General features: G+C 41.2%; 21 protein-coding genes, 4 long non-coding RNA genes and 7 pseudogenes across 38 annotated transcripts in view; 16 read left to right on the top strand and 16 right to left on the bottom strand.

Moving 5' to 3' along the window:
• Window positions 1–2,115, bottom strand: part of LOC143737845 (serine/threonine-protein kinase pim-2-like) — a 2,486-nt gene extending 371 nt beyond the window's left edge. Inside the window, exons 1-6 of the mRNA XM_077229704.1 lie at window positions 1,779–2,115; window positions 1,277–1,474; window positions 1,092–1,186; window positions 818–868; window positions 351–729; window positions 67–243 (exon numbers count right to left, since the gene is read on the bottom strand). Of these exons, the coding sequence (XP_077085819.1) occupies window positions 67–243; window positions 351–729; window positions 818–868; window positions 1,092–1,186; window positions 1,277–1,474; window positions 1,779–2,115 (1,237 nt within the window). The remainder of the gene's footprint in view (window positions 1–66; window positions 244–350; window positions 730–817; window positions 869–1,091; window positions 1,187–1,276; window positions 1,475–1,778) is intronic.
• Window positions 2,116–6,043: 3,928 nt separating this feature from the next.
• On the bottom strand, window positions 6,044–7,336 carry LOC143737844 (uncharacterized). The gene has a single exon (XM_077229703.1). It carries the CDS (start codon window positions 7,334–7,336, stop codon window positions 6,044–6,046), a length of 1,293 nt encoding a protein of 430 aa, XP_077085818.1.
• A 7,355-nt stretch (window positions 7,337–14,691) lies between these two features.
• LOC143736505 (serine/threonine-protein kinase pim-2-like) lies at window positions 14,692–17,180 on the bottom strand. Its single transcript, XM_077227206.1, has 7 exons — window positions 16,844–17,180; window positions 16,342–16,539; window positions 16,157–16,251; window positions 15,880–15,930; window positions 15,413–15,791; window positions 15,129–15,305; window positions 14,692–14,946 (listed from the first exon to the last, which is right to left on the bottom strand). Exons 1-7 carry the CDS (start codon window positions 17,178–17,180, stop codon window positions 14,858–14,860), a joined length of 1,326 nt encoding a protein of 441 aa, XP_077083321.1. The 3' UTR covers window positions 14,692–14,857.
• Window positions 17,181–21,121: 3,941 nt separating this feature from the next.
• On the bottom strand, window positions 21,122–22,414 carry LOC143736504 (uncharacterized). Its single transcript, XM_077227205.1, has one exon. It carries the CDS (start codon window positions 22,412–22,414, stop codon window positions 21,122–21,124), a length of 1,293 nt encoding a protein of 430 aa, XP_077083320.1.
• Window positions 22,415–29,769: 7,355 nt separating this feature from the next.
• Window positions 29,770–32,258, bottom strand: LOC143736503 (serine/threonine-protein kinase pim-2-like). Its single transcript, XM_077227204.1, has 7 exons — window positions 31,922–32,258; window positions 31,420–31,617; window positions 31,235–31,329; window positions 30,958–31,008; window positions 30,491–30,869; window positions 30,207–30,383; window positions 29,770–30,024 (listed from the first exon to the last, which is right to left on the bottom strand). The coding sequence occupies exons 1-7, from the start codon at window positions 32,256–32,258 to the stop codon at window positions 29,936–29,938; spliced, it is 1,326 nt and encodes a 441-aa protein (XP_077083319.1). The 3' UTR covers window positions 29,770–29,935.
• A 3,865-nt stretch (window positions 32,259–36,123) lies between these two features.
• nitr12 (novel immune-type receptor 12) lies at window positions 36,124–37,890 on the bottom strand. The gene is made up of 6 exons (XM_077227203.1): window positions 37,817–37,890; window positions 37,348–37,701; window positions 36,892–37,269; window positions 36,692–36,808; window positions 36,327–36,373; window positions 36,124–36,252 (listed from the first exon to the last, which is right to left on the bottom strand). Exons 1-6 carry the CDS (start codon window positions 37,884–37,886, stop codon window positions 36,124–36,126), a joined length of 1,095 nt encoding a protein of 364 aa, XP_077083318.1. The 5' UTR covers window positions 37,887–37,890.
• A 3,441-nt stretch (window positions 37,891–41,331) lies between these two features.
• On the bottom strand, window positions 41,332–44,026 carry LOC143736997 (uncharacterized). Its single transcript, XM_077227871.1, has 6 exons — window positions 43,961–44,026; window positions 43,444–43,794; window positions 43,213–43,263; window positions 42,965–43,111; window positions 42,831–42,862; window positions 41,332–41,612 (listed from the first exon to the last, which is right to left on the bottom strand). Exons 1-6 carry the CDS (start codon window positions 44,001–44,003, stop codon window positions 41,505–41,507), a joined length of 732 nt encoding a protein of 243 aa, XP_077083986.1. The 5' UTR covers window positions 44,004–44,026; the 3' UTR covers window positions 41,332–41,504.
• A 261-nt stretch (window positions 44,027–44,287) lies between these two features.
• nitr10a (novel immune-type receptor 10a) lies at window positions 44,288–46,803 on the bottom strand. 5 transcript variants are annotated; one of them, XM_077227866.1, is made up of 6 exons: window positions 46,737–46,803; window positions 46,235–46,585; window positions 46,041–46,157; window positions 45,743–45,892; window positions 45,566–45,600; window positions 44,288–44,653 (listed from the first exon to the last, which is right to left on the bottom strand). In XM_077227866.1, exons 1-6 carry the CDS (start codon window positions 46,777–46,779, stop codon window positions 44,546–44,548), a joined length of 804 nt encoding a protein of 267 aa, XP_077083981.1. In that variant the 5' UTR covers window positions 46,780–46,803; the 3' UTR covers window positions 44,288–44,545. The 5 variants fall into 5 exon arrangements, with proteins under 5 accessions (XP_077083981.1, XP_077083984.1, XP_077083982.1 ...); XM_077227869.1 differs by having other exon boundaries at window positions 45,743–45,771; XM_077227867.1 differs by having other exon boundaries at window positions 46,041–46,070.
• Window positions 46,804–57,667: 10,864 nt separating this feature from the next.
• nitr9 (novel immune-type receptor 9) lies at window positions 57,668–59,878 on the top strand. The gene is made up of 4 exons (XM_077227261.1): window positions 57,668–57,770; window positions 57,868–58,212; window positions 58,440–58,784; window positions 58,862–59,878. Exons 1-4 carry the CDS (start codon window positions 57,734–57,736, stop codon window positions 59,074–59,076), a joined length of 942 nt encoding a protein of 313 aa, XP_077083376.1. The 5' UTR covers window positions 57,668–57,733; the 3' UTR covers window positions 59,077–59,878.
• A 1,853-nt stretch (window positions 59,879–61,731) lies between these two features.
• LOC143736567 (uncharacterized) lies at window positions 61,732–62,755 on the bottom strand. The gene is made up of 3 exons (XR_013203482.1): window positions 62,653–62,755; window positions 62,459–62,514; window positions 61,732–62,272 (listed from the first exon to the last, which is right to left on the bottom strand). It is a non-coding gene; the product is annotated as an uncharacterized LOC143736567 (long non-coding RNA).
• Window positions 62,756–71,070: 8,315 nt separating this feature from the next.
• Window positions 71,071–73,418, bottom strand: nitr8 (novel immune-type receptor 8). 3 transcript variants are annotated; one of them, XM_077227259.1, is made up of 6 exons: window positions 73,315–73,418; window positions 72,784–73,134; window positions 72,295–72,648; window positions 71,828–71,944; window positions 71,689–71,738; window positions 71,071–71,444 (listed from the first exon to the last, which is right to left on the bottom strand). In XM_077227259.1, exons 1-6 carry the CDS (start codon window positions 73,343–73,345, stop codon window positions 71,319–71,321), a joined length of 1,029 nt encoding a protein of 342 aa, XP_077083374.1. In that variant the 5' UTR covers window positions 73,346–73,418; the 3' UTR covers window positions 71,071–71,318. The 3 variants fall into 3 exon arrangements, with proteins under 3 accessions (XP_077083374.1, XP_077083372.1, XP_077083375.1); XM_077227257.1 differs by having other exon boundaries at window positions 71,136–71,444; window positions 72,295–72,651; XM_077227260.1 differs by having other exon boundaries at window positions 71,136–71,444; window positions 71,689–71,725; window positions 72,295–72,651.
• A 13,203-nt stretch (window positions 73,419–86,621) lies between these two features.
• On the top strand, window positions 86,622–87,371 carry LOC143736565 (lymphocyte antigen 75-like). Its single transcript, XM_077227256.1, has one exon. It carries the CDS (start codon window positions 86,622–86,624, stop codon window positions 87,369–87,371), a length of 750 nt encoding a protein of 249 aa, XP_077083371.1.
• Window positions 87,372–92,852: 5,481 nt separating this feature from the next.
• LOC143736564 (lymphocyte antigen 75-like) lies at window positions 92,853–93,602 on the top strand. Its single transcript, XM_077227255.1, has one exon. It carries the CDS (start codon window positions 92,853–92,855, stop codon window positions 93,600–93,602), a length of 750 nt encoding a protein of 249 aa, XP_077083370.1.
• A 5,429-nt stretch (window positions 93,603–99,031) lies between these two features.
• Window positions 99,032–99,842, top strand: LOC143736563 (lymphocyte antigen 75-like). Its single transcript, XM_077227254.1, has one exon. It carries the CDS (start codon window positions 99,093–99,095, stop codon window positions 99,840–99,842), a length of 750 nt encoding a protein of 249 aa, XP_077083369.1. The 5' UTR covers window positions 99,032–99,092.
• A 13,157-nt stretch (window positions 99,843–112,999) lies between these two features.
• On the bottom strand, window positions 113,000–113,945 carry LOC143736562 (lymphocyte antigen 75-like; annotated as a pseudogene).
• Window positions 113,946–120,427: 6,482 nt separating this feature from the next.
• Window positions 120,428–121,901, top strand: LOC143736561 (macrophage mannose receptor 1-like). Its single transcript, XM_077227253.1, has one exon. The coding sequence runs from the start codon at window positions 120,428–120,430 to the stop codon at window positions 121,175–121,177; it is 750 nt and encodes a 249-aa protein (XP_077083368.1). The 3' UTR covers window positions 121,178–121,901.
• A 694-nt stretch (window positions 121,902–122,595) lies between these two features.
• Window positions 122,596–129,058, bottom strand: LOC143736560 (uncharacterized). 2 transcript variants are annotated; one of them, XR_013203480.1, is made up of 6 exons: window positions 128,961–129,058; window positions 128,399–128,518; window positions 128,144–128,220; window positions 127,898–128,065; window positions 126,875–126,921; window positions 122,596–126,238 (listed from the first exon to the last, which is right to left on the bottom strand). It is a non-coding gene; the product is annotated as an uncharacterized LOC143736560 (long non-coding RNA). The 2 variants fall into 2 exon arrangements; XR_013203481.1 differs by lacking the exon at window positions 126,875–126,921 and having other exon boundaries at window positions 128,961–129,011.
• An 8,603-nt stretch (window positions 129,059–137,661) lies between these two features.
• nitr7b (novel immune-type receptor 7b) lies at window positions 137,662–140,471 on the top strand. Its single transcript, XM_077227251.1, has 6 exons — window positions 137,662–137,719; window positions 138,426–138,782; window positions 138,877–138,918; window positions 139,052–139,189; window positions 139,373–139,425; window positions 140,081–140,471. Exons 1-6 carry the CDS (start codon window positions 137,677–137,679, stop codon window positions 140,192–140,194), a joined length of 747 nt encoding a protein of 248 aa, XP_077083366.1. The 5' UTR covers window positions 137,662–137,676; the 3' UTR covers window positions 140,195–140,471.
• A 12,614-nt stretch (window positions 140,472–153,085) lies between these two features.
• LOC143737118 (uncharacterized) lies at window positions 153,086–284,115 on the bottom strand. The gene is made up of 3 exons (XR_013203620.1): window positions 284,046–284,115; window positions 283,584–283,594; window positions 153,086–153,192 (listed from the first exon to the last, which is right to left on the bottom strand). It is a non-coding gene; the product is annotated as an uncharacterized LOC143737118 (long non-coding RNA).
• On the bottom strand, window positions 154,332–156,600 carry LOC143737842 (uncharacterized). Its single transcript, XM_077229702.1, has 6 exons — window positions 156,573–156,600; window positions 156,003–156,356; window positions 155,574–155,924; window positions 155,302–155,418; window positions 155,144–155,175; window positions 154,332–154,454 (listed from the first exon to the last, which is right to left on the bottom strand). Exons 1-6 carry the CDS (start codon window positions 156,598–156,600, stop codon window positions 154,335–154,337), a joined length of 1,002 nt encoding a protein of 333 aa, XP_077085817.1. The 3' UTR covers window positions 154,332–154,334.
• Window positions 161,573–164,710, bottom strand: LOC143736995 (uncharacterized). Its single transcript, XM_077227864.1, has 5 exons — window positions 164,266–164,710; window positions 163,840–164,187; window positions 163,619–163,729; window positions 163,488–163,522; window positions 161,573–163,189 (listed from the first exon to the last, which is right to left on the bottom strand). The coding sequence occupies exons 1-5, from the start codon at window positions 164,468–164,470 to the stop codon at window positions 163,172–163,174; spliced, it is 717 nt and encodes a 238-aa protein (XP_077083979.1). The 5' UTR covers window positions 164,471–164,710; the 3' UTR covers window positions 161,573–163,171.
• On the top strand, window positions 169,193–176,046 carry LOC143737841 (uncharacterized; annotated as a pseudogene). The gene is made up of 4 exons (XR_013203742.1): window positions 169,193–169,270; window positions 169,514–169,596; window positions 175,316–175,663; window positions 175,753–176,046. The product of XR_013203742.1 is annotated as an uncharacterized LOC143737841 (transcript).
• Window positions 176,243–176,662, top strand: LOC143737116 (uncharacterized). Its single transcript, XR_013203618.1, has 3 exons — window positions 176,243–176,283; window positions 176,365–176,399; window positions 176,555–176,662. It is a non-coding gene; the product is annotated as an uncharacterized LOC143737116 (long non-coding RNA).
• LOC143737840 (immunoglobulin kappa light chain-like) lies at window positions 180,186–182,327 on the top strand (annotated as a pseudogene). Its single transcript, XR_013203741.1, has 7 exons — window positions 180,186–180,251; window positions 180,782–180,867; window positions 180,964–181,311; window positions 181,401–181,760; window positions 181,855–181,961; window positions 181,994–182,098; window positions 182,212–182,327. The product of XR_013203741.1 is annotated as an immunoglobulin kappa light chain-like (transcript).
• Window positions 192,958–202,941, top strand: LOC143737106 (uncharacterized; annotated as a pseudogene).
• Window positions 200,230–201,633, top strand: LOC143737839 (uncharacterized). The gene is made up of 3 exons (XM_077229701.1): window positions 200,230–200,690; window positions 200,812–201,094; window positions 201,190–201,633. Exons 1-3 carry the CDS (start codon window positions 200,230–200,232, stop codon window positions 201,631–201,633), a joined length of 1,188 nt encoding a protein of 395 aa, XP_077085816.1.
• On the top strand, window positions 220,752–222,544 carry LOC143737838 (uncharacterized; annotated as a pseudogene). Its single transcript, XR_013203740.1, has 5 exons — window positions 220,752–220,939; window positions 221,029–221,388; window positions 221,495–221,824; window positions 221,942–222,054; window positions 222,385–222,544. The product of XR_013203740.1 is annotated as an uncharacterized LOC143737838 (transcript).
• LOC143737837 (uncharacterized) lies at window positions 225,109–226,933 on the top strand. The gene is made up of 7 exons (XM_077229700.1): window positions 225,109–225,182; window positions 225,259–225,340; window positions 225,450–225,791; window positions 225,894–226,232; window positions 226,350–226,457; window positions 226,607–226,614; window positions 226,793–226,933. The coding sequence occupies exons 1-7, from the start codon at window positions 225,180–225,182 to the stop codon at window positions 226,931–226,933; spliced, it is 1,023 nt and encodes a 340-aa protein (XP_077085815.1). The 5' UTR covers window positions 225,109–225,179.
• Window positions 233,855–235,817, top strand: LOC143737099 (uncharacterized). 2 transcript variants are annotated; one of them, XM_077228056.1, is made up of 7 exons: window positions 233,855–233,954; window positions 234,031–234,112; window positions 234,222–234,563; window positions 234,672–235,004; window positions 235,156–235,263; window positions 235,368–235,390; window positions 235,569–235,817. In XM_077228056.1, exons 1-7 carry the CDS (start codon window positions 233,952–233,954, stop codon window positions 235,704–235,706), a joined length of 1,029 nt encoding a protein of 342 aa, XP_077084171.1. In that variant the 5' UTR covers window positions 233,855–233,951; the 3' UTR covers window positions 235,707–235,817. The 2 variants fall into 2 exon arrangements, with proteins under 2 accessions (XP_077084171.1, XP_077084170.1); XM_077228055.1 differs by having other exon boundaries at window positions 234,666–235,004.
• Window positions 243,936–245,599, bottom strand: LOC143737836 (uncharacterized; annotated as a pseudogene). Its single transcript, XR_013203739.1, has 6 exons — window positions 245,591–245,599; window positions 245,161–245,382; window positions 244,714–245,067; window positions 244,507–244,614; window positions 244,252–244,322; window positions 243,936–244,142 (listed from the first exon to the last, which is right to left on the bottom strand). The product of XR_013203739.1 is annotated as an uncharacterized LOC143737836 (transcript).
• On the top strand, window positions 254,954–255,655 carry LOC143736558 (uncharacterized). Its single transcript, XM_077227250.1, has one exon. It carries the CDS (start codon window positions 254,954–254,956, stop codon window positions 255,653–255,655), a length of 702 nt encoding a protein of 233 aa, XP_077083365.1.
• On the top strand, window positions 270,539–273,118 carry LOC143736557 (uncharacterized; annotated as a pseudogene). The gene is made up of 6 exons (XR_013203479.1): window positions 270,539–270,592; window positions 271,288–271,659; window positions 271,754–271,795; window positions 271,929–272,080; window positions 272,261–272,305; window positions 272,890–273,118. The product of XR_013203479.1 is annotated as an uncharacterized LOC143736557 (transcript).
• Window positions 284,116–287,235: the final 3,120 nt, after the last annotated feature.

The raw sequence follows: 287,235 nt of genomic DNA, 5'->3' as shown, positions 1-287,235 counted from the left end.
CATTATCTATACAGCCACCTCCTATAAAGCCTATGAAGTTTTGCCTTGAATTAATAAACAAATCACCTTCTGTCAAGTCAGGTTTGTACCAGGTGTTCATATTGGTCCTGTAGAAGTCGAAACTGTCTGGAAAGTATCCACACACCATTCTGAACAAGAGGATCCCCAGAGACCAGACCGTCGCCGGCTTTCCGTGAAACTCGCCGTACATTCTGTACTCGGGAGGGCAGTACCTAACTGTGCCTGGAGGAAAGAGTGTTTGTCTGATGTGTAAGTCTCAACAAAAGCATGTCGTCTCAGCATCCAGCAGAGTTAACTGATTCACAAGAGTTTTGAGAACTAATACACACCACAGTATCTCGTGTAGGCAGATTCTGTCAGGAGATCGCTGCATCCAAAGTCAATGAGTGTGACATCGTGGTTCCTAACGTTTATCAGCAGGTTCTCCAATTTGATGTCGCCATGGTAAACTCCACGGCGACAGCACGCATCAGCGGCTAGTGTTGCCGACCACATGATGTGCCGCGCAATCTTCTCCTCAATGCTGCCGCCGTTGCGTTTCACAAACTCAAACACATCCATGCAGTGAGAGAAACGCTCGAGGACCATGACGTAGAAGTCCTCCTGGTCCTGCCAGTCCAGCAGCTTGATGATGTCCATCGCTGGACCTTTTTTACTGGCCAGGATTGTCAGAGCGACTTCTTTGGGAAGGGGTTCGGGATGATCAGGCTGGAAGAAAGAAACATTATATGATGTCATATTGTTTTAAAATAGGGATTTGACTCAGTATGTCTGCTGAAAAATCACTGCTACTCACAATGCTGATATATTCTGTGCTTTCCGTTTTTTGGATACATTTCACTGCCACCTGATGGACAAAACAAAAAGCAATTAATGTGTGTAGAGATCAAATCATAAATTCCAAGCAAGAATTTAAATCTTAACAGGTCAAGAAGAGCCCTAAATAGTTAATATATGATACAGTAAGATGTCTTGCATAAGATAAAGTGAGATATCAAAGGTTGAGAAATAATTCAGATCAAAAACAATTAACTAAACTAGTAGTGGTAAGTTAAAAAAAAAAGTCAAACCTTCTGGCCATCCGCCAAACGAGTGCCTTCATAGACGGCACCAAATCCACCTTGCCCCAGCTTACAACCAATTGCATATCGGCAGTAAATGTCGTCTGTTAAAAGATGAAGAGAAGAAGACGATGTTTAGTGGTGCTTTGCAGATATTGTGAGATTATTGTTGGGGACTGTGGTAGGAAACTCACCCTCAGGTCTCATGTTCAATTGGTTACGGAGAGGAGACGTTTCGCCTGCTGTCAGACGGACTGGAGCGTCGTGGACTTGAGTTTGAAGCTCTTCTTGCACCAGAGGCTCAGCAGCGGGCAGGACTTCAGGATCATCGACAGGAGGTTCCTCGAGATCAATGACCTCTACAGATCTAGAGGACTGTAGAGACTTTTGATCTAAAGAGAATATCAGTACAAGTTAACAAGCAATCTATTAACTGGTAAAAAAAAATGATGTTAGGAATAGCGATTCTTTGATATTAAAGTAAATTAAGCCACTAATTGTTCAGCGATTGATTTTTAAAGTACGAAGTATAATACAAATTTTACACCTTTGAGGTTACTTAATTATTTTATTATAAAGAAAGAAAGAAAAAGTGTGTTTAAAACTATCTTACAGGGGCAGAAAAGTGTAAATTATGAAGTGACTTTTTAATGTAGGATATTAAATATATATTCTCATAACATGGTTGTCATTTACCGTCGGTACTTTTCCTGGATGTTTCCGTCTCTTGATCCTTCATCATGTCACCCTGATCTGAGCTCTTTTTTTCGGTGGATTCTTTCTTCCATCTGAAAGAGAGACTCTTAAAGAAGTTGCCCACTTTCTTTTTCTTCTTCTTCAGACGAGAGATGGGAAGCTGGTCTGCCTCTTCCTCAGGCGTCTTCTTCTCGTCAGGCCGATGAGGAAGATGTTTCTCCGCCGTGCTGCTGCTGCCGCTGCTGGGGTTTGAGCCTGGTGTGCGGTCACGGTTTTGGAGGTCGTGAACCTGCTCGCTATCCGTGAACGGTTGTACTCGCGAACTTCTGTGTCCCATAACGAATCGCTGTTGTGTATCAATCAATCACACTAAAGCAGCTACAAACTCAGTAAATGAGTAAAGTGTGGAGAGTTACAATAACGCGCTACGTTCTAAAAATAATCTAACTCTTTATGACGACATAATGGCTCTGACGTCACTTAGCTGAGGAAAAAAACGTCTGCTATGTTGTGTAGGCTAATGTTTCCTTTAATTATTAGGCTATATTAAAATATTATGGTATCCGATTCCTCCTGCTTATAGAATTACACCTGAATGACTATAATTTCTTCAAAAATGTTAATGAACGGTTTACATTAATCAAATGGCCTACAAACGGCGAAATAGTTATAAACATTGTAACGTTAAGTTTCAAACAGATGTTTATTAAAAATAAATATATATAAAGTATAATGTCTGCTTAATAGCCTACATTTTGTAGAAAATGTTCACATATGAAGTGAAGTTTTATAAAATTACATAGGCCTATATGCTACAAAACGTATGGATACTGCAGCAGCAAGAAAATAAAAGGCTAGCCTAACAAGTTTTCTGTTGTGTATTTAATAATATAAATATAATCCATATTTATTTTGCTATTTTATGTATTTTCAAAGATGTGATTTTATGTGCTTTCATATTTTTAAAGTTTTATTACGAAATTCACATGATAAATATCGTTTTGGTGCATTAAGCGGGAGCGCGCTTCAACCGATCATCTCCAGGCCAAGGCCTTCTTTTTCCAACGAGTTGTTTTACAGCACAAAATAAACATACATGAACATCGGAAGAAGGTTTGTTGAAGGAACCAGAAAAAATTCACTGAAATGTATAATGTCTCGTGTGATCGCTCAGTGAAATCAAATTTCACAGGGGTGTGTTTCACCTAAAAATCATATAAATGTGCGAGGTGGCGAGGAGGGCTTTGCTCTCTGGAGGTGAAAGAATCACCAGGATGGGGCAAAAGGCCCCCATTATATTGATACAAACACTTTAGCTAAAGTAGGCTACTATGTTTTGCATGATTTCTAATTCTTTTTCAAAACAACCCCTTCAGCAAAGTTTGTAGTATTTTCTGTTTATTTTACCAAATAAAAGAAATGTATTTTATTCAATAAATATATATTAAAATAAATATTTAAAAACTATAAACTGGAGGTTTTGAAGGAGATCCCATACAAATGTAATATGGCCACAGTATTAACAATAGATTTATATGAATGATTAATATATATTTTATGCGGCAAATGTTGTGCCATCTAGTTGTTTAGAGGAGAATAAAATCACGCAGAGGCTGCGATTTTTAAATTAAATAAGGCTATTTGCATACTGAAGACATGCAGGGCCAACTCTCACACATAGCTGTCCTCAGTTTTTTTTTTCACTCAATGAAAAATCGCGAAGCAAAGAGGACACTGACAGTGCAGGATACCTTTGTCTCAGCTTTCAAATTCTGTAAATTTTATTGCGAAATTCAAACAATAAATACCGTTTTGGCGCTCTTTAATGTGACGTGATCGCCTCAGTTCAAGCGGCACGTGAACTGATCTAAAGTTCTTCTTTAGTTAATAGTAGGCTAAATAAACACGAATGAACTATTATGTTGAAAGAAACAGTAGGCCTACAACTTGATGAAATGTAGCATGTCTCATGTAATCGCAGTTTCAACCGCGAAATTTGGTTAATAAAACAGCTTTAGAACAATATGTCACTTGACGTAACATTTAGCCTACCTCACGAAAGCCATTTAATGACCAGACCACAGGCATAGCTAGAAAAATTAACTATAGAGAGGAGTATTTTGCTAAATATATGCCATATATTACATCACATATTTTTGCTTATATCATTAAAAATATTATAATGTTATTATTATAAAAACCGCATTATATTTATTTGAGTTGTTAACTCTAAACTTCAGTAGGCCTACCTACCAGCTCACTATGTTTACAGCATTAGTGAGAGATTTTTTCCTGGAGAAAAATCAACATAGCTATACTGTACCTGATATGTATCCACATTAATTGATGTAAACATTTTCACGTTGTTACTATTCTTAATGAAATTCTGTTTATCACCAAATGTTTTGACAATCACAATAATTTTGATGCAAGTTTTTAGTTTGCCTGCAAGTTAACAGATAACCCTGCAGTTTTTTCGTAAAATAAGTTTTGCGCCATTGCTTTGGCAAAGTATCTGTCAAACAAACTAAACTCACCAGTTTAGTGGTCTGATTGGACCAGTCTTTTCCAGTGCTGTAGCCTAGCTACTAAGATTTGGTTTGAGCAGTAAAAAAAGAAAATTGAAATTTCCAATATACACTCTTAATTGCCTTTTTATTTCAAGGTGAATCTTTTACAGACATTCAAACCACTGTGAAGGATGTAAATAATAAGTATGCTAAAACATACTCCATTGCTCTCTCTAGGCTCATTTTGTTGGATCATTTATAATCTAGGCAACAAATAAAAAATTAGGCAATATTTTAAAATTTAGTCTCACTTCAACTTAAGTTATGCTGTAATAATAAATAGTTATTTTTTCCAATACCTTTCACGCAAAGAAAGAAGCTTAAAGAGAGGTTCAAATAAATATAATTGTATGGGACAGTAGTATATGAGGTTTTGGGGCCTTCATATTCACATAGGGCCCATCAGTAACAAGTTACAGGGTGCCCTCATAGTCCAAGAGCCGGCTATGGGACACATATATTACAGCATAGCCTACATACACATTTGATTTTATTATTAATGGGTTTTCTAAACCATACAATCACCAACTTTTCTCATACCAAGTCGATCTCAGAACCTGTAGTTCAAAGATGACATTTAGTACTAAAGACCTTAGCAGATACTTGACCTTGGTTAGAGTAGCTCTGCGCCATATTTCATTTTTGACAGGAATGAAAACGAGGCTGTGAGGGTTAGAATCCAGTGCATTCGATTGTACTGTTTAACAACAATCCGATTGTTCAGCTAACAAAACGTCTTTCCGAAAAAAAAACTTTCAGTAGACAAAAACTCCATAAAACAATTGTAATAAATTGTGAGTTGCGAAAATTACGTGATCTGTGACCTATATAGTGAGCGTGGTGACTATGTCTATCCCTCCATGTTTTCAGCCGTATTAAATTCAATATGCCATCTAACCGTATGTCTATGCATGAGCATGACGCTGAATTGAACACATTTAGTTCTTGAACTGCATTTTAAAAACTGCTTCACCTTTACAATTTCGATTCTCGACAGCAGGGGGAGCTAAATAGACACGCGTTATCATCAGTAGAGTCAGAAACAATAGGTTACTATCGTAACCCCGGTTCTCTGAAACATCGAGTGGAGAGATCCACCTATGGGAAGGGCATCCGTACCTGACCTCTGCAGAAGCATCCAATTGCACCAAGTCTGGCTAGACAGACAGAAGCGCGCAGCCAATGCCAGGTGAGGCCACACCCCCTCACCTAAGGGCATATAACATCTGGGCGCGCTGCTATTCCTCAGTAAGTATATTCGCTTCTCGTGCAGCAAGCGGGGCAAAGCTGGTGGATCTCTCCACTCGATGTTTCAGAGAACCGGGGTTACGATAGTAACCTATTGTTCTCTTTCATCATCTCGTGTTCGAGATCCACCTATGGGAGAGACATGGACAGCTCCCCGATTGCCCAATACACTCACAGTGAGGTTCTGAAAGCCAGAGAAAGACGGTCACCCCGGGGAGGCGGTGCCTGACACGTCCATTAATCATGAACCTGCAAAGGTGACGCCACACCGACTGCTGTGGACACGCAGGACATGAAGCATGCATGAGACACATACATGAAAGTACCCCCAACCCACCAAGGCACATAAACTAAACCCATAACGGGAAGTAAATGTTTGGTGGCAAGAATGAACATGACCAGCCGGGCCATTCACTCTTATTGGTTTCAACAGGGTACAGGGAAGAGCTAAGAAGACCCAACCCCTAAAACCGAATGTGCTACCGAGGTTCTGGTGACATCCAGCCGGTAGTAACGCACAAAGGTATGAGGAGAAGCCCAACTGGCAGCGGAGCAGATGTCCTGCAGTGACACTCCCCTAAACAAAGCCCAAGAGGCGGCTAAGCCCCTTGTGGAATGAGCTCTGATGCCCCTTGGGGGCTGCACTCCCTTTGCTTCATAAGCCATAGTTATAGCGCCCACAACCCAATGTGAGAGGCGTTGCTTCGATATGGGACTCCCTCTGTGCGGAGGGGCCCATGAAACAAAGAGCTGGTCGCTCTTCCGGAAAGCGCTGGTCCTGGTCATATAAGCCTGTAAAGCACGGACTGGACACAGAGCATTCAGCCTCTGATCCTCCAGAGAGGTAAAAGGTGGAGGGTGAAAAGCGGACAGCTCCAACACCTCCGAAGTGAACGCAGGGAAGCACTTCGGCATGAAGGCCGGGTTAGGCTTAAGGGAAACCTTATCTCCACTGAGGGAGAACTTAGTGCACGAGGGGTGAACCGAGAGTGCATGTAGCTCACTGACACGTTTGGCAGATGCCAAGGCCAAGAGCAAAGCTGTCTTGAAGGACAGCAGCTTAAGGGAAATACTCCCCAGGGGCTCAAAAGGATGTTGAGACAGTGCTTCCAGCACCATGGAGAGGTCCCATTCCGGAACAGTTCTCCTGATGACTGGCAACGAGCGGCGTGCACCCTTCATGAATCTGCGGATTAGAGGGTGCTGCCCGACAGTGGAGCCCTCAAAACCCACATGACAGGCTGAAATCGCAGCCAAATAGACCTTAATGGTGGAAAAAGACCTCCCTTTTTCCATGAGGTCCTGAAGGAAACACAAAATATCAGGAACTGAGCACTGATAAGATGTGAGACCGCGCCCATCGCACCACCCTTCGAACACGTGCCACTTACAGCCATATAAGGACCGTGTAGAGACGGCCCTGGCATTCTGAATAGTGGCGACCACACGCGGCGAAAGCCCAAGTGCGTTCAGGTTCGTCCTCTCACGGGCCAGGCCCAGAGAGCCACCCTGTCCGGGTGGGGGTGGTAAATCTCCCCGTTGGCTTGGGACAATAGATCCGTGCGAACGGGAAGGCGCCACGGCTCGGCGTATAACAGAGGAATTATCTCCGCCAGCCATGGTGCCTTGGGCCACCTGGGTGCTATCAGAATGAGAGACAGGCCCTGCTCTCTCACCCTGGCCAATGAGGGAATTATCAGGCACAGGGGAGGAAAAGCATACAGGAGCACTCTGGGCCATGGGTGGGCCAGTGCGTCTACCCCGAGGGGCGCGTCCATGTCCCTTAGAGAGAAGAACATAGGACAATGGTAGTTTTCGCGCGAGGCGAATAGATCTACGCTCGCCCGTCCGAATCTCATCCATAGCATTTCCACTATCTGAGGGTGAAGACGCCAATCTCCGTAGATTGGGTTTCCCCTTGATAGCAGATCCGCACCTCTGTTCAGAATGCCCGGAACGTGAGTTGCGCGTAACGACAGGAAAACCCGTCTGCTCCACACCAAAAGCTTGTAAGCTAGAGCGTGGAGTTTCGACGAGCGCATGCCGCCCTGACGGTTGATATAAGCCACAGCCGTGGTATTGTCGCACCGTACTAGAACGTGATGTCCCTGCAGGCGAGGCAGAAAATGATTCAGAGCTTTCCAAATGGTTAAAAGCTCTAAATAGTTTATGTGCGCTGAACGTAGTCTGTTTGGCCACAGACCGTTCACCGTTCTGCCCTCCTGGGTGGCACCCCAGCCTGTCAAGGACGCATCTGTCGTCACAACTTTCCGCATCGTAACCGCCCCCAGAGGGGTTCCCCGTGCGTAAAAGTTCCCGCTCTCCCAGTGGCGCAAGGTCGCCGAGCAGGCGCGTGTCACTGTTACCGAGCGGCAAAGGTCGCGAATCGGGCTGAAATGTAGTGACAAGACCCATTTCATGAACGCCCTCATCCTCAGAAGTCCCAATGGCACAACTTGGGTGGATGAAGCCATGAGACCCTGTAGCCTGAGACATGTGCGATATTGCACTTTCGCCCCTTCTCTGAACTGCGTCAGACAGTTCATCAGAGAGCGAACGCGCTCTTGAGAGAGGCGCGCTCGCATGGAGACCGAATTCAACTCCAAGCCCAAGAAAATGACATTCTGACTGGGCGTGAAATTGCTCTTGCTCACATTCACATGAAACCCGAGCGATGTGATGTGCGCGAGCACACGGTCGGTGTCCTGCAACACCTTCTCCTTTGATTCGGCAATGATGAGCCAATCGTCTATATAAGTCAGGATTCTCAGACCTGATATTCTCAGAGGTGCTAAGCCCGCCTCCGCGCACAGACAGAAAGACCGGGGACTCAAACTGAGTCCAAACGGAAGAACTGTGAATTCGTAACATATGCCCTGGTAGGCGAAACGAAGAAACTTCCTGTGCGGAGGATAGATGCTTATGTGAAAGAAAGCATCTTTCAGATCGACTGATGTGAACCAGTCGTTCTGTTTTATGGCACGGGCGAGTGCGCCTTGTGTCAGCATTTTGAAATTGTATTTCCTCAAATGTTTGTTCAACACTCGAAGGTCCAAGATAGGGCGGAGAGAGCCGCCTTTTTTCGGGACCAGAAAATAACGGGAATAAAAACCCTGGTTCATCAGATTGGGAGGTACCACCTGAATCGCTCCCTTGTTTAAGAGAGATGAAATTTCCTCTTTCAGAATGTGAGAGGCGTTCTCTTCCGTGTGAGAAAAGAGAATGCCGTTGAAATGCGGGGGTTTTACTGCGAATTGCAATCTGTAACCCTGCATTACTGTACGCATCACCCACTCGGGAGCTGAAACGGTTCGCCAAGCCGCTTCGTGACTCGCGAGAGCTCCCGCTCGGGCCAGAGCGGAGCTGTGTGAGACCGACAGGTTTATTTGTGATGCAATGGCGCCATCTAGTGGGTACACTAGAGGCGACATGCAGGGGTTCGGAGGGATTTCCTCTCTCTGCAGTGAGATGAATTCTCTCTGCGGAGAGAGGTTTTCCCACCGAAACGAATTCATTTGATTCGTATTTTTTTGTGTTTTGTGTGTTTTGTGTTGGGCAAACACTGGGGCCGAAGCCTTTATTGAGAGAGTGAGGGGAACAGAGTGTGGGCAGTGTGGTGTCACTGAGCTTAAACTTTCCCTTACAAAGGGCCCCCTGAACGTGGGGGGAAAACACACATCTCTCGAACACACGAGCTGGGCAGTCTCGTTTACACACGGAGAGCTGACCCATCCGCGGGACCCCCTGGGTTTTTTGGACGGGGGTCCTAGAAGAGGAGGGGAGTCCGAAGGGCTTGCGGCCCGTGAACATGGACTCGAAGCCCCCATCGGCTGAACATCAGGCAGGCCGCTTGCGTTTCGAGTCGGTGGGGTTGGAATTCGCAGGTCTCCCGGCCGCGGCCGCGGCGGGAGCGGGCTTACCCCAGTGCTTGTGTGTAGGTGCTGGGTTATGTTGCCGAGGGGGTGGTTTGTTGCGGGGCTTTTCTCTGCCCTGATGAAACTGTCGTCCCGTGGCCGGTGGGTTAGGCAAACGCACAGGGGGCGCCTGGCGTGGGACTGACTTCCTAGGAAGGCAAAGCTTGAAGGCCTCATCCTCCTTTTTCTTATCGTCACACCGTTGTTGCATCAGTGCGACGGCGGGGCCGAAGAGAGCCCGGCCGGGCTCCACCGGCGCGCCCGCGATGCGCCGTTTCTCACTGTCAGGGAGTCCCGACAGGTTCAGCCAGAGCGCGCGCTCTCCGACCACGGAAAGCGCCATGGAGCGCCCGCAAGCTTGGACGGCCTGCCGAGCGTTACGGAGGACGAGGTCGTTCACCGTTAGGATCTCCTTCCACAGGGTTTCAGAAGGATTTCCCTTTTCCAATTGTTGCCCTAACTCTTCAAGGATCTCCGCCTGGTAGGCGGAGAGGAGCGAAGAAACGTTAAGGGCCCTGACAGCCACGGCCGAGGACTTATACGCTGCCTGGTGAACGGAGGCAGCAAAACGGTCCATCTTGTTGGGCAAGACCGGCTTGGGGGGAGCGAGCAGCCCGCCCTGAGCGGGGTTAAGGTGCCTGGCGATGGAAGGTTCGACGGTGGGAGGTTCGCCCATACCGTGCGCCGCCATGTCCTTAACCTCGAGTCCCGTGAGACCGTGTTTGAAGTCGAGCGGGTCGCTCCAATAATTTCTCATGTGCTTCGCGCACGCCGGGAGGATGGGGAAGAGTTGTTTCCTCGGGCCGGGAGGGGGTCCCAGCACTTTCCCATCATAAATATCCCTCTCCTGGTCGGTGGCGCTCTGCGGTGCCGGCCATTCGATGTTGAGACGAGCGGCCGCTCGCTCACACACTTCCAGGAGGATGGCTTGAGGCAGAACCGCGTGGGCCGTAGCCTGGGGAACACCAGAGGGCGGGATGGCCTCCTCGTCCTCTGAAACCCCAAGAATGGCCGCATCCTCCTCTTCGCCAGAACCGGGCAGGTCGTGGACGAGAGTGAGGTTGTCCCCGAAGATGTCCTCCTCGGGGAAGGCGGGATTGGGCTGGTCAGCCCAGACGAGAGACGTTGCGCCCCGGGAGGCCCCCGGTAGCGCGTCGTCATCACCGTGTCCCCCGTCCGAGTCAGAAGGGCTGAGCCCGGTGCACTGTGTCACTGCCACCTTAAGACGGCGTTTTAGCAGCTTCCTAGGCAGCAAGAGGCAGAAACTGCAATTCTCCGGGTTTTCAAGGGCTTCCCGAGCGTGCTTAAGACCCAAACAGACCACGCAAAGCTGATGAAGATCCTTAGCTGCGATGAGGGCACCACACGCGGCCGGGCAGGCCCGTGACATGCTATCCCCTGGAGAGGCTGCAGGCTTAGACAGTGACATACCAGCGAAGAAAACGGAGAAATCCGTGGCGGGCAGCCGTGAGGAGAAACGGTGAAAATAGCGAGAGCGTGGGCGGCTCCGAATGCAAAGCAGCAGTAGTTGAAAAATAAACAACTGTCACGTCCGGCGGAGGCTGATCTGGTCGATATGTCCTCCTGAAGACACGAGGTGAGCAGTGTAAAAATCCAACCGAGCTGTGAGATGCAGAGATCGCGAGAAGCGAATGTCAACTGAGGAATAGCAGCGCGCCCAGATGTTATATGCCCTTAGGTGAGGGGGTCTGGCCTCACCTGGCATTGGCTGCGCGCTTCTGTCTGTCTAGCCAGACTTGGTGCAATTGGATGCTTCTGCAGAGGTCAGGTACGGATGCCCTTCCCATAGGTGGATCTCGAACACGAGATGATGAAAGAGAACAGCAGTTATAAGCGGCTTGAAGTTTGGATGCTTCATAAAGAGCTATTGTGCTTTCTCTTTCTGTTTGTTCTTTCAAACACAGAACTTCAAACTTATCGACAACACTTTGTCCATTCTTGAAGTGAACTTTTGCCTCTTTGGTTTAGATTTAACTGTTTTGGACTGTCTTGAACTGAAAGTGACGAGCGTCTGGTGTAGCCTACGATACTGTGAGTTGATAGTTGATAGACAGAAGTCTTTGTCGCGCAGGATTTGAAACGCCACACATACATTAGATGGAAAGCAATAAAGCGTAATTTTAAAGGAACAGTCAACTCTTTCAAAAATCCGGTTATTTTTTCTGTCACCACCGCGGGGCCCTCCCTCAGCCCGGGGCCCTGTGCTGGAGCCCAGATTAGACTGTGCATTAATGCGGCCCTGAGTACGGTTGGCAGTACCCACAGATATTGGATAACACTGGGAAAGTGTGCCCTTTCTGTTAGGAAGGAGAACGCTGCAGAAGCCCCTTTCTTCAAGGAGTTATGTGGAAAATACAAATGGACTAGCCCGAAGGTTGTACTACATATGAATAGTGGGTGACTTAGCCCAAGGGAAAGACACAGGCTTCCGAATAGGAGCAGCCGTGGAGAAAATATACACATATGGGATCCCCGTAGGGTCACACATACCCCTTTTCCACCAAGGCAGAGCTGGTGCTGGTTCGGAGCCAGAGCCTAGTTTCAATTCGGTTCTTTGGTTTTCCACACGCAAAGCACCAGCTCCGAACCAGGAAAAGTGGTTCTTAAGTAGCACCAAATCATTGCTGGTCTAGAACAGAGCCAAGTAAGAACCACTTGCGTCAGGGGCTGGGGGCGGGGTTACCGTGACCAACAAGACGAATAGAAACTTGTGACCGCCATTTTTAAATAGCAGCTAGTCGAGCTAATAGCAGCTCGATTATAAATATCCGTCTATGTAAGTTACGGCGAGCTGCACAAACGCGTTGGACTCCGATGTATTTTGTAAACCCATGAGCATCCATAGTATTGCAACGTCCGTTATTGTTGATGGCTTGTTCGAGATGCATCGGAGCGGCGCGGACCGATCGGAGCTGCGGGAGTGTTTGGAGAACATACGAATCCTTGTGCTTTTAGATCGCTATTGCAGTGCTTTGATGTCATGCGGAGATCGATCTGCGAGAAGCCGATGCATCTCGAACAAGCCTGGCGTACTGTTTGGCGCTACCGCACTAGCGTTGCTGGGCAACATGAGACGTATACAGTGACGTAAGATCTGGCTCTGTTGTGGCTCTCTAGCCGGTGGAAAGGCAAATCGGTTCTTATTAAGCTCGTCAGTCGAACCCACTCTGAACCAGCTTTGGCTCTGGCTCTGAACCAGCACCCGGTTCTTGTTGGTGGAAAGGGGGTAACATATGGGACCCAGCCTAGACCCGGTTCTCAAGGATTCAGCGGATAAAGGCCTGGCGCCAGATGCTCCGCCATGTCCGGGGCGAGGGTGTTGAAGGACTCAACAGGTTTTTTACTCTGGAGTAATAAGGGTGCACAGTAGGGTGCAGCAAGCCGACAGAGCTGGACCTCTCGGTGCTTCTACCCGTTTAGGGTGAGAACACAGGAGGAGGCCGGCTCTATACGTAGGCTATAATATCTAGCGAACGCGTTAGGTGTTGCCCAGCCCGCAGCTCTACAGATATCTGTTAGCGAGGAGCCATATCTGTTCGTGAAGACATGGGGGAACAGGGACAGCCCGAAGGGCAAGACTTTGTACTGATATGCTCGACCCTCGAACGCAAAGTGTAGAAACGGCCTGTGTCGAGGAAGAATCGAGACATGAAAGTACATGTCCTTCAGGTCGACCGCTGCAGAATAATCTCGGGGACGGATACATTCGAAAATCCGTTTTTGCGTAAGGATTTTGAATGGTAGTCTGAGGAGACTGATTCAAAACTCGCAGGTCCAAGATCGGTCGTAACACACCGCCTTTCTTGGGTACAGGGAAGTAGGGACTGTAGTGCCCTGACCTCATATCGGCTGGAGGGACCGGCTCTATCCTGTCCATCGCCAGTAGCCAGTATTGTATTTTAACCAATACAAAAAGCAACAAGGTCTGACACAACCTGCATAAATCAGAAACATAAATCAGCACCTATGGGAGAAGATATTAGTTAACAGCCTCACAGAAAGTTTGTAAACAATCATTTTATTATTTGTAACATCATCCAGTATTTGTTGAGAGGCTAAGAAGTGGGAATTAATCCATGATGTGTTTGATGCAAACTCAGGAGGTTTTAATTAGCCCTACAATATTGAAATAAAAAGCAACATGTTGAATGAAGACAATAAGGTACAAAATGGAAAATAAACAGAAATAAAATTAAATGGAACAACAGCAACTGAGCATCCCAGTTACTTACCCCCTTCCTTCATGCACAGCAAAACTAACAGGTAAATACACACCTATACCCAATTGACATGTCAATAAACAGGAAGTGACCATTTCAAAATAAAAGTCATTGAACCTTTCCCGCACCTACATTATTATGTATGATCAATATTCCAAAATCATCAATCACACTTAATATCTGCAAAATAAAATAATTATCTCAGTCTTTCATTAATGATTTTCTTTATGGAATTAAATAATAAATTGGTCAATGTTAGAATTTAAATTTTGGTTTAAGATTCAATTTAAAGATTTCAATATGTTGTATATTTTCATTTTTCTCTCTTGAACTTCTAAGACAGAATCTTGTGATGTTTTATTTTATCAATTACAATTTATTACATATTGCCAGCAAAACCATGTCTTTCCTTCTGTGGATATGAAATGTAAAATATACAATTTTACACAAGTTGTAGGCACTGTGTGGTAATATGTCTAACTTTTTTTAACTTAATAGTAGATCTCTGTGAAGCCCTGACAGGAACCTCTGCGGCTGTTAAGAGGAACGAATCAACTCTCAAATTATTTACAAAAGTACAATTATTTATTTCCACATCCTTCTGAAAGCAATAGCGTCAGATGCTAATGTTGCTTCTTCAAGCTAAGATGCAAGAGGCTGATGATGGAGAGTCCAGTCGATTCAGTCCGCTGGACACACAGCTGAACACACACTTCTGGAGTGACTGTGACCGCTCATACACCTGGAACAAATAAAAAACAAATGAGTTTTATTGCCTAAATTCAGTACACTCAGAACAAGTGAGAAAAGTTCCAGTTTCTAATTTTTAGGTGTAAATAATGAAGTGACCTTTTCATGTAAAGAGCTCCAGGAAACTACATAGAGTTCAATATTCTCATAACATGCTTGTCATTTACCGTCAGTATTTCTCCTGGATGCTTCCGTCTCAGGCCCTTCATCTCATCCTAAGCTCTTGTTTTGGTGGATTTTTTCAACAAACGGAAAGAGATCTCTCTGAACAGATGACACTTCCGGAGTTGCAATTCATTACACTTAGAACAGGTGAGATTTTCAAAATACATCTTAAATAGTTTTTAGCTCAGTACCTAAAACCATTTGTGTAGAATAATCCTGTCCAGACCAAGCCGATGCTCTGGGTTCTGCTGCAGAAGGGAGCAGATCAATTCGCAGCATTCTGTGAGAAAGATGGAGAGACAGACGTCTGATTATTACCGTTAACTTTACATCCACTCTACTTTCATTATTCTAAGCTGTAAGATCTTCAGGTCAGACACCCGGGACAAATTTCTGCATTATCTATACAGCCACCTCCTATAAAGCCTATGAAGTTTTGCCTTGAATTAATAAACAAATCACCTTCTGTCAAGTCAGGTTTGTACCAGGTGTTCATATTGGTCCTGTAGAAGTCGAAACTGTCTGGAAAGTATCCACACACCATTCTGAACAAGAGGATCCCCAGAGACCAGACCGTCGCCGGCTTTCCGTGAAACTCGCCGTACATTCTGTACTCGGGAGGGCAGTACCTAACTGTGCCTGGAGGAAAGAGTGTTTGTCTGATGTGTAAGTCTCAACAAAAGCATGTCGTCTCAGCATCCAGCAGAGTTAACTGATTCACAAGAGTTTTGAGAACTAATACACACCACAGTATCTCGTGTAGGCAGATTCTGTCAGGAGATCGCTGCATCCAAAGTCAATGAGTGTGACATCGTGGTTCCTGACGTTTATCAGCAGGTTCTCCAATTTGATGTCGCCATGGTAAACTCCACGGCGACAGCACGCATCAGCGGCTAGTGTTGCCGACCACATGATGTGCCGCGCAATCTTCTCCTCAATGCTGCCGCCGTTGCGTTTCACAAACTCAAACACATCCATGCAGTGAGAGAAACGCTCGAGGACCATGACGTAGAAGTCCTCCTGGTCCTGCCAGTCCAGCAGCTTGATGATGTCCATCGCTGGACCTTTTTTACTGGCCAGGATTGTCAGAGCGACTTCTTTGGGAAGGGGTTCGGGATGATCAGGCTGGAAGAAAGAAACATTATATGATGTCATATTGTTTTAAAATAGGGATTTGACTCAGTCTGTCTGCTGAAAAATCACTACTACTCACAATGCTGATATATTCTGTACTTTCCGTTTTTTGGATACATTTCACTGCCACCTGATGGACAAAACAAAAAGCAATTAATGTGTGTAGAGATCAAATCATAAATTCCAAGCAAGAATTTAAATCTTAACAGGTCAAGAAGAGCCCTAAATAGTTAATATATGATACAGTAAGATGTCTTGCATAAGATAAAGTGAGATATCAAAGGTTGAGAAATAATTCAGATCAAAAACAATTAGCTAAACTAGTAGTGGTAAGTAAAAAAAAAAAAAAGTCAAACCTTCTGGCCATCCGCCAAACGAGTGCCTTCATAGACGGCACCAAATCCACCTTGCCCCAGCTTACAACCAATTGCATATCGGCAGTAAATGTCGTCTGTTAAAAGATGAAGAGAAGAAGACGATGTTTAATGGTGCTTTGCAGATATTGTGAGATTATTGTTGGGGACTGTGGTAGGAAACTCACCCTCAGGTCTCATGTTCAATTGGTTACGGAGAGGAGACGTTTCGCCTGCTGTCAGACGGACTGGAGCGTCGTGGACTTGAGTTTGAAGCTCTTTTTGCACCAGAGGCTCAGCAGCGGGCAGGACTTCAGGATCATCGACAGGAGGTTCCTCGAGATCAATGACCTCTACAGATCTAGAGGACTGTAGAGACTTTTGATCTAAAGAGAATATCAGTACAAGTTAACTAGCAATCTATTAACTGGTAAAAAAAACTGATGTTAGGAATAGCGATTCTTTGATATTAAAGTAAATTAAGCCACTAATTGTTCAGCTATTGATTTTTAAAGTACGAAGTATAATACAAATTTTACACCTTTGAGGTTACTTAATTATTTTATTATAAAGAAAGAAAGAAAAGGTGTGTTTAAAACTATCTTACAGGGGCAGAAAAGTGTAAATTATGAAGTGACTTTTTAATGTAGGATATTAAATATATATTCTCATAACATGGTTGTCATTTACCGTCGGTACTTTTCCTGGATGTTTCCGTCTCTTGATCCTTCATCATGTCACCCTGATCTGAGCTCTTTTTTTCGGTGGATTCTTTCTTCCATCTGAAAGAGAGACTCTTAAAGAAGTTGCCCACTTTCTTTTTCTTCTTCTTCAGACGAGAGATGGGAAGCTGGTCTGCCTCTTCCTCAGGCGTCTTCTTCTCGTCAGGCCGATGAGGAAGATGTTTCTCCGCCGTGCTGCTGCTGCCGCTGCTGGGGTTTGAGCCTGGTGTGCGGTCACGGTTTTGGAGGTCGTGAACCTGCTCGCTATCCGTGAACGGTTGTACTCGCGAACTTCTGTGTCCCATAACGAATCGCTGTTGTGTATCAATCACACTAAAGCAGCTACAAACTCAGTAAATGAGTAAAGTGTGGAGAGTTACAATAACGCGCTACGTTCTAAAAATAATCTAACTCTTTATGACGACATAATGGCTCTGACGTCACTTAGCTGAGGAAAAAAACGTCTGCTATGTTGTGTAGGCTAATGTTTCCTTTAATTATTAGGCTATATTAAAATTGTATGGTATCCGATTCCTCATGCTTATAGAATTACACCTGAATGACTATAATTTCTTCAAAAATGTTAATGAACGGTTTACATTAATCAAATGGCCTACAAACGGCGAAATAGTTATAAACATTGTAACGTTAAGTTTCAAACAGATGTTTATTAAAAATAAATATATATAAAGTATAATGTCTGCTTAATAGCCTACATTTTGTAGAAAATGTTCACATTTGAAGTGAAGTTTTATAAAATTACATAGGCCTATATGCTACAAAACGTATGGATACTGCAGCAGCAAGAAAATAAAAGGCTAGCCTAACAAGTTTTCTGTTGTGTATTTAATAATATAAATATAATCCATATTTATTTTGCTATTTTATGTATTTTCAAAGATGTGATTTTATGTGCTTTCATATTTTTAAAGTTTTATTACGAAATTCACATGATAAATATCGTTTTGGTGCATTAAGCGGGAGCGCGCTTCAACCGATCATCTCCAGGCCAAGGCCTTCTTTTTCCAACGAGTTGTTTTACAGCACAAAATAAACATACATGAACATCGGAAGAAGGTTTGTTGAAGGAACCAGAAAAAATTCACTGAAATGTATAATGTCTCGTGTGATCGCTCAGTGAAATCAAATTTCACAGGGGTGTGTTTCACCTAAAAATCATATAAATGTGCGAGGTGGCGAGGAGGGCTTTGCTCTCTGGAGGTGAAAGAATCACCAGGATGGGGCAAAAGGCCCCCATTATATTGATACAAACACTTTAGCTAAAGTAGGCTACTATGTTTTGCATGATTTCTAATTCTTTTTCAAAACAACCCCTTCAGCAAAGTTTGTAGTATTTTCTGTTTATTTTACCAAATAAAAGAAATGTATTTTATTCAATAAATATATATTAAAATAAATATTTAAAAACTATAAACTGGAGGTTTTGAAGGAGATCCCATACAAATGTAATATGGCCACAGTATTAACAATAGATTTATATGAATGATTAATATATATTTTATGCGGCAAATGTTGTGCCATCTAGTTGTTTAGAGGAGAATAAAATCACGCAGAGGCTGCGATTTTTAAATTAAATAAGGCTATTTGCATACTGAAGACATGCAGGGCCAACTCTCACACATAGCTGTCCTCAGTTTTTTTTTTTCACTCAATGAAAAATCGCGAAGCAAAGAGGACACTGACAGTGCAGGATAACTTTGTCTCAGCTTTCAAATTCTGTAAATTTTATTGCGAAATTCAAACAATAAATACCGTTTTGGCGCTCTTTAATGTGACGTGATCGCCTCAGTTCAAGCGGCACGTGAACTGATCTAAAGTTCTTCTTTAGTTAATAGTAGGCTAAATAAACACGAATGAACTATTATGTTGAAAGAAACAGTAGGCCTACAACTTGATGAAATGTAGCATGTCTCATGTAATCGCAGTTTCAACCGCGAAATTTGGTTAATAAAACAGCTTTAGAACAATATGTCACTTGACGTAACATTTAGCCTACCTCACGAAAGCCATTTAATGACCAGACCACAGGCATAGCTAGAAAAATTAACTATAGAGAGGAGTATTTTGCTAAATATATGCCATATATTACATCATATATTTTTGCTTATATCATTAAAAATATTATAACGTTATTATTATAAAAACCGCATTATATTTATTTGAGTTGTTAACTCTAAACTTCAGTAGGCCTACCTACCAGCTCACTATGTTTACAGCATTAGTGAGAGATTTTTTCCTGGAGAAAAATCAACATAGCTATACTGTACCTGATATGTATCCACATTAATTGATGTAAACATTTTCACGTTGTTACTATTCTTAATGAAATTCTGTTTATCACCAAATGTTTTGACAATCACAAGGCCTAATTGTGATGAAAGTTTTTTGTTTGCCTGCAAGTTAACAGATAACCCTGCAGTTTTTTCGTAAAATAGGTTTTGCGCCATTGCTTTGGCAAAGTATCTGTCAAACAAACTAAACTCACCAGTTTAGTGGTAATAGGTTACAATCTGATTGGACCAGTCTTTTCCAGTGCTGTAGCCTAGCTACTAAAATTTGGTTTGAGCAGTAAAAAAAGAAAATCTGAAATGTCCAATATACACTCTTAATTGCCTTTTTATTTCAAGGTGAATCTTTTACAGACGTTCAAAACACTGTGAAGGGTGTAAATAATAAGTATGCTAAAACATACTCCATTGCTCTCTCTAGGCTCATTTTGTTGGATCATTTATAATCTAGGCAACAAATAAAAAATTAGGCAATATTTTAAAATTTAGTCTCACTTCAACTTAAGTTATGCTGTAATAATAAATAGTTATTTTTTCAATACCTTTCACGCAAAGAAAGAAGCTTAAAGAGAGGTTCAAATAAATATAATTGTATGGGACAATAGTATATGAGGTTTTGGGGCCTTCATATTCACATAGGGCCCATCAGTAACAAGTTACAGGGTGCCCTCATAGTCCAAGAGCCGGCTATGGGACACATATATTACAGCATAGCCTACATACACATTTGATTTTATTATTAATGGATTTTCTAAACCATACAATCACCAAATTTTCTCATGCCAAGTCGATCTCAGAACCTGTAGTTCAAAGATGACATTTAGTACTAAAGACCTTAGCAGATACTTGACCTTGGTTAGAGTAGCTCTGCGCCATATTTCATTTTTGACAGGAATGAAAACGAGGCTGTGAGGGTTAGAATCCAGTGCATTCGATTGTACTGTTTAACAACAATCCGATTGTTCAGCTAACGGAAGGTCTTTCCGAAAAAAAACTTTCAGTAGACAAAAACTCCATAAAACAATTGTAATAAATTGTGAGTTGTGAAAATTACACGATCTGGGACCTATATAGTGAGCGTGGTGACTATGTCTATCCCTCCATGTTTTCAGCCGTATTAAATTCAATATGCCATCTAACCGTATGTCTATGCATGAGCATGACGCTGAATTGAACACATTTAGTTCTTGAACTGCATTTTAAAAACTGCTTCACCTTTACAATTTCGATTCTCGACAGCAGGGGGAGCTAAATAGACACGCGTTATCATCAGTAGAGTCAGAAACAATAGGTTACTATCGTAACCCCGGTTCTCTGAAACATCGAGTGGAGAGATCCACCTATGGGAAGGGCATCCGTACCTGACCTCTGCAGAAGCATCCAATTGCACCAAGTCTGGCTAGACAGACAGAAGCGCGCAGCCAATGCCAGGTGAGGCCACACCCCCTCACCTAAGGGCATATAACATCTGGGCGCGCTGCTATTCCTCAGTAAGTATATTCGCTTCTCGTGCAGCAAGCGGGGCAAAGCTGGTGGATCTCTCCACTCGATGTTTCAGAGAACCGGGGTTACGATAGTAACCTATTGTTCTCTTTCATCATCTCGTGTTCGAGATCCACCTATGGGAGAGACATGGACAGCTCCCCGATTGCCCAATACACTCACAGTGAGGTTCTGAAAGCCAGAGAAAGACGGTCACCCCGGGGAGGCGGTGCCTGACACGTCCATTAATCATGAACCTGCAAAGGTGACGCCACACCGACTGCTGTGGACACGCAGGACATGAAGCATGCATGAGACACATACATGAAAGTACCCCCAACCCACCAAGGCACATAAACTAAACCCATAACGGGAAGTAAATGTTTGGTGGCAAGAATGAACATGACCAGCCGGGCCATTCACTCTTATTGGTTTCAACAGGGTACAGGGAAGAGCTAAGAAGACCCAACCCCTAAAACCGAATGTGCTACCGAGGTTCTGGTGACATCCAGCCGGTAGTAACGCACAAAGGTATGAGGAGAAGCCCAACTGGCAGCGGAGCAGATGTCCTGCAGTGACACTCCCCTAAACAAAGCCCAAGAGGCGGCTAAGCCCCTTGTGGAATGAGCTCTGATGCCCCTTGGGGGCTGCACTCCCTTTGCTTCATAAGCCATAGTTATAGCGCCCACAACCCAATGTGAGAGGCGTTGCTTCGATATGGGACTCCCTCTGTGCGGAGGGGCCCATGAAACAAAGAGCTGGTCGCTCTTCCGGAAAGCGCTGGTCCTGGTCATATAAGCCTGTAAAGCACGGACTGGACACAGAGCATTCAGCCTCTGATCCTCCAGAGAGGTAAAAGGTGGAGGGTGAAAAGCGGACAGCTCCAACACCTCCGAAGTGAACGCAGGGAAGCACTTCGGCATGAAGGCCGGGTTAGGCTTAAGGGAAACCTTATCTCCACTGAGGGAGAACTTAGTGCACGAGGGGTGAACCGAGAGTGCATGTAGCTCACTGACACGTTTGGCAGATGCCAAGGCCAAGAGCAAAGCTGTCTTGAAGGACAGCAGCTTAAGGGAAATACTCCCCAGGGGCTCAAAAGGATGTTGAGACAGTGCTTCCAGCACCATGGAGAGGTCCCATTCCGGAACAGTTCTCCTGATGACTGGCAACGAGCGGCGTGCACCCTTCATGAATCTGCGGATTAGAGGGTGCTGCCCGACAGTGGAGCCCTCAAAACCCACATGACAGGCTGAAATCGCAGCCAAATAGACCTTAATGGTGGAAAAAGACCTCCCTTTTTCCATGAGGTCCTGAAGGAAACACAAAATATCAGGAACTGAGCACTGATAAGATGTGAGACCGCGCCCATCGCACCACCCTTCGAACACGTGCCACTTACAGCCATATAAGGACCGTGTAGAGACGGCCCTGGCATTCTGAATAGTGGCGACCACACGCGGCGAAAGCCCAAGTGCGTTCAGGTTCGTCCTCTCACGGGCCAGGCCCAGAGAGCCACCCTGTCCGGGTGGGGGTGGTAAATCTCCCCGTTGGCTTGGGACAATAGATCCGTGCGAACGGGAAGGCGCCACGGCTCGGCGTATAACAGAGGAATTATCTCCGCCAGCCATGGTGCCTTGGGCCACCTGGGTGCTATCAGAATGAGAGACAGGCCCTGCTCTCTCACCCTGGCCAATGAGGGAATTATCAGGCACAGGGGAGGAAAAGCATACAGGAGCACTCTGGGCCATGGGTGGGCCAGTGCGTCTACCCCGAGGGGCGCGTCCATGTCCCTTAGAGAGAAGAACATAGGACAATGGTAGTTTTCGCGCGAGGCGAATAGATCTACGCTCGCCCGTCCGAATCTCATCCATAGCATTTCCACTATCTGAGGGTGAAGACGCCAATCTCCGTAGATTGGGTTTCCCCTTGATAGCAGATCCGCACCTCTGTTCAGAATGCCCGGAACGTGAGTTGCGCGTAACGACAGGAAAACCCGTCTGCTCCACACCAAAAGCTTGTAAGCTAGAGCGTGGAGTTTCGACGAGCGCATGCCGCCCTGACGGTTGATATAAGCCACAGCCGTGGTATTGTCGCACCGTACTAGAACGTGATGTCCCTGCAGGCGAGGCAGAAAATGATTCAGAGCTTTCCAAATGGTTAAAAGCTCTAAATAGTTTATGTGCGCTGAACGTAGTCTGTTTGGCCACAGACCGTTCACCGTTCTGCCCTCCTGGGTGGCACCCCAGCCTGTCAAGGACGCATCTGTCGTCACAACTTTCCGCATCGTAACCGCCCCCAGAGGGGTTCCCCGTGCGTAAAAGTTCCCGCTCTCCCAGTGGCGCAAGGTCGCCGAGCAGGCGCGTGTCACTGTTACCGAGCGGCAAAGGTCGCGAATCGGGCTGAAATGTAGTGACAAGACCCATTTCATGAACGCCCTCATCCTCAGAAGTCCCAATGGCACAACTTGGGTGGATGAAGCCATGAGACCCTGTAGCCTGAGACATGTGCGATATTGCACTTTCGCCCCTTCTCTGAACTGCGTCAGACAGTTCATCAGAGAGCGAACGCGCTCTTGAGAGAGGCGCGCTCGCATGGAGACCGAATTCAACTCCAAGCCCAAGAAAATGACATTCTGACTGGGCGTGAAATTGCTCTTGCTCACATTCACTTGAAACCCGAGCGATGTGATGTGCGCGAGCACACGGTCGGTGTCCTGCAACACCTTCTCCTTTGATTCGGCAATGATGAGCCAATCGTCTATATAAGTCAGGATTCTCAGACCTGATATTCTCAGAGGTGCTAAGCCCGCCTCCGCGCACAGACAGAAAGACCGGGGACTCAAACTGAGTCCAAACGGAAGAACTGTGAATTCGTAACATATGCCCTGGTAGGCGAAACGAAGAAACTTCCTGTGCGGAGGATAGATGCTTATGTGAAAGAAAGCATCTTTCAGATCGACTGATGTGAACCAGTCGTTCTGTTTTATGGCACGGGCGAGTGCGCCTTGTGTCAGCATTTTGAAATTGTATTTCCTCAAATGTTTGTTCAACACTCGAAGGTCCAAGATAGGGCGGAGAGAGCCGCCTTTTTTCGGGACCAGAAAATAACGGGAATAAAAACCCTGGTTCATCAGATTGGGAGGTACCACCTGAATCGCTCCCTTGTTTAAGAGAGATGAAATTTCCTCTTTCAGAATGTGAGAGGCGTTCTCTTCCGTGTGAGAAAAGAGAATGCCGTTGAAATGCGGGGGTTTTACTGCGAATTGCAATCTGTAACCCTGCATTACTGTACGCATCACCCACTCGGGAGCTGAAACGGTTCGCCAAGCCGCTTCGTGACTCGCGAGAGCTCCCGCTCGGGCCAGAGCGGAGCTGTGTGAGACCGACAGGTTTATTTGTGATGCAATGGCGCCATCTAGTGGGTACACTAGAGGCGACATGCAGGGGTTCGGAGGGATTTCCTCTCTCTGCAGTGAGATGAATTCTCTCTGCGGAGAGAGGTTTTCCCACCGAAACGAATTCATTTGATTCGTATTTTTTTGTGTTTTGTGTGTTTTGTGTTGGGCAAACACTGGGGCCGAAGCCTTTATTGAGAGAGTGAGGGGAACAGAGTGTGGGCAGTGTGGTGTCACTGAGCTTAAACTTTCCCTTACAAAGGGCCCCCTGAACGTGGGGGGAAAACACACATCTCTCGAACACACGAGCTGGGCAGTCTCGTTTACACACGGAGAGCTGACCCATCCGCGGGACCCCCTGGGTTTTTTGGACGGGGGTCCTAGAAGAGGAGGGGAGTCCGAAGGGCTTGCGGCCCGTGAACATGGACTCGAAGCCCCCATCGGCTGAACATCAGGCAGGCCGCTTGCGTTTCGAGTCGGTGGGGTTGGAATTCGCAGGTCTCCCGGCCGCGGCCGCGGCGGGAGCGGGCTTACCCCAGTGCTTGTGTGTAGGTGCTGGGTTATGTTGCCGAGGGGGTGGTTTGTTGCGGGGCTTTTCTCTGCCCTGATGAAACTGTCGTCCCGTGGCCGGTGGGTTAGGCAAACGCACAGGGGGCGCCTGGCGTGGGACTGACTTCCTAGGAAGGCAAAGCTTGAAGGCCTCATCCTCCTTTTTCTTATCGTCACACCGTTGTTGCATCAGTGCGACGGCGGGGCCGAAGAGAGCCCGGCCGGGCTCCACCGGCGCGCCCGCGATGCGCCGTTTCTCACTGTCAGGGAGTCCCGACAGGTTCAGCCAGAGCGCGCGCTCTCCGACCACGGAAAGCGCCATGGAGCGCCCGCAAGCTTGGACGGCCTGCCGAGCGTTACGGAGGACGAGGTCGTTCACCGTTAGGATCTCCTTCCACAGGGTTTCAGAAGGATTTCCCTTTTCCAATTGTTGCCCTAACTCTTCAAGGATCTCCGCCTGGTAGGCGGAGAGGAGCGAAGAAACGTTAAGGGCCCTGACAGCCACGGCCGAGGACTTATACGCTGCCTGGTGAACGGAGGCAGCAAAACGGTCCATCTTGTTGGGCAAGACCGGCTTGGGGGGAGCGAGCAGCCCGCCCTGAGCGGGGTTAAGGTGCCTGGCGATGGAAGGTTCGACGGTGGGAGGTTCGCCCATACCGTGCGCCGCCATGTCCTTAACCTCGAGTCCCGTGAGACCGTGTTTGAAGTCGAGCGGGTCGCTCCAATAATTTCTCATGTGCTTCGCGCACGCCGGGAGGATGGGGAAGAGTTGTTTCCTCGGGCCGGGAGGGGGTCCCAGCACTTTCCCATCATAAATATCCCTCTCCTGGTCGGTGGCGCTCTGCGGTGCCGGCCATTCGATGTTGAGACGAGCGGCCGCTCGCTCACACACTTCCAGGAGGATGGCTTGAGGCAGAACCGCGTGGGCCGTAGCCTGGGGAACACCAGAGGGCGGGATGGCCTCCTCGTCCTCTGAAACCCCAAGAATGGCCGCATCCTCCTCTTCGCCAGAACCGGGCAGGTCGTGGACGAGAGTGAGGTTGTCCCCGAAGATGTCCTCCTCGGGGAAGGCGGGATTGGGCTGGTCAGCCCAGACGAGAGACGTTGCGCCCCGGGAGGCCCCCGGTAGCGCGTCGTCATCACCGTGTCCCCCGTCCGAGTCAGAAGGGCTGAGCCCGGTGCACTGTGTCACTGCCACCTTAAGACGGCGTTTTAGCAGCTTCCTAGGCAGCAAGAGGCAGAAACTGCAATTCTCCGGGTTTTCAAGGGCTTCCCGAGCGTGCTTAAGACCCAAACAGACCACGCAAAGCTGATGAAGATCCTTAGCTGCGATGAGGGCACCACACGCGGCCGGGCAGGCCCGTGACATGCTATCCCCTGGAGAGGCTGCAGGCTTAGACAGTGACATACCAGCGAAGAAAACGGAGAAATCCGTGGCGGGCAGCCGTGAGGAGAAACGGTGAAAATAGCGAGAGCGTGGGCGGCTCCGAATGCAAAGCAGCAGTAGTTGAAAAATAAACAACTGTCACGTCCGGCGGAGGCTGATCTGGTCGATATGTCCTCCTGAAGACACGAGGTGAGCAGTGTAAAAATCCAACCGAGCTGTGAGATGCAGAGATCGCGAGAAGCGAATGTCAACTGAGGAATAGCAGCGCGCCCAGATGTTATATGCCCTTAGGTGAGGGGGTCTGGCCTCACCTGGCATTGGCTGCGCGCTTCTGTCTGTCTAGCCAGACTTGGTGCAATTGGATGCTTCTGCAGAGGTCAGGTACGGATGCCCTTCCCATAGGTGGATCTCGAACACGAGATGATGAAAGAGAACAGCAGTTATAAGCGGCTTGAAGTTTGGATGCTTCATAAAGAGCTATTGTGCTTTCTCTTTCTGTTTGTTCTTTCAAACACAGAACTTCAAACTTATCGACAACACTTTGTCCATTCTTGAAGTGAACTTTTGCCTCTTTGGTTTAGATTTAACTGTTTTGGACTGTCTTGAACTGAAAGTGACGAGCGTCTGGTGTAGCCTACGATACTGTGAGTTGATAGTTGATAGACAGAAGTCTTTGTCGCGCAGGATTTGAAACGCCACACATACATTAGATGGAAAGCAATAAAGCGTAATTTTAAAGGAACAGTCAACTCTTTCAAAAATCCGGTTATTTTTTCTGTCACCACCGCGGGGCCCTCCCTCAGCCCGGGGCCCTGTGCTGGAGCCCAGATTAGACTGTGCATTAATGCGGCCCTGAGTACGGTTGGCAGTACCCACAGATATTGGATAACACTGGGAAAGTGTGCCCTTTCTGTTAGGAAGGAGAACGCTGCAGAAGCCCCTTTCTTCAAGGAGTTATGTGGAAAATACAAATGGACTAGCCCGAAGGTTGTACTACATATGAATAGTGGGTGACTTAGCCCAAGGGAAAGACACAGGCTTCCGAATAGGAGCAGCCGTGGAGAAAATATACACATATGGGATCCCCGTAGGGTCACACATACCCCTTTTCCACCAAGGCAGAGCTGGTGCTGGTTCGGAGCCAGAGCCTAGTTTCAATTCGGTTCTTTGGTTTTCCACACGCAAAGCACCAGCTCCGAACCAGGAAAAGTGGTTCTTAAGTAGCACCAAATCATTGCTGGTCTAGAACAGAGCCAAGTAAGAACCACTTGCGTCAGGGGCTGGGGGCGGGGTTACCGTGACCAACAAGACGAATAGAAACTTGTGACCGCCATTTTTAAATAGCAGCTAGTCGAGCTAATAGCAGCTCGATTATAAATATCCGTCTATGTAAGTTACGGCGAGCTGCACAAACGCGTTGGACTCCGATGTATTTTGTAAACCCATGAGCATCCATAGTATTGCAACGTCCGTTATTGTTGATGGCTTGTTCGAGATGCATCGGAGCGGCGCGGACCGATCGGAGCTGCGGGAGTGTTTGGAGAACATACGAATCCTTGTGCTTTTAGATCGCTATTGCAGTGCTTTGATGTCATGCGGAGATCGATCTGCGAGAAGCCGATGCATCTCGAACAAGCCTGGCGTACTGTTTGGCGCTACCGCACTAGCGTTGCTGGGCAACATGAGACGTATACAGTGACGTAAGATCTGGCTCTGTTGTGGCTCTCTAGCCGGTGGAAAGGCAAATCGGTTCTTATTAAGCTCGTCAGTCGAACCCACTCTGAACCAGCTTTGGCTCTGGCTCTGAACCAGCACCCGGTTCTTGTTGGTGGAAAGGGGGTAACATATGGGACCCAGCCTAGACCCGGTTCTCAAGGATTCAGCGGATAAAGGCCTGGCGCCAGATGCTCCGCCATGTCCGGGGCGAGGGTGTTGAAGGACTCAACAGGTTTTTTACTCTGGAGTAATAAGGGTGCACAGTAGGGTGCAGCAAGCCGACAGAGCTGGACCTCTCGGTGCTTCTACCCGTTTAGGGTGAGAACACAGGAGGAGGCCGGCTCTATACGTAGGCTATAATATCTAGCGAACGCGTTAGGTGTTGCCCAGCCCGCAGCTCTACAGATATCTGTTAGCGAGGAGCCATATCTGTTCGTGAAGACATGGGGGAACAGGGACAGCCCGAAGGGCAAGACTTTGTACTGATATGCTCGACCCTCGAACGCAAAGTGTAGAAACGGCCTGTGTCGAGGAAGAATCGAGACATGAAAGTACATGTCCTTCAGGTCGACCGCTGCAGAATAATCTCGGGGACGGATACATTCGAAAATCCGTTTTTGCGTAAGGATTTTGAATGGTAGTCTGAGGAGACTGATTCAAAACTCGCAGGTCCAAGATCGGTCGTAACACACCGCCTTTCTTGGGTACAGGGAAGTAGGGACTGTAGTGCCCTGACCTCATATCGGCTGGAGGGACCGGCTCTATCCTGTCCATCGCCAGTAGCCAGTATTGTATTTTAACCAATACAAAAAGCAACAAGGTCTGACACAACCTGCATAAATCAGAAACATAAATCAGCACCTATGGGAGAAGATATTAGTTAACAGCCTCACAGAAAGTTTGTAAACAATCATTTTATTATTTGTAACATCATCCAGTATTTGTTGAGAGGCTAAGAAGTGGGAATTAATCCATGATGTGTTTGATGCAAACTCAGGAGGTTTTAATTAGCCCTACAATATTGAAATAAAAAGCAACATGTTGAATGAAGACAATAAGGTACAAAATGGAAAATAAACAGAAATAAAATTAAATGGAACAACAGCAACTGAGCATCCCAGTTACTTACCCCCTTCCTTCATGCACAGCAAAACTAACAGGTAAATACACACCTATACCCAATTGACATGTCAATAAACAGGAAGTGACCATTTCAAAATAAAAGTCATTGAACCTTTCCCGCACCTACATTATTATGTATGATCAATATTCCAAAATCATCAATCACACTTAATATCTGCAAAATAAAATAATTATCTCAGTCTTTCATTAATGATTTTCTTTATGGAATTAAATAATAAATTGGTCAATGTTAGAATTTAAATTTTGGTTTAAGATTCAATTTAAAGATTTCAATATGTTGTATATTTTCATTTTTCTCTCTTGAACTTCTAAGACAGAATCTTGTGATGTTTTATTTTATCAATTACAATTTATTACATATTGCCAGCAAAACCATGTCTTTCCTTCTGTGGATATGAAATGTAAAATATACAATTTTACACAAGTTGTAGGCACTGTGTGGTAATATGTCTAACTTTTTTTAACTTAATAGTAGATCTCTGTGAAGCCCTGACAGGAACCTCTGCGGCTGTTAAGAGGAACGAATCAACTCTCAAATTATTTACAAAAGTACAATTATTTATTTCCACATCCTTCTGAAAGCAATAGCGTCAGATGCTAATGTTGCTTCTTCAAGCTAAGATGCAAGAGGCTGATGATGGAGAGTCCAGTCGATTCAGTCCGCTGGACACACAGCTGAACACACACTTCTGGAGTGACTGTGACCGCTCATACACCTGGAACAAATAAAAAACAAATGAGTTTTATTGCCTAAATTCAGTACACTCAGAACAAGTGAGAAAAGTTCCAGTTTCTAATTTTTAGGTGTAAATAATGAAGTGACCTTTTCATGTAAAGAGCTCCAGGAAACTACATAGAGTTCAATATTCTCATAACATGCTTGTCATTTACCGTCAGTATTTCTCCTGGATGCTTCCGTCTCAGGCCCTTCATCTCATCCTAAGCTCTTGTTTTGGTGGATTTTTTCAACAAACGGAAAGAGATCTCTCTGAACAGATGACACTTCCGGAGTTGCAATTCATTACACTTAGAACAGGTGAGATTTTCAAAATACATCTTAAATAGTTTTTAGCTCAGTACCTAAAACCATTTGTGTAGAATAATCCTGTCCAGACCAAGCCGATGCTCTGGGTTCTGCTGCAGAAGGGAGCAGATCAATTCGCAGCATTCTGTGAGAAAGATGGAGAGACAGACGTCTGATTATTACCGTTAACTTTACATCCACTCTACTTTCATTATTCTAAGCTGTAAGATCTTCAGGTCAGACACCCGGGACAAATTTCTGCATTATCTATACAGCCACCTCCTATAAAGCCTATGAAGTTTTGCCTTGAATTAATAAACAAATCACCTTCTGTCAAGTCAGGTTTGTACCAGGTGTTCATATTGGTCCTGTAGAAGTCGAAACTGTCTGGAAAGTATCCACACACCATTCTGAACAAGAGGATCCCCAGAGACCAGACCGTCGCCGGCTTTCCGTGAAACTCGCCGTACATTCTGTACTCGGGAGGGCAGTACCTAACTGTGCCTGGAGGAAAGAGTGTTTGTCTGATGTGTAAGTCTCAACAAAAGCATGTCGTCTCAGCATCCAGCAGAGTTAACTGATTCACAAGAGTTTTGAGAACTAATACACACCACAGTATCTCGTGTAGGCAGATTCTGTCAGGAGATCGCTGCATCCAAAGTCAATGAGTGTGACATCGTGGTTCCTGACGTTTATCAGCAGGTTCTCCAATTTGATGTCGCCATGGTAAACTCCACGGCGACAGCACGCATCAGCGGCTAGTGTTGCCGACCACATGATGTGCCGCGCAATCTTCTCCTCAATGCTGCCGCCGTTGCGTTTCACAAACTCAAACACATCCATGCAGTGAGAGAAACGCTCGAGGACCATGACGTAGAAGTCCTCCTGGTCCTGCCAGTCCAGCAGCTTGATGATGTCCATCGCTGGACCTTTTTTACTGGCCAGGATTGTCAGAGCGACTTCTTTGGGAAGGGGTTCGGGATGATCAGGCTGGAAGAAAGAAACATTATATGATGTCATATTGTTTTAAAATAGGGATTTGACTCAGTCTGTCTGCTGAAAAATCACTACTACTCACAATGCTGATATATTCTGTACTTTCCGTTTTTTGGATACATTTCACTGCCACCTGATGGACAAAACAAAAAGCAATTAATGTGTGTAGAGATCAAATCATAAATTCCAAGCAAGAATTTAAATCTTAACAGGTCAAGAAGAGCCCTAAATAGTTAATATATGATACAGTAAGATGTCTTGCATAAGATAAAGTGAGATATCAAAGGTTGAGAAATAATTCAGATCAAAAACAATTAGCTAAACTAGTAGTGGTAAGTAAAAAAAAAAAAAAGTCAAACCTTCTGGCCATCCGCCAAACGAGTGCCTTCATAGACGGCACCAAATCCACCTTGCCCCAGCTTACAACCAATTGCATATCGGCAGTAAATGTCGTCTGTTAAAAGATGAAGAGAAGAAGACGATGTTTAATGGTGCTTTGCAGATATTGTGAGATTATTGTTGGGGACTGTGGTAGGAAACTCACCCTCAGGTCTCATGTTCAATTGGTTACGGAGAGGAGACGTTTCGCCTGCTGTCAGACGGACTGGAGCGTCGTGGACTTGAGTTTGAAGCTCTTTTTGCACCAGAGGCTCAGCAGCGGGCAGGACTTCAGGATCATCGACAGGAGGTTCCTCGAGATCAATGACCTCTACAGATCTAGAGGACTGTAGAGACTTTTGATCTAAAGAGAATATCAGTACAAGTTAACTAGCAATCTATTAACTGGTAAAAAAAACTGATGTTAGGAATAGCGATTCTTTGATATTAAAGTAAATTAAGCCACTAATTGTTCAGCTATTGATTTTTAAAGTACGAAGTATAATACAAATTTTACACCTTTGAGGTTACTTAATTATTTTATTATAAAGAAAGAAAGAAAAGGTGTGTTTAAAACTATCTTACAGGGGCAGAAAAGTGTAAATTATGAAGTGACTTTTTAATGTAGGATATTAAATATATATTCTCATAACATGGTTGTCATTTACCGTCGGTACTTTTCCTGGATGTTTCCGTCTCTTGATCCTTCATCATGTCACCCTGATCTGAGCTCTTTTTTTCGGTGGATTCTTTCTTCCATCTGAAAGAGAGACTCTTAAAGAAGTTGCCCACTTTCTTTTTCTTCTTCTTCAGACGAGAGATGGGAAGCTGGTCTGCCTCTTCCTCAGGCGTCTTCTTCTCGTCAGGCCGATGAGGAAGATGTTTCTCCGCCGTGCTGCTGCTGCCGCTGCTGGGGTTTGAGCCTGGTGTGCGGTCACGGTTTTGGAGGTCGTGAACCTGCTCGCTATCCGTGAACGGTTGTACTCGCGAACTTCTGTGTCCCATAACGAATCGCTGTTGTGTATCAATCACACTAAAGCAGCTACAAACTCAGTAAATGAGTAAAGTGTGGAGAGTTACAATAACGCGCTACGTTCTAAAAATAATCTAACTCTTTATGACGACATAATGGCTCTGACGTCACTTAGCTGAGGAAAAAAACGTCTGCTATGTTGTGTAGGCTAATGTTTCCTTTAATTATTAGGCTATATTAAAATTGTATGGTATCCGATTCCTCATGCTTATAGAATTACACCTGAATGACTATAATTTCTTCAAAAATGTTAATGAACGGTTTACATTAATCAAATGGCCTACAAACGGCGAAATAGTTATAAACATTGTAACGTTAAGTTTCAAACAGATGTTTATTAAAAATAAATATATATAAAGTATAATGTCTGCTTAATAGCCTACATTTTGTAGAAAATGTTCACATTTGAAGTGAAGTTTTATAAAATTACATAGGCCTATATGCTACAAAACGTATGGATACTGCAGCAGCAAGAAAATAAAAGGCTAGCCTAACAAGTTTTCTGTTGTGTATTTAATAATATAAATATAATCCATATTTATTTTGCTATTTTATGTATTTTCAAAGATGTGATTTTATGTGCTTTCATATTTTTAAAGTTTTATTACGAAATTCACATGATAAATATCGTTTTGGTGCATTAAGCGGGAGCGCGCTTCAACCGATCATCTCCAGGCCAAGGCCTTCTTTTTCCAACGAGTTGTTTTACAGCACAAAATAAACATACATGAACATCGGAAGAAGGTTTGTTGAAGGAACCAGAAAAAATTCACTGAAATGTATAATGTCTCGTGTGATCGCTCAGTGAAATCAAATTTCACAGGGGTGTGTTTCACCTAAAAATCATATAAATGTGCGAGGTGGCGAGGAGGGCTTTGCTCTCTGGAGGTGAAAGAATCACCAGGATGGGGCAAAAGGCCCCCATTATATTGATACAAACACTTTAGCTAAAGTAGGCTACTATGTTTTGCATGATTTCTAATTCTTTTTCAAAACAACCCCTTCAGCAAAGTTTGTAGTATTTTCTGTTTATTTTACCAAATAAAAGAAATGTATTTTATTCAATAAATATATATTAAAATAAATATTTAAAAACTATAAACTGGAGGTTTTGAAGGAGATCCCATACAAATGTAATATGGCCACAGTATTAACAATAGATTTATATGAATGATTAATATATATTTTATGCGGCAAATGTTGTGCCATCTAGTTGTTTAGAGGAGAATAAAATCACGCAGAGGCTGCGATTTTTAAATTAAATAAGGCTATTTGCATACTGAAGACATGCAGGGCCAACTCTCACACATAGCTGTCCTCAGTTTTTTTTTTTCACTCAATGAAAAATCGCGAAGCAAAGAGGACACTGACAGTGCAGGATAACTTTGTCTCAGCTTTCAAATTCTGTAAATTTTATTGCGAAATTCAAACAATAAATACCGTTTTGGCGCTCTTTAATGTGACGTGATCGCCTCAGTTCAAGCGGCACGTGAACTGATCTAAAGTTCTTCTTTAGTTAATAGTAGGCTAAATAAACACGAATGAACTATTATGTTGAAAGAAACAGTAGGCCTACAACTTGATGAAATGTAGCATGTCTCATGTAATCGCAGTTTCAACCGCGAAATTTGGTTAATAAAACAGCTTTAGAACAATATGTCACTTGACGTAACATTTAGCCTACCTCACGAAAGCCATTTAATGACCAGACCACAGGCATAGCTAGAAAAATTAACTATAGAGAGGAGTATTTTGCTAAATATATGCCATATATTACATCATATATTTTTGCTTATATCATTAAAAATATTATAACGTTATTATTATAAAAACCGCATTATATTTATTTGAGTTGTTAACTCTAAACTTCAGTAGGCCTACCTACCAGCTCACTATGTTTACAGCATTAGTGAGAGATTTTTTCCTGGAGAAAAATCAACATAGCTATACTGTACCTGATATGTATCCACATTAATTGATGTAAACATTTTCACGTTGTTACTATTCTTAATGAAATTCTGTTTATCACCAAATGTTTTGACAATCACAAGGCCTAATTGTGATGAAAGTTTTTTGTTTGCCTGCAAGTTAACAGATAACCCTGCAGTTTTTTCGTAAAATAGGTTTTGCGCCATTGCTTTGGCAAAGTATCTGTCAAACAAACTAAACTCACCAGTTTAGTGGTAATAGGTTACAATCTGATTGGACCAGTCTTTTCCAGTGCTGTAGCCTAGCTACTAAAATTTGGTTTGAGCAGTAAAAAAAGAAAATCTGAAATGTCCAATATACACTCTTAATTGCCTTTTTATTTCAAGGTGAATCTTTTACAGACGTTCAAAACACTGTGAAGGGTGTAAATAATAAGTATGCTAAAACATACTCCATTGCTCTCTCTAGGCTCATTTTGTTGGATCATTTATAATCTAGGCAACAAATAAAAAATTAGGCAATATTTTAAAATTTAGTCTCACTTCAACTTAAGTTATGCTGTAATAATAAATAGTTATTTTTTCAATACCTTTCACGCAAAGAAAGAAGCTTAAAGAGAGGTTCAAATAAATATAATTGTATGGGACAATAGTATATGAGGTTTTGGGGCCTTCATATTCACATAGGGCCCATCAGTAACAAGTTACAGGGTGCCCTCATAGTCCAAGAGCCGGCTATGGGACACATATATTACAGCATAGCCTACATACACATTTGATTTTATTATTAATGGATTTTCTAAACCATACAATCACCAAATTTTCTCATGCCAAGTCGATCTCAGAACCTGTAGTTCAAAGATGACATTTAGTACTAAAGACCTTAGCAGATACTTGACCTTGGTTAGAGTAGCTCTGCGCCATATTTCATTTTTGACAGGAATGAAAACGAGGCTGTGAGGGTTAGAATCCAGTGCATTCGATTGTACTGTTTAACAACAATCCGATTGTTCAGCTAACGGAAGGTCTTTCCGAAAAAAAACTTTCAGTAGACAAAAACTCCATAAAACAATTGTAATAAATTGTGAGTTGTGAAAATTACACGATCTGGGACCTATATAGTGAGCGTGGTGACTATGTCTATCCCTCCATGTTTTCAGCCGTATTAAATTCAATATGCCATCTAACCGTATGTCTATGCATGAGCATGACGCTGAATTGAACACATTTAGTTCTTGAACTGCATTTTAAAAACTGCTTCACCTTTACAATTTCGATTCTCGACAGCAGGGGGAGCTAAATAGACACGCGTTATCATCAGTAAACCAGTGAAATTCTACTTCATCTGGTTCAGATAATCTCATTTTTGTGTTATAGTCTTTTTTAACACGCCTTACTCCACTTGAAAGTGAAACTTATGTTTTTTTTTGCGTCACCTTTAACCTGAATACATAAGCATGTAAAAAAAAATAAAAAATAAAAACTGCTAGTCTAACTGAGTGGCCATGAACAAAGAGGGCAGATTTCTTTTTATTGAGGGCCACATGAAGATGTTGAAGATAGCCAGCGTCAAACGTATAGTAATTTGCAATATTTCAGTTTTGATTCTCTGATCACAAGTTCACTAATATAAGACATTTCTTTGTGAAAGAATAAGGCTCTCAGCAACTAGAAATACCCTACCTTTTTGTGAAATGTTTGTCCACCAAGAATTTAAAACTTTGTTTCTTGAGGAATCATTCAGTGTTTGTAACTGGTAGGCTCGTTGTGGATGATAATAGAATCAAGTTTTTGTAAGACAATGGCGTTTGTTTTATTGGAGCTCACAACAGCATTCAGATACATCAAATACAACTAATGAACACATAAGGCAATATTAATTTAATTTAAATGTAATATCACAGAATTATTATTTATTACTGTAACCTCTAGCAGCTGAGTACACTACATGTGTGCATGAGCTTCTTTCAGTCTCCTGTCTGTTTGAGTCTCTTCCAGGGAAATGTACCGCTGCGTAGCTTATCTCCTCTGGTACACCCTAAAACCAACACCACAGTACTCAATACACATAGCTAGATGAATAAACAAAGCAATGCATATTTAAATTTTTACCTCATTAGCAGGAGATGAAGAAAGTGTTGTTTGTAATGGCTGGGTTTCTGCAAAGAATATGCAGAATGTGCTTTCTTTTTAGTTATGACATGATTTTTTACACATTTTGGTATGTTACGTACATGTGTATTTTGCAGTATGTGCTCAAGTAACCAAACCTCTCAATCACATCTCAATGATAAAATCAACATTTAGTTGTATTTTACAATTGAACATTAAATTCAATTCAACAGGTTGATTTAATTTAATCTTCTGGACAGTTATACTTTTTATTTTTATGTAATATAATCAGTGTCAGTAATGCTCTAATAATCAACATTATCATACAATATTGTCTCAATATTCTTAAAATACAAACGGCTTACCAGAAAATGTTTCTTGTCGTTTTTGTGCTCTCTTACATAGAAGGATAGCGATGATCACCAAGCACAATATATTTGTTACTATCAAAACTGGGACCTTAAAGTCAGTCCAGGCCAACTCTGAAATTAAGATTTAAAAAAGTTTAAATATTCAAACTGCAATTAAGATGATTTAATGTATCGTATATAAATAATTTTCTCACCTCCAATTTCAAGCCTACTTCCATTTCCAAACAGTATCTCTCCACACATGGCCACAGCGCAGTAGTACATCCCAGCATCAGTTAAACTGAGACTCCTCTTGGGGAGATTGTAGATACAAGACTGTATATGGGAATCTTTCTCAGAGCTCGTATTGCATTGATCTTTTCTGTTTCCATGCTTGTAAAGGATTCCTGGATGTGTGTCTCCTGATTCATGTCTAAACCAGTAGACGCTGTGATTTCCTTCACATCTTTCAGTGAGAACAGTACAGTGAAGATTCACAGAGTCTCCTGGGTTAAACTCATGCTCATTTACCCGAGAACTCAAGTCCACTGCTGACAAAAACTGCTTAATGTGATGTTGTCTTGTATTTACCCCTAAAATTAAGATAGGATTATACATTATATACATTATATCATATATATTTTTATATATAGTTTGCTAGGTTTACTTACCTTTATAGTTTAAAAACAGCCCATTACCGAAAGTTATATGATCGTAGTCACGGGCACCGCAGTAATAGATTCCAGTGTCTGATGGCTTTAAATCTTTTATAATTAAAGTAAAATAATTATTTTTCTTTACAGCTGTTATTCTTTTATCTTTCTTGAAGTCTCCATAAAACGTTGGCGTTAAATGATCAGCATAGAGACTGAGGATGCATGTTGGAGCTTCTCCCAGAGATTGCTTGAACCAGGAGAGGTAGTTCTCGTGGTTTTCAGTTATCAAGCATTCTAAAGTTATAGTTTCACCTGCAGCGAAGGTCTCCAGGACTTTCTCTTGAACTACTGCAGCAGATGTGATGAAGCCTGAGAAGAAAAAGCACAAGCAGGACCATCAGAGCAGATCAGAATAACATCCTTTCATAAATATAAGGTAAGATTTAACTTTGCAGAACAAATCTCTCTTCCGGAGCAAACACACCTGTCCTAAAGAGTAGAAAGAATATCAGATGTTTCAACATAGTTGAGGTCCTCTGTGCATTTGGTAACATCTTATGGAGCGTTTGTAAGACGTGTGGGTGTGAAACGCCTGGGTTTAGAGGAGTCCAGCCTTGCTTTTCTGATTTAGATGATGTCTGGGTCTGATTGGCTGTTGTCATTTTTCCATTCAGGCTGTCTGACCCAAGCAAATCGAATGTGGTGTGGCTTGTCTTTTGCTCTTATGATGTGAATCTTGTGTTTTGATCAACTGGTAATATTTAATCTTTGTGAACTCTCCTTTTCAGTAGTTTTTGACCTTTTATTTTCTTTATTTCTTACACAGCAAGCTCAGATTTAAAAAAAAAAAAACAGGCCCAGTGTGATTTGATTAACCATATTGATAACCAGTAGTGGTGCAACGGATCACTAAACTCACGGTTCGGATCATATATCGGTTGAGTCATGGATCGGATCATTTTTTGGATAAAAAAAAAAATGTAATGTAACTTTGCTTTTTATTTATTACTTAAAGTCCGATAACACAGCAAAAATCTAGCTTTTAATAATTAAACATTATTTAAGACAAGTGAACAGTCAGTAATAAAATAAGATCAAATATACAAATTACAAGCATAGATTCATACAAAATAACAAAGTTACAAATAAAGGAAGGTCTAACAGTAGTATTCAGATACAGAAATGTAACAATTAAATTGTCACTTTAAGACCTAATGAACGAATCCACATCCGATTTCTTTCTGAACCGTTCACTTAAGACATAACCGACTGGGTTTACAAGATTACTCGCCGAGACGGGTATTTAACATAATTTTTTGTGTATGTGTCTTTTCAAGCGTCTGAAATGAGCCTCTCTTTGTCTGTACGATCGAGTTCTCTTTCGCCTCTTCTTGTGCTTGAATTGTTTAAAACCGCTTGAATGTGTAAATTGGCAAGAAAAAAACACGTGCAAATGATAAACTTTCACTATGATGGTTAAACTTGGGAATTAATCTGCGAATCACATGCTGCCGAAATGTGGGGCCTGATCAGTCCGGATCATAGATCAATGGCGACCCATTGCACCCCTAATAACCAGTCATTGTTTCAATAACATCATACACAACATGATGTTTAGTATAGTTTATAGTCTAGAAGTACACTGTATTTATAGGAAACATTAGAATTTTGTCATAGTTCTTCTTATAGCTCATCCAGACATTAAATATTTCAGATAATTCAGCCTGTCATGGATGTTTGCACACTTTGCATGCTTTTTTATGCCTAATCGGTAATTTAACCGCAAAACATGTCTACTAACATGACCTCTAACAATAGTATCCTGTAAAACATTTCAAATAATGAAATAGCGCCCCCTAAGTGGAGTCAATAGAAAAACACAGACTCACAACATCCCTTTTGTCAAACTATTGCAGCACATTTATATTCTCATCAGTTCCCTTAAATGTCACAATACTTCAATTTTATTTTCCTATGTTAATGAAAATAACAGCATATTTATTCTTGCAAACGTTATGCTCATGTACTGTAGTAGTTTACTCAGTCTAGGCAGCACTGTGTGTTAAGTCATGCGATATTTGGAGGTTAAAAACAGCATTAGTTGAATGCAAACATATATTTACATTTGACATTATAAATAGGCTTTTGTAAGAATTTTGCATTGAGAAATATGGTATAAACTTTATCAGTTGCACCTTCATATCCAAAACTTCTTAGTTAAATGATCTGTTAGCATGTTAAAGTATTATACCTTTTTTGCATGTGGCACATTTTGAACCACTGCAGTGCATGCCATTTTTTTTAAATTCAGTATAATGTAAAGGTTCTTGTATAATCACTACTTGTGTTGTGTTGGTAATACTGGTGGACAAACTCTAAACACGGCCATCACAGTTGTCTGTGCTTTGCTTTGACTCTTGGGTTTCACTGCAATAAGATGATGTATGGAAACTTTTACCCACAGAGATCTAAGTGCGCTTAAGGTTGTTTGTTTGTTCTATGTTACTTTCAGAAACAAAAGGTGACCGCAACCTAAGCACTGTGGATTGAATTCACTGCATGTTTTATATATATATTTAGTGGCATAAGTCGGTTTCCGAAACCATAAGTCAACAAGTGAAAGGAACTAACCTGTGATCTGCATGCAGTTGCAGATCTTAACAGTGCATTGTGAAAAAATTGAGCCTTTAACACATAATAATACAAATAATACATAGTACTATATTAAAGCACAATATGAGAGTTAAATAATGGTGTTTGCATAGAAGCAAAGGAATCAAGTTTCATACTGCACAGTGGTAAAAAATGTATTATCCATTAAGAGAAATATTGTTGAAAAGTCTGTTAAAATAGCTCCCAATGTACTGTTAATTTGAAGCGTTAATTGTATGTATTGATTTTTTTGGATTAAGCATTACGTTTTATGAATTACGCATGGCCTTGGAAATGATACCATAGGGGAACAGTAACATTCCCTAAAGAAATCAAATTAAAAAGGTTTTTCTTTTTCTTTTTTCTTTTTTTAAATAAAGCTGTCAATACACTGAATCTGAATGCAAGCAGATGAGTTGTATATAACCATTGTGGTCTTGAATTTAGTTTAGTTTTTCATTACTTTATTATTATTATTATTGTTATTATTATTATTATTAGCACCATCAGCATGGGGTGTTGTGGCAGGTAATTGATACTCAATAATAATACATGCAATTTGTAGGATCTTTTTGAAATCTGAATCTGAATCTGTCTGTAGCATTGCATGCATTCCCTGCAGTATTTTAAACCACTACAAAAGGAATATATTTTTCATTTCTGACAAAGATCAGCATCTTAATTTAAAGGTTTTTGTATTTTCATTACTGTTTCATAATTAAATTATCAAGTATATATATTTTTTATTCAAGTTATTGTCATCTGATGACTTTTCACCTCACTTATAAACAAGGGGTATTTTGTCTGTGGTTATGGAAAATAGTGTGAAAGGTAGTAGTGTGTGTGTGTGTGGTTTAGCTGCAGTGAGGGGTGTGAGAGATGAGCCGGGGGTCAGTCTGGTGAGTGGAAAACAGTCAAACTGTGATACACAGGTGCACCCACTGACACACAAACATTTAAGAAAACCTTTATATGATAAAAAAAAAAAGGTCTACACATCACAATTTTTTCTTTTAAAAGCATGTTCTGCTAATAAATTGTCATTAGTAATATCAAAATGTTTATCATGATCAGGCTAGACCGCTGCAGCTCACAACCTACTACATTATGTGTGTATAGATATACAGTAATTATAACAATTTATTTTTCGATGTGTATATTTTTATCTCTGCAGTCTGGTTCGCTGAAGTTTCCCTCAGCACGTCTCATTCTGCACTGAACTGCTTCTTCCTGTCAGGGTCTGTATAGGAAATGATCTCATTCACAACGCCTGCCTCTTCTGCAAGGGCCTGGTTATAGTAATGATACAGTATATAAACAGATCTTAAATAAAGTTCTTAGTAGAACTTTCACATGATTTCACAACTTTTATTGCATCAAAAATATTAAACATTGCAGAGCCCACATACACTTTAAATTTATGGCATTAGCAATTGCATATAAATATTAGAGACTTGATAAAAATGTAGCTTGTTAACATAACATTAGGCTACAGTATCGGACCATGTGTCATTGTTGGACTATCTAGTAGCAGAATACACAACATCTGTATCCTCAGCATGTCTGGCTGCTCTTCTGGTCTTCTGTTTTGAGAACTGTAGAGCAGCATACAGTGTTGAATGAGACTCCTGCAACCCATCCAAAGATGCATTTAACTACAGAGCTACAGTAATCTTTCACTTATTAAATCCAAATAATGTTCACTTATTAAATTAAATTCAAATACACAGAAGAAAATCTGTGTGTTTAGCAAAACAAAGACTTAGTAGCATCAAATTACATTCACTGCGGTTATGTAGATTTTATTATTTAATGCTAATTCCAATGTTGTGGGTATTCGGGAAATAGTCAAGGAAAGAAAAAGTGGAATTTAACTGAAATTGTTCCTAATTTGTTCTCCCACACATATAAAACGCACGGTAATTTTACCCATGCAAAATATTTTATATTTTATACCCAAGATTTTTTAACTTTATTTAAGAATAGATCATATTTCATTTTGCTTTATGTTCTGTTCTATAGATCTGGATTCTTACAAAAATATTTCAGCCATGCAGTCCTTTTAAAGAACATGGCTAGTACTAAACAGAAAAAAGAAGCAGGCCTGCAGTCCGTGTGTTAAAGATCATCAAGTACGAAACGTTATATCGCCTGAAAAATGTAAGACGTTTAAAAAATATTGAAAAACATTGATATTAGAAAAGTTCGTTTATAGTTTTCAGATTTTTTAACTCCTTTAAACAACGAGTTATTTGCGCACATATTCAAATCTTTTTGTACACGGGTCAATCTGATCTTTAATTGCAACTCTACAAAAATATGTATATGCTTATATAACCCTATATTGTAAGACTTTATTTCGATAGTGCACTTTAAACATTCGACTAACTATAAGTAACTTTGCAGCTACATGTCAACTAACTGTCATTAGAGTATTAGTAGACTGTCTGCTTAATATTTGCTAAAACTTTATTTTGTTGGTCCTCCAACAGATATTCTACTGACTATAAGTAACTTGGCAACTACAAGTCAACTTGTTCTCCTAACCCGAACCTGAACCCCTAACTATAACCTTACAGTCTATTGACAGTCTACTACAGTCTACTAATACTCTAATGATAGTTAGTTGACATGTAGCTGCAGTTACTTATAGTTAGTAGAATGTCTAAAGTGGGCTATTGTGTAACCATATAGGGGTATATATATATATATATATCTATATATATATATATATATATATATATATATATATATGCTGCAGACCTCAGAAGATTTCTGTGTGAAATATGTTTTGCATTTAATTTTTACATAGTGTAATCAAATAATTTTATATTAAGAATGTTTACCTCATGATGTTGTGTTACATGCTGAACATCATCTGTGACAACAAACAGCACACAGTTATTTGCCATTCACACATCATTCCCAATAGCATTCACACTGGAATAAAAAATCTTGAACTGAATAAATGTACTATTACCTTTTTCCTGTGTTTTTCTGATCTTAACAATGAACAGTGTGAGAGGAATGATGATGAGAATAACAACAATACCACCAAAAATAAAGGTCAGTTTATAAAAGATGTTTCCAGAACAGTATTTTGCAGAAATCGGACTCCTCTTAAGATCTGTTAAAAAGTAAATTACATTTAACACAATCTAGATAAATCATCATTGTATATGAAATTATGAATGTTATGAGTGTTAAAGAAAGGCAGATATGAAACACCTTTATTTGTAACTTTGTAAGTTTCATTTTTCAGGGGCGCAACGCTCCTCTCTATGGAATAAATGAAGAATTTAAATATATGAGTCATTTAGAAAATTAACAATGCTTGTTGCAGTCTTGATGTATATCAGTACTTTGAAAAAAAATCTGATTTATTTTATATATTATTCTACCATATATAATGTGGGCAAGCATTTCCTATGCAATATGCTGTTGATAAAGAAAGATTACCTTTAATGTCCAGGTTTGTTCCATCACCAAATGTGATCACCCGACTGTCCCAACCACAGTAGTACAGACCAGAATCAGAAATATCCACATTTAAAATTCTTAGGGAGCTGTTCTTGCTGTTCAGAGACATCACAAGACGGTTTGGTTGAAACCCATTTAAATATGTTGGCACTACTTCAATATCGTAAGGTAACATCATGTATACAATACTAAGAGGTACAGCACTGTTTGTTTGCCTGAACCAGAGCATGTATTTTCCAATTTCTAAGTTGTGTTGACACCAGAAAGTGACATTATCTCCTGGCTGAGCTGATATATTGGTTGTCTGAGATGTTATAGCTGTGAGCAAACCTAAAACCCACAGAGAGATAACAAATAACTTCATATTAATATTTAGAACACATATATTGATGAGACAAAAAAGCCTGCGTATCTCACACCTAATGTTTGCTAATAATCCAGAATTATTAACTCCTATCTTACATGACTGAAACAATTATAGTGCAGTAATGCTTACCCATGCCACAGATCAACAGCACTGAAATTATTATATGAACCATTGCTGTACTGAATCAGAGTAGAACCAACGAGGAAATTAAGATGAGGAAATCAATGTGCTTTATTTATATGAGGGGGTGTGGCTTATGCCAACACCAAACTATGACAAACCTGTCAATCAACAGGCAGCTCCACAGCACATATTGCCAATTCAAAACAAGTATCATTATTGATCAGATATATTGATTGTATGTATTGTTTACTGCTTTAGCTCCCCATAGTTTCCCCATAGCAATTTTGAGAATACATTTTTCCAAATCAACTTTGCAAAGAACTAAAAAGCATCTTATGTATGAACATGTCTTTAATTGATCATTTTTGAATTATATTATTAATTTTACATGATACATTTTACCTGACCCACAAGTCTCTGAAGGCCCAGGGTGTGATGGAGCATGTGATCCTCAGCTGGAACATCAGCTTTCTATCTAACCATTTGACCTCCGATAATTAATAAATAAATAAAAAAACTGTGATATTGTTCAGGTGTTGATGATAAACCATAATTAATTTACAAATAATAAGTTTGAGGTTCTTTTATATTTCAAGTAGAGTCAGTGTACAGAACAGTTGAGTCCTCAGTATGTCTTCCTGCCGTTTTGGATCTCCTGTTTGAGAAATACACCGCAGCATATTCTACTGAATCAGTTTCCTGCAAAGAAGAAATGTTTTCAAGATTCTAATCAGTAATTCTAAAAAGAAAACTCATCATATGACGTCTTAGATTTTATTCTCAAGCCTGTTTTCCTTATTTTTAGCCCAATATAAATTCTACAGCCAAAAAAGAAAAAGAAAAAAAAGAGCAACAGTTCACGTCCAATAGCCAACAAAATTAAAAATTAATAAATTTCTTTTATGCCAAAAATCTTTAGGATATTAAGTAAAGATCATGTTCCAAGAAGATATTTTGTAAATTTCCTACCGTAAATATATAAACAATTATAGTGAATGCAGCACAATCGGACAACTTTAAAGGCGATTTTCTCAATGTTTCGATATTTTTGCACCCTAAGATTCCAGATTTTCAAATAGTTGTATATCGGTCAAATATTGTCATATCCTAACAAACCATATAATGGAAAGCTCATTTTATCCAGCTTTCATGTGATGTATAAATCTCAATTTCAAAAAATGTACCCATGTGACTGGTTTTGTGGTCCAGGGTCACATAAACAATTGTTAATACCAACAACACAAAAGTATATTTTTTCTTTAATACGCAACAAATGCTGACATTTGTTGACACAACTAAATTTACTAAATGGCAGAACACATGCAAATGTATTATCGGCAAAATCATAAGCATTTAATTTCTACCCAATATGGAGAAGCATAGCAGTAATTAATTTCCAATCAATTCATTTATGTCATCTTCTTCTTTATAAAAGGGTCAAAGAAACCAGTGTGATCTGGGAGAAAATCAGTGTCTCACTAAGAGTACGATGAAAGTGATTTTAGAGCGAAACAGAACAAAGAAAGAGATTTGCTTGTTCTCATTTCTACTTTGAGATATTTTAAATTAGTTTTATTTAGCCTGTAACATAATCAAAGTCGGTGAGTTTACCTTGTCATCGTGCTGTTGTGTTTGACATTCAGCGGCTGTCACAAAGCACAGAAAAAAAGACAATCAGTTGCTGTTGGGAATACATTTTTAGAAGAATTCATTCCACATTGATGATTAACATTTATATTTGTGATTTCATTTGTGATTGATCTGTTTATCCATGTGTAAATATTATACCTTTTTTATGCTTCTGCCTTTTATGTTGCCTGATAATCGCCAAAAGGAGAGGAGTAATACATGTAAAAAAAATGAAGCCACCAAATATGAAGGTCAGCATGAAAAAAATGTCTCTAGGACACTCCTCAGTCACAGGTGATTTCTCATCATCTGTAAAAAAGTGGACATTTCAATTTTACAATATTCATTACACCACTTAGTGGTTCCACAAAGAACTTATTCCCCCCATGAATTAACTAGTGAGATATTAATCACCTGCAGTTTCAACTTAATATAGATATTAAAATAATAAACATACCCTTTTTTGAGGTTCCGTTGCCCTTTGTCTCTGATATAAAAACAGTTGGCCAGTATGAGTCACTTACCATTGTGGCATTTATAATGGTAACTAAACTGTGGTGTTTTTCAACATGTGCTATTTATGACAAAATGAGGAAAAGAGCTATAAACATTATATAAACATGAGAGTATATTGAGATTCAAAAAGATTACCTTTCACTTCAAGCCTGGTTCCATTGCCAAATTTCATGTGATATCCCGTAGCTCCACAAAAATAGAAGCCAGAATCAGAAATACTTGCATGCTTAATTGTTAGGGTTGTGCCTTTGCTGAACAGATTCATGACAATTTGGTCTTTCGTGAAAGTGTTGAAATATTTTGGCTCTGTCTTCTGAAGACTCTCTGTATATAGCATGTACACAACAGTAATCGGTACATCACCGTTTTTTTGTTTGAACCAGTACAGGTTTCCAGAAACATGGATGTCATGTGCACACCACATAGTGACATTTTGTCCTGGCTGAGCATTTATACTTGCTATAGAAAACATTACTTGGAGAAAACCTGAAAAACATAAAAAGAAAAGAATTAAAGCCATAGTACAACACTAAACATCATTTTTACATTAAAATCTCTCCCCATTTTAATAACTCTCCAAAGATTTTATTACATGTCTCCCATCATAGAAATGTAGTTTACAGTAGATAAACCTTACCAGTCCCAAAGAGCAATAATGCTGCTGTTGAAATACGTAACATTTGTGCACTGAGTCAAACCAGAGCTGAAAAGGAAATTAAGTGGGCGATATCAATGTTTTATATATAAGAAGGAGGAGTGGCTTTTACCCCTGAAAAAATATAGAGCTGTGATATCTCTACAGAGAACATAATCAAATACTAAATGTGTACCATGTTAAGGCACCATGTTAAGTCTTCTTTTATTCAGTGCTGGGAAAATGGTTGGGATTTCCTCAATGAATTAAATCTGCAAATAGTCAATAAATAATATATATAGATTCATGATTTTCAGCCTGTAAATTGATCTTTTCTGCTATTGCATCTAGCACGAGAGTAGTGATGTGACTATTTGGTTAATTATTTGCCTAAAGGAACGCACTGTGTGGGCCTTGTCAACACTACATCTTTTTCTCTCCGTTTTGGCCTTCCGTCCACACTGAGACAGTGTTTTTTTATCAATGAAAACTGAGCTTTTTGATAATGTTCTCCAAAGATAAATTTGAAAACGGTGTTTTTCACATTGTAGTGTGGACTGAGAAAACAGAGGTATTTGAAAACTATGACATTTAGTCATGAGACACATATTGTACCGATAGATACAATAGATACCGATGAGGATGCGTCTGTCGCACAAGGTTGAAGGAAGGACAAGAAGGTGATGATCAAGTTTCAGAAGTCTTTAATAATCCACTCTGAAAGCAATCCAAACAGGCAGGCAAAGAAAACACAACCTCTAACATAGACGTGACCAGACAAATGACCACTGAAAATGCTGTAACTTAAATACAAAGCAAATGAGGGAAATCATGACAAACACATGTGATGATAAATGAAATGAAACTAAAGTGTGGTGGGAAACTGAACAAAGGAACACATGTGACTGAAAATAAACAAAAAGTCCATGAAAATGAAACTAACTAAACACAACCGTGACAGTGAATGGTGAGATATTTTTATTTGCTAAATAAAATGATCCTGCCAGAACAATTGCATGATAACTTTATTATGTCTTGTTCTGTATGTATCATCTCAGTGAGATTTTACGTGGGTTTACGCATGCACAGTAAGGTGAATTTAGCGTTTCCCGATGTTTCAGTGTGGACGAGAAACTTTTGTAAAATGCTTGAAAACGCTTGTGTGGGCGGAAAGCGTTTTGAAATGAAAACGCCGTTTTTAAATGTGTCCGGATGAATGTAGACGTAGCCTTAAAGACCAGTTTGCAAGCCTGCTGAACTAAATATGATGTTCCAGTCAATGATGTGCATTGGGCCTTCAGTAGCAGCATGTGAGCTTCCAAATGCCCATTGCAAGTCAAATGAAAGTACCTTTTTCAGAATGCATTACATGTTAATAATTTTCGTAGCATTCTTATTTGCACTTTTTTCCCCCATCAAGCCATTGTATTACAAATGTTGGTTCAAGTTAAATCTAATTATCAAGTCTGAGCAGATTTGCCATCCCTCACTGTAGCCCCCTAGTGGTTTTCAAAATCATAGCCAGCAGCCTCCTTTTGTCTACAAAAACACTTTGCTGGATGGTGGGTGGGTCTATAAGATTGCACACTTGGTTGAGTCTAATGCAAATGCTAATCCAAAATGTTTCTTATAACATGTACAGAATGCTTTGCACCACTAAAATCACCCAGATGATAGTTGTTAGTGTAAGTGGCCACTGGAGGCCGCTAGAGGTAGTGCATTCTCGGTCAGGTAATTTATGTGACTGGGTTTAAGGCTGTGTGCCCTGGAATCTGGATAACTGATCATTCGTTTTGCACTTGCCTGACTTGTCTCATCTCAGAAGATCTTGGACATGTAAGTTGACTCAGATTGTGAAATCCTGGTGCTGTTAACTTTACAATATTAATTAGTTTATGTATTTCCGTTTTTCATGGTGTTTTGGTGAAGTTTGCTTTGTCTTATATCCACACATTTGTGTGCTGTTTTAGTTCAGAGACCTTCAAGCTAGCGGCTAATTCTGAAAAGCAGCAAATCTAAAACTTGCACCCTTGGTGAGCGGAGTAAGGTGTGTATTCATTTTGCTATGTATAAAAGCCTTCAAGGATGTAAAATGTCTATTTTGACTGTTATTGGAAATTATTTTGTTGTTTATCTTGTATCAGGAAAGTGTATGTGTTAAGTGAGAAAATTATTTGTGTTTACTTCTAGTTTTCACGGTGCTCACGCTGATTTTGGAAGAATAAATAATTACTGCACCCGTTAGAGACTCTCTGCCATTTATTGAGGAGCCAAGGGCCGCAACAGTGAAAACTTATCGCTGAGTCATCCACCAATGCAGACGTCTTCATCAGCCAGTGGACACAAGATCATCTGATGTTTACACGCCAATATGGATGCCACAGCTGCAGTGAGAGACTTTGTCTGACTAAGTGGGTAAAACCAACCGCAGATACACATACAGGAGCACTACATTAAAGTCAACAGGTTTAAATGACTATGCGCTCAGCTAATTCATCACATGGGACATTGGACCTCTAGAGAAATCAAGAACTGCCATATTCTAAATAATTCCAAGAAGGGTTTTGAATGTGTAATACAAATACGGTAAATGCTAGATCCGTAAGGTTAACCAGTACAAAGTCTAAGAGTGTGGATAAGGTCATTGTGATCTCAAGATTTTAATTCCTGAACCTAACAATATCTGAGGAGCAAAATTGCCTGACTGAAGATTATCAGCAGTATTCTTGTTTATGACATTCAGTAGCTGTTTCTGTTTACTCTCCTTGATGTGTCCTCAAACTGTAAATGTCTGATGTGAGTGGTAATATATAGTTTTAAAGATAAGTTAAAGTCACCACTCATCCAAATTTGAGTCTAGACATAAAACACTCTAAGGCCTTAAAGTACAAACAGATCCGTTTAGACCAACAAGATGTCATCACCTGCTGAGGAAATAGACAAGACCCCAGAAGCACAACAAGTCAGGTCGAGCTCCCGTGACCGTAGTTTAACAACAAAGGGTCAAGAATTACATGATCAGGAAGCAAAGAGGAATGAAAAGGCATTCAACAAAGCCTATGATGCTTGGAAACACACAGCAAAGGAATTTAGAGTAAAATTGAAGGCTTTCTGCTCATCTGAGGACCTTGATAAAATTCAAACTAACATTAAATCCAAACAGGCTATAGTACATCAAAATTATGAGCCCATTCGACGCAACCATACCACTACTCCTGATATTGTCAAAAGAATGGATGCATGTGACACTCTTACAGCTGAGATTTGTGACCTTGTCAGTAAGCGACTTGAGAACATAGATGAGGCTTTCAATGACCAGCTAGAGAAAGAGAGGGTGAGAATAGCGCTGAATAAGGATGAATATGAGTCAGTCTTTGGAAATACGAAAACAGAAACAGTAATTTCAGAGTCATCACAAGGATCAGGCAACCACTCAAGCGCCACCTCCAGGTCCTCTAGCAAACGTGCAGATGCAGAAGCAGAACTGGCCGCCAAGGTAGAACAGGCAAAAGCCATGCAAAAAATACACTTTCAACAGGCAAGACTCGACAAACTGGAGAGTGAATGGAAACTCAAGGAAATACAGATGCTAGCAGAAATCAAGCAAAAGGAGGCTGAAATGAAACTTAAGCTAGAAGAGGAAAAAACAAGGTTACAACAGCTTCAAGCGGACAATGAAGTGAAGGTAGCAGCAGCTCGGGTGAGAGCGTACAACAATTTTGATGGCTTTGAAGGCTTTGAGGAAGAGACTGACCATAAAACTCAGTATAGTGGGCAAAATGCTGGACTCAGAACCTCACTAAATCCACAAGCAATGCCATTCCAGCCTCATCCCGCACACTCAGAGGCACCAGTAGCTCAGGAAGTCAGCCTAGCCCAAGCAATTGCAAGCTCACTTACCCTAAGCCGTCTACCTGTCCCGGAACCAACCACGTTTACTGGTGATCCCTTAAAGTTCATAGACTGGAAGATATCCTTTATGGCTCTCATCGACCAGAAGCCCCTCCCAGCTAGTGAAAAAATGCTCTATCTAAAGGGTTATCTTGCTGGGGAAGCACGCAAAGCCGTTGAAGGATTTTTCTACCGAAATTCAGAGAAGGCATATCAGGGTGCCTGGGCAGTCTTACAAGATAGGTATGGAAGTCCATTCATTGTCCAAAGGGCTTTCAGAGACAAGCTCACAAAGTGGCCAAAGATAGCTGTAAATGACCCTATTGCATTAAGAGAGTTTGCAGATTTCCTTCAAGGTTGTGTTGAGGCCATTCCTCATGTTAAGGGCCTGGGTATTCTAAATGATTGTGAGGAAAATCACAAGCTCCTTAAAAAGCTGCCTGAGTGGATGGTGCGCAGATGGAGTCGTATTGTTGTGGAAGAGCTAGACAGATCTGGAGACTATCCAAGTTTTGTGCATTTCACAGAGTTTATGCAGACCGAAGCTCGTATAGCTTGTAACCCTATTGCCTCCCCCCTTCTGATGAACGTTAAAAGCACGGACGAGAGGCTTCCAAAGAGAGCCAAGGCGCTCAACACAAGCACTCAAATGAAAAACTCCACCTCAGGAACTCTGGAAAACGTGAAACCAAGGCCACCTTGCTTAGTTTGTAAAGACGAAATGCATGGTGTTGTTAAGTGTCCAACCTTTGCAGCAAAGACTACAGATGAAAAGAAGGCCTTTATCCATGAAAACCACCTGTGTTTTGGGTGCTTAAGAAAGGGTCACACAACCAAAGACTGTAAAAGGCGACACACCTGCAGTACATGTGGTAGACGTCATCCAACCTGCTTGCACCTAGAAAGAAACACAAACCCTGTCGGATCTGCAAGAAATGATCCCGTAGCCACAGGAGACCATGGAAGCAAGGAAATTCACAAGGTCATGGCCCATGCATTGACACAGCACGTTTCTGCCACCTCTAGCATTGTTCCAGTTCTTGTGTCATCAACAACAGAGCCCCAGAAAGAAATTCTCACTTATGCGCTACTCGACACACAGAGCGACTCAACGTTCATCTTGGAAGATTTGGTCACCGAACTAAATGTGAACACTCAGTCAGTGCAACTTAAACTCAGCACAATGACAGCTGTCAACACAGTCATAGCAAGCAAGACTGCGTATGGTCTACAAGTTCGGGGACTCAACTCTGAAACTTACATCCAACTACAGCAGACCTACACACGAGACTTCATCCCAGTCGACAAGTCTCACATTCCTACAAAAGGTACAGCGCTTCAGTGGCCTCATCTGAAACATCTTATAAACAAGTTACATCCACTCCAAGATTGCGAGGTTGGACTGCTAATTGGTTATGATTGCCCATCAGCTCTAGCTCCCTTGGAGGTCATCACAGGTGGTGAAAATGAACCTTTCGCGCAAAGGACAATGCTTGGCTGGAGCATTATAGGGTCCGCCAATCCCCACTTGGATAGACAAGGAAACGAGAGCTTTGTGCATCGTGTTGCAGTGAAAGAGGTGCCAGTGGCCACCGATGTGCTGAAAGTACTGGAATCAGACTTCAACGAGAGGAGCTATGAGGACAAGTACGTGTCTCAGGATGACGTTCATTTTATACAGCTCCTTAGTGATAACATTAAGCAGAAAAAGGATGGACATTTTGAGATTCCCCTCCCTTTCAAGGGCAGTTGTCCGCCGGCTCTCCCTAACAATAAGAAGCTGGCTACTGTTCGGCTGCAACATCTTAAGAAGAAGTTAAAAGCCAACAAACAGTATTTCGACCATTACACTGCCTTCATGGAAGAAACTATCAAGAAAGGTGATGCCGAGCCAGCTCCTCCATTCTTGGAGGGAGAGACTGTGTGGTATATTCCACATCACGGGGTGTACAACCCCAAGAAGCCAGGCAAATTAAGAGTTGTGTTTGATTGCTCGGCAAAGTTCCGGGGGATTTCTCTAAACGACACTCTACTCACAGGCCCCGACCTAATTAACTCTTTAGTAGGAGTCCTTTGTCGCTTTAGAAGGGAAGCAGTTGCTGTGATCTGTGACATCGAGAGGATGTTCCACCAGTTCAGTGTCTCACCCGAAGTTCGCAACTACCTAAGGTTCCTCTGGTGGGAGGGTGGATTGTTAGAAATAGAACCGCAGGAGTATAGAATGACAGTCCACATTTTCGGTGCTGCGTCCTCCCCTGGATGTGCCAATTTTGGTCTTAAGTATCTGGCACAGCAACACAAGGTTGACCACTCGACAGCTTCAGTATTTGTAGAGAAGAACTTCTACGTGGACGATGGGTTAACCAGTGTTCCAACAGTCAAAGAAGCTAAGGAACTAATTGTCGAAGCACAGGAACTGTGCAAAAGTGCAGGTCTACGTCTGCACAAGTTCAACTCAAATCAAATGGAGGTCCTCTCCTGTGTGGCACCCTCAGAAAGGGCAGTAACCACTGATCCTCTCAACCTTAATCCAGATGCAACACCAGAAGGACACATACTGGGCATACAGTGGTCATCAGAGAACGACACATTCAGCTTCAACATTGACGCAAAGGACCACCCCCCAACTCGCCGTGGTCTATTGTCAGTCGTTGCATCCCTGTATGACCCACTCGGGTTTGTAGCTCCCTTCACTTTGAGTGGCAAGTGCATCCTGCAGGAGCTATGTCGTAGAGGTATTGGATGGGACGATCCTATTCCTGAGAACTTGCGTTCACGGTGGGAGGAGTGGAAGAATGGCCTACAGAGCTTAAAGGAAGTCGCCATACCCAGATGTTACCATCCTCAAAACTTTGGTAAAATTGTTAGGGTGGAACTGCACCACTTCTCAGATGCCAGTAACGCAGGATATGGTGCATTTTCCTATCTCAGATACAAAAACGACAAGGACGAGGTTCATTGCAGTCTTGTAATGGCCAAAGCGAGGGTGGCACCTACGAAGATCATCAGCATCCCAAGATTGGAACTCTCAGCCGCAGTCACCGCAGCCAGGATGAGTGTTATGCTTAAGGCAGAACTTGAGATGAAAATTGAAGAAGAACTCTTCTGGACGGACTCACAAGTAGTGCTGGCTTACATCAACAATGAGGCACGAAGGTTCCATGTGTTCGTGGCAAACCGTGTTCAATTGATAAGAGAGATTACAGACCCAAATCAATGGAACTACGTAGATACAGCACAAAACCCAGCTGACCACGCCTCTAGAGGTCTTCATGCAGCAGACATCTCTTCGACTCGCTGGTTATCAGGGCCCAAGTTTCTATGGGAACAGGAAGTGCTACCTACACCTAGGCCTTCAACCGAGTTGCTCACAGGTGATCCCGAAGTTAAATCGATTCAAGTGTTTGCAACTCAAGTCAGCGACTGGAGCGACGTTCTAAGTCGCCTGAGCCGGTTTTCCACCTGGACAATGCTTGTTAAGGTGGTTGCAAGAATCAAAAGACTAGGATCTAAGCTAAAATATCACGGTGAAACTGTGAAGGTCGAGGAACGTAGGAGGGCTGCTGAGGTGGTAATTCAGCTCGTCCAGCAGCAAGCCTTCCCTCAAGAGCTAAAGGCACTGCAAAGGAGCCCTCATGGGGACATAATTCCAAATTCCAGTCCTCTTCTTTGTCTCGACCCCATTCTGGATGGGAGACTTCTTCGCGTTGGCGGAAGACTTAAGGGATCATCCCTCAGTCATGAACTAAAGCACCCCATCATTCTCCCAAAGGACAGTCACATCACCAAGCTTATCCTGTCACACTACCATGCCCAGATCTGCCACCAGGGTCGGAGCCAGACCTTAATGGAACTCAGGTCAAATGGATTTTGGGCCATTGGTGGGAGTAAACTAGTCGCCAAGTTGATACATAGATGTGTAAAATGTCGGAAGCTCAGACGACCAGTTGAGGAGCAACGAATGTCTGAACTCCCCAGAGAACGCTGTGAAGTCTCAGCTCCCTTCATGTTCTGCGGAATGGATTGCTTCGGCCCATTTATCACCAAGCGAGGTCGCAAAGAGTGCAAGAGATATGGACTCATATTCACATGCCTGTCTTCTCGAGCAGTCCATCTTGAAATGCTTGAAGACATGTCCACGGACACCTTCATTAACACTTTAAGGTGTTTTATTAGTCTTAGAGGAGCTGTTTGCCAACTCCTCTGTGATCAGGGCACAAACTTTGTGGGTGCGAAGAATGAGTTCAAGGAAGCCCTCAAGCAATGTGACACAGAGGCACTGGAAGCCTTTCTGGCGGATAAACAGTGCGAGTTCATTCTCAATGCTCCTTCAGCGAGTCATGCAGGCGGTGTGTGGGAGCGACAAATTCGGACCATCCGCAATGTGCTGAATGTTACGATCGCTCAGTGTTCCGGTAGACTAGATGATGCCTCCCTTAGAACGCTGTTCTATGAAGCTATGGCCATCGTCAACAGTCGCCCTTTAAACGTTGATGGAATCAATGATCCTATGGCACCAGAGCCGCTGACTCCAAACCACCTTATCCTGATGAAAGCTAAGGTTGCCTTACCACCTCCCGGAAAGTTCGTAAAGGAAGATGTGTACGCTGCAAAAAGATGGCGCAGAGTACAATATTTAACCGAACAGTTCTGGAGCCGGTGGAAGAAAGAATACCTTCTAAATACGTCCATTAGGCAAAAGTGGCATGTACCCCGGCGCAACTTGAAAGTGGACGACATAGTCATCATAATGGAAGATACACTCCCAAGGAATCAGTGGCAACTAGGACGAGTGGTTGAAACTACAGAAGGGTCAGATGGCTTAGTTCGTCGGGTAAAGGTACAAGTTGGGGATCGGAAACTAACACAGAAACAGAACCACCGATGTAAGCCCTCAATCATTGAAAGGCCGATCCAAAAGCTGGTGCTCCTCCTTGAAAACAATTAACGGTCTGTCAAGTTTAAGTACACTTACATCAGACATGTTGGTTTAATGGTTTTATTCAAGGTGACCCTATTTTTATTTGTGACCTATAGCTCTATACTTAGGCAGTTACAGAACTCTAGAAATCATGTATGAGTAACTGTTTTGTTTTCCATGCTGAGTTCATTTATCATAACATGATTGGTGGGAGTGTAAGTGGCCACTGGAGGCCGCTAGAGGTAGTGCATTCTCAGTCAGGTAATTTATGTGACTGGGTTTAAGGCTGTGTGCCCTGGAATCTGGATAACTGATCATTCGTTTTGCACTTGCCTGACTTGTCTCATCTCAGAAGATCTTGGACATGTAAGTTGACTCAGATTGTGAAATCCTGGTGCTGTTAACTTTACAATATTAATTAGTTTATGTATTTCCGTTTTTCATGGTGTTTTGGTGAAGTTTGCTTTGTCTTATATCCACACATTTGTGTGCTGTTTTAGTTCAGAGACCTTCAAGCTAGCGGCTAATTCTGAAAAGCAGCAAATCTAAAACTTGCACCCTTGGTGAGCGGAGTAAGGTGTGTATTCATTTTGCTATGTATAAAAGCCTTCAAGGATGTAAAATGTCTATTTTGACTGTTATTGGAAATTATTTTGTTGTTTATCTTGTATCAGGAAAGTGTATGTGTTAAGTGAGAAAATTATTTGTGTTTACTTCTAGTTTTCACGGTGCTCACGCTGATTTTGGAAGAATAAATAATTACTGCACCCGTTAGAGACTCTCTGCCATTTATTGAGGAGCCAAGGGCCGCAACAGTTAGATAGAAAATTATCATAATTATGTATGATGGAGATTATGTTGAAGTCACCATGAACTCAAAAACGACAATTCTTGTTTATTTTTTAATTTTTATGGAATATCGCAGTATTTAAATGGTTTATCGATGCACATAATTATAACAAAATTAAACAAAATAATGTGCCCTCATAATCTTTGATTAAAATAACTTCCTGCTTCACTTGCAGCATCTCTTCTCTGATGATGTCTTTTTTGGTTCAAGGGCGGGAAAACCTGTCACTCACATGAGATCGACCAATAGCAAACCACAACCATCCAATCAATTCCCCATGAACAAAATCAAGTTCCGGCCTTCTTCTTTTTTCTCATTTGAGAAGCCTTTTCACTCAGATACACGTCTAAATAATAGGGATTTTATGCATGTCAACTTTAAAGGTTGCAAAGAGATAAGAAAACCATTGGTCATAATTATGTGTATTATCACTAAAGGGTTAATTTTATTCTTAAAAAAGGAATTTTGCACAACTAGGCATTGGTGATATGTGTGCATTCATGGATTTTTTAAAATATTTAATTTTTGAATTACTCAAGTGATGATGTTTCAGGCTATTCAAAAAGATAAAAGGAATTTTGGCAAGACAGTGTCTGTTTGAGATATTTGCCGTGAAGTCCCTTCACTCAAAGAAACTACACTACACGGGTGTTTATGGCAGATGTCACACTTGTGGTCTTGTGATGCACGCGTGCGTGTGAAGCCACAATTATTAGACTAGTGCATGTGAGTGATTTTTGTTGTGGTCATTGTAGAGCATTGCAATTCAGTTCTTCATTAATGTTTTAATGTAGCTTCTTAAAAGGAGCTCGTATAATATCAGACCCACTTGACAATATTGCAGAGAGATGCTTGACATTCACACATTTATACACTGTCAGAACGCAGTTTTGATGACAGCACACTTTTGTGATCACATGTTTATTTGTCATCATTGGGTAATCAAGAAACACTTACTTAGAACTTAAGAAGGTCAAGTTACCGCATGACCAGCAGAAAACCACAACTAGCACACTGCCTTTGTCTTTTACATTTTTTAAAAGTCATTTTCCAGAAACATACTTCTTTCAAACCTATTTAAATTAGACATGTAATCAGTCTTTACTGACGGCGGCAACTGGTGTTACTTATGAGAAATTATGTCTCAGATGTAAAAAAAATATAATATGAAATCAAGTCTGTAGGAAAAGGTCAGTGGGGGGGGGAAATCTGGTTCAGCACTTTTTTGACAAACACAACACATCCGCTCACATCGTTCATTACTTCTCTGGTGATGTTCATTTAGTCATCACTCACCTGTTTTGTACTCATTCAGAAATAGGATAAATCCATCCAGATATGATCAACATTGGAGTTTTCCTTCTCTTTCTAATTGGTGAGTTGAACTGTCTTTAATGTCAAAACTGAAATGTTTTTACTTTAGCTATTTAAGCTAAACAATTTTTGCTTGTTATTTGTCATGTTTCTTTTAGGTTTTACTGCAACATACCTGAATAACCCACCTGTGTTTGCTAAACCGGGAGAAACAATTCATTTACCTTGCGTTTACCAGAGCCAAATAGCCATGCACTTCTCATGGTACAAGCATGAACCTGGACAGAATCCCGGGCTCATCTCCACCATTTACAAGTATGATCATAATGTCAGGTTTTACCATAATTTTGAGAATGATTCACGTTTCTCTGTGCTGAATGAAAAGGGTGTGCATCATTTGGTGATAAGAAACATACAGATCTCAGATTCTGCAACATACTACTGTGGAAGCGCTTATTCCAACGTAATGGAATTCGTCGAAGGCACAGAGTTGATAGTTAAAGGTAATTATAGTTTTGATTACCTATAATTTAATTGTTTTTAATATAAGTATTTATAATAGTTTAGTTATTGAAGCTATTAACTGAATGCCATGTGTGAATGCAATGTATACATCAGTTAGTCCATGATGTCTTACATAAAACTGTCTCAATAATGAAATTCGTGATATATTTTGATTTGGTTAATATACGTTCTTCATGAATATACTGTATAACCTTTTTTCATACAGGGATGAAAAGCTACACTGATGTAAAACAACACGCTTTCATTGAATCACAATCTGGAGATTCAGTGAATCTAACGTGCACAGTTTTGAATCAGAACTGTGTAGGAAACCACCACGTGTACTGGCTCATATATGAATCAGAAGAATCTCATCCAAGAGTTATTAGGGCACATGGATCGAGTATTGATCCGTGTGATTGGATCTCTGAAGCCGGTTTTACAGGACGTAGATGCGTCTACAGCTTCTCTAAGAAGGAGCTCAGTCTGGCTGATGCTGGGACTTACTACTGCACTGTTGCTGCATGTGGGGAGATGCTGCTCGGGGACGGAACCAAACCGGACATTATGGGTATGTTTTTTTTTTGGTGGGGGATGGTAGCAGTTTTACGATGTGTTATACTTTATCTACAATTTTTCCTATTTCAGGTGCTGATTCCACAGAACAGATGATGACTTTTGTTCTTCTTTCCATTGTTAGAACAGTCCTTCTTTTAATCACTGTTGCCACAGTTACTGTTTATTACTGCATGAATTCAAACAGAATGTCGAAAGAGGGCTGTTCTCCGTCTGCCATGGCTTTCCGAGATCGACGATCCCGACCAGAGGGAAGACCAGGGCCCAGTTGTTCAAAAGTAATCTGATTGTATTTCGGCTATTGGATTGAATCAAATCTTGAAAATGGGTTGGCCAAAAAAAAAAAAAAAAAGTCTTGATTTTGATCTGGATCACATCGTCAGTTTGTAGTAAGGATTTTATTAAGATTTTTGATCCAAAAAAATCTGTTTTATCCTGATCCCAGCGGAATGGTAGAATTCAGGAACAAAAATGTAATAAAACTTTAAAACTGGTCAAAAAATACAAAGTTTATAGCATGTAATATACACATTTATATTTTTAATTTTGCTCTTGATTAATTTAACCATTAAAGTAATAAGTAGACATTACACCTATTAAGCCTTTCAGTACAGTAAAGTATGTCCATAAAATAATAGCCCAAACAGCTGTTTTTTTTAATCACTGTAACTACATTGGCAGTCCAGATGAACCAGTCGAAAGTAGTAACTAACATTTGCATCCCTTTTTGCATATTTGTTTGTTTTTGTTGTGGGTCACATGAGGAGCTACTGAATCCCTAAAGGGACATGATTATGGGAGGAAAAATATAAGATATGAGAAAAAAAAATATTTTAATGTTTTAGCGTTCTCTCGCAAATATTTTGTGTTCCCTTAAGAAACTTTGCATTCACTCTTTCTTTGCGATTAAATGCAAAGTTTCTACCAAGAGAACGCAAAAGCATTCAAATGTATAATTTTTCTCCCATTTCATAAATTGTTCCATCATGCTGTCCATTTAGTTCCTGGGTCTGATTGTTTGAAGGAAACTGAAAATGGAAGGGGATATTTGTTGTTTTCTATCTCTTCAAATAAAGCAAAGTGACCCCACTTTGACTCTTCTACCTGTTGTTCTTTATAGCTAGCGGCCTTTATTATGAAATCGAACCGTAATTGGAGCACTGCTAATCCATATTTGGTTATCTGAAAAAGATGGTTTGAATAGATGTTTTTCAGAACACAAACATGTTAAAAAATACAACCTAAAAGATTAAACGGGCTATATTTGACAACATAGTTCTAATAGAAACGCTATAATAACAGAAATAGAAAGAGTATTTCACGCCCAGAAAATGTTGAACCTCTGGTAGTTTGTATTGTACAGGAAACTTTCTCCTTATTTACTGGACATGCAAGCAAAATCTGTAAGTGGAATTAGAAAAATAACCATGAGAACATACGCATTACCGTATAACAGTGCTTAGAAGATGCAACAGGCCTTTAACATATTATAAGTCATCTGTTTAATATTGTATAGAAATATAAAAAATATGATTCCTATTAAGGCACGGTTAATGTTATCAGTAGATAATGTATATACATACTGGATGAGAGAAGCTACATTGTGTACATTAGCTAATGACATCAGCTGTGCCGTTTTATTCTATTGTGATAATGCATGCTAAACTAATTTACATCATTAACCTTATATTGTACAAAAGAAAAAAGGCATATGCTAAGAATGTAAATTCAATAACCCATATGAATAAAAGCTAAAAGGAAGTTAACATTTTAGGTTTTAGAACACATTTTGGTCCCACTTCATATTAAGTGGCTTTAAGTACATCGAAAAATAAGTACAATGTACTCATTGTGTTCATGTTTTATTGTAAAACACTTTAGCTGCTATTGAGGTGTGATACGGCGGGAAAGGTTAGGGTCAGGTGTGTGTGGTATGGGTAGGTTTAAGGCTGGGTTAAGGTGTAAGGAAAGGTCAAAATTACAGATGTAATTACATAAATTCATTTCAGCTGTAATTACATGCAGGTATTTTCAAAATATAAGTACAATTTCGATGTAAGCACATAGTACATAAAGCCGCTTAATATAAAGTGGGACCCACATTTTACTTTACACACCATACATTTTTAAGAGGTGTCAAATAGCCTCTGATCAATATTTAATAAAAACTGATATGTTCTTTTGAGTCCAATCTCCTGATACTGCATATCTTTAGCACAAGTTCATGCTTCAATTTTGAGTGCTATTTATACGCAGAAATTACCTTTTACGTTCATCCGAAATGCACTTTTTAGCGTACATATGATACACATTTTTTTGCGCATACGCATTTTACGCATATGCGCTATACTTACCCAACCAATTCTACCCAACAGGTAAATTTTGCATACCAGATGTACGTAAAAGATTACTTTGGCGTATAAAGAGCACGCCAAATAAAAGCATGAACTCGTGCTATATAGCCTATGCAGTGTCAGGAGATTGTGATGGTTCTTTTAAACAAGGCACATTTCATAATATACAAATTATTACAATATCTCAAAGCTGAAGGGTTCAGAAATTATAATGATGATGATTGAAAGTTGACCAGTATTTCTGATGCTATATTTTCCATGTTTGCTTTCTTCTGTGTCTTGAAATGGGGTCAGACGCAAAAATGCATATTTATATCTAATGAGCTGTAGAGACCCTTGTACTTGCCCACAAGAACCAAATACTAAGACAGACACATATATGTGGTTTCAGAGACAGGATGGAAAGCTAAGTGGCCTATTTTTTAAAGTTTGCTCAAGGCTATATGTTGTGGCTTAAAGAACAAAAAACAGGCCACCACAACTTTAAAACTAAATGTAAAAATGAAGAAGGCATTTGTAATGCAAAGTATTATTATTCAGTTATCCTGTTAAGAATGTCTGACCTTTATATAAACTCTTGTTTTCCTGTTTGAATGATGATCATACTCCATTCACTTTATTTATATTATCACAAAAATACAAACATTTGTTTGTAATGTTCCTGAATTACAATCTGAGCAGAATCTTACATGCGCGACAGAACTTCCATTCTGTCCACAAACAGAAATGCAATTTTAATAATAATGTTACAAAATATATTGAAAGCATGAAAATACATATTGCAGGGGTAAAGAAGTGTCTGTAATGTGTCTATAATATATTTAATAATGATAAGATCTGTTTTTAAACCATATTTTGATTTCTTTAAATCTGTAGTAAAAATAATGCTGTAACCCCAAAATGTTTTTATAGGTTTTAAACAACTGTGCTGTATTTATCACTTGAAAACAAAATGAGAAGGATAAGAAATGGCTCAGCTTTCTTCAGTGATGTTTTGCACATGGCATTTAAGGCTGGAGTAGATTGCATTCCTTCTTGTCTGTCTTCGCTCAGTCGCTGAGCTCTCTCTACTTGTGTCGTCTTCAGGTAATTGCAGGGTTGTGTAGTTCAGGTCTAGACTAACTCGATTCTGTGAGGAGAGAAAAAGGGACAGCACTGCAGCACAGCAACTTCATCTGCTGTGTTTCTGTTTCTCAAACAGTTCATAGCGTTAGCAACACTAAGGTCATGGGTTCAATTTCAATGCAATGAATTAGATAAAGTGTCTTCCCAAAGCATCAATGTTAGTGCTATAGTCATAAAACTTCTGACTTACAAGAGAAGAACTGGCATCAGAGTGTGGTGTGTCTGGAGGAGATGGGTCAGAAACTTCTGAAACATTTTGAAACTTGCTGTTATGCCGGGATGGTAAAACAATTAAAATAATGGGCATAAAACAAGAAATACTGACCACAACTGAGCCCTTTCATACAGACAACATTTAAACATCCTTACAATGTGGAAATTTACCTGCATGCAATTCACTCTTTCTTCTCAGTCTTTTACATAGAAATATGTTGATTATTCCACTCAACAGCAAAATGAGAGTATTGAAGACAAACACCGCATGGTAAGACCAGTTTTGAGCTTGATTTTCTAAAACATGCAGGAAACATTTTGGTCAGGTAAATGGTGAAAAAAATGCTAGCATTTGAATAATTTACAAGAAACAAATAATGCCCCAAAACAAGTGAATATTAAAACAAAGTTGAATATCATTATTATTATTATATCAAAGCAAAGTCTGAAAATAAGCGATTTTTGAAAAATAACATCACTTTAAAAAATATAGAACTTATGTGCAAAGTACTTTTTAATGTGTGTTGCATGGTGGACATGCTTTGGACATATTATCCTATCTAGTACAGTACATGTCTTTTCTTTTCGCTTAATACGCTTCATACAAAAAAACTTTATATGCAATTTTAGTAGTAATCACTGCAGTAGTTCTTACCTTTTAAAATAAGTCTTAATCCACAATTGGTTTGGTTACTCCGTGTACATTGATAATGTACGTGTTCTGTTGGTCTTTCAATACTAAGAATGAAGTAATTATGTTCTTGTATATTATAAAAGCTTGAGTCACATTTTACTACAAATGGTTCACCTACAGAGAAAAACCATGAGTGGGCCTGTTTAAATAAATATGCATACAATACTCAATTACTGACAATGTGATATAAATTCAAAAGGAAATGAACTTACACATGTTGCGTATGAAGAGTTTCAACTAGATAGCGTCGCACTAGACCATATGATCAGAGCTCTGAGGCTTTGAGCAGTGCCTTTTATAGACCACCTTATCACCTTTCATCTGAAGAAGGGCGGTCATTAGTGTGTGAAAGTACGTTTGCTTTAACTTTGTGGTGAGGCTACAAAACCTTACACCTCATAAAATATATATAGTTCAAAGGAAATACAGACATTAAAAAGTTCAGGAGAACGTTCAGATAAATCAACCCAAAAAGCATGAGAGAGGGTATATTCCCAACCTACCTCTATCCCACAACAGGTTACGAGTTACGTTGCGACGACGAATGGGGTTTCGCTTAGAAAGCCTATCAACTTCGAGTATTACAAAATGACCCAATGGCAAAGAAATGCCATGGGTCTGTGGATTTTGGATGCCGTAACTCTGCCCCACCTCGTGGGTATATAAAGAAGGACGCTGGCAACATGCAGATATGTTTTTGCTTCGGAGAATAGAGGTCCTGTTCACTCCTATTCTCTGACTATCTTCAAAAATCTTCTAGAAGAGCAGCTTCCAGTCGGTGTTGGTGTGACAGCGTGTTCCAGCGAGTTTCACCATCCTGCCTGCTGATCTGTGCAGTGGTCTGCAACAGAGTGTGTGTTTCTACCTGGGTGCTTCAGCACTGCTGCGAGCTTTCCTCTCACAAAAAGAGCTTACACGTGGCACGTCTTTTTAAAGACGTTCAGCCCATGTATTTCTGGGTGCGATAGTCTGATTGATTCAGCTGATTGGCACGAGCGTTGTCTGGCGTTTGTGGATGCGTCATGCTCTCACTCCGTGAGCATGACCATTGCAATGATATGATCGAGACTCGATGACCTCACTAGAGCGATAGTGCCCTCATCCACACCCTGATGTATTCTCTCCACGGTAGGGAATACTTTGGCTGGTGGCCAGGGTGACCTGAGGCAGCTGGTGTTGAAAAAAAAGACGAATTGTCCTCGGTCCACACCCCCCTCTTTCACATTGCAACCCGTGAGGTTTCCGGATGAGTTCGCTGACCAGTCGCGATCAGAGGACGCCGGCGGGCCCAGCATCTCATTCTGTGCCCCGGCAGATTAAATCATGTCCATCGCCACATCACAAGATGAGCTGGAGTCCTCTGGGGATGAAGATTTGGCTGTGCCACCACCTTCGGGTGTGCCAGCATTACCGAGTCTGATCCAGAGTTGACAGCTATGCTTTCCCAGGCCGCCGCAAGTATTGGGCTTGTGTGGAACCTTCCGCCATGTCCCGAGCGCTCAAGGCTGATGATTGGTTTTTGGGGTCCTCTTGGGCTCTAGCGCATTGCACCTCACTAACAGACATCTGCAGAGCCTCAGCCTGGGCGACACCAAACACATTTGCAAGATTCCACAATCTCTGAGTTGAGCCAGTATCCTCTCGTGTACTCGCTTCAACTAGCCGGTAACTGGATCTGCCCAGGTGTCTTCGCTTGCTCGCCATTCCACTCCACGGACTGGATATGTGCGATATTTCCTCTGTATCAGCTTCCCCGACAAGCCATGAGTTCCTCCAGCATTGCTGATATCACCACCAGAGTCTTTGCCTGCGGCAGCTTTCGCATTGGCTAGGTGCCTCCATGTGCATGGTTCCCCCTCTGGGCGACCCCCACGTGTGTATTTCCACTGTAAGCCTCTCTGAGCATTAGTCTTTCCCTTGGCAAGCCACCTAGTCACCCCTGATGTTCCGTCTCCCCGCCACTTCCACTGTACTGCTGGAAACGCCTGAGTTCAGTCTCGGCTCCTCAGCAAGTAACATATCTGCATGTTGCCAGCGTCCTTCCTTATATACCCACGAGGTGGGGCGGAGTTATGCTATGCAAAATCCGCAGACCCATGGCATTTCTTTGCCATTGGCTCGTTTTGTAATACTCGAAGGTGATAGGGTTTCTAAGCGAAACCCCATTCTTCGTCACGACGGAACGTCTCCATTCCCTACTCAGGGAACAAGGGTTACATTCGTAACCGAGACGTTTTCCAGCATCCCTCCACAACCCCAACTCATCACTCTTAAAGTTTTCCTATCTCAACAAGGGATGGGGGATTACTCTGGGTTTGGACCAAATTCCAAACTTGTAGCCTCCCCTCGGACAGCTCGGTAAATATGCATACTTTTTTATATCTGATTATATGTCAGGGTGAACTCATTAAGTGGTCCTAAATCAGAGATAGGTCTGATGTTTTGCAATGCAACCTCCGTCTGAACAGTCATATCAGAATACATCTTAATTTTACGTCACAATTGCCACAATTATGCCCTGATGGACAGCACACCAAAGATTTTACATTAGGGTAGTTCTTATAAAGGCCTTCTGAAGCGAAGGGATGTGTTTGTTTAAGAAAAAATATGCAAAAAAAGGTGAAAATAATGTCTTAAGGGGAGACACTACAGGCAAAAACGCCCCGGTTACGACTAACCTCGGATCCCTGAAGAGGGAACGAGACGTTGCGTCGATTGACGCTAAGGGAACGCTTTGCGTGATGATGTATTGAAGCACATGTTAAATCAGTCCAATGGTGTGACGGGACGTCAGAGGCGGGTGACGTCATGAACCAGGAAACTATATAAGCCTGTTCAAACCCAGCCGTGCCAGCTTGGTAAGGTCTGAACAAGTCGCTTACAGGCACGTAGGAGATATGGCAGGTGATGCAACGTCTCGTTCCCTCTTCAGGGAACCGAGGGTACAGTCGTAACCGAGGCGTTCCCTTTCAAGGGAACTTGCGTTGATTGACGCTAAGGGAACGTCTATACCAACACCACCATAGTGAGAAGTGCCTGTCCCGTGTGAAATCAGGGCAAGCAGCACTAGGACGAGAGCACTAGGACGAGAGCACTCAGGACTTTGGTGTGGAGTCCAAGTCCAGAGAATAAAACCTGACGAATGTGTGAGGTGAGGACCAGCATGCCGCATCTCAGACGTCAGAGGAGCTGGATGCGTGAGGAAGAACCAGAGTGGACAGTGAGACATCTCTTGAGACGCAAACAGGTCCACTTGAGCCTGGCCGAACTCCCTCAATATCTGCTCCACCACCTCGGGGTGGAACATCTAATACCTGGGCCTCAGCCCCTGTCTCGACCGGATGTCTGCTCCTTGATGATTTATATAGGTGACCACCGATGTGCGGTCTGTGTGGACCCACACATGGTGGCCCCTGAGGTCTGGTAGACCCCATAGACCCTAAGTTGAGCATCCTTCCAGGATCGCTCCCCAGCCCGTGAGGGAGGTATCTGTCGTTAGCATCCTACGACGACAAGAAGCTCTCAACATGGGGACCTGGGACAGGAACCAAGGTTTCTTCCACATAACCAGGGCACGTAGGCATCCCCACGTAACCCTGATCATACGAAAGGGGTTGCCCCTCGGGGAAAACCCTTACCCTGAACTGAGCGTCCTTCCAGGATCTCTCCCACAGCCCGTGAGGGAGGCATCTGTCGTTAGCATCCTGCGACGACAAGAAGCTCTCAAAACGGGGACCTGGAACAGGAACCAAGGTTTCTTCAACATAACCAGGGCACATAGGCATCGCCGCGTAACCCAGATCATGCGAAAGGGGTTGCCCCTCTGGGAAAACCCTTTGGTCCTGAGCCACCACTGCAAGGGTCTCACGTACAGCAGGCCAAAAGGTATCACGTTGGACGCTGCTGCCATCATCTTTGAAACTGTTTCACAGTGAGTGACTGGCCTAGCTTTATTCTTTTTACAGCTGACAGAATGGACTCTATGCGTGCCGGAGACAGGCACGCCCGCATCGACATAGAATTCCACACTACCCCTAGAAAAGTGGTTCTCTGTAATGGAGAATGCACACTCTTCTTGGCCTTTAGCCGTAACCCCAGCTCTTTCATGTGGGTGAGAACGACACCTCGATGCTGAACCGCTAACAGATGCGACTGAGCTAGAATCGACCAATCGTCGATGTAGTTCATGATGTGAATACCCTGAGGAAGCAGTGGCACCAGAACTGCATCTACGCATTTCTTGAAAGTGCGAGGTCATAGTGCTAGGTCGAACGGAAGAACTCTGTATGCTTTGCCCCCAAAGCAAACCCCAGGAACTTCCTGTGATATGGAAGGATGGAAAAGTGGAAGTATGCGTCCTTGAGAACTTTCGCAACAAACCAGTCCTCGGATCTAATCTGTGGCACGATTTGTCTCAATATTTTCAACGAGTTTTAGTTACATGATGGAAACATACAGAACTCTTAAATCCAAAATGGGACGCAACCCCCCATCCTTCTTTGAGCAATGAAATACCGGCTGTAAAACCCGGTGACCCTGCTGGAGGGAGGTACAATTACTATGGCTGCTCCCGCTCAGCAACCCCGGAGACATAAGTCCGGCGAGGGAGAAGTTTTTGGAAGGCAGCCGCTTGTATGGCTGATTCCTGAAACCTCTCGGTGACCATGTTCACTGCGTCGCCGAAGAGGCCAGATATAGAGATAGGAACATCCATAAAATATGTTTTCTCCTTTTCTTTAATATTGCTCAGATTGAGCCTGACCAGCCACTGAATAAGCTTTACCCACCAAAGCTGAAGTTACTCTAACTGGCTTGGTGGGTAATACTGGGGCTTTAAGGGAAGATGCAGATTCAGGGGAGAGATAGTTCGCGAGCGTCTCTTCCACTTTCGGCATCTCCCCATATCCGTGCTCGTTATATTGTGAAATAGAAGAGTAGTGTAATGATTGTGCACTTCACATTCTATATGACACAGGTTTCTTCCATGATCTCGACACCTCAGTTTGGAGATCGGGAAAAAACGGAAGGCTCAGGCATTGAGATTGTGAACGAGAGGGCAGGAAGCGTTCGTCTAGTTTGCTTTTTGAACGAACGTCCTGCTTATCTGCCGGCCAATCGATGTGTAATCTTTCGACTGCTCTCGTTACAACCTCAACGAGTTCCTCAAAAGCATGAGACTGAGGTGGCGAATCCTCAGTATCACGTGCATAAACACTAACAACATCCAGTGCCTCGGAACTGGATAGGTGTAGTGTTGGTGCCTGTATCGGGCTGGAAGAAACCGTAGCGCGTGCTTCCGAACCCTGATACGAGGCATTAGATCTGTTAAGTGAAGGCAGAGATAAGACTGAGCCCGTCTGAAGTATACATTTGAGGGATATTTCCACGACATAATATGCAACCGATTAGAGAATAATTTCATAAAAATTAAAGCTAAAGCCTATATATAGTCCCAGCGCAAGCATTCATATCATATGGGAAACACACAAATTGAGGACCAGCTATGTTCGTGCACAGCAGGGTAAGTGAAATGTGAAAATAATCTAATAACTATAAATCAAACAGTTTATCCATAAATCTTGTGGAATAACACTAACACCGGGAGAGCCGCGATCGGATTGGGTTAAAGTTACTCAGTCAGGGGTAATAGGCTGTCAATTAACAAAATGTTGAAATATATTTTAAAGTATGTCAGTGAGCCTCCGTCTTGTCTTTAAAGGGTCACTCCACCCATTTCAACATTAATCTTTATTGAAAGTGGGTTATATATGTAGTCGAAATGTAAAAGAAATTTTGAATTTGGTGCCCTCTTGACCGAGAAAAGACAGAAAATAACTTTGGGGCGCATTTGTATGTAAGACAACAACTCCCACAATGCAGCTCCGCAAGCCACAGCTCCGCAAGCCACTCCCACTAATCCAGAACAGCGCAAACATCAGAGAAATCACTCTTCCGTCTACAAGAAGGCTAGCTGCCAAATGAGTTTGAAATTCATTTCACAAAAAACGTCTAGTTAGTTGGCTGTGGCGAGCAGGACGAGGGCGAGGGACGTGAGAGGACGACGCGAGTGATAATGAATGACACCTGTGCAGCGGTCTCATATCTCTCACGGAGGAGCGGAAGCACTAAAGGAACAGGCCTGATTTTATGTTTTGTTTCTGTTGTGTGTGGCCAGCTGGCTTATACTTTTGTTTTGTATTTGTTTATTTTACTATTAAAACGTTCAAATGTTCGCCGGTTCCAGCCTCCTTCTTCCCACAACAACGAACCCCGTTACATTGGCAAACTCATTAGTGAATTACTCGTTTGTATTTCTTTCTATATGGTGAATTATTGCATGATACCTGGATGTTCAGTCAGGCGAAACTAGGATGGTTCACATCACAACACAAACGTCCGTGTGGTCGTCTGATTCAGAGATTTCGTCCAGGAGAAATTGCGATCGTTGAAATTCTCTGCAGCAGACGGACTCTATCTGTGTCCGTAGCGCACAGCGAGAGCACACGCACCAGCAGCCCGCCTCAGCTCGACCCAGTCCGGGCTCCTCGTCCGCGACAGGCAGCCGCCTCCTGATCCTCCATCAGCCTCAGCTGCTCTTCACTATATTGCGGCTCGTAAAGATAGCCACGAACAGCGGATTCGAGCAGCAGAATTTCAAAATCCTCTATTCCATATCATGTTTAGTTTCTTCCGTCATTGTCGTAACTTCCTATATCCACAGCGCTTGTTAGCTTAGCTTATAAACAAGATGGCTGATATTGCTTTCAGTATCTGCAAGTGAAGTCCCACCCACTGATCTGTGATAGCTCTGTTAGCGCATTAGGCACAACCCCCTATGGGCGGGTTTGAAAGGGTGGGAATTTGTGTTTGTAGTCTATACAGAAATCCCCCCTTTTTACACTTCCTCCTACAATGACGTCAAATGACGATTTTTGCGTCATTGTAGGAGGAAGTGAAAAAGGTAAATAGTAGATTTCTCTCGTCTCAGGGGAAAATGAAAGAATGTTGCACGACCATTCAATAGTATGACTGGTTGTCTAACAATGGACATCTTAATGCAAATGGGTGGAGTGACCCTTTAATCGTCCTATTTTACGTTAAAATATATGCATAATGAACAAAGAACCGTCATTATTTCCAAGCAATAGGTGTTTTTGTTAATCCTGTCGACATTTAGTTGTGAATGGGGTCTCCCACACTGCTTGATCCACGCACATCATTTCTTCGCTTGGCTTTTAGATTTTTGGGAAGGAAAAATTCCACTCCCCCGTCCAAACTTTTAGGATACCGAGTATCAGATTTGCACTATCCATACGTACATCGCACACTTATATCAGTATATTGGATCAGTTCATTCACTCTTAAAGTGACAGCAGCCTAATACACCTGCTCCTATCTGTAGCATTAATTTTAATCAAACAACAAAAGACAAAGATTAGTACTTAAAAATAAAGACGCAAAAGTTATTCAGTCAAGAGCAGTGAGTGATTTTTCTGGTTTTAATTTTCACGAGACCGTCAAGCGTTATTTTACATTTGATTACTTTATTAAATTTCTGTAGTATACTTGAACACTACAGTTAGACCTACCTGAAAACACTTTTATTTGTATCTTTATTCTATTTCATTTGTGCTTCTGGTTTTAATTTGTTTGTTCTTATTTTACTGTCTATTTGTAAATTCAGTTCAAAGTTTGAAATCAACGTTCATTGTGCTGTGCGCAAAAAAATTGCCCTATTGTAAAAACAAATACATAAAGTGAGAAAAACATTTAGGTGATATAATGCCTGAATTTTATTCCTATTTTTCATGTATACATAGACTTTCATGGAGCATTAGGTCATGAACTTTTGTCTCATTTAAAATATAAAATAAAACAACAAGCACAAAAAAAGATGAAAAGCAAAAGTGATTTTATTAGTAAAAGGTGTATTGAAACATGACAATAAATATTTTCAGTTTTTAATTTATTTTAAAATGGGGTTAAGCAAGGGAGGAAGCAGACTCAATGATTGCCAAGTTCAGACAACAACTATTTTGTAATTTCTCTACTGGATTTTATTGAATGTTATATTGTTAAATCATCATACTTTATGCATTTGCACTTTTGGATCACTACAGAAAACAGGAAAGGTCTTCCTTTGTTAGGACCTGATTTTTGAGTAGACCTCATTATGCTGGGAAACGTTGTGTTGTTTAGCTCCTCTAGAGGGCCGTGATCTACTGCTGAAACTTACAGCTGTGTAAGTCAAGGCATCTCCATCTCCAACCTGATAAAGCAAGATTTTTGCAAACCATTTGTAAACATATTTTCTATTAAGTAAAATGAACTCAAGTAGCTAAACTTTAATTGATTTAAACACTGAAATGAACACTGAAAGTGTTAGTAAATGGACAAGAAACAACTGAAAAAATCTGCCAAATATACAAGTATTCAAATCGTTCATAAAACTTCTGAAATATATTATCAACATATCAAACTTATTGTGAATAAATAAAGTGGCGAGGATTTACCTGCTGAGTACCTTCAGATGTCTCTTGATCACAAGATCTGTTGAAACAGGCTAAAAAGTATGAATGTCAGCTTTATAGTCTTGCAAATAAAACTAAGAATCTGATTCAAAACTAGTCTGAACATATTTAAATATGATACCTGATAATATGCCTTGGTCCTTACATCGCACAGCCACAAGTAAGATCATTATTATCATAGAAATTATGTTGGACGAGACCAGTATAAGAAACAATGGAGTTGCTGTCGCCTCGCTGTCTGCAAGAAAACATGTATTTATGTTTTACCAGACTTTATATTAAAAATCAAAATATGTTACAAAATCTTATTGGATGTCGTTTTTGATAACTTGAAAATTTAAGCTTGGACCAACAAATGGCACAGTATTACTTGTGCTTTTATTCCCTAAATCTCTACTGATTTTTATTATTATTATAAAAAACTGTATGAGTGATACAGTAGTGTACTGCACATGGTAAGTCAACAAACATTCATAATTTTACAAAATTCATTAAAAAAATGAACTGGCATGTTAAATCATTATAAATGCTATCATTATTTAGATACACATTGGAAATATTAGCTGTAAGTCAGGCTTAACACTTTACCAGGTATGAGTTCCAGATGAGTTCCATTTCCAAACACTATCTTGCCGCATGCGAGTACAGCACAGTAGTAAGTACCAGCATCAGAAAGGCTGAGGTTCCTCTTAGCGAGGGTGTAAATGCAGATCTGTGTTGTAGAATCATCCTCACAGCCCTCTTCATGCTGTTTCTTCATATCTCCGTCAGCGTAAATGATGGCAGGATGAGATTCATCCGCAGCGTCTCTGAACCAGTATGCATGATGTCCTCCTGCACATTTCTCATCTACCGTTTTGACTCTACAAACCAGGGTAATGTCGTTTCCAATGTGAGCTTTATCTGAAATAGGCTCCTGAAGTACCGTTGTTGCAGTGTGTTCTTCTTTAAAGCAAAACCAAAAGTATTTTATTGCAATGTACTTTTATAACTTGTAGTCTCTTATAATCTTTTTGCATGATTATCAGCTTTAGATTTTAAGTCAATCTGTTTCTGGTATTAAAGGCAAAAACGTACCATGAAGCATCAAAAATGTTCCAGGTCCAAAATACAGTTCTCCCATTGTTATCACACCACAAAAGTATGTTGCTATATCTTCCTTTTTAGTCAAATAAATATGTAAATGATAAATTCCTTTTTCTATTGTTACGTTAAAACGGCCATCAGTATTTCCATCAATAAATTCAACATCCGTCATGTAAATGTATGATTTTGAAATGGCTTGAAGTTTCATTCCCATCCCCTGCTTGTACCACACCATATTGTTAAAATCTGTATTGGGTAAGTAGCACTCAATAGTGACAACATCACCCAGTTTAGAGGTTTGCAAACGTTTTGGCTGCTCAATGTTTTGTGCCCCAATGCAACCTGAATACAAAAAGTAGTAAATATGTGTTATACAATGCTTTAAGATAAAGAAGTTAATTTCAGAATCTTAGTTGCTTAGTATAAATGTCTGATAATGAATAAAAAATTATAAAAGTTAAAATGAATAAATAAATAGTCCTAATTAGATGATTATATTCAGTGATTTATAATCTTACTTACAAACAAAGGCGAAGAATAAAACTGTGCTCATGTTGCTTTGATTTGCAAGCAAAGAATAAGAGATGGCAAGGTGCACAATCTAAGTAACTAAATCAAATGGAAACTGATCATGGACGTGATTGGTTATTCTCAAATATTCTCGTATGACAAAATCAAATTCCATTGGCTGTCCCAGCTATAGACTTTGGGTGTAAGGTGGAACTTTCACGAGCAAAGGAAATGGTTATTCTTATAAACACCAACAATGAATATAGTTTTGTATTATAGAATTAAATGTAAATTTTAAGTTTTTTATAAAAAGTAAAAGTTTTGATTGTTTCATTTTAATTCCACGGCTATGTTCAAACATTTTCCCTGTGACTTTCCTGTTGCTATTTTACAATTGTAAAGCTAAAGATAACTGAAGTGACCCTGGGGAAAAACAAACTGAATTAAATGTGTTTAAAAGCCCTTCAGCTCTAGTGAGGGGGTGTTGCTTGACCTGTGCATGTTCGTGTGGGCTGAGCGGAGCTGAATCAGGGTTGTTTTCTAAATCTAAATCTCTTTTTATTTTATGTTTAATTTGATACAGTTGTTAATTACATTTACACAATAAGTAGAGGTGGAGAGTGTCCTTGTCCATGGTGCTGAATCATGCCAACTGGGTTTAGGGCTTCAGAAAAATGGTGCTTTAATAGTTACCATTCATTGATGAGCACAATTGTATTGTTCAATAACAGAAAGTGAGATCAAGACTGAAGCTGTAATGTTGTAAATTCAAATCACACTAACGATATCCTAAAATAGACCAACATAATGGAACAATATGAACTACATCTCTCAATGCACATCAGTGGGCCTTAAAATCACTATGAAATACAACTTGACAATTCTTTTTTGTTTTATGTAATATAAACGGTGTTTATTATAAAGGATTTATTTGTGCACTTTATATTTTTTTAGGAAGATATTAAACTATAAATAGCCAACTGAAATTAGTCAATTGTTGTTGCTTTTTTATAATCAACTAATTTAAGAGTATGTACAGCCCCTAAATGAATTTCTTATATTTTTATCATGATTTAATCTTTTCATCTCACATTCAGGGTATCCACAACAATACACACAAGTTGTCTTTGATCATGTGAATCACTCTAAACAGCAAATGATTGCTTTTTGTGTTTTACTTCCAAAACGATAGTACTTTAATTTAATATGTTCTTAGCAAGAAACATTTGACCCTATAATACTTCTCACAATTATATAAAACATTTTTTTTAAAGAATCAAAGGAGTGCATTTTAAGGGATACATTTAGATGCTTTTTAGGGTTAATTATGGATTTATGCATGTTCTATTATGTTAGCACAGACACAGGTAGTCAATTCACCTTGTTTAGGTAATGAATATATCCACAATGTTTTGGTGCCTCTGTGTAAAATGTTTTAACTTTTAAACAGACCATTTGTTGATGTTCAATATATGGTTGAGACTACCTTGGAGGCATGGGAACAATTGTCATACTTCTGAAAGTAACAGTTTTTACACTGGCACTTACTGTGGAAATGGAAACTTTTGACCACAGAAATGTGAGCTGTGCTGGGGGCTTTCTGACTGCGCTTTTCTATTTTCGTTCTTACAGGTTGGCTGCAAACTGAGCAATGTGGGCTCAAAGTCCAAAACCACAAGTGCATGTTGCATCAAGCAGCAGCCTCTGCAAACAACAAACAACAGCACAGCTTCTCACATTTCTTTTCTGCCTGGAGGTCGTTTTGTTCCTCTAAACGTGTGGTAGGTTTATTGGTGTGCATGAAATCCACTGATCAAATTCTGCCTTTCTTTTTCTTGATAGCTTTGGTGTCTGTATTCAGGGTAGACTTTTGCCTTGTTACTTTAACTTTGAATTATAATTGCCTATGCTTATTAAAAGTGCTTTCCATCTGCCGAATATACAAAAACAAAATTTCACTTATTTTTTTCCCAGACACATAGAAAACCTTTTACTTTTAAAATTGTGACATACAATTTATCTGTAAGGTTCTGTTATTAGTGACAGTTAATGTGCACAATTAATGTTGTTAATACAGCTGTGTGCAGCAACATGAATCAGTTTGTATTACATAATTTAAGGCTGTTTGTGAAGTTTAATTCTGCTATTTCCATTACAGAGGCAGTCTGTTGAGAAGGAGGGGCGTTTGTTAAGAAAGAGAGGTGTCTCGTGAGAATACTGCTGGGTAGACTGTGTGGTTTTGTAGCTGTGAAGGAGGGTCAAGCTTGTGGTTGGAGAACATTTAAACATTGATACACAAACATTCAAATACAAACAACACATGCAATTGTGTCCCTTTAAGCATAACTTATCTGTGAATAAATTATAATGGTTAATGTTTAAATGCATTTTATACTAATCAATAGATTAGTTTAAAGCCTTGGGTTTCCTGAATCATGATGATACTTTTGCATTGCAGTGCATTTTGTATTTAACTAACAACAGATGATTATATGTGAATTAATAACAAATGAATAAGTTGTTCTGTTGATGTTCACCTCAGCAGAGCTCAGTCTGTTCTGAGCAACTCCTTCCACTTACTGATGCTGCAGGAAATGCATTCATTGGCTCCCCCTTCTGTATTACGTCTCACTTGCATATTTTTCTTATACAGAAAATAACTCCTCTTCTTTGATGCTCATGATTTATGGTGCTAAAAGTTTTTATTTTTGATTTCATATTATTTATTATTTCACAACCCCCAGTTTCTCTGATTAATTAATTCATTTGTTTTATCTTCTTCTCTGAATAAATTAAATCATTACTGATAAATGTGCTAATGACTCATTGCTGACAGAGACATTTTAAAGGTTACTTTCTTACTTGTTCAGGGGTTTGAATCGAACACCTGAAGAATCATTTAAAAAATGTTGCATAGAAACCATCCTACATTTGATCTTATGATCATTTCTCAAATGTGTGTACCTGTGATTCAGAGAACGAACGTAGCCTACGCATAAAAAATGTGCCTGCGCCTCTTTTCCAGATGTGAAATCCTCGTAAACGCCCACTAATTAATGTCATTAAAAGGTTTGTTCATCCAAAAATGCTGTCATTACTTGCTGACCCTCAAGCTGTTCCAAACCTGTATGAGTTTCTTTCTTCTGTTGATCACTAAAGAATTTGAAAGAATGCCGGTAACTGAACAGTTGATGGCACCCATTGACTTCCATAGTAGGAAAAAAAATGACTGGAAATCAATGGGTGCCGTCAACTGTCTAGTTACCAACATTCTTTAAAATATCTTTAGTTATGTTCAACAGAAGAAAGAAACTCATACAGGAACAACATGAGTGCAAGTAAAACAAAATTTAAATTTTTGGGTGAACTATACCTTTAACATAGTTAAAGAGTTATAGAGCACCAGCCAATCTTTTAGGGTACTTGAGAATGGCGAGCGGTATGAATTGCTTATATTTCCAAATACCTGCAGTAGGCCCTACTCTGACTCTGCCACAAAGAAAATGCGTACGTCTGCTTAGAAACTGACATCATGGTGTGAGGCTTTTAGTATTTGTGTATTTCCTTCCAGGCAAATCTGCTTATGCATGCAAGCAAATACATGACTAACAAGCCCAAGGTTGAGTGACATCCTGATATACAGCAGTTTTTTGTGTCCAAGATGTGTTTAAAAAAAAAATTTATATATATATATATATATATATATATATATATATATATATATATATATATATATATATATATATATATATATATGACCATTGGCGTAAACTTTAGTGTATGCACACTCTAAGATCAACGTTTTATAAATGAGGTCCCAGGTGTGGTCATTCTTCAGACAGCTCAGGACTCAGATCTGCTGCATTGCAGACAAAAGATTGACTTGGCATTTTGCTCTTTTTGGTCCGTTTTCTCTATTTTTACATTTGGGTTTATAAACTATATGTAATGGAGATGGAACACTATGTGTTTGGTATCTATGGATTCAGAAGACCCTAAGCTAACATAAGCACGCATGTAATATGTTTATAAGGGAAGTATGAGTGAAAATGTACAATAAACTAGAGAATTTCAAAAACGGAATTTCGATTTTTGGCATTTATTTCTGAAAATCACACATCACACAACAATAGTGAACATTTTTTGAACAAAAAATATATTTGTCAAAGCCTTTGCTTGACATACATGTGTAATTGTTAAATAAAATGTTTAAAGAACAACTGAAATTTTAACTTTATTTACAAATAGTCCCAGGCATTTTTCTTAGGAATGCTTAGAATTTTCTAAGCAAAGCTTTCTCCTCGTCACTCTCCAGTAATTGTTCCAGAGCTTGTTCCACCATAAATCGTTTACTGCTTGCCATCATAAAAGTTTTAAAACAATAAATAATGCTATATTGTATGTGTATATATTATAATTGTTCTGTCTCTCTCTCATATCTCTGTGCGCTCTCGCTCCGTAAAGCCTTGTTTATACTTGATGCGTCTGTTCGCTTTCTCTCTTGCCACTCAACGCTGTTTGCGTAATAGTATATAGTACCACCCTTGCAAGGCTACAGAGTCCTCCGATTTGCTAGAATACATCATGGTAACCTTCCTCTGATTGGGTAAGAAAAATATTCCTCCATCGGCAATTTTTCCATTGGTTGTTGCTCGTGAATCTGCCAAACAACATCGATTTCATTGGGCTTTGACGTAGCGGTATTGCGCAACAAGGAAGTGTGTATAGAAGTTGGGTAAGTTTGTTATCACTGTTTTCAGCATAATCTGAGGAAGACGGCAAAAAAGACCGCACCTCTCTATCATTAATAGTTTTTAAGATAATTACACATTTGTAAAAGTTTGTCATTTTGGGCGGTACCGCCCAATCCGTCCCCAGAAGGTTAAGAATTGGGTCTAAAAAAAGAAAAGAAGTGAGATTTGAATAAAGATTAAGCTTAGCGTCAGTTCTGCCAGCTGACTCTCAGCTGATTCACGTCTACCTATAAGAATACGACGCCACTGTATACATATATAAGCTCCTTCAGTATTACCAGCAGCTATATCGCGTTTCTCAGGAGCTAATTACCCTCCTCCCTCCCCAGCTCCTCCTCTCGTCAGTCAGGATTTCACATTCTGATTCCCCCTGAATCAGACAAAAATTTTCGAATTATGTTGCACATAAAAATGAATTAATGATATCTGCAACACATTCGTGTTGGTGTTACGGATAGTGAACAGAGGAGACAAGTGCAAGTAAAACTGGTCTTTATTGAACCATAAGACAAGCCAGCCTCAGAAACGTGAAGGAAGATAACCGGAACAAAGTCTCAGTCTGATGTAGTTGATCTCACGAACTCACAGAAACAATGGAAACAGAGCAGGAACAGAAGCGTTGGCAACGCAGGCTTGCGTGAGCAACTCAGAGGTGCACGGTCAGTGTGTAGCGACTCCTCCGTGAAGACGAGACACGATGACGATGAAACGAGGCGAACATCCAACGAAGAAACAGACTGGGACCCAAGGAACTGGAACAGGCTAGACACATCCACAAACAACGATCTGACAAACACAAGACGCATGAGGTGAGTATAAATAGGCACTGGAAACGAGTATCACCTGTCGCTGATTCTCCGGGAGGATAATCAGCGACCACGCCCACACACGTGCACATACACACACATAAACACAGCGCAAGGAACAGTCAGTGAATTCATCAATCGTGACAGTTGGTTCTGTTCTTTTTACCCTAAGGCCGTGTGTCCACCAAAGTGTTTTTTCACGCAGCTGGCGTATTTTTCCAATTGTTTTCAATGGGAGGACCGTGTTTTTTAAACGCCATGAGCGTAACGAGGCGCTGAGTGTTTTTTTCACGCTGAAGGGCTGAGCGCCCGGCGTTTTTTACTGGTCGCCAAGAGTTGAAGAATTTCAACTTTGGGGTAGAACGCAGCACTCATCACTGTAACTTTTTACCCAGCCGTCCAATCACAGTGGAGGAGGGGCGGGACAAATATCACACCGACCAACCGCCACATTCTGCTTATTTAATGTCAACAGATGACCTCAACAAGCATAATAACAGAACAAAATAATTTAAAACAAGAGCCAGAGAAAATACGTTAAATTGTATCGACATTTTAATATAGAATCAACACAGAAACAAAATATGTGTGAAATGAGATACTAGTAAAACTTTCGCGGATACTCTGTATCATAACAAGCAAAGTGTCTCAACTGAAAAAAAATGCTGCGCTGCCAAAACACTCTCAAGTGCCCACAGCTAGGTGTTTTTAGCAGAGTGCCTAGCGTTTTCAGCTGGCTAAAAACGCTTTGGTGGACATGCGGCCTAAGGGGGGTTATTGCTGCTCTCCCTGCTCTTATCCATGTTAGGCTGCGCAGGGAGTTCTTGCCCAGAACAGAACCATACCGCCAATCCTAACTGTATCCTAATTGTCAATCATATTTGACAATAGTGGTCCTGACCAAACTGGGGTTTCTTTACTTTAATTAATGAGTTTATCTATAAATGTTTGACCTTTCCCCCGCCTTTTTCCCTCTTCTTGAATCTTCTCTGCTCCTGTGACTTTATTGCATCTTAAACCTGCATTGATTGGTTACCTCCACTGTAACTGATTTCAACACACAAATGTTAAAGGGGTGGTAAAACACGATTTCACTTTTCTAACTTTAGTGTGTAATGTTGCTGTTTGAGCATACACAACATCTGCAAAGTTACAGCGCTCAAAGTTCAAAGCAAATGAAGATATTTTCTTTTTAAAAAATCTATTTCTAAGGACTACAACAAACGACCAGTTTTGGACTACACAACATTTCATGGGATATGCTGACGTCAGGAAAGCTTCCACAATCGTGGTGAATTCAATGCAGGATTCGCACAACGGCTTGTTCTGAAAGATGGAGCAGTTCCAACTTTAAAAACAGAAGCTTTTGTTTACGGGCCACAACCTGTAAGTATGATTTATGTTTCGTCGATGTGTTTTCCTATAATAGTTTGTATTTTTAATTGTATGTTGTAGCAAGGAAGTAAACAAATGACAACGCTGTTTGGCATGCTCATTCATACTTAACGTTATCTGACAAACACCTAAGGTTACAAACTTTTTTTTTATCTCAACAGCGAACTTGGAATTAGTGTAAATTATTCTTTGATTAGAGCTTTTATGTTTATCTACAGGCATGCTAAACATGGTTGTGTTTGATTTGGCAGCCGATGTTTAGTGTTCGTTTTGGGTTAATAGTTCTGTCGACAGATATTTGTCTACAATCGTTCTAAAAATACAAATGTAACTGTGGCATATATTCAGACAGATCACTATAGATCCGCAGTCTTTACTCCAAAAAATCCCTTTGAGGACTGTAGTATAATTTGTTAGAACGATTATCTGAAATTCTTGTTTATGAAGCTTACTTTTTTTTGTTATTCTATAATAATTAGTACAATTAAATAACAGCATATCTAATAAGTAATGAGAGACCAACAAAAAACAAACCTTTCTGAAACGTTGTTTAACAGCCGTTCTTGAACAGGTTCTGCTCGATCATCTTCACTAACGTTTCCCCGGGTCCGATTGGTTTTATTGACGCCATTGTTTATAATACACCAAAGCACAAACTACCGGTAAAGGTACGGGGCGTGACATTTCCGGGAGACGTGCACTAGACGGTTAGCAAATAACAACACACTGGGCCAGCAAACCAATCTGAGCCCATTGCGTAGTTTTGAGGGACTGGCTTCATAGAACCCGGAAACCATCAGACCGTTTTTACAAGGAGGGGAAGAGCAGTGTAGAATAAAGGTAAAATATATGATAATAATGCAATTTTTAAAAAACGAAGCATGAACACGTTACAGTGCACCCCACAAACACAATCAAGCCTTCGAAAAAATGTGTTTTACCACCCCTTTAATGCTTTGATGTTTAAGCTAGAATGTCCACTAATGTGTTTATTTACAAAAAGGCATGATTGGAGAAAAACAAGGCAATTTTGTTTTTATCTAAATTTTCATAAAACTGCAATTTAAATATATCATTTCTATAGGTTATACAAAAAAGGAATAAATAAATAGGCTGAATAAGCTGATCTGTAGCATGTAAACTGGTGGTAGCCTAGTCTATGAAAGGTACACCCCTCTAAGCTCACAGAAATGGTTAGACCCAAGTCTTCAGCAGCCAATGACACTGACCCTTTCAAACAGAAACATGGCTCAAAAAGATTGAGGTAATTCAGACTCAAGCTCTAAGGATCAGCTGTGGAGCATTTAGGACATCTCCAATACCATCTATTGAAGTAGAGATGGCAGAAATGCCACTAGAAGTTCGTAGGAGAAAGTTAATAATGAGATACTGGATTAATTTAAAAGGACATGATGAAAGGCATACAGTTAAAAATTAACTGGAAAACTGTTGGGAGTATGAGTATGGAAGAATAAATAGTTTTGGCTGGGTAGCAAATAAGGAGGCACAGGAAATGGGTATAACTGAGATAGAAGTAGCCCCTTCTGTTATAATTTCAACTATACCTCCTTGGTTATATCCAATGCCAGAAATAGACCTATTCATACATAAGGAGATACACAAGAATGAACCAAATTTGCCATTAAAAGTAATCTTTCAACAATACATTAATCAAGCATACAACAACATGACTCAAATATTCACAGATGGATCAAAAGATCCAAAAACAGGTAGAGCAGCTGCGGCAGTGTATATTCCTCAGTACAATATTAAAATATCAAAAAGAGTAACAGATCCTATATTTGTTTTTACAACAGAACTGATAGCCAGATCATTAGCCTTACAATGGATAGAAGAAAAGCAGCCTAATAGTAGTGTGATATGTACAGACTCACAATCAGCTCTGCAAAGTTTAGAAAGTGGAACATCTTTAGCAAGACAAGATATTTTAAATGAAACATTACAGAAGTTATATAGTATAAAGCACTTAGGCATAAGGGTGAGTTTTTTGTGGGTGCCAGCCCATGTTGGAGTAAAGGGGAATGAGGAAGCTGATAAACTGGCAAAGTCGTCTGTGAAAGATCCTGAGATCAACATCAGAATAAGGATGAGTAAAGCGGAAATTAAGGAGCTGATTGAGACTGAAGTGAAAAAGAGGTGGCAGAGGATATGGGACAATGAAATAAGAGGAAGACATCTGTATAGTATACAAAGAAATGTGGGGGTGAAAAGAACACCTGTTCATAATAGGAAAAAGGATGTGATAATGACAAGATTACGTATTGGACATACAACACTAAATCAAAGTTTATATAAAATAGGTAAACATGAAAGTGGAAATTGCGATAAATGTTGATATCCAGAAACAGTAAATCATATATTACTAGAATGTATAGCATACATTAGAGAAATAATTGAATTAATTCAGTCACTAAAGGATAGGTGTGTAAGCAATTATTCACTTAAGGAAATATTAGGAGAAGGAACAAATTATATAATACACAAGAAAGTATTACAATTTTTAAATGGTACAGAACTGGTAACAGAATGATACACGCATCACGCGTATTTAACGCGTAAAATACGCATTAAATACACGTTTAAATTCACATGTTTTTGGCCCTCATGGCCTTCCATACCAATCAGTTAACAGCTTTTTGATAAGTCCATGCACTGGGCACCTGTCATCCTCAAGTAGTGCTGGAAACGGCTGTCATTCAGGCGCAGTTCCTGGAGTAGACGGTGAAATTCACAGAGTACGCCTCTGGATGGTGCTGTGAACCCAAACACCTCAGCGTTTCGAGTTACAAAACAGTTAGGCTACAGAGCAGCAAGAGTAATTATCTTCAACCTGGCTGATGATGTAAAAAATGGCAGAAAGAAATTTTATACTTATATGGATAATAACTTATATGTTTCATATACTAGTAGGCCTATATAAACGAAGCTATAGATTGTGAAATCAAACATTACTCATTCTTAGTGTTTTTTTTAGTTAGCTTAGTAGCATAGCATACCGAAATTATTAGAGATAATGTTTTTTCACCATCTACAATATTTTTCGATAAAAAACTTAGATAACAAATATGATACAAGCATAATTCTTTGTAAAAATTATGACATGACCACTGTAATATATATATATATATATATATATATATACACACACACACTCACCTAAAGGATTATTAGGAACACCTGTTCAATTTCTCATTAATGCAATTATCTAATCAACCAATCACATGGCAGTTGCTTCAATGCATTTAGGGGTGTGGTCCTGGTCAAGACAACCTCCTGAACTCCAAACTGGGTACCACTCATCTCCACTACAAATAGGAAAAAGAGGCTACAATTTGCAAGAGCTCACCAAAATTGGACAGTTGAAGACTGGAAAAATGTTGCCTGGTCTGATGAGTCTCGATTTCTGTTGAGACATTCAGATGGTAGAGTCAGAATTTCGCGTAAACAGAATGAGAACATGGATCCATCATGCCTTGTTACCACTGTGCAGGCTGGTGGTGGTGGTGTAATGGTGTGGGGGATGTTTTCTTGGCACACTTTAGGCCCCTTAGTGCCAATTGGGCATCGTTTAAATGCCACGGCCTACCTGAGCATTGTTTCTGACCATGTCCATCCCTTTATGGCCACCATGTACCCATCCTCTGATGGCTACTTCCAGCAGGATAATGCACCATGTCACAAAGCTCGAATCATTTCAAATTGGTTTCTTGAACATGACAATGAGTTCACTGTACTAAAATGGCCCCCACAGTCACCAGATCTCAAACCAATAGAGCATCTTTGGGATGTGGTGGAACGGGAGCTTTGTGCCCTGGATGTGCATCCCACAAATCTCCATCAACTGCAAGATGCTATCCTATCAATATGGGCCAACATTTCTAAAGAATGCTTTCAGCACCTTGTTGAATCAATGCCACGTAGAATTAAGGCAGTTCTGAAGGCGAAAGGGGGTCAAGCACAGTATTAGTATGGTGTTCCTAATAATCCTTTAGGTGAGTGTATATATATATATATATATATATATATATATATATATATATATATATATATATATATATATATATTATGCGTGATTGCTTAATAACAATTAACAATGTTGCAAAACATACCTAAAAATGCAATTTCTTTCAGTTTAACTATATAAATAATCAGGATAAAAGATTATTAAATTAAGTAAAGTTTGATTGATTAACGTTACATTAAGAATCGCGAGAACAGCTTTAGATCTGGGGCCGGTTTCACAAAGCTTAGACCGGTCTATAGTGTTAGACAAGTCTAAAATGTGCTCATAGACTATTCTAATGCAAATTAGACTGTTTCACAAAAATAAAGACTGACTTAATTTAGACCAAAAAAATTAGACACCTTCAGTAACAATCGGTTACATTACAAAGAGCCAAAAGAAAAGTGAAAATGGCTCATAATTTGTGGTTTGCTGATGACATTATGGAGAGAGCTATGAGAAGGGAAAGGGTTTTTAGGGACTGCAGTAACCTACTGGAAATATATAATAATGAGGACTTTTCTTTTATGTACGTCTTTTACGCTACGCTCAATGGTCGAATTAACACAGCAATCTTTTTCCAAATTAAACATTTCTTCTTGTAACTACATTCTCCGCTAAATTTCCCAAGTAAAATGTCATTGTAACTGTTATACTCCTCCTACAAACACATATTTTCGCTGGGGTAAACTGCACTTAGCGGTTGAATGCGCTTACTCGATCCGCCATGTTTTTTGTTTTGAAAAGTGTCTTATTTTACCCAGAATGCATTGCAGTGTAGTCATACTTAAGATAGTTAGAGGCTGCGTTCCAGTTCAAAATTGTCATGCCCTTCACTCACTAACTTCCCTCCGTCTCGTTCACTCGGATGTACGTCATTGCTTGCGTTGCATGAGTGCCCACTACTGGCGGAAACTGCAATGGGCTGAACTGGAACGCCCTAAGGCCTTGATCACTTGGAATCAGCTATAGAGTTCATTTATTATTTTTATTTTTTTTCCCTTTAAGAATTTGTTTAATGCAGCATCCAAATGTATATAGATGTGTTTGGGTTGTTTTAAATATAAAAAAATCATAATTAATATATCATAGAGTTGTTTTTGGTGGTGGTGATTAGACGAGATCTGCGGTAACGTCACAATCGTGTTGCATTGTGGAATATGGAACTGCCTGAAGTGTACATATGAAGTAGACTCGCTCCCTCTGTCAAAATCGAGGGAACGAGGGTCTGTCCATATAAACTTCCCTCGTCCACTTCACGAAGTGGAACGCACTTCAAAATGGCGGAAGGGATTCCCCCGAGGGGAAATGCTGAGGGAAGTTCGCAAGTGCGTGTCTGGACTGGAACGCAGCCAGAGTCTTAAGTGCTTTGTGCAATGGTCTGATTTAGATGTCTATCTGAAGTCTGATTGTACTATATCTAAGCCATAGTCAAAGTCTATCTTTGTGAAACCGGCCCCAGGCATACTAAGCTTGGGTCCTATGGGGTCCTAAGCTGGGACTCGACACTTAGCTGGGACTCAGCACTTCACCACACTGGGCTTTATAACATGGGCAAGTGTTCTAGAACATTTGTTACTCAAATACCAAAAGCCTCACCCTCTGAACATGGCATTAATGCAGAGCATTCACAAAGGTGGTGTGGAGGCAAATATTGTCAGCTGGAAAATGGAGAATCAAACAGTGTATATTTAATCTATACAGTGAAGACTATACAGTGTTATTTTACATTAGATTACTTTATTCAATGTCTGTACCTAATCTGTATAGCTACTGTTAAATCTACCTAACAAAAAAAAAACATAAAAGCAATGTTTATTTCATTTGTATCTTTGTTCTATTGTGTTTATTTGTGCTTTTGCTTGTAATTTGATTATTTGTTTTAAATAGTGTTTGAAATTTATATTTATATTTTATATATATTATATCTATGGTGATTTTTTTAATTTACATTGCTCTTGCATTTCATGTAAAAAGTCTGGCGAGTAAAATACATTTCTAGCAAATGGTGACAAGCTTCAGTGTGTCTGTTGAGGACTGAAGGGTCAAAATGAAAGCGTTTCTTCAAAATCTACAAAAACACTAGCACCTCTACTTTTGTGTGTGTGAGTGAGTGAGTGAGTGTGTTTGTGTCTGTGTGTGTGTGTGAGAGAGACACCTTACAGGCATAAAAAAATTTGCATTTTTTTTTTTTTTTGCATGTGTTGGATTCAGCATGGTTTGGATTCCATCTGGTTGGTCAGTGCCTTCCAGTATTTTTAAAAGTCTCTCACGGAAAAACACACAATTTTATCCCTGAGCACACACAAAGGCTGCGCTGAATAGATCATCTGTATAGAAATGAAGGCTGCCGGCACTGTGCTCCTGTTTTTGAGTTTCTTTAGACTGAGCTTCAGTCTCTACAGAAAACACTTCTTTGTGACTACATTTATGACCTGGGAAGATGCACAAACGTACTCCAGAGAATACCATGATGATCTGTCCACTGTCAATATAGAAGAGGCAAAATTGCTCTCTGCAAATCCAGGCAATCATGAATATTTTTGGATTGGACTGCACAGAAGTCCTGACAACCCAGAACAATGGATTTGGTCTGGAGGTGAGGATGAAGAAATTGACAATTGGGACATTGACGAACCGAACACATACACTGAAAATTGTACCATTGTAAGAAAATATAATTCTAAACTGCACAATGCTATGTGCTCGTGGACTCTACCATTTTCCTGTATGGAGGTCTTTGAGCCCATTCTGGTGCATCAGAACAAGACGTGGGATGAAGCCCTGGACTACTGCAGACAGACCTACACTGACCTGGCGAGTCTAAGATCTCAGATGATTATGGCAGAGGTGATAAATAAAGCCATAACATCCAAGACGGCGTATGTGTGGACTGGCCTGCGCTTTCTTGCTGGTCATTGGTTTTGGGTCAGTGGACATAATCTTCGATATAAAGCCTGGTCTGCGGAGGGGGAGCTCCAGTGTCCTGCCAGAAATCTGCGCTGTGGAGCTCTGGATAAAGAAAATAATATTTGGAGACCCAACAATTGTGAGGACAAACTGAACTTTCTCTGTCTTAAAAAGCTATAAATGTGCTTCATGTTGCAAAATACATACATTTCTTCATGTAGGCCTATATATTATATTATTTTATAAATCATGAATCTATAGAAATCTATTGCTTTACAGTAGGTATGTATGGTCGTTAAAAATAATGGATTTTTAATCCATCTAATACAAATACAAACATATATATCATCTAAACAATGTTTAGCTAAAATATTTTATGGGCTTGCAGAGACATTATAAATAATATGTACTATTGTAAAAATACAAGATTTAGTTTCTCAGTTAGATTTTAATAGCCATGTTAAAAAGATATGTAAAATGATCAAGATCAATCTTATTAGCTTTATGATAAGAAATTGTTTAATTTTTGATCATGTTTTGTTGTTTTAAACTCGATGATATTTTCATATAGCCTATATCATATGGATTAACAGCTTGGCCTAAGACTAACCAGGCTGTAATGTATCAGATTGAATGTCATTATAACCATGCCTTGAAATGTTTGACTAGGAAGCAAATACAATATCATCATTGTAATTATAAGATTCTAAGTTTTACTCATGTTTACACTATGTACAGCTATTCAAAAGTTTAAATGATATTGCCCCTCAGCCGTATGTAGATTATATGAGATTGCATTGTACAATTGTATTCTGGAAAACATCTTTTGCTCAGACTGCCTTCTCAGTGAAAGGTGCAACATTTTGGAATTCTCTGCCTGATCATTTAAATTCTGCTGCAAGTTTTAATATTTTACAAAAAACTAAGTCTTGGTTAATTCAGCAACAAACTTGTTTTTCGTGTTTTGTTTTTTACTGTTGTTGTAATAGTAGTCAAGTGTTGCAAATTAGCTTTAAGCACTACAAGCAGTTGTATCTCTTTATTGTATCCATCCCTGTCCAAATAAACTGTAAAATATACAATTTGATGTGCTATTACAGGAATTGCTCACTATGTTTACCGCACCACAAATGTTCCTCCATTCAAAATTAGGCATGGTTTTGGTCAGCTATTGTGAACACTATTCACATATTTGCATGTACTAGGGAAGAGCGGGGCACAACCTAACACTTTCTGACTTTCTCAGTTTGTGTACATTTACTTAGGGTTCAGAGTATTTCTTTTTTCCCCACACAATTATGTGGTTTTGTTTTATTAATACAGGGTATACTTTTTTCTTGATATACCCCGAAAGAATGGAAGTAAAAGGTGACAACTTGCCCCGTAGGTGAGGTACATTGTAACATGTGAGGGGCACATTGTGACCATATGCCAGCTTAAAATGCTATCTGATCTATTAAAAAAACATACAAAACAAATTAAAATATTTTCTCAAAATACAATTATTAATTTTTTCATATAAAATAATGGCATTTTCTAATAATTAAAAAATACAATAATTTTTGAGTTTGACAACGAACACACCAGAAAACACAGCTATACAACAGAGTTCAAAACATAATAATAATTAATAATTTCTGAACATTGACTCTCAGTCTTTATTCACCTTTTTCTAATGTTTTCTCATAAAAGTATAGAATAAAATAGTTCTAATAGGAGCACATTGTAGGCTATCTTATGCAACATTAACAAGTTGCCATTGCTTTTAACGGTATAGGCCTTTTTGAACCTCTTAATATAATATTCCATTGGCAGACAGGTAACTTTGTAGACGTTATTACATAGATTAATTAATAGATTATAATTAATCCTATTTATTAATTTATCGTTTATAAATATTAAGCATATCTATGCATAATAAATGATGATCCTATCTGTCATACACAATTTATGGCATTTAAAATTTAAAAAGTGTGAAATTGTTCAAATAAAAATGGGACAAATAATTATATAATAATGTAGTCATAATTTAAGTAGTAAATAAATTAAAAATGAAAAGATTCATCCCATTCATGCAAAATTGTCAAAAACGTGACTACTGGTTCAGAATGACTGCTTGAGGCACCAACATATACCGAAGAGTTATTAATAAATAAATAAATAAAATAATCAAATGTAAAATAATAATATAAAATTTGTTCTGTTGCAAGTTCACATACTGGATCCCATGTTGTCTCATGGTTTATTGTTGAGCTGTCACGTCAGTTCCAGGCTCTTGACACATTTTTATTTTAATATTTGTATTAATTTTTTTTTTTAATTGGCAATGTATGGGTGTCCCTTATTTTGCCTCACTGAAGGTGGCAACCCTACCACAGCAAATGTCAGCAAATATATCCCAAAACTATGAACAAGAGTAAAATATGTTATTACTTTTAGTCGTGTTCAGACAGTGTTCCAAGATATGGATTTTTTTTATTCTTAATATCATGCAAGATTTAGCTTATATAAAAAAACATTGTCATGATGATCTCTGATTGGTGTGTTCATAGTTTTTTCTTTTGCACAGTGAAATGTTTAAATTCTTTTGCCCAGTGAAAACCCAACAACAGAGTATATTCTGCTGGGTCGTGAATCCTGATATTGTATATCCAAAGCAGCCAACCTGACCTGTCCACACATAGGGGGGAGAGCGGGCCACAACGCGGGTGTAACGGTCACCAGCTGAAGTGCCCTTAAGAGACACTAAAGGGCACTCCACATCAGACTATTGTCATTCACTCACAAACTACATCTCCCATAATTCTCTGCCTGGACTCATCAGCACTCATTGTTTTCAGCTGTGTCTCATTATCCTGTTTAGCTCACACTATAAAAGCCTGGTTCATTCGGTTAGGCTCTGCAAAAAGTCTTGTATGTGTCTCACTGCATTTCTGAGCGTTTTTGTATCCCGTCTCTCTTGATTCTCTGCCTGTCCCCTCGGATTTCTCTCTTTGCCTCAGCCCAGATCTGTTATTGTTTGTTTGTGTATGACCCTTGCCTGTTGTCTTTGGATTACCATGTTCAATAATTGCTGGATTTGGATCTTCAACCTTTGTGTCTCAGAGCAGTACGTGACAGCAGGGCTAGTTGTAACACCCTTGTTTTAAATACTTCCACACATGCTAGCATGACGAAACTTAGTGTATTTACTAGTTCCCATATAAACACTATATAGAGAACAAATTGCACCAAATTCAGAAATCTTTGGAGGATATCACTGAACATTTATTTAACCATAGCAAAAGTAAACTTATGTTAATTTTTCATCTCTATTTTTGGTGTTTATGTTAAATTGCGCAAATCTGAGATTATTTTATTCTCCAATATGTTATTTAACAGTTGATATGGTTCTTTAATGCTTCGCTAACTAGCAGAAGACACCAGCAGGGTTTAAATCCCAGTTGTGCAGGTGGGGCATGTTGTAACACTGCGTTTGGCCTAATTATCTTCAACGTGGCTGATGACGGAAAAAATGGCAGAAAGAAATGTTATACTTGTATGTATAATAACTTATACGTTTCATACACTATTATATAACCGAAGCTATAGATTGTGAAATAATTTCCCATTATTAGTGGGATTTTGTTAGCTTAGTAGCATAGCATACCACAATTATTATAGATAATGTTTTTTTTCACCATATACGAATTTTTTAGATAAAAGATTTCGATAACAAATATGATACAAGCATAATTCTGTGTAAGGATTAATTATGACATGACAATTGTAATTAAAAAAAAAAAATATTATGCCTTATTGCTTAATAACAATTAACAATGTCACAAAACCTAAAATGCAATTTCTTTCAGTTTCACTATATAAATAATCAGGATAAAAATAAAAGATTATTAAATGAAGTAAAGTTTGATTGATTACATTAAGAATCGCGAGAATCAGGCATACTATCGGGGTCCTAAACTGGGACTCGTCACTTTGCTGGGACTCAGCACTTCACCACACTGGGCTTTATAACATGGTCAAGTGTTCTAGAACATTTGTTACCCAAATACTAAAAGCCTCATCCTCTGAACATGGCATCTCTTTGATTGAAGTAATATTTTTTGTGTTTGGGCCTTACATGGGTAGGACATTTGTGTCTTAATCATTCAATTCCAAAAAAGTTGTTTCAATCAAAAAAAAATATTTTCAATCAAAGAAAAAACTGTTCAAATGCAAAAAAAAAAATTACCCCGTGAATAAAAAAAGTATTGAAGAGAATGTGTTTTTTCGTTGTTGTTTTTTTTTTTAAGTGAAAAAAATGTAGAAGTTCAAATTGTTTTGATTGAATCATTTTTTTTTTGAAGTGAAAAAAGTTTTGAAGTTCAAATTTTTTCGTTTGAATCACTTTTTTTTTTGAAGTGCAAAAAGTTTTGAAGTTCAAATTTTTTTGATTGAATCATTTTGACACAAACGTTCCGCAGTGGGCGGGTGCTTCTCTATTGGTCAGACATGTTTGATTGACAAGTGTCTACACCAACGACATCTTTCTGACAAAGAAGTCATGTTCGCCACTCGCCAGCAAGCTTTTTGCCAGCAAGTGGAGGGAGCAGCCGTGAAGTTCATTTTCCTAAAGCTACAGATCTATCTCTGTGAGCCTTGCAGCGGCCAAGTACAGGGGATAGTGAACTGATGATCAAATGAGTGTTCCAATTATTTGTAATTTTGGTTTATAGTCAATCTTGCACCTAGCACCCTAAAACCAAGTGATGTACGCAGTAGTGGTCATGATTATTTTCAGGAATTGAATTTATCACAAAAAAGATTACTTCAATCAAAGAGAACATTTTCAATAAAAAACAAAGTGTTCAAATGCAATTTTTGAAGTCTCAAATATTTTAATTGCATTCAAAAATGATTTTCTATATTTGAAAATGTTTATATTTTCATTGAAGTGACTTTTTTATTGATTCTGTTGTTTGTTTGTTTGAAGCAACTTCTTTTTTGATTGAATGATAAAGACACAAATGTCCTACCTATTATATAGTCCAATCAAAAAACAATGTAACTTCAATTAAAAAGGTTGCTTTAAACAAAACAAAACGGACTTCTATCAAAGAAAACATTTTCAATCAAAGAAAAGCAGTGTTCAAATGTATTTTTTTGAGTCTCAAATATATTTTTGGATTCAAATACTTTTTTTCTTTGATTGAAAAGTTTTTCTTTTATTGAAGTGAAGGTTTTTTTAATTGAAAATACTTTTTTTATTGAATAATAAAGAAACAAAACTACCTCCATATAGAACCAAGATACAAATGAAATACACAACTTTTCTGTTTTTTAGGTAGACCTAACAGTAGCTATACAGATTAGGTACAGACATTGAATAAAGTAATCTAATGTAAAATAACAATGCATAGTCTTCACTGTATAGATTAAATATACACTGTTTGATTCTCCATTTTCCCAGCTGACAATATTTGCCTCCACACCACCTTTGTGAATGCTCTTGCATTCAAATTTTTTTTTTTTTGCATGTGTTCTTTGATTCTGCATGGTTTGGATTCCATCTGGTTGGTCAGTGCCATCCATTCTTTTATTGTCTCTCACAGAAATAAAAAACACACAATTTTATCTCCGAGCACACACAAAGGCTGCGCTGAATAGATCATCTGTATAGAAATGAAGGCTGCCGTCACTGTGCTCCTGTTTTTGAGTCTCTTTAGACTGAGCTTCAGTCTCTACAGAAAACACTTCTTTGTGACTACATTTATGACCTGGGAAGATGCACAAACGTACTCCAGAGAATACCATGATGATCTGTCCACTGTCAATATAGAAGAGGCAAAACTGCTCTCTGCAAATCCAGGCAATCATGAATATTTTTGGATTGGACTGCACAGAAGTCCTGACAACCCAGAACAATGGATTTGGTCTGGAGGTGAGGATGAAGAAATTGACAATTGGGACATTGACGAACCGAACACATACACTGAAAATTGTACCATTGTAAGAAAATATAATTCTAAACTGCACAATGCTATGTGCTCGTGGACTCTACCATTTTCCTGTATGGAGGTCTTTGAGCCCATTCTGGTGCATCAGAACAAGACGTGGGATGAAGCCCTGGACTACTGCAGACAGACCTACACTGACCTGGCGAGTCTAAGATCTCAGATGATTATGGCAGAGGTGATAAATAAAGCCATAACATCCAAGACGGCGTATGTGTGGACTGGCCTGCGCTTTCTTGCTGGTCATTGGTTTTGGGTCAGTGGACATAATCTTCGATATAAAGCCTGGTCTGCGGAGGGGGAGCTCCAGTGTCCTGCCAGAAATCTGCGCTGTGGAGCTCTGGATAAAGAAAATAATATTTGGAGACCCAACAATTGTGAGGACAAACTGAACTTTCTCTGTCTTAAAAAGCTATAAATGTGCTTCATGTTGCAAAATACATACATTTCTTCATGTAGGCCTATATATATTGATTATTTTATAAATCATGAATCTATAGAAATCTATTGCTTTACAGTAGGTGTATGGTCGTTAAAAATAATGGATATTTAATACATCTAATACAAATACAAACAATATAAAAGTTGTAAACAATGTTTAGCTAAAATATTTTATGGGCTTGCAGAGACATTATAAATAATATCGACTATTGTAAAAATACAAGATTTAGATTCTCAGTTAAATTTTAATAGCCATGTTAAAAAGATATGTAAAATGATCAAGATCAATCTTATTAGCTTTATGATAAGAAATTGTTTAATTTTTGATCATGTTTTGTTGTTTTAAACTCGATGATATTTTCATATAGCCTATATCATAAGGATTAACAGCTTGGCCTAAGACTAACCAGGCTGTAATGTATCAGATTGAATGTCATTATAACCATGCCTTGAAATGTTTGACTAGGAAGCAAATACAATATCATCATTGTAATTATAAGATTCTAAGTTTTACTCATGTTTACACTATGTACAGCTATAAAAAAAGTTTAAATGATATTGCCCCTCAGCCGTATGTAGATTATATGAGATTGCATTGTACAATTTTATTCTGGAAAACATCTTTTGCTCAGACTGCCTTCTCAGTGAAAGGTGCAACATTTTGGAATTCTCTGCCTGATCATTTAAATTCTGCTGCAAGTTTTAATATTTTTCAAAAAACTAAGTCTTGGTTAATTCAGCAACAAACTTGTTTTTCGTGTTTTGTTTTTTACTGTTGTTGTAATAGTAGTCAAGTGTTGCAAATTAGCTTTAAGCACTACAAGCAGTTGTATCTCTTTATTGTATCCGTCCCTGTCCAAATAAACTGTAAAATATACAATTTGATGTGCTATTACAGGAATTGCTCACTATGTTTACCGCACCACAAATGTTCCTCCATTCAAAATTAGGCATGGTTTTGGTCAGCTATTGTGAACACTATTGACATAAATTATTTGCATGTACTAGGGAAGAGCGGGGCACAACCTAACACTTTCTGACTTTCTCAGTTTGTGTACATTTACTTAGGGTTCAGAGTATTTCTTTTTTCCCCACACAATTATGTGGTTTTGTTTTATTAATACAGGGTATACTTTTTTCTTGATATACCCCGAAAGAATGGAAGTAAAATGTGACAACTTGCCCCGTAGGTGAGGTACATTGTAACATGTGAGGGGCACATTGTGACCATATGCCAGCTTAAAATGCTATCTGATCTATTAAAAAAACATACAAAACAAATTAAAATATTTTCTCAAAATACAATTATTAATTTTTTCATATAAAATAATGGCATTTTCTAATAATTAAAAAATACAATAATTTTTGAGTTTGACAACGAACACACCAGAAAACACAGCTATACAACAGAGTTCAAAACATAATAATAATTAATAATTTCTGAACATTGACTCTCAGTCTTTATTCACCTTTTTCTAATGTTTTCTCATAAAAGTATAGAATAAAATAGTTCTAATAGGAGCACATTGTAGGCTATCTTATGCAACATTAACAAGTTGCCATTGCTTTTAACGGTATAGGCCTTTTTGAACCTCTTAATATAATATTCCATTGGCAGACAGGTAACTTTGTAGACGTTATTACATAGATTAATTAATAGATTATAATTAATCCTATTTATTAATTTATCGTTTATAAATATTAAGCATATCTATGCATAATAAATGATGATCCTATCTGTCATACACAATTTATGGCATTTAAAATTTAAAAAGTGTGAAATTGTTCAAATAAAAATGGGACAAATAATTATATAATAATGTAGTCATAATTTAAGTAGTAAATAAATTAAAAATGAAAAGATTCATCCCATTCATGCAAAATTGTCAAAAACGTGACTACTGGTTCAGAATGACTGCTTGAGGCACCAACATATACTGAAGAGTTATTAATAAATAAATAAAATAATCAAATGTAAAATAATAATATAAAATTTGTTCTGTTGCAAGTTCACATAGTGGATCCCATGTTGTCTCATGGTTTATTGTTGAGCTGTCACGTCAGTTCCAGGGTCTTGACACATTTTTATTTTAATATTTGTATTAAATTTTTTTTTAAATTGGCAATGTAAGGGTGTCCCTTATTTTGCCTCACTGAAGGTGGCAATCCTACCACAGCAAATGTCAGCAAATATATCCCAAAACTATGAACAAGAGTAAAATATGTTATTACTTTTAGTCGTGTTCAGACAGTGTTCCAAGATATGGATTTTTTTTATTCTTAATATCATGCAAGATTTAGCTTATATAAAAAAACATTGTCATGATGATCTCTGATTGGTGTGTTCATAGTTTTTTCTTTTGCACAGTGAAATGTTTAAATTCTTTTGCCCAGTGAAAACCCAACAACAGAGTATATTCTGCTGGGTCGTGAATCCTGACACTGTATATCCAAAGCAGCCAACCTGACCTGTCCACACATAGGGGGGAGAGCGGGCCACAACGCGGGTGTAACGGTCACCAGCTGAAGTGCCCTTAAGAGCCACTAAAGGGCACTCCACATCAGACTATTGTCATTCACTCACAAAGTACATCTCCCATAATTCTCTGCCTGGACTCATCAGCACTCATTGTTTTCAGCTGTGTCTCATTATCCTGTTTAGCTCACACTATAAAAGCCTGGTTCATTCTGTTAGGCTCTGCAAAAAGTCTTGTATGTGTCTCACTGCATTTCTGAGCGTGTTTGTATCCCGTCTCTCTTGATTCTCTGCCTGTCCCCTCGGATTTCTCTCTTTGCCTCAGCCAAGATCTGTTATTGTTTGTTTGTGTATGACCCTTGCCTGTTGTCTTTGGATTACCATGTTCAATAATTACTGCATTTGGATCTTCAACCTTTGTGTCTCAGAGCAGTACGTGACAGCGGGGCTAGTTGTAACACCCTTGTTTTAAATACTTCCACACATGCTAGCATGACGAAACTTAGTGTATTTACTAGTTGCCATATCAACACTATATAGAGAACAAATTGCACCAAATTCAGAAATCTTTGGAGGATATCACTGAACATTTATTTAACCATAGCAAAAGTAAACTTATGTTAATTTTTCATCTCTATTTTTGGTGATGTAATTAAATTGCGAAAATCTGAGATTATTTTATTCTCCAATATGTTATTTAACAGTTGATATGGTTCTTTAATGCTTCGCTAACTAGCAGAAGACACCAGCAGGGTTTAAATCCCAGTTGTGCAGGTGGGGCATGTTGTAACACTGCGTTTGGCCTAATTATCTTCAACGTGGCTGATGACGGAAAAAATGGCAGAAAGAAATGTTATACTTGTATGTATAATAACTTATACGTTTCATACACTATTATATAACCGAAGCTATAGATTGTGAAATAATTTCTCATTATTAGTGGGATTTTGTTAGCTTAGTAGCATAGCATACCACAATTATTACAGATAATGTTTTTTTTCACCATATACGAATTTTTTAGATAAAGATTTCGATAACAAATATGATACAAGCATAATTCTGTGTAAGGATCAATTATGACATGACAATTGTAATTAAAAAAAATATATATATTATGCCTTATTGCTTAATAACAATTAACAATGTCACAAAACCTAAAATGCAATTTCTTTCAGTTTCACTATATAAATAATCAGGATAAAAATAAAAGATTATTACATGAAGTAAAGTTTGATTGATTACATTAAGAATCGCGAGAATCAGGCATACTATCGGGGTCCTAAACTGGGACTCGTCACTTTGCTGGGACTCAGCACTTCACCACACTGGGCTTTATAACATGGTCAAGTGTTCTAGAACATTTGTTACTCAAATACTAAAAGCCTCATCCTCTGAACATGGCATCTCTTTGATTGAAGTAATATTTTTTGTGTTTGGGCCTTACATGGGTAGGACATTTGTGTCTTAATCATTCAATTCCAAAAAAGTTGTTTCAATCAAAAAAAAATATTTTCAATCAAAGAAAAAACTGTTCAAATGCAAAAAAAAAAAAATACCCCGTGAATAAAAAAAGTATTGAAGAGTGTGTTTTTTCGTTGTTGTTTTTTTTTTATTTGAAGTGAAAAAAATGTAGAAGTTCAAATTGTTTTGATTGAATCATTTTTTTTTTTGAAGTGAAAAAAGTTTTGAAGTTCAGATTTTTTCGTTTGAATCACTTTTTTTTTTGAAGTGCAAAAAGTTTTGAAGTTCACATTTTTTTGATTGAATCATTTTGACACAAACGTTCCGCAGTGGGCGGGTGCTTCTCTATTGGTCAGACATGTTTGATTGACAAGTGTCTACACCAACGACATCTTTCTGACAAAGAAGTCATGTTCGCCACTCGCCAGCATGCTTTTTGCCAGCAAGTGGAGGGAGCAGCCGTGAAGTTCATTTTCCTAAAGCTACAGATCTATCTCTGTGAGCCTTGCAGCGGCCAAGTACAGGGGATAGTGAACTGATGATCAAATGAGTGTTCCAATTATTTTTTTAATTTTGGTTTATAGTCAATCTTGCACCTAGCACCCTAAAACCAAGTGATGTACGCAGTTGTGGTCATGATTATTTTCAGGAATTGAATTTATCACAAAAAAGATTACTTCAATCAAAGAGAACATTTTCAATAAAAAACAAAGTGTTCAAATGCAATTTTTGAAGTCTCAAATATTTTAATTGCATTCAAAAACGAATATCTATATTTGAAAATGTTTATATTTTCATTGAAGTGACTTTTTTATTGATTCTGTTGTTTGTTTGTTTGAAGCAACTTCTTTTTTGATTGAATGATAAAGACACAAATGTCCTACCTATTATATAGTCCAATCAAAAAACAATGTAACTTCAATTAAAAAGGTTGCTTTAAACAAAAAAAAACGGACTTCTATCAAAGAAAACATTTTCAATCAAAGAAAAGCAGTGTTCAAATGTATTTTTTTGAATCTCAAATATATTTTTGGATTCAAATACTTTTTTTCTTTGATTGAAAAGTTTTTCTTTTATTGAAGTGAAGGTTTTTTTAATTGAAAATACTTTTTTTGATTGAATAATAAAGAAACAAAACTACCTCCATATAGAACCAAGATACAAATTAAATACACAACTTTTCTGTTTTTTAGGTAGACCTAACAGTAGCTATACAGATTAGGTACAGACATTGAATAAAGTAATCTAATGTAAAATAACAATGCATAGTCTTCACTGTATAGATTAAATAAACACTGTTTGATTCTCCATTTTCCCAGCTGACAATATTTGCCTCCACACCACCTTTGTGAATGCTCTTGCATTCAAATTTTTTTTTTTTTTGCATGTGTTCTTTGATTCTGCATGGTTTGGATTCCATCTGGTTGGTCAGTGCCATCCATTCTTTTATTGTCTCTCACAGAAATAAAAAACACCATTTTATCTCCGAGCACACACAAAGGCTGCGCTGAATAGATCATCTGTACAGAAATGAAGGCTGCCGTCACTGTGCTCCTGTTTTTGAGTCTCTTTAGACTGAGCTTCAGTCTCTACAGAAAACACTTCTTTGTGACTACATTTATGACCTGGGAAGATGCACAAACGTACTGCAGAGAATACCATGATGATCTGTCCACTGTCAATATAGAAGAGGCAAAATTGCTCTCTGCAAATCCAGGCAATCATGAATATTTTTGGATTGGACTGCACAGAAGTCCTGACAACCCAGAACAATGGATTTGGTCTGGAGGTGAGGATGAAGAAATTGACAATTGGGACATTGACGAACCGAACACATACACTGAAAATTGTACCATTGTAAGAAAATATAATTCTAAACTGCACAATGCTATGTGCTCGTGGACTCTACCATTTTCCTGTATGGAGGTCTTTGAGCCCATTCTGGTGCATCAGAACAAGACGTGGGATGAAGCCCTGGACTACTGCAGACAGACCTACACTGACCTGGCGAGTCTAAGATCTCAGATGATTATGGCAGAGGTGATAAATAAAGCCATAACATCCAAGACGGTGTATGTGTGGACTGGCCTGCGCTTTCTTGCTGGTCATTGGTTTTGGGTCAGTGGACATAATCTTCGATATAAAGCCTGGTCTGCGGAGGGGGAGCTCCAGTGTCCTGCCAGAAATCTGCGCTGTGGAGCTCTGGATAAAGAAAATAATATTTGGAGACCCAACAATTGTGAGGACAAACTGAACTTTCTCTGTCTTAAAAAGCTATAAATGTGCTTCATGTTGCAAAATACATAAATTTCTTCATGTAGGCCTATATATGATATTGATTCTTTTATAAATCATGAATCTATAGAAATCTATTGCTTTACAGTAGGTGTATGGTCGTTAAAAATAATGGATTTTTAATACATCTAATACAAATACAAACATATATATCGTCTAAACAATGTTTAGCTAAAATATTTTATGGGCTTGCAGAGACATTATAAATAATATGTACTATTGTAAAAATACAAGATTTAGTTTCTCAGTTAAATTTTAATAGCCATTTTAAAAAGATATGTAAAATGATCAAGATCAATCTTATTAGCTTTATGATAAGAAATTGTTCAATTTTTGATCATGTTTTGTTGTTTTAAACTCAATGATATTTTCATATAGCCTATATCATATGGATTAAAAGCTTGGTCTAAGACTAACCAGGCTGTAATGTATCAGATTGAATGTCATTATAACCATGCCTTGAAATGTTTGACTAGGAAGCAAATACAATATCATCATTGTAATTATAAGATTCTAAGTTTTACTCATGTTTTCACTATGTAGCTATTCAAAAGTTTAAATGATATTGCCCCTCAGCCGTATATAGATAGATTATATGAGATTGCAGTGGTGCAGCAGATCCACCAGAGCGTCTTCTAGCAGCAATTGTACAATTTTATTCTGGAAAACATCTTTTGCTCAGACTGCCTTCTCAGTGAAAGGTGCAACATTTTGGAATTCACTGCCTGATCATTTAAATTCTGCTGCAAGTTTTAATATTTTTCAAAAAACTAAGTCTTGGTTTATTCAGCAACAAACTTGTTTCATGTTTTTTACTGTTGTTGTAATAGTAGTCAAGTGTTGCAAATTAGCTTTAAGCACTACAAGCAGTTGTATCTGTTTATCTGTCCTTATCCAAATAAACTGTAAAATTTACAATTTGATGTGCTGTAACAGGAATTGCTCACTGTTTACCACACCACAAATTTTCCTCCATTCAATATTAGGCATGGTTTTGGTCAGCTATCGACATATTTGCATGTACTAGGGAAGAGCGGGGCACAACCTAGCACTTTCTGACTTTCTCAGTTTGTGTACATTTACTTAGGGTTCATAGTATTTATTTTTTCCCACACAATGATGTGGTTTTGTTTTATTAATACAGGGAATACTTTTTTTTGATGTACCCTGAAAGAATGACAACAAGTGAAAGGTGACAACTTGCCCCGTAGGTGGGGTACATTGTAACATATGTGAGGGGCACATTGTGACCATATGCCAGCTTAAAATGCTATCTGATCTATAAAAAAAAAAACATACAAAACAAACTAAAATATTTTCTCAAAATACAATTATTAATTTTTTCATATAAAAATAATGGCATTTTTTAATAATTCAAAATTACAATAATTTTTTAGTTTGCCAATGATCACACCGGAAAACACAGCTATACAACACAGTTCAAAACATATTAAAGGAGAACTCCGGCGCAAAATGAACCTGGGGTGGAATAACACATTGGTACCGAGTCGACTGTTCTCTGGGATTTGTTTTCATGATAATCGAGTGTAAAGAATTTTATCTCTAAAAACTGTTTAGCTTATAACGCTAGTATATGGGGCATATAATAAGTAATAAGAGATCACTAGTTAATACCACTAACAAGGCTCAAAATAGCCCCACACTAACACGGTAGCTTAATGAGGGTCTCTACATACAAAACGGAGCACTGAGAACTTTGTAATTGTACAGACAGTTTAATAATAATATACTTTATACAGCCAGTACCATCGCGTATAAAGGCAGGAGCCATCTTTGGAAAACAGTCTCGACCAGTTGAACCACTAACGCCGTGCTAAGTGAGCTGAACTGTGAGTTCTCTTACGAGAGGTTCGTAAGTATAGCTTACGCTACGAGAAAGATTCATCTTTGCGAGATATTGAAGCCAAAAAATTATCCTTAATTTTTGTATCCATTGTCAACGCAGTGCCGCAGCTAGCAGACCTTGTCTAGCGTGCTCTTAGGCTGCCCTGCGGGAACTGCTGCAGCCTACCCCTGAGCCCGACGTGACGTCACGTCCAATTAAGGGCGCTCGCACCTTCACAGCGTCGAAGCCCGCCAGAATGGGCGTGGCTTAGCGTATATAAGCAGGCTCGGAGGCTGAATTCTCTGATTTTCATATCTTCAGCGAACTCTTCGCATCGCTGGATCTAGAGAAGCCGCCGCCCCCGTTGAAACAGCGACAAGCAAGCTAAGGACAGTGCCTGAGGAAGCCGGCTATCTTCGCCACCTTCAGCCTTCCGTGCCAGCTACGCTATCCGGCGACGTATCCTTTCTATTCTATCTAAAAGAGCGCGAGACGTCTTTTTCAAGATATCTCGCTCCACTTGTGGCTCATGCAGAGCCCCTCTCAGCGTCGGAGACCGCCACATTATCGTGCTCTCTGCCTGGGACCGGACCACGCTGCTCTTGCCCTCTCTACCAGAGGATGTGAGCACTGTGAAGAGCTTCCGATGTCGACCCTGCGGGCTCAACTCGAAGCTTGCAAAACTGAAGCTGTCACTCAGCCCTTTGTGGGACCGCGCAGGAAGAAGCGTCGTTACCAAAGACCCTCCCTCGAGCCTCGCCTTCTCCGCCGCCCTTCACCGACGCGCAGTCGCCGGCTACGGCCCACTCTACCCCCGCGTCTGACGATGAGGCGGAAGGACCCGCCGCTATGGACAGCTGTTCTATCCTGGCTTCTGATAGTGAGGGATGGTCTAGTGATCAGCACTCCGCCGCCTCCTCGACCCAGGAATCCGGCAGGGCCCACACCGGAGTGGACGCTGAGTTGATGCGCCTCCTCTCTCAGGCCGCTGACCGCCTCGGGCTTGAGTGGAAGGCCCGGATCCAGCTGCCGTAACGGACCTGAGAAGCGCAACGGATCTTTCCCTTCGTGCTTCCAAGGCTGCAGCTCAAGCCCTAGGACGGTGCATGGCCTCGCTGACTGTCACAGAAAGACACTTATGGTTAACGCTGGCTGACATGAGAGAGTCTGAGCGGGCTGCCTCACTCGACGCTCCTCTCTCCCACTCTGGTCTCTTTGGCCCTGCAGTGAACGGAATCGTCGACCGTTTTTTCTGAAGTTCAGAAAACCTCTCAGGCTATGAATCTGTTCCTACCCCGTCACGCTAGCTCCGCTGCAGGTCGCCCACGTGACCGGCCGCCTGCACGAGCCAATACACAGCGCCCAGTTCAGCCGAGACAGTCCTGCCAATCTTCACAGCGACCGGGCGACCGCCCCAGATCGCGCTCAGCTAACCACAGCAGACCGCGCCCCCCACGTGGGCCGCGGCCAAAGATCACGCTAAAAACCTGAGCAAGTGAAGTCCTCCTAGCAACAGTGAGAGAGAAAAGACGGTTGGGTCTCGCCGCTGCCGGACCACCGCCAAAGCTTTTCGCCCTGTCAGTCCCCTTAACACAGGCTACTGCAGTGAGTTATTTAGCAGCCAACGAGTCGGTAACACAACCCGCTCGCCTGCACACAACCACCGTTTTTACGGCGAACCAGAGAAATCTCAGAAAGAGCATAATGTCTGGTTATCCGGCTCACGTCGACGGTGTTTTAAGTGTAGAAAAAGTGCCCACACCACAGTGCTCACCCCTACACACAAACACAGCACTCCCCGTGTCACCCGCAGAGCCCACTCTCATAAAGCTGGCAAATGCCGCACGAGTGTTAACTGCAGGAGATGTGCCTACATGTCCGTGCCCACATCTACTATCTGCCCGCTCGGTTACACGGCCAAGTCACGCGCTTCACAAAGTGCAGACTCATATCAATCAGGTTGTGGATGTAAGTCTCGTGCCCGCTCGCAAGCGCTCACGCTTACTAACAAGCACTTCGCACACAGCGCTGCGCGCGCACCACAAAGTGCAGCCTTACATGAGTCAGAATATGAACGCAAGTCTCGTGCCTGCTTACAAGCGCTCACGCTTACTTACATGCACTTTGCCCACAGCGTTAGACGCGCGTCACAAAGTGCAGCATCATACCGGTCAAGCTATGAATGTAAGTCCCATGCCCGCTCACGAGCGCCGCTTACAGTTCGCTCGCCGTCCCCCCCGCTTTCGAGCACGGACCACGACGACAGTGAATGCGGAAGTAGCACATCTACTTCGCCAAGAAATAGCAAAACTGCTGTGCAAATGGGCCATAGAACCGGTGCCGCCTTCTCTGAGCGAGTCAGGCTTTTACAGCCGTTATTTTCTCGTGCCCAAGAAGGACGGGGGTCTCAGACCCATACTAGTTCTGAGAAATTTGAACAAAGCTCTTATGATAAGACCGTTCAAAATGATTACAACCAGACAACTCCTCGCCCATGTTCGCCCGAGAGACTGGTTTATATTTCTCGATCTGAAAGATGCCTATTTTCAGATTCAGATAATACCCCATCACAGGCCATTCTTGAGATTCGCGTTCGACGGACAGGTTTATCAGTACACCGTCCTGCCGTTCGGTCTGTCCTTAGCACCCCGCACATTCACGAAGTGCAAGACACTCGCCCCCTTGAGAAATCAGGGCATGCGAATTCTGAACTATCTGGACGATTGGCTGGTTCTAGCACAATCAGAGTCAGAAATACTGTCTCACAGAGCTGTGCTCCTCAGTCACCTGGAAAGCCTGGGTCTCACGGTCAACTGGACCAAGAGCTCATTAATGCCCAGTCAGTTAATTTCCTTTTTAGGAATCGAACTGGACTCCGTGGCTATGACGGCCCCGCTTGTCAACTCAGCGCGCACGCTGTGTTCAGCAACTGGCCACGTCTTTCCAGAAGGACAGCACCGCCCCTCTGAAAACATTCCAGAAGATGCTGGGTTACATCGCTTCAGCGCCCGCTACAACGCTGGCTGGCCGCTCGTGTGCATCACCGAGCTTGGAAGTCAGGCTGTGCCCCGATCAGAGTGGTCGACTGGTACCAGCGGGGAGTGGTTATGGGGACAGTCTCATGCCGGAAGGTCATCTCGACAGACGCGTCCAACACAGGTTGGGGCACGCTCTTCGAGGGCAGACCAGTCTTTGGGCTGTGGTCAGACCGGGAAAAACTCCTCCATATAAACTGTCTGGAAATGATAGCGGTCGAGAATGCGCTGAAGCATTTCCTCCCGTTTATACAGGACCACCATGTTCTAGTCCGCTCGGACAACATGTCTGTGGTGTCCTAAGTGAACCGCCAGGGCGGTGTCAAATCCAGAAATCCCTGCAGTCTGGCAGAACGCCTCCTCGTTTGGTCTCAGCACCACCTGCGCTCGCTGAAAGCGGCGCATGTGCCAGGCCATCTGAACGACGGTCCAGACAGACTGTCCAGGAACAATGATCCCCCGGGGGAATGGTCCCTACACCCTCAAACAGTCCAGTTGCTATGGCGCCTTTTCGGCAAAGCGGAAGTCGACCTATTTGCGTCACAGGACAACGCTCACTGCCCATAGTTCTTTTCAAAGAACGAGGACGCGCTGGCCCAGACCTGGCCCAGCCGCCCACTACATGCTTTCCCCCCAGTATCTCTGTTACCACAGGTGATCAAGAGAATCAGGGAAATGCGCCAATCAGTGCTCCTCATTGCCCCTCATTGCAACCAGACTTGGTTCCCGGAGCTGACGCGGCTGTCACAGACAGCCCCGTGGCCAATTCCGATGAGAGCAGATCTCCTCTCTCAAGCTCGCGGCTCGATCTGGCATCCCCATCCAGAGCGCTGGTCTCTGCACGTATGGTTGACCAACGGTTACCCGTTGACCTGACAGACGCAGTAATGAACACTATCACGCAGTCTAGAGCTCCTTCTACCAGAAGGCTCTACGCGTCTAAATGGTCTGTGTTCTCTAAATGGTGTGCTGACAAAAATCTGGACCCACTGAAATGTGGGGTTCCGCGGTTGCTCAGTTTCCTTCAAGAGCTATTGGAAAAGGGAAAGTCCCCCCTCCACGCTCAAAGTCTATGTGGCAGCCGTCGCAGCGTTCTCAGAATTGACACGCGGCCAGTCGATAGGCAGGAACGAGCTCATCATCCGCTTCCTCAGAGGAGCCAGGAGGATGAATCCCCCGCGCCCCCCTTCAGTTCCTATGTGGAATCTTTCTTTGGTCCTTGAGGCCCTGAAAGCATACCCCTTTGAACCTTTAGACTCTGCGGATCTAAAATACTTATCACTTAGAAACGTTTTTCTGATTGCTCTGTCGTCAGTAAACGTGTGGGGGACTTACACGCGCTGTCTGTTAGCGCCGCGTGTCTCGAGTTTGGCCCGAATGACTCAAAAGTCATCCTCAAACCTAGACATGGCTATGTTCCTAAAGTAATTGGCACACCATTCAGACCACAGGTCATTTCGCTATCGGCTCTGCCAGCATCCGATGGCGAGAGTGATGTTAATCTCTTCTGCCCAGTCAGGGCGCTGAGAGTTTACATTACGCGCTCCGCCCCTTTCAGGCGCGCCGAGCAGCTTTTCGTTTCGTTTGGTGGGCGCACCAAAGGTCTCGCCGCCTCGAAACACATTCTATCCAGATGGATAATAGATGCGATTGCAGCTGCTTATACAGCAAAAGGTCTGCAATGCCCCTTGGGGTCAGGGCTCATTCCGCCAGAGGCGTAGCCTCTTCGTGGGCATGGTCCAGTGGAATTTCTATCCATGACAATTGCAGGAGATGAGACATCTCCTGCAGACATATTTCTATCCATGACGGGGCTGGGCCTCCCCGTCCACCTTTGTCAGATTCTACAATCTGGAAGTTCCCGCCCTGCAGGCGAAACTACTATCAGTCTAAGTGAGAGGTCAGTTCTGCCCAGGTACTATCGTGCGCAAACTACTCTCATGTGACTAGCTCTTCTGGTTGAGCTGCACTGTATCAGGTTATGTGCTATATGATTATACATTGACCGGCATCGCCGCTCTGTATTCCCTGTGAGTGCTTTTACTGCGCTTATATTACATGCGCTTATTCCCGCTGATCTGGGATCCCCGTATCTTTCTGGGACTTATAAGTGGATGCTGGCGCGCACGGCGTTGACAAGGGGTTCCAGTAGCGTAAGCTATATTTACGCAATACGAGAGAACCTCTCGTAAGAGAACGTACTCGGTTACCTAACGTAACCTCGGTTCTCTCTAGAAGAGGGAACGAGTATTGCGTAACCTGCCGTGCTTGCGCCACGAGCGTTTTTTTCGCTTCAGTCGATGAAAACCAGAGAATTCAGCCTCCGAGCCTGCTCATATACACGAAGTCATACGCCCATTCTGGCGGGCTTCGACGCTGTGAAGGCTTGAGCGCCCTTTATTGGATATGACGTCACGTCGGGCTCAGTGGTAGGCTGCAGCAGTTCCCGCAGGACAGCCTATGAGCACGCTAGACAGCCTGCTCAAGATCTGCTAGCTGCAGCACTGCGTTGACAATGGATACAAAAATTAAGGATAATTTTTTGGCTTCAATATCTCAAAAAGATTAATCTTTCCCGTAGCGTAAGCTATACTTCCGCAATTCTCGTTCCCTCTTCTAGAGAGAACCGAGGTTACGTTAGGTAACCGAGTACGATTCCAAGTCACAGTTCAGCTCGTAGCACGGCGTTCGTGGTTCGACTGGTCGAGACTGTTTTTCAAAGATGGCTCTGCGATGGTACTGTCTTTATAAAGTATATTATTATTAAACTGTCTGTACACTTACAAAGTTCTCAGTGCTTCGGTTTGTATGTAGAGACCCTCATTAAGCTACCGTGTTAGTGTGGGGCTATTTTGAGCCTGGTTAGTGGTATTAACTAGCGATCTCTTTTTACTTATATGCCCCATATATTAGCGTTATAAGCTAAACAGTTTTTAGAGATAAAACTCTTTACACTCGATTATCATGAAAACAAATCCCAGAGAACAGTCGACTCGGTACCGATGTGTTATTACACCCCAGGTTCATTTTGCGCCGGAGTTCTCCTTTAATAATGAATAATTTCTGAACATTGACTCTTAGACTTTATTCACCTTTTTCTCATGTTTTCTCAATAGAATTCATTAAAGTATAGAATAGCAGTTCTAATAGGAGCACATTGTAACGCAGTGTTACAACATACCCCACCTGCACAACTGGGATTTAAACCCTGTCTTCTGCTAGTTAGCGACGCATTAAAGAACCATATCAACTGTTAAATAACATATTGGAGAATAAAATAATATCAGATTTGCGCAATTTAATATAAACACCGAAATAGAGATGAAAAATTAACATTAGTTTACTTTTGCTATGGTTAAATAAATGTTCAGTGATATCCTCCAAAGATGTCTGAATTTTGACGCAATTTGTTCTCTATATAGTGTTGATATGGCTCTAGTAAATACACTAAGTTTCGTCATGCTAGCATGTGTGGAAGTATTTAAAACAAGGGTGTTACAACTAGCCCTGCTGTCACGTACTTCTCTGAGACACAAAGGTTGAGGATCCAAAGGCAGTATTTATTGAACAGGGTAATCCAAAGATGTAACAGGTCCGTAAATTTAAACCTGTTCGCATCTTCGCGAGCAGGCTTATTTCATGTAAACAGGATTAGATTGAGGCTTTATAAGCGGAGGTGATACGGGAAGTTTTTTCATTTTTTAGCACAGCGCGATAGTGTAGGCCTACTTTTTGAGAGATATCATTTTTCTTGTGACTCGTGAGGGTGTCGTTTACATCATGAATTTGTTGGAAACGCACATTAAATGCTCGACTCGGAGTCGGGCTTTAATAACGGCACAAACTGTGTGCTTTGTCCTGATATTCTTTGCGAGTGACTCTTATAACACTATTGGAGACGCGGAGAACTTGATAGGTGCTGTCTGTCGTGCCATTCGCAAAGTTTAGGGTAGACTGTGTAGCCTACAGTTGAGACATGTGTAGCCTAAAGTTGAGACACCTTAAATAACTTGCGTGTGCAGCAAGCACAAGTTGTGATTTTTGCTGTTCACATGCGTATATATTATTGTCCTCTTTGATCGTGGTAAATTTGAACAATGGACGCATCTCCGATCCGAAGATATCGGCAAAAGTTTATTTTTCTAAGAAGACTTTCACTTCACCATGCACACTCCACAATGAATAGCTTATTGTCCTTATGTGACTGTTAAACGTAACCGGTATAATCACAAAAGTTATTCTGTGCCATAAAAACTGGCATATTTCATGGTATTGTGTCATGCAAGGTCATTGCAAAATCTAGAGAAATGTGAGAGGTGGCCAGCGGGGTACATTTGAGACACACGTGTACGAACTGTGACCCGCGATAGAGTTCTACATTATGGGAGACCGGGGATGGTTGTAACAATTTTGACCTTTCTGTCTATATCTTGTAGTACTTTGAAGTCAGTGTGTTCAAAATGTGATCCATACTAGTTACAAATGTCTGCTATTAAATGAAATAGCTATTATCTTTGCAACACAAACAGAAAATGCATGGTTTAGTTTCAAACACAAGGAGTGAAATGTTACAATTCACCCCATAGTCTGGGTTAGTTCTAACATACCCTGGGGTGAGATGTAACATTATGATATCCACCGGGGTGATATGTAACATAATGAAATAAGGATTTTGACAAAAAAAAATATTTTGAAAGGTTTTTATTCAACCCTGACTTTTCAATATAACTGATGTGTGTGTGTGTGTGTGTCACTCTCAGTCATAGTAAATGACCATTATAAATTGAACTTGAACACAAACATTGCTTGTTTGCAAGCATGTTTGTTACTGCCAGTGTTAGTATTGGCCATAATAAACTTGAACACTTAAACATTGTGTGTGACTCAGTTGTTACTCTGTCATAGCAATTGACCATAATAAATTGAGCTTGAACACTTGAACATTCTATTTGTGTAAGCACAGTTGCTACTGTCAGTCTATAGTATTGTCTATACTTAAATTGTAATTACATTTTAATTCATTGTTGTTACAACTAACCCAGAGTCTTGTTGTTACAACTAACCCTGAGTAATGTAGCCATGAACTAGCTCACCTTACAGCTAACAGGCAAAACATTTGCACTAACAACTTGCATGGAAAATATCTACACAGAAACACAATAAACATAATAATAAACATAATACAAGTTTGATGAGTTTAGCTACAAAGCAGACATTCACATAACAAAAACAAAAAAAGAAAAAAAAGTTACTTTCTTACCTCAATTTTTTTTCCCCACTGTAACATGTGCTGTGTCTGCCACGGGGCTCTACTTTATCACATGTGGAATAAGAACTAAACTAAGCATGTGTGAAGTGGATCAGGTGATTTGTAACTAGTTCCTGATTTGACAGATTGGAATTGTTACAACTTACCTGTGTTACAACCATCCCCGGTCTCCTACGAAACACGCTGTTTAAACGTCGTGATTTATGGAAGGAGTATTGGGTCAGATTGAAAACTAAAAGTCTAAAACTAAAAGTCTTAAACGAAAACTAAAAGTCTAAATCTGAAACTAAAAGTCTAAGTCGAAAACTAAAAGTCTAAGTCGAAAATGAATTTGGTATTTAGGATAGGGCATTTTGTATTTAGGATTGGGCATTTATATTGGAACAAATATTTTATGTAGCACACGGCTCAGTTACTAGATCCTATAAAATCAAAACTATGGACCAGAAACAGAAGAGTTAGATCGACTCGCTGAAGCAAAAATTTGCAAAGATGATAATAAGAAAGAATAAAACAAATGAACCACTCAGACCACTGGAATGCAGCTAATTAACGAAAAGGTAAGTGTATTTTTTTCTCTTTGTTCTGTATTTTGCCTGAGTTGTATCTTTTCTTTTTTTTTTAAAGGAAGGATTTAGAGAATGAAAGAAAAACTAAATAAAAAGACAAATAGATGACAGTAACACAGAGTCAAAAATTACCAATGTCAATTTTTGAAATTCAACCACAGTGTCTCAATTTCAAGTTCAATGTCCCTTTTTTCAGATTCCCCGGAAAAAAAATTACTGAGTAGGAATGTACCAGAAAAATGATCACAGTTCAGTCCATGAAGAGAAAAAAAAAATCTTCAGGGAAATCCAGGAAAACTTGAGAAAAACAAAATGTATGCAGTTCTTTCCTACCCAATCAGAAAACTCTTTTCTCACAACTTTCACAACTCTTTTTACTTCGTTTCCATGTACAAGAAGATGGGATGGCTTGCCAGTCCAGCCAGGAATAGAAACTCCACAGCTGGATAGAAATCGGAATCTCAGCAGCAATCTTTTTCCGACACTCACCAAAGAGAAAAATAAACACACAAGAAACAAAAAAACCTGACCTTGCAAAAACAAAATCAAAACAATCATCAGTAACTCATTCCAATAAACAGTTTCAAATTACCAAAATGTGTTTCAATTATTTAGATATACACACATACATGCTAGTCACCATGTGCTTGACTGACACACTTGAGTCTATGTAACTTACAGAGCTAGCAAAGCTAGCACCGCATTCCACACACTTCACAATAGGAAAAAAATAAATAATCTCAACAAATACTACTTTCAAACATTTGAACATAACTATATGGACTCACAGATTGTATTAGAAAACACGTAAAGCATTTTCAAACATTTTATACATCACTTATCACTTTTTCAAATGTATTTTCCACATTAATATTCAAAACAGTATGCACATTACCTAAAAACATTTCATATAAAGAAATTGGTACTCACCAAGGAGAAATATAAATCAGAGAACCAAAAACAAAACAAAAATAGTTTCTCAAGGAAAATTTGAAGATTGATCCTATCGCGTCAGTGTGTTTTCTTCACGTCGCGTTCAGATTCACAACGCACTCTTAAAGCGTTAACTTTCTAAAGAATTAATAACTCATAAATCTATTTCTCACTTGTTAATAATCTATTGCTGGACTATTAAACAGTTTGTTCTCACTCAAATCGCATCTGCTCTCACTCGTGTTGTTCGTAATCTCTCATATCTCTCATCAATCTCTGCTTGTACGCGATCTTCTGAAAACTTTTTCGAGAGGTGGAGCTAACCTTTCACCTCATCAATCAGAAATCAGTTTAGGAACTTTTTCTTTCCTTGGGATTATTTATAATAGAATAAATAAATTTTACTTCATATTCTTTTCATACTATTAGTTTTGTATCCATATAAATACTAATTATTAACATCATGACCCGAGTTAATGACCTGGGTTACATTTAGCTAAACATTGTTTAGACCATGTTTGTATTAGATGTATTAAAAATCCATTCTTTTTAACGACCATACATATAAAAAACAATAGATTTCTATAGATTCATGATTTATAAAAGAATCAGTATCATAGGCCTACATGAAGAAATGCAGACCCGTCACCAGACCTCAGTCTTAAGGGGGGCATATGAAATGTATGGGGGGGGGGGGGGGGGGGGGGGGGGGGGGGGCACAATTATTATTAGCCTACAGTAACTTATTTAATAATCAACTCTAGTCGCACAGCATGTAATCATCACGTTAAACATAACCAACAGCAATATGACCAGGTAGCCTAACCTACACCACATTACACAGAAGCAATGTTATGAATATCCATGAAACACTTGACTACACAACATATTAGATGTAACACTAGAAGCATCTCTCAAACATTGCATTTTAAAGCAGTCAACAGAGGGATATGTATTGCCATGACACACACATACACACACACGCACGCATGCAAATTCACTCGCACAGATACTTTGAGTGGAGGCAGCGCTGTCCTCTCTCCAGTCCCAGTACAGCGGGAGGAAGCGTTTCTCTGAGCAGAACCTCCTCATCAAAGTATCATTCCACTCGGAAGGAACTGAAGCGACTAAGCCGGCGAAAACTCGTTTTGAAACAGCTTTCAAAAATGCGCGGTAACTGTTGAGCGGCTTAGTTGTATGTCACGTACGTAGCCTACATAGCCTGTTGCAGTCTAGATTCCCAAAAAATCAAACTAAATCACACCATTGTTTCTTTATATTTTTAAATATTTTAATGATAAAGAATGCAACATTAATGCAACACAAAATTAGCAACTATGATAATATTAAAATGAAATTAAAATGAAAGTATCTGTGCCTCAAGTGGGGGGGGGGGGCACAAGCATTTTTTGGGGCGGGCCCGGCCCCCTATGGCCTGCCCATAGCGACGGGTCTGAAGAAATGTATGTATTTTGCAACATGAAGCACATTTATAGCTTTTTAAGACAGAGAAAGTTCAGTTTATCCTCACAATTGTTGGGTCTCCAAATATTATTTTCTCTATCCAGAGCTCCACAGCGCAGATTTCTGGCAGGACACTGGAGCTCCGACCCCCTCCGCAGACCAGGCTTTATAAGATCATCACCACTGACCCAAAACCAATGACCAGCAAGAAAGCGCAGGCCAGTCCACACATACACCGTCTTGGATGTTATGGCTTTATTTATCACCTCAGCCATAATCATCTGAGATCTTAGACTCGCCAGGTCAGTGTAGGTCTGTCTGCAGTAGTCCAGGGCTTCATCCCACGTCTTGTTCTGATGCACCAGAATGGGCTCAAAGACCTCCATACAGGAAAATGGTAGAGTCCACGAGCACATAGCATTGTGCAGTTTAGAATTATATTTTCTTACAATGGTACATTTTTCAGTGTTGTTCGTCAATGTCCCAATTGTCAATTTCTTCATCCTCACCTCCAGACCAAATCCATTGTTCTGGGTTGTCAGGACTTCTGTGCAGTCCAATCCAAAAATATTCATGATTGCCTGGATTTGCAGAGAGCAGTTTTGCCTCTTCTATATTGACAGTGGACAGATCATCATGGTATTCTCTGGAGTACGTTTGTGCATCTTCCCAGGTCATAAATGTAGTCACAAAGAAGTGTTTTCTGTAGAGACTGAAGCTCAGTCTAAAGAGACTCAAAAACAGGAGCACAGTGACGGCAGCCTTCATTTCTGTACAGATGATCTATTCAGCGCAGCCTTTGTGTGTGCTCGGAGATAAAATTGTGGTTTTTATTTCTGTGAGAGACAATAAAATACAAAAATAAATAAAAAACTGGATGGCACTGACCAACCAGATGGAATTATCCAAACCATGCTGAATCAAAGAACACATGCAAAAAAAAAATTTGAATGCAAGAACAATGTAAATTTAAAACAAAATCACCATAGATATACTATAAAATATAAATTTCAATTACTATTAAAGACAATAAAATAAGAACAAAAAATCAAACTAAAAGCAAAAGCAAAAATAAACACAATAGAACAAAGATACAAATGAAATACACAACTTTTCTGTTTTTTAGGTAGATCTAACAGTAGCTATACAGATTAGGTACAGACATTGAACGTAATCTAATGTAAAATAACACTGTATAGTCTTCACTGTATAGATTAAATAAACACTGTTTGATTATCCATTTTCCCAGCTGACAATATTTGCCTCCACACCACCTTTGTGAATGCTCTGCATTAATGCCATGTTCAGAGGATGAGGCTTTTGGTATTTGAGTAACAAATGTTCTAGAACACTTGCCCATGTTATAAAGCCCAGTGTGGTGAAGTGCTGAGTCCCAGCTAAGTGACGAGTCCCAGTTTAGGACCCCGATAGTATGCCTGATTCTCGCGATTCTTAATGTAATCAATCAAACTTTACTTCATGTAATAATCTTTTATTTTTATCCTGATTATTTATATAGTGAAACTGAAAGAAATTGCATTTTAGGTATGTTTTGTGACATTGTTAATTGTTATTAAGCAATAAGGCATAATATATATATATATATTTTAATTACAATTGTCATGTCATAATTAATTCTTACACAGAATTATGCTTGTATCATATTTGGTATCGAAGTTTTTTATCTAAAATATCGTAGATGGTGAAAAAACATTATCCCTAGTAATTTCGGTATGCTATGCTACTAAGCTAACTAAAAAAATAAACACTAATAATGAGAAATGTTTGATTTCACAATCCATAGCTTTGGTTATATATGAAACATATAAGTTATTATACATATAAGTATAAAATTTCTTTCAGCCATTTTTTCCGTCATCAGCCACGTTGAAGATAATTAGGCCGCAGTGTTACAACATGCCCCACCTGCACAACTGGGATTTAAACCCTGATGGTGTCTTCTGCTAGTTAGCGAAGCATTAAATAACCATATATCAACTATTAACCCCTTAACTGTCACCCCCCCCCCCCCCCCTTTTTTGATAATTGACATTAAAATGCACTATACAAAGTTAAATGGTTGTAATTCAAGAATGCTTTGGAATATAGACCTACATTTGGTCTTGTTTTAAAGAAAACAGCAGATTATTACTGAAGTGAAAGCACGTCAAAAAATTATAGTATGAAAAAGTTATGGAAGTTCTAATTTACAGTAAATCAAATATATTTTATTCATATTTTTTTAATATAAAATAAATATTTTACAAAATATTTTTTACTATAAAATTACTATAAAATGAAAGCTATATATCTAACCAAGTTGTGTTCCAAATTTAAAGTTGATATAACAAAAATTGAAGTTCCCATGAGATTTTGTTTAGGCGTTATACCAAAAATAGCCACCGGGTGCCATTGAATTCCATTGAATTTAATTGTATGCATTCTGCCATAACAAATGAATCAATTTCTATCCAAATATCACTTCTGTCACTAAATATGGAACCTTGTGACTCAGACCTTTCTGAAAATATGTGTTTTGTCAAGATTAGAAAAGGTTTTGATAATAAATTATGAAAGATGATGCCCAAAAGGGGAGGGGCCTACTAAAAAAATACCGTTTCTATTGTAATGCAATGTCCAAAACGGTTTTCACAGGATGAATTCTGAGTTCGTAGGCTTTCAAATAATACCTAATTTATGATAACTACTAAAATATGTGATATAAAAAAAAATATATTATATATATAATATTATACTTTTTAGAGGACTTCTTACTTTACTTTTTAGAATAATATCTTTTTTTATTGACAAATACTAGATTATGTTTAATTATGAACTTTTAGCATTAAAAACCAAAGTTTCAATTATTAAAAGTGTGTGCGTCGACTTTTTGTGGCAAAGGACAGAAACTCCTGTAATGACGTCGATCTTTTGAGGCGCAATCTTGTCATAAATTCATATATTACTGTTCATACATAATTTGTAAGAAAAAAACAGCGCTAAAATATCTATTTAGGAGTCTTAGACCTTTCCAATGATATATAGTTTGTCATAATTAGATTAGGATTTAATAGTAATATAGCGAAGTAAAGTTAAGCCCCTTTCACACAGAGATTCCGGAAAATACACAGATAAAGCGACCCGGGATTTGACCCGGGTTCGTTTGATTTTGGTTCATTCACACTGCCAGTGATTTTCCGGAATCAGAGAGTGCGTTCACACACAACCCGTAAAAATCCCGTAAAGACACGTGACATCGATGTGACATGTAATGTCTCAGCAGCGTCTATAGTTTGCTTATGAGCTGCGATTTCTCTCTGGAGAAACCACGCTTGTGCATTTTTTTCTCTGATTCGATCATAAACTAGCGCATTACGTACCGTTTCACTAGCTTTCACTTCACTTCAGCGTCATCATCACGACACAGCATTGGTTACGGCTTTTGTTCACACAGCGCGCGTTCCGGGACTGATCCCGGCAATGTTACTAGGTCCCCAACCCGGGATCAATACCGGCATCAATCCCAGGTCGTGTTTGCATTCACACAGAAGGTGTTCTGGCAATTTCCCGGCAATTTCCCGAGATCAACGCGCTGTGTGAAAGGGGCTTTTGATATCCCGTACACGGGGTGGTGACAGTTATTGGAGAATAAAATAATATCAGATTTGCGCAATTTAATATAAACACCAAAAAATAGAGATGAAAAATTAACATAAGTTTACTTTTGCTATGGTTAAATAAATGTTCAGTGATATCCTTCAAAGATTTCTGAATTTTGACGCAATTTGTTCTCTATAAAGTGTTGATATGGCAACTAGTAAATACACTAAGTTTCATCATGCTAGCATGTGTGGAAGTATTTAAAACAAGGGTGTTACAACTAGCCCTGCTGTCACGTACTGCTCTGAGACACAAAGGTTGAAGATCCAAATGCAGTAATTATTGAACACTGTAATCCAAAGACAACAGGCAAGGGTCATACACAAACAAACAATAACAGATCTTGGCTGAGGCAAAGAGAGAAATCCGAGGGGACAGGCAGAGAATCAAGAGAGACGGGATACAAAAACGCTCAGAAATGCAGTGAGACACATACAAGACTTTTTGCAGAGCCTAACAGAATGAACCAGGCTTTTATCATGTGAGCTAAACAGGATAATGAGACACAGCTGAAAACAATGAGTGCTGATGAGTCCAGGCAGAGAATTATGGGAGATGTAGTTTGTGAGTGAATGACAATAGTCTGATGTGGAGTGCCCTTTAGTGGCTCTTAAGGGCACTTCAGCTGGTGACCGTTACACCCGCGTTGTGGCCCGCTCTCCCCCCTATGTGTGGACAGGTCAGGTTGGCTGCTTTGGATATACAGTATCAGGATTCACGACCCAGCAGAATATACTCTGTTGTTGGGTTTTCACTGGGCAAAAGAATTTAAACATTTCACTGTGCAAAAGAAAAAACTATGAACACACCAATCAGAGATCATCATGACAATGTCTTTTTATATAAGCTAAATATTGCATGATAATAAGAATATAAAAAAAATCCATATCTTGGAACACTGTCTGAACACGACTAAAGGTAGCCTACTAACATATTTTACTCGTTCATAGTTTTGGGATATATTTGCTGACATTTGCTGTGGTAGGGTTGCCACCTTCAGTGAGGCAAAATAAGGGACACCCATACATTGCCAAAAAACTTTAAAAATAAATATTAAAATAAAAATATGTCAAGAGCTTGGAACTGACTTGACAGCTCAACAATAATGAGAAAACATGGGATCAAGTATGTGAACTTGCAAAGGAACACATTTTATATTATTATTTTACATTTCATTATTTTATTTATTTATTAATAACTCTTCAGTATATGTTGGTGCCTCAAGCAGTCATTCTGAACCAGTAGTCACGTTTTTGACAATTTTGCATGAATGGGATGAATCTTTTCATTTTTTATTTATTTACTACTTAAATTATGACTACATTATTATATAATTATTTGTCCCATTTTTATTTGAACAATTTCACACTTTTTAAACTTTAAATACCAGAAATTGTGTATGACAGAATAGGATCATCATTTATTATGCATAGATATGATTATTTATAAACGATACATTAATAAATAAGATTAATTATAATCTATTAATTAATCTATCTAATAACGTCTACAAATATAATAGTATGCCAAGCTCTGACAATGTATGGAATATTATATAAAGAGGTTATAAAAAAGGCCTATAGCCTACCTTTAAAAGCAATGGCAAATTGCTAATTTTGCATAAGATAATATTAAAACTAAAAGTCAATGCAAGTCACCTTTTATTTATATAGCGCTTTTTGCAATACGGATTGTTTCAAAGCAGCTTTACAGATATAACAGGAAAATAATGTTGTAATAATATTGTTAAATATAAAATTAAATGTAAAATGTAAAATTAAATTAAAGCGTAAGTTCTGCCAGGAAGACTCAATCGTTACTTTATAACCTCCACTTTAACTAATCATGTTCTAATAATTGCAGCATAAAAGAAGCTACTTACTTGCTTCGCAGACGCTGACGCAAACAATTACCTCACCCTCCCCATCACCACCAGGATCCGTCTTCAGGCAGGAAATGCAGATCCGGATCTACTACGCCAAAGAACTTTATAAATATTTGCTTGCTGGGCTGTTAATAAATATATGCTTTTGTTACATCATTTTATCTCCCGAGTCTTTCTGGTAGAAATGTTGTTAGCGTGTCATTTGTTTTTTTCGAGTGATAGCAGTCAGCGCCATCTCTTGGTTGCAACTATGCCAATAAAATGCTGTCATTGCCTGTTAAGAGAGATTTATCGACAGGATAATCATTTTCCTATTTCAGCCATCATGTCGTGTTTTCCGTATTTTCGTGTTTAGAACTAGCTGTGGTCGACAAGTGAATGAATCACTCTTTTGAGTCGGTTCTTTTTCATGAGCTGGACAAACGGGTTAGGAACTGGAATCGGTTTGAGATGAGATCAGAATCATTTGGACGGCTCAAGCTTCTGCTCGTACAGCCGTTGAATGACTACAGGTAAAGACACAGACACACAACAGACACAAGATTCAAAAACTTTGCAAAAGGCAACAGTAATAACCAACACGAAAACACTGAAAGTATCATGGTGCATATAACCATAACATGCTTTAATGTTGTTTGGCGGGGTTGTTAGGCATGCACTTTACATATGCAAAACTACGGTGGCCGAGAGGTGCAAAACAAATCACAATTATAAAAACAAAATAAGTCAGAAAACACAAGGACATTTATATGCTGTGATTGTGGACATGCTGGCGACATACCACGACATCAAAATGAGCTTGCGCTCTTTAAAAACACACCTAGGATGCAGGTATGTTCAGAAGAAAGAACTATTTGCCTATAAACGATGCAAGAACTCAACCCACAAGGGACAGAACAGAGGACACGTCGTAGATTTGTTCGTTTACACAATAAACTTGTGTTTCTGCAGAAGTGCTAACCACATTGTCCGGTAGCCGAACAACTGTCTTGGTCCATGCAGCTCTGCTCTTATAGCATTCCTTACATCGTTTATAGGCGAATAGTTCTTTCTTCTGAACATACCTGCATCCTTCAGGTGTGTTTTTAAAGAGCGCAAGCTCATTTTAATGTCGTGGTATGTCGCCAGCATGTCAACAATCATGGAATATAAATGTCCTTCTTCAAAGTAATGTTTAATATGTTCCATTTTCGCATTTAGCAAAACAAAGTTGATCACAAATTTCTTACTTCCTGTAAAGCTTGATTGACAGGTGTCTCGTCCAATCAGCGATAAGTTTGCCATTCTCAAAATGTACCTACCTTTTCCGTTTTGTATGAATTGTCATTGTGTTTTCCGAATTGTCATTGTCTTTTCTGAATTTTTGTTGTGTTTTCTGAATTGTTATTTTGTTTTCTGAATTGTCGTTGTGTTTTCTGAATTGTTATTTTGTTTTCTGAATTGTCGTTGTGTTTTCTGAATTGTTATTTTGTTTTCTGAATTGTCGTTGTGTTTTATGACTTGTTATTTTGTTTTTATAATTGTGATTTGTTTTGCACCTCTTTATATACAAAATAAATGAATGCAAATATGTTACTACATATTTTTATAATTTAAATATGTTTTTTATTATAATGAATCTTCTGTATATTTAATGTAAAATTATGGACACTATTTGGTTGTTAAACTCTTCATTTTGCTTGGATGGATCATCATCACATCATGTTTTCTTTTCTCAGCATATTTGCAATGATGCATGATTTCTTTAAATATTTGTTACACAAATTCTTGAACGCTGTGGCCTTCTGATTGGCCAATGCTTTGCAGCCTTTTTTTTATTGCTCTCTCATTTGAAACAAATTTGAGATTTGTGATAACATTATAGCTGACCACACACAAAGACATTACTTTGTAGATCATTTGTATAGAAATGAAGGCTGCAGTCACGGTGTTCTTTGTTTTGAGTGTCTTTAGACTGAATTTCAGTCTCAGAACACACTTTTTTGTGACCACAAAAATGACCTGGAAAGATGCACAAACGTACTGCAGAACGTACCATGATGACCTGTCCACAGTTAATAAAGAAGAGGCACAACTGATCTCTCGGTACACAGATTCCACATCTCAAATTAACTGGATTGGACTATACATAAGCCCTAACAAACCAGGAGAATGGATGTGGTCTGGAGGTGAAGTGGAAGCAATTGACAACTGGGACAGTGGACAACCGGATGGTAATACTCTTGAGTGTGGCGGGCTAAAACAATCCACTTCTAAACTGAACAATATTCTGTGCTCTCGGATGCTGTCATTTTACTGTATGGAGCTCGATGGCCCAATTTTGGTCTATAAGAATAAGACGTGGGATGAAGCCTTGGACTATTGCAGACAGACCTACACTGACCTGGCGAGTCTAAGTTCTGAAACGATTATGGCAGAGGTGATAAATAACACCATAACATCCCAGACAGCTTATGTGTGGACTGGCCTGCGCTTTATGGCTGGTCATTGGTTTTGGGTCAGTGGTGATGATCTTCAATATAAAGCCTGGTCTGCACAGGGGGAACTCCAGTGTCCTGCCAGAAATCTGCGCTGTGGAGCTCTGGATAGAAAAGAGAAGGTTTGGAAACCCATCGACTGTGAGGAAAGACATAATTTTCTTTGCTTTAAGAAGCCATAAATGCACTTAAAATATGTATTCTCTTCTAATATGTAAACCTTCCCATGCAGCTTGTTATTATGAACTCAATCTTCCATTTCGTATCACTGATTTAAAACCAGATTTTCTAATCAATCTTTAGTTTTTGCTTTACAAAAAATATTAGTATTCATAATATACAGTTAACAAAAATAGACTCAATTTAAAAAATAACAGTTTTAAATCTTACACATTAGCATATTGAGTCAACAAATGTATTGCCATTTTTAACAATTGGTTAGCTCAATTCTTTTCTGGTTGATGAGACATAAATAATTAATTTTTACAATGGGTTATGCTTTTGATGTTTTATTTAGCATAAAATAGGCTTTGCATAGATATATCTCAAGATGATTATTGTTTTATAAATGTATTTAATGGTGAAGGTACCATTTGTTAGTATTTTAGCAATGATTTGATTTGATTCCGACATCAGCAAATGCACTGTTTGTGTAACATTTGTAAGAAATTATGATACTTATGATCACTTTATGATAACTTGAAATTGGTGTCAGATTTTATTTGAGATTATCTTTCAAACATATCGAAAATAACTATTTAGAAAGGTGTACTATTTCTGTATGTTCACATAACTGAAATATTTGTCTACTTTGAGACTTGCTGTGATTTTGTTCGATGAAAACATGAAATAAAGATTAGCTTTCAACAATAGGTTAAAAAAATAAAGACATATTACTCATCTCAATTGCTTTCTATGTTTTGTGTTTCAGAAGTCATTCCAGTCATATTTTGCAAAATACACAAATGTACATAACCAAACCTGCATGATCTTTCTTCTGTGGACCATAAAAGAATATATTTTGAAGAATGTTTAAGCTTTTTTTCCACACATTGAAAAAACAACAACAATGGACCCCATTAGCTTTCACTGTGTGGATCAAAAAACAAAGGCATTTTTCAAAATATCTTCTTCAGTCATACAGCTTTAGAATGAGTAGAGGGTAATGATACGTGAACTGTCACATACTGTGGATATAGCTTTTATTTAATTTTACTGTGATTATATTATGTATTCAATGTTATTATACAGTAATCTCACAGGATGACGTGTGATTACACGTGTGATCTTAAATGAACTCAATTGCTTACCAATTTTGAAGTGGCCCTGTGTCAAGATCTCTTAGTCATGTTCAACTTGGAGATTTTGCATAGTTGGATGCTCTGTTTTTTTTTGTTTCAGCAAATTTGCTTTTTTTTAAGCACATGATTTCTTTAAATATTTGTTACACAAATGATTTGCCAGTGCATTACTTTTTATTTTTATTTTATTGGTCTCTTATCTACAAAAACATTTGAGAGATGTGATCACTTTTATATTAAAATCACTCAAAGGTTTCACTGTGTAGAATATCAAATGAAGGCTATATACACTGTGTTCATTTTTTTGTATGATTTTTAATTTATTTTTTGTCGGACTATACATATATGGAATATAAATACAGAATTGATTATTTCACACTTCGGGTTTGAGTCGTTCATCATGGGACAGCCCCATAGGCTGAAGCAATGCAGTCGGTACCGGATACAGAATTGATTAGTTCATCTTTTGAGTCTTCAGGTTTGAGTCGGTGTTCAACACGTGAAAGCCCCATAGGCTGAAGCTATGCAGTCGTTACCAGATACAGAATTCATTAGTTCATCTCTCGGGTTCGAGTCGTTCGGTCATATGTCAAGTAACTTTATGTTTTTATTAGGCTTTTTATAGGTGTCTTTATCAAAGTGATTTTCCCCATCATAGTTTAAGTTTACCAACTCTTAGTACCACATTCAGTGTTATGGAAAAGAACCACCATGACAGAAATCAAAAAAATTATAAATTGTAAGAAATAAAAAAGCTATAATTTGAGACCAAAAAAGCAGCATGTAAGTGCTAAAAAAAAAAAAAAAAAAAAAGACTGACTACGCGCTTGTTTGTAAGGAAGTTTTGGAATTATTTACTAATTTCTGTGTCCAGAGCTGTCACTTCAAGTCACTTGACAAAAGAACGAAAGACTCAGAAGAATGTCAGGTGACTGACAAATTGGGATTCCTACCAAAACGCCATAATTGCCCCTTTGCCTAATTGCCTAATCCCCCTGCTGGGACGAGGAAAGGACAGGGATTTAACACAGAGAGTCGATCACTGCAACTCCTTTTTACCAATACAGTGAGACTATTGGATAACACTGGAAAAGCATGCCTATGCTAAATAGAAAGGGCGATTTACGGAGACCATTTGCAGAAAGGGAAATTACAACACATGGGCACCTAGTCTAGCACAGGGGCTGACTTTCTGGGTATACACACGAGTGCTAGACCTAGCATCGGATGCCTCCGCCGCGTCGGACTACCGGGGGAACTAGAGGAACTTCAAACAGGGTTCACCCTCTCGACAGAAGCGAGAGCAGTCAGCAGTGCTGTAATGAGAGACAGGAACATAAGCTCTACTGTCTACAGCAGCTCAAAGGGCACTATCTGCAAGGCTGACTAAACCAAGGAGATGTCCCAAGAGGGTACAGGTTGAGGGTGGGCAGGATTCAGCCTCCTCGCACCCCTCGGGAATGCCTGGTAGAGGGTGCTCTCACTGAACTGAACCGCTGGGGGTAGATCACTTAAGTCCTCCACGTCCCATCCAGAGACCACCTGTGGAGGTTCTAGAGGTCCGGACCTGGGTGCTATAAGGCCTCTGAGGAATCCTGCTCGGGAGGGACTGGGAACCAGATCTGGTTAGGCCAGTATGGCGCAACTATCAAGACTTGCTCCTCATCCTCCCTGACCTTGCACAGTGTCTGTGTGAGCAGGCTCACTGGGGGAAACGCATACTCTGGGACCAGCTGTGTACCAGTGCATCCCTGCCGAGGGTCCTCTCGAACAAGGAGTAAAACACCTGGCAGTGGGACATGTCCGGAGAGGCAAACAAGTCTAGCTGTGTGGCTCCGAAGCGTCTGCAAATCAGCTAGATCGCTTGGGATTGGAGTCTCCATTCTCCCGGGAGCGTGGGCTGTCATGAGAGCTCGTCGGTAGCACGATTGAGCTCGCCCGGAACGTGAATGGCGCAAAGCGACCTCAGATGCTTCTGACTCCAGAGGAGGAGATGGCGGGCAAGTTGCGACATTCATGGTTGATGGTTGATCTACGCAACGGCCGCAGTGTTGTCCATTTGGACCAGCAAATGCTTTACCTGTAGCAGCGGTCTGATGCAACGCAGGGCAAGCCATACTGCTAGCAACTCAAGGCAATTGATGTGTCACTGCAGTCAAGGTCCTGTCCAGGAGCCAGAGGCTGCATGCACATGGCACCTCAGCCAGTGGTGGAGTCATCTATTGAGACAACATGCCTGGACACAGGCCGGTGTGTTTGCCACCCGGTGCATTACGTTGCACCATACCCATCTCGGGACTTGGCCGTGTAGCCAGTGCTGAAACGGTCTCATATGAAGCAACCCAAGCAGCGTGGGAAGCGATATGCCCCAGGAGCCTCTGAAACAGTTGAATTAACTAAATTAATGCCCTCGAATGCATTCGGGCAGTTCTGAACTGACGGAGCACGCTCGTTCGTGAGACGTGCTGTCATGTTGACCGAGCCCAACTTCATACAGAGAAAAGAGATTCTCTGCACAGGGGAAAGCTTGCTCTTTTCACAATTGACCCGAAGCCCCAGATGGCTGAGGTGCTTAAGCACCAAGTCCCTGTGTTTGCAAAAGTACTCTCGCAATGCAAATCTCACTTGCCAATGTCGATTGGCTTGTTTTGTTTACACTCAAAGGTGATTGGGCTCTCAGGAAAGATCCCAATTTGTCAGTCACCTGACTTAACGTCAAATGTGACTGGTTGATAGGGAACAATCATAAGGGACACTGGAGAAGTCAGTTCTAAACTGCACAATGCTCTGTGCTCTTGGATTCTATAATTTTACTGAAGTCAGGTCTTTCAGCCCATTCTGGTGCATCAGAACAGGACATGAGAGGAGGCCCTGGACCAGTAGCAGCTCCTGATCGTACATTTACATAGGTCTTAGCACTAGTTTATGATAAACATTTTTTAAGCTTTATATTCTAATCGTGAACACATGCAGACACACTTTTGTCAAAGGTCTAATGTCTTAGCATTATTCAGCCTGAGGGTGGCGCTCTAATGTTGATTGACAGGCACTCATAGAATGCTATTTTTGAATTGCCTTAATGTAGTACTTATTCTGGTGAGGAAAATTTATTTCTATTCTCAGAACAAACATAAAACAAACACAACAGAACTATTTAAAGGCTATTCAATTTAGTACTTTAAACTTTCATTAATTTGATATGAAGAACAGAGATGCCACCCAATCACTGACCTGATGCAGACTAATATACACATAGCTGAAGTGGATTGATATCTACAAATCGGTCTGGAGCGATTGAGGTACGTAGAGGTACGTAAGATCAAGTGAAAATAAGCAGGGTACTCTGAAATCTTCCCCCATGGCTCTCAATTAAAGCGCGCTGCAGTTTCATTTTCCACCACAGATTTACATTGGAAAATTGTGGGGTACTGAAGAGCTGGGGAGGATCAGGCCCCCGCTGCCCGGCTAAGTATCATAATACATGCCTGCCGAAGCATATGCTAAATTTTAATATATCCTGCTCACTTTACGACTTAAAAAAAGTCTAGAAAATCCAGAAATATTTATTATTGAATACTGAAAATATTTACAATTTATTACCGATACAGTTTATATCGAGGTATGTTTTTTCAAGCCCCACCTGCCCTAACAGACAGCTGCCATACATTTACATTCATGTACATTACATTACATTACATTACAGCTTACATTGTGCAGCTGCCCTGGACTACAGCAGACACAACACACTGATGTGGTAAGTCTAACCTCCAAGATCATTGTAACAGAGGTGATAAATAACAACAACATAAAATCTCAGACAGCTTATGTGTGGACTGGCCTGCGCTTTATGGCTGGTCATTGGTTCTGGGTCAGTGGTGATGATCTTCAATATAAAGCCCGGTCTGTGGAGGAGGAACTGCCAGAAATCTGTGCTGTGGAGCTCTGGATAGAAAAGAGAGGGTTTAGAAACACACAGACTGTGAGAAACTCAACGTAAAGTGCTTACAGCAAATATAGTACTTGAATACACCACATCTGAACTGCAGAATGCATTATTATGGTTACATTTTCAGTTGAATCTTTCCTTTCATTCCACACAAAAAAAAAAATTTACATGACTGTACTAATCAATCTCGGACAAATACTTTGCTTATCAAAATACACGTGTACATACAAATCTTATTGCTTAAAAATCATTTGCTATCTATTTGTTTTGTTATTTGCAAACTGCAATCTGATTCCTGATTTCTAAGACATCAATTGTTTAGGTTATATTTAGCAGAAATTTATAGGTTATATTTAGCAGAAATGTATACTGTATTTACCGTTTTATCTACAATAAGAACTTGCACAGGTTATCATTAGATGATGTACTTATATGCATTGTTTATGATACACTTTTGCCATAATGATTATGTAATTATTTCAAAACATATAGCAAATATATTAGCTTACATTTAATTTAATGTTTTATTTAGGTTGGTTTTATTTGAATGCAGTATAATGCTTGTTTTTTGGGTGAAGAAGGGGTACTCCATTGAGATCTAATCAATATTATTATTCAAATAGTATACTCACTGATTTTTCTAGCAGCCGACAGGTCTACAGTACTTTAGCGAAACCATCTGCAACACAAACTTAATTAGCATAGGTACTATAGATAGATAGGTTTCTGTAGGTGAGTGCTGATTGACACTTACTGATGATCAAATTTAAAGACTGAATTTGTTACTTTTATCTGAAAAGTAGCCTAACATTGAAACTAGAAATGGTAACGCACGAGCACGCTAACGTTTTCTCGTGTGCACCCAAATGTCACTTTAGGGTCTCCGTAATTCGCATTTTACTATGGTTGAAGAAACAAGAAGACTAAACAGACATTCATTGTCACCAGGTTAGTGTAGGCTAGCCTACTTTTAGTCTAAAGCTTTTTTAAATGTAGGTTACCAGCAAATGAAACCAATGAGTATTCGAGTTTAAAATCCCAAAGGATTCTTTTAGTAGTTTAAAACCACCGTCGTTAATTTTAATATTAACAATTATGCCAAATGGACATTGGATTTGCCTACCTGATGATACTGTATTACTTTAGTTTGTGCATGTAGCCAAGATGCTGACGTCTGAAATAAAATTAATTTTATATTTCAAATTACTATATTATTTACTTAACTACATATTAAAAAGCAGTTTTACAAATTCAATAAAAAAAACTTATTAAAAAAGTAATTTTATACAAATACAAATTTACAAATTACATGTTAGGTGTAAATTTTGTAATGTACACCAGAGTTGCCACAATGTACTTTGGACTTGCTGTGTTTGCCTTTGCATAGCTATTGTAATATTTGTACAGTGTATTTTATCCTATATGCTTACTGCTGCAACAGTTTATTACATTATTAAATAATGCAAAAAATATATCTCAAGATGTAACCTGTATAGCTGATACACTTGAATAAATAACATGAAAAAATAACTGACATGGATGAAGAAAAGCAATGCATTTTTGAAACTAAGTCTTTGTAATTATGTCTAAATCATAAATACAGTCATGATGCTTTGCATACATTGTTTAATGTGTCTACAGCTCTTTATAGTCACCTGAAAATATGAATTGTCCTCAGTGATGTTTGAGATTTGACATTTAATGCTGGAATAGACTGTGTCCTTTCTGCTCTTCTCTCTCTGCTCATTCTCTGAGTTCTCTGTTCTTGTGTTGTCTTCGGGGAACTGTAGCATTGTGTAGTCAAGGTACGTACTCTCTTGATCCTGTGAGAGGGAAAAAAACAAATATGTATTTTGTCTTCAAATCCATTAAATTAATTAAACAAATTAGATATGACATACAGGATGACTACTGGTATCAGACGCTGGTGAGTTTGGTTGAGGAGGGACAGCCAAAGAATGAAAGCGTCTCTGATGTGCTGCAAGAATCAAGAACGGGATAGAATAAAATAATGGTAAAGAAAAACAAGACTGAATTTCTAATAATGATTGAATGAATGAACACTTCATTAAAGTGTAACAACATGTATTGAATGTCTACATAAACACAAAGATTACAATACTGCTTTCAGGTAACAAAATTAAAATGTACACAACCAGCACACAGTTCACATTTTCTTCTCCTCAGGCGTTCGGATAGAATAATGTTCACGACTCCACTGAAGATCAAAATCAGAATATTGCAGACAAACACCACTTCGAAAAGTGTTGTACATTCTGAATAGCCCAAAATAAATAAATAAAAATCATGTTGTTTTTGGAATGCATGAGAATCAATGTATACATGTAATGGGCCTAATTATCAGTCAGATATTTAGCAAATAATACTAACAGAAATATAGAATACTGGCATTTTGCTTGTTTTGCTAAGTTTAATGGATGGATTGTTGTATCCTATCAGCAAGAAAATTCAGAATATATTTATTGTTATTAAATTATATATTTGTAATGCTTTACATTTAAATGTAATTTATGGAGATTAATTGCAATATTTAAAGTAAAGAAACTTGAGAGTTTGTAGGTGCATGATATTTTAGAAATGTTACCTGTCATTTTGTCACCTAGAACAGAGAGACATAAAATAGTACGTTAATACTGTTAATATTTACACTATTTAGTAAATGTCCACTGACCTTGGGTAAGAAGCTAGACAGAAAACCGACTTACGTGTCTGACAGGCAGCGAGAACTCGTCACACAGTCATTGTTCTGAAGAGAGAGGCCTTGAGCAGTGCTTTATATGGACGCCATTTACTGTGCAGTCGCTGTAGCTCAAGGAGAGCAAAGTGCACAGGTGTGGGTTTGCTCTGAATGTTTTTTAAGAGACATTTTGAGGACAACATTTAATCATGTTTGAGTTCAAATGTATTTCTTAATTAACTTGGAAATGACCCTCATTGTTCTAATGAAATATAAGCATGTATATTTGAAATAATTACATGTTAATATGTGCATTTAGGGCAAAAATTAAAGCATATACTCTTCCTCATAATTTGAACTTCAATTTGAAATGGATAAGTTTACATGTAAATTTAGAGGTCCATGTAAACGATGTATTTAGAGAATAAACATTTAGGCCTGGTTTCACAGACAGGGCTTAGATTAAACCAGGATTAGACCTTAGTTTTTTTTTAATAAACGTGCCTTAGGAAAAAAAAACATTAATGGTGTGCATCTTGAGACAATACAATGGCACTGACATATGTTGAGATATATCAGTGCAAGTTGCTTTCAGTTAAAACAGCTCAAACATACATTTTAGTCTGGTCTACGTTTTTTTTTTTATGTTTATGTTTAGCATTTTAGCAGATTTTTAATCGTTACCCCCAAACTAATCTGATCATCTACTTTTATATACAGTAAATTCTTAATCTTTGATAAAATATGTGAAAATTATATTTAATAACTATTAACTGTTAGGCTATCTTAAAAAAATATGCAGAATTATGCACCAGCATTACTCAGGTCCAACTTAGAAGATACTGTTCGTTCTTTCTTTCTTTCTTTCTTTCTTTCTTTCTTTCTTTCTTTCAAAGAACATGTCCTTTTCCATGGTGCTTAAGGCATATATAAATAGTAGTTAATTAGTAGTTAAACATAAACGCCTTTTTTTAACCCTACTTGGTTTAAATAAAGGTTAATACTCTATTAATGCTTGAAAATAATACATTCATTCATTATGAGATCCATTTAGTTTTTATTTTATTATAACTTGTACCAGCTGTCATGAACACACCCCTGGTACATAAATGCAATTTGAAATGCATTGGGTATTAAGGAAATATCTTTTATAGCCTACTACAAGTGCATGTGAACAGTTTCTGAAATGTCTGACCACATTAATGTGAGCTCTGACAGCGGCTTACTGAGGTTAGTTTTATTTTTACTCTCACAGCGCTTTGTGGCCTGAGATCAGTGCAAAAGAAGAAGTGCATGTAGCATCACGTCTGCAAACATTAAGCATCAAACTAAATTGTTGATCATATTCTCTCAAGCCACATTCTCTGTTCCCCTAACTTACAACAAAGGAAATGGGAGAAATAGAATGGATATAAAATTGCAACAAATTCACAAAATCTAAAACAAATTTCAAGTTATATGTTCTGACACGGTCAGTTGTAACACATAAGGTGCTTTTGGTAATGGAAAATGTTTTAGTAACAATTGTGTTTGTGTGGTTTTAACACTGAGACCTAAAAAGAGGTCACTGTTGCGGGTTGGAAAGACTCTATTAAGAGTCTGAATTTATTTCCTAACAAATTCATTCAAATGATGCAAACCACATTCGGTCCATAATTATATTTTAAGTATAGCCTAGTTAAGTCTGAAGGCATTTACTTGCATATACATGAGTTATAGAAATCATTCCATACAAGTAATCATCTCAAATATTGCAATGGAGATTTCTGGTCATATTTACTAACAAACCGTCTTTTGGTGTTAAAAAACTACTGTGAGGAATGAGGGTTTACTAAAGACACGCATTGTAATGCATATGCATTTCTAGGAGCTTCCCTTTCAGACACAACATTTATGATCTCACTAATTTGCCCTGTTTTGTAGGCCTAAATCTGGCCCTTAATGTTAATATACAGTCAAAACAAGCATGCAAACAAGTAATAAAGATATCATCTCATAAACCTTCAGAAGTCATAATCTCTGGGCTATGTTTCCTAAATTCATTGCAGATTTTATTTTTAAATAAATTCAAACTGTAAATTGACTGAGTTCATTTTAAATTTGTAAATCAACCAAAGTGAAGCGAAACCCCAGTAAAGCTCCAGTGACACGCCTCATTAAAGCTTTTGTTTATTAAAATGCATGCAAAGCATGACAGACGATCTTGTGCTGCCCAGGAAACCTCTGCATTCTCTTCAATTACAATACACTTTTATTAAGGATAGTCTGATAGTAGCATTTAAGCTTCTTAATTTTTTGACTGTTATATTTACCGTCAAGTCTTCCATCCTTAAAAATTAATAAGTACATTGTAAGAAATCATAGTAAATTTAACAGTAAAAGACAAATTCTACCGTAAAAACCTGTATTTTACTATATACAGGGATAACAGTAATAGATAACCTTACATTCATGTAATTTTACATTAAAATACTATTAAATGAACAGTTTTTGAAAATACAAAAAACAAATCATCTTATAATTCACAGTGAAAAATCATAAAAAAGGAAAAGCTACCTGTGATAAACAGATTCATCATGTGACTTTCTCTTACCTCTGTTATTATGTATGTTAAAGGTACAAAACAGATTTTTATAGTAACGTACAACCTTGCTAATTCATTAACAAACAGCTGTTGGATTTACGGTATGTTTTATTTATTTATTATTTTTTCATTTATTCAAAATTTCTGTTTTAAATAGTAACATTTACAGGTTGACTGGAGATACAGGTTTACAGCTGTTGGATTTACCAGTTTATTACATTTTTTATTTAGTAAATTACTGTTTTAAAACTTGTAGAATTTACTGATTGCTCTGTAAATGTGTTTACATTTGTACAATATTTTTACAGAGTTATTCTGGCAGCCACAGATGCCAGTTTTTTTCTGTAAAAGCAGCAGGATATTTTTTTCTTTACATTGTAGCCTATATAAAGTAGTACAAATTGGTAATCAAGTAGAATGGAATTCCTGACAGTAAAACTACTCACTGAGTTTCTTGCTTTTGGTGAGGATGTTGACAGCAAGTGACAAGAAGTATCAATAGAGGGCAGTATGTGATTGTATTTTCCCTAAGTTCTTTTGTCTTTTTTTTTGGACAAAGCCACAACAATATGAATTAAACCATGAAACCAATATCAGTGTTAAAAGTCATATGTAAATGAAAAACATTAAAAGCACAGACCATTATAGAAAAGAATATAGACAACCAAGTTATATTATACTCTTGGTCTGTAACATTTTACAGAAATTAACAAAGCTTTTGCCATTTTCTAATATTGTATAAATGCAGTAAACATTGTATTGTTTGTGATCTCAGACTTTTAAGGGAGTATGTTTCACATACATTATTGTTCTCAACCACACAAGCGTGACTGTGCAACGATGTGGCTCCAGCAATTATGCGCATCATTTCCTGTAGAAACTGAGACAGGAAGAAGCCCCTCAATGCAAAGTGAGAACTGCTGAGATGATGTTCAACTAATAGCGCTGTAATAGAGAGATGCCTCAACGTGTGAAAGTCTGCAAAAGGCTTTGTCACATGTCAGCTCATGTGCAGAAACAAAAAACATTTTACACTGCTGGGTGACATTGCTATTAAAGATTAAAACTTCAGCCTAACAGCTTGTTACGTGGTGAATATTGACAATATGCTGTGTAAATACCACAAGATCAAATTTGCCTTACTAAATCACATATTTTTCTATATTTCAAAGTGCTTTTTCAAAAAACCATTTCAGAATTTAATTCCTAGGATGTACATATACCAATGGTGGTTTCACAAACTCTATGAGATGCATTTATAAGCGCAGAATCGTATTTGTTTTAAAACTAAACGCACTAAAAACATTGCTAAAGAGTAATGGTGCGTTCACGTGCTACGGTAATTATGGTAAATACCAAAAGCCGACGTGGAAAATGCACATGAACACACCCTCATGTGGTATTTTCCACTGGGCAGCTCGTAGAATATTTTGATGCACGAGTTGCCGAGATGAGATAAACTTTGACCTTTTCAAAAGGGCGGAGAGCAACGCGAGAGTCGTGAATAGTAAAAATATGTAGGCCTACTATTCATGATCTAGAAAATATACAGCATATTATTTAACGTTTGAGTTTTGATAAATCATCTTCTTGCTGTAGCAGATGACTTAAGCAATCTAAAATAGTTTTAGCTAAATAACAGGTCTGGATCTCCATCTTTTTACCACATTACGACAACAAAAGCACTTGAACGCAACACACTGGTAAATACCAGTTCACCAGTGGAAAATATCATATTTTCCATAGCACGTGAACGCACCATAAGGATAGATCAACTGTACCTATAGCAGAATTACATTCATATACACATAACATACATTCAAATATTGATATGAGCAAGATCAGTTGGTTCATTAAATGTACACTTTTTGACACATATTCTAATTAATCCAGTAAAACACATCCATGATTTAACATGGAAATCAACAAATTAATTTAGCAAAAATGTAGACGCACGTTTCCAATGTGCTTATGCTTCAACAGAGGTTTATAACATTTATTTGTTTACATTTAATCAAAAAATATTTCAGAAAAACAGGTAGTCATCAGTACACGAGGGGGTTGTGTTTCTTTAATTAAACAGAAATGTTTGTCTGTTGTTAAGGATGTTTTTGTGGTTTTGATTCAGAGAGGGGCTTCAAAACAGAAGTAAGAGGTCAGTCCTGTGGTTGGAAAATGATCAAACCACAATGTGCGCAAGCAATGCATGTACAAAGAGATGTGCCAAAGTGCAAACAATGATCTCAGAATCAAATTTTTCTTCAATTTTTATCTGTCATTTTTTTTTATTTATTAAATGCAATATTTGTTTTCATTTTTATTTTTATAATAATTGAACAATTATTTGAATACGCAATCTAAAAAAACAGTTTTAAATCAACTTTTTCTTTTGGGAAAGCAACTTTAAACGGCAACTCTGCTCTTACACACACATCTTTAAAAGTGTTAGTGTATTTAAAAGTGTTGGTTAGATCAATCAGATATTTAACACATTGGTGAATGTCAATGCTGGTCCGCTGAAGTTCACATCAACACTTCTCTATCTGTACTGAGCAGTTTCTCTCTCTCACTCCTCCACAGGAAGTGATGCGGCTAACAATCTCTGTCTTCTGGTTGGAGCCTCAGTCGAAGTCACATACTATCCATTGTTTGTGCAAAAGCCTGTGGTTTGGGCTAACAATGATGTTAAAATAAACCCAAATCAGATATCAGTCTCAAGATGATCAGATGATCAGTTGTTTTATGTGCAGGTAAGGTGTTCATTTGCTGTTTGTTACAGTTGAGGCTCGGTAAACATGCGTGTGGCATTGAGACGCATAAGTATGACACACAAGATAAAAGTATCAGTTTGACATCTTGACCACATGCTTTCTGAAAATAAATGATCTATCACAGGGCAAATTCCCCATGTGGTACATAACATTACTAAGATGAATCAAAAAACAGTTTACTATTGCATGCACTGGAAGCTTTCATAGGCTTTGTAGCAAACAAAGTGCAAACTAACCAAATCTGCTGGCTGAAGATGCAAAATTCATATGGTTACATAGTCCACTTCAGACAATCTACTAACTATAAGTAACTTTGCAACTACATGACAAATAACTCATTAATTTGCAACTATATGTCAACTAATTTGTATTAGACTCAGAGTATTAGTAGACTACTAGGTTAGTGTTGGCAGATATTAAGCAGACAGTTTAGTAATAATCTAATAACTGCTAGTTGATATGTACTTGCAAAGTTACAGTCAGTAGTGTCTGGTGGGAAACATAATAAGTGTTAGTGTCAGACAGTCTACTAATACTCTCAATGACTGTTAGTTGACGTAGTTATTTACAGTTATTGCAAAAAGTGGACTATCGAAAAAAGTTACTATTAATGTTTGTTTATTGAGTGTTTATCTTGCTTTGTGTTACATTGTGACGTCTGCTGTCAATAACTCAGTCAAACACATGACAAAATCCCATGATTACCATTATGAGGCTCATCTTTAGTGATAAAGGTGTGAACTAAAAATAATAATGTACAAAGATGTAATAAAAAATTTAAAGTAGCATATTTTTATACTGCCATCAATTTTAACTGAAAAAATGTAAATTATTATTTTTTTAAATAAAAAAAATCATAGTCATTCTGTCCTCATCACCACTATAAGAGAAAATCTGGCATTGAGGACATCTAAAAACAGAACATCTTTTCTTCCCTGCCAAGTGATCCATCTTTCCTCTCAGACTCGTTCTACTTTAGTTGGGCCACACAGTCAAGGCCTGCAGGAAAATGAATGAGCAGATTACTTGGCCTTGTCTTTGTTGCATAATAAAAAGCAGAGTTTATCTCTTTCCAGCACCTGGTTTAGGCCTTAGTTCATCTTACAACTAGATTAACTGCAAGTTGTATCTAATCATATGACATCCATCAAAGTATATATAAACACACACCTTTTATTTGGTCACTTTGATAAAAAGTAAGTATATAATGTGAAAAATAACCAATATAATGTGTCTCTGTCCGTGGTGCTGAAATTCAGCTTATGAAGAGGTGTGTTAAACAGAACCCTGTTAAAGCTTTGTATGGGATCCTGATATCTTGCATTAGATTAGAATTATTAATTTTGTCCTGATTTGTGATTGATGTGAAGACCAGTTTAAATATAAATAGCATTTGTGATAGTGTGAAATTGTTTAGCTACACACTAGGCCTTTTATTTAACACAGCCAGCCTAAAACCTGAGGTCAAACATCATGGAGTTGAAGTTTAGTCAGTCGCTATTAGAGGTTCAGTGGAAACTTTCAGCCGCTGAGATGCGAGCACTTTCTTTCCACTTCCATCTTGCTAGGTAACAGAGTTTTTTTGTGGTCTGGGCTCATAGTCCAAAACCACAAGTGTATAAAGTGTCATGCTACCGCTTCTACCAACATCAGACTAGAGAAGAAAACAAAATTTCATAATACACTCTTTAAATTACAGCTTTGTACGATTTTCATATTACTTGAGAGGCTACTGCGATTTGTTTACATTCATTTGTACATTTATTTTATGTGTCACACTTTAAAATGTAAAAATATAGACAATTAAAAATAGTGATAATTTTAAAATATTATAATATACATTTGACACATTCATATGCATTTTTAACCTAAAATATTTACATTAGTAAAACATTATTCAATTCTAAAATTAGTGCAAGTCTATTAATTCAGAACCAGGTGATTTTGTGTGTTTTTATTTTTATAAAAGTAGGTGGAATTGTTCTGCTTGAAACACGCCGCACAAATATAATGGTAAAAATCAGAATTTGTAAGGGATATTTTAAATAAACAAACAAACAAATAAATAAATGTGTCACAAACCGGTTTATATGTAATAAAGTCATACATCTCAGTATTGTGTGTGGAAACAACACACACACACACACACACACACACACACACACACACACACACACACACACACACACACACACACACACACACACACACACACACACACACACACACACACGCACACACACACCTTAAATAGCCAACACCTTGTATTTCTGCTAAAAAATAATAGCATAATGTACAGAAAGCATGTACACACTGTACATTCTGACACACTGAAGTTAAACAACCAATCATAACTATAGTGTAGATCCAACCACATGTAACAGTTATTGCTAATGTATTGGTAAATAATGAAATGTATCAACTATTGGCACCGTAACTGTAGTAAAGCTCATTCAGTGTGTGTTGGTCCGCTGAAGTTTACGTCACCAGGGCTCGTTCGACACTGAACTGTTACTTCCTGTCACTCCCTACAGGAAATGATTTTTTTGTTTCCAACCCGTCACTTCATTTGATGAGAGGCTTATGTTTAAAAATGGCCATGGGGTCTGTGGTGTGTTTGGTTTACAATCACTGTGCTTACATATTTCAAAAAAGAAAGAACATTTTAATTAAATAAAAAAATAGGATGATTAGCTACATTCAACTTCACGATGCTCTAAAAACACGATTATTTCACAGACTTTAATTATTGTACAAAAATTTGTTATTTAGCTAGTAGCCAACATATATATTTTACTTACATGTATTGCACTCCTCATTATGGATTTCTTAATTTATACTGAATAAACATTATAAAACATGAAAAGACATCATCTTTTTGCCAATTTGCTTTTTATATACAGTAGGTCTATAGGCTGGCCAGCTCAGACGGCCTGACATTTCAAACATGTTCACAATGATAAATACTATGACAGAAATGTCTCCACCTAATGGCTGAGATTCATTTTAATTGTTTTGAGAATGTTGTAAATCTTTCACAAGATTATGTAAATTAGCTATTAGGTCTGTGGATCTACTCAGAAGTGCTGTGATGCTGATTTCTTTCTCTTTCTGTAAAAATAAAAAAAATCTAGTGATTCTAAAAAAAAACTAGAGAATTCAAGATCTCTGAGTTTATTATCATTTTTATTATTTCATAACATTGCAATAAGACTTTTAGAAAAACCCCAAGCCCTCTTTCAAAGTTGTAATATACAGTGCAAATTAAAGTCTGCTTTAATACAGATTGGAGCAAGTACGGTGTAAAAGCCACTCCCCCTTCAAATAAATAAAGCTCAATTCAGTTCTTCTCAGTTGAGTCGATTGGACTGGAACGTAAAGATGAATTTGTTTGCAACAAATCCTCTGATGCTCTTTTTAATAGGTAAATACATTTATGATGTTTGCTATAGAATTTGGGAAAATGAAACCAAATGTTTACCATGAATTTAATAAATAATAAATGATCAATGTGTAGCTACTATATATACTCTGTAAAATACAATATCTCACAAAAACATAAGTATATGTTCAATAAAATCAGTTTATATCATATAATTTGCCAATGCTTTGTCATTTAACTTTCATTAAATAACTGATTTTGAAAGCACAGGGCAAAGGTATTTCCAAGAACTATAGAGAAACATCACATAGTGTTGCGTTTACTTTACTTTTAGATTCAGAACAATCTTGTCATTAGTTACATTAATACATTTCCTTCGCAGTTTTAAAGGAAGAGTTTGTCCAACTAAAATTACATTTCTGTCATAATTGAATCACCCTCATGTTGTTTCAAACCTGAACTGACTTTCTTCTTTGTGGAACTCAAATGAAGATATTTGGGGGAATGTCTCTGTGTATTTTTATTAATTTGACATTTTTAAAAGGTATCAAACTATGTTTTTTGGACACCAACAGTCTTCATAATATCTTCTTTTGAGTTCCGCAGAAGAAAGTCACATCATATCATTGAAAGTACTTTGTAACATTTGTACACAATGTTTTAAATGCAATTTAAAAAGGGAGCTTACATTTGAATCTGAATCGATGTCTTCTACTTTTTTTCTTATGACATTATTGATTTTTTTCAGGTATCATCTTTGTAAAACGAACATCTTTAACTTTGGTGAAAACGGTGAACCGTGGAACTACTGTCTCTCTTCTGTGTTCAAACATCTTGAAAGATCCCAGTTACATCGCCTGGTTCAAGCAGATAAATGATTCTCTACCACTTTGCATTGTTACTCAATATAAAGGAGAAAAACCAGCAGACTCCATATATTTGAATGGCTTTAAGAAGGATCATATGGAGATGTCAGTGAACAATACATTTTCTTCCCTGAAGATTGTCAATGTTGACGTCTCTGACTCTGGAATGTTTTACTGTGGAAGTTTTTTGACGAACTACATGATGTTTCACAACAAAACACAGTTAGTGGTAGTAAATGGTATAATACCTAAATCTATTAAAATTATTCATATTCAGTATCATTGCTATTCAGTTACTAATACTTATTTTGCATTCTTTTTTATCTTCAAAAGGGAGTAATCAGTTGAAAGAGGATATTGCAAATGTGGATTGTGGTATGTGTCTTACAGTTTAAAAGAGAAACTAAATCTGGCACTCATGCAACTTTTCTTTATTTCTAGCTTACATAATCTTGTTATCTCTGACTTTCCTCCTCTCTTTTTTTATTTATTTGAATGGTTTTAACAGGGGCGGCGGAAGAAAGTTCAAGATCCTGCCACGTCTATTATACACTCACACTGATCTGCAGTGGCTTGGTTTTGCTTCCCACTGTTTTTGCGATTGTACTCTTAATCAGGATGAAGGAAAGAAACAAGCAGAAACAAGGCACGCAAACATCAGTAGCACCTTAAACTAATAACTAAATATACTAGCAAAAACCTTTACCAATAGATTCCTTGATAAGTTTCTGTACTGCTGGTATCAATGATGATATTTCCAAATCAGTATGAATGAAAAGTCCAACCATGTGAAAGAAAATAATGTTGAGGACTGTCTTGTTTTTCTTAGATACTCAGCGCCATGGTAACAATGAAGACATGAACAAACAGTTGCAGAAAAGGGTATTTCAAATCAAATTATTGTTGTTTCTATTCTATTCTATTCTATTCTATTCTATTCTATTCTATTCTATTCTATTCTATTATATTATATTATATTATAGGGGAGGCTGGTCGAAACAGGGTTCAAAAAATGAGCAACATTACGATGAAATCCCTATAGGTGAAAGTAGACTGCAAGTTCCTGTGTACATAGAATCAAAACCATATAACCTCAAAAAAAAAAATCCATGTTAGGCCTATAAGTATAAAAAATGGCTGAGAAGTCATGAAGGGGTTGCAACACTATTTTTACATTTACTTTTTCTATACACACAAAGATTGAAGACAATGTGTGTAAAATCATACATTTGACACAATATGAAAGTGACTGACATGCGCACTTTATGTTAGTTTCAATTGTTAGCACATATTTTGATCATCCGCGTTTTTGTTTTATTGAAGTCCTTAAAATAAAATGGGATGGAGTTGAGAGTGGATTGAAGGGGGTTGGTATAAAAATCATTTAAAGTAAATTTGTTTAATGCATGTACAAAAATTAAAATGATATCCATATTTTTATGGTTAAAAAAGTTTTACAAACCTCCCCAGTTTCACCTACTGAATATGATTGTGTACATTCATAGCATTTTTGTATTTTTTATTTTTGTGTTGCCAGGAGCAAGATGAAGACTTGAACTATGCAGCTCTAAGTTTAGACAAGAAGAACAGAAGACCAGTGAGAAACTTGAGGGATGTGGAACCAAACGTTATTTACGCTGCCACGCGCTGATCCACAGATTATCAGACCGCTTATCACAAAACACAATTGAAACTCTGCTTATGTTTAATACACTAGTTATGCTGTTGACTGTTGTTGTGAATGATGTTGTGATTTTATGCTATTTTATGTCTAGCGCTTTGGTCTATATTTACAGTTTTGAAAGTGCTTTGTAAATAAAAATGTGAGTTGAGTTTAGAGCCGTCACTAGAGGGGTGTAAAGCAGTGATGACTCTAGGGCCAGTGTAGGCTAAATGCATTTATGGCAACATTAAACAGTCTAAATGTAGATTTTGTGGTGTATATTTCTGCTACAGATGTATCCTCTGTTTGTCGTTTATGACAGCATGATCTGATCTGCTGTGTGAGACCTGATTATGTCAATTATGTACAGTCAATCAACTGAAGAAACTTGGGATGTACAGTTCTGCTAATAAGTTTACATAACCCTTGCAGAATATGCATTAAGAGCCGGTGGGAGTAAACTTTATGAATTGGATGATTGGGTTAAACTGTACTTATTTTGTCTTCACATACATTTAACCCTAAAACAGGCAAAATGTCTCATACATAGATACATAGTTTTTATGGTCTTTTTTGGGGCATAAGAACGATTTTTTCATCAAATTCTTGTATCACTTATGACAGCCTGGTGGTCTGTCTTGAGTATGCTGGTCACATGATTTGCTTCAAATTTTTTGTGATCAATTAGTCAGCCTGACCTAAATCCAACATGGCTGCCAGTGGTGCAGAACATTCAGATTTTGAGATAAGTAAACATATATTAAACTTACTTTTCTTCTGAAAAAAAAAAGAATACTGCTAACATTAATTGTGAACATTGTCTTAAGGTGCTTAAGGAGAAAATTAAGTAATCTGTTGTTCATGTTGTTATTTAGCACGTTTTGAAATGTATGTGTCCCCTGAGTCACGTTGCCTGTTTAGGGTATAAAAAATGGATTAAACTAGCTCTATTTAAAATGCACTATTCAAACTTAAATGATTGTAATTCAAGAATGCTTTGGAATCTAGACCTAAGTTTGGTCTTGTTTTAAAGGAAACAGTCAGCAGATTATTGCTGAAGTGAAAGCACTTCAAAAAATGAAAGTATGAAAAAGTTAAGGAAGTTTAAAACTTACATTAAATCAAATATACTGTACTTAATATTTATTCTTTTTTTTTTATAAAATATGTATTTTACAAAATATTTTTACTATAAAATTACTATAAAATCAAAGCCATATATCTAACCAAGTTGTGTTCCAAATTTGAAGTTGATATCACAAAAATTGAAGTTCCCATGAGATTTTGTTTAGGTATAATACCAAAAATAGCCACCGGTTGACTTACATTCCATTAAATTTAATTGTATGCATTCTGCCATAACAAATTAATAAATTTCTGTCCAAATATCACTTCTGTCACAAAATATGGAACCTTAAGACTCAGACCTTTCTGACAATATGTGTTTTCTCAAGATTAGAAAAGGTTTTGATCTCAAATTATGAAAGATGACGATGCCCAAAAGGGGAGGAGCCAATTCAAAGAATTTAGAGTACCGTTTGTATGGAAACGCAACGTCCAATTTCACAACGGCTTTCACGGGCTGAATCTTGAGTTCGTAAGCTTTCGAATGATATATAATTTGTCAACATTGGATCAGGTGAAGTATGGGATATAATTGTTTTAAACATACAGTGGCAGTAACAGTTAACAGATTAATGACTTGGTCCTTTTTTATACCCTAATCAGGCAACTCATAAAATCCAAAATATATCAAATTTAAAAAAAAATCTTTTTGGATATGTTTTATTTAAGTCCAGATGATATAAAAAATGAAATTATTTTTTGCTTAGCATTTTCCACTCTTGCCTGTTTAAGGGTTAAAAAAAATAATTAAAGTGTACACCCCCAGCTCTTAAAGAAATATATATCAGGTTTAAATGTAACAAATTATCGCTAAACATTAGTAAAACCTTTTATATTGTTTTTCGATCTAGTATCCAGAAGTACAGTGATTGTGACATTGATTTAATCATAGATTGTAGAGCTATTCAAAGAGTGGATGCAATATACATATAGATCAATTTATAAACTTTAAGGAACATATTAATGAATTGGTTAAAAAACTATCTAAAATTGTGGGCTTGTTCTTTAAAGTGAGACATGTGCTCCCATTGGATGTACTCTTGTCCCTGTATAGGACTTTCTTTGAGCCTCATTTGATTTACTGTAATATTATTTGGAATAATACTTACCCTACTTATACTGAGAAACTCTTGATATTACAAAAGAAAGCCATAAGAGCTATTATATGGTCCACACGTAACTCTCATACAAATGCTCTCTTCCATAGATATGGCCTACTAAAGCTTCCTGAATCCAACTTTTATCACAATGCATGCACAATGTACAATGTTGGCAATAGGTTAAACATTAGATTGTGTGAGCTCATTCCGTTATATACACCTTTTCACACACACTACACTAGACATAAGCCGCTCCTAAAAGGTAAATGTAGGAGGAACCTAACAAGTGCTAGCTTTAGTGTATGCTACAGTGGCCCACAATTATGGAATGAGCTGGATACTAATTTAAAACAATCAGCCTCATTATCTATATTTAAAAAGAATCTAAAGCAACAACTACTGGAGAGATATAAACCCGAGGGATCTGCGGCTGAGGGTTAAACCCCTTTCACTTGGTACAAGGATTAATTCAATTTGAGGTACAAAGGTACAATGACTGTCAATTTTTGTGTGATGAAGGTAACTGTACTCTAAATACCCACAATTTAAAGAATGGTTGCTCCTGGTATCTAAAGTTGGACCGCTCATACTATCTTTGTCAGGTGGGTGGGGAGGTGTTGGTGGTGGGATGGACCCCTACTTATAAGCTATTGCTTTTTGGGAGTCCATTTTTAACAATAGAGTACAATTGTTTTCCCTGACCAGTTGTTGGGCAGGTTACTTTGAACCATGGTGTACTATAGTAGCAGCTGTAGCTGGAATTGTAATGTGTTTTGTACTGCATAATTGATAATGTTTCGTAAGTGTAGCTGAGTAACTGAGTAACTACTTTCAATTGCTTTACACCCTTGGCAAGATATGGACTGAAATGGTAGTGATGACATCGAGCCGGGGTGCAGCCAAAGATTCTTTTTCCCATTCTCTCGAGTATCGGGTTGAGACTGGCTGTAAGTTCCTGCAGATATTGTACAGCAGTATCCAGCTTCTGCAGACATGCTGCATCTTATTTGTTTGTAACTTGAGTTACTTAAATTGTGATGTCAGTTATATTACCATATCATATTTAATGTGGGCAATGTGTTAGAGTTCTTGGCTGCTGAAAAAGTATTATATTTTGTAACTTGTTAACTTCTGTAATATGCTACCCCAACAACTACTCCTGATGTAGCAACAAATGCCATGAGTGGTATTGTGAAATAAATAAATAAATAAATGCATTGTGTTGCTATCTTGAGCTGCAGGGAATGTTTTCACCTTTTTAATATTTGTGTATGAATCCCTCAGTTCCCTATCGGTCAGTCACTACAACGTAGGTCATGACTGACCAATAGGAATCTCGCTAGAGAGGCCAATCTACTTCGAGTGAAACTAAAACAAGCCAATACACATTGGCGTGCAATCATTTGTATCAGCTGCGCGCCCTCGTTAGCGCGGGTATAAACGAGCAGCTGGTGCGATTGCACACTAGCTTTTTGCTTCGGAGCCAAACACTTCGATGTCTCTGCTTTCAGTTGAAACCAACTACTACGAGCCTTTCTGGACCTCTCCTTCCCGGTGCGGGCGTGACAGCACGGCAGCGCGAGCAGTTCTCTTTCTCTCTCTTTCTTTTTTTTTATTTTAAAAACTGAGCAAAGAAAAAGAGCTGTTTTAACAGCTGGTGAGGTGCGCTTCAGAGCGCTTAAAAGCTGTTATAACAGCTGGTAAGGTGCGCCTGGCAAGCGCTCAAAAGCTGTTGTAACAGCTGGTAAGACCTCCAGCGAGAGAGATCCAGCGCACAGACGGGTGCACATTCCCGTCTGTGATCGCTGTGGCTGTTCCCCTGCGTGCTTCAGCACCAGTGAGAGTAGTCCCTAAAAGAGCTCACACAGATAGTTCGCGTCTTTTTCAAGATGACGTTCTATCTGTGTGTTTCTGGATGCGGTCGTTACCTGGGGTCGCGGGATGGTCACGATCGCTGCCTCGTGTGTCTGGGCCTCGAACACGCACAGGCAGCGTTCGTGGATGAGTCATGTACCCATTGTGGGAAGATGACCATCTCGGAGCTGAGGTCGAGACTCACGTTCCTGCAAAGGGGCGGAGTCCCCGTGCCTGCACCTCGTTCCAACCCCCCTTCGCGGGTTGCTTCGGGCAGTGACACGGGTGACCTGAGGATTACAGTGAGCGCGCTTCCTTCGGGGAACCAACCCCCTAGGAACCCTCACTCCTCTCATGCTCCGCAACCAGTTGAGCTGCCAACGGAACGTTCTGGACCGTCCTCGAGATGTGTACCGGTCGTTTCGTTCGGCGCTCCCTGCGACGACCAGATGTCGATCGCTGCATCGGAGGGTGGGTCAGACCTCTCTGCGGACGACGGCTCGGAGCCGCTGCCTCCTTCAGGTGTGTCAGCGGTGCCCGAGTCGGACCCGGAGATGATGGCCATGCTTTCCCGGGCCGCCAACAGGATCGGGCTCGTGTGGAACCCTCCACCGTGTCCCGAGCCCTCGAGGTTGGACGATTGGTATCTCGGGGTGGCGCGCGCTGGTTCTCAGCAACCCACCCCAGTGCCTTTCTTCCCGGAAGTGCATGAGGAGCTCACAGGGACGTGGACGGCCCCTTTTACTGCCCGAAACCGTCTCGGTGGCTCCTCCTCCCTCACCACCCTTGATGGCGGGGCAGCTAAGGGATACGCGCGTATCCCGCCAGTGGAACGGGCCGTTGCTATGCAACTGTGCCCTAACTCCACTTGGCGTGGAGAACCGTGTCTTCCTTCCCGGGCCTGTAAGTACTCGTCGGACCTGACCGGCAAGGCTTACAAGGCCTGTGGGGAAGCTGCCTCTGCCATGCACGCTATGGCGTTGTTGCAGGTTCATCAGGCCAAGGCACTGAAGGACCTGCACGAGGGTGGTCATGATCCACAAGTTCTCCAAGAACTTCGTGCCGCAACTGACCTCGCGCTTCGTGCGACGAAGGTCACTGCGCGGTCAGTGGGTCGTGCGATGTCCACACTAGTGGTCCAGGAACGCCACCTCTGGCTGTGTCTGGCTGACATGCGGGAGACCGACAAGATCAGGTTCCTTAACTCCCCCGTGTCCCAGACCGGCCTCTTCGGCGACGCGGTCGAGAACTTCGCCCAGCAGTTCTCGGCTGTACAGAAGCAGACTGAGGCCATTAAACATATCCTGCCGCGGCGGTCAGCTGCTGCCTCCACCCCACCGCCCGCGGCTCCTCGGTCTGCTCGTCGCCGTGGGCGTCCGCCTGCGTCTGCCCCTGCTCCCGCGCCGCAGCAGCAGCCTCCATCCAAGCGGCACCGTGGAGCCAGTCGCAGGCAGGGCGCCCCGCCCGTCCAGGCCCCCGCCAAGAGGGGCGGCAAAGCCAAAGGTAAGCGGCCCTAGGATGGGCGACCCAGAGGTGGAAGGGACTGCTCTCCAGGAGACGATGACTGCATCGCTCCCTCCCCCGGAAGAGGGCCGGGTGGAAAATCCTTTGTTCCGTTTTGTTTGTGTTCCGCCGCTGGCCTTAAAACCAGCGGTACCCAAATTTTCAATAAAAGAGCAGTTTCTATCATCTCTGGGTCCGAAGAGGGCCCGGAGAGTAGTGGGGGGTCAGAATCCTCACCACTCTCATCCGCCTCTTCTATCGCCAGCCGGCAGCTGCGTACGGTCCGAGAACGCCATCGAGCCGCCTCCCGCACCTCCTGCCCCGTGGAACCAGGTAAGTGCTGCACAGCACACTCAGACCCCGCTACGGGCCGCCTCCCAGAGAGAGCCTCCCGAGCTGCGTCCCTGTGTTCCACCTCGCTGCCCCACTCCGGGTACGCCTTCGGTCCCTTTGGTCCCGCTTGTACGGTCTCTGCGAGCCTGGTTTGCGCTCCCCAGGCCGTCTCGCTGGCTCATTCGAACCATCAGGCTCGGCTATGCGATTCAGTTCGCCCGGCGTCCCCCCAAGTTTCGGGCCATCCACTCCACTACAGTGAGAGCAGCCGATGCCCATGTCTTGCGTGCGGAGATCGCAGTCCTACTGGCGAAGGATGCGATAGAGCCGGTCCCTCCAGCCGATATGAGGTCAGGGCACTACAGTCCCTACTTCATTGTACCCAAGAAAGGGGGTGGGTTACGACCGATCTTGGATCTGCGAGTTTTGAATCGGAGCCTCCACAAGCTACCGTTCAAAATGCTCACGCAGAGACGCATTTTCGAATGCATCCGTCCCCAAGATTGGTTTGCAGCGATCGACCTGAAGGACGCGTACTTTCATGTCTCGATTCTTCCTCGACACAGGCCATTTCTGCGCTTTGCGTTCGAGGGTCGAGCATATCAGTACAAAGTCCTACCCTTCGGGCTGTCCCTGTCCCCCCGTGTCTTCACGAAAGTCACGGAGGGGGCCCTTGTTCCCATGAGAGAACAGGGCGTTCGCATCCTCAACTATCTCGACGACTGGCTCATACTAGCACACTCTCGAGATCAGCTATGCGAACACAGGGACCTAGTGCTCAGGCACCTCAGCCAGTTGGGTCTTCAGGTCAACTGGGAAAAGAGCAAACTCTCCCCTGTGCAGAGGATCTCTTTTCTCGGTATGGAGTTGGATTCGGTCGCCCAGACAGCGCGCCTCACAGAGCAGCGTGCTCAGTCGGTGCTGAACTGCTTGAACACGTTCAAGGGCAGGACAGCGGTCCCACTGAAACTCTTTCAGAGGCTCCTGGGGCATATGGCAGCAGCATCAGCGGTAACCCCGCTCGGCCTGCTACATATGAGACCGCTTCAGCACTGGCTTCACGGCCGAGTCCCGAGATGGGCGTGGCATCATGGCACTCACCGGGTGGCAATCACACCGGCGTGCCGCCAGACCTTCAGCCCGTGGTCAGACCCCTCGTTCCTGCGGGCAGGAGTCCCCTTGGAACAGGTGTCCAGGCATGCTGTGGTATTCACAGATGCCTCTGCCACCGGCTGGGGTGCCACGTACAACGGGCATGCAGTGTCAGGGGTGTGGACGGACCCTCAACTGCATTGGCACATCAACTGCCTCGAGTTGCTAGCAGTACATCTCGCCCTGACCCGCTTGAAAAGACGGCTACAGGGCAGGGACGTGCTGGTCCGTACGGACAACACTGCGACCGTTGCGTACATCAACCGACAAGGTGGTCTACGCTCCCGTCGCATGTCGCAACTCGCCCGCCATCTCCTCCTCTGGAGTCAGAAGCATCTGAGGTCGCTTCGAGCCATGTATGTCCCCGGCTTGCTCAACCGTGTGGCCGACGAGCTATCACGAGCTGTGCTCCCGGGAGAATGGCGACTCCACCCCCAGGCGGTTCAGCTGATCTGGAGAGAGTTCGGGGAGGCTCAGGTAGACCTGTTTGCCTCCTCAGAGACCTCCCACTGCCAGCTGTTTTACTCCCTGACCGAGGGAACACTCGGCACGGACGCACTGGCACACAGCTGGCCCCGGGGCCTTCGCAAATATGCGTTTCCCCCAGTGAGCCTACTTGCGCAGACACTGTGCAAAGTCAGGGAGGACGAGGAGCAGGTCCTTCTGGTGGCTCCCTATTGGCCCACCCGGACTTGGTTCCCAGAACTCATGCTCCTTGTGACAGTCCCTCCCTGGCCCATTCCTCTGAGGAAGGACCTTCTGACTCAGAGACGGGGCACCCTATGGCACCCGCGTCCAGACCTCTGGAAACTCCATGTCTGGTCCCTGGACGGGACGCGGAGGGTTTAGGTGACTTACCCCCTGAGGTACTTAACACCATCACTTCAGCACGGGCGCCGTCCACGAGACGTGTTTACGCCCTGAAGTGGAACCTGTTCGTCGAGTGGTGTTCTTCTCGCCGAGAAGACCCCCGAAGATGTCCGATAGGGTCTGTGCTTTCCTTCTTGCAGCAGGGGTTGGAGCGTAGACTGTCTCCCTCCACCCTCAAAGTACATGCTGCCGCTATTTCAGCTTATCACGACCACATAGATGGCAAAGCAGTGGGAAAGCACGACCTGGTCGTCAGGTTTCTTAGGGGGGCGAGACGATTAAATCCTCCTCGACCCCCCTCCATATCCTCTTGGGATCTTTCCCTGGTGCTTCGAGCACTTCAGGATGTTCCCTTTGAGCCTCTGCAGTCAGTAGACTTAAAGCTTCTTTCCATGAAGACTTTGCTGCTGGTTGCACTGGCCTCTGTCAAGAGGGTAGGAGACCTGCACGCTTTTTCGGTCGACGAATCGTGCCTAGAGTTCGGGCCGGGTGACAGCCACGTGGTACTAAGACCCCGGCCTGGCTATGTGCCCAAGGTTCCTACCACTCCCTTCAAAGACCAGGTAGTGAACCTGCAAGCGCTGCCTTTGGAGGAGGCAGACCCAGCCCTGGCTTTGCTCTGTCCCGTTCGCGCTCTGCGTATGTACGTGGACAGAACTCAAAGCGTCAGGACCTCAGACCAGCTCTTTGTCTGTTACGGAGGCCAGCAGAAGGGAAAGGCTGTCTCCAAGCAGAGGATGGCCCACTGGATAGTGGATGCCATCGCCTTGGCTTACCAAGCACAAGGCGTGCCCTGCCCGCTCAGGTTGCATGCACACTCCACGAGAGGCGTTGCATCCTCCTGGGCGCTGGCACGTGGCTCCTCGCTAACAGATATCTGTAGAGCTACGGGCTGGGCGACACCTACACGTTCGCTAGATACTATAGCCTACGTGTAGAGCCGGTGTCCTCCCGTGTTCTCACCCTAGACGGGTAGAAGCACTGAGAGGTCTGGCTCTGTCGGCTTGCTGCACCCTACTGTGCACCCTTATTGCTCCAGAGTAAAACCTGTTGAGTCCTCCAAAACCCCTCGGCCCGGACTTGGCGGAGCGTCCGGCGCCAGGCCCTTATCCGCTGAATCCTTGAGAACCGGATCTGGGCTGGGTTCCATTTGTGTGACCCTACGGGGATCCCATATGTGTATATTCCACGGCTGCTCCTATCGGAAGCCCGTGTCTTTCCCTTGGGCTAAGTCACCCTTTATTTCATATGCAGTACAGCCTTCGGCTAGTCCATATGCATTTCCACATAACTCTTTGAAGAAGTGGCTTCCGCAGCGTTCCTTCCTAAACAGAAAGGGCACGCTTTCCCAGTGTTATCCAATATCTCACTGTATGGGTTATTACGGAACAACAGTGTCAGACTCACTCTGTGTAAGCCTCCGCCTATCGTCCTTCCAGGCAAGAAGGTGTAGAGGCTTGCACGGGGGCGCTGGATGGGGTGCAGCGGCTGTGGCGCTTTGGTAGGGATTCCTATTGGTCAGTCATGACCTACGTTGTAGTGACTGACCGATAGGGAACGTCTCGGTTACATATGGTAACCCTCGTTCCCTGAGGGAGGGAACGGAGACGTAGGTCCCGTCGCCACATCCGCTGCCGCCCGCCGGGGCGGCCAGCTTTCTCAGGCTTGGCTCCTCAGCAAAAAACTAGTGTGCAATCGCACCAGCTGCTCATTTATACCCGCGCTAACGAGGGCGCGCAGCTGATACAAATGATTGCACGCCAATGTGTATTGGCTTGTTTTAGTTTCACTCGAAGTAGATTGGCCTCTCTAGCGAGATTCCTATTGGTCAGTCATGACCTACGTCTCCGTTCCCTCCCTCAGGGAACGAGGGTTACCATATGTAACCGAGACGTTATCCTCAGTGTCAAAAGATGGGTTAAAAAACGCAGAAAATGCGGTATATAAACTTTTGAACTGGTTCATTTGTGTAAATGAGTTATTTTGTCTTGTGGACTGTATGTCAACATCTGTTATGTGAAACGGCTCATTCAGGACCGTACTAAATAAAATAAAAAAAGTATGATCTCTCTTATTTTGATAATATTTTTAAAGGGTCATTCCACCGGTGGAGACATGAAAATGAATTGAAAGTGGGTCATATATGTAAGGAACTCAGCTTTTTGGAAATATTAATAATCAATAATATCTTGTTATTATTAATTATAAATATTTGGGTCAGTTAATTGGATTAACTTGATGTGGCTGAATTAATATTACAATCAATTAATCAGTTCTTCCAACGAACTCTTTTGATTATTAATTTATTCTAATAAAGGGTATCTTCCATGGCCACCGAAGAATAATTATTTCTTCGCCTGTACAGTACTTTGAGCCAGTAGCAAAAACCGTGATCGTAAAGTGACTTGTATTGGAAACAAAACAGAACCAAATACATATTATGTACAAGTTTTATTAACTAAATATAGATATTTATATGAATATAAATAAACTAAACAACATACACACATGAATACATAGATAGGTTAGTGATAGGATGAAATTGGAAACCGGTAGAGGGTCTATGAGAAGAACCATCAGAATTTCATTTTCACATTTCATTGAATTGAATACTTGCATTTGTAATGGGAACAATTCTTGAAGTTGTTGAAAATTGGAGTCGTTGTTGGTTGGAGTCTTTGTTCCTAAACTCTTGAGATTGTCCTTGGTTCTTTGTGAGAGAGTCATCTCTCTCCTGCCTGAGCCCATATCTGGTTGGAATCGAGGCCTGCTGGGCCCTGGGGCCCCCGTGGAGGGGGAAGGGGGTTCCCCAGTAACACCAGAACAGTGTTCCGGCTGGATGAAAGAACTAAGAGAGGGAGGTCACATGTGGACTGTCTCTAATAAGGCCTGGAGAAGATCCTCCCCTAAGGGTTGAACTCGACCAATCAGAAAGGGGACATGTCTGAGAGGGAAAGTGGCTCTTAGTTGATTTACGGATCTTTGTCCCATAATATGATTATACCTTCATTAATGCTAAAATAGCTATAACACATCCACACTGCATTCTAGAAGAAGGTGATGTACATCAAAGTGTGAGTCATTAAATGAGGATTATTTAGGTAGGAGGCATTATACAGGTGAGGTTACATTGATCGTTAGTTGGTTGTATACCAGGATACATACCATAATATATACCTAATAGTACACGAGACAGTAAACCATTTACACTGTTTCTTTCACAGTTTTATGCATGTTCATTTATAGATCAGTTAGTCTATGATTAACGCAGCAAAGTCTGTTTTAAAGAGGGTTTCTGTTTCGTAGTCTCTCTCTTGAGTATGTGGCCACATTCCTCGGAGGTCGTAAAATCTCCTTATCATGCCCTGTAACATGACACTGTTTCTTTCACTTGTGTTTGTTCATTTGGGCTGTGTGAGGAGTTTCATAAACCTTTGTATATAATGAATAAATAGTATGTGTCTGATTGGTCCATACCCTACATATATGTAGTAGAATAGTATCATAAATGTCTAATTTGGGACCTTCTTGGCCGATAAAAGGCAGAAAATGACTTTTTAGTGGTTGTGGATTGTAGACAACAATCCCCATAGTGCATTGCAATGCTCAGCTCCGCAGACCACTCCCACTACAGTAGCTAGCTTAACTGCAAGATATTTGTGCAATGAACCTGCCACGTTAGCGTGTTAACAAAATGAAAATAAACTTACTTTACAGAAAGACGACCATTTGACCCTGTAGGCTTTGGCTGACGTTGCCAGTTGACCTTAGTTATTCTAAAGTAGGTCTCCAGGACGCCGCTATACATATGGGGTGCGAAACTCGGCTGAGCAACAACACACACGTCCGTGTCATCCTCCTATTCCGTAGCACCGCTGGACTTCTCGACAGCAGACAGACTCTTGTTCTGTGTCCATTGGCGCACAGTGAGAGCACAGGCACCACCAATCTGCCCCAGCTCGAGCCATTGCGGGCTCCTCGTCCGCGGCAGGCAGATCGTCTGCATCGGCTGTGGTGGCAGCAGCTTCAGCCGCCTCCGGTTCCTCCATAGCCCTCAGCTGCTCGTTGCTATACTGTGGCTCATAAAGGTAGCCACGAACATCCGTTTCTACCATAACTTCGTCAAAATCCAGATCCTCCATAATGCATCCGCCTGTGTATTCAGTACCTTTGCCATATTTTCAAAAAGTTTCTCCCGGTGAAATCAAACACACTGGCACTGATCTGATAGGTCTGTTAGCACATTAGGTCCAACCCCCTATGGGCGGGTTTGAAAGGGTGGGAACTAGTGCTTGTAGTCTTCACAGAAATCCCCCCCTTTTACACTTCCTCCTACAATGACGTAAAATGATGATTTTTGCGTCATTGTAGGAGGAAGTGAAAAAGGTAAATAGAGGATTTCTCTCGTCTCAGGGGAAAATGAAAGAGTGTTGCACGACCATTCAATAGTATGACTGGATTTCTAACAATGGAAATCTTAATGCAAATGCGTGGAGTGACCCTTTAAGATCTTGCATATCCTCAAAGGGTATGTAAACTCACTCTCAATAACTTAAGTCAAATTTTGTTTGATAAAACAAACTCAGACAGGCTTTCATAACATTTTGAATCCTTTAATCCTCTAAAGACTATTTCATTATCATTATACATTTAAACATATTTGTAAAAATTCACACGAATATTATTAAAGCAATATGTCAGCAGCAGAAATATTTTAATTAAAAAGAATACTCATCAAAATCATTGCTATATAAACTATTAATGCAAATAATAATAATAATATGTGCATAATAAGTATGATCTGTGAATCAACAGTCTCTTCTTGTCAGGAGTTCATTTGAGCTCATTGGTCTTTTAGAAAACCTTAAAGCTTCATGATGGGGTTTCAAAATACAGCTCTGGAGCCGTTTTCTGATCTCTCCTAACATTGTTCACACATTGCTATGAGTGTAAATGATTCCTGGTTGAGAATATCTTGATGAATGTCTGATCCAGTAGACGCTGTATTGTCTGGCACAGATCTCACCAAGACAGTATAGAGTCCAAAACCTCTTTAAATACTGTGAAGAACAGGAATATTGATTCATGCCAGTGAGTCAATTCTTTTGAATCTATTAACCAAAAAAGATCCGTTCAGATTCGCACTATAGTTAGTATTGCTTTACAGACAGGATAAAGGAATCAAAGTGCATGACATCTTTGTCACAACGCTAGGGAAAACACCATCACAATAATAATAAAAAAATCATCATATTAAATAATTTGATCCTCTGTTTTATCAAATAGCTACCAAGAAAGAAAGCTGTTGTCTTCTAGTTATTCATGCTGGCAAGAAATCACAACTAAACTTAAACTTATGTGGCTCTTCCAATAAAAGACTTCCGTGAATGGTATCGAAACTGGTCAACAACTCCCAAACATATTTTCTATCATTATACAATATATCGATTGGCTGTTCGCCATGCAAATAGGCCTACTCCATTAAGCCCTTATCATTCCTGTTCCTCACTTTTATAAGCACTGATCTGACCTAATGATCCATCGGTTTAACAGAATTAAGCAGGGAGAATAAAGGCATATTTACCTACCTTTCTGCCCATTTTCAAGTTTTATCGTTGACTTCTTTATTCCCATAATCCACTGTGTCATCCCGTTCACACTGTAGCCTATCAATGCTTTTTGCATGAATGTTTTTTTTTTAAAGAATCTATAGGATGTTTGAACATGCTTGAAGCACTTGTCAAGAAATACGAGTAACAATCGCAACAAGCGATAATGAATTCACCTGTGTTCCGCGCAAGAATCACGTTTTTGAATTCTTCGCAGTTTAGCGTTCTTGTGTATCAGCTGCAGGAATTGTTGGGAAATCAACCGAAGGCCGTTCCCACTCATGTATAATGTAGAGAATCTAATGACGCAACCGTTTCTCCCAAAATAATGGACGAAATGTTAGTGTGCACCAGCAACCAGAGACAAAAGGGAATGATGGAGACTGAGAAAAAAAGTTCCTGAAAGGATTTTTATTGACCTGTTGATATTTACAGGTATAGCCAAATATATATATATTTAGAGTAAACAGAAATCAAAATGATATATTTTATAAAAAGTCAGATTATTTCCAAACTGGCAAAAACAACAATAAAAACTATGTAACAACAGCAATAACTTATAGCTAAGCATTTGCAATTATCTTAGTGGTTTGTGATATGTGAATAAACAGTTTCATTTTGGCTGGTTTTCACTGCAGATCTTTTTGAGGTGGAAGGCTTTTTGTAAAAACTCAGGGCTACATAATCAACATCAACATCAACCTCCTCAACCTGCACAGGAAAAATACAAACATGATAAGCCTATTGCAAAAAAAAAAAAAAAATTATAAAAAAATAATAAAAAACTATTTCAAATATAGTGCGATTATGTGCCTTTAAAGACTGGGGTAATTGCTGCTGAAAATTCAGCTTGGCCAACACTGGAATAAATTACATTAAAAAAAAACAACAACAATAAAAAAAGGTCTTTTAAAATTGTAACAATATTTCAAATTACTACAGAACTATTGTATGTGTGATCAAATAACTGCAGCCTTGGTGAGTATAATAGACTAAATAAGAGATTTTAAAAAAATCAAATAAATACTGACCCAAAACGTTTGTTGATTTACTTGAAAAATGTGTAGGAAATGGTTTAAAACAAAACTTTTGGAAAACCAGCTTTAATCTAGTTGCTAGAGCTTGATCCACTTATAATTATTTTCCTGAAATCAAATTTCAAATGTCAAGTCAAGTCACCTTTATTTATATAGCGCTTTTTACCATGCAGATTGTTTCAAAACAGCTTTACAGAGATAACAGGAAAATAGTGTTGTAATAATATTCTTAAATATAAAATTATAAATGTCATCAGTGTGGCAATGTGTACAGGCACAGAGGCCGGGTTTATGCAATGTGATATTATAAAACAATCAATCTTTTCATAAATTACAGGGCAAATAATAGATTACCTGATTCCTTTGATTTCTGGGTTGTTTTGAAGCTTATTTGGATAATAATGAAATATACATTGTTAATCACTGATTAGAATTTAAAAAATAGCAATTTAGAGATGAATATTTGTACTTTATTATTTCATTTTGCCATGAGATTATTTATATACATTTACCTTTTTTGAACTTCTTTTGAATCAGTCTCGCCAGAATTATGTTCACATTCATTGATATTGCGCTTATTGTCAACAGGGGTAAAACTACTGGATTCCAAAAGGTCAAAGTCGAAGATGCTGAAATGGTAACATAGATTTAGGAGTTCATGTACCAACAGAAAGAAATATTAATAATTATTATTAATAATGGGCTGACTGAAGGTGGTACTATGTTGCTTTAAGTAACTTGTTGCATTATGCAACTTGCAAATCGAAATAAAATATTGCTGTACCTTCAAAAGTCAACTTAATTCCATTTCCAATGTGTATCTTCCCACATGTGGCCACAGCACAGTAATAAATCCCAGCATCCGATGATCGGAGTTCAGTCTGAGGGAGACTGTAGACACAGCTCTGGGTAGAAGAGCCGTTCTCTGATCTCTTCATAAACTGATCACTCCTGTTATTATGAGTGTAAATGATTCCTGGTTGAGAATATCCTGATGAATGTCTGATCCAGTAGACGCTGTATTCTCCTGCACAGATCTCACTGATGACCGAACACTGCAGAGTCACTGAATCTCTTGGATGAAGTCTATCAAACACAGGCTCCTGGACAACAGTGGTGCTTCTTTTGTCCCTTTCTGAAAGAAATGCAACATTCTGTAAATACTTTAAAACAATACGCATTTATATGCAGTCAAATATTGTCATTAACTCACCTTTAGGTAGCAGAATCGTCCCTTCTCCAAATGTAATGATGTTCAAGAAACTCACAGCACAATAGCATGTTGCAAAATCATATTCCTCCACATCAATGATGGTCAAATTAAAAGAGCCACTTCCAATTCTGATAAAGTACCGATTTGTCTTGCTAAAGCTATTTTGATATGTAATGCATCCTGATTCATGTTCTGAATATGCCATAAGTGGTTTCTTGCCAATAGAATGTTTATACAATAACATAGAATTTATAAAGACATCTGAGTGAGAGCAGGGTAAAATCACACTGCTTCCAAGTTCAGCAAATAGCAAAGGGATTTGGCGAATAAAATCCTCTCTTGTACTTGTCCCATCTATAAAACAAACAAGCAATATCTCCACAAACAGTAAAGTGAAACAAAATGCTCAGTTAAAATACAATTTTAAGCATACTTGCAAATTTGAGGAGAAAGAGGGCAAGTTAAACCCAGAACTTCATTTTGTAGCGCCTGTACTTGTTCTTAAAGAGAAATAAACACAGATCTAGAAAAGTTTGAAAATGAAACTGTTTAAAAAATCAGATCACTTACTATCGTAACATGCTGATCCCACTAACATCTGAATACATGTAATTAGATAAAATACCTTTTAGTAATTTTGTTAGTATAGTATAAGAATAAGGAAAAATTGTTTTGCAATTATTAATTTGATAAAATTCATGAAAATTTAAAGAGATTACTTACAACCTTATAAGATGTAGATATTTTAGTCTTCTAATAATAATAATTGAGTCTCACGGAAATAAAATAGATCCACTATATTCAACATGTATTACATTCAAACACTGGATGAATTTAAGAGAACTAAAGAGTCCTGGCTATGTAGATGAAAGTGTAAATTGTGTAGTATGTCTTATTTCAGACATTTTCCTCTTTAGCAGTGTTCAAAGATCAAAGACTGACACTCTGATGTTTGACTGGTTGTTTTAAAGAAAGGGGAAGAACCAAATTTCCTTTACAGATGTGTCACACATGGCTTGACTTGATAATCCACAGAAAAACGATGAAATCACATTTAATAACCACTAGCAACAATACAGATAAACACAAAACATAGTTCACCCAAAAATGAAAATTCTGTCAGTATTTACTCACCCTCATGTTGTTCCAACCCCGTAAGACCTTCTTTCATCTTCGGAAGACGAATTAAGATATTTTGATTAAATCTGAGAGCTGGATCACTCCTCCATAGGCTTCTAAGGGATTGAAACTTGCCAGCCCCGTTAAAATAGTGATTACACTATGTCATCCTCCAAGTGATTACAGTGGGTGAACTATACCTTTAACACAAGACCATGACCAGGCGATTACTGAGGGCTAAATACACCATGGCAATGAGAGACAGGTGAGACTAATCAATTAAAGAACGAATAACTATGACAACCAAGGAAACAGGAACTAAACCACAGTAACTGAGAACAGGCAATACAAGAAAAATGTAACCCCGTCATTTCGCAAGAGATGAGGAGAACTAAATAAAAGGGCCACAACCACAGTGTGTTTCGTTGCAAAGATAACAGTTTATTGCACAATATTCACAATGGGTAATCAGAACTGGCAAAGAGAGAAAACAAACAAAATTGTAACCGTTACAACAGGGTTCCCAATCCTATCCAATAGAAATTACTCTGAAACTGTGTGCACACTCACAAGTTCACCAAACAAATTCACTCCAACCTCCACAATTGTAAAATAAATCAAACCACTACAATCTATTCCCCAAACCTTAACGGAGTAGATCATATAAAAGAAGATGGGAACCCCACTGTCAGTTATAGGTCCAAAACAAACAAAACAACAACAACAAAACAAAACACAAAAACAATATCACAAATTAAATCAATCACTTTGCCACTTCTGTACACAAGACTCAATTCAACATTAAAGTCATCTCTTCAGACACCCATTAAGACACCAATGCTTTCAATAAAGTAAACGGCAATCATGCATCATCTGTAAATAAAAAAGAATACAAATTGATGATTGCCCAATAAAATATTTACAAAGATTAAAAAACCTTAAAACCATTAAACATAACACACAAATTACAATTATAAAATTAAGCTTAAAAACAAATCCCCATATTCAATAATTCAATTTAGATCAGTACCTGTGTTCTCAAATATATCTGCTTAATTCTCTGAGGCACCAATCAACACCATTCCCATCAGAATACTAAAACAGAAGACCAATACAAACATGTTAAAACTAGACAAACTCACTCTAGTCATCATAAATCACAACCCTTACCTTCCCAATTCAGTTATATGCTGCTCATTAATCAACTTAATCTGCTATTACACAGCCTTGAAAGACACCAAACAGCTTTTCCTGCTTGACACATGGTACCACAAAGAGGAAGTCTAAACAGTTTGGTTTCCCTTTATATCATCTTAAATCATGGGATTTGTAGTCCATCTAGTTTGTAGTCCATATTCTACCCCATTACACAAAACCATGAACAAAGACATGGAGGAATCGTGGCAATGTGGATAATCACATGCAGAGATGGTGACTATAAACAATTTTTAAGTAACAACAAAAATAATTTCAATTAAAATATGTTTCTGACACATAAACATTGAATGAAAGTGAATATAGAATGAACGTATGAAAATGTGTCCACTTAATGAATGCGTATATTAAAGTTTATTAAAGGTGCACAATGTAACTTCTGGCCCTCTAGCAATTAAATAACAAAACTGGACGCATTTTGCAGAAGAACGTTCTTTTGGTTGTGTTTCTGATGAATATGGTTATTCCACTGCTCAAAAAAACTCAAGCTGTCTAGCTGAAGACTTTACTACAATTATACCGATTAAAAGACACAGTACTTCCTTGAAAATAAATTCCATTCCATTCCAATTGTTGTGCTACAACAACCATAATGAAATGACCCTTCACAATAGATAATGGTTTTTACAATGAACTCTGTTAGAGGGCTACATATGGCAATTTATCTGTTAATTTATCAATAAAATACCTTACATGATGAATAATAAAAACATAATCTCTGCGTCGCTTTTACAACATTTCAAATTCCTCAGTTCTTGCATCTCCGAAAAGCAAAGCCAATGTTGATTCTTGTTTTATTACGAGCTCTGTCTCATTCACTTTTTGCCACAAGACTCTCCTCTGTTCTGAGTTTATTAAAAAGGGTGATTCCTGGAGGTTGGAGATTTAGTGTGCTCTGCAAGAGAGCTGCACGTTTCTGGAAAAATTTAGATTCATGATTTTTTTGTTTCAAACAGAGATATGATTCTGAACAGACAACTAAACAAAACATGTAATTTACTACTAAATGGCCGTGGATTAACCCTTACTTATAGTGCGCTTTGAAACTTTGCAGACCTTTTACATTCACAAATAGCTATAAACCACATTACATAAAAGGTTGTAAGGGTGGATTTCCTGCAGGGTGTTCAGGCTGCAAGACTGCCAAATGATTAAAGAAACGTTGTCAGCAAAATGGTAGAAAACGGCTCAGTTACATATGGTAACCCTCGTTCCCTGAAGGAGGATACATACTTTGTGACTGATGAATAGAAATCTCGCTAGAGAAGGCCAAATCTACTTCGAGTGAAACTAGACAAGCCAATGCACATTGGCGTGCAATCACTTGCATCAGCTGCACGGCCTCGCAGCGCGGGTATATAACGAGCAGCATGTGCGACTGCACTTCAGTTTTTTGCTGAGAAGCCAAGCAGATGTGCCAACAAGACGTACATCTCTGTTCCCTCCTTCAGGGAACGAGGGATTAGCATATGATACCGAGACGTTCCTCTTCAGTCGGTCACTCTGGCGTAGATAGTGACCGACGAATAGGAATCCCTACCAAAGCGCCACAGCTGCTGCATCCTATCCAGCCCCTGTGCATGCCTCTACCCCTGTCTGCGACTGGCTCCCAGACGTCGTTTAGGTGGAGGCTGCTGCTGTGGCGCGGGAGCAAGGGCAGATGCAGGAGGATGCCCCCAATGACGAGCAGACTGAGGAGATGTGTTTGATGGCCTCCGTCTGCTTTTGTACAGCCGAGAACAAGTACCTACAGGCCCGGGAAGGAAGACACGGTTCTCCACGCCAAGTGGAGTTAGAGCACAGCTGCATTGCAATGGGATACACGTGTATCCATTAGCTGCCCCGTCTTCAAGGGTGGTGAGGGAGGAGGAGTCACCGGGACGGTTTCTGGCAGTGAAAGATGCCGTCCACGTCTCCGTGAGCTCCTCTGACCTCTGGGAAGAAAGGCACTGGGGTGGGTTGCTGAGAATCAGCGCACGCCACCCCGAGATACCAGTCAGCCAGGCTTGAGGGTTCGGGACACGGTGGATGGTTCCACTGGAGCCCGATCCTTTTGGCGGCCCGGGAAAGCATGGCCATCATGACTGGGTCTGTTTTAGGCACCGCAGGCACACCCGAAGGAGGCAGCAGCTCTGAGCCGTTGTCCGCGGAGATGTCTGACACACCCTCCAATGCAGCGATTGACATCTGGTCGTCACGGGGAGCATCAAGGGAAACGGCTGGTACACACCTCGAGGATGGTCCAGCACGTTCCGTTGATAACTGAACTGGCTGCGGAGCGTGAGAGGGATGAGGGTTCCTAGGGGTTGGTTCCTCGAAGGAAGCGTGCTCACCGTGATCCTCAGGTCTCCCACGTCACTGCCCGAAGCAACCCTCTGGGGTCTCCACCGCAGCTCCGAGATGGTCATCCTCCCACAATGGGTACATGACTCATCCACGAACGCTGCCTCAGCGTGTTCGAGGCCCAGACACACGAGGCAGCGATCGTGACCATCCCGTGACCGAGGTAACGACCACATCCAGAAACACACAGATAGAAAGTCATCTTGAAAAAGATGCAATCTATTTGTGTCAACTCTTTTAGAGACTGCTCTCAAAAGTGCTGAAGCACGCAGGAGAACGGTCATCGCGAACACAGACAGGAATGTGCACCTGTCTGTGCGCTGTCTCTCTCTCGCTGGTCTTACCCGCCGTAAAAACGTCCGTTGAGTGCCTCACTGCGCACCTTACCAGCTGTAATGACAGCTTTTTTTGTTTTGATCAAACAACCAGAAAACTTAAAAAGGGAGAGAGAAAGAGAAGACCACTCGTGCTGCTGTGCCGTCCCAGATTTCACAGGGTTTGTAGAAGGCATCGAAGTGTTTGGCTCTGAAGCAAAAAGCTGAAGTGCAATCGCACCTTCTGCTCGTTATATACCCGCGCCGCGAGGCCGTGCAGCTGATGCAAATGATTGCACGCTAATGTGCATTGGCTTGTTTAGTTTCACTCAAAGTAGATTGGCCTCTCTAGCGAGATTCCTATTTGTCGGTTACAGCGTACGCCAGAGTGACCGACTGAAGAGGATCTGTACATTTCTTGTCTATTATTACCACCCATTGCTACTTATACCAACAAATGAAATAAGCACAGTTACAAAAGCTTAATATGTGGGAGAGTGTTGCTATATAGAGTGACATTATTGTATTGCAAGGTATCACTTCAAAGTCAATACCAAATCAAAACTAGTTAGCTCATTATTTGTAATTGAAAATGTTTAATGACAAAATATGGTTACACTTAAAATAGTTACAAAATAGATGTATGAGATGATAATAACTTATACCATTAATTGTACCCAGCATAAGCGAGAGAGTGTGAGAGAGAGAGAGAGAGAGAGAGAGAGAGAGAGAGAGAGAGAGAGAGAGACCCAGAGAATAAGAAGAGAGCCAGCGCATTAAAAAAGCCAGAGCAACAGTCACAATCTTCTTTTATCCTTTCCCTGACCATGTGACTAAAACCCAAATGTGAGACATTAGTAGACAACAGTAAAGCAAATGTCTTTGTTCAATTCAAATATCTTGGATTATTTTCAATCCTACAGGTCTGTAGACTTGGAATTAAGCCTTTTCCCCGTTATTATTTGATTCACGGGATTCACCAGTTATCTTGCCAAGAAAAATTGTCTATTCATATATGTCAGAAGAGAAACTCTGAGAAGATGTTATATTCATGCCAGGTCTATGCGTTTCCGTGTTTCTCTGCTTTAGTAAGGATTGAGCTTAAATACACAACTGAGCGACTTTCAACTTCCTTGTAAGGTACAAAAACATATTGCTTGCCGGTATGCTTAAAATGAAATGTATACCTAATGCACATGGTACGATCCACCTTCCACATTAAGAAACTATTTCTCAGTGTATACAGTACATTATTGGTATACAAATGGTACATTTGCATCAGTTGAAACATTCCTTTTCTTGCAAAAAACATACAACTGTACACATTTGAATTATATTCATCATTGGATCATCTCTGCTAAGTGAACATTACATACCTCTAAGCAGAATACATAATCCTCCCAGCTACCCTCCTTGTGTCTAAAGTATGTTCCTTAAACACATGTGTCCATGCAATCTATAGTCTAACTCATGCATTTTAAACTTCATATGATAATACAACTGATTGTGAATACTAAATAAAGAATAATAATACAGATACACAATATTAAATAATGAAATTATATTTAAAGATGAAATTTTAGTCTGCAAGGTCATATCCAAAAAAGCATATTAAGGACACTTAAAATGAATTCATAAACAATCAATACAAATGTCATCAAATACTCAAAGAATATAAGTGAAAGATGACCATAGAGAGACAGACAGCACTGTGTGAGTGTGCTGGATACAGAACTGTTTTTTTTCTTTCAGTTAAATAATCCTACTGATTCTTATGTTTTTATTAAATTGTCAGACAAAAACAAAAAGATCTTCAACTCCAGGAAATAAACCATCACATTTAACGGAATTAATAATCCTATGGTCCTATAAGTCCTATACCTTATTCAGACACACAAAACTTAAACAACAAAAACAGTTTAAAAAAAATCATTATAAAGTAATACATCCTAGCATGGTATTAGCAAAAATCAACATATTACAGAACTTAACCAGTGACATAACATTTATATAAATATGAATTTGTAAGCGAATTACAAACATTATAATCATTAGAAACATCTTATTCACAAAAATGATCATCAACATCCACAATATGCATGGTATCCATCCTTTCATCCATCCTTGTCAACTAGTGCATTTTGAGTTGGGTGTAAATGACCCGTGTCTCCTCTTGGCTTAATCAGTATCCACAAACTATAGAGGGAAAATTCAAATAAAACATTAAACATAGATTTGTTTTCTGCTACATAACTTTGTATAATCTACTGCACATGTTGCCACTACACGTTTTATGTTAATTCGCAATATTAATTGTTGAAAAATATAATACTATTGAACTTGATTTCTAAATGTAATCCCAACCTAAACTCAAATCCAAGCTTATTTGGGCGCTCTGTTTACCTTATTTACAACAGAGGCAGCTTTATTCTAATTTAATTTTAATTAAAAAAATGTATCTTAATTTTGTGAAAAAAAGGAGGGAAATAATTACCTGGTTCCATTGATTCCTGGGGTGATTCAAGGTTTCTTAGAAAAATATGAATCAAATAAAAATAAATTGAAAACATTGCATGCTGAAGCTAAAGAGCTGGAGTTGATATAGACTAAGAGGCACACTCATACCTTTAATGCAGGTCTTTTGAATCACTATAAGCAGAATTATAATCACAATCAGGGCCATGATTATCAGTGTTGCCAGGACCAAAATAATTGGATTCCATACCAACTGTAAATCTGAAATGGTTACATGTGAGATTACATGCTACAATAAAAAAAAAAAAAAAAAGACCAAAGACAGAGCGGTACTAAATTTCAAGTCTGTAGTAAATCAAATATTGCTGTACCTTCAATAGTCAACCCATTTCCAATGTGTATCTTCCCACATGTGGCCACAGCACAGTAATAAATCCCAGCATCCGATGATCTGAGTTCAGTCTGAGGGAGACTGTAGACACAGCTCTGGGTAGAAGAGCCATTCTCTGATCTCTTCATACACTGATCACTCCTGTTATAATGAGTGTAAATGATTCCTGGTTGAGAATATCCTGATGAATGTCTGAACCAGTAGACGCTGTATTCTCCTGCACAGATCTCAATGATGACCGAACACTGCAGAGTCACTGAATCTCCTGGATGAAGTCTGTCAAACACAGGCTCCTGGAGAACAGTGGTGCTTCTTCTTCTGTCCCTTTCTGAAAGAAATACAACATTCTGTAAATACATTAAAACAATACGCATTTATGTGCAGTCAAATATTGTCATTAACTCACCTTTAGGTAGCAGAATCGTCCCTTCTCCAAATGTAATAATGTTCAAGAAACTCACAGCACAATAGTATGTTGCAAAATCATATTCCTCCACATCAATAATGCTCAAATTAAAAGAGCCACTTCCAATTCTGATAAAGTATCGATTTGTCTTGTTAAAGCCATTTTGATATGTAACGCTTCCTGATCCATGTTCTGAATATGCCATAGGAAGTGGTTTCTTGCCAATAGAATGTTTATACCACGAAATAGAATTTATAAAGTCATCTGAGTGAGAGCAGGGTAAAATCACACTGCTTCCAAGTTCAGCAAATAGCAAAGGGATTTGGTGAATGAAATCCTCTCTTTAAATGTTCAATTAAAATACAATTTAAATATACTTGCAAATTTGAGGAGAAAGAGGGTAAGCAAAACCCAGAACTTCATTTTTATAGCGCCTGTACTTGTTCTAAAAGAGAAATAAACACGTCAACAGAAGTCTGGAACATGCAAATACAAATGTGCAAATATGTTTAAATAGAAAAACAACAACTACTTTTAGATCACTAACAATTGAAACACTGACCCTACTAGCATCCAAATATTAGTACTTTAATAAGATAAAATAGCTCAGAAATGTTGGTAATAAAAATACAATACAGTATGATGTCAAAAGAATAATATACGCAATTATTAACTTGATAAAGTTCTTGAAAGTTTAAAGGGTTTACTTACAACCTTAAAAGAAAGATGTCAGAATGAATATTATAATCACTGCAACAGTGATTGCAGTTCATAGAAAAAGTAAAGTAAGTAAATTCAGCTCAGATTATATTGTATATAATTCAAATATTGTACTTATAAGAGAACTGAAGGGTCCTGGTTATATGGTGTTCAGTGTCCATTTGATGGCAAGTCTTCAGACTGCTTCCTCTTTTATGCACAGCAGTGTTCAAAGAACAAACACTGACACTCTGATGTTTGACCGCAGGCTATTTTAAGAGACGGGGCAGAAACAGTTTCCTTTAATAGAGTCTCACATACAGTAAATATGTACCTGTGCAATGACATTGATAAATGACACAAGAAACACAGTCTTAAATAATGTTACACAAGCTGCCAATTAAACCCATTTAGAGTGTTCTACTATTTCTAAAGGCCCAATAATCTCAAAATAGTCAAGTATTGGCTAATTAAAAGGCCTAGCTGATAAATTGGTTTATTGCTATGTGCAAGCTAGAGTTCTGATATGCTGATCTGCATGTACAAAGATACACTCAAACTCCTCTAATTCTATTATGTTGGTCCAGCATATCTCTAAAATGCTATGGGACTCTTTGCTCAAGGGCACCCAGTTTTGCAGTTAGATTGTTTTGAACCCCAGCTCCCAGTACAGTATCTAACTCAGATGCTTTCAGGTGTATAAATGAAGAACACACTTCTCAATTATTGATGTAGTATGTTATTAAGCATATCTCTAAATTAAATTCCCTTTTGTCAGTCTATAACTTGGCCAGTTACATTATGCATATCTGAAGGCTGTTTCTGTATAAGAGCACTACATGTTCTCAAGGCTTGGCTCAAGCTCTAAGGTGTAAAGTGAACCTGAGGACTCTAGGCTGAACAGGTCTCTCAATGCAATTGACACCATCTTTTCGACGAGAAGCTTGGGTTCGGGGAACCTGACTGCCCTGCCGGAACGTTCGCAGCTGGCTACACAATGGACGCATGGGAGAAGTGGAGGGTCAGGTGTCTGCCGGCTCTTTCCGTGGAGAACGTTGAAGATATCTACCTATTCGGAACGATGATAACAGGTCTTCTGCTGATTGGATTAGGCATTGCCCTGGTTTATCGAGGAATTAAGCAGACGGTGACAGCTGTCCAAAGCCTCATAAGGCTGCCCGTCATGATTGAAGCGGCGGGCAGAGCTGTCTGCACTCAGACTGGGTCTATGAACCAAAATACGGATAACATCATGGAGAAGCTCACAGCTTTGCAAAGGCAAATGGATCATTTCAGAGACCAAAATGGACCAGGAGAATAGTCTGTGTAAATTGAATGCGGCTACCCGCCCGAAGACCAAACAATCCCAATCTTATCTGTTTCGGCACCCCCCAACCAGCACTGGCCTTGGCCAAGGCCACTGTTGGAACAACAACTCCCCCCGGAAGAGCACTGCAGTGCCCGCTCTTGCGTTCTTTTCCCGACTCCACAGACACCTGGTGATTGTTGACTCTGTCTGGGACCTGACGGACCTCAAGGTTGTCTCCATGACAACTTGCTGTGTATCGCTATGACAATCCTGTGGACTGAGGCACCTAGATTATGGTGCCGGCTAAGCGACTCTCCAGGCCTACACACACATGAACTCTTACTTATATACAAAGATATGCATCCGCCCCACACCCCATCCCTCGCTTTTGCCGCTTCGTAACATTTCGTAGTCAAAGGTGACTGTCTAGTTCCAAAGTGTAAGACCTCTTTGGGTCAGTCTGCTTTCTCTGTAAAGGGGCCAAAACTGCTTTGCCTTCTAATTTAAAACTAGAGACAGATGGCAATGCTTTTAACAGAGGATTGAAACAATGGCTAAAAACTAAACAACAGTGCTCACATGTATAGCCTACTACTAATACTCTCTGATTCTGATACTTGCTGTTTTTTGTTTTTTTGTTTTTTTGTTTTTTTCCCTTGTTGTTGTATTTTCTTTTTAAAAGCCCCCCGTGCACTTGTGTTGAAAATTAGCAGGTATGCTATAATCACTAAAAACAAATGCATGTGGTTCGTCCAATGTAATTGTATGTCCATGTCAAATAAAGAGACTTTCATTCATTCATTCATTCATACCTCCAGTCTGACAGGCGGGTCTGTGACCAGCGCCTGAAATGGCTGCAGGACCGGATGGCTGCTTGCCTGTGCTGGGCTACCCCTATCCCCCACTCCCCACCCCTGTTGCAAGTCTTGTTCATGTCGTAGAGTGTACTGATTATGTGCTAATGTTGCTGAGGGTTTTTTTTTTCCTGTTCCCACACTGTAGTCCTTACAGGAGCATTATCTGGAGGTTGCCTTTTTTTCTCCTCACCTCTCCTCATGTCATGCTGTATTTTTCTCAATTCCCTGTCTTCCTGTCCTGTCTACCCCGTTGTCATATTGTATGTTTATGGACAGGTTGATGGCCAATTGCTATCTATGTAAATATACAAATGGCAAATAAAACTTTGACTAAAACTTTGACTTTGACTTATGAGGAATGGTTGCCAGGGGGGGCAAGACTCTCCTGTAGAGCTGAGCCTGAATTGTCATAATTATACATCTTTACCTATGTGGTTACATCTATGACCACGATTCAAAGAACCCTTAAGTAGAATAAGTTGTGACAAAAATGTACAATGGAAACTTACACTCACCACAAGTGGATTGGGTAAACATGTACTGTACATAATATATTTTTTCTTTTATACTCCTGGTAAAAAAAAAAAAAAATAAATTCCAAATCCAAATTTTTATACAAATCTTAATACAGTTTTATTATGTCAGTGCTAAAGTTAAATATTGTCCGCTGATGTTCACCTCAGCGGCTCTCAGTCTGTACTGAGCAGCTTCTTCCTGTCAGTCACTCTACAGGAAATGATGTAGTACACTGTGGCCTCTTTAAAGCTCTGTTTAAGATCACATCTTCTCCTTATATGGACAAATGATGTGATTTGTGGTAATACTTGCCTAAAGGCCGCAGTCTTTTATACCTTTATTATGCTTTTATCAATTTTGATGTTGTGTCTGGGGTGCATTTGCTTGTAGATGTTTGTGGTAAACATGTGGCTGAAACAACCTCTTGATTTCAGAACAAAAGTTCAATTAGTTAGCAAAGATATCTGATGTGGTGCAATGGCTGTATCTTTAAACCCTTTTGTATTGAAGTATCCCAATATTATTTCTGTGGTTCCAATGCTCTGTGTAAATCTAATTTCATAATAGCAATTTTGAAAATTACCTTTATGGAATTAACTTAATCTGTTTGTTGTATCACAAAAGAGACATGCATTTTTTCAGAAATGTGACTATCAATTTTCTTTATAGTCATTTTCTCTTTGTTTAAATATGTCAACTTCCCAAGTATTTTAAATAGTATGCTAAAATCGAACTGAGCACGCTCAGCAGCCTGTCAGCCGTGGTGAGAACAACATGCATTGTGTTCAAAAACACTTTCCAACCACAGGACAGGCTACTCTGCTTTTGCTCCCTCCCACACACTGACGCTGCCCAACCATTACACCCAAGACCCATTTTCATTCAAGAGAGACCATATTCACTGCTCTTTCAGTCACATAAGTGTTGTTCATTTTCTTTACACACTTCAAACAAGCACTAAACAGGAAGTTGCAGCTCAAAGGCTTAAAGTGACCTTTTGGCTCTAAGACAAAGTTTATTCAGCATTAATTGCTTTTACTGTAAGTGATGATGAATGTAAAGTACGACTGTCAATCAATCGCATATCAGTATTTACCACAGAAATATTAAAGGAATGTGGCAGACGATGACAGGACTGAATAGACATTAGGAAAAAATCTACCAATAGATTTTCAAATGGATGTTATGTTTACCATTTCAATATTAATTTAGCATTACAGTTGGAGAAAACTGTTTGTATTTGGTTTGTTTTTTTGTCTTCAGTGCAAATTCTATTAAATATGTCCATCAGCTTGACTACTTTATTTATTTAGATACATGTGTATGTATTTTTAAATGTATGAGTGTGTGTGTGTGTGTGTGTGTGTGTGTGTGTGTGTGTGTGTGTGTGTGTGTGTGTGTGTGTGTGTGTGTGTGTGTGTGTGTGTGTGTGTGTGTGTGTGTGTGTGTGTGTGTGTGTGTGTGTGTGTGTGTGTGTGTGTGTAGAATCATGTAAAGATGCTAGTCTTTAGTATAGGGAAGTGTATATAAAGGCAAACCTCACTATCAACGAGGGACATAAAACTTGTCTGATGATTTACAGTACATGGCACAAACCTGAGATCATCAATGAAATCTGTATGATGTAAGTTTGTTTTGTCTGTTTATTTGATTTTCATTTATTAATTTTTTATGTTCGCTTTTGTGAACCAGCTTTTAGCATGAATTTGTGTACGTCAAGCCAGTAACACTAATGAAGCTATTAAAATTACTCTGAGGTTTAGTAACAATTTCCTGAAATGTATTGTCTTGGGTTTAATAGCATTTCTGCTGTTGCTATTATTATTATAAACATACATTTGAAAATGTTCTCTCTCTGTTTCTCAAGCTATAGATTTCCATTTCAACCCATCTGCAGCCAATTCTTCAAAATGCTTCATTTTTTCATCCTAATGCTTAATATTCCTCAGTGTAAGTAACTATGTATTTTTGTTAAACTTAGATGAAATTCATACTTGTTTTTAATGTGCTTAATGAATATTCTTAAAAGAAAATCCACAGCAAACAATACTACACTGTAAAAAGAAATCCAAATTTTACAGAAAATAACTGTGATTTTTTGACGATCATTTTCTTTCATTTTAAATTATACTCAAAACACTGTAAAATTACAAATAATATCTGTAAAATAAAAATTCAGCTGTTATTTTAGGTATTGTGACATTAATGACAAATTACAGCAATTCACATTTTTTATACAGAAAATTGATTGTATTTTTCATACAGTATTTTTTCTGTTTTCTTAAATTACATAAAAATGTATGTAAAATTACAAATATAATCTGTAATTTAACAGAAACAAAACAGTTAAATGATAGAATGGTCAAATGACTGTCAGCTCCCCAAAAAACTGTAAAACATCCTAAATTAAATAAACTGAAAAACACTGTTATTTTACAGGTATTTCCTGAATAATCACGATCATATACCTTCATTGTAAAAAAAAAATCGTAAAAAAATGGTCAAATGACTGGCAGCTACGGCTGCCAAACAAAAAACATAAAATTAAAGTAAAATATGCTAATTTAAATAAACCGAAAAAACACTGTTATTTTACAGGTATTTCCTGCATTATTATGATCAAATACCTTCATTGTAAAAAAATCTTAAAAAAAGGGTCAAATGACTGGCAGCCACAGCAAATTTAAATAAAGTGTAAAAAAACATTAAAATAAATTTTATGTCACCATGATTGGGATCAGTGTCTGCTTTAGTTGGGGTCATGACCCTTGAGATTTAACTTATGCTTTTCTCTGGCTGCTTTAACTGTGTATTTGATACACGTTTGTCATTTATTCCAAGATGGCGCCGCGGATGGCTGCCTCGGTGTGGAGCTCTCCAGCTATTGTGTTGTTTTTGTTCGTTTGTTCTGCGTTTAGTCATTCTTTTCCTATCAGTTTCACCAAAGACGAACTATTGGACATTAGGAAACACACACCAGAAACCTTTTCTACAGTTTTTGATTATTCGGACGTTTTGCTGGACATTCTCGTCGGAGGGGCAGCGTTGTTGTTCAAACGCGCGTTCAGACGCAAACGCGGGAAGCGAGCCGGCGCGCTGGTTAAACTCCGCGAGCGCGGCCTTCGCACTGCACTCCCCAGCATTCATCTCGCGAATCTCCGATCCCTTCCTAACAAAACGGATGAACTTCTTCTCCTCACCCACACTAACAAGGATTTTTTAAACTCTGCTGCTTTGTGCTTCACTGAAACCTGGCTGAGTGAAGCCATACCGGACAACGCAATACATCTGCCGGGCTTCCAGCTGTTCCGAGCGGATCGCATCGCGGAGCTAACGGGGAAAACGAGAGGTGGTGGATTGTGTTTCTACATTAACGAAAGTTGGTGTTCAGATGTAACAACACTGAAGAAGATGTGCTCTCCTAATTTAGAGGCACATTTCATAAACTGTAAACCCTTCTACTCGCCTCGGGAATTTTCCTCTTTCATTCTCGTGAATGTTTACATCCCTCCAGACGCGTGCGCGAGCGCGGCGCTACAACAGCTGGCTGAACAAATATCTGAAACGGAACAAAGGTACCCAGACTCTCTTTTAATCATTCTTGGGGATTTTAACAAAGCAAATCTTTCCCGTGAACTACCAAAATACAGACAGCACGTTACATGTCCCACCAGAGACAGTAATATACTGGACCACTGTTACACCACAATAAGAAATGCATATCACTCGGTCCCACGGGCAGCTTTGGGGCTCTCTGATCACTGTTTGGTTCATCTCATACCGACCTACAGGCAGAAACTGAAATCAGCTAAACCTGGAATAAGGACTGTGAAAAGATGGACTAATGAAGCAGAGCAGAATCTACAGGCCTGCTTTGATTGCACTGATTGGACTGTTTTTGAAGCTGCTACCAATGATCTGGATGAGCTCACAGATACTGTAACATCATATATAAGTTTCTGTGAGGATACATGCATTCCTACCAGGACTTTCTTATCATTCTCTAATGATAAACCATGGTTTACTGGGAAACTCAAACACCTTCGTCATGCCAAAGAGGATGCTTACAGAAGTGGGGATAAAATCTTGTATAACCAGGCCAGAAACAGATTGACAAAGGAGATCACAGTTGCTAAAAGGAACTACTCTGATAAACTGAAAAAACAGTTTTCATCCAACGACCCATCATCAGTCTGGAATGGCCTGAGGAACATTACCAACTACAAGTCACCATCCCCCCGATCTGTGGACAATCAACACCTGGCTGACGATTTAAATTCATTTTACTGCCGGTTTGAAAAGCCCTCATTCACACCACACACCCGGTCTGATCTGCACTTCACACATTCAGCATCACCTCCTGTTCTCCAATTATCACTCCCCCCTCCTGCCATCCAACCTGAGCTTAAGGTCTGTGTGGAGGACGTGAGCCGAGTCTTCAAAAAACAGAAGACTAGGAAAGCCTCAGGCCCAGACGGCATCTCATCTGCTTGTTTAAAAGCCTGCGCTGACCAACTGGCCCCGGTCTTCACGCAGATCTTCAACAGATCATTGGAGCAGTGTGAAGTTCCCTGCTGCTTCAAACGCTCCACTATCATTCCTGTCCCCAAAAAACCCAAAATCACTGGACTTAATGACTACAGACCTGTCGCTCTCACGTCTGTGGTCATGAAGTCGTTTGAAAGACTGGTGCTGGCCCACCTGAAGGACATCACTGGACCCCTGCTGGATCCCTTTCAGTTTGCTTACAGAGCAAACAGGTCTGTGGATGATGCAGTCAACATGGGACTGCATTATATCCTGCAACATCTCGACAGACCAGGGACTTATGCAAGGATCCTCTTTGTGGACTTCAGTTCGGCCTTCAATACCATCATGCCTGGTCTTCTCACAGCCAAACTGACCCAGCTCTCCATACCATCCTCGATCTGTCAGTGGATCACCAGCTTCCTGACGGACCGGCAGCAGCGAGTGAGACTGGGGAAACATACATCCAAGACACTCACAATCAGCACTGGTGCTCCCCAAGGGTGCGTTCTCTCCCCACTGCTCTTCTCCCTGTACACTAATGACTGCACTTCTAAAGACCCCACTGTCAAGCTCCTGAAATTTGCAGACGACACCACTGTCATCGGTCTCATCCGAAACGGTGACGAGTCTGCTTACAGACTGGAGGTTGAACAGCTGGCTGTCTGGTGCAGTTATAACAACCTTGAGCTGAACACGCTCAAAACAGTGGAGATGATCGTGGACTTCAGGAGGAACAGCTCAGCACTCCTCCCACTCACCATCATGAACAGCACTGTGGAAGCAGTGGAGTCATTCAGGTTCCTGGGCACTATCATCTCTCAGGACCTGAAGTGGGACAATCACATTGACTCCACTGTGAAAAAGGCCCAGCAGAGACTGTACTTCCTTCGCCAGCTGAGGAAGTTCAACCTGCCACAGGATCTGCTGATTCAGTTCTACTCAGCCGTCACTGAGTCTGTCTTGTGCGCTTCCATCACTGTCTGGTTTGGTTCAGCTACCAAATCAGACATCAGGAGACTACAACGGACAGTCCGGACTGCGGAGAGGATTATTGGTGCCCCCCTGCCAAACCTCCAGGACCTGTACTCTTCCAGAGTGAGGAAGAGAGCAGGTAAAATCATCACAGACTCCACTCACCCTGGACACCACCTGTTTGAACTGTTACCGTCAAGACGGCGACTCAGATCACTGGCCACAAGAACATCTCGGCACAGGAACAGTTTCTTCCCACAGGCCATTTCCCTCCTGAACAGTTAACACTCCTCCCAAGGCATATGCCTGTAAGTGCAATACTCCCACTGTTTAGTGCAATATCCCACAACTCAGGTGATACTTATATGTAGATTTATTTATTTATAATATTCAAAACACTGTAAATAGGTTCATAATCTGTAAATCTGAAAATGTCTACTCTGACTAAACCCAACTGTGATAGTTTTATTCTCATATATTTATATTTTTATTTTTTATTCTTATAATTTGTAGTATTATGTTTCATGTTGTATTTGTATATGTCCACTGGAAGCCTCAGTACCAAAACAAATTCCTTGTGTGTGCAAGCACACTTGGCAATAAAGCTCTTTCTGATTCTGATTCTGATTCTGATTCTGATTCTGATTCTGATAAACGCTGGAGAAAATATCAGATGATTATGATCATTAATCAATGTTATAGTCATCATATGATGATCTGATTCACTGATATGACAGTCAAATCTCTGTATATGATACCTTATATTACAGAGTATGTAGGTGGAATTTAGCTTTATACAAAGTCTTTAATTAATGTCATAATTTTTCACATGACCCTTGAATATTGTGGTATCAGTATTATAACAACCTGCATTTAATATAAATATATATATATATATATATATATATATATATATATATATATATATATATATATATACTACACAAAAAAAGTTTTGTCGTTATTTTAGTTGTATAGAGACATCAAGAATCAACATATGAATCTCAACAATGGTGACAACCAAAAAAGTTTTTTTTTCATTGTCACCATTGTTGTGATTCATACGCTGATTCTTGATGTCTGAGTGAGTCTATATGATGCTGTCAAATATTTTCTGTATAATGACTTCATAAAATCTGAGTATCACAGCACTGGAGGATGTTTTATAGAAGCTTTGTCATGCAAAATGAATAACTAATATTTAATGACATAATCAGATATTATACTTCAGATGGTATCAATGGAGCCGGACTCTACATGATGACTATTCTCACTACAAAGTGACCAACATTATCTGATCTGAGTTTCTCTTAGACTCTTACCATAACAAATATACATCAGAGACACACAGTTAATGCAGCCAGAGAAACATTAAAGTCCAACACTAAAAGTTCAAGAGCCCAACTAAAGCAAATACTGATCTCCATCATGGTGACATCAAACTTTATTCTTTTCAATAAAGCTTCAACTTCTAAACCTCTGTTAATTCTCAATAATAATGTTAGTATGAAAGAAATAAAGTCTGGATTGTAATAAGTGAAGATGCTGCGATCCTGAGAGATCTGGTAGTGTTTAATGTTCTGTTGGGGTTTAAAGTGTTTCTGTATGTGTGTTTCGTGTGTCACCATTGTGTTGAAGCGTAGAGCCGGAGCTTTAGTCCAGGATGAGCAAATAAACACTGTTGAAATGCTGCATGTTTCTTTATTTAAGTGCAGTAACTGTGTAGTTGCTGATGTAGTGACGTATGTAGTCAAAGCAAATCATGCATGTAATTAACTGCATGTTTTTCAGTAAATAAATCAGAAAATAAATGTGAAATAACTGTTTTAACTGTGTGTTTCTGTTAAAAAAAAAACTAATGAAGATTTCTGTAAAAGTATTTTGCACTTATTTAAATTAGGATATTTTACATTAATTTTATGGTTTTTGTATGGCAGTTGTTGCTGACAGTCATTTGACTGTTTTTTTATGGGATTTTTTTACAATGAAGGTGTTTGATCGTAATAATTCAGGAAATAGTTGTAAAATAACAGTGTTTTTCTGTAAAAAAAATTAAGGAACATTTCTGTAAAAGCTGCAGCTGCCAGTCATTGACCGTTTTTTTACGTGTTTTTTTTTTTACAGTGTAAGTATCTTTTCACCCTTTCCTTCTCTTACTGATATTCAGGCAGCTCAGATAACACAGACGTCGTGGCTCAGAATCATCTAAAGATTGTTCAAGCTGGAGACAGTGTTAACTTCGCCTGTATTTTTCCAAACAATTTAAGATCCAGCGTGGTTTGGGTCAGACAAAGAGTCGGAGAGAAACCCCTTCTGATCGCTTCATCATATCAAGCTTTACCTTTCAAATATGAAAATGAATTTGACAAACATAAACGTTTTTTTGTAGCAAAAGACGAGAGCAGTTTTAATCTGAGCATCACAAATACAGAAGAATCAGACACTGGAACATACTATTGTGTTACATATGCATTTACATTCATATTTGGGGAAGGAACTGATCTCATTGTTAAAGGTAAGATGAACAATCACAAACTGTTACATGCTGTACATTGTGTTTAATTTAAAAAAAAAAACTACACTTGTACACTTGTTTCTTCTCAGATGGACAGCTGAGCATGGACTCAGAGCATCAGAGACCTGAGACAGATCCAGATCATCCAGAAGAGTCTGCAGAAGGTCTGGAGTGTGTCGTCGTCACTCAGAGCTGTGCAGGAGAACACAACGTCTACTGGTTCAGACATGAATCTGGAGAATCTCCTCCAGGAATCATTTACACTCAGGAGCGCAGGAACGCTGTGTGTGAGAGGAGATCTGATGGGAACTCAACCACACACAAATGTGTCTACATCCTGCCCCAAGAAGAACCTCAGTCATTATGATGCTGGGATTTATTAAAGCGCTGTGGCCACATGTGGAGAGATACTGTTTGGAGAAGGAAGAACTTAAAAATAATATCATGTGATGGCTAGTTGATATGTTTTAATTTCATGTTTCATTTCTTTTTTATTATTATTATTACTGCAGAAAAATGCTTTCAGACACATTGGACAACAGCCACTTTGATTATAATAATTTTATCTGTGATCATGATTATTATTATGGCTGCAAGGTTGTACAAGCACCAGCAAAAAGGTATGCATTATTTAATGTCTTAAAACAGGTTTAAATGTCAGTGCAGTTTTAATATGTACAATGTTTCATTGTTCCTTCAAGATAGGACGCACTACACTCAGCACGGGCAGTTGATGGTACGCAATCGAAATGCTTTTTTTCTTTGGATTATGGAATATAAATATCTTGACAATGAGTTTAATCACTGCTACAAATTTATAGATTACACTAAACTGTATGTTTTTAGGCAATATATTTGACTGAATGATTCATACTTACTGTTCTATGCCAGGCTGACGACGCAGATGCTTTGAATTATACAGCTTTGAGCTTTCAACAAAATCCCTCCACCTCTAGAAGACCCAGGGAAAGAAACTCACAAGATAATTCAATATATACACATGTAAGACACCAATGAGTGTTTTACTTACACAGTATTCAGAGGTTTCTATTTAGAAGCTATAAAAGTTGTAATATTCCCATGTTAGATACCAAGACCAAAACCTAAAATGATGAGTGCTTGGTTAAACTATCAAATAAGTTAACCTTATTTGTCCTGTATATATGAATTTATCATTTGAATGTGCATCAAATAATGTACTTGATAAATTACTAAAGAAATGAGTGAGTGAGACTGGTTGACTTTCTGTTGAATTATTTCGGTCACACTTTACATTAAGTGTCTTTACTGTGCACTTAGATCAAGTAATCAGTTCAATGCACTTATTGAATTCATATTGTATGGCAAAACACTTTTGCTGCTGTTAAGCTGGATACGGGTAAGGTTAGGCACAGGTTTGGTGGTTTATGGGTCGGTTTAAGGGTGAGTTGAGGTGTAAGGGAAGGTCAACATTATATATGTAATTACAGAAATTAGTTACAGCTGTAATTACATGCAGGTATTTTATATAAATACAATGAAAAAACATGTATGTACACAATAAGTGCATTGTATCAAATTATAAATATTTTGTATTTTGTATTTATTAGTTAAAGACACTTAATATGAAGTGGGAACTTTATATCTCCACTGAATTAGAGCACATCACAGCTACAAAATGCGCTGACATTGTGTTAAATCCCTGTCCGTGGTTCTGAAATAACATTCTTGAGTCATATTGCTTTTGTAAAGAAGGTAGCAAGGACATTTTCCTTGTGCAATATAATTTTAAATTTAGTAACAGATTGTATTGATAGTTTATCTTGACAGGTCCATGTAGATCATGAGTCAAAACAAGCTCTTTTTTACTTTACACAATGTATATATCGGAAGTATAGTAACTGTGTGTTTTATTATTGTCTTTTACCATAAACAATTATATACTATAATTACTATATATTGTAACAGTCTTTTTACCTGCAAACAAACAACGATGAGAACAGAGATTATTGTCTATGTGCAGGTAATGGTTAATATGCATTTAACAGTAAATATTAAGGCAATTTATGTCTTTGTTCTGATTGTTCTGAATTGGAATCTTTCATATTAGAACTATTATAATTGTGATAATGTTGCTGTATTTAAGTACTACAATATGTGTCCCATTTGCCTGAATTATTAATATACTTTTTAATAGGTAGCAGCAAATCTCAGATGGTTCATGATGGTACTTGTTACAAGCATTCAAGCACTTATAAGCCTTTGAAAGTGAAATATGTATATGCAATAATACAGGAAGACAGATATGGTATGATTGACGTGCACACGAGCTCCTTCTGGTGGAGAAATGTAGCAAAAGCTTCCCTGAAGCCATTCAAATAGGCCGTAAGACTTGCTGTGCGATCAGCAGAACGATGACCAGGCCGATGGATTCTGACTCTTAATGTTTTTGTCCCTTATATCCTAAAAAAAGAAATTCTCCCTTTCACATTGAGGGACCTCAGTATGCACTGTAATGAAAGGATGAAATAAACATACTTTTAGACTTACTGAGGTAAACTGCATTAAAAATAACAACAACAAACACAATACTACTAGTGCTTCACTCAAACATATCACAATGATATAAAATGTCTGTTTGCGTTCACTAATGTTGCTTTGGATCACAGGAATAAATTATAATATATCACAATACAAATAATTACAAATAATTTAACTGCTTACAAAAGAATTACTGCACAATAAATTACTGATAAATTACTCAACATAAATTACTCATAAATTGCACAACATAAGCAGAGGTTTCAATAAATGGATGAATGAATACATTGATGGTTTATTTATCAGGATGTTCATGTGACCTGTATATTTTTAGTACTTTTCCAACCGCAGAACTGGTGGCTCTGCTCTTACATTACAACCCACACTCCTTCACAGACCACACACACCTTTCTGAGCAGATCTTTTTTTCCATTACATGCATTGTTTTTTTGTTTTGTTATTCGTCTAAATATAGAGGATGTTCAACAATTGCCAAAATGACAGGTTTTTTTTAATAGTGTTGACATTTTATTGTATTTATTTATTTACTTTATTTTGCTTAAGTACATATGGAAAAGTGAGTGATAATTAATTATATTAACAATTAATAATTTACTGAAAGGCAGAATAATAATGTCAAATAATGAATAATGTTGCATTTATTTTATCCAAACGTTAAATTTTTTCTGACTATTTGCTTCCTTATTAAAAGGTACACTATGTATCTTTTGGCACTCTAGCGGTTAAAAACAAAACTGCATGCATTTTGCAGAAGAACGTTGTTTGGTTGTGCTTCGGCTCTGAGTAACTGTGTGGATAAACATGGTTATGCACTGTTCATTAAACATTCACTACTAGACTTCAGAGATATAACCTGTTTAGATGGAAAGGATCTCAAGCTGACTAGCTGAAGACGTTACTGTAGCTTTACCCATTAGACACAGTACTGTACTACAACAACCAAAATGAAATGACCCTGCTTTACAATGAACTCTGTTAGAAAGCGACATATGGCAATTTATCTGTTCAATAAAATACCTTACTCTACTAAGCTTTCTCACTCATTTTGACAACTAACCTCTGCCACTCCTACACGCGTCAAAGTAGCCAGAGCAACTTTTCTCTATTTACAGATATGATAAGACACACACAGGTGAGTGACGTATGTACGCATTTCCGCTCAGTCTAAAATATAAACACTTATAATAGACTTCCCATAGTAAGAAAAAAACACGTATTTGTGATGTATTGATTTATTATATATATATATATATTTTTAATTTTTAACATATAAAAGTTACATAGTGGCCACATGGCCCAAATTCTGCTTTTAGTTTGATTAAATATTATTCTGAGCGAGATATTTTGCTGCTAAACATAAGCAGACACACACAAAACATTTCAGGGGTTGAAAGGTCATTGCACTGGTTCTGGTCTTAGCCTATAGTTCTGCTCATGAATGTATGTCGTTGCACAATAGTGTTGCAGGATCCTTTAGCTGTGGTCAAAGTGTGAAAGCAGGAAGTAAGAAAATGCAAACTTTAGATGTTGTCACAATTAACTGTTGAAAAAAATGTTTGAAAAAAAAAGTCCACAAAAAACCTTGCAGAAATTCTGTATTTGTCAATGTTACAGATACAGCCTCTTCTGATGAAAAGCAACAAACACACAAACATCTCTTTCCAATATTATGGGGTGACAATGGATGCTATGCCACACATTTAAATACACATACTGTCATTTCTTTGATGTGTTATTATGTTAATTTGTGCCAATAAACATACATACCATTGGTAGATGTTGCATTCATATTACATATTATAAATGTGTCAATTTGGAAAACTATAGATGTGGTCACCATGACCATGAACACATCACTAACATTAAGGTGAATCAGCCAATATAATCATGTACAGTCATGTACATATGTGTTTTTTTCTTTAGTACAGGGAGGTACAGTATATAAAGCTGAATCTCTCTCTGTCTTCTCTTTCAGACTGTGTTGAGGAGGAAGATAAAACTGTCATCGGCTCTACATGAAAACCAACATTGATCTTTAATGAAGTCTGTAAGTTAAGATTAAAAAAATAACCTCTTTTATTTCATTCTTATTTTATGCAGTTGTTACCTTTTTCTAATAACTTCTTTAATTGGTTTAATGTCAATTGTTTGTTCCTGTCTATCAAATAATTTGAACTGCGTTGATTTGTTTTGAAAAGCGCTTTTGATTTACAGATTGATTTTTGAGTCAATTATTATTATTATTTTAAAATTAATTCGCTTTCCAAAGCAAGCATATCCATTAATATGCATAACCAACATTTGGTCTTGCATTAAACATTTTGTTTACATTTTTTTTCTAATACACACAATGTAAAACTGTCTTGTCAGGTAACCTAACAATATAATAACATTTAAATGAACTGGTTTTATTCAAGAAGGAAAAACACTACTTTAATTAAAGCTAGTTTTAATGAACAATGAATAATGTGAAGTAAATGTTTTAGTTTTCCTCAGGTTATCTATTTGAGGTATAATTTTGCGGTTTGAAATGTACAACTCCACTGTTTTCTTTATTCTTCTTTTTCTTTTTCTTAGAAGATTCACTGTAGATCAGTCTGTTGGGAACTATCTCCTAAAAATGATTCATCATTTTTTTATCTTATTGCTTTGCCTTTCAAAATGTAAGTTATTATTATTGCTCTGCATAATAAAGTAAATCAAGCAAGCAATACTAACCATATTCTCACATAGTATGACATTTCATATTGAATTTTTAGGCAGCTCAGATAACACAGACGTCGTGGCTCAGAATCGTCTGAAGATTGTTAAAGCTGGAGACAGTGTTAACCTTGCTTGTATTTTTTCAGAAGAGTCAAGAAACATTGTTTGGGTCAAACAAAGACTCGGAGAGAAACCCCTTCCAATTGTTTCATCATATCAAGCTTTATCTGCCATCTTTGAAAATGGCTTTGACAAACATAAACGCTTTTTTGAAACAAAAGACAAGAGCAGTTTTAATCTGAGCATCACAAATGCAGAAGAATCAGACACTGGAACATACTATTGTAATATTTATATATATATTAGTTTTTCTTTTGGTGAAGGCACTGATCTCATTGTTAAAGGTCAGTAGACTATTCACTTTAATGTTACTGTGCTACATGCACATTGTGTCTGGTCAAACAAGCATTATGTTATTGTTGTTTCTTCTCAGATGGACAGCTGAGCATGGACTCAGAGCATCAGAGACCTTAGACAGATCCAGATCATCCAGAAGAGTCTGCAGCAGGTCTGGAGTGTGTCGTAGTCACTCAGAGCAGTGCAGGAGAACACAACGTCTACTGGTTCAGACATGAATCTGGAGAATCTCCTCCAGGAATCATTTACACTCAGGAGCGCAGGAACGCTGTGTGTGAGAGGAGATCTGATGGGAACTCAACCACACACAAATGTGTCTACAACCTGCCCAAGAAGAACCTCAGTCACTATGATGCTGGGATTTATTATTGCGCTGTGGCCGCATGTGGAGAGATACTGTTTGGAGAAGGAAGAAAAGTTGATTTGCCAGGGACAGGTATCCACTGAATTTGCTACAGAAAATCTAAATCTCAAGGTGTTGTTGCATCACTTAATATCTTTTAAAAAGAAGTTATTTTTCATATCTGCAGATACATGGAGTACAATTGCCCTAGTTCTAGCAGCTTCAAACTGTTTATCAGTGATTGTGATTATAATTCTGGGCTCACAGTTGTACAAGCATCGACGAAAAGGTAGGAATTATTGCATAACACTTCTCTAATATGTAAGTCTGAACAGTCAAATCAACATCCTTCAATGACTGTTAAGTCGTGTGTTCCAATTCTTATTGCATTTCAAGATGGGACTCAGAACATTCAGAATAGTCACTTAATGGTAAGCAGTTTAATATTTCATGTGCTTTTATGCCATATATTGCATATATTATTCACTTTAAATGTCTTCACAGGCAATTTATTTGACTGAATATATCAAAATTGCTGTTCTAGGATGAAGACAGAGATGCTTTGAATTATGCAGCATTGAGCTTTCAACAAAAGCCCTCCACTTCAAGAAGACCCAGGGGAAAACACATCAGATAATTCAATATGTGCACATGCAAAGAATCAATACAATTTACTTAAAAATAAATTCTCTATTGTAAAAAAAAAAAACTACTCTTAATGTGACTCTTGATGTGCTTTAATTGATTAGACCAATAGATATGTTGCGCTCTTAATTAGCCTACGCTCAAGCTTTAAACATTATTATATGCCTAAGTTTTATCTAAAATGATCTGTCAAATTAAATGAACAGTTTGACAATGATGTAATTTAAAGAAACCTTCATGGAAGCCTGTTCTGTGGATGTTTGCATCAACATTTTTCACTAGATTTTTGAACAACTCATGCTAACATACAGCATATTGATTGGTGGGGCATACATTTTTTTAGATCGACTGATGTTGAAAAAGTCTGAGGTTGAGAAGCAGTAAAGAAGCAGAATTCCCTGTCCGTGGTTCTTAAATTATATGTGACAATTGTGTCCATTTTACTCATGCTGACTCTCGCTTTAATAGATTAGTTAAACTACATTAGTAAGTAGTAGATAATTTGAAATGTTAATCAATCATATCTAGGAATTGGATAGCATTTAGTCTACATAGGCCTGCCTGAAAAAAATGTGACGCTATTCAATATTTTTGATAAATGGCTCAAGATGTCCCTCTAGCGGACACATGTGGAAGAAATCACCACCATGAGACCAAGAAAATAACCCAGCGGGCACCTTGACATCAATTTAACATCAATATGACATCAAACATTTTGTCAAAATGACGTCGCAAAATAGGTCATAAATGAAAGTCATATTGACGTCAAAGTGTCAATGTCAATTTGATGTCAAGATTTTGACCTCTGCCGATGTGATTATTGAAGACACCTGATGTTAACAAGCAGAATCACCAAAGGACTTTAAAACATTTTTTTATTTAGACACACTGACATCAATAATCAGCCTGTGAATCTCAACAAGGGTGACAATAATAAGTTGCAGTGCATTCTGGGAGCCACCAATCAAAACTCATTCATGACTCCCATCATGCTTTGTGGTATGAATAAATTATGATCTGATTTGTTTTTGTAATTTCCTTTTCCTAATTGAATATTTTGTTTGTCACCATTGTTGAGATTCATACACTGATTCTAGATGTCTTTGTGTGCCTAAAATACACATTTGTTTTATCAGAACAACTTTTAGGAAATCCTTTGGATTAAATTAAAAATTAAGGATTATATGCTGTAGAATACCATGATGCCGTAATTATCAATATAAATCTTAATCAGAGACTCTAAATGAGTTCAGTGATTCGGGTCAAATGATGATTATGTCACAACATAACCAACACCATCAGATCACCTTGACTTGTTCTTCTGGCTGTTCACCATTCAGTTTCAGTAGCCAAACAAAATCTAAAGTTAAAAACTTTAGGGGCAAGAGCCCAACTAAAGCAAATATTGATCACCAAAATGGTGACTTAAAATTGTGATTTTCTCCTTCAGTGATTCTGCTTGTTAACATCAGATGCCTTCAATATTGGCCAATCATCACTCAATTAATCACATCAGCAGATGTCAAAATCTTGACATCAAATTGACATTGACACTTTGACGTGAATATGACTTTCATTTTTGACCTATTTCGTGACGTCATTTTGACAATGTTTGATGTCATATTGATGTTAAATTGACGTCAAGGTGCCCGCTGGGAAGCTGTGTGAGGCTTTAGTACATTAGACTGTATGTATTTAGAAATCACACGTTGCTCAATGATAAAATTCTGGTCCTACTATTCTAGGTTTCTGGTTTGTTTCTGTCACGAAACTGCTCCGAGACACGAAGGTGGAGAATACAAATGCAGTTTTATTAAGGGGTAATCCAAAACAGGCAAGGTCAAACACAGGCAGACAGTCCGTACAAACAAACACACAAAGCAGGCAGGGGTCAGAGGCAAAAGAGTAATCCAAAACAGGCAAGAAATCCAAAAAGACCAAGAGACAAGAAAACGGGGAGAATGCTCAGAATTGCAGTGTGACACTAAAACAAGACTTCGCGGTGAGTGAATGAATGAACCTGGTATAAATAGACAGACTAACAGGATGAGACACAGGTCAATGCAATCAGTGAATGAGGTACAGGTGAATGTGATCAGTGATGGTAAGTCCGGGCAGTGAGTTATGGGAAATGTAGTTTGTGAGTGATAATAGTCTTATCTGGAGTGCCCTCTGGTGGCTCTCAAGGGCACTCCAGCTGGTGACCGTTACATAGCCCCCCCATTTAAGGAGCAGATTCCAGACGCTCCTCAAATTGTCCAGGAGGGAGGTGGAGCGGAGGCGGACCCGGGGGTGGGATGGAGGGCCAGGCCCGTGGAGCGGAAGAGGACCTGGAGACTGCGTCAGGACGGAAGGCCAGGGTGGAGCAGGATGTGCAGGCGACCAGGGCGGAGCAGGCTGTGCAGGCAACCAGGGAGGAGAAGGCAGTTCAGGCTGCCAGGGCGAAGCAGACGACCCATCGGGCGGCCAGGACGAAGCAGACGACCCATTGGGCGGCCAGGGCGAAGCAGACGACCCATCGGGCGGCCAGGGCGATGAAGAGCCCTCGGGCGGCCACGGCACAGGAACAGAACCTGGCTCAGGAACAAACACAAGGACAGACACAAACACAGAAACAAAAATGGGTTCAGGAACAGACGCCAGCTCAGGAACAGTCACTGGCTCTGGCTCAGGAACAGACGCCAGAAAAGTAACGGCCACAAGGACAGACACAAACACAGAAATAAACATTGGTTCAGGAGCAGATACCGGCTCCGCTGAGCGTTCAGGTTCAGGCGTGACTTGAACAGTCTCTGGATCGGCAGGCGTGACTTGAACAGTCTCTGGATCGGCAGGCGTGACTTGAACAGTCTCTGGATCGGCAGGCGTGACTTGAACAGTCTCTGGATCGGCAGGCGTGACTTGAACAGTCTCTGGATCGGCAGGCGTGACTTGAACAGTCTCTGGATCGGCAGGCGTGACTTGAACAGTCTCTGGATCGGCAGGCGTGACTTGAACAGTCTCTGGATCGGCAGGCGTGACTTGAACAGTCTCTGGATCGGCAGGCGTGACTTGAACAGTCTCTGGATCGGCAGGCGTGACTTGAACAGTCTCTGGATCGGCAGGCGTGACTTGAACAGTCTCTGGATCGGCAGGCGTGACTTGAACAGTCTCTGGATCGGCAGGCGTGACTTGAACAGTCTCTGGATCGGCAGGCGTGACTTGAACAGTCTCTGGATCGGCAGGCGTGACTTGAACAGTCTCTGGATCGGCAGGCGTGACTTGAACAGTCTCTGGATCGGCAGGCGTGACTTGAACAGTCTCTGGATCGGCAGGCGTGACTTGAACAGTCTCTGGATCGGCAGACGTGACTTGAACAGTCTCTGGATCGGCAGACGTGACTTGAACAGTCTCTGGATCGGCAGACGTGACTTGAACAGTCTCTGGATCGGCAGACGTGACTTGAACAGTCTCTGGATCGGCTGACGTGACGTGAACAGTCTCTGGATCGGCTGACGTGACGTGAACAGTCTCTGGCTCGGCAGAAGTGACGTGAACAGTCTCTGGTTCAGCCATCTTGTCCGTAGACACTGGCTCGGAGGAAGTGACGTGAACAGACTCTGGATCGGCCATCTTGTCCGTAGACACTGGCTCGAAGGTGGCCATCTTGTCCGTAGACACTGGCTCGGAGGCGGCCATCTTGTCCGTAGACACTGGCTCGGAGGCGGCCATCTTGTCCGTAGACACTGGCTCGGAGGCGGCCATCTTGTCCGTAGACACTGGCTCGGAGGCGGCCATCTTGTCCGTAGACACTGGCTCGGAGGCGGCCATCTTGTCCGTAGACACTGGCTCGGAGGCGGCCATCTTGTCCGTAGACACTGGCTCGGAGGCGGCCATCTTGTCCGTAGACACTGGCTCGGAGGCGGCCATCATGTCCGTAGACACTGGCTCGGAGGCGGCCATCATGTCCGTAGACACTGGCTCGGAGGAAGTGACGTGAACAGTCTCTGGTTCAGCCATCTTGTCCATAGACACTGGCTCGGAGGAAGGGACGTGAACAGACTCTGGATCGGCCATCTTGTCCGTAGACACTGGCTCGGAGGCGGCCATCTTGTCCGTAGACACTGGCTCGGAGGCGGCCATCTTGTCCGTAGACACCCTGGCTCGGAGGCGGCCATCTTGTCCGTAGACACCCTGGCTCGGAGGCGGCCATCTTGTCCGTAGACACCCTGGCTCGGAGGCGGCCATCTTGTCCGTAGACTCTGGCTGGACGGTCTCTGGCTGGACGGTCTCTGGCTGGACGGTCTCTGGCTGGACGGTCTCTGGCTGGACGGTCTCTGGCTGGACGGTCTCTGGCTGGACGGTCTCTGGCTGGACGGTCTCTGGCTGGACGGTCTCTGGCTGGACGGTCTCTGGCTGGACGGTCTCTGGCTGGACGTGGCTGACGTGAAGCTCTGGCTGGGCGTGGCTGACGTGAAGCTCTGGCTGGGCGTGGCTGACGTGAAGCTCTGGCTGGGCGTGGCTGACGTGAAGCTCTGGCTGGGCGTGGCTGACGTGAAGCTCTGGCTGGGCGTGGCTGACGTGAAGCTCTGGCTGGGCGTGGCTGACGTGAAGCTCTGGCTGGGCGTGGCTGACGTGAAGCTCTGGCTGGGCGTGGCTGACGTGAAGCTCTGGCTGGGCGTGGCTGACGTGAAGCTCTGGGTCTGGCTCGTCAGGACTGAACCCTTGAACGATGGCCCTCTTGGCAGCACTTGCAGACATAAGCGGGGGATCGGCCACGCTGGAAACCGGTCCTGTACGTCCATAGACCGATCCAGTGGCTGGCTTGATGGTAAGCAGGACATGATGATTCCCAGGCCAGGCAGGCGAGACGTAAACTGACTCTGGCTGGGCAGACTGGACGTGGAGCTGTGAAGACCCTGAACTGGACGCGGCCAGTGGTGAGGGCTCTGGTGGTACTGTGAGCTTGCAGGGTGTTTCATCAGCCAAGCCCACAGTAAATGCCGTACCGCTCAAGGAGAGGGCTAGGTCGACATACCCCTCTAGGGTCCAGCCGGTATAGTCCTCCGGCATCAATTGAGCAACGTCGTCATCTAGCCCACTCAAAAACAGGTCCATGAGCTGGGTGTCATTTAACGTTCCCAGATGACAGCAAGACAAAAAGTCCCTTGCATACCTCTCAATAGGCTGGCCATCTTGGAACACCGAAGAAAGGAACTTCCTCAGGGCCTGGTTGCTGACAACTGCTGGATCCATATGAGGCGAAGTCTTCTGTCACGAAACTGCTGCGAGACACGAAGGTGGAGAATCAAAATGCAGTTTTATTAAGGGGTAATCCAAAACAGGCAAGGTCAAACACAGGCAGGCAGTCCGTACAAACAAACAAACACACAAAGCAGGCAGGGGTCAGAGGCAAAAGAGTAATCCAAAACAGGCAAGAAATCCAAAAAGACCAAGAGACAAGAAAATGGGGAGAATGCTCAGAATTGCAGTGTGACACTAAAACAAGACTTCGCGGTGAGTGAATGAATGAACCTGGTATAAATAGACAGACTAACAGGATGAGACACAGGTGAATGCAATCAGTGAATGAGGTACAGGTGAATGTGATCAGTGATGGTAAGTCCGGGCAGTGAGTTATGGGAAATGTAGTTTGTGAGTGATAATAGTCTTATCTGGAGTGCCCTCTGGTGGCTATCAAGGGCACTCCAGCTGGTGACCGTTACAGTTTCTGTCTCTTTCTGGACAAAAGTGTGTCCTACCACAGCTAAACACTTTTAAGTTTAATGAAACTTTCATTAATCAATTATTTTATTGCTTCCATTTTCCTTATTAAAAATGTTTATATTTTAATAAGCTTAACTATATTCAGCTGCAGAAACAAACATAATTTAATTAGATTGAACTTCATTTTAATAGTATATAAACACATTTAAATTAATTTATAATAGTATATGTATATGTGTATATGTACTGTAATAGTGGTAATTGTTTCTAGTCAGGATAAACTGTTACTATTTATATATGTTTTTGTCACCCCGCAGTAAGCATCAATAGCCTTTTTTTCCCCTCTACCAGTGTAAGGTGAAGTTAACCGCCTGTGAATGATGTGCGTGTGGTTTTAATTCACATTAAGGTGTGAAAACACACTGGGTCAGTCCTGTGGTTGGAAAAATGCTTAAACCACACTCTGCATAATCATGCAAAAGTGTGCATATCAAGGAGGTGCACAAAAACATCTGTGCACACAAACTAAACCTCTCTATTAAGATATTTAATATGGGCAACTCTTTGTAACTAACTCTTTGTAAGTAAATTAGCTGCAGTGTGCGCTCTATATAAACATATTTGGAAAATTACTTTACAGATTTTTTTTTTTAAATGAACCTAAAACAATTGAAACAAAAATATATACGTGTGTGTGTGTGTGTGTGTGTGTGTGTGTGTGTGTGTGTATACTGTGTGTGTATACTGTATATATATACAGTATACAGTATATATATATAATTTATTTATTTAATGTTCACAGTTATATTTTAAATGTTAACGTTTCTCCGCTGATGATCACCATGGCAGTTCTCTCTCTGTACTGAGCAGCTTCTTCCTGTCAGTCACTCTACAGGAAATGATGTACTTCTGACTGAAGCTGTGATCCATGTCACATGTTATCATATGGACAAATGCTGATGATTTGTCAAATCTGACAAATGACTTTGAGGAGGAGTCTGTGCTTTGTGATATTAATGGCCTAAAGCCCAAAACTTACTGTATCAGAGCATTTCAGGGGCATAAATATGTACAAACTCCAGTGCAATAAAAACACCTCCAACTTTTTTTTAACATTGTAATTTTATGCTCCTTGTGTCTCAACCAAGTTGATGTTCTCAAAGCATGTTTTATGACCTTTTATCAACTATGACAATTTTATATATTGTTTGAAATTAGATATTTTGATATTTATTACAGCTTTCAAATGTCAAAAATATTGAAAAACATACCATTATCTTCTGAAGTCAAGAAATTGCTTTGTGTGAAGAAGAGGTCCAGATTTATGATTACTCACAGAAAATCTTTAAATTTTTTCCCATTTCTGTGTTTGGAACGCACAAGTAAATTACAGCTGATTTCACTTCTACAGACACACATGGAAGACCATAGGAAGTATTATTTTGCATATCTGCATTTCCAAAAGAGAAAAAGTACAGAAAAATGGATTGCGGCAGACAGAAGAGAGAAAAATGTACAGTATGTTGTATTAGAAATCCAATGTTTACAGAAAACATGTATAGTGTTATAAAAATGTACATTGCACACACACACACGCACGCACGCACGCACGCACGCACGCACACACACACACACACACACACACACACACACACACACACACACACACACACACACACACACACACACACACACACACACACACACACATATATCCGGCTGCCACGAGTGATGAAGGAAGTCACAGGGTTTGACCCTCAGGGAACTCTACTGGAGAAATATATGCACATGTATTTGCGCAATAAGCCGACACTAAGCTGGGACCTCTCTGAATTTTTTGGGCAAGTCCGGGGGTCTTATAGGGTGAGAAGAACACCAATCGACAAACAGGTTCCACTCCAAGGTGTAACTGTGTCTCGTAGACGGTGCTTGCGCGGAAGAGATGGTGTTCACTACCTCCTGGGGTTAGTCACCTAAAACCTCCGCATTCCGTCCAGAGACCAGACACAAGGGGTTCCATTTGCAGGTGCCATAGAATGCCCCGTCTCTGCAGGTCCATCCTCAGAGGAATGCGCCAGGGAGGGGCTGACCCGAGGAGTACTAGTTCTGGGATCCAGATCCGGTTGGGCCAATAAGGAGCAATTAACAAGATCTGCTCCTCGTCTTCCCTGACTTTGCACAGTGTCTGTGCGAGAAGACTCACTGGGCGAAATGCATACCGGGGCCAGCTGTGTTCCAGTGCATCCAAGTGTCCCCTCGGTCAGGGAGTAAAACAGCTAGCAATAAGCCTCTGCAGATGCATTCTGCATTCTCCTGGAACCGCAGGTTGTCGCGAGAGCTTGTCGGTTGCACGATTGAGCAAGCCTAGGTTTTGAATGGCATTAAGCGACGTCAGATGTTTCTGACTCCAAAGGAGGAAATGGCGGGTGATTTGTGACATGCGACGGGAACGTAGACCACCTTGTCAGTTGATGTACGCAATGGTCGTAGTGCTGTCCGTATGGACCAATCCATGTTTGCCCTGTAGCAGCCCTTTTAGGCGGCCCAGTGCAAGATGTATTGCTAGCAACTAGAGGCAGTTGATGTGCCAATGCTTGGCTTCCCAGCCGTTGGTAGAGGCATCCGTGGAGACAATATCATGCCTGGACACTTGTTCTACGGGCATTCGCCCACCTCTGGACTCGGCCGTGAAGCTAGTGCTGAAACGGCCTCATATGAAGCAAACCGAGGGGCATCACTGCGTTTGCAGCTGCCATATGCCCCAGGAGCCTCTGAAATAACTTCAGTGGGGCCGCTGTCCTGCTTTTGAATGGATTCAAGCACTTCAACACTGACCGACCGCCTCAACTTAGCATAGTTTAAGCCCAGGCACCTGAGGCAACAATCGAGACTTTCAGCCAGCGCCAGGTAACGACCGTATCCGTAAACACACGGGGGGATTGACATCTTTAAATAGATGCAATGTCACACCCGTGTAAGCTGTTTTAGGAAAATTAGCTCTCTCAGGTGCTGTAATGCACAGGGGAAATAGCTGCTGCACGACACGCATGAATTTAGTACAACGTGCTGTGTGCACTCACTCTTTCAAGAGCTGTAAAAAACAGATGTTTTTTAAATCTCTTTATGAGACCATGACAACCACGAAGCGTCGTCACACCAACACCAACTGCAAAAGGCTTCTTTCAAAAAGAAAACAGGAGGCTCGAAGAACACTCTCTCAATGTAGATTGCAGAGTAGAAACAGTAGAACCGTTCAGCTCGGAAGCGGAAAGCTGACATGTGCTGCACCTGCTGCTCATTTATACCCACACTGGGGGACAGAGATGCAAATCTCACATGCCAATGTGTATTGGCTTGTTTACTTACACTCGAAGTAGATTGGTCTCTCTAGCGAGATTCCCGATTCAGTCCGACGTGGCTTCAAACGTCACCGACTGAAAAGGAACATGGCAGCACAGCTTAGGTTTGCAAAGTTGCATCTGAACAAACCACACGACTTCTGCAACAATGTCCTTTGGTCAGAGGAGACCGAACTAGAGATGTTTGGCCATGATACAAAGAGGCACGTTTGGCGAAAACCAAACACAGCATATCAGCACAAACACCTCATACCAATAGTCAACACTGTGGTGAAAGGGTTACTGATTTGGGCTTGTTTTGCAGCCACAGGACCGGGACACCTTGCAGTCTTCTTTGAGTCGACCACAAACTCTGGATACCAAAGTATTCTAGAGTCAAATGTGAGGCTTTCTCTCCAACATGAAAATTGGCTCATGCAACAGGACAATGATCCTAGGAACACCAGCATTTCTACAACTGAATGGCTGAGAAGGAAAAGAATCAAGGTGTTGCACTGTTCCAGTCAAAGCCCAGACCTCAACCCGATTGAAATGCTGTGGCCGGACCATAAGAGAGCTGTGCATAAACAAATATCCACAAACCTCAATGATCTGAAGCAACATTGTAAGAAGAGCGAGCCACAATTCCTCCACAACTATGTAAGAGACTGATAAAGTCTTCAAATTATTGCTGCTAAAGGTGGTTCTACAAGCTATGAATCATAGGGTGTACTTAGTTTATCACACATGGCTTCTTAATTTTGGCTTTTTTTTGGGTTATATGAATAATGAAACGATTTAATATGGCATGTGTTGTTGTTCATCTGAGGTTGTATTTAACTAACAACTAGATGATTTTATTTAAATAATGTCCTAATAGGTAAATCCACAGAATTCATAACGGTGTTCTTTCTTTTCCACATGATTATATATATATATATATATACATATACACATTTTTAATTTGAATATGTAAAAACATGGACGAAAAACATATATGGTAGATATAAATAAGTTGCATGTGTTAGGTGATTGTTTATAATACCAGAGTATGTCCAAATACACTTCTACAATACAGTACAAAATAGAATGCAAATGAAAATGCCTGTTCGAAGGTTTGTTTTAAGCATTAACATCTTGTAATGTCTATGTAATGTCTAGTGTTGATATTCATTATACCTTACTCAATGATGACACTCAATAAAACAACCCCATAGTAGATGACTGTTGCTATTGAGAAGGACACAACAACGTGATCTTTTATTCAAGAAAGTCTGTAAGTAAAGATTAGAATTTTTCTTTACCTTCATGCACTGTAAAATTTAGGATTAATTATCTTTTCTGTTTGATTTTGTGAAACTGCTTTCGAGGACAAATGTCTTGGAAGTGGATCATATATCTACTGTACATTAACATGCTATTGTCCTGCATTAAAATGCTGCGAAATAATGGAGAAAAAATTAGATTTCCCCCCCATAAGTGTTATGTGAAAAACTAGAATTGTATAATTGTATTTGTAATTTAATGCATATAATTATTATTATTATTGTATTGTAATATTTTTGTCCCTCTAGATGATTTAACCTGTTTGGGGTGTCAAAATGAATCAGCATCTTTTTATTCTACTTCTTTTCCTTTCAAAGTGTAAGTTAATATTTTGTATTCTGTTCATTTAGAGCACTTAGACAATGAATAGCTAATGAATAGTTTTTTTTTACTGCATTGTACTTGAAGAAACCAAAACTACAGCAGGCAAAACTAACTGTCCTTTTACTCATTCTTTAGGCAGCTCAGATAACACAGACGTCGTGGCTCAGAATCGTCTGAAGATTGTTCAAGCTGGAGACAGTGTTAACCTTGCCTGTATTTTTTTCAGAAGAGTCAAGAAACATTGTTTGGGTCAAACAAAGAGTCGGAGAGAAACCCCTTCCAATTGTTTCATCATATCAAGCTTTATCTGCCATCTTTGAAAATGGCTTTGACAAACATAAACGCTTTTTTGTAACAAAAGACAAGAGCAGTTTTAATCTGAGCATCACAAATGCAGAAGAATCAGACACTGGAACATACTATTGTATTAAATATATATATATTAGTTTTTATTTTGGTGAAGGCACTGATCTCATTGTTAAAGGTAAGTAGACCATTCACTTTAATGTTACTGTGCTACATGCACATTGTGTCTGGTCAAACAAGCATTATATTATAGTTGTTTCTTCTCAGATGGACAGCTGAGCATGGACTCAGAGCATCAGAGACCTGAGACAGATCCAGATCATCCAGAAGAGTCTGCAGCAGGTCTGGAGTGTGTCGTCGTCACTCAGAGCTGTGCAGGAGAACACAACGTCTACTGGTTCAGACATGAATCTGGAGAATCTCCTCCAGGAATAATTTACACTCAGGAGCGAAGGAACGCTGTGTGTGAGAGGAGATCTGATGGGAACTCAACCACACACAAATGTGTCTACAACCTGCCGAAGAAGAACCTCATTCACTATGATGCTGGGATTTATTACTGCGCTGTGGCCACATGTGGAGAGATACTGTTTGGGGAAGGAAGAAAAGTTGATTTGCCAGGGACAGGTATCCACTGAATTTTCAACTCATGGTGTTGTTGCATCACTAATATCTTTTACAAAGAAGTTATTTTGAATCTCTACAGATACACCATGGAGTACAATTGCACTAGTTCCCTTTCAAGGGAACTTCGAGCTGCGTCAAACGCTGCGGGAACGCCCCTGCGTTGTGCGTCATGAAGCACGTATGGAATCAGCCCAATGGAGAGATGAAACGTCATAGGCGGGTGACGTCATCGACCAGGAAACTATAAAGCACCCCAAAAACACAAGCGCATTAGCTTCTGTGCTTTCAGTCGCGCTACATGTGAATCTGTCCCTGTGTGATATTGTCTGTCTTACATACCCTGCACCACACAAACAATTTATCCCTATATATATATATATTGAGAGATTATGGCGGACGAACAGCAGTTTAGAAAGTGTGTTCCTCCCTGCTCGCGTTATTTAACGAGCGGGGATACACATGATCTTTGTGTTGTTTGTTTGGGAGTTCAGCATGCCCAGTTTGCTCTCGAGGGAGCAGACTGTGAGCATTGCGAGCGTTTGCCGTTAAGGACGCTCCGCTCCCGCCGGTCGCTCTTTGAGGAGAGCGGTTCGGTGCGCGCTCCCCGCGGTTCGGGTCCCGCTTCTGCCGAGGCAGAGCGGCGGCGCTTATCGTGGGGATCGCAGATGGATCTCACAGCGGGGTTTGAGACGGGCTCTGCCTTATCTCTCCCTTCACCTGTGAGATCCAGTGCCTCAGTCCCGGGTTCGGAAGCACGCGCTGCGGTTTCTTCCGCTCGGGCTGAGGCACCAATGCTGCAGCTATCCAGTTCTGAGGAACTTGATGTTGTTAGTGTTGAGGGAGATGTGGAGGATTCGCCACCCCACACTCCTAAGAGTGATGAGCTTATGGAGGTGTTAACAAGAGCTGTTGAAAAACTTAATATTGAATGGCCAGTGACTAGACAGGAGTCTGTTTCTAAATCAAAGTTGGATGAGAGATTTTTGCCGTCACGTGTGCAGCCTCCACGCCGGTGCCTGCCGTTTTTCCATGATCTCCACACCGAGGTGTCGAAATCATGGAGAAAACCGGTGTCATATAGAGTGTTTAGTCCCCAGACTTCAACATACGCTAATATTATGGGAGCCAAGGCTCATGGTTATGGTGCTTTGCCTCGTGTGGAAGAGACGCTTGCGAGCCATCTCTCCCCCGAAGCAGCATCATCTTTTAAGGCACCGGCATTACCCACCAAGCCTTTAAGAAACACTTCGGCTTTAGTGGGTAAAGCATATTCGGCAGCAGGTCAGGCTGCGTCATGTCTGCATACTATGTCAATCTTGCAGGCATACCAGGCTGATCTGCTAAGGGACATGAGTGAGAGTGAGGAGGTCAGTACTGACGTAGTTCGTGAACTGCGTCAGGCTGCTGATTTATCCCTGCGTGCCACCAGAGAATCGGCCAAATTAATGGGTCGTTCTATGGCAGCTCTGGTGGCCGCAGAAAGACATTTGTGGTTAAATCAGACTAATATTAAAGAGAGAGAAAAAGCTTTTCTTTTAGATGCTCCTCTTTCTCCCATGGGGTTGTTTGGTGATGCTGTGAATTCAGTTATCGATAAATTCCAAGAAGAAAAGAAACAAACTGCAGCTTTTAAAAAGTTTCTTCCCCTTAAAGTTCATGTCCCTGGGGCTGCTGGGCGGGAGCAGCCCCGGCCGTCTTCGAGCTCATCACATAGAGCGCAGCAGAGGCAGAGTGTCGCGTCTCGTGCTCCCCCTGCTGGACAGTGGGCTCAGCCGCGACACTCTCAGCCGAAGCCTTCTCCCAGTAGAACTGATCTGAGGACAGTTATATTGGCTAAGAAGGCTTCGGCTAAGAAGAAGTCCTGACGCCAAGCCGTTCAGGATGCTGAGGGTGGTCCCCACCGAGGCGGAAAGGTGTTCACCTCTTTTTACGGTGCCCATTCCTCCTCGGTGCCCTCAGGGGCTCGTTCTGCCAACCCCGCCTTTATGCCGGGGCACAGACGATCCCAGCGAGCGCTTTCCCGAGGGACGCTCGCTCCCTCTGAGGAGGGTCTCAGAGCGGTCAGACCAGTTGTTCCCTGCCGGTGCGCCGTTACAGGGCGCTGCGTCTGCTGCTCAAGTTACACCAGAGGCCAGTCTCGAGAGGAAATTCTACCCTTAGTAGAATTTCTGGCAGAGTGGAAAAGCCTTCCAAAAATATCTCATTGGGTCCTGCAGACAGTAGAAAAGGGTTATGCTATCCAGTTCAGGTGTCGTCCACCAAAATTCAGAGGGGTTCTGCACACAGTGGTGGGCCCCGAGCAGGCTCTGGTATTGGAACAAGAGGTGAAAACGCTCCTTCAAAAAGAGGCTATAGAACGGGTTCCTCCTCCCAGTTTGGAGTCAGGTTATTACAGCCGATATTTCATCGTTCCAAAGAAGGATGGGGGGTTGCGTCCAATTTTAGACCTGCGCATATTGAATCGCTCGGTAGGGAAGCTAAAATTCAAGATGCTCACTATCAAGCAGATCGTGTCTCAAATCAGGTCCGAGGACTGGTTTGTCACGATAGATCTGAAGGACGCATACTTCCATGTGTCCATCCTTCCACAACACAGGAAGTTCCTGAGGTTCGCCTTCGGGGGCGAGGCGTACCAGTACAGGGTTCTTCCGTTTGGCCTAGCTTTATCTCCCCGCACTTTCACGAAATGCATGGATGCAGCACTAGTGCCTCTGAGGCTTCAGGGCATTCGTATTCTCAATTACATCGACGATTGGTTGATTTTAGCTCAGACCGAGCAGATGGCGGTTCGGCATCGAGATGTCGTCCTCGCTCATATCAGAAAGTTGGGGTTGAGGCTGAACGCAAAGAAAAGTGTATTATCTCCTTCCCAGAAGACCACTTTTCTGGGTGTCGTTTGGGATTCGGTATCGATGCGGGCGCGACTCTCTCCGACCCGCATCGCTTCGATTCTCTCAGCTGTGAAACAAGTGAAGCTAGGCCAGCTACTCACTGTCAAGCAGTTTCAGAGACTGTTGGGTCTGATGGCAGCAGCGTCCAACGTTATACCTTGCGGCCTGTTGTACATGAGACCGCTACAGTGGTGGCTCAGGACCAAGGGATTCTCCCCGAGGGGAAATCCGCTCCGCACGTTCAAAGTCACGCGGCGCTGCCTTCGTGCTCTGGTCATGTGGAGAGAAACTTGGTTCCTATCCAAAGGTCCTGTGCTGGGGGCTCTTTGTCGTCGCATAACGCTAACGACGGATGCTTCCCTCACAGGGTGGGGGGCGGTCATGAGTGGTCGCCCAGCCCAAGGTCTGTGGCAGGATCATCATCTTTCGTGGCACATAAATTGTCTAGAGATGTTGGCTGTGTTTCAGGCTCTGAAACACTTCCTAACAGACCTGAGAGGCCATCATGTGTTAGTTCAATCAGACAACACGTCGGTGGTCTCTTATATAAATCATCAGGGGGGCCTGCGGTCTCGCCGGCTTTACAAGTTGGCCCGTCAGATCCTCCTGTGGTCCCAAGGGAAGCTACTATCTCTGAGAGCAATGTATCTCCCTGGGTATTTGAATGTGGTAGCAGACTCCCTGTCGAGGCAGGGGCCGAGGCCAGGGGAATGGAGACTCCACCCCGAGGTGGTGGAGCTCCTTTGGTTGAGTTTCGGTCGCGCCGAGGTGGACCTATTCGCTTCCAAGGAGACCACTCATTGTCATCGGTGGTTCTCCATCACTCTTCCAGCCCCCCTGGGGTTGGATGCTATGGTGCAGCCGTGGCCGAGGTCACGTCTGTACGCCTTTCCCCCGATTGCTCTGTTACCAGGAGTTCTGGAGAGGGTCCGCCGGGACGGGGTCAGTCTACTACTAGTAGCCCCGTTCTGGCCGGCCCGAGTATGGTTTGCGGACCTGATTTCTCTCCTGGACGGTTCTCCTTTGGAGCTCCCGGTCAGGAGGGATCTACTCTCCCAGGCGGGGGGCACGATACTTCACCCCCGCCCAGAATTGTGGAAACTGTGGGGTTGGCCTCTGAGGGGGCCCAGCTCATAGACTCCGGTCTCTCAACCGAGGTTGTTGAGACCATTCTTAACTCCAGAGCTCCATCCACGAGGAAGCTTTATGCCTTGAAGTGGAAACTTTTCACTTCTTGGTGTGGAGAACACCTGCAGGACCCAGTTAACTGCCCAGTGGGTGCAGTGCTGGAATTCCTGCAGGAGCGCTTCTCCACAGGGTTATCCCCCTCCACACTAAAGGTGTATGTGGCGGCACTAGCTGCTTACCACGTCCCTTTCAGTGGAGTTTCTCTTGGGAGACACCCGCTTATAACTCGTTTCCTCCGTGGCACTTTGAGGCTGAGGCCAGCAGTTCGTACGAGGGTGCCGACTTGGGATCTGGCCATTGTATTAGAAGGTCTTTCCCTAGCTCCTTTTGAACCTATCGAAGAAGTTCCCGAGAAGTTTCTCACTTTTAAGACTATCTTTTTGCTTGCTATCTCTTCACTAAAAAGAATCGGAGATTTGCAGGCTCTGTCGGTTTCACCCTCGTGCCTGGAATTTGCACCTGGCATGGTTAAAGCTTTTCTGCATCCTAGACCAGGTTACGTTCCTAAGGTTCCTACTAATATTGTTAGACCTACGGTTCTGCAGGCTTTCTGTCCTCCTCCATTTATGTCATCGGACCAGGAGAAACTTAATTCACTCTGCCCTGTTAGGGCATTAGACGCTTATGTCCACAGAGCTGCCCTGTGGAGGAAATCAGAACAACTTTTTGTATGTTTCGGGCCACCCAGGAAAGGGTGTCCGGCGTCTAAACAGAGAATGAGCAAGTGGGTGGTTGAGGCTATCTCACTTGCTTATGAGTCGGCTGGCCAGCCTTCACCTTTGGTTGTCCGAGCTCACTCTACCAGGAGTATGGCTGCTTCTAAAGCTCTTTTGTCGGGGGTTTCCCTGAGTGATGTTTGTGATGCGGCTGGATGGTCTTCACCGCATACTTTTATTAAGTTCTATGACCTAGACTTAAGCTCTACCCCTGGGGCACAGGTGCTCTCGTCCTCTGTGCGCTAGTCTCACATGACGGTCATTTGGTCCTATGGCGACGTGGGTATTCGCGTTCCCGCAGCGTTTGACGCAGCTCGAAGTTCCCTTGAAAGGGAACGTCTCGGTTACGTATGTAACCCTAGTTCCCTGATAGGGAACGAGACGCTGCGTCGCTCCGCCATACTCCCGGCACTCCCGTTAGCGCTTCCTTCAAGCCTATCAGAAGCTAATGCGCTTGTGTTTTTGGGGTGCTTTATAGTTTCCTGGTCGATGACGTCACCCGCCTATGACGTTTCATCTCTCCATTGGGCTGATTCCATACGTGCTTCATGACGCACAACGCAGGGGCGTTCCCGCAGCGTTTGACGCAGCGTCTCGTTCCCTATCAGGGAACTAGGGTTACATACGTAACCGAGACGTTCTAGCAGCTTCAAACAGTTTATCAGTGATTGTGATCATAATTCTGGGCTTACAGTTGTGCAAACACCAGCAGAAAGGTAAGATTTACATGCTTTATTTAACACTAGTATTCTAAGCAGTCTATAAGTTTCATTGCAGATGTACAGTTTTTTACAATCACTTTGTTACTATTTTCAGAACCTTGATGTCATTTTTCACAACTCTAGACACAAAACTCACAACCAATTATCAAAATGCACATTTTTCAAAACTCTAACCATTTTCTCAATTGTTTGGATACAATACACATAAAACTTAGATAATTTGTTCATTCAACAAAAATCACTTGTTCAATATGACACAACTTAACATCAAAGTACTACTATTTCAAAAGGCAATTCACACATTACATTTCAAATGAATGTCTATTCATTTCCTTACACTGATCTAACTATCAATTGATACAACTGCTCAAAATGATAAGTAACTGTTGCGTTACTCTTAATGCATAGTTGTATGGAAACAGACAAACAATCTTCCATGTTTACAGTAAATCATGAAAGTTTCAAGATAACGAGATTCATTGTCACCAATTAGCGTGGAGCATGAACCAATTAGACTACAATATCCATGGATGTAGCCTAATATTTTATATCATACTGTAATGCTCCATCAGACACTGTGTCTATGGTCCCAAATATTGTACCACCTTTTCAGACTATTTAAAGTATTGACAGTACTGCACTGTAGAGATGCAGGCCCTTGGAATTGCTTGTCCAATTCTGCCAACTCGTTACTGATGATTGAGGGCACATTGTGGAATGAGTATATAAAGAGTTGATTGGGATCCAATTGCAAGAGCATAGTGATACGTAACATGGAGCCAGCAGGTGATCCAGGTCACAATGGAGGTCAAGCAGTGGTGGGAGGAAGACGAGGAAGACGAGGAAGACGAGGAAGACGAGGAAGACGAGGAAGACGAGGAAGACGAGGAAGACGTGTTGGTCAAAGGAATGGTAGGGGACAGGCAGCCCTTCTGAGAGGTGGTCGTGGGCCTCGTTTGAGAGGTGTGGGGGAACGTGGTAGAGGACAGGCACCCCTTCTGAGAGGTGGTCGTGGGCCTCGTTTGAGAGGTGTGGGGGAACGTGGTAGAGGACAAGGCCACGGACCAAGACAGCGGCAGCAACAGCATAGAGTGTCCAATGAAATTCGGGCAATAGTTGTAGACCATGTCATAAATCATGGCATGACAATGACTGAGGCGGCTACAATGATACAACCAAACCTGAGAAGGTCAACCGTGGCCTCAATAATCAGAACTTTCCGCAATGAGAACCGGTAAGTTATCAGCATGCACTAAACATTATGCTACTCTCAATTGTCAAATGACTGCATACCAATGTGTATCACAGAATAGGTGATGTGACCAAGTGTCTTCTTACTCTAATGTTCCCTGTAGAATTGTGACTAGGCCAAATAGTGGAGGCAGAGGCAAAATTCTAACTGACCAGCAAGAGCAGGCTGTGGTCGATTTGGTTCGGGCCAGAAATGATATTCGCCTAACAGAAATTCGCCAGCATATCTTGGACAATGAAGACATGTTCAACAATGTGGGATCCATAAGTTTGCCGACTATTGCACACATACTGAAAAGGCACCAGGTATCTATAAAACAACTATACCATGTGCCTTTCGAAAGAAATGCAGACAGAGTGAAACAAATGAGGACTGAGTATGTTCAGGTAAGTTCAGTTTCAAGACGGCTGTTGTAAAAACATTCCCAAAAATTCTACATTGTACGGTAATCTCTAAATCTCTTTCCAAAATGTATTTTTAGAGGGTGATGGAGCTGGATGCTGATGACGACCATCACAAATTCATATATTTGGATGAGGCAGGTTTTAATCTGGCCAAGACAAGGAGGAGAGGTCGGAATTTCATTGGCCAGTGGGCAACCATCCAAGTACCTGGACAACGTGGGGCCAACATTACCATGTGTGCGGCTATATCAGAAGATGGTGTGGTGGGACGCAGACCTCATATTGGACCATATAATGCAGCTCTCCTTGTCACCTTTCTTGATGAGCTCGAACAGGTTTGTAGAGCTGAAGGTGTGACCTATGTCATTGTCTGGGACAATGTCAGGTTCCATCATGCTCATGTGGTGCAAGCATGGTTTCAGGCCCATGCACAATTTACCACCCTGTATTTACCCCCATACTCCCCCTTCCTTAACCCGATTGAGGAATTTTTTTTCCGCATGGAGATGGAAGGTTCATGATAGGCACCCTCATGAACAAGTCACTCTTCTCCAGGCCATGGATGACGCCTGCAATGACATCACAGCAGACCAGTGTCAGGCCTGGATTCGCCATGCCCGAAGGTTTTTTCCAAGATGTTTGGCTAATGAAAACATCCATTGTGATGTAGATGAGAACCTGTGGCCAAATCCACAACACAGAGTTGATGACAATGTAGAAGTACAGTAATCACTGCTGTTTTATTTCTTACAGTGCAAGCAAGTTGAGGAACACTGCATTTGATGGTTTACAGTACTGTCTTTTCTTTTCTATTTCATTGCATTTGATGGTTTACAGTACTGTCTTTTCTTTTCTATTTCATAGCTAATTACTGTATTTTTGCTTTGATTAAAATAAACCAATGTTGTGATTGTACTGTAGTGTTTTGCATCAATATATTACAAACTTTGTTCAATGATTCCACTTTGTCTGTATTCTCTCTACTACTGCAGTACTTTACAGTAACAGAGGTATTTACTGTACATGTAGTACCATAATGAAACCTGTATCACCTATTTTGTTCTACAATAGTTAATGATTGTACGAACAATGACAGAGTGAAACTATCGGTTGCTTGTGTGTGGGTGATCTATAGTTGTGTTTCAATGGTATTTCACAGTAAATTTGTTTTTTGAACCAAAGATTGTGCAAGTGCAAGATTTCTTTAAAGATGTGAATGCACAATGCAATGTTTTGAACATTAGACAACCTGTGTTACAAGTGATAACCGTTTTGAGTTTTGTGTCTAGAGTTTTGAGAAATGACATCAAGGTTCTGAAAATAGTAGCAAAGTGATTGTAAAAAACTGTAACATATACGCTCTTATTGTTTACTCAAGACGGAATCCCATATATTGTGCTTGATAAATCAATGGTAAGACTTTTCCTTTTGCTTTATCTTCTCTTTATTTGATTGCTTTCAGACTCGGCTTTGTGTGCTTTATGCCAATATACCTTTACAGATAAAATGTGAAACTGCATAATGTCTGCATGAAGTTTTAATCGGTTTTGGTTTATATACATATATATTTTATAATTTATATTCTAATTGTGTTTTATGTTCATAATCAAAATATTTGAATCTATGTATCATTTTAACTGTGGTTCTGTTTCAGGCTGATGACACAAACACTGCAGTCAATTATACAACGTATTACAAACGTATTTAACCTTTAGAAGGCTTAAGGAATAAAACTGGCTGAACACAAGTTTGACTTTCACCTCATTTATCATGCATTTAGCAGTTATTTGAAAGAAGTCCATTTCTACCAAGCTTACTTATTTTTTTAAGTGGCAAAATTTACCACATCAAATGATTATAGCACATGCCTTAGTTTGAATTAAAAAAATAGGCCATGAATTTACAATAATACAGTATGTACAATGAATGGACATTAACTGTGGAAATCAACATCAAACTGCTGTTGATATGAGCTTAAGTTGTACTGTATGAAACGTCTCGGTTACGTATGTAACCCTCGTTCCCTGAGTAGGGAACGGAGACGTTACGTCGGCTGACGACGAATGGGGGTTTCGCTTAGAACACCTATCGACTTCGAGTATTACAAAATGAGCCAATGGCGATGAAATGCCATGGGTCTGCGGATTTTGCATAGCGTATCTCCGCCCCACCGCGTGGGTATAAAGGAGGACGCCGGCAACATGCAGGTATGTCTTCGCTGAGGAGCCGAGACTGAACTCAGGCGTCTGCCCAGCGGTACAGCGGAAGTAGCAGGGAGACGTAACGTCTCCGTTCCCTACTCAGGGAACGAGGGTTACATACGTAACCGAGACGTTCCCTTTCGTAGTCACTCCGAGTTACGTCGGATGACGATGAATGGGGGTCCCCGTGAAATCACGCCACCTTCACAGCTGTCTTCCAGTGCCCTGCGAAAGTCTGATCCCCCTGTCGTGATACTGGCACAGGCGAAGGAGTCCTACTTAACACAGGAATACCAAGGTACACTGGGAAGCATATCTCAGAGGAGATATGCCGCAGCATGCCTACCCGTAGGGAGGACTTAAGATACACATATGGCCGGAGGGCTACATATGGAGGAACACTGGAGTGACCAGCCCGAGGGGTGGCAACTTTCAACTCCAGGAGGGCAAGATGGCTTGCCAAGGGAAAGACACCTGCTCAAGGAGGCTTACAGTGGAAATACACATGTGGGGGTTACTCAGGGAGGAACCATGCACACGGAGGCACCTAGCCGACGCCCAGGCAATAGACACTGGCGCCAGCGTCAACAGTGCTGGAGGAACTCAGGGCTTCAAAGAGGAAGGCTCACCTGAGGAATAATCGCACGTATCCAGTCCGTGGAGTGTAATGGCGAGCAAGCGAAGACACCTGAGCGGGTCCAGTACTAGCTAACTGAAGCGAGTACACGAGAGGACACAGGCTCCACTCGGAGATTATAGAATCTGGCGAATGTGTTGGGTGTCGCCCAGCCTGCAGCTCTACAAATGTCTGCCAGCGAGGCGCCATGTGCTAGAGCCCAAGAGGAAGCCACACTCCGGGTGGAGTGGGCTGTCACACCAAGGGGGCACGGTCGGCCTTGCTGTTGGTAAGCCAAAGCAATGGCGTCCACTATCCAGTGAGACAACCTCTGCTTTGAGAGAGCCTTTCCCTTCAGTCTCCCACCATAACAAACAAAGAGCTGGTCTGAGGTCCTGAAACACTGCGTTCTGTCTACGTAAGCGCGGAGAGCGCGTACTGGACAGAGCAGTGCCAAGGCTGGGTCTGCCTCCTCCCGGGGCAGCGCTTGAAGGTCCACCACCTGGTCCCGGAAGGGAGTGGTGGGAACCTTGGGCACATATCCAGGCCGGGGTCTCAGGATCACGTGAGAGTGACCGGGCCCGAATTCCAGGCACACTTCGTCAACGGAGAATGCGTGCAGGTCCCCTACCCTCTTGATGGAGGCCAATGCAACCCGGAGCGCTGTCTTCATAGACAGGAACTTAAGCTCCACTGATTGCAGAGGCTCAAAGGGAGCCCTCTGCAGGGCATTTAAGACCACTGAGAGGTCCCAAGAGGGAACGAGAGGAGGGCGAGGAGGATTTAGTCTCCTCGCTCCTCTCAGGAACCTGACGATCAGGTCGTGCTTCCCCAGAGACTTACCTTGAACTGCTTCGTGATATGCGGCGATAGCGGCCACATACACCTTCAGGGTGGAGGGAGACAGCCTTCGCTCCAACCCCTCTTGCAGGAAGGAAAGCACGACAGAGATCGAGCATTTCCTGGGGTCTTCTCGACGAGAAGAGCACCAGTTGACGAAGAGGTTCCACTTCAACGCATAGACATGTCTCGTGGACGATGCTCTAGCGGAAGTGATGGTAGCCGCCACCGCTGGTGGCAGGGTACTCAAACCTGCCTCGTCCCGTCCAGGAGCCACACGTGGAGCCTCCAGAGATCGGGTCGAGGGTGCCAAGGGGTGCCCTGTCTCTGAGAAAGGAGATCCTTCCTCAGAGGAATTGGCCAAGGAGGTGCTGTCGCGAGGAGCACCAGTTCGGAGAACCAGGTCCGGGTGGGCCAATACGGCGCAACCAGAATGAGCTGCTCCTCGTCCTCCTTGATCTTGCACAAGGTCTGTGCGAGAAGGCTCACTGGGGGAAACGCATACTTGCGTAGGCCCCGCGGCCAGCTGTGCGCCAGTGCATCCGTGCCGAGAGAGCCCTCGGTCAGGGAATAGAACAGGGCGCAATGGGTCGAGTCGTGAGAGGCAAACAGATCTATCTGTGAGTCCCCGAAGTGGTCCCAAATCAGCTGAACCGACTGGGGATGGAGTCTCCATTCGCCGGAGATGGGCCGAAACCGTGACAGCTCGTCGGCTGCAAAGTTCCGATCTCCCGGAATGTAGATAGCACGAAGGGACCTCAGGTGCTTCTGACTCCATAAGAGGAGGTGGCGTGCGAGTTGCGACATACGGCGGGAGCGTAGACCACCCTGACGGTTGATGTACGCTACAGTCGCGGTATTGTCTGAACGGACTAGTACGTGTTGACCCCTGAGCAACGTGAGGAAACGGTGCAGGGCAAGGCGTACTGCCAGCAACTCGAGGCAATTGACAAGCAGAAGGCGCTGGGGTCCTGTCCAGGAGCCCGCGGCAGCATGTCCATTGCACATGGCGCCTCAGCCCGTGGAAGAGGCATCTGTGGAGACAACAACATGCCTGGAAACTCGTTCTAGGGGAACACCGGCCCGTAGAAACTGAGGTTCCACCACGGGGTGAAGGTCTGACGACAGGTCGGAGTTACTGTAACTCGGAGCGTGCCATGATGCCATGCCCACCTCGGGACTCGATCGCGAAGCCACAGCTGAAGCGGTCTCATATGAAGCAATCCGAGCGGCGTTGCCGCAGCTGCAGATGCCATATGCCCCAGGAGCCTCTGAAACAATTTCAGTGGGACCGCACTCTTGTTTAATGGCTGAGTGGAGAAGGCGACCAAGTCCATGCCGAGAAAAGAGCTCCCCTGCACGGGGCAAAGTTTACTCCTTTCCCAGTTGACCCGAAGGCCCAGACGAGCTAGGTGCCGGAGCACTGGGTCCCTGTATTCACAAACCTGGTCTCAGGAGTGAGCTTAAGACAGCCAGTCACCGAGATAGTTCAGGATGCGAACCCCGTGTTCCCATGGAGGAACAAGGGCTGCCTCAACAACCTTGTGAAGGCGCGAGGAGACAGGGCTAGCCCGAATGGGAGAACAGCGTACTGACATGCGCGCCCTGACAGCAGAACGTAGGTACGGTCTGAGTCGAAGGAGAACGGAGACATAAGAGTAGGCGTCCTTCAGGTCGATCGCTGCAAACCAATCCTGTGGCCGCACACATCCAGAAATGCGTTTGGCCAGGAGCATCTTGAACGGCAGCCTGAGAAGGGAGCGGTTCAGATGTATAGGTCCAGGATTGGCCGTAACCCACCAGACTTCTCCGGGACAATGAGGTAGGGACTGTTAACCCGGACCTCATCTCGGCTGGAGGGACAGTCTCAATCGCACCCTTCGCCAGTAGGGAGCAACCTCCGCTCTCATGATAGGGGCATAGCCACCGACCAAAGTGGAGCGGACTCCCGTGAAGCCGGGAGGAGACCGTGCGAACTGAATCGCATAGCCGAGCCGATGGTTCGCACGACCCAGCGGAACAGATAGGGAGCTCTAGTGCAGGCTCCCAACTCTCCCAAGGAGAGAGTCAGTTCTTCCTGGATAAGGATTCTTCCCCAGCCCTCCACCGGGGAAAGGAGTGGCTACCAACTCCTGGAAAGAACTGAGTCTCATCTCTGAGCAGCCCATCTCAAAAGTGCCGCTTAACCCGGCGTTTAGCGGGGTGCGGGGCTGGAGAGGGCTGTGGCATCCCCCTACGGTCTTCCAGAGCCAGGCCCGGGTGAACGGGCGGGGTTGGAACCGTGGGAGGGAGCCTTCGGCGGTGGGCAGACTGAGGGATCTGAGCGGACGGCGGGGCCGTCGGGCAGAATAACCTCAATCTGCTCACGGGCGGTTGAGAACTGTTGGGCAGAAGCACTCAACCGCACCGCCGAAGAGGCCGACCTGGGAGATGGGGGTGTCGAGCAGACGGGTCCGCCCGACATCTTGCACATCAGACCGGTCAGCCCCAAACTGGTGAACATCACCTGACTCCGAGAGCGTACGGCCACTTTCGTCGCTCGGAGAGCAAGGTCAGTGGCGGCGCGCAGCTCACTGAAGAGCCTCGGGTCAGTCCCGCCCTCCTGCATGTCCATGAGCGTCTGGGTCAGGTAGACCAGCAGAACGGTCATGGGATGCAGTGAGGCAGCTGCCTGTCCTGTGGCACTATAGGATTTCGCCACAGATTACTGTGACGAAAAGAACTACAGGCTTGGACGGGTGCTTAGGATTGCGCCGGGAAGCACTCTGAGGACACAGTAGCATGGCAACAGAGCGTTCAACCGGGGGAACCCCAGTGTACCCATGGGCAGCGGCCCCTGAGGGGAGGAAAGGCGGATGAGACCAACGAGAGGACCCGTGAACTCATCATGCACGTCCGGGAGGAAAGATATTGGGGTTTGCCGTGGACGCGTCGGCGGCCTCACCCAAAAACCAATCGTCCCGGGAAAGCATGGCCATCATCTCCGGATCAGACTCAGGCACAGCCGTATGCACACCAAAGGGTGGCAGCTGTGAAGAGTCGTCATTTCCAGAAGAATCAAGCCCACCTAGTGATGCTGCTACAGACACAGCATCATCCTCTGTAGCTTCAAATGAAAACACACGGGCCACCCGAGGGTAGACTCGTGGAATCATCAGTTCGCTAGCGGGCACCGTCATTAAAGAGGGGGGGCTGGGGCGTGGACACAGAGTCGGCGCCTTGTTCCAGACCAACACCCTCAGGTCACCCTGTCCACCAGCCGAAGATCGGGTAGTGGATGAGGGGACTCTCACTCTTGCGAGTTCACCGAGTCTCGACCTATATATGACGCGATGATCACGTTCCCAGAGAGAACTTGAGTCATCCACGAGCGCTGTTCAAGCATTATCAAAGCCCAAACACACTAGACAGCGCTCGTGCCCATCAGAGTCCGATACCAATCCGCTGCAACCAGAAATGCACGGGCGAGCCGTCTTTAAAAAGACGTGCCGCGTGCGAGCTCTTTTATGAGAGGAGAAAAAAACTCCGCGATGTTGAAGCGCACAGGAAGATACACACACACTGGCAGATCACTGCACAGATCAGCAGGCACTGTGAGCTCGCTGCAGATCGCCGTCACACCAACACCGGAGAGAGATGCTCGTCTCATAGAGCGAAGTCAGAGATGATTGTGGAGTGAAGAAATATTCTTGGCTCCGAAGCAAAAACATACCTGCATGTTGCCGGCGTCCTCCTTTATACCCACGCGGTGGGGCGGAGATACGCTATGCAAATTCCGCAGACCCATGGCATTTCATCGCCATTGGCTCGTTTTGTAATACTCGAAGTCGATAGGTGTTCTAAGCGAAACCCCCATTCGTCGTCATCCGACGTAACTCGGAGTGACTACGAAAGGGAACCTGATATATTTCTTTTAAATCTTTTCTCTTGTAAAAAGATAAAACTAAACTAACTAAAACATAGTTTTAAAACTAACTTTTGTAAAACTAAAACAGTGTGGAAGATGTTTTATATCTTCCATTGATTATGATTATATAATACATTAGATATAAATGTGAATGGTTGAAATGGTCGTTTTATGCTTAGAAATACAATTTGCCTGCTTTTTTAAATTCATACTGAATATGTGATATTTTTTTAAAATAATAAAATATTTTAATTCAATACTAGAGTGTTTAATTTGTCAGAGGTCAGATGTCAGGATGTCAGATGCCATGGGAAAACGTCTCGGTTACGTATGTAACCCTAGTTCCCTGATAGGGAACGAGACGCTGCGTCAAACGCTGCGGGAACGCCCCTGCGTTGTGCGTCATGAAGCACGTATGGAATCAGCCCAATGGAGAGATGAAACGTCATAGGCGGGTGACGTCATCGACCAGGAAACTATAAAGCACCCCAAAAACACAAGCGCATTAGCTTCTGATAGGCTTGAAGGAAGCGCTAACGGGAGTGCCGGGAGTATGGCGGAGCGACGCAGCGTCTCGTTCCCTATCAGGGAACTAGGGTTACATACGTAACCGAGACGTTCCCTTTCAAGGGAACTTCGAGCTGCGTCAAACGCTGCGGGAACGCGAATACCCACGTCGCCATAGGACCAAATGACCGTCATGTGAGACTAGCGCACAGAGGACGAGAGCACCTGTGCCCCAGGGGTAGAGCTTAAGTCTAGGTCATAGAACTTAATAAAAGTATGCGGTGAAGACCATCCAGCCGCATCACAAACATCACTCAGGGAAACCCCCGACAAAAGAGCTTTAGAAGCAGCCATACTCCTGGTAGAGTGAGCTCGGACAACCAAAGGTGAAGGCTGGCCAGCCGACTCATAAGCAAGTGAGATAGCCTCAACCACCCACTTGCTCATTCTCTGTTTAGACGCCGGACACCCTTTCCTGGGTGGCCCGAAACATACAAAAAGTTGTTCTGATTTCCTCCACAGGGCAGCTCTGTGGACATAAGCGTCTAATGCCCTAACAGGGCAGAGTGAATTAAGTTTCTCCTGGTCCGATGACATAAATGGAGGAGGACAGAAAGCCTGCAGAACCGTAGGTCTAACAATATTAGTAGGAACCTTAGGAACGTAACCTGGTCTAGGATGCAGAAAAGCTTTAACCATGCCAGGTGCAAATTCCAGGCACGAGGGTGAAACCGACAGAGCCTGCAAATCTCCGATTCTTTTTAGTGAAGAGATAGCAAGCAAAAAGATAGTCTTAAAAGTGAGAAACTTCTCGGGAACTTCTTCGATAGGTTCAAAAGGAGCTAGGGAAAGACCTTCTAATACAATGGCCAGATCCCAAGTCGGCACCCTCGTACGAACTGCTGGCCTCAGCCTCAAAGTGCCACGGAGGAAACGAGTTATAAGCGGGTGTCTCCCAAGAGAAACTCCACTGAAAGGGACGTGGTAAGCAGCTAGTGCCGCCACATACACCTTTAGTGTGGAGGGGGATAACCCTGTGGAGAAGCGCTCCTGCAGGAATTCCAGCACTGCACCCACTGGGCAGTTAACTGGGTCCTGCAGGTGTTCTCCACACCAAGAAGTGAAAAGTTTCCACTTCAAGGCATAAAGCTTCCTCGTGGATGGAGCTCTGGAGTTAAGAATGGTCTCAACAACCTCGGTTGAGAGACCGGAGTCTATGAGCTGGGCCCCCTCAGAGGCCAACCCCACAGTTTCCACAATTCTGGGCGGGGGTGAAGTATCGTGCCCCCCGCCTGGGAGAGTAGATCCCTCCTGACCGGGAGCTCCAAAGGAGAACCGTCCAGGAGAGAAATCAGGTCCGCAAACCATACTCGGGCCGGCCAGAACGGGGCTACTAGTAGTAGACTGACCCCGTCCCGGCGGACCCTCTCCAGAACTCCTGGTAACAGAGCAATCGGGGGAAAGGCGTACAGACGTGACCTCGGCCACGGCTGCACCATAGCATCCAACCCCAGGGGGGCTGGAAGAGTGATGGAGAACCACCGATGACAATGAGTGGTCTCCTTGGAAGCGAATAGGTCCACCTCGGCGCGACCGAAACTCAACCAAAGGAGCTCCACCACCTCGGGGTGGAGTCTCCATTCCCCTGGCCTCGGCCCCTGCCTCGACAGGGAGTCTGCTACCACATTCAAATACCCAGGGAGATACATTGCTCTCAGAGATAGTAGCTTCCCTTGGGACCACAGGAGGATCTGACGGGCCAACTTGTAAAGCCGGCGAGACCGCAGGCCCCCCTGATGATTTATATAAGAGACCACCGACGTGTTGTCTGATTGAACTAACACATGATGGCCTCTCAGGTCTGTTAGGAAGTGTTTCAGAGCCTGAAACACAGCCAACATCTCTAGACAATTTATGTGCCACGAAAGATGATGATCCTGCCACAGACCTTGGGCTGGGCGACCACTCATGACCGCCCCCCACCCTGTGAGGGAAGCATCCGTCGTTAGCGTTATGCGACGACAAAGAGCCCCCAGCACAGGACCTTTGGATAGGAACCAAGTTTCTCTCCACATGACCAGAGCACGAAGGCAGCGCCGCGTGACTTTGAACGTGCGGAGCGGATTTCCCCTCGGGGAGAATCCCTTGGTCCTGAGCCACCACTGTAGCGGTCTCATGTACAACAGGCCGCAAGGTATAACGTTGGACGCTGCTGCCATCAGACCCAACAGTCTCTGAAACTGCTTGACAGTGAGTAGCTGGCCTAGCTTCACTTGTTTCACAGCTGAGAGAATCGAAGCGATGCGGGTCGGAGAGAGTCGCGCCCGCATCGATACCGAATCCCAAACGACACCCAGAAAAGTGGTCTTCTGGGAAGGAGATAATACACTTTTCTTTGCGTTCAGCCTCAACCCCAACTTTCTGATATGAGCGAGGACGACATCTCGATGCCGAACCGCCATCTGCTCGGTCTGAGCTAAAATCAACCAATCGTCGATGTAATTGAGAATACGAATGCCCTGAAGCCTCAGAGGCACTAGTGCTGCATCCATGCATTTCGTGAAAGTGCGGGGAGATAAAGCTAGGCCAAACGGAAGAACCCTGTACTGGTACGCCTCGCCCCCGAAGGCGAACCTCAGGAACTTCCTGTGTTGTGGAAGGATGGACACATGGAAGTATGCGTCCTTCAGATCTATCGTGACAAACCAGTCCTCGGACCTGATTTGAGACACGATCTGCTTGATAGTGAGCATCTTGAATTTTAGCTTCCCTACCGAGCGATTCAATATGCGCAGGTCTAAAATTGGACGCAACCCCCCATCCTTCTTTGGAACGATGAAATATCGGCTGTAATAACCTGACTCCAAACTGGGAGGAGGAACCCGTTCTATAGCCTCTTTTTGAAGGAGCGTTTTCACCTCTTGTTCCAATACCAGAGCCTGCTCGGGGCCCACCACTGTGTGCAGAACCCCTCTGAATTTTGGTGGACGACACCTGAACTGGATAGCATAACCCTTTTCTACTGTCTGCAGGACCCAATGAGATATTTTTGGAAGGCTTTTCCACTCTGCCAGAAATTCTACTAAGGGTAGAATTTCCTCTCGAGACTGGCCTCTGGTGTAACTTGAGCAGCAGACGCAGCGCCCTGTAACGGCGCACCGGCAGGGAACAACTGGTCTGACCGCTCTGAGACCCTCCTCAGAGGGAGCGAGCGTCCCTCGGGAAAGCGCTCGCTGGGATCGTCTGTGCCCCGGCATAAAGGCGGGGTTGGCAGAACGAGCCCCTGAGGGCACCGAGGAGGAATGGGCACCGTAAAAAGAGGTGAACACCTTTCCGCCTCGGTGGGGACCACCCTCAGCATCCTGAACGGCTTGGCGTCAGGACTTCTTCTTAGCCGAAGCCTTCTTAGCCAATATAACTGTCCTCAGATCAGTTCTACTGGGAGAAGGCTTCGGCTGAGAGTGTCGCGGCTGAGCCCACTGTCCAGCAGGGGGAGCACGAGACGCGACACTCTGCCTCTGCTGCGCTCTATGTGATGAGCTCGAAGACGGCCGGGGCTGCTCCCGCCCAGCAGCCCCAGGGACATGAACTTTAAGGGGAAGAAACTTTTTAAAAGCTGCAGTTTGTTTCTTTTCTTCTTGGAATTTATCGATAACTGAATTCACAGCATCACCAAACAACCCCATGGGAGAAAGAGGAGCATCTAAAAGAAAAGCTTTTTCTCTCTCTTTAATATTAGTCTGATTTAACCACAAATGTCTTTCTGCGGCCACCAGAGCTGCCATAGAACGACCCATTAATTTGGCCGATTCTCTGGTGGCACGCAGGGATAAATCAGCAGCCTGACGCAGTTCACGAACTACGTCAGTACTGACCTCCTCACTCTCACTCATGTCCCTTAGCAGATCAGCCTGGTATGCCTGCAAGATTGACATAGTATGCAGACATGACGCAGCCTGACCTGCTGCCGAATATGCTTTACCCACTAAAGCCGAAGTGTTTCTTAAAGGCTTGGTGGGTAATGCCGGTGCCTTAAAAGATGATGCTGCTTCGGGGGAGAGATGGCTCGCAAGCGTCTCTTCCACACGAGGCAAAGCACCATAACCATGAGCCTTGGCTCCCATAATATTAGCGTATGTTGAAGTCTGGGGACTAAACACTCTATATGACACCGGTTTTCTCCATGATTTCGACACCTCGGTGTGGAGATCATGGAAAAACGGCAGGCACCGGCGTGGAGGCTGCACACGTGACGGCAAAAATCTCTCATCCAACTTTGATTTAGAAACAGACTCCTGTCTAGTCACTGGCCATTCAATATTAAGTTTTTCAACAGCTCTTGTTAACACCTCCATAAGCTCATCACTCTTAGGAGTGTGGGGTGGCGAATCCTCCACATCTCCCTCAACACTAACAACATCAAGTTCCTCAGAACTGGATAGCTGCAGCATTGGTGCCTCAGCCCGAGCGGAAGAAACCGCAGCGCGTGCTTCCGAACCCGGGACTGAGGCACTGGATCTCACAGGTGAAGGGAGAGATAAGGCAGAGCCCGTCTCAAACCCCGCTGTGAGATCCATCTGCGATCCCCACGATAAGCGCCGCCGCTCTGCCTCGGCAGAAGCGGGACCCGAACCGCGGGGAGCGCGCACCGAACCGCTCTCCTCAAAGAGCGACCGGCGGGAGCGGAGCGTCCTTAACGGCAAACGCTCGCAATGCTCACAGTCTGCTCCCTCGAGAGCAAACTGGGCATGCTGAACTCCCAAACAAACAACACAAAGATCATGTGTATCCCCGCTCGTTAAATAACGCGAGCAGGGAGGAACACACTTTCTAAACTGCTGTTCGTCCGCCATAATCTCTCAATATATATATATATAGGGATAAATTGTTTGTGTGGTGCAGGGTATGTAAGACAGACAATATCACACAGGGACAGATTCACATGTAGCGCGACTGAAAGCACAGAAGCTAATGCGCTTGTGTTTTTGGGGTGCTTTATAGTTTCCTGGTCGATGACGTCACCCGCCTATGACGTTTCATCTCTCCATTGGGCTGATTCCATACGTGCTTCATGACGCACAACGCAGGGGCGTTCCCGCAGCGTTTGACGCAGCTCGAAGTTCCCTTGAAAGGGAACATAAATAATATAATAATAAATGTCTTAACCATAACATATTGAACCTCAACTTTCTTTACTCAAATGAAAGCTCAGTGCAGTGCGCTGAAACGTTTTTAGAGAATATCCCTTAGGTAAAAAGCAATTTTATTAAATGTACACGCACTGACAGGAAATAAGACCTTGATATTCACATATTGAGGACCTATTGCTGTTGTCATAGTATGGATCCTCTCATACTTTATTGCTTAAAGCTGCAGTCCGGAACTCTTTTGGGTTAAAAATTATCCAAAATAATTTTTTAAGCAAGTACATAACCAGCCAGTGTTCAAAACTATCTGCTTGCCTTAGCTCGATTCAAAACGGTAAGCTTGTAATAATGTTTTTAATTCCAGTGGCACTGATGTTTCATTACGTCACATCTGTACACATAAAGAAGGTGTCCCGAACCGCCACCTGCTCGGATTGAGCTGTGATAAACCTATGCCGAAAGGAACCCGATATTGGTACACTTCACCCCCCAAAGCGAACCTCCGGGACTTCCTGTGATGAGGATGGATGGCTACATGGAAGGACGCATCCTTCAAATCTATTGTGACAAACCAGTCATATATATACATTGCGGACCCATCGTCGTCATGTTGCCTCTGCAGACGCGAGATCCGAGCCACTAGATTCTTATTGCAGATATGGAGACCCATAATCTACGTGCTGCTTCGGCAAACGCGAGTTCTGAGCCATTAGATTCTTATTGCAAACCCATAATCTACGCGCTGCCTCGGCACACTCAAGACCCGAGATCGAGTCACAGAATCTTTATTGCAAACCAGTAATCTACGCGCTGCCTCGGCAAGTGCGAGATCTGAGCCAAAGAGTCTTTATTGACTTTCTTCCCTCGAGAATAAAACCAACAGGAGCAGACCTAAAACTCTCAATAGTGCATATTTTACACATCGGGAATTTATGAATGAACACTGTCAGCCCCTTTTACTAGAGCTGACCCTGCATGCTCCACTCCCAAAAAAAAAAAAAATCGCGATCCAAAAAGCTGTTTGCTAGCCATTATACTCCTTTCTAGATATATATTTATGCTTGTGGACAAACAACAATAAATAGACAGAGACAGTTTCATACAGAGCACTTGCTGAAGACACAGAAGCTAGTGACTGTTTGTTGCAGGTATGCTTTATATTTTCCTGGTCGATGACGTCACATGACATTCCGCCACGCCATTGGACTGATTTCATAAGTGCTTCATGACGCAATCACGCAGAGGCGTTCCCACAGCGTCTCGACGCAGCTCGAGTTCCCCTATAAGGGAAAAAGGATAAATATCGGAAGGGAGTTTGAAATGTGGCATGAACTCTATGTTTTGAAGGGGTTGATCTGCATTTCCTGCCTGAAGACGAAGGCAGGGGCGCAGCCGACCCTCCCGGGAGTGTCAGGACCATCCTGGTGGTGGTGGGGAGGATAGAGGTAATTGTTTGCGTCAGCGTCTGAGATCTCAAACATGTGTAAGTACTGATCTTTTATACAGCAAGTATTAGGACATGATTGTATAGATGTGAAGGTAATAAGTGACATAGTAATTGAGTCTTCCAGGCAGAACTTATGGCTTTCATTTCTAAGGACCATGAATTTGTTGGTATGACAATTAGAAATTAGACTTCACAGAAATGGAAACTGAACTATATGTAGCCCTAATACACATTAAATGTAGTCACGCAATGCTGATGTTGAGAACAAAGTATAATTAGCACGGTTTGACAGGATAAGATAAGCGATTGTTAGATTTAATCAGCGCGATTTACTGCGATGCTTTTTTCCCCTTAGTTGGTCAGAACAAAAGTGAATGTTACTTGTTCAATTACATTTTCTGGTGAAAATTCTTATGTTGTTCATACTTCCAAAAAGTAGAATCTGTGATTCCGAATGACAAAGTAAAGCTGATAATTCCGTTAATAACTGCAATTGCAGATTTCGAACAGAGATGGGCGACAAAGAGGAAAAACTATGGACTGCAGCTTCAAATAATTGTACTATTTCTTATGTAACAAATTAGCTAAAAAGGGAACTATGTATAATTAATTTTAAAAAAAAAATAATTAATTATAAATATTTTGCTTAGTTTTAAAATTGACTGTAGCAGAATTAATAGTACAATTATTTAATCAGTTCTTTTAATGAACAGACAGCATAATAAATGATCAATTCTAGGAAATAAATTATCTTCCTGGCCAAGATCAAAATGTTTAAGTGACTTTGATTTTGTGAGTGACAAAGACTATAAAGCGTGGATATAATGGTTTAATAAACTAAACTACGGGTAGGCTACACACACACACACACACACACACACACACACACACACACACACACAACTAAACTAAGCATAGATTATATACAGAATAAAGAAAGTAAATAAAAGTAAACAGAGAGAGAGAGAGAGAGAGAGAGAGAGAGAGAGAGAGAGAGAGAGAGAGAGAGAGAGAGAGAGAGAGAGAGAGAAGTGAAGAGGATGGCAAGATTACAATCAGTTAACCACAACGTCCGAGACACATCAAAAAATCACGGTCACCTTAAAAGGGGCACAATAACTTATAAAGGCTTTAAATACGGGTACTTGCATTGACTTCTATGGCTGAACACGTCCGGGTGCAGTGAATTCTGGAAATTCTTGATGATTTTGTCAGGAGTGCGCTGAAGCGTTCCTTCTGGTTCTTCTGGGTGGTCCATGTTGAATCCAATGAAGGTAACTTGAAGATAAAGATGCCAGAAGGAGACAGGAAACATACTGTAGTGTCTCAAAAGATAGAGCGAAGATATGAACTCATCAGAGGCATCAGTTCACACCCATTTGGTGACCAATCAAAGATGACCGGGAGAACGTCTTTGTTCAATCTTATCCCTATTTGCATGTTTATGGTGGCATGGAGAATTTGTGCAGTTTTTACACAAAGGTATGTTAAAATATTATGACGCATTTTATTATAACATCCTATACACTATAAATTATGAAATGTAAAGAAGTTTTGATAGCAAGAACGTCTAGGTCTAGCCCAATCACCTTCAAGTGGTAACAAAACGAGCCAGAGAAACAAAACGAGGTCCCATGACGTCAGTCTGGGGTTGAACGTGTTAACTGAACGGGAAAGATGGGGATTTGAAGACATCAAAGCAGTGATACATCATCTTTTGGATATCATTATTTGAAGTTACCCTAACATCACTAAAGAATCATCATAATATAACATAGGGACATTGTCTTCTTTAAATATTATATATATCTTAACATGGGTTAAAACCCCATTCTTGAACCCAACTTGAATTCACAAAAAATAACTAATTAATCACAATAACAGACTAAAAGGTAATGTATATTTAATAGGTACAAGATTATATTATATATATATGTATTACCTCATCATGTTATAACTGAAACTACTGTAACTTTCCTTAGGCCTCGACTTTTCTATAATGTTTTTGTTTCTCTACCAATGGAAAGCAAATTGCAGTGGTTGAGTGTTTGAATGTTGTTTCTGTGGTTTCGGTTCAAAGTGTGCTGTTAAAAACAGACAGAGGTCAGTCTTGTGGGTAGGAAACTGCTTTAGCCATGAAGTGCATGTGTCACGCTTACATATGCATGCAAGTATGTGTATATATGTACAATATTTTACACTTCAAAAAGTTAAAAGCCTTACATTCAGTCTAAAAAAATATGGTATTAGAACTATTTAGAACCGTAGTGTCCTGAGGAACCCATTATATATGCTTAAATGGATATTTGTGTTGGTGTTTAGGGTTTTTTACTCCCACCTTTTTGTTTTTCAAATCTGTAACTGTCAAAGCCACATCACTACTTTCTAGAGATCAGCTATACAACTACACAGACTGTCAACACACTCTCAACAGATAAATTATTTCTTTCTTAAAATGTCTATAAATTATAACTTTAAAAAAATTAACTGTCCATTTCTGATAATTTTGCCCTTCATTAACATAATTGTTTTAACATAATCAAATAGAAGAGACACAATGTAACTCTAACTACTCTAACTGTATTTCAGATGCGGTCACATCTCATATCCTCATCGTCTGCAGAGAGAAACTGCCACCAGAATACACACATAGTGAAGGACGTGAAGACATCATAGGGGATTGTGAAGATATTTCACTGGAACTTGGTCTTCATTACATCTATATCGTGTTCAATATCGTGAGTGACACCTGTGTGACGCTTCGGTCTCGTATCTCACGGAGGAGTTTTGGAAGCGTAAAAGAAGGAGCAACGACAGTGAAGGATGAGGACCAGGCCTGGACTATTTATGTTATGTTATGTTATGTTTTTATATGTATATATATATATATATATATATATATATATATATATATATCAAATATATATCAAATATAATATTTATATATAACATATAATATTTTATATGTGTATATATTTAGAGCCATTTTTCTTAAGAGTGTACATTAATTTAAATGAGACACTTGCTGAAAATGTATCCGCTGACATTCACCCCAGCAACTCTCACTCTATAATGATCAGTTTCTTCCTGCCTCTCATGCAACAGGAAATGATGCAGCTCATCTCTGACAGCTCGAGTCACATCCTCTCCTTATATGGACAGAGTTTGAGTCTGCGGTACAAGGTTTGATAGTAGTCTAAACAAGGCCCCAAATGATAATGTGTTTTGTGAATGACATCCAAGTGAGTCTGTTAGTGGGAACAACATTCAATATTTCTGTGAACACAATATAGCTGATGTGTTTTTTTATCTCTTTGATCTGGGTTGTGTGTGTAGTCTTTTATGATGGCTTTGGGTACTTTTGTAGTTAAGAATCAACTCAAATGTCCACTTTACATCAAATCAGCAAATACTTATGAAAACATTAATTTTGTAACGTAACTTAAATTTAAGCAATATCTGAACATGAGATTTATTTAAGGCTCTTTCAAATGAACCGGTTGAGATATTGTGCAATAGAAGTATCTTTTTTAAAATGGCATATTGCATTGTGAAACATTAAATATGCATTTCATAGCTATCCTGGTTCCCTGCTTTGAGGAAGATTTGTCAGATTATGTTCAGTTTGCATGTGTTTTATTTAAGTGTTGAACGTGTGCATCAATATGAATATGAAAAGATTTATGTAAGATCATGTATTTCAGTTCAAAATTAGTCGTTATGTCTCTGTCCTTGGTGCTGAAATTACAAATCCGTGTCCCATACACTTCTGACTTTAATGATTTTAACAAATGCCACAGCACTGGTTGTCATTGTTAAAATTTAAGTCTCTGTAATATATGGGCAAAAGAGAAAATGTATCTTCAATAAAAAATTTAAAATTAATAAAAATGTGGCATGTCTATGCTACCTCACCCACAAAAATGATCTCTGCATTAGGCTATTTTTTTCTGTCAAGAGACTAATTTCCTGTTTTTGTTCTTATGATAATAACAAAATAATACAGATGCTAACCATTTTTATGTACAGTATACCTTTAATTTTAATATGCAGCAGGCAGTTTATCAAATGTCATACAGAATTTCTGTTCTGTTAATTGTTGTCTGTTGTAAATATGCCTTTTTTTTTTTGGTAAGGGAAGGGTAGTTGGTTTTTAACATATTGTGGTTTTTTTGCAGCAAGAGGTGTGAAAAAAAAAACAGAAACACAGGACAGGGATCAGTCTCACTGCACTACACAGTGGCATATGCTTACCAGCACTCAGATCTGACCCATCTGCCAACTTTAAAATGTAACTTACAATAGCAATCATATTTCCTTTAACTTCAAAAAGTGATTCTTGAAAAAAAATCCTTAATTCCTTCCTGAAAGCTTTAGCGTAAGTTCTGCCAGGAAGACTCAATCGTTACGTCACTTATTACCTCCACTTCTAACCAATCATGTTCTAATACTTGCAGTATAAAAGATCTGTACTTAGACATGTTTGAGTTCACAGATGCTGACGCAAACAATTACCTCCACCCTCCCCACCACCACCAGGATGGTCCTGTCCATACCTCCCGGGGGGGTCAACTCGACTGCGCCCCGGCCTTCGTTTTCAGGCAGGAAATGCAGATTCGCTAGCCTCGGATCTATGCCAAAGAACTTTATAAATATTTGCTTGCTGGGCTGTTAATAAATATATGCTTTTGTTACATCATTTTATCTCCCGAGTCTTTCTGTTAAAAATACAGTTACAGTGTAGGAAATTTGTCTGTGATATTCAGTAAAGCTGTTTTAAAACACTCTAGAATAACTTTTTTGGGGGGAAAAGTATAACTCCACCACAGCATCCAGTTGATTGGCTGCTGTCACAGAAGTGGTTTTCGCCAACTTCAAAGCCCTTTTCAAATGACCAATCAGCTTTTACAGCCGTGTGAATAAATAAGAGAGAAGTGCATATGTATCTCATTTGTTTGAAGCAGAGATTGAAGGACACACGGTATATGGACAGTCTACTAATCTACCTCTATTATTTACCTGGCGTGAAAGGATTGTTTTGGGCTTATTCGGGTTTTGTTTTTGTTGTTTTTTTCCCCAGGGGAATTTAAAATATGAGGATAATTTTGGAACACCAGTGATCATGAGATATTATTTAATCATTTTGTTCTTCTCAATAACAGGTAAACATTCTTTAAATCTTTCCTATTCAACACAACTCTGTCTATTTATCAGAACTCTGTCTATTAAATGTACCTGCTTGATTTTGCAGTCTGCTCCTCTGATGTGTCCTCTAATGTGGATGTTGTTCAGGAAGATGTAAAAGTAGTTCGAGCTGGAGAGGATGTGAATCTCACTTGCAGCTTTCCAAAGCTTCTGCAATCGACAAAAGCATGGTTTAAACGGACGTCCAATGGAAAATCCATACAAATTGTGTCTTTATATTTAAATCAACAACCCAGCTGGAATAAGGACTTTGAGAAAATGAGTCGTTTTAATGTTACCAATGGAGATGATCATTTTAATCTGATAATTTTATAGACAAAGCCTTCAGACTCAGCAACATATTACTGTGTCGTCGCATCATATTACAGCATTGGAATGAGTGCAGGCACTAGATTATTTTTTAAAGGTAAGTTTTACTGCTAGTTATTTTAGCTTTGTTTGATTTGTGGCATCTGATTTTTTTTTTTTTTTTTGCCCTTACTATTTCTGTTCAATTTATGTCACTTTTCAAGCTGGACACACAACTGTTCAGCAGTCTTTGATAGACACGCTTCATCCAGAGGATTCAGTGAATTTGCAGTGCAGCATCTTCAGTGAGAATTGTGCTGGAGAACACAGCGTCTACTGGTTCAGACAAAGCTTGGGAGACTCTCAAGGAGTCCTTTACACCAAAGGAGAGAGAAATGGTCAGTGTAAGAACAGCAATGAGTCTCAAACACAGAGCTGCGTCTACAATCTCCTCAAGAGTAACATCAGTGACTCTGATGCTGGTATTTACTACTGCGCTGTGGCCGCATGTGGAGAGATACTGTTTGGAAAAGGAACTCAACTCAATTTTAAAGGTAAGCTTTTGGGAGACATATTTAATTTTGCCAATCAGGAGAATTTAAATCATATATTGGGGAAAATAATACCAATGCACTGATCTGTTATCAGTGATATGAATTATGTCTTTTCAGAGAGTGGTGTGAATTATACAACCCTGCTTGATCTTGGGATTTCAAACATCATATTTTTTACTTTAACTGTTTTTCTTGCCATAAAACTATGCCAGAATCGGAATAAAGGTAAGGTTTATTTTTAGCACACACTGATAACACATATACAGTATTTATATTAACACATGTTTATGAAAATACAACAATTGCCACTACAGAAATATTATGATTTTTAATGAAAGGTTTTTCTTATTCACCCACAATCCACAAACCTCAAGAGAGTCAAGTAAGTTTCTAGTTTTATGTTTGAGATTCAAATCATATATTTATTAATTAAAATCATACAGTAAGTCTTATCACATGCAAATGATTATGCTAGTGGGTCTCCTTAAAAGACTTGACTTTTATCCTCATTTTATGTGACAATGTCTTTGATGTTTGTTTCTTTTTCCGCATTATTGTAGGGTGAAGACATTCTGAGTTATGAAGCTCATAATTCTCTCATAGCAAATGGACTCAAAGTAAAGATTACTGAAGAACACTCTCTTGTGAGATACAGCATGTATAGTGAAAGAATGCCTATAATCACACAACAGAAGTAACAGTTTCCCATTCAAGCCTAGTTTATGAGGTAAAACATGTTTTACTGTATATTTTCAGCACTGCTTTGTAACAGTTTGAATACATACCAGATTTGCAACAATTAATGTCACATCGCAAGCCTTGTTCATATTGTTCTGCATTTTCATGACCTTTTTATCATGTTATTTGAGTTGTACATATACTTGGTTGCATGTACATATGTCCATTTATATAGAATGGAAACCAGATATTTTTGTCTGTATATTAACTTAAACTGTACTTAAATAATATTGTGTTTTTGATACTTGAAAGTATCTAAATGAAGATGACAATTTCTCAAAGCACATGCCACAAATTCCTTGTTTGTAGTGCAAATGTAAAACATGAATTTATCCAAACAGATTCTTCCTTTAGCAAAAATGCAATTTCATTTAAACATTCCACGAACACATTTAACTAAAACACAAACTGACATTAAAACTGCTTATGTGTTCTCTATTGATTGCATAATATGTTTGGTTTATTTTTAATTGACTTTATGCTAGAGTACTTACATATTTTTTAAATGCGAAAAATGTACAATCGCTTTTTTTCCCAAAAACAATACTGTAAACAACTAACGTGAAGTCATATTCTCTATATAAATCATATGCCTAATTATGTCTTTTGAAAATGTAAAAATGCTGGAAGTTTTCTGTGATGGGTAGGTTCACGGTTAGGGCCAAGAAACTGTCATTAGCTCTCAGTATAAAAACCATTACGCCTATGAAATGTCTCTATGTCAAACTCATCTCCTGCCGAGATATTGAAGCACATACATGCTGAAATACATGCTGTTTTTTATAGTGGGATATTCTCAAAGCCAGCAAAGCCACCTGCTGTGTAACAGGTGCCCAAATAAATAAATAACTTATTTTCATTATAATTTATTTCTATGTACAGTATTTAATCACTTACTCCAGATACTGTGCAGACTTCATCAGTGTATAAACAAATAATCCCGATAGGTTCATCCGATCTATGTTTGGATAATTACATAGATAATACATAGACCTGGTGTAGTCTTTCAGATATGTCTTTGCATAATTAAACTTTTATGTGCGTAATTTATGTCTGTAATTAAAATAAACAGTATGAGAGGTATTGTATTTTGTTTTTCCGGATTCATGTTCTTCCGGAAGCAGTGCTTCACATTGGATGTTAACTCTCATTGCAAATACACAGGTCGGGTCTAATAGAAACAAAATACCTCGTGACCAGGATGACTCCGGGTCATCACCAATTTAACCCCATAACTTCCTGCAGACTGTCCCTATCATTTTCTCATGTACACATATTGCAGATCATGGAATATTTTTTTTTTAAAACACATTTGAAATCAGTTCTTCACAGAGGAGGACTTCGTGGATAGCTATGGTGGAAGTACTTTAATGTGAGTCACTACCACCACCAGCAGGTAAGTGTAAAAATACTGAAGACTGGTGACTCTACTGGCAAGAGATGTAAGAATAAAGAGCAAAGCTTTGCCTCCGCGAGCCTGCTAGACAACAGTACAGTTGATATAGTGCTGGCTACTGTTTACTGTAACTTTTGTAAGCTCTCACTTTTGTACGGCTGTTCACCGTCCCTTAGGAAAATAAACCATGGTTTTGTGATCGATTACTGTTTGTATTACCATAGTTTTCCAACAAATATCATGATTAAATGGTGTATAACACTGTATCTAAAATGTATAAGAAAATTACAAAAAAATAATGTCACACTGAAACGTCCAATGAAATCTGTGCTTGCAAAGTCCGTGCATGAAATCCGTTCTGGACGATCTTTTTGTTCGTTAACATTCTTAAGTCTGAATCAGGCTTGAATTTGTTTGAAATTGACGCCATCCTTAATATTTACATCTGAGTAGAGCTCGCTGTTATGGTTATTGCATAACTTTCCAGAACAGGCGCTAAGCGCTGCCAATCAGAACACACTGGGCCAGCTAACCAATCACGGCACATTTCATAATTCGGAAGGAGGGGCTTCATCGGAACAGCAAACTAAATGTCGAGTTCGAGCCAGACTGGGGAGAGAAGTGCTGTAATAATGTAAAATATGTGAAAAATAATGTGTGTTTTGAACAATCAAGCATGAAAGCATATTCTAGTAGACCTCCAAAACAAAATCAAGACTTTGTAAAAGGGCATAATAACTTTAAACTTGATCGTGCCCTTCCATCCCCTTGATTTAAAACATACATTTAATTGAATTATTTGAATTTAATTTTAAATTATATTAATTAATTGAATTAAATTTTAAATATCTTGGACGCTCATCATTGGTAGGCCTACTAAAACATTGAGTTTTATATGGGGCCCTTAAAAGGATTGTTTGTGGGTTACGTGCTTCTTTGAAACATCTTATAGTATTTCCTGCTTTTTTTCTGTGTCAAACCACAAAATGCATTTTTAGTAGCAATAAAAAACATAGTAACCAGAGTTTTTAGAGAGGCCAACTTTAGTTGTTAAAAACGGGGTAACTAAAAAAAAGTGTTTTTGGAGCAACGGAAAGGAAAAATGCTTGAGTTAAAAAAAGAAATTGGCCATTCTGATGTGGCGACAGTGTGTGAAAGCAGAAAAGTTGAGGTGAAAGTGCACATGTGACTCAGTTGACTGAAGCAGAGACAGATGGACACATGGTAAGGACACAGTCTAGTGATCTACACTTATTCTTTAGCGTGTGTGATGGTGTGGCTCATTCGTTTGCTTTTTCAGGGGAATTCAAAGCCTGAGGATAATTTTGGAAGACGACTGATCATGAGATATTACTTCATTCTTTTACTTTCCTCAACAATATGTAAATTTACCTAAATGCTTATGCTTTGTCAACATATAAAAAACTCACCTATTTAACACTTTATAACACATTCAACTCTAAAGTATCTAATATGTGCTTCATTTTGCAGTCTGCACTTCTGAAGTGGATGTTGTTCAGCAAGATTTAAAAATAGTTCAGTCTGGAGAGGATGTGATCTTAACCGGCCACTTTTCAGACTTTCTGGAATCTACAGCATGGTTTAAACAGACGGCTGAAGGAAAATCTTTAAAGATTGTGTCTTTACACTATAAACAAACCAGTTGGAATAAGGACTTTGAGAAAATTAATCGTTTTAATGTTATCAAAGGAGATGATCATTTTAATCTGATAATTTTAAAGACAAAGCCTTCAGACTCAGCAACATATTACTGTGTCGTTGCATCAAATTGGAAGATTGGAATGGGTCCAGGCACTAGATTACTCGTCAGAGGTATATTTTCTTGCTTGTTATTTATACTTTGTGGGGATTGTGTCAGATGACTATTGGCCTTGCTTTTTCTATCAATTGTCCCTTCTATGTCCCTTTGTCAAGATGCAGCCGTAGTACATACAACTGTTCAGCAGTCTTTGATAGACACGCTTCATCCGGAGGATTCAGTGAATTTGCAGTGCAGCATCTTCAGTGAAAGTTGTGCTGGAGAACACAGCGTCTACTGGTTCAGACAAAGCTTGGGAGACTCTCTAGGAGTCCTATACACCAAAGGAGAGAGAAATGGTCAGTGTAAGAACAGCAGTGAGTCTCAAACACAGAGCTGCGTCTACAATCTCCTGAAGAGTAACATCAGTGACTCTGATGCTGGGATTTACTACTGCGCTGTGGCCGCATGTGGAGAGATACTGTTTGGAAAAGGAACTCAACTCATTTTTAAAGGTAAGGTTTTGGGAGACATATTTAATTTTGCCAATCAGGAGAATTTAAATCATATATTGGGGAAAATAATACCAATGCACTGATCTGTTATCAGTGATATGAATTATGTCTTTTCAGAGAGTGGTGTGAATTATACAACCCTGCTTGTTCTTGGGATTTCAAACATCATATTTTTTACTTTAACTGTTTTTCTTGCCATAAAACTATGCCAGAATCGGAATAAAGGTAAGATTTATTTTTAGCACACACTGATAACACTTATACAGTATTTATATTAACACATATTTATGAAAATACAACAATTGCCACTACAGAAATATTATGATTTTTAATTAAAGGTTTTTCTTATTCACCCAAAATCCACAAACCTCAAGAGAATCAAGTAAGTTTCTAGTTTTATGTTTGAGATTCAAATCATATATTTATTAATTAAAATCATACAGTAAGTCTTATCACATGCAAATGATTATGCTAGTGGGTCTCCTTAAAAGACTTGACTTTTATCCTCATTTTATGTGACAATGTCTTTGATGTTTGTTTCTTTATCCGCATTATTGTAGGGTGAAGACATTCTGAGTTATGAAGCTCATAATTCTCTCATAGCAAATGGACTCAAAGTAAAGATTACTGAAGAACACTCTCTTGTGACATACAGCATGTATAGTGAGAGAATGCCTATTGGGGATATTCAAATTAATTAACCAATCATACCATTGATCAGCTCTACCAAAATAGGATGTCTTTTTTTCCAGTAATAAACAAACATTGTTAAGTTGTTTTGATTGATACTGTGAAGCAGCTTTGATACAATCTGTATTGTGAAAAGCGCTATATAAATATATTTCACTTGACTTGACTATAATCACACAACAGAAGTAACAGTTTCCCATTCAAGTCTAGTTTATGAGATAAAACATGTTTTACTGTATATTTTCAGCACTGCTTTGTAACAGTTTGAATACATACCAGATTTGCAACAATTAATGTCACATCGCAAGCCTTGTTCATATTGTTCTGCATTTTCATGACCTTTTTATCATGTTATTTGAGTTGTACATATACTTGGTTGCATGTACATATGTCCATTTATATAGAATGGAAACCAGATATTTTTGTCTGTATATTAACTTAAACTGTACTTAAATAATATTGTGTTTCTGATACTTGAAAGTATCTAAATGAAGATGACAATTTCTCAAAGTACATGCCACAAATTCCTTGTTTTTAGTGCAAATGTAAAACATGATTTTTAGCTTACAAAGTAATTTTTCATAAATGGTGTTATGTGTAAAATGATGCATGTTCTGTGATATCTACATAAATGGCTTTAATCTTCCCCCAAAAAATGTAACAGTGTAATATAGGCGTGGCTTCACGTTTCTGTTGCGCAAGTAAACAACTAAAAAAAGTCTGCTTTATCCATTATTGTTACTGTATCTTGCTGTATGTCTCTTTTTACTAGTGTCAGTGACAATGTAACACATTTATCCAAACAGATTTTTCCTTTAGCAAAAATGCAATTTCATTTAAACATTCCACGAACACATTTAACTAAAACACAAACTGACATTAAAACTGCTTATGTGTTCTCTATTGATTGCATAATATGTTTGGTTTATTTTTAATTGACTTTATGCTAGAGTACTTACATATTTTTTAAATGCGAAAAATGTACAATCGCTTTTTTTCCCAAAAACATTACTGTAAACAACTAACGTGAAGTCATATTCTCTATATAAATCATATGCCTAATTATGTCTTTTGAAAATGTAAAAATGCTGGAAGTTTTCTGTGATGGGTAGGTTCACGGTTAGGGCCAAGAAACTGTCATTAGCTATCAGTATAAAAACCATTACGCCTATGAAATGTCTCTATGTCAAACTCATCTCCTGCCGAGATATTGAAGCACATACATGCTGAAATACATGCTGTTTTTTATAGTGGGAAATTCTCAAAGCCAGCAAAGCCACCTGCTGTGTAACAGGTGCCCAAATAAATAAATAACTTATTTTCATTATAATTTATTTCTATGTACAGTATTTAATCACTTACTCCAGATACTGTGCAGACTTCATCAGTGTATAAACAAATAATCCCGATAGTATTATCTATGTAATTATCCAAACATAGATCGGATGAACCTGAGATGAATGAGATCGGATAGACCTGGTGTAGTCTTTCAGATATGTCTTTGCATAATTAAACTTTTTATGTGCGTAATTTATGTCTGTAATTAAAATAAACAGTATGAGAGGTGTTGTATTTTGTTTTTCCGGATTCATGTTCTTCAGGAAGCAGTGCTTCACACTGGATGTTATCTCTCGTTGCAAATACACAGGTCGGGTCTAATAGAAACAAAATACCTCGTGACCAGGATGACTCCGGGACATCACCAATTTAACCCTATTTAACCATTTAATTCTAGGGGGTGCTCGCAGAAGTGATGGTAACTATCACATGTTCTTGTGATAGCCACCTGAACCTCCGCGTTCAGATGTAAGACCGCCCGGAATCTCCGGGGGAAGAACGCGTGTGCCATCGTGCCCCGTCCCCGAAGAGTTTTCAGGGGAAGTCAGGAAGGCTGTTGATGGGAACCAGGTCTAGTTGGGCCAATAAGGGGCAACTATGAAGACCTGTTCCTCTCCTGACTTGGCACGTAAGTGCAAGCGACGGGCGCAAAAGACAGGAGCATTGCTCAACACAACATGTGAAGATCACTGGGCTTCAGGAGTGTTTTCTGCTCAGCACTTGGGTGTGACAAGTTCACTGAGCTTCAGGAGCATTCCTGCTCAACACCTGAGTGTGATAAACTCACCGAGCTTCAGGAGCATTTCTGCTCAACACTTGAGTGCAAAGAACTTCACTGAGCGACAGGAGCATTTCTGCTCAGCACTTGAGTGTGACAAGTTCACTGAGCTTCAGGAGCATTACAGCTCAACACCTGAGTGTGATAAACTCACTGAGCTTCAGGAGCATTTCTGCTCAACACCTGAGTGCGAAGAACTTCACTGAGCACCAGGAGCATTTCTGCTCAGCACTGCGTGTGACGAATTCACTGAGCTACCTGTGATGAACCCACTGAGCTACAGGAGCATTGCTGCTCAACACCTGAGTGCGATTAACTTCACTGAGTTTCAGGAGCAATTCTGCTCAACATGAAGAGTGATGATTTCACTGACTTGAGCAGGCGCAAGGCGACCATGAGTCGCAGTCACTTTTAGAAGGGGTTAAACGCATTTCTGCGGGCCCCTGGGGCAGCTGAGACCCAGTGTTTGTCCAAGGGTAATCCGCTCGGTTTACCTAAACACTGGCGGAAAAATAAAACCGGGGGGGCAACTGAGCGGCCCCGGAATGGTCATGACCCAGCCGGACCCAGGGGATGGAGTCTCCACTTGCCCTGGCTATAACTGTCGTGAGGCTCGATGGCGGCACGATTGAGTAAGCGGGAGGAGTGGAACAAGGCGCCCTCAGAAGCATCTTACTCCAAGGAGGAGGTGACGGGTGAGTTTGTGACATGCAGGGGAAGCTTGCGCAACGGTCGCGATGTCTAACAACTCGAGGCACGAATGCCCGTGTAGTCGGGGGTCGCCCAGGCCCCCGTTAAAACACGCCCTTTGTACATGGCCCCTCTGTTGAAGAGGGTTTGGCAGCAGACCGGGATGAACTATAGTCACACAGGGTGAGCTGCTCTGCCACGGTCACCTCGGGACCCGATCGTGAAGCTAGCGCTGAAGCGGTCACATATGGAGGAAGCCAAAGGCTGCGACTACCATATACCCCAGGAGCCTCTGAAAGTTCTTTCAGTGGGACCCTTTCTCACTTCAACACCAGCTGAACACATTCTCATTGGAGAGACGTGTTAGACCGAGTACCTCTCCAAAACTGAAAAAGAGATACTCAGCCCGTGGGCGAGATTACTCTCTTCCAGTTGACCTGAAGACCCAACGGGCTCTGGAGCACTCGAGGGGAAGGACACTGTACTGATACTCCACCGTTAGACGCAACATGCAGGATGGCCTGCGGTGCGGGGGGTAGAGATCTGAAGCACATGTCTTTCAGGTCAAAGCTGCAGACCAATCTTGGGCCAAGATGGTCACGACTCACCACCTAGTAGCACGAAGAGCGAGTTTTCGACTGGCCTTCGTACCGGCTGGAGGGCGGCTATATCAAATCCTTCGCCAGCAGGATAAGATAAACACGCACAAGTCAGGAGCACTGCTCAACACTCGGTGTGATGAATATCACTGAATTTTCAGGAGCACGTCTGCTTAACACCTAATGTGATGACTATCACTGACTTGAGCGGGGTAGCCGAGCCTGAGGTGAGGCAGCAAAGTAGAGAGAGTGGTGTAAGTGTGCTGTGCAACACTTACCTGTCTCCACAAGCGCCAGGGGGCGCGTGAGAAGGCGGATGACCGGGTCCTCGAACGCACCAAGCTGCCTGCTGGCGACCAAGGGGGAGCTGAGGGGTGTAAGGCTATACAGGGTCACACCCGCCAGACTGGCCCTCTTGGGACCCAGGAACAGATGAAATTGCTCTCTCTTTGAAGTGTGGGTACCGCTTGCTCCGCTTTTTTTTTTTTTTTTTGGGAGCCAGCGGCGGAACAGACACACACACAAACAAAAGGCTCCATCCGGCCCTCAACCGGGGGGAGGGAGTGATCGTGCCACTCCAAGAGCATCTACTCCATTCCTGGGCGGCCCGCTCCGGAATGCTTTCGCTGTCGCTTGCCACCTGGCTTGGCAGCGCCTGGAGCGGACTGGGCGTCTCTACTGCGGCCGGCTCCATGCTAAGGCCTGGGTCGAGGCTGCTGCGGAGGGCCAGCAGGAGCGGCAGCCGGGGAACGCCCACGGCGACGAGCAGGCGGAGGAGCTGCCACCGGCGGCGGGTGGAGGCAGCAGCTGGCCACCGGGGCAGGATGTGCCGGATGACCTCCGTCTGCGCTTGAGCGGCAGAGAACTGTTGGATGCAGTTCTCCACCACGTCGCCGACCAGCCCAACCTGGGAAATTGGGGAGACCAGGAACTGAACCTTGTCCGCATCCGCCATACCAACCAGGCTTAGCCAACGAAGGCGCTACTGGACCACGAAGGTGGACATCGCCAGACCGATCACGCACGCTACGACACCTGTACCCCGGAGGGTGAGGTCGGATGCAGTGTGGTGCTCACCTATGAGCGCACGGTCTGGATTACCCTCGTGCATGCCATGGGTGCCCTAGCCTGCAGCAACGCCATGGCATGCAAGAGGAAGCGGCTTGCCCACAGGCCTCGTAAGCTCTGCCCGTCGGAACGGACAAAACCTCACAGGCCTTAGGGGGGAGACGAGGATCCCCCCAAAAGGCAGCGGCCGCCGGACACAGGTGCACCTGTGTCGACAGACCGCTCCAATGGAGGGACACCTCGCAACCCTTCACCGTTCCTCCATCAAGGGTACTGAGGGGGAAAAGCTATTCAGGCAGTTTCTGGCAGAGAAAGATGCTGTTCACCACCTGATAAGCTCTCCATGCATTTCGGGAAAGAAAGGCACTGGGGTGGCGAGCTGAGAACCAGCGCGGCCCGCCCCAAGATGCCAAACTCCAGATTCCAACCGAGACTGAACGGGACACGGTGGAGGTTCCACTCGAGCCCGGCAGCCTCAGCGGCCCGTTTCAGCATAGCTGATAATTCTGGATCCGGCTCGGGCAACATTGAACTCCCGGAGGGAGACAATGCAGCCGAGTCATCATCTCTAGAAGTCAGCTCACCCTCCGATGCTGCAATCGGCGTCCTGTCCTCCAGGGGAGCCCCGAGTGAAACCGCTGGCCCACCCATTACAGATGGACCAGCAGACAACACAGGAGGCTCCAGTGGTTGCAGTGGAAGGGAGGAGTGAGGAGCCCACAGGGAATGGTTACCGGGCGGGACATCCAACACTATCCTCTGGTCACCCATCCCACACAGCATCCGAGGGTGGGGCATGGTAATGGGGACTCGCTCTCCGCGAACGAAGGCGAGTCTCGCCCTCAACACTGCGACAGTCATGTTCCCACAGTGAAAACACGAGCTGTCCACAAAAGCTGTCTCAGCGTGCTGTAAGCCCAAACACGTGACACAACAGTTGTGACCATCAGAGAGAGACAGGGAACGACCGCACCCAGAAACAAACGGGCGGAATGACATCTTGAAAAAGACGCAAACGCACCCGTGTTGCTCTTTCAGAAAATAGGACCGTCACCAGTGCCGGAGCACACAGGGGAATGACCGCGGCAACACTGAACAGAGAACTGAAACAGTGAAGCACTCACTTTTCCGCCCTCTAACCAGCCATCAACACACACAAACATTTAGAAATTTGTTGCTGTTAAAACAGCAGTTGAGAGCTCAAAGCTCGCGATCACCGCTGCACTCGCGCTGTAGAACACCAGCACTGGGAGAGTCTTCCTGAAGAACACCGACACACTCGCTCGTTGTAGACAACAGCACTCTCAAAGACATCAAACGATCGGCTCCGAAGCGAAAGGCAACTAGTGCGTGCATCCACTTCCGTATTTATACCCGCGCCGCGGGGGCGGAGTGTGTGATGCGAATCACGCACGCCAATTACATTGGCTCGTTCAATAGTACTCGAAGAAGACAGGCTCTCTAGCGAGATCCCAATTCAGTCGACCGTCGACTACGTCTGACGTTCTCGACTGAAAGGGAACCATGGTTTTGTGATCGATTACTGTTTGTATTACCATAGTTTTCCAACAAATATCATGATTAAATGGTGTATAAAAGCGTATCTAAAATGTATAAGAAAATTACAAAAAAATAATGCCACACTGAAACGTCCAATGAAATCTGTGCTTGCAAAGTCCGTGCATGAAATCTGTTCTGGACGATCTTCTTGTTCGTTAACATTCTTAAGTCTGAATCAGGCTTGAATTTGTTTGAAATTTACGCCATCCTTAATATTTACATCTGAGTAGAGCTCGCTGTTTTGGTTATTGCATAACTTTCCAGAACAGCGCTAAGCGGTGCCAATCAGAACACACTGGGCCAGCTAACCAATCACGGCACATTTCATAATTCGGAAGGAGGGGCTTCATCGCAACAGGAACTAAATGTCGAGTTCGAGCCAGACTGGGTCCAGAAGTGCTGTAATAATGTAAAATATGTGAAAAATGTCATGCTTTTTGAACAATCCAGCATGAAAGCACATCTAGTACACATCCAAAACAAAATCAAGACTTTGTAAAAGGGCATAATACTTTTAAACTTGATCGTGCCCTGCCATCCCCTTGATTCAAAACATACATTTAATTGAATTATTTTAAGTTAATTTTAAATTATATTAATTAATTGAATTAAATTTTAAATATCTTGGACGCTCATCATTGGTAGGCCTACTAAAACATTGAGTTTTATATGGGGCCCTTAAAAGGATTGTTTATGGGTTACGTGCTTCTTTGAAACATCTTACAGTATTTCCTGCTTTTTTTCTGTGTCAAACCACAAAATGCATTTTTAGTAGCAATAATGAACATATTAACCAGAGTTTTTAGAGAGGCCAACTTTAGTTGTTAAAAACTGAGTAACTAAAAAAAAAGTGTTTTTGGAGCAACGGAAAGGAAAAATGCTTGAGTTAAAAAAAGAAATTGGCCATTCTGATGTGGCGACAGTGTGTGAAGGCAGAAAAGTTGAGCTGAAAGTGCACATGTGACTCAGTTGACTGAAGCAGAGACAGATGGACACATGGTAAGGACACAGTCTAGTGATCTACACTTATTCTTTAGCGTGTGTGATGGTGTGGCTCATTCGTTTGCTTTTTCAGGGGAATTCAAAGCCTGAGGATAATTTTGGAAGACGACTGATCATGAGATATTACTTCATTCTTTTACTTTCCTCAACAATATGTAAATTGACCTAAATGCTTATGCTTTGTCAACATATAAAAAACTCACCTATTTAACACTTTATAACACATTCAACTCTAAAGTATCTAATATTTGCTTCATTTTGCAGTCTGCACTTCTGAAGTGGATGTTGTTCAGCAAGATTTAAAAATAGTTCAGTCTGGAGAGGATGTGATCTTAACCGGCCACTTTTCAGACTTTCTGGAATCTACAGCATGGTTTAAACAGACGGCTGAAGGAAAATCTTTAAAGATTGTGTCTTTACACTATAAACAAACCAGTTGGAATAAGGACTTTGAGAAAATTAATCGTTTTAATGTTATCAAAGGAGATGATCATTTTAATCTGATAATTTTAAAGACAAAGCCTTCAGACTCAGCAACATATTACTGTGTCGTTGCATCAAATTGGAAGATTGGAATGGGTCCAGGCACTAGATTACTTGTCAGAGGTATATTTTCTTGCTTGTTATTTATACTTTGTGGGGATTGTGTCAGATGACTATTGGCCTTGCTTTTTCTATCAATTGTCCCTTCTATGTCCCTTTGTCAAGATGCAGCCGTAGCACATACAACTGTTCAGCAGTCTTTGATAGACACGCTTCATCCGGAGGATTCAGTGAATTTGCAGTGCAGCATCTTCAGTGAAAGTTGTGCTGGAGAACACAGCGTCTACTGGTTCAGACAAAGCTTGGGAGACTCTCAAGGAGTCCTTTACACCAAAGGAGAGAGAAATGGTCAGTGTAAGAACAGCAATGAGTCTCAAACACAGAGCTGCGTCTACAATCTCCTCAAGAGTAACATCAGTGACTCTGATGCTGGGATTTACTACTGCGCTGTGGCCGCATGTGGAGAGATACTGTTTGGAAAAGGAACTCAACTCAATTTTAGAGGTAAGGTGAAATGCAAATGTCTGGCTTTAAATGTTGAAATGTTTGGCTTTATCTCCTATCTGGAAAAACATTTGATTAATATACTAGAGTACATGATACCAAACTTATCAAAAAAAAGAAATTTAAGAAGATCAAATTAATTTTGTTTCAGGGAGTGGTGATGTGAACCCAACTCTTCTTGCTCTTGGAATTTCAAACATTATATTTTTTGCTCTTGTTGTTTTTCTGGGAATAAAACTATCCAGGGTTCAGAATAAAGGTAGGTACTTTCTGAATAAAATTAATTTATTATGTTAAAGGAATTCTTTTTTTAAATGTAACTGCCATTTATAATGACAATGCTTGTTTCTTAATTTCCTAAAGTGCTCAAACCTCAAGAGAATCAAGTAAGTTATCTTTCAATTATCTTCCATTTTATGTCTTTTCCAAATCTTTATCAAAATATATGTTTTATCAATTTAATATTAGACAATATTATTTTTTTTCAGGGTTTTTGTTGTATATTTTGCCACATCATGTGTAATTTTCCTCTCACAATTGGACTGTCTTTTCTCTTGATATTAGAATGAAGACAGCATGAATTACGCAGCCATTAGTTTTGGTCAGAAACCTCTGAACACTAGAAGGACCAAATCAAAGCTGATTCAGGAGCAGTCTCTATACGCTCAGGTCAGATCACAGCAGGAACATCCAGAGGTTTAGTGGAGCATTTCACTTCGACACAAATATTTTCATCATGATCTTATAACATCAATTTAATTTAATTTGTCCAAATGATTTTGGTAATTTCTCCTACATTTTATGAGTTGACTGTCGTCCTCTGAAAATTAAACCTAGAGTTTAGTCTGAACATTTTTACTGCAATGAAATTGCCAAAACTACAAGATGATAGCTGTAAGTCTCCATATTTGAATGTCTTTGTATGTTAAAGTGTTAATATGGCTTTGTATGTGTATTGTTAGATAATGCATTTATTTGGCATAGTAAGGATAAATTCGGGAGAAGAAAGGTAATTTGTGTTTGTGTTCTCAATGATTTTATGTGGATTAATGAATGTTGTTAGACTTTGTGTTGTTCTTTTCAGGTCAACTTTTGAACTTGTGAAATGTTTTACAGTTTCCTTATGAATCACGTATTACTTGCAAAGTAGCCTATGCTTCATTTGCATCTACTAAATTAAAATGTATGTGCATTTGTTAAAATGTGTATGTGTTATGTTTTTATTCTGTTAACTCAAATGGTGGAACCTGGTGCTTGTATAAGATACAGTTCCCTTTAAAAAGGACTTTAGTTGGTCTTAAACAAGAATTCTTAAGGGGATAGTTCACCCAAAAATGAAAATGTTGTCATCACTTAAGGCCCTTTCATACGGGACGCATCAAGCGGTGGAATCATTGCGCGGCCGCTTTTTCTTGTAGTGGAAGCTTTTTTGTGCAGTTGAGGAGTTTCTTGCGTTGCAGTCTTGTGGTGGATGTTGCCATTGTTACAATCATCAACAAAACAAATAGATAAATATATCTTAACTTTTTTTGTGGTGGTGTCATTATTAATTATTATAATTAATTATTCATCAATAATATTTATATTTTCAACACTCCGATATAAGTTCAGTAAAATGTTCTATGATTGGTCGCTAATAATCTGTTTGATGATTGGCCACTCATAAAAAGATAAAATATTTTTATCTTTGCCAGCTTGTGAAAGCAGCAGGATTTTGGGTGAACGAGCATTGCTTGTGCATTTTTCGTTTTGCCGTTTTGCGTTTTGACGCCTGCATTTTGCCGCTTTCTTTATGTCTCCTATTGGAAATTAACTAGACACTCGCGACTGCCGTGTCCCGTGTGAAAGCGCCTTCACTGACCCTCAAGTTCTTCCAAACCTTTATTAGTTTCTTTCTTCTGTTGAACAAAAAACAAGATATTTTAAAGAATGTTTGTAGCCTACTCAAACAGTTGGCGGTAGCCATTGAATTCAAACCCATACTAAGTCAAACCTGTACTAAGGCTAAATCTCAATTTACCTCTTGGCCCTACCCCTTGTCCCTACCCCTCCGTTTTGCGCGTTCACGTCTAGGGGTAGTGTGTCCCGATTCTTGTTGCGATAGAGGAGTAGGGCTACATAGCCCTCGAAACGGAGATTTTTCAGAGGCACACTCCGAACGGGACCAACATTCTTTAGAATAACTTCTTTTGTGATCAACAGAAGAAGAAAATTCATTCGGGTTTGGAACAACTTGAGGGTGAAGTGTCCCTTTAAAAGAGGGTTTTGCTGCCTACTGAATTTAACACATGGTCTTTGCTGCCACCTAGTGGTTGCAGATCATTGGATCTATTCAACTTCTAGTTCACAACACGGCAAAAACATACAGAACACAGCAATTCATATGGAAAGTACTTTATTCATGCCATTATATATCTGTAGAATACATTTATAAGAACAAAAGTAGACTAATTGTACAGTGGTGGCATATAAAAAGTGAAAGTGAAAGTGAAAGTGACACATGATGGCCAAGTATGGTAACCCATACTTGGAATTTGACCTCTGCATTTAACCCATCCAAGTAAGTGCACACACATTAGGAGCAGAGTAGTAAGTAGTGAACACACACACACTGCAAACGTGGATACACACACCCGGAGCAGCGGGCAGCCTTGAGTGGCGTAATATACAGAATGCATAGAATGTTTAAATTATTGTAGATGTTAATGATCAGTAATATTACATGAACAAAGCAAATAAAAAAAATTGAATACAGCATGTAATTATTGCAATAAGATATTTAGGAAAATATTTACTGTGACTGATCTTTTAGTCACTACAACATATCAGCCCATTAATAACGTCTCGGTTACTTATGTAAACCCCGTTCCCTGAGTAGGGAACGGAGACGTTACGTCGGATGACGACGAATGGGGGTTTCGCCTAGAAAGCCAATCATCTTCGTGCATTATAAAACGAGCCAATGGCGATGAAATGCCATGGGTCTGCGGAATTTGCATAGCGTAACTCCGCCCCACCTCGTGGGTATAAAAGGAGGACGCTCGGCAACATGCAGATATGTCTTCGCTGAGGAGCCGAGACTGAACTCAGGCGTCTACCCAGCGGTACAGCGGAAGTGGCAGGGAGACGTAACGTCTCCGTTCCCTACTCAGGGAACGAGGGTTACATAAGTAACCGAGACGTTCCCTTTCGTAGTCACTCCGAGTTACGTCGGATGACGACGAATGGGGGTCCCCGTGAAATCACGCCACCTTCACAGCTGTCTTCCAGTGCCCTGCGAAAGTCTGATCCCCCTGTCGTGATACTAGCGCGGACGAAGGAGTCCTACTTAACACAGGAATACCAAGGTACACTGGGAAGCATATCTCAGAGGAGATATGCCGCAGCATGCCTACCCGTAGGGAGGACTTAAGAAACACATATGGCTGGAGGGCTACATATGGAGGAACACTGGAGTGACCAGCCCGAGGGGTGGCAACTTTCAACTCCAGGAGGGCAAGGTGGCTTGCCAAGGGAAAGACACATGCTCAAGGAGGCTTACAGTGGAAATACACATGTGGGGGTTACTCAGGGAGGAACCATGCACACGGAGGCATCTAGCCGACGCCCAGGCAATAGACACTGGCGCCAGCGTCAACAGTGCTGGAGGAACTCAGGGCTTCAGAGAGGAAGGCTCACCTGAGGAATAATCGCACGTATCCAGTCCGTGGAGTGGAATGGCGAGCAAGCGAAGACACCTGAGCGGGTCCAGTACTAGCTAACTGAAGCGAGTACACGAGAGGACACAGGCTCCACTCGGAGATTATAGAATCTGGCGAATGTGTTGGGTGTCGCCCAGCCTGCAGCTCTACAAATGTCTGCCAGCGAGGCGCCATGCGCTAGAGCCCAAGAGGAAGCCACACTCCGGGTGGAGTGGGCTGTCACACCAAGGGGGCACGGTCGGCCTTGCTGTTGATAAGCCAAAGCAATGGCGTCCACTATCCAGTGAGACAACCTCTGCTTTGAGAGAGCTTTTCCCTTCAGTCTCCCACCATAACAGACAAAGAGCTGGTCTGAGGTCCTGAAACACTGTGTTCTGTCAACGTAAGCACGGAGAGCGCGTACTGGACAGAGCAGTGCCAAGGCTGGGTCTGCCTCCTCCCGGGGCAGCGCTTGCAGGTTCACCACCTGGTCCCGGAAGGGAGTGGTGGGAACCTTGGGCACATATCCAGGCCGGGGTCTCAGGATCACGTGAGAGTGACTGGGCCCGAATTCCAGGCACGCTTCGTCAACAGAGAATGCGTGCAGGTCCCCTACCCTCTTGATAGAGGCCAAAGCAACCAGGAGCGCTGTCTTCATAGACAGAAACTTAAGCTCAACTGAATGCAGAGGCTCAAAGGGAGCCCTCTGCAGGGCATTCAAGACCACTGAGAGGTCCCAAGAGGGAACGAGAGGAGGGCGAGGAGGATTCAGTCTCCTCGCTCCTCTCAGGAACCTGACGATCAGGTCGTGCTTCCCCAAAGACTTACCTTGAACTGCTTCGTGAAATGCGGCGATAGCGGCCACATACACCTTCAGGGTGGAGGGAGACAGCCTTCGCTCCAACCCATCTTGCAGGAAGGAAAGCACAACAGAGATCGAGCATCTCCTGGGGTCTTCTCGACGAGAAGAGCACCAGTTGACGAAGAGGTTCCACTTCAACGCATAGACATGTCTCGTGGACGATGCTCTAGCGGAAGTGATGGTAGCCGCCACCGCTGGTGGCAGGGAACTCAAACCTGCCTCGTCCCGTCCAGGAGCCACACGTGGAGCCTCCAGAGATCGGGTCGAGGGTGCCAAAGGGTGCCCCGTCTCTGAGAAAGGAGATCCTTCCTCAGAGGAATTGGCCAAGGAGGTGCTGTCGCGAGGAGTACCAGTTCGGAGAACCAGGTCCGGGTGGGCCAACACGGCGCAACCAGAATGAGTTGCTCCTCGTCCTCCTTGATCTTGCACAAGGTCTGTGCGAGAAGGCTCACTGGGGGAAACGCATATTTGCGTAGGCCCCGCGGCCAGCTGTGCGCCAGTGCATCCGTGCCGAGGGAGCCCTCGGTCAGGGAATAGAACAGGGCGCAATGGGTCGAGTCGTGAGAGGCAAACAGATCTATCTGTGCGTCCCCGAACTGGTCCCAAATCAGCTGAACCGACTGGGGATGGAGTCGCCATTCGCCGGAGATGGGCCGAAACCGTGACAGCTCGTCGGCTGCAAAGTTCCGATCTCCCAGAATGTAGATAGCACAAAGGGACCTCAGGTGCTTCTGACTCCATAAGAGGAGGTGGCGTGCGAGTTGCGACATACGGCGGGAGCGTAGACCACCCTGACGGTTGATGTACGCTACAGTCGCGGTATTGTCTGAACGGACTAGTACGTGTTGACCCCTGAGCAACGTGAGGAAACGGTGCAGGGCAAGGCGTACTGCCAGCAACTCGAGGCAATTGACATGCAAAAGGCGCTGGGGTCCTGTCCAGGAGCCCGCGGCAGCATGTCCGTTGCACATGGCGCCCCATCCGTGGAAGAGGCATCTGTGGAGACAACAACATGCCTGGAAACTCGTTCTAGGGGAACTCCGGCCCGTAGAAAGCTGAGGTTCCTCCACGGAGTGAAGGACTGACGGCAGGTCGGAGTCACTGGAACTCGGAACGTGCTGTGATGCCATGCCCACCTCGGGACTCGATCGCGAAGCCACAGCTGAAGCGGTCTCATATGAAGCCATCCGAGCGGCGTTTCCGCGGCTGCAGATGCCATATGCCCCAGGAGCCTCTGCAATAATTTCAGTGGGACCGCACTCTTGCCATCGAACTGTCGAAGGCAAGTCAGCAGCGAGTGTGCTCGCTCGCTCGTAAGCTGCGCGGACATGGCGACCGAGTCGATCTCCATACCGAGAAAAGAGATCCTCTGCACGGGGCAGAGTTTGCTCTTCTCCCAGTTGACCCGAAGTCCCAGACGGGCTAGGTGCCGGAGCACAAGATCCCTGTGTTCACAAACCTGGTCTCGAGAGTGAGCTAGGATCAGCCAGTCGTCGAGATAGTTCAGGATGCGAACCCCGTGTTCCCGAAGGGGAACAAGGGCAGCCTCGACGACCTTCGTGAAGACGCGAGGAGACAGGGCTAGCCCGAAGGGGAGAACCGCGTACTGGTATGCCTGCCCCTCGAAAGCAAACCTATCGCTGCAAACCAATCCCGTGGCCGCACACATTCGAAAATGCGTTTGGCCGTGAGCATCTTGAACGGCAGCCTGTGAAGGGAGCGGTTCAAGACGCGTAGATCCAGGATCGGCCGTAACCCACCGGATTTCTTGGGGACAATGAAGTACGGGCTGTAAAACCCTGACTTCATCTCGGCTGGAGGGACAGTCTCGATTGCACCCTTCGCCAGCAGGGTGGCAACCTCCGCTCTCATGATAGGGGCATTGCCACCGACCATAGTGAAGCGAACTCCCCTGAAGCGGGGAGGAGACCGTGCTAACTGAATCTCATAGCCGAGCCTGATAGTTCGGGCGACCCAGCGAGAAAGGCTGGGAAGCTCCAACCAAGCTGTCAGATACTGAACCAGCGGGGGTCATACGAACCACAGGCGTCCCCCCGGAGGGACAGCGAAGCGGAGTGACCGGCCCAGGCGAGGGTGGCAAAGCGGCCCGGTGCGGGGGCGCGGTCATGCTCCGCGTCCTGACAGAGGAGACCAGGGAAGGACCAGCGTTCCACGGGGGTCTGCTCTGCCAGGGGTCTGGCGATAGAGGGGGACGAGAGTGGTGAGGTCCGGGGACGGCACACACTGTCGTCCGCACCCTCCGGGACAGAGGGGGACGGGAGTGGCGAGGCCCGGAGGCGGCACACACTGCGGTCCGAGAACTCTGTGACAGAGGGGGATGAGAGCGGCGAGGCCCGGGGGCGTCGCGCACTGTCAACCGGCTCTGTGTGCTCAGTGATGGGTGTATTGGTTCTTTCTTTGACCATAATAGGGTACTGCCCACCCGTGGGTGGGCAGCGGGAGAACAAAAGATTCTCCCCCGGCCCTCCGCCGGGGGAAGGAGGGGGCCTGCAACCACCTCCTGGGAAAAAACCGACACCATCACTGAGCAGCCCGTCTCAGGAGCGCCGCTTAGCCTGGCGCTTAGGGGGGCGCGGGGCTGGAGAGGGCTGTGGCGCCTTCCTGCGGCCTCCTCCACGACGCGGCCCGGGTGAAGGCTGCTGCTGGGGCCGCGCGGGAGGGGAGGGAGCCACAGGAGGGCGCCCTCGGCGGCGAGCAGTCTGAGGTGTCTGTACCGACGGCTGGGTGGAGGCAGCAGCAGGCCGTCGGGGCAGAATATGTTTAATCGCCTCAGACTGCTTCTGTGCGGTTGAGAACTGCTGGGCAAAGTCCTAAACCGCTCCGCCGAAGAGGCCGGCCTGGGATATGGGGGCGTCGAGCAGACGGGTTCGCCCGGCGTCCCGCATATCAGCCAGGTTCAGCCACAGGTGACGCTCCTGGACCACAGAGGTGGCCATCACCTGACCCAGGGAGCGTGAGGCCACTTTCGTCGCTCGGAGAGCGAGGTCAGTGGCGGCACGCAGCTCATTGAAGAGCCATGGGTCAGTCCCCGCCTCGTGCATATCTCTGAGCAGCTGGGCCTGGTAGACCTGCAAGGTGCTCATCGCATGCAGAGCGGCGGCCGCCTGTCCTGCAGCTCTGTGAGACCTCGCCACTAGGGTGGACGAAAATCTACAGGCCTTGGACGGGTGCTTAGGATTACCACGAGATGAAGCACTCTGAGGACACAGTTGCATGGCAACAGAGCATTCAACCGGGGGAATCCCAGTGTACCCATGGGCGGCCGCCCCATCGAGGGGAGGAAAGGCGGAGAAAGCTGACGAAAGTACACGGGAGGTCAAAGGAGCCTTCCATGATTTCGTCAACTCCTCATGCACCTCCGGGAAGAATGGCATTGGGGTTGGCTGTGGCCGTGAGGCGGCAGCTGTACCCAAAAACCAATCATCCAACCGCGAGCGCTCAGGGCAGGGCGGAGGGTTCCACTCAAGCCCGATGCTCGCGGCGGCCCGGGAGAGCATGGCCGTCATGACTCTTGCCCGCCTTGTGATGCCGCGATCGACATCGAGTCTTCCACTGGAGCGCCGAATGAAACACGCGGGGCATCGAAGGATGAACCCGGTAGAATCACCGCAGCACTCGCGGGTTGCAACACTGTAGAGGGGGGCGTGGTCCGAGGACGCATCGTCGGATTGTCCCACACCGTGACCCTCAAGTCACCCTGTCCACCAGCCGAAGTACAGCCTCTCGTGGAGGATGTAGATCGGGGTGTGGATGAGGGGACTCTCTCTCGAATGAGATCATTGAGTCTAGACCTCAGTGTTGCGATGGCCATGTTCCCACAGAAGGAACATGAGTCATCCACAAGCGCTGCTTTAGCGTGTTCTAAGCCCAAACACGCAAAGCAGCGATTGTGCCCATCAAAGGAAGACAGGAAACGACCGCACCCAGAAGAACACGGGCGAGACATCTTTAAAAAGACGTGCCACGTGCAGCTCTTTTAGAGAAAAAACTCAGCGATGCTGAGGCGACCAGGGAGAAACACACAGACTGGCAGATCACTGCTCAGATCGCAGGCAATGTGAACTCGCTGGGTACCGCCGTCACACCAACACCGGAGAGTTCGCTCGTCACAGAAGATGAAGTCAGGATTGGCTTGTGGAGTGAAGAGAAGCTCTTGGCTCCGAAGCGAAAACATATCTGCATGTTGCCGAGCATCCTCCTTTTATACCCACGAGGTGGGGCGGAGTTACGCTATGCAAATTCCGCAGACCCATGGCATTTCATCGCCATTGGCTCGTTTTATAATACACGAAGATGATTGGCTTTCTAGGCGAAACCCCCATTCGTCGTCATCCGACGTAACTCGGAGTGACTACGAAAGGGAACTATAATTACTGATCAAAAATAATTTTCAGAATTGCTCAAATGAAATTATGGTTATTACTGAATAATACTAGCTATTATACAGCCGGTTTGTGTTTTTGTTTTTGCCATGGTTTTGCCATGACAAACCCGAATATCATATGCCTGGTGTTTCTCTTCATTCTTTGTGCGTTTGGTGGTGATGGGTAAAGGCCAAAGGTTCACTTCCTTATACTACACAAAAAAAGAACATTCCAGACAATATAATTTTAACTTCCACAAAATTATAGTGAGAAATAATCATTAATGTATTATAAGTGGTTTTACATCTCATTTGTCAAACCTGAATTATTGTCACATCATCATCAGTAATCTGGTGTTGCTGATATTTGCTGTCTATTGCATTGATAGACTCTAAAATAAAACACACAATGGTTAGCCCTCACATAAATCAGATCTAATTCTAATATAGGACAACTGACTGAAGAAAATATTATATTAAAATAGTATGCACAATATTTAAACTTCTCAGTAGATCATGGAATTATGCCGTAACAAACTGTTGATTGTTGAAGCAAGAATTCAAACAAGCACTTACCTTTCCTCCTCATGCAGCACAGCAGAATATTGATCGTAACGTTTGATGTCAGCAGCACCGTAAGACCAGTTATAAAGATTAAGTGTGTGTTCGGGCTCTTGAAGTTGTCTAAATCATGTGGAACAATGTTACATTTATAATATATAACACATAATATGCACTGTAGGGCTGATATTTTATATGCGATTTTGAAAAACTCACACTTACCAGGATTCAGTTGAGGAACATTTCCAAATAAAGCCTCTCCACATGTGGCCAGTGCACAGTAGTGAATTCCAGCATCTGAGGAACTGAACTGTTTCTTTGGGAGGTTGTACACGCAGGTCGGTGAAAGACAGCCAGCTTCAGAGCTCTCCACACACTGATCACTTGTGTTTCCATGAATATAAATGAATCCTGGAGGAGATTCTCCTGATCCATGTCTGAACCAGTAGAGACGATGTTCACCTCCACCGCTCACAAACTGATTTTGGATTGAACACTGTAGAGGCACATTTACCGCCGACTCAACTAGTTCAAACTTGTGCAGCTGTAGATGAGTGGGTTTGCTGGTTTCTGCTCCTAGAATGGATAACATGTTGTATAAATAGCTGTTTTATTCCCAATATCATAATTATAAACACCTTAACATGAAGGTGACATTAACTGACTCACCTTTAATAACCAGACGAGTGCCATTTCCAAATGTAAGGATATTAGAGAAAGATGTTGTACAGTAGTATGTGGCTGAATCTGATTGTACGGTGTTCAAGATCTTCAGATTAAAAGTGCCAGTCTCTCTTGACATTTCAAAACAACTAGTGTCAAATTCATTATGAAATTGACTTTCTGATGAATGGAAGAAGCAATAAGACGTGGTTCTTCTCCAGTGATTTGCTTGCACCATAAAGCCAGACTTATTTGTTTTGTTGAAATGGAGCAGGACAATACCACTGTATCTCCTTCATTAACTAATAAAACTGAATCCAGTTGTATTATGCTTCCATATATTGTCTCAACTGTTAAAAGATTACAAACCAGATCTTTAGAAAAGCATTAACATTATTTCTTAAATGTATGTGAATATTATTGAAATGGCACTTACAGACTTCATACAAGAGATTGTACATCACACAAAGTTGTTTGTTTGTCACATTTTATCTTCATCCAGATAATTTTCTCCTCAGGCTAAGAAAATTACAGTATCTCACACAGAGTTAACTGTTATATGCACTTATGCCTGATAAGATCACATGATTTTCTAAGTCAGCAAATCATGCTCTGTAGCAATGTTCAGGGAAGAAGGGGGCGGGAACCGGCGAACATTCAAATAAACTTCATTAAAATAAAACAAACCAAACTAAAATACCACCAGCAGCCCCTCGCGGACGACTGCTGGCTTACCTAAAATAAACATAACGGCCAGCAGCCCCTCGCGGACGACTGCTGGCTAAAATAAAACACAAATACAAAAAACAAAACTCAACCAAAAAACAAAACTCAACCAAAAAACAAAACTCAACCAAAAAACAAAACTCAACCAAAAAACAAAACTCAACCAAAAAACAAAACTCAACCAGTGTTGGGGAAAGTTACTTTTAAAAGTAATGCATTACAATATTGCGTTACTCCCCAAAAGAGTAACTAAGTACGTTACTTAGTTACTTTTTATGGAACGTAATGCGTTACATTACTTTTGCGTTACTTTTTCTCACCTGCATGGGCTTGTTTGTTTGTTTTTTAATAACAGCTAAAACAATCTATTTTTGCCAATTGTTAAGGCCCTTTCACATCAAAAGTTAAATGAATAAGCCTAAGGCTGAAGGAAATGCATATTTACTACTGTACAGTAGAGGGCGCCACTCAAACAAACCTTTCAGCTGCAGGAGAAGGAAGTTCAACACTCTTATTTCTAAACCTAATCTAAAGTCATTTTTGCTTATTAGTATGGTTGAATTAGATCATTGTATGTCAGCAGCAAAGACATTGGTAAATAAAGTGAGATTAAATACATAAAGTTTATTTGTGTAATTTAACATAGTTAATTATAAAACTTTTGCACAAAATTCTGAGATTGAGAGAGATTTGACTGTTTTTATTCATTTTGAGGAATACTGAATGTTTGTGTGCAAGTGAGATGAGTAAATGCATGTTCAATGCAAATGCACACAACACCTCACTTTATTTCTCTCAACATGGGGACAGGAGAGCTGTCAGTCAATAAATGTGAAAAAGTAACTAGCGTTACTTATTTGAAAAAGTAAATCAGATATTTTGTTGTAAATTGAAAAAGTAATGCGTTACTTTACTAGTTACTTGAAAAAGTAATCTGATTACGTAACTCAAGTTACTTGTAATAAGTTACCCCCAACACTGAACTCAACCAAAAAACAAAACTCAACCAAAATACAGGCCTGTTCCTCTCTCGATCATCAACGTCGTCGCTCCTCCTTTATGCTTCCGCTCCTCCGTGAGAGATGCGAGACCGGTGTGCTTCACAGGTGTTGCTCATTAGCAATCGCACCACCGGCCTCACGCCAGAGGTGGGCACAAATACATCAAAAACTATTTTGTTACAAAATACAAATACTAGCTCATGAAATGTAACAAAATAAAATACAAAATACTGATGTGAAAAATGTATTTAAATAAAATACAAGTAATTAGTATTTTGAAAATACAAAAATACTCCCACAATAATCGTTAGTCTTTTTTTTTATTACTAAAAGGTCAATAACACGAAAAGTAGCACACACAAATATGAGAAATGTGTAAATTCAAAATGGCAAAGTAGCAAAAAAAAAAGTATGGGCATTTCACTAAACCTCTACAGGGCCTGAAATAGCTCCCTCTGGCGTAAATGTCATGTATAGCTAAGTTCACATCAATGGTGTGGTAGGCTGCCCTTAATAGCAAAACGTGTTTGATGTAGGCTACGTAGCCATTATCACCGTTACTCTACTCGTGCCTTAAAGGACAAGTTCGGTATTTTACACTTAAAGTCCTGTTTTAGGATCGTTTCTGATGAAATAGAACGCTTAAGATTGAAATTTGGACACATGCTGCTGTCCCGAGAATTTTCGGTTTCTGTGTTAGCACCCCCCCACCTCCACAATGGTTTTATAGGGGCACTGGAAGAATCATTCATAAAACGCATTAAACTTTAGTTTACAAAGACGTGAAACTCACCGAGTGATCTGGGGTGTTCACTGATATGCTCGCACAAAAATCGCTGCAAAAGATGCTTTCCAACAGGTGTTTTACCATTCGTTGTAAAACTGTGGACCTATTTTTCCAAACGCCTCACAACCGGACATTCTTCCGTTGAGAGCTTGAATAATAGACACTCCAGCCCAGTTGGTGGCGATAATGCAACTTTGCCAATGTTTGGATACCATAGCCTACGATACCGCGACTGCATAACTACAGAAAGAATACAAACAACCCCATTTCCGTTTCCGTCAGCGGAGTAATACCGTACCTCACAGAACAACCAATACAAGCCAATGGAGTTGGACAAAAACTATGATAAAACCTGTTGGAAAGCATCTTTTGCAGCGATTTTTGTGTGAAAATAACACACCGAGAATTTTCGTCACAAAATCAAAATTCCATTTTAATCATAATATATATGATTAATCATATTAATCAAAACATGTGTGGGTTTGTTTTACACACAAGACTCTAACTGCCCTGACCCCGTATGCCTTTTCAATAGTAGAATCGCGTTGCGTGCGCAATTACTGAAAAACAATAGGATTGCTGATTATTTTATACAAAATCAATATCAATATTTCTCTTATGTAATACGTTTAAAAACGTGTAAAAACTGCAGATGGATGTTATATTGTGAACGCTTGCTTAGCATGGAGATTTCAGTGGAAATATGACAGACGCGCTGTTTCATAATAGGTAGGGCCTATGATGTCCTTTTATGAATGACAACACAGTGCATTGATCTCATAAGGCACAATTATTTTCTCTATAATGCCGTTCAGTGTGCAATATGTGTGTGTGTAGACTGTATATTTTTCACAAAACACTTTACCTTAATGCTGTTTTTAAGAGTTCAAAACTCATTCACTTCTTGGAGGGAGCCCGGTCTACAGGGTGTCACGTGATTTTCGTGCATCTAACCTGGACATTGCCATTGCCAACATCAGACCGAAAATATGCCAAAATCATTTACTATGGTGATTTTTCTTAAGTATTTGAAATACTCAAAATACACTCCCTCAAAATATTTTGTTACAAACTACATTTTATTTTTTCCGCACCTGCAAAATACAAATTACAAAATACACTAAAGTAATTAAATACGTATTTTAAATACATTTAATTGAAATACTGCCCATGTCTTCACGCCGTTCTCTCACGTCCCTCGGCCGTCCTGTTCGCCACATGCTCATTTCCTGGACTTGACACAGTTTTAATGTTGTTTGGCGGGGTTGTTAGGCATGCACTTATGCAAAACGTCTCAGGTTACTATTGTAACCATAGTTCCCTGAGAACAGGGAACGAGACGATGCGTCCATCGACGCCATGGGAACGCCCCCAGCGTGACTGCGTCTGAAGCATCTATGTCAACTAGTCCAATGGAAAGAATGAGCGTCACGGGCGGGTGACGTCATGACCAGGATATGATAAAAGCACATCCGGTGCAAACCGGCATTAGCTTCGAAAATTGCCGAAGCAAGCCGATCACAGGGATGCAGGAAGTATGGCAGGGTGACGCATCGTCTCGTTCCCTGTTCTCAGGGAACTATGGTTACAATAGTAACCTGAGACGTTCCCTTACGAAGGGAACTCAACGATGCGTCCATCGACGCCATGGGAACGAGAATACCCAAAGCGCCAGACTTTCAAATGCCTGAGTGTCAGCCTGTTGTCACACTGCACCAAGCACCTGGGATCCTGGGGCAGCATCCAGGTCCAAGCTGTAAAACCTCATGAATGTGAGCGGTGAGGACCAGCCCGCCGCATCACAAACGTCTTGGAGAGAACTCCAGATAATACGCTTAGAAGCCATACTCCTAGTGGAATGAGCCCTGACCACCAAATGGTTGGCCAGAAGACTCACAAGCAAGAAGAATAGTCTCGACTATCTATATGCTCAATAGGTTGGATTTTCTCGACAGAGAAGTCCGATGAACATAAGTGTCCAGTGCTCGCACTGGCACAAGAGGTTCAGCTTTTCCTGGTCCGAAAAATGGGGGAGGACAGAAACCTGCAGCACAATAGGCCTCGGAATAATGGTAGGCACCTTTGGAACATATCCATGTTTCGGGTAAGATTGCCTTGGCCATCCCGGTGCACTCAAGGCAGGTGGGGACCGAAAGGGCCTGAAGGTCTGACTCTTATAGGGACGAAATAGCTAGCAGAAAATAGTCTTAAAAGAAAGGAACTTCTCTGAGACCAAATCTAAGGGCTCGAAGGGAGCCCCAGATAGGCCTTCTAGAACTATTGCAAGGTCCCAAGCCAGCACCTTAGTGCAAGTTGCATGCCTCAGCCTCAAAGTGCCACGAAGGAAACGAGTGATCAGGGGGTCTCGACCCAAAAATGTACTACCCACCAGGGTGTGGAAAGCCGCAATGGCCGCCACACATATTATACCTTAAGCGTGGAAGGACATAGACCTGATACAAAGCGTTCTTGCAGAAACTCGAATACTGTGTTTACTGAACAGTTAACCGGATCCCACTGACGCTGGTAACACCAAGAAGTGAAAAACTCTCGAAATAGTGAATATAGTTTCCTCGTAGCGGGAGCTCTGGAGCTTAGAATGGTCTAAACAACCTCGGTTGAGAGACCACTCTCTATGAGTTGGGCCCCCTCAGAGGCCAAACCCACAGTTCCCAAATCCCCTGCCGGGGGTGCAATATTGCATCCCCTGCCTGAGACAGAAGGTCTCTCCTGATCGGGACCTCCAAGGGAGGTCCGTCGAGGAGAAAAATTAGGTCCGCAAACCAAATTCAGCTCGGCCAGGGTGGTGCTACTAAATAGGCTTATTCCATCCTGGCGGATTCACTCCAGAACTCCTGGGAGCAGAGCAACGGAGGGAAATGCGTACAGACGTAGCCTCGGCCACGTCTGCACATTAGCATCCAGCCCCGAGGGGACTGGTTGAGTGAGGGATAACCAGAGTGGACAGTGCGTCGTATGCTGAGACGAGAACAAATCCACTTCTGCCTGGCCGTAAAACTCCCATATTTGCTCCACCGCCTCGGGGTGGAGTCCCCTGGCCTCAGCCCCTGCCTCGACAGGGTGTCTGCTCCAATATTCTGGCCCCCCCCGGAATATACACTGCCCTCAGACAGCGTAATTTCTTGAGGGACCAAAATAAGAGGCCACCAACGTGTTGTCTGTGGGTCAAGAACCAGAGTTTCCTCCATATAACCAAGGCGCGGGGATACTGCCGCGTGATCTTGATCGTAAGGAGTGGGTTTCCCCTCAGGGAGAACCCTCTGGTCCTGAGCCACCTCTGTAAAGGTCTCACGTACAGCAGGTCAAAGGGTATCACATTGGACGCTGCTGCCCTGAGGCCTAACAGTCACTGTTCCAGAACAACACATGATGGCCCCTCAGGTCTGGGAGGAGATGTCTCAACGCATTGAAGACGCCCATCATCTCTAGGCAATTCATGTGCCAAGAGAGATGATGACTCCTCCACAAGCCCTGAGCTGAGCGGCCTTCCAATACCGCTCCCCAGCCGGTGAGGGAAGCATCTGTCGAGATCACAACTCGATGGCAAAGAGCTCCCAACACCGGACCCTGGGTTAAGAACCAGTGTTTCCTCCATATAACCAAGGTGCGGAGACACCGCCGCGTGATCTTGATCATACGAAGTGGGTTTCCCCTCGGGGAGAACCCTCTGGTCCTGAGCCACCACTGTAAAGGTCTCATGTACAGCAGGCCAAAAGTTATCCCGTTGAACGCTGCTGTCACAAGACCCAACAGTCTCTCTAACTGTTTTACAGTGCATGACTGGCCTAGCCTCAGCTCTTTTGTGGCTGTTAGGATAGCAGCTACACGAACGGGCGACAGAGTGGCCCGCATCGTCACTGAATCCCATACCACACCAAGGAAAGTGGTTCTCTGTACTGGAGAAAGCACACTCTTCTTGGCATTGAGCCTCAACCCCAACATCTGCATAGGAGCGAGAACGACACCTCGGTGCCGAACCGCTAACTGTTCTGATTCCGCTAGAATCAGCCAGTCATCTATGCAATTCAGAATGCATATGCACTGCAGCCTGGCGGGGCCAGAGCTGCGTCTACACGCTTCGTGAATGTGCGGGGTGATAGAGCTAGACCGAAAGGAAGTGCCTGATACTGGTGTTCTTTGCCCCAAAGAAAACCTCAGGAACCTCCTGTGCTGAGGGAGGATGGAGATATGGAAGTATGCGTCTTTTAGATCTATCGTGACAAACCAGTCCTCGGATCTGATTTGAGTCACGATCTGTTTGAGTGTCAGCATTTTGGACTTGAGTTCCAGCACCAAACACTCCAACAGACGAAGATCTAGTATGTGACGCAGCTCTCCATCCTTTTTTGGAACAATGAGATAACGACTGTAAAGACCCGACGCAATGTCGGGTGAGTACACCTGCTCTATAGCTTTCTTTGCTAACAGGGCCTTTACCTCTTGCTCCATTACCAGAGCCTGCTCGGAATGCACTAACGTGAGCAACACCCCGTTGTAGCCTGGAGGACGAGAACCAAATCTGCCTCTTACTACTAACTGCAGGACCCATAGAGATATATTTGGCAGTAGCTTCCGCGCTGCCAGAAAATCTACCAAGGGAACCAGCCCCTCGAGGCTGGCCTCTGGTGTAATAAAGACAGCCAGTTCGGGGACCTGAAGCATACTGGCAGGAACCACCCGAACTGACTGTTTTCGAACCCCCCTCAGAGGGCGCATTCCGACGCAATGTCGAGTTGACGCTGCGCCAGAAGCTCGCTGGAGACCGCTGCGCCCCGAAGCACCAAGGGTGGCGGGGTTGGCAGAACGGTCCCCTGAGGGCACCGAGATGGAAAGGGCACCGTATAATGAGGTGTACACCATTCCACCCCGGTTGGGGCTGCCCTCACCGGTCTGACGCCGGTGGCGCCAGACCTTTTCTTTTGAGCCGCAGCCTTCTCAGCGTGAAGAACGGTCCTCGGATCCGGCTTCTGCTTTGAAGGCTTTGGCTGCTGTGTTGTGTATGAGAAACTAGACGGCTGGAGCTGCTCACGCCCAGCAGCCCCAGGGGGTTGGACATAGCGAGGGAGAGATTATCTTGTATCTTTCTCTATGATTCCCATCAAATTGAGCCAGAGGTGTCTCTCAGTGACCACAAGGGCTGCCATCTCTGAGAGATAAATCTGTGGCCCGACGGAGTTCTCAAACCCCATCGGGCCAAACTCCCTCACTTCTGTCCAAATACCGCAGCAGGTCAGCCTGATATGCTTGTAGCACTGCTATGGTGTGCAAGCAGGCCCATGCTAGACCCACTGCCATATATGCTTTTCCCACTAGATTAAAAAATAGTTTTCTTTAATGGTTTAGTGAGAGAAGCCGACGCCTTCAGGTACGATACTGAACCGGGAGACAGATAGCTCGCAAGCGTCTGTTCTACCCGGGGTATTGCCCCATAGCCATACCCTCTTAACCCCCAAATATCTGAATATACATGAATGTGGGGGCTAAAAGACAAGAGGAGTAAGGCTTTTTCCATGATCTAGACAGCTCGCTGTGCAGATCGGGAAAAATGGAAGGCCCCGTGATGGAGGTGGAAAAATAGAGGGAAGGAAACTCGTTTAATCTATTTTATTTTTAGGACGAGTGCCCCCTTATTTCTGCTGGCCATAAATATTTAATTTATCTACAGCCTTAATAAACACTTCCACCAGCTTATTATTTTTTATATATATTTTTTATATATATTCACTTTATTTTATATATAATATATAAACTATCATATATATATATATAGGCTATATATATTTCTCATACGCTGGGGAAAGAGATGGCAAATTCACTTCCCCCATGATTGTGTCACTTTCAATGCCCAGCACATCTACCTCCTCGGAGGCAGAGCACTGAAGCATTGATTTCTCTCTCTCCCCGGGCGGAAGAGACCGCAGCGCGGGCTTCCGAGACCGGCGAGAGAGCACTGGATCCCTCGTGGAAAGGGAGGAGATAAGATCCGCGGACCCGTCTCCAACCCCGTAAAGAGATCCTATCCGCGATCCACAGGAATGCATTCTCCGCGCTGCCTCGGCAGACGCGGGACCTGTCACCCTGAGAATTGCGAGCCCGGCCACTTTCCTCGAAAAGTGACAGGCGGGAGCGGAGCATGCGAAGCGAAAGCTTCTCACAATGTTGGCAATCAGCCCCCTCGGAGGCTGATACCGCATGCTCTACTCCCAAACCCATCACACAAAGCTCGTGTGTGTCCCTACTCGTTAAATAGCGCGAGCAGGGAGAACACAGAGTTTGTGCAATTGTTTAGTTTCCATAAATATATATATCAGACAGACAACAGTAAATATAACAGACAGTTTGACACAGATCGCTTGCTGAGGCAACAGAAGCTAATGCCGGTTTGCACCGGATGTGATTTTATCATATCCTGGTCATGACGTCACCCGCCCGTGACGCTCATTCTTTCCATTGGACTAGTTGACATAGATGCTTCAGACGCAGTCACGCTGGGGGCGTTCCCATGGCGTCGATGGACGCATCGTTGAGTTCCCTTCGTAAGGGAACTGTAAAGTTCCAATGGGCACACTGCAACAGAATGTTTTTTTGTTTTGTAATGATGTTTGGTTCTCGAAAGCACATTTTCCTGCCCGACAAACACTGAGCGGTCACTCAGGCTGATTAAAAAAACGATCTACTCTTATGAATCTGTTGTTTGTAGTTAATCAAAATCATACAGTGCAAATTAGTGTTGTCGGGTTCACAAACAAAGACTCATATCCGTTTATTCTGTTCAGTTAGTAGTATCAAATACTGCCTAGCCCTAAAGTGACCAGTGCATGTCCAAAAGAACGGCTCTTATTTAACGGTTCTTTTTATTGAATCCAAAATCATCCGAATCGAAATTAACCAATAACTATGTTGTATTCCGTGGTATTTTATACAAAATGAATGAATAAAAAATGTTACTAAATATTTTTATAATTTAAATATGTTTTTATTATAATGATTCTTCTGTATATTTATGTAAAATTATGGACACTATTTGGTTGCTAAACTCTTCATTTTGCTTGGATCGATCACATGTTTTCTTTTCTCAGCATATTTGCAATGATGCATGATTTCTTTAAATATTTGTTACACAAATTCTTGAAGGGTGTGGCCATCTGATTGGCCAATGCATTACTTTTTTATTGGTCTCTCATTTGAAACAAATTTGAGATTTGTGATAACATTATAGCTGACCACACACAAAGACATTACTTTGTAGATCATTTGTATAGAAATGAAGGCTGCAGTCACAGTGTTCTTTGTTTTGAGTGTCTTTAGACTGAGTTTCAGTCTCAGAACACACTTTTTTGTGACCAAAAAAATGAGCTGGAGCACGTACCGCAGAACGTACCATGATGACCTGTCCACAGTTAATAAAGAAGAGGCTCAACTGATCTCTTTGTATACAGATTCCACATCTCGATTTAACTGGATTGGAATATACATAAGCCCTAGAAACCCAGGAGAATGGATCTGGTCTGGAGGTGAAGTGGAAGCAATTGACAACTGGGATAGTGGACAACCGGATGATGCTGCAGAGTGTGGCGGGCTAAAACAATCCACTTCTAAACTGCACGATATTCTGTGCTCTCAGACGCTGACATTTTACTGGATGGAGGTCTTTGAGCCCATTCTGGTGCATCAGAACAAGACGTGGGATGAAGCCCTGGACTACTGCAGACAGACCTACACTGACCTGGCGAGTCTAAGTTCTGAAACGATTATGGCAGAGGTGATAAATAACACCATAACATCCCAGAGAGCTTATGTGTGGACTGGCCTGCGCTTTATGGCTGGTCATTGGTTTTGGGTCAGTGGTGATGATCTTCAATATAAAGCCTGGTCTGCACAGGGGGAAGTCCAGTGTCCTGCCAGAAATCTGCGCTGTGGAGCTCTGGATAGAAAAAGAGAAGGTTTGGAAACCCATCGACTGTGAGGAAAGACATAATTTTCTCTGCTTTAAGAAGCCATAAATGCACTTAAAATATCTATTCTCTTCTGATATGTAAACTTTCCCATGCAGCTTGTTATATATGAACTCAATCTTCCATTTTGTATCACTCATTTTAAAACAGATTTTCTAATCAATCTTTAGTTTTTGATTTACTAAAAATATTAATGTTCATATACTGTTAACAGTTTTAAATCTTACAAATTAGCATATTGATTCAACATATTTTGCCATTTTTAACAATTGGTTAGCTCAAATCTTTTCTGGTTGATGAGACATAAATAATTTATTTTTACAATAGGTTATGCTTTTGATGTTTTATTTAGCATAAAATTGTGCATGGATATATCTTGAGATGATTATTGTTTTATAAATGTTTAATGGTGAAGGTACCTTTTGTTAGTATTTTAGCAATGGTTTAATTTGATTCCTACATCAGCAAATGCACTGTTTTAATGTATGTGTAACATTTGTAAGAAATTATGATACTTGTCCTGGTTTTTTGATCACTTTAAATTGGTGTCAAATTTTATTTGAGATTATCTTTCAAACATATTGAAATTAACTATTTTAAAAAGGTGTACTAACACAAGATAATTTCTGTATGTTCACATAACTGAAATATTTGTCTACTTTGAGAATAGCTGTGATTTTGATTGATGAAAACATCTCGGTTACGTATGTAACCCTAGTTCCCTGATAGGGAACGAGACGCTGCGTCAAGCTGTGGGAACGCCCCTGCGTTGTGCGTCATGAAGCACGTATGGAATCAGTCCAATGGAGAGACGGAACGTCATAGGCGGGTGAAGTCATCGACCAGGAAACTATAAAGCACCCCCAAAACACAAGCGCGACAGCTTCTGATAGGCCTGAAGGAAGCGCTAACGGGCATGCTGGGAGTATGGCAGAACGACGCAGCGTCTCGTTCCCTATCAGGGAACGTAACCGAGACGTTCCCTTTCAAGGGAACTCGAGCTGCGTCAAGCTGTGGGAACGCCAATACCCACGTCGCCATAGGAGCAAATGACCGTCATGTGGGAACTACCGCACAGAGGACGAGAGCACCTGCGCCCCAGGAGTGGAACTTAAGTCCAATTCATAGAACTTAACAAATGTATGCGGTGAGGACCCCCCAGCCGCATCACAAACATCACTTAGCGATACTCCTGACAACAATGCCTTAGAAGCAGCCATACTCCTAGTAGAGTGGGCTCGTACAGCCAAAGGTGAAGGCTGACCAGCCGACTCATAAGCAAGTGAGTGTCACATCCTTTAATAAGTCAGCCTGGTATGCCTGCAAGATGGACATCGTGTGCAGGCACGCCGAGGCTTGACCGGCCGCCGAATACGCCTTACCCACTAAAGCTGATGTACTTCTAAGAGGCTTAGAGGGTAAAAGTGGTGCTTTAAAAGAAGATGCAGCTTCAGCAGAAAGATGACTAGCAAGCGCCTCTTCTGCTTTGGGCATCGCCCCATAACCATGAGATTTTGCCCCCACAATGTTTGAATAAGTGGACGTTTGAGGGCTAAAAACACGATAAGAGACCGGCTTTTTCCACGATCTCGAAACCTCTATTTGGAGATCAGGGAAGAAGGGCAAGCACCGGCGTGGAGGTTGAGAACGGGAAGGCAAAAATCTTTCATCTAATTTAGATTTTTCTCTAGACTCCTGCCTAACAGCTGGCCACTCGATGCTTAACTTAGAAACAGCACGAGTGAGCACCTCCATAAGCTCCTCACTTTCGGGAGAGCGAGATGGCGAATCATCGACATCTCCCGCATCCAGACTAACAACATCCAGATCCTCAGAACTGGATAGTTGCAGTACTGGGGCCTCAGTTCGGGGGGAAGAAACCGCAGAGCGTGCTTCCGAACCCGAGACTGAGGCACTGGATCTAACAGGTAAGGGCTGAGATATGGCAAAGCCCGTCTCAAGCCCCGCTGTTAGATCCATCTGCGATCCCCACGAATGACGGCGCCGCTCAGCCTCGGCATAAGCGGGACCCGATCCGCGGGGATCGCGAACCGAACCACTCTCCTCAAAGAGTGATCGGCGGGACCGGAGCGTTCTAAGAGGCAAACGCTCGCAATGCTCACAATCAGCCCCCTCGAGAGCTGACTGGGCATGCTGCACTCCCAAACAAACAACACATAAGCTGTGTGTATCCCCGCCCGTTAAATAGCGCGAGCAGGGAGGAACACACTTCTTAAATTGTTGTTCGCTCGCCATTGTCTCTCAATATAACATATATATATATATAGTTTTTTGAAATAGTGATATTTGTTTTCAAAAGTCATTCCACTCATATTTTGCAAAATACACAAATGTATAGACATCATTCAGGATCATAAACATCTCTCTGCTCAATGAAAAAAAAAATCGATGTATTAAACTAAATAGAAAATTGAGACATCAGAATAAGCACAGTATTAGATGCACACAAAAAACGTATTTGTTTGAGGGTAAACATACCGTAAAATGTTTAAAATATGGTATAACAGACAATCAGTCATATAATAACATGAATATTCTCTTAATTCATGGGTCACCAAAAACTGAAAATGTTGTCATCATTAACTCACCCTCATGTTGTTCCCAAACCTGCATGATCTTTCTTCAGTGGACCATGGAAGAATATATTTTGAAGAATGTTTAAAGGGGTGGTAAAACACATTTGTTTTTTAAAAAGAATTGCATTATTTTTCATATATTTTACCTTTATTATACCTGTCCCTCCTTGTAAAAACGGTCCGATAGTTTCCGGGTTCTATGTAGCCAGTCCCTCAAAACCAGTGTGTTGTGATTCGCTAACCACCCAGTGCACGTTTTCCGGAAAAGTCACGCCCCGTACCTTTACCGGTAGTTTGTGCTTTGGTGTATTATAAACGATGCCATCAATCAAACCATATCAATTTGAGCCCGAATCGGACCCAGAGAATGTTAGTGAGGATGATCGAGCAGAACCTGTTCAAGAACGGCTGTTAAACGACGTTTCAGAAAGGTTTGTTTTTTGTTGATCTCTCATTACTTTTAAGATACCCTGTTATTTAATTGTACTAATAATAGTATTACAAAAAATAAGCTTCATAAACAAGAATTTCATATAATGGTTCTTACAAATTATACTACAGTCCTCAAAGGGATTTTTTTTAGTAAAGACTGCGGATCTATAGTGATTGTTACGTACTGACTGTATGGCACCTTTACTTTTGTATTTTTAGAACGATTGTAGCCAAATATCTGTCGCCAGAACTATTAACCCAAAACGAACACTAAACATTGGCTTTAAGTTACTACAGTAGCCAAATCAAACACAGAACCATGTTTAGCATGCCTGTAGATAAACAAGCATGTAGATAAACAATGCATAAAAGCTCTAATCAAAGAATAATTTACACTAATTCCAAGCTGTTGATATTTAAAAAAAGTTTGTATGTTAGGTGTTTGTCGGATAACGTTAAGTATGAATGAGCATTTAACAAGCTGGTTTGCAGATCCAGACCGCGTTGTCATTTGTTTACTTCCTTGCTACAACGTACAATTAACAATACAAACTATTGCAGGAAAACACATCGACGAAAAATATATCATACTTACAGGTTGTGGCCCGTAAACAACAGCTTCTGTTCTTAAAGTTGGAACTGCTCCATCTTTCAGGACAAGCCGTTGTGCGAATCCTGCATTGAACTCGCGAAGATTGTGGAAGCTTTCCTCCGTAAAATGTGCAGCACAGAGAGCGAGATTTGGGTAATAATTAACCATTGATCCCTAACTCCCCCGACCCTAGGAAGGCTGAACAAAGTGGACCTGCAATCCGGGCAGTGATGAAAATAACAGCGTTTCGACGACATTGCGGCGGCAACAACACTCCTATACCACAACAACTCTTCTCCAACGCAATATAAAATGGCCTCGCCCCCTTATTTAGTATTCTCGGAGGAGGGGTTTAGTAGGGTTAGTGATGTCAGCAACCCTGAAGGAATGTCGTGAAGTCCCTACCGGCTGTTTGCTGTAGTCCTTAGAAATTGATTTCTTTAAAAGCAAATATCTCCCTTTGCTTTGAACTTTGAGCGTTGTAACTTTGCAGATGTTGTTTATGCTCAAACAGCAACATTACACACTAGCTAAAGTTATAAAAGTGAAATTGTGTTTTACCACCCCTTTAAGTGTTAAATAAAATCTAACATAGTGCACAGAGTCAACAACTCCATATCACAGCTAAGCTTACTTCCCCTAGCTAGCCGAAACTGAGGTAAATTAGCATCCATTCATACCTTCTGGAATCCAGGAAAGATTGGTGGTCCACACAGGAGTTTTCTTTGCCGGAGTCAAACTTCCGGGTTTGTGTACCCCTCAGCGGCTTTCGAGTTTTCAAAATGGCCGCCAGGTGAATAAGGCGAATTGACTGCAGTCATACAGCTTTAGAATGAATTGAGGGTGATGATACGTGAACTGTCACATAGATATAGCTTTTATTTAATTTTACAGTGATTATATTATGGACTCAATTTTATTATACAGGTCATCCTGTGAATGCTTACATGAACTCAATCGCTTGCCAATTTTGAAGTGGGCCTGTGTCAAGATCTCTTAGTCATGTACAACTTGGAGTTTTTGCATAGATGGCTGCTCTGTTTCTTTTTTTGTTTCAGCAAATTTGCTTTTTTTAAGCACATGATTTCTTTAAATATTTGTTACACAATTGATTTGCTAATGCATTTAAAAAATATATATATTATTGGTCTCTTATTAAAAAAAAAAACATTTGAGAGATGTGATAACTTTTATATTAAAATCAAGTGTAGAATATCAAATGAAGGCTATATTCACTGTGTTCATTTTTTAGTATGATTTTATAATTTATTTTTGGTTGGACTATACATATATGGATTTGGACTGGAGATGAGGAGGAAATGTCTGGGTTACTAATGTAGGTGAATGACATCAGGTGTCTGACGAATTGGGATCTCGTCTGAGTCTGTCCCATCCATTTGTGGGAAGTTCGGATAATTTTACTGACTCGGATCTTTGAATCTCGTTCATCAAAATGAACAAATCTTTTTTCAAGTCATTTCGTTCATTTCAGTAGAATGTATTCAAAATGTTACATGTTAGTAGCCAAATTCCCCAAACACATCAAATGTTGATCACATTTAGAATAAGAAAAAAATTGCACTGCAAGGACAAGGACAAATTATGAGAAACAGAAACGATTAATTCATTACTTATCTGGGTCTTCAGGCCAGGGTGCGAACTACGGGGGAGCTAGGGGGAGCTTGGCTCCCCTTAATAAGACATGGGCTCCCCTGAAAACGTACTCGGTTACATACGTAACCTCGGTTCTCTCTAGAAGAGGGAACGAGTATTGCATAAGTTGCTTACGCTACGGGTAAAGTCATCTTTTCTCGAGATATTGAAGCCAAAAATTATCCTTAATTTTCCATTTATTGTCAACGCAGTGCAGCAGCCAGCAGACCTAGAGCAGGCTATCTTGCGCGCTCATTGGCTGCCCTGCGGCAACTGCTGCAGCCTACCACTGAGCCTCGCGCGTGACATCGCGCCCTCTACGCGTCACAGCCCGCCAAAATGGGGGCGGCTTAGCGTATAAAGGTCACGCTCCTAGGCTGCGTCACTGGTTTTCATCGACTGAAGCGAAAATCGCTTGTGGCGCCTGCACGGTCAGGTTACGCAATACTCGTTCCCTCTTCTAGAGAGAACCGAGGTTACGTATGTAACAGAGTACGTTCTCTTACGAGAGGTTCTCTCGTATTGCGTAAGTTGCTTACGCTACGGGAACCCATTGTCAACGCCGTGCGCGCCAAGCATCCACTTCATGAGTCCCAGGGATTCCCGGGGAACATAGATAAGTGGGAATCAGGTGACCAGCAATGCGGGCCAGCACATTTTTATAAGCACATATAGGGCATACAGAGCGGCGTTGCCGGTCTATATAAATATTCACCGTACAGTGCAGCTCAAACAGGAGAGCTAAGGTAGCATGAGAGAAGTCTGCGCATGATAAAATCTGGGCAGGACAAACACACCGCTCACACTGACAGAAGTCTAGCCTGCAGGGCGGGAACTTCCAGGTTATAAAACCTAACAAATGTGGACGGAGAGGCCTTGCCTGCCGCCTCACAAATGTCCTGAATGGAAATCCCGCTGGACCAAGCCCACGAAGAGGCCACGCCTCTGGTGGAATTAGCCCTAATGCCCAAGGGGCATTGCAGACCTTTAGACACATAAGCAGATGCGATAGCATCCACTATCCATCTGGACAGGCTCTGTTTCGAGGCGGCGAGACCCTTGGTGCGCCCACCAAATGAGACAAAGAGCTGTTCCGAGCGCCTGAAAGGGGCGGAGCGCGTAATGTAAGCCCTCAGCGCCCTAACGGGGCAGAGAAGATTAACATCGCTCTCACTATCGGACGCTGGCAGAGGCGTTAGAGAAATGACCTGCGCTCTGAAGGGATTGCCCAACACTTTAGGGACATAGCCTTGCCTTGGTTAAGGATGACTTTAGTGTCATTGACCCAAACTCAAGACACGCAGCGCTAACAGATAGCGCGTGTAAATCCCCCACGCGTTTGACTGATGACAGAGCTGTCAGAAAAACGGTTTTGAGCGAGAGGTACTTTAGGTCCACGGAGTCTATCGGTTCAAAGGGAAAAGCTTTCAGGGCCTCTAGGACTAAGGAAAGATCCCACATGGGAACCGACGGGGGTCGCGGGGGATTCATCCTCCTGGCTCCTCTAAGGAAGCGGATGACAAGCTTGTTTCTTCCTATTGACTGACCGCGCGTCGACTTTAAGCGTGGATGGGGACCTGCCCTTATCCAACAGCTCTTGAAGGAAGCCAAGCAACCATGGGACCCCACACGTTCGTGGGTCTAGATCTCTATCAGCGCACCATTTGTAGAACACAGACCATTTAGACGCGTTGAGCCGCTTCGTAGAGGGAGCTCTAGATTGCGTAATCGTGTTCATCACACCTTCCGGCAGGACAACGGGTATCTGTTGATTAACCATGCGTGCAGAGACCAGCGCTCTGGATGGGGATGCCAGATTGAGCCGCGGGCTTGAGAGAGGAGATCTCTCCTCACCGGAATCGGCCAAGGGGCTGTTTGTGACAGCCGCATCAGCTGACCTCTAGTCAGTTAACGTAGTGTGATTGCGTAGTGCTACACGTAGGCTCACTATTGGCCGACGCTAGTCATGTGTGTGTGTGATGCGTGTGACGTACAACAACAGAAGCTTACGCTATTACACTAGTGAACTGACTCGAGGCCCACAGAGAAGGAAATTAATAGTTGAAATAAAGTCGTTATTTTTGTTTTTTTTTGCACGCAAAAAGTATTCTCGTCGATTGATAAACTTAAGATTGAGCCACTGTAGTCACTTGGACTTTTTTAACGATGTCTTTAACTTTTCGGGGAACAAGTGTTAATCCCTTAAGAAGCCTATGGAGGAGTGATCCAGCTCTCAGATTTAATCAAAAATATCTTAATTCGTATTCCGAAGATGAAAGAAGGTCCTACGGGGTTGGAAAAACATGAGGGTGAGTAATTACTTAATAACAGAATTTTCATTTCTGGGTGAACAATCCCTTTAATATAAGGTCAAAACAAGCATGCAAACAAGTAATAAAGATATCATCTCATAAACCTTCAGAAGTCATAATCTCTGGGCTATGTTTCCTAAGTTCATTGCAGATTTTATTTTTAAATAAATTCAAACTGTAAATTGACTGAGTTCATTTTAAATTTGTAAATCAACCAAAGTGAAGCGAAACCCCAGTAAAGCTCCAGTGACACGCCTCATTAAAGCTTTTGTTTATTAAAATGCATGCAAAGCATGACAGACGATCTTGTGCTGCCCAGGAAACCTCTGCATTCTCTTCAACTACACTACACTTTTATTGTTATATTTACTCTCAGTCTTCCATCCTTAAGAATGAATACGTACACTGTAAGAAATTATTGTAAATTTAACAGTAAAAGACAAATTTTACTATATACAGAGATAACAGTAATAGATAACCTTACATTCATGTAATTTCACAGTAAAATACTATTTAATTAGTTTTTGAAAATACAAAAAAACAAATCATCTTATAATTCACAGTGAAAAATTATAAAATGTGTGTCCTCTTTATATTAGTGTTTACCTCAGCTTGTGGAAAAGCTACAGTACTTGTGATAAACTGATTCATCATGTGACTTTCTCTTTCTCTGTTATTATGTATGTTAAAGGTACAAAACAGATTTTTATAGTAAAGTATAACCTTGCTATTTCAGTAACAAACAGCTGTTGGATTTACGGTATGTTTTATTTATTTATTTATTGTAAATTTCTGTTTTAAATTGTAACATTTACAGGATGACTGGAGTTACAGGTTTACAGCTGTTACCAGTTTATTAATTTTTTTATTTTGTAAATTACCATTTTAAATTGTAGAATTTACTGATTGTTCTGTAAAAATGTTTACATTTTTACAATATTTTTACAGACTTATTTTGGCAACCACAGGTGCCAGTTTTGTTCTGTAAAAGCAGCAGGATTTTTTTTTTACATTGTATATAAAATAGGAAAAATTGGTAATCAAGTAGAATGGAATTCCTGACAGTAAAACTACTCACTGAGTTTCTTGCTTTTGGTGAGGACGCTGACAGCAAGTGACAAGAAGTATCAATAGAGGGCAGTATGTGATTGTATTTTCCCGAAGTTCTTTTTTTTTGGGACAAAGCCACAACAATATGAATTAAACCATGAAACCAATATCAGTGTTAAAAGTCATATGTAAATGAAAAACATTAAAAGCACAGACCATTATAGAAAAAAATATGGACAACCAAGTTATATTATACTCATGTCTGTAACATTTTACAGAAATTCACAAAGCTTTTGTATAAATGCAGTAAACATTGTATTGTTTGTGATCTCAGACTTTTAAGGGAGTATGATACAGGTATGTTCTCAACCACACAAGCGTGACTGTGCAACGATGTGGCTCCAGTCAGAGAGCGGGCAATTATGCGCATCATTTCCTGTAGAAACTGAGACAGGAAGAAGCCCCTCAGTGCAAAGTGAGAACTGCTGAGACGATGTTCAACTAATAGCGCTGAAATAGAGAGATGCCTCAACGTGTGAAAGTCTGCAAAAGGTTTTGTCACATGTCAGCTCATGTGCAGAAACAAAAAACATTTTACACTGCTGGGCGACATTGCTATTAAAGATTAAATCTTCAGCCTAACAGCTTGTTACGTGGTGAATATTGACAATCTGCTGTGTAAATACCACAAGATCAAATTTGCCTTCCTAAATCACTCATTCATCCTTATTTCAAAGTGGTTTTTCAAGAAACCATTTCAGAATTTAATCCGTAGGATGTAGCCTACATTTGCAATGGTGATTGTCTTTATTTTCTAAATTTCTCAAACTCTATGAGATGCATTTATCAGTGCAGAATATTATTTGTTTTAAAACTAAACACACTAAAAACATTGCTCAAGAGTGAGGATAGATCAACTGTAGCTATAGCAGAATTACATTCATATACACAGAACATATTCAAATATTGATATGAGCAAGATTAGTTGGTTCATTAAATGTACACTTTTTGTCACATCTTCTAATTAATCCAGTAAAACACATCCATGATTTAACATGCAAATCAACAAATTAATTCAGCAAAAATGTAAGTAGACACACGTTTTCAATGTGCTTATGCTGCAACAGAGGTTTATGCCATTTATTTGTTTACATTTAATAAAAAAAATAAATAAAAAAAAAAATCACGTAGTCAGCGGTACACGAGGGGGTTGTGACCCTTAAACAGATATGTTTGTCTGTTGTTGAGGATGTTTTTGTGGTTTTGATTCAGAGAGGGGCTTCAAAACAGAAGTAAGAGGTCAGTCCTGTGGTTGGAAAATTATCAAACCACAATGTGCGCAAGCAATGCATGTACAAAGAGATGTGCCAAAGTGCAAACAATGATCTCAATTTTTATCTGTCAATTTCTTATATTTATTAAATGCAATATTTGTTTTCATTTTTATTTAAATAATAATTAAAAAATTACTTGAATACACAATCTAAAATAACTGTTTTTAAATCAACTTTTTCTTTTGGGAAAGCAACTTTAAAGGGTCACTTCACCCATTTGCATTAAGGTTTGTATTGTTAGAAACCCAGTCATATATTATAATGATGGTGGAATTTTGCTTGTTTTTTTTCTGAGATGGGAGAAAAAAGGATTTAAGTGTTTTACTTCCGTCCTATCGTGACGTAAATATCGTCATTTTGCGTCACGATAGGACGGAAGATAAATTTCATTGCATATTAAGAAAACTACAGCCTTTAGCTCATTATTATTCAAGGGCGTGGGACCCACTCACCCCACCGGCCTATTACAGATCAGTGGGTGGGACTAAACCTGAAGAAACTAAACTATTAATCCGCCATCTTGCTTGGAAGACAGCAAGCTAAGCTAACAAGCGCTCAAGGAGTTAGATTTACCATAATGCCTGAATTTACGACACACGATATGGAAGACGAGGATTTTGAAAATCTTTTGCTCGAAACTGATGTTCGTGGCTATTTATACGAGCCACAATATAGCGAAGAGCAGCTGAGGCTGATGGAGGAACAAGAGGCGGCTGCGTCGGCTGCGGCAGCGACCGCCGCAGGAGACCGGCCCGGCGCAGACGAGAAGCCCGGGCTTGCTCGCGCTGTAGCGAATTGGTGGTGCTCGTGCTGTAACTGTGCCCCTATGGACACCGAGCTAGAAGTTACTTTCTGTCATAACTCGGTCAAAAAGGCACCAAATTTGAAGATTTTGACAGATTTCGAATACATATATGACCCACTTTCAATGAAGATCAAGGTTCCCAGGGGTGAAATGCTCCTTTAAAGGCAACTCTGCTCTGACACACATGTTGGGGTGGTGGGGGAAGTGACGTATGCCGTAAAGCAGTCGAATTTTGTTTTTGTTTTTGTGCTCGGGTTACTACCCGAAACATAGTGCCAGTAAAAGCGATACAGACACTGTCAGGCTATGTCAGACGTGTCATTCAACCTATTGTAAGTCGATGTACCATCTCAAGGGTCTTGGAAATATATAATGAAGGTTGAAAAACGACATAGTGTTGCTTTAAACGGTAACTTTGCTCTGACACATGCATCTTTAAAAGTGTTGGTTAGATCAATCAGATATTTAACACATTGGTGAATGTCAATGCTGGTCTGCTGAAGTTCACTCTCTGTACTGAGCAGTTTCTCTCTCTCACTCCTCCACAGGAAGTGATGCGGCTAACAATCTCTGTCTTCTGGTTGGAGCCTCAGTCGCTGTCACATACTATGCATTGTTTGTAAAAAAGCCTGTGGTTTGGGCTAACAATGATGTTAAAATAAACCCAAATCAGATATCTGATTCATCTGATGAACTGAGCTGATCAGTTGTTTAATGTGCAGGTAAGGTGTTCATTTGCTGTTTGTTACAGTTGAGGCTCGGTAAACATGCGTGTGACATTGAGACGCATAAGTATGACACACAAGATAAAAGTATCAGTTTGACATCTTGACCACATGGTGTGTAAATCATGCACAGGGCAAATTCCCCATGTGGTACATAACATTACTAAGATGAATCAAAAAACAGTTTACTATTGCATGCACTGGAAGCTTTCATAAGCTTTGTAGCAAACAAAGTGCAAACTAACCAAATCTGCTGGCTGAAGATGCAAAATTCATATGGTTACATAGTCCACTTCAGACAATCTACTAACTATAAGTAACTTTGCAACTACATGACAAATAACTCATTAATTTGCAACTATATGTCAACTAACTTGCATTAGACTCAGAGTATTAGTAGACTATTAGGTTAGTGTTGGCAGATATTATACAGACAGTTTAGTAATAATCTAATGACTGCTAGTTGACATGTAGTTGCAAAGTTACAGTCAGTAGTGTGTGTTAGTGTCAGACAGTCTACTAATACTCTCAGTTGACTATGTTAGTTGACGTAGTTATTTACAGTTATTGCAAAAAGTGGACTATCGAAAAAAAGTTACAATTAATGTTTGTTTATCGAGTGTTTATCTTGCTTTGTGTTACATTGTGATGTCTGTTGCCAATAAGTCAGTCAAACACATGACAAAATCCCATGATTACTATTATGAGGCTCATCTTTGGTGATAAAGGTGTGAACTAAAAATATGAATGTACAAAGAGTTAATACAAATTTTAAAGTAGCATATTTTTATGCTGCCATCAATTTTAACTGGGCTAAATCATACAACTGCTATGGTGAGAAAAAAAATGAAAAATCATACTCATTCTGTCCTCATCACCACTATAAGAGAAAACCTGGCATTGAGGACATCTAAAAACTGAACATCTTTTCTTCCCAGCCAAGTGATCCATCTTTCCTCTCAGACTCGTTCTACTTTAGTTGGGCCACACAGTCAAGGCCTGCAGGAAAATGAATGAGCAGATTACTTGGCCTTGTCTTTGTTGCATAATAAAAAGCAGAGTTTATCTCTTTCCAGCACCTGGTTTAGGCCTTAGTTCATCTTACAACTAGATTAACTGCAAGTTGTATCTAATCATATGACATCCATCAAAGTATATATATACACACACACCTTTTATTTGGTCACTTTGATAAAAAGTAAGTATATAATGTGAAAAATAACCAATATAATGTGTCTCTGTCCGTGGTGCTGAAATTCAGCTTATGAAGAGGTGTGTTAAACAGAACCCCTGTTAAAGCTGTGTATGGGATCCTGATATCTTGCATTAGATTAGAATTATTAATTTTGTCCTGATTTGTGATTTATGTGAAGACCAGTTTAAATATACATAGCATTTGTGATAGTGTGAAATTGTTTAACTACACACTAGGCCTTTTATTTAACACAGCCAGCCTAAAACCTGAGGTCAAACATCATGGAGTTTAAGTTTAGTCAGTCACTATTAGAGGTTCAGTGGAAACTTTCAGCCGCTGAGATGCGAGCACTTTCTTTCCACTTCCATCTTGCTAGGTAACAGAGTTTTTTTGTGGTCTGGGCTCATAGTCCAAAACCACAAGTGTATAAAGTGTCATGCTACCGCTTCTAACAACATCAGACTAGAGAAGAAAACAAAGTTTCATAATACTCTCCAACTATTTTTAAAAGCCTTTTGCTAATTCTTTTAAATAATACCTTTGTACGATTTTCATATTACTTGAGAGGCTACTGCGATTTATTTACATTTATTTTTACATTTATTTTATATTTATGTGTCACACTTTAAAATGTAAGAATATAGAAAATTAAAAATAGTGATCATTTTAACATATTATAATATAAATTTGACACATTCATATGAATTTTTAAACTAAAATTTTTATATTAGTAAAACATCATTCACAAGTCAGTGAATTCAGAACCGGCTGATTCTGTTTGTTTTTATTTTTATTTTTATAAAAGTATGTGGCATTGTACTGCTTGAAACACGCTGCACAAATGTAGGAATAATATAATGGTAAAAAGCAGAATTTGTAAGGGATATTTTAAATAAACAAATGTGTCACAAACCGGTCTTGTCACGGTGTTGTGCGGGTAGAAGAAGATGGCTGAGTCAAAAGCTCCAAATCAAACAGTTTTACTGATCAAACTCACAGGTACAGACAGGCCGGCAGAATGACGGGCAGAAACACACACTAAACACATCAATATAACTTTAACAACCGACCAGGACACACTGAACAGAAGCAAACTAAATACAAGCATGAATCAAACATAACAAGGTGAAAACAGGTGACACTGATGATGATAACGAGGGACAGGCTGGTAAGTGAGGGAGTGAGTTCAGGTGTGGAGACAAGAAGGATTCTGGGAAGTGTAGTGAAGATGACTAAGACAGACAGGTGCAGACGAAGACTGTGACAGGTCTATATGTAATAAACCAGTCATACATACATCTCAGTATTGTGTGTGGAAACAACACACACACACACACACACACACACACACACACACACACACACACACAGTTCGTGACTGGACTCGTTCGACACTGAACTGTTACTTCCTGTCACTCCCTACAGGAAATGATTCTTTGTTTGATGAGAGCCTGCTTATGTTTAAAAATGGCCATGGGGTCTGTGGTGTGTTTGGTTTACAATCACTGTGCTTACATATTTCAAAAAAGAAAGAAAAAAATAGGATGATTATATATTCAACTTCACGATGCTCTAAAAACGCAGTGTTTTCACAGACTTTATTTATTGTGCAAATTATTTAGCTAGTAGCCAACATATATATTTTACTTAGCTACATGTATTGCACTCCTCATTATTGATCATTTTTTTGCCAATTTGCATTTTATATAGGCCTATAGGCTGGCCAGCTCAGTCGGCCCGACATTTCAAAGTTCAAACATGTTCACAATGATAAATATTATGACAGAAATGTCTCCACCCAATGGCTGAGATTTATTTTAATTGTTTTGAGAATGTTGTAAGACTTTCACAAGATTATGTAAATTAGCTATTAGGTCTGTGGATCTACTCAGAAGTGCTGTGATGCTGATTTCTTTCTCTTTCTGCAAAAATAAAACAAATTCTAGTGAATCTAAAAACTAGAGAATTCAAGATCTCTGAGAAGTGAGTTTATCATAATTTTTATTATTTCATAACATTGTAACACGACTTCTAGAATTACTTTCTAGAATTACTTTCGACTTCTATTTCAAAGTTGTAATATACAGTGCAAATTAAAGTCTGCTTTAATACAGATTGGAGCAAGTACGGTGTAAAAGCCACTCCCCCTTCAAATAAATAAAGCTCAATTCAGTTCTTCTCAGTTGAGTCGATTGGACTGGAACGTAAAGATGAATTTGTTTGCAACTAATCCTCTGATGCTCATTTTAATAGGTAAATACATTTATGATGTTTGCTATAGAATTTGGGAAAATGAAACCAAATGTTTACCATGATTTTAATAAATAAAAATTATCAATGTGTAGCTACTATACTCTGTAAATTACAATACATCACAAAAACACAAGTATATGTTCTATAAAATCTGTTTATATCATACAATTTGCCAATGCTTTATCATTTAATTTTTATTAAATAACTGGTTTTGAAAGCACAAGGCAAAGATATTTCCAAGAGCTATAGAGAAACATCACATAGTGTTGCGTTTACTTTACTTTTAGATTCAGAACAATCTTGTCATTAGTTACATTAATACATTTCCTTCGCAGTTTTAAAGGAAGAGTTTGTCCAACTAAAATTACATTTCTGTCACAATTAATCACCCTCATGTTGTTTCAAATCTGAAAGACTGACTTTCTTCTTTGTGGATATTTGGAGGAATGTCTCTGTGTATTTTTATTAATTTGACATTTTTAAAAGGTCTCAAACTGTGTTTTTTGTACACCAACAGTCTTCATAATATCTTCTTTTGAGTTCCGCAGAAGAAAGTCACATCATATCATTGAAAGTACTTTGCAACATTTGTACACAATGTTTTAGATGCAATTTAAATGCAAAACTCAGCTTACACTTTAATCTGAATCGATGTCTTCTAGTTTTTTTCTCATGACATTATTGATTGTTTTCAGGTATCATCTTTGTAAAACGAACATCTTTAACTTTGGTGAAAACTGTGAACCGTGGAACTACTGTCTCTCTTCTGTGTTCAAACATCTTGAAAGAACCCAGTTACATCGCCTGGTTCAAGCAGATAAATGATTCTCTACCACTTTGCATTGTTACTCAATATGTTGTTACTCAACATGTGGGTGTAAAACAAGCAGACTCCATATATTTGAATGGCTTTAAGGAGGATCATATGGAGTTGTCAGTGAACAAAACATTTTCTTCCCTGAACATTGTCAATGTTGACGTCTCTGACTCTGGAATGTTTTACTGTGCAAGTTTTTTGACGAACTACATGATGTTTCACAACAAAACACAGTTAGTGGTAGTAAATGGTAATACCTAAATCTATTAAAATTATTCATATTCAGTATCATTGCTATTCAGTTACTAATACTTATTTTGCATTCTTTTTTTTATCTTCAAAAGGGAGTAATAATTTGAAAGAGGATATTGCAAATGTGGATTGTGGTATGTGTCTTACAGTTTAAAAGAGAAACTAAATTTGGCACTCATGCAACTTTTCTTTATTTCTAGCTTACATAATCTTGTTATCTCTGACTTTCCTCCTCTCTCTTTTTATTTCTTTGAATGGTTTTAACAGGGGCGGCGGAAGAAAGTTCAAGATCCTGCCACGTCTATTATACACTCACACTGATCTTGAGTGGCTTGGTTTTGCTTCCCACTGTTTTTGCGATTGTACTCTTAATCAGGATGAAGGAAAGAAACAAGCAGAAACAAGGCACGTAAACATCAGTAGCACCTTAAACTAATAACTACATATACTAGCAAAACCTTTTACCAATAGATTCCATGATAATAAGTTTCTGTACTGCTGGAATCAATGATGATATTACCAAATCAGTATGAATGAAAAATGCTGCAATGTAAAAGTAAATAATATTGAGGACGGTCTTGTTTTTCTTAGGTACTCAGCGGCATGGTAACAATGAAGACATGAACAAACAGTTGCAGAAAAGGGTATTTCAAATCAAATTATTGTTGTTTCTATAGGGGAGGCTGGTTGAAACGGGGTTAAAAAATGAGCAACATTTCGATGAAATCCCTATAGGTGAAAGTAGACTGCAAGTTCCTGTGTATACATATAATCAAAACCATATAACCTCAAAAAAAAAATCCATGTTAGGCCTATAAATATAAAAAATGGCTGAGAAGACATGAAGGGTAAGATTAAAGACATGAAGGGATTGAAGACAATGTGTGTAAAATCAGACATTTGACAGACAATCAGACAATATGAAAGTGACTGAAATGCACACTTTATGTTAGTTTCAATTGTTAGCACATAATTCGATCAGGGTTTTTTCCCCGCATTTTTGTTTTATTAAAGTGCTTAAAATGAAATGGGATGGAGTTGAGAGTGGATTGAAGGGGGTTGGTATAAAATAATTTTAAGTAAATTTGTTTACTGTATGTACACAAATTAAAATGATATCCATGTTTTTATGGTTAAAAAAGTGTTACAAACCTATATGAAAAAAGTTTTACCTATATGATTGTGTAAATTCATAGCATTTTTTTATTTTTTATTTTTGTGTTGCCAGGAGCAAGATGAAGACTTGAACTATGCAGCTCTAAGTTTAGACAAGAAGAACAGAAGAAACATGAGGGATGTGGAAACAATCGTTATTTACGCTGCCACATGCTGATCCACAGATTATCAGACCGCTTGTCACAAAACGCAATTGAAACTCAGTTTATGTTAAATACACTAGCTGTGCTGTTGACTGTTGTTGTGAATGATGTTGTGATTTTATGCTATATCAGTTTTTATGCTATATAGTTTTGAAAGTGCTTTTTAAATAAAAATTTGAGTTGATTTTAGAGCCGTCACTAGAGGGGTGTAAAGCAGTGATGACTCTAGGGCCAGTGTAGGCTAAATGCATTTATGGCACCTCTGCAACATTAAACTGTCTAAATGTAGATTTTGTGGTACATATTTCAGCTATAGATGCATCCTCTGATTGTCGTTTATGACAGCATGATCTGATCTGCTGTGTGAGACCTGATTATGTCAATTATGTACAGTCAATCAACTGAACAAACTCGGGATGTACAGTTCTGCTAATAAGTTTACATAACCCTTGCAGAATTTGCATTAAGAGCCGGTGGGAGTAAACTTTATGAATTGGACGATTGGGTTAAACTGTACTTATTTTGTCTTCACATACATTTAACCCTAAAACAGGCAACGTGTCTCACGAGATACATAGTTTTTATTGTCTTTTTGGGGGCATAAGAACGATTGTTTCATCAAATTATTTTATCACTTATGACAGCCTGGTCTGTCTTGAGTATGCTGGTCACATGATTTGCTTCAAATGTTTTGAGATCAATTAGTCAGCCTGACCTAAATCCAACATGGCTGCCAGTGGTGCAGAACATTCAGATTTTGAGATAAGTACATATATATTAAAGGGGTGGTTTACTGCTGTTTTTCTTTGCATGATTGTGTTTATGGGGTGCAATATAACATGTCTAAGTGTGTGTTTTTTTTTTTTAAAAAGCCTTATTTTTCATAAATTTCACCTTTTTTGTAAGCCGCTTTCTCCTCTGTCATTTGAACGACCGGTTGACTTCCTGATTCTATGAAACCACTCCCTCAGAAACAGGCAATGGGCTCAGATTGGTTAGTTGGGCCGGTGTGTTGTAATTGGCTAAACTGCGTAGTGCACGTAGTCCGGAAACTTCACGCCCAGTACCTTTACAGGCGAAAGCTGCATGTGCTCCGGTCAAACGTAAATAGTGTCAATCATAGACATAATAAATACGTAGACGCCCTATTGGCCGCTTTGGAACGTTGCTGCGAATTCGTGGATATTCTGGAAGCTGTCTTCCATAAAATGCGCAGCACAGAGAGCTAAATTACGATTGTAATTTTCTGGAACATAATCAAACTGAATCATAATCAAATCATAAATTGTAGCCATTGTTGACGAACTACAGCGTCCGTAGGAAGCCCGAACACAGAAGACCTGACAGCTGGGTGAAAATAGCACACTTTCAACGGCATGGCTACTGCTCTCCACTAGCTATAACTCTTCCTCTTCGACAAAGCACAAAAATATGGCCATACCCCCTTTTTTGCATATTCCGGAGGGAGGGTTGATTATGGGTTAGTTACGTATAAAACCCGGGAGTATCTCGTTGTAGTCCCATTCGAGTCGTTTTTGTAGGCATTAAACTTCCTGATTGTTAAAAGACGATATCACTGCTTACGTTGAACTTTCAGTGCAGCAACTTTGCAGATACTGTTCATGCACCAACAGCAACATTACACACTATTTAAAATGAAAAAAGTGAAATCGCAATCAACCACCCCTTTAAACTTACTTTTTTTCTGAAAAAAAGAATACTGCTAACATTATTTGTGAACATTGTCTTAAGGTGCTGAAGGAGAAAATTAAGTAATATGTTGTTCATGTTGTTATTTAGCACGTTTTGAAATGTATGTCTCCTGAGTCACGTTGCCTGTTTAGAGTATAAAAAAGGGATTTAACTAGCTCTATTTAAAATGCACTATTCAAACTTAAATGATTGTAATTCAAGAATGCTTTGGAATATAGACCTTTGGTCTTGTTTTAAAGAAAACAGTCAGCAGATTATTGCTGAAGTGAAAGCACTTAAAAAAATGAAAGTTTGAAAAAGTTAAGGAAGTTTAAAACTTACATTAAATCAAATATACTGTACTTAATATTTATTCTTTTTTATAAAATATATATTTTACAAAAAAAAATTTTACTATAAAATTACTATAAATTCAAAGCCATATATCTAACCAAGTTGTGTTCCAAATTTGAAGTTGATATCACAAAAATTTAAGTTCCCATTAGATTTTTTTTAGGCATAATACCAAAAATAGCCACAGGGTGACTTACATTCCATTGAATTTAATTGTATGCATTCTGCCATAACAAATTAATACATTTCTGTCCAAATATCACTTCTGTCACAAAATATGGAACCTTGAGACTCAGACCTTTCTGACAATATGTGTTTTGTCAAGATTAGAAAAGGTTTTGATCTCAAATTATGAAACATGACGATGCCCAAAAGGGGTGGAGCCCATTAAAATAATTTAGAGTACTGTTTCTATGGTAACACAAGTTTCAAAACGAGTTTCACGGGCTGAATCTTAAGTTCGAAACCTTTCGAATGATATATAATCATTCCTGAATGCAACTTTTATCACAATGCATGCACAATGTACAATGTTGTCAATAGGTTAAACATTAGATTGTGTGAGCTCATTCCGTTATATACACCTTTTCACACACACTACACTAGACATAAGCTGCTCCTAAAAGGTAAATGTAGGAGGAACCTAACAAGTGCTAGCTTTAGTGTATGCTACAGTGGCCCACGACTATGGAATGAGCTGGATACCAATTTAAAACAATCAGCCTCATTATCTATAAAGCAACAACTACTGGAGAGATATAAACCCGAGGGATCTGCGGCTGAGGGTTAAACCCCTTTCACTTAGTACAAGGATTCATTCAATTTGAGGTACAAAGGTACAATGACTGTCAATTTTTGTCTGATGAAGGTAACTGTATTCTAACTACCCACAATTTAAAGAATGGTTGCTCCTGGTATCTAAAGTTGGACCGCTCATACTATCTTTGTCAGGTGGGTGGGGAGGTGGTGGTGGTGGGATGGAACCCTACTTATGAGCTATTGCTTTTTGGGAGTCCATTTTTCACAATACAATACTGTTGTTTTCCCTGACCAGTTGTTGGGCAGGTTACTCTGAACCATGGTGTACTATAGTAGTAGCTGTAACTGGAATTGTAATGTGTTTTGTACTGCATAATTTATAATGTTTTGTAAGTGTAACTGAGTAACTACTTTCAATTGCTTTACACCCTTGGCAAGATATGGACTGAAATGGTAGTGATGACATCGAGCCGGGGTGCAGCCAAAGATTCTTTTTCCCATTCTCTCGAGTATCGGGTTGACGCTGGCTATAAGTTCCTGCAGATACTGTACACCAGTATCCAGCTTCTGCTGACATGCTGCATCTTATTTGTTTGTAACTTGAGTTACTTAAATTGTGATGTCAGTTATATTACCATATCATATTTAATGTGGGCAATGTGTTATAGTTCTTGGCTGCTGAATAAGTATTATATTTTGTAACTTGTTAACTTCTGTAATATGCTACCCCCAACAACTGATCCTGATGTAGCAACAAATGCAATGAGTGGTTTTGTGAAATAAATAAATAAATAAATAAATGCATTGTGTTGCTATCTTGAGCTGCAGTAAATGTTTTCACCTTTTTAATATTTGTGTATGAATCCCTCAGTTATCCTCAGTGTCAAAAGATGGGTTCAAAAACGCAGAAAATGCGGTATATCAACTTTTGAACTGGTTCATTTGTGTAAATGAGTTATTTTGTCTTGTGGACTATATGTCAACATCTGTTATGTGAAACAGCTCATTCAGGACCATACTAAATAAAAAAGTATGATCTCTCTTATTTTGATAATCTTTTTAAGATCTTGCATATCCTCAAAGGGTATGTAAACTCACTCTCAATAACTAAAAGGAATGGGTGTATACTTATCAGGTCATCTTGTGAGTTTAAATGTATTCCTGTATACTGTATATATCTATTACTAATGAATTACTGACTCAGGCAGACTTTCATAAAATTTTTAATCCTTTAATCCTCTAAAGACTATTTCATTTTCATTATACATTTAAACATATTTGTAAAAATTCACAAGAATATTATTAAAGCAATATGTCAGCAACAGAAATATTTTAATTAAAAAGAATACTCATCAAAATCATTGCTATAAAAACTATTAATGCAAATAATAATAATATTTGAATAATAAGTATGATCTGTGAATAAACAGTCTCTTCTTGTCAGGTTTTCAGTGGAGTTCATTTGAGCTCATTGGTCTTTTAGAAAACCTTAAAGCTTCATAATGGGGTTTCAAAACACAACTCTGGAGCGGTTTTCTGATCTCTCCACACATTGTTCAATCCTGCTATTATGAGTGTATGATTCCTGGTTGAGAATATCCTGATTAATGTCTGATCCAGTAGACGCTGCATTGTCTGGCACAGATCTCACCAAGACTAGCCTGGTTAAAACCAGACCCTTCTCAGTCGTAACTGAGTTAGGGTCTGGGGAAGGTTCATTGACAGCTCATTTCCAAAGGGGCGTCACCAACATGACGTCGCTAAAATGACTCAACGTTTGTGATTGGTGCCTCGATTTGGAAAGATTGGAAATGAGCTTGAATGGGCTCTTCGCCGGTTCTCTTACGAGAGTATCTCTCGTACTGCGTAATATCTTACGCTATGGGGAAAACCTCTTTTCCACGAGATATTGAAGCCAAAAATTATCCTTAATTTTGAATTAATGTAAAACGCTGTGCAGCTGCATGCAGACATAGGTAAGACGGCTTGCGCGCCTTAGCAGTAGCAGCCTATCGAGAGAGGTTCTGCGTGACACATAATGGGGGCATTTCGCGCCCATTTAGTCACGTCCCGCCAGAAAGGGCGTGGTCTCGCCCTATAAAAATAGCTCGATTAGGCTGGTACAACTAATTTTCATCTCTTCAGCGAAGCAAAACCGCATCGCTGGATCCGGAGTGAGAAGCCACGCCGTCTGAGAAAAAGCACACAGCGGGACGAGCCTTGAGTGTGAAGTCGCTGGCATCGCCGCCTTTAGCTGCCGTACCTGCTACGCTTTCCGGCGTTATATCCTTTTCTGCAAGTGTGTGTGTGTGTGTGTGTGTGTGTGTTCGCCGCTGCGACACACATTTTTTCCACGGTCTCTCTCCCTCTCCTAAAAGAGCTGCGTCTTTTTCAAGATGCATAGATCCTGCGGCTCGTGCCGAGCCACACTCCGTGAAGAGGATCGCCATGTCATCTGCGTTTCCTGCCTGGGTGAGGATCATGCGGCTCTCGCTCTCGTCGACGGCGGATGCCCTCACTGTGAGCTACTGCCGATGGTGACTCTGAGGACTCGTCTGGCATCATTCCCGAGCCTTCTCCTGCCCGCCAAAGATAACCGGTTCGCCCGCCAGCTTCGCCGGCATCGCTCGAGTCCCTCACCAACGGACAACGGCCGCCGTCTGCCACCGCTTCCGCCATTGAGGTCGACGAAACAGCCCCGAGCCTTCTCCAGCCCGTGATAGCTCGGCGGTTCACCCGCCAGCTTCATCAGCTTCACTCGAGTCGCTCGCTGACGGACAACGGCCGCCGCGCGCCGCCGCTTCCGCCGTTAATGACGACGAGATAGCTGCATCTGTAGAGAAGGCCAGCTGCTCTATCCTGCCATCGGACAGTGAGGACTGGGCGAACTCTCTGGACCTCCCCCCCTCTGCCCGCGAGTCGTCAGGGAAACGGGCCTGCATCAAAACCGCTGTGCGGCTAACTTTCTTTACGTTAAAAGAAAGCAACCCCGCCCCCCGTGGACATGCATCACCGGCGAAATGGGTAAAAAGTGTGTTTTGGTCCCGCCGAGGCCGGACCATTGCAGGCCCGTTTCTCAAACATTTCTCAGCTCCTCTTAGTTTGAGCGGCTGAAAATGTCAATATTGCAGCAATGAGCCTGTTGTATAACACGCACGCCTGCAAACAAACGCCAACACACACAAACTGTGATGACGCTCTGTTATCTGCTCGAGCTATTTTAAGCTTTTGTCGTTTCCCCCTGTGGCTCAGTGGCGAAAACCCAAAACCTGTTTGATCCCAGGTCTCGCAGCAGTTAAAATTTAGTCTCGCCTTGGCCAGACCTGCACCGAAACTTTTCGCTCGTTCAGTTCCAAGAAAATGCGACTGTTCCAGTGTATTTTGCAGTAAACAAGTATTTTGCGGTACCATGGCCCGCTTGCCTGCATAAAAATGCCGTTTCCACGGCGACCCAGAAAAATCATGTAAGCAGTGTATTTTCTGGTATTCCGGCCACAGCCGATGGTGTTATGAGTGTAATAAAAATGCCCACAGCCCAGTGTTCATTTCTACACACAAACACAGCATGCCACAGTGCAGAGCTCGCACAAATGAGATCGACTCATGTCATTGTGCATTAAATGTAGTGAATGTGCCCACAACCCAGTACCCACAAACACTGCACACTGCATGTGCCACGTTTTCTGTAAAACGAAACCAACACACATACAGTCAGCTAAGACCCGCGGTGTTTAAGTCTTGCCGCGGCCAGACTCCACCGAAAACCTCTCGCTCGTTCAGTTCCAAACAATGTGACTGTTCCAGTGTATTTTGCAATAAACAAGCCAGCACCACAGCCCGCTTGCCTGCACACAAATGTTGTAAGAATGCCCACATCTCAGTGCCCATTCCCACACACAGACACAGCCCGCCACAGTTCAGGGCTAGCACAAATAAAATCGACTCATGTCGATTGTGCAAAAATGAAGCAATTGTGCCCACGACACAGTGCCCACAAACACTACACGATGCGTGTCCCTCGTTTTTTGTAAAAACAAAACCGACACACATTCGGTCAGCACAAGCCGACGGTGTTCTCAGTACAGTGAATGTGCCTGCTGTCCCGCGCCCACATTCCTTCACAGACACGCTCAACCCCACGGTGTTTGTCCCGCTCACTCTCTCTCCACAACCTGTCATAGAGAATTCGAGGGCGACCAGGCTGCCCACCGTGATCGGCACGACTCCCGCCTCGCACACTTTAAACACAGTGTTTATGTCTCAGCACACCGAAGCTCTCCAGCCGCCGCTATGCCGCGGTCAGAGCCCGGTTTTCATTCTACCCCTAGCTATTCACGCAGATGCGTGGACAAAGCTTCCCGGGGTATCAGAATGGGTGTTAAACACTATAAAAAGAGGCTATTCGCTACAGTTCGCTCGACGTCCCTGCCGTTACACGGCGCGAGTCGAAACCACGGTAAACAACGATAGTGAAACTGCTGAGCAAAGGGGCTATAGAACCATTATCTCAGGCTCAGAGCGAAGGGGGGCTATACAGCAGATATTTTCTGGTACTGAAAAAAGACGGGGGTCTCAGACCCATTCTAGATCTGCGACAGGTGAACAGAGTGCTTATGAAGCGCCAGTTCAGAATGCTGAGAACCAGGAAAATCCTCGCCCAAGTGCGCCAGGGAGACTGGTTTATGTCAATAGATCTGAAAAATGCCTATTTCCAAATACAAATAGCGTCACGTCACAGGCGATTCTTGAGATTCGCCTTCGAGGGCCAGGCATATCAATACAGTGTCCTACCGTTCGGCCTATCCCTAGCACCCCGTACATTTACGAAGTGCATGGACGCGGCCATCGCACCCCTGAGACTTCAGGGCATGCGAGTTTTGAACTACTTGGACGATTGGCTCATTCTAGCTCTTTTCTGGGAACAGTGCGGGACTCGCTGTCTATGACAGCACGTCTGTCGCCAGAGTGAGAACTGGACATTCAGCGCGCCGCAAAATACTTTTGCCGCGTCTCTATAGTCCCGCTCAAAAGGTTTCAGAAAATGCTGGGCCTCATGGCCTCGGCATCTTCAGTACTCCAGCTGGGCCTGCTTCGCATACGCCCACTGCAGTTATGGCTGAAAGTGCGAGTTCCACCCCGGGCATGGACCTCTGGTCTGTTTCACCTGAGGGTCGACATGAAATGCGTTTTGGCTCTGGAACCTTGGAAAATAGCCGACTGGTATCAGTCAGGCGTGAGTCTGGGGACTCCCTCGAGTGTGACGGTGGTGTCCACGGACGCCTCCACCTCGGGATGGGAGCACTGCTCGAGGGCAGACCGTTCTTCGGCCAGTGGTCAGAACGGGAAAAGCTCCTAAGCATAAACTGTCTAGAAATGCTGGCAGTCGACAACGCTTTTGTCCCCCGATAAAAGGCCACCACGTCTTAGTCCGGTCGGACAACATGTCAGTGGTGGCATACATAAATCACCAGGGTGGCGTCAGGTCCCGAAACCTTTACAGGCTGACGGAACACCTCCTGGTCTGGGCTCAGCACAACCTGCTTTCACTTACAGCAGCGCATGTGCCTGGTCGCCTGAATCTGGGACCAGACCGTCTGTCCAGAAACAATGTCCCAGCAGGGGAATGGTCGCTGCACCTGCAGACGATCCAACTGCTGTGGGAGACATTCGGCAGTGCGCAGGTGGACCTGTTCGCGTCCCAAGAAAGCGCTCACTGTCCGAACTTTTTCTCCCAGAGCAGGGATGCGCTGGCCCACGTATGGCCCCGCTGCCCCCTCTATACTTTTCCCCCCGTCTCACTCCAGCCTCAAGTGCTGGAACGAATCAGGGAAAACGGATTGCCCAGTGCTACTCGTGGCTCCGCTCTGGACAAACCAGAATTGGTTCCCAGTCCTAATGCGGCGGACCAGCACTGCCCCGTGGCCGATACCGGTGAGGAGAGACCTCCTCTCTCAGGCAAAGGGCTCGATTTGGCATCCTCGCCCAGAATTATGGTCCCTACATGCATGGGCCATCAACGGGTACCCGCTAACCTCCCAGAGGGAGTGTTAGATACAATCACGCAGGCTAGAGCCCCGTCTACTAGACGGCTCTATTCCTCAAAGTGGTAAGTGTTCTCAGCCTGGTGTCAAGCTCAGGGCTTTTCACCCGCAGACTGCGTGGTTACGGAAGTGCTCTCCTTCCTTCAGGAGCTGCTTGATAAGGGCAGAACCCCATCCACGCTCAAAGTATACGTGGCGGCCATAGCGGCGTTTATAAAACTGACGTCTGGCCAGTCACTGGGGAAAAACGACCTGGTCGTGCGATTCCTCAGGGGAGCTCGGAGGCTGGATCCTCCCAGACCCCCATCAGTCCCTGTGTGGGACCTTTCTACGGTTTTGGAAGCCATGAAAGGTGCCCCATTCGAGCATCTGTCTCTCAAAACGGTATTCCTTATGGCTCTCGCTTCAGTGAAGCACGTAGGGGACTTGCAAGCGCTTTCGGTAAGCGCATCATGCATGGAGTTTGGGCCTAATGGCTCAAAAGTCATACTCAAACCAAGGCACGGGTACGTGCCCACATCCCTCAACACACCGTTCAGGGCCCAGGTTATTTCCCTGTGCGCCCTCCCGGTTCGTGATGAGGAGAAGGATGCGAGTCTCCTCTGCCCTGTCAGGGCACTCAGAGCTTATGTGTCCCGCTCGTCGGTCTTCAGACAGACTGAGCAGCTCTTCGTTTTGTTTGGCGGATGCTCCAAGGGACTGGCCGCATCCAAACCGAGCCTAGCCAGATGGATAGTCGACGCCATAGCACTGGCTTGCACTTCTAAGGGCCTGCAGTGTCCTTTGGGTGTCAGAGCGCACTCCACGAGAGGCGTGGTATAGTGGGGTTACCGATATCTGTACGGCCACGGGCTGGGCCTCGCCTTCTACATTTATAAGGTTTTACAACCTAGAGGTTCCCGCCTTACAAGCCAAGCTTCTGTCGGTATAGAATTCAGTGCTATCTGCCCCGCTGTGCCGGCCCAGATGCTGAGTTTCGCTTGTACATGGGTGTTGAATAACCCGTACTATTACCCAGTTCAGGCTGAACACGTTCACACTGTCTGCGTGAAACACTGTTAACATAACTATCTCGTGTATAATGCTATTTCATGGGGAATGATGCTTGCAGCCTCTCTTCTCCGACTCTCTGTGAGTCTATGGTGATTATGCACTATATGAGCCCCGGGCTACTGCCCTTGGGACTTTGGTGTCGGTTCCCAGTACGCACGGCGTTTTGCATTGTGTTCCCCATAGCGTAAGATATTACGCAGTACGAGATATACTCTTGTAAGAGAACGTACTCGGTTACTAACGTAACCTCGGTTCTCTCTAGAGAGGGAACGAGTACTGCGTATCTTGCCGTGTATACACAGCTCTGGTTCGCTTCTGCGATGAAAAACAGTTGTACCAGCCTAATCGAGCTATGTTTATAGGGCGAGACCACGCCCTTTCTGGCAGGACGAGATGAAATGGGCGCGAAATGCCCCCATTGGATATGTGTCACGCAGAGCCTCTCTCGATAGGCTGCTGCTGTTGCCGCAGGGCAGCCAACAGGCGCGCCAGCCGTCTTGCCTATGTCTGCATGCTGCTGCACAGCGTTTTAAATTAATTCAAAATTAAGGATAATTTTTGGCTTCAATATCGCGTGGAAAAGACGTTTCCCCATAGCGTAAGATATTACTCAGTACTCGTTCCCTCTCTAGAGAGAACCGAGGTTACGTTAGTAACCGAGTACGTTTTCCCAGGCTACACCAAGACAGTATAGAGTCCAAAACCTGTTTAAATACTGTGATGAACAGGAATATTAATTCATGCCAGTGAGTCAATTCTTTTGAATCTATTAACCAAAAAAGATGATGACATGACATCTTTGTCACAACGTTAGGGAAAACACCATCACAATAATAATAAAATAATATTAAATAATGTGATCCTATCAAATAGCTACCAAGAAAGAAAGCAGTTGTCTTCTAGTTATTCATGCTGGCAAGAAATCACAACTAAACTTAAAGTTATTTGGCTCATCCAATAAAAGACTTCCGTGAATGTTATCGAAACTGGTCAACAAACTCCCAAACATATTATACAATATCGATTGGCTGTTCGCCATGCAAATAGGCCTACTCCATAAAGCCCACATCATTCTTGTTCATCACTTTTATAAGCACTAATCTGACCTAATGATCCATCGGTTTAACAGAATTAAACAGGGAGAATAAAGGCATACTTAGGCCTACCTTTTCTGCCCATTTTCGGGTTTTATCGTTGACTTCTTTATTCGCATAATCCACTGTCATCGCGTTCACAGTGCAGCCTATCAATGCTTTTTGCATTCTGAGTTTTTTAAAAGATTCGATAGGATGTTTGGACATGTTTGAAGCACTTTTCAAGAAATACGAGTAACAATCGCAACAAGCGATAATGAATTCACCTGTGTTCCGCGCAAGAATCACGTTTTTGAATTCTTCGCAGTTTAGCGTTCTTGTGTATCAGCTGCATGAATTGTTGGGAAATCAACCGAAGTCCGTTCCCACTAATGTATAATGTAGAGAATCTAATGACGCAACTGTTTCTCCCCAAATAATGGACGCAAATGTTAGTGTGCACTAGCCTGGTCCCACCAGACTCTCGTACATGTGCACCAGCAACCAGATACAAAAGGGAATGATGGAGACTGAGAAAAAAAAAGTTCCGGAAAGGATTTTTATTGACCTGTTGATATAGAAAGAGCTTTAGAAAGAGCTTTATTGCCAAGTGTGCTTGCACACACAAGGAATTTGTTTTGGTACTGAGGCTTCCAGTGGACATATACAAATACAAATACAAATACAACATGAAACATAATACTACAAATTATAAGAATAAAAAATAAAAATATAAATATATGACAATAAAACTACCACAGTTGGGTTTAGTCAGAATAGACATTTTCAGATTTACAGATTATGAACCTATTTACAGTGTTTTGAATATTATAAATAAATAAATCTACATATAAGTATCACCTGAGTTGTGGGATATTGCACTAAACAGTGGGAGCATTGCACTTACAGGCATATGCCTTGGGAGGAGTGTTAACTGTTCAGGAGGGAAATGGCCTGTGGGAAGAAACTGTTCCTGTGCCGAGATGTTCTAGTGGCCAGTGATCTGAGTCTCCGTCTTGACGGTAACAGTTCGAACAGGTGGTGTCCAGGGTGAGTGGAGTCTGTGATGATTTTACCTGCTCTCTTCCTCACTCTGGAAGAGTACAGGTCCTGGAGGTTTGGCAAGGGGGCACCAATGATCCTCTCCGCAGTCCGGACTGTCCGTTGTAGTCTCCTGATGTCTGATTTGGTAGCTGAACCAAACCAGACAGTGATGGAAGCGCACAAGACAGACTCAATGACGGCTGAGTTGAACTGAATCAGCAGATCCTGTGGCAGGTTGAACTTCCTCAGCTGGCGAAGGAAGTACAGTCTCTGCTGGGCCTTTTTCACAGTGGAGTCAATGTGATTGTCCCACTTCAGGTCCTGAGAGATGATAGTGCCCAGGAACCTGAATGACTCCACTGCTTCCACAGTGCTGTTCATGATGGTGAGTGGGGGGAGTGCTGAGCTGTTCCTCCTAAAGTCCACGATCATCTCCACTGTTTTGAGCGTGTTCAGCTCAAGGTTGTTATAACTGTACCAGGCAGCCAGCTGTTCAACCTCCAGTCTGTAAGCAGACTCGTCACCGTTTCGGATGAGATTGATGACAGTGCTGTCGTCTGCAAATTTCAGGAGCTTGACAGTGGGGTCTTTAGAAGTGCAGTCATTAGTGTACAGGGAGAAGAGCAGTGGGGAGAGAACGCACCCTTGGGGAGCACCAGTGCTGATTGTGAGTGTCTTGGATGTGTGTTTCCCCAGTCTCACTCGCTGCTGCCGGTCCGTCAGGAAGCTGGTGATCCACTGACAGATCGAGGATGGTATGGAGAGCTGGGTCAGTTTGGCTGTGAGAAGACCAGGCATGATGGTATTGAAGGCCGAACTGAAGTCCACAAAGAGGATCCTTGCATAAGTCCCTGGTCTGTCGAGATGTTGCAGGATATAATGCAGTCCCATGTTGACTGCATCATCCACAGACCTGTTTGCTCTGTAAGCAAACTGAAAGGGATCCAGCAGGGGTCCAGTGATGTCCTTCAGGTGGGCCAGCACCAGTCTTTCAAACGACTTCATGACCACAGACGTGAGAGCGACAGGTCTGTAGTCATTAAGTCCAGTGATTTTGGGTTTTTGGGGGACAGGAATGATAGTGGAGCGTTTGAAGCAGCAGGGAACTTCACACTGCTCCAATGATCTGTTGAAGATCTGCGTGAAGACCGGGGCCAGTTGGTCAGCGCAGGCTTTTAAACAAGCAGATGAGATGCCGTCTGGGCCTGAGGCTTTCCTAGTCTTCTGTTTTTTGAAGACTCGGCTCACGTCCTCCACACAGACCTTAAGCTCAGGTTGGATGGCAGGAGGGGGGAGTGATAATTGGAGTACAGGAGGTGATGCTGAATGTGTGAAGTGCAGATCAGACCGGGTGTGTGGTGTGAATGAGGGCTTTTCAAACCGGCAGTAAAATGAATTCAAATCGTCAGCCAGGTGTTGATTGTCCACAGATCGAGGGGATGGTGACTTGTAGTTGGTGATGTTCCTCAGGCCATTCCAGACTGATGATGGGTCGTTGGATGAAAACTGGTTTTTCAGTTCATCAGAGTAGTTCCTTTTAGCAACTATGATCTCCTTTGTCAATCTGTTTCTGGCCTGGTTATACAACATTTTATCCCCACTTCTGTAAGCATCCTCTTTGGCATGACGAAGGTGTTTGAGTTTCCCAGTAAACCAAGGTTTATCATTAGTGAATGATAAGAATGTCCTGGTAGGAATGCATGTATCCTCACAGAAACTTATATATGATGTTACAGTATCTGTGAGCTCATCCAGATCATTGGTAGCAGCTTCAAAAACAGTCCAATCAGTGCAATCAAAGCAGGCCTGTAGATTCTGCTCTGCTTCATTAGTCCATCTTTTTACAGTCCTTATTCCAGGTTTAGTTGATTTCAGTTTCTGCCTGTAGGTCGGTATGAGATGAACCAAACAGTGATCAGAGAGCCCCAAAGCTGCCTGTGGGACGGAGTGATATGCATTTCTTATTGTGGTGTAACAGTGGTCCAGTATATTACTGTCTCTGGTGGGACATGTAACGTGCTGTCTGTATTTTGGTAGTTCACGGGAAAGATTTGCTTTGTTAAAATCCCCAAGAATGATTAAAAGAGAGTCTGGGTACCTTTGTTCCGTTTCAGATATTTGTTCAGCCAGCTGTTGTAGCGCCGCACTCACGCACGCCAGTGGCGCAGATAGGATTTTTTAACTGGGGGGGACCGAGCAGTCAGCAAATGATTTAAACTAAATTCGTTATTTTGCGTAA

Source organism: Siphateles boraxobius, unplaced genomic scaffold, assembly GCF_051911475.1.
Source record: "Siphateles boraxobius isolate OS27281-9 unplaced genomic scaffold, OSU_SipBor_1 130, whole genome shotgun sequence".
NCBI lineage: Eukaryota > Metazoa > Chordata > Actinopteri > Cypriniformes > Leuciscidae > Siphateles > Siphateles boraxobius.
Note: the sequence above shows the minus strand (reverse complement) of the source record. Positions and strands in the feature narration are given on the sequence as shown.

Coding starts and splice junctions, on each gene's coding strand:
- LOC143736995 (XM_077227864.1), bottom strand. CDS start 164,470: ATGGCATATTCAGAACATGGATCAGGAAGCGTTACATATCAAAATGGC. Junction 163,730..163,839: donor AAATGGGTTGACTATTGAAG/GTACAGCAATAT, acceptor TAACCATTTCAG/ATTTACAGTTGGTATGGAAT. Junction 163,523..163,618: donor TCAAAAGACCTGCATTAAAG/GTATGAGTGTGC, acceptor TATTTTTCTAAG/AAACCTTGAATCACCCCAGG.
- LOC143736564 (XM_077227255.1), top strand. CDS start 92,853: ATGAAGGCTGCCGTCACTGTGCTCCTGTTTTTGAGTCTCTTTAGACTG.
- LOC143737837 (XM_077229700.1), top strand. Junction 225,341..225,449: donor TTTACTTTCCTCAACAATAT/GTAAATTTACCT, acceptor TTCATTTTGCAG/TCTGCACTTCTGAAGTGGAT. Junction 225,792..225,893: donor CACTAGATTACTCGTCAGAG/GTATATTTTCTT, acceptor CCCTTTGTCAAG/ATGCAGCCGTAGTACATACA.
- LOC143737844 (XM_077229703.1), bottom strand. CDS start 7,336: ATGGCCCAGAGTGCTCCTGTATGCTTTTCCTCCCCTGTGCCTGATAAT.
- LOC143737099 (XM_077228055.1), top strand. Junction 234,113..234,221: donor TTTACTTTCCTCAACAATAT/GTAAATTGACCT, acceptor TTCATTTTGCAG/TCTGCACTTCTGAAGTGGAT. Junction 235,391..235,568: donor TCAAACCTCAAGAGAATCAA/GTAAGTTATCTT, acceptor TCTTGATATTAG/AATGAAGACAGCATGAATTA.
- nitr10a (XM_077227866.1), bottom strand. CDS start 46,779: ATGTTACGTATTTCAACAGCAGCATTATTGCTCTTTGGGACTG. Junction 46,586..46,736: donor ATTATTGCTCTTTGGGACTG/GTAAGGTTTATC, acceptor TATGTTTTTCAG/GTTTTCTCCAAGTAATGTTT. Junction 46,158..46,234: donor AACCAGGCTTGAAGTGAAAG/GTAATCTTTTTG, acceptor TGTCATAAATAG/CACATGTTGAAAAACACCAC.
- LOC143736505 (XM_077227206.1), bottom strand. CDS start 17,180: ATGGGACACAGAAGTTCGCGAGTACAACCGTTCACGGATAGCGAGCAG. Junction 15,931..16,156: donor GTTTGGCGGATGGCCAGAAG/GTTTGACTTTTT, acceptor TTTGTCCATCAG/GTGGCAGTGAAATGTATCCA. Junction 15,792..15,879: donor GTACAGAATATATCAGCATT/GTGAGTAGTAGT, acceptor TCTTTCTTCCAG/CCTGATCATCCCGAACCCCT.
- nitr7b (XM_077227251.1), top strand. CDS start 137,677: ATGAATTTGTTTGCAACAAATCCTCTGATGCTCTTTTTAATAG. Junction 137,720..138,425: donor TCTGATGCTCTTTTTAATAG/GTAAATACATTT, acceptor GATTTTTTTCAG/GTATCATCTTTGTAAAACGA. Junction 139,426..140,080: donor ACAAACAGTTGCAGAAAAGG/GTATTTCAAATC, acceptor TTGTGTTGCCAG/GAGCAAGATGAAGACTTGAA.
- nitr8 (XM_077227257.1), bottom strand. CDS start 73,345: ATGAGCACAGTTTTATTCTTCGCCTTTGTTT. Junction 71,945..72,294: donor TCATCTGGAACTCATACCTG/GTAAAGTGTTAA, acceptor GTTTTCTTGCAG/ACAGCGAGGCGACAGCAACT. Junction 71,445..71,688: donor CATCTGAAGGTACTCAGCAG/GTAAATCCTCGC, acceptor TTGCTTTATCAG/GTTGGAGATGGAGATGCCTT.
- LOC143737842 (XM_077229702.1), bottom strand. CDS start 156,600: ATGTTAGTGGGATCAGCATGTTACGATA. Junction 155,176..155,301: donor TCAAAAGAAGTTCAAAAAAG/GTAAATGTATAT, acceptor TATCCAAATAAG/CTTCAAAACAACCCAGAAAT. Junction 154,455..155,143: donor CCAGAAATCAAAGGAATCAG/GTAATCTATTAT, acceptor CAGGTTGAGGAG/GTTGATGTTGATGTTGATTA.
- nitr9 (XM_077227261.1), top strand. CDS start 57,734: ATGATCAACATTGGAGTTTTCCTTCTCTTTCTAATTG. Junction 57,771..57,867: donor TTTCCTTCTCTTTCTAATTG/GTGAGTTGAACT, acceptor TGTTTCTTTTAG/GTTTTACTGCAACATACCTG. Junction 58,213..58,439: donor CACAGAGTTGATAGTTAAAG/GTAATTATAGTT, acceptor TTTTTCATACAG/GGATGAAAAGCTACACTGAT.
- LOC143736997 (XM_077227871.1), bottom strand. CDS start 44,003: ATGGTTCATATAATAATTTCAGTGCTGTTGATCTGTGGCATGG. Junction 43,264..43,443: donor AACAAACCTGGACATTAAAG/GTAATCTTTCTT, acceptor TTTATTCCATAG/AGAGGAGCGTTGCGCCCCTG. Junction 41,613..42,830: donor ATGTAACACAACATCATGAG/GTAAACATTCTT, acceptor GATGGGTTGCAG/GAGTCTCATTCAACACTGTA.
- LOC143736558 (XM_077227250.1), top strand. CDS start 254,954: ATGAAGGCTGCAGTCACAGTGTTCTTTGTTTTGAGTGTCTTTAGACTG.
- LOC143736504 (XM_077227205.1), bottom strand. CDS start 22,414: ATGGCCCAGAGTGCTCCTGTATGCTTTTCCTCCCCTGTGCCTGATAAT.
- LOC143736561 (XM_077227253.1), top strand. CDS start 120,428: ATGAAGGCTGCAGTCACGGTGTTCTTTGTTTTGAGTGTCTTTAGACTG.
- LOC143736563 (XM_077227254.1), top strand. CDS start 99,093: ATGAAGGCTGCCGTCACTGTGCTCCTGTTTTTGAGTCTCTTTAGACTG.
- LOC143737839 (XM_077229701.1), top strand. CDS start 200,230: ATGGAGCCAGCAGGTGATCCAGGTCACAATGGAGGTCAAGCAGTGGTG. Junction 200,691..200,811: donor ACTTTCCGCAATGAGAACCG/GTAAGTTATCAG, acceptor TGTTCCCTGTAG/AATTGTGACTAGGCCAAATA. Junction 201,095..201,189: donor TGAGGACTGAGTATGTTCAG/GTAAGTTCAGTT, acceptor ATGTATTTTTAG/AGGGTGATGGAGCTGGATGC.
- nitr12 (XM_077227203.1), bottom strand. CDS start 37,886: ATGTTACCAAATGCACAGAGGACCTCAACTATGTTGAAACATCTGATA. Junction 37,270..37,347: donor GCTGTTTTTAAACTATAAAG/GTAAGTAAACCT, acceptor TCTTAATTTTAG/GGGTAAATACAAGACAACAT. Junction 36,374..36,691: donor ACGACAAGAAACATTTTCTG/GTAAGCCGTTTG, acceptor TATTCTTTGCAG/AAACCCAGCCATTACAAACA.
- LOC143736565 (XM_077227256.1), top strand. CDS start 86,622: ATGAAGGCTGCCGGCACTGTGCTCCTGTTTTTGAGTTTCTTTAGACTG.
- LOC143736503 (XM_077227204.1), bottom strand. CDS start 32,258: ATGGGACACAGAAGTTCGCGAGTACAACCGTTCACGGATAGCGAGCAG. Junction 31,618..31,921: donor ATCCAGGAAAAGTACCGACG/GTAAATGACAAC, acceptor TATTCTCTTTAG/ATCAAAAGTCTCTACAGTCC. Junction 30,384..30,490: donor TGCCTACACGAGATACTGTG/GTGTGTATTAGT, acceptor TCTTTCCTCCAG/GCACAGTTAGGTACTGCCCT.